This window comes from Mirounga angustirostris, unplaced genomic scaffold, assembly GCF_029215605.1.
Source record: "Mirounga angustirostris isolate CCGP_5_RB_7025 unplaced genomic scaffold, mMirAng1.0.hap1 SCAF_16, whole genome shotgun sequence".
Classification (NCBI taxonomy): domain Eukaryota; kingdom Metazoa; phylum Chordata; class Mammalia; order Carnivora; family Phocidae; genus Mirounga; species Mirounga angustirostris.
In genome coordinates this window covers 59,722,919-60,003,177 of record NW_026991724.1, presented here as the reverse complement: position 1 = coordinate 60,003,177, position 280,259 = coordinate 59,722,919, and the positions used below count along the sequence as shown (strand labels likewise).

Below are 280,259 nucleotides of genomic sequence, written 5' to 3'. Positions count from 1 at the left end.
CCGCGCTTTCGGGGGCCGGTGCGCCTGAGGTGGGGAGTCGCCTGGCTGGGCGTCCTGCGCTCGGGGCCCTGGGACCCCGGCCTGCGCCCAGGCGGCCCCGAGGCTCAACGCTGGGCTCGCAGAAGCGGAAACCGCTGACGTCCCTGGAGGCGACCCTAGCCTGGGGCTTCAAGGACAAAGCCCAGCGGGAGGGGCGGGCTCAGACGGGTGTCGCTTTGGGAGCGAGCCCGGGAGTGCCGACCCCAGCTCCACCTCTGGAGGCCTGTGCTCGGGTTTGGCCTCTTTGTGGCCTGTGAAGGGTTGACATCAGTTTTGCAGCCCCTACACCAAGAGGTGCAAGCCCCCAGCTTCAAGTTCTCTGGAGTCTGAATTGTTCTCTGAGACGTCCCTAAACCACCTGTTTTCCTTGCTAAAGCGGACCGCGCACAACGTACTTTCCCAGATTGGCTTGTCTTGGGTCGTCTAGGTGTTGCTGGCACATCACGGTATCGACTCCTTCGTCCTTTTTCCCTGGGACAACCTGAGTGTCTGTCACACATAAAAGCCAGAAGAAGGCAGTCTCAATGCACTCGGACGACCGCTGGCAGAGAATAAGAGTTTCCCTTTGTTGCTCCACGGTGACGGTTTCTGGTTTTTCAGGGCCCTTAATCTTCATACATAGGTGGTACAATAATGTTACCCAGTGCATGTTACCCACTGTTTTAAGGAAATATGGAATTAATTGTGTCAAGTTCGTTCATTCTTTCTGCCTGCCTTCCTCCCTTCCTCCCTCCTTATATATGCACCTATCTCAGCCATAACTGTCCTTAGAATGTAAATCCTCGAGATGCACGAGAGCACATCAATTTTGGAATATTCGTGTGTAAATATTGCTCACTTTGAAAGCATTTAAGAAAATCTAACATTAAACTTGTGATTTAATCAAAAGCTTAGAGACATTAATATTTCAAGCACTGAATGGAGACACTTAATTCCTTTTTTTTTTTTTTTAAGATTTTATTTATTTGACAGAGAGATAGCAAGAGCAGGAACACAAGCAGGGGGAGTGGGAGAGGGAGAAGCAGGCTTCCCGCTGAGCAGGGAGCCCAATGCGGGGCTCGATTCCAGGTGCCTGGGATCATGACCTGAGCCGAAGGCAGACACTTAATGACTGAGCCACCCAGGCACCCCGAGACACTTAATTTCTTAAAAACTTCTTATTTTAAAATTATCCCTATAATGTGTAATTAGACTAGAGGGATCTTGATTGCCTAATATTTAGAGAAATGCTAATTGTTTGATAAATTCATAATTTAATGAATTGGAAATGAAATAAAAATGGCAACTTCCTCTGTACACAAAATAGCTCCATACCGCTGGCTGTGATAGCCCCTGAACAAGATTGCACTGCGGGGTGGGGCGTCATGGGGACTTGTGTGGGGTACGTGGTTGGACCCTAACCAACCTTTTGGACCTCTGTGAACCCTGTGTCTTCATCTGTAAAACAGATAGTAGTAAACACCTGCATTGTGCTGAATTGTGCTGAGCTCCGATCCCTTCCTTGGCTGGGCTGAGCCTACTGATGAGCCCATTGAAGGCACTCTTCATTACTACTAGTGTTTTTTCTTTCTAGCCTTAATTTTTTTTTATCTTTCCTTAGATTTTCCATCTCTCTGCTTACATTATCCATCTATTTTTGCATTTTGTCTACTTCTTCCACTAGAGCCCTTAACATCTTTCTTAATCATGGTTATTTTACATCCTGTCTGATAGTTCCAATCTCTGTGTCATAAGTGATCATTGTGTCGTATGATTATCACTGTGACTGCTTTGTGTGTCCTCAGACTGTGTTTTTTCTTGCCTTTTGACATGCCTTGTCATTTGCTATTGAAAGCCAGACATATGTTTGGTAACAGGAACTAAGGTAAACAGGAGGTTTGTGGGAGGTTTATGATAATATGGATAGGAGTAGGGCTGTACTTATTGTTTGCTGTAGCTATGGATGCTAGGGGCTTCAAATTCCTCTGGTGCCCTAGTTTTTGTCTCTTTCGCTAGACTTTGTGCTCTGGTAAGTATTCTTCTTCAGAGACAGTCCGTGTCTTGCATCTCCTTTAGCTGTAACCCACTGTTGTTACACTGGAACTCCACTGATGTGGTGTAAAGGGTGAGAGGGAGAGGAGCACACTAAATCTTCCAATGAAATCTCAGTCTTTAGTGGAACTATGTCTCAGAAGCACATCTCCACTGCTGCAGTTTCCTTTATTTCCTGACCCCAACTGCCTGCCCTGGCTACAGCATTCTCAATGTATTCCCGAGAAGGCCTAGGCCCTGTTGACTATGACCTCTCTCACTTAGGTGAGAGAAGGCTAGAGGGACCTGGAATGAGAGCAATGTCCTTCACCCAGCTGGAAATGGCTCTAGCAGCTTTACTCCTACTAGTATATGTCTTTGTAGGGAAAAGGCTCTGGGTATATTTCATAATGGTAATCTTTCTGGTCATATGACACCTCTTCTTCCTCTGCTCCATGCTAACAACTGAAAAACAGAGAAATGCCAGTTAACCGAGTGCAAATTGGACACAGCCAGGATGGAGTCCATGGAGTCACTGCCAAGGGGACAGGAATTAGGTTCACTGAGTGCCTCAATAGCCTAGACTGGGGGACCCTGTGCGGTGTGAGTACAAAGTGACATGGTAGGTCTCTTGCTCACTTATCTGTTTGGGAGATTTGGTACAGCCTTAGCCTCTGGTGACAGGGGAACACCATGCTGGGTAGCAGGTCTTGGCACTGGTTATACCTGGACTGCAACCCCTTAGAAAAAACAAATGGCCGTCATCAAATAGCATGTTAACAAGACATTTCAAAGGCATGTGACCAAGTCAGGGCACATTAAGGGGAGTCTGGTATTGGAGGACCTGAGAGAAAGAGATGAGAGATGAGGGGAAAGGGCGAGAGATGAGGCCACAGAAGTTGGGCTGGGAATCAGGAGAGAAAAGGAGAATGGAAGGACATTCTGGAGTGTCCAGTGTTTAAAAAGACACAACAAACCCAAATGGAGTAATTTGCCCCATCAAGACAGCAAACCAAGACACAATTGAACCAAAGTGCCTAACTAATATAATATGTATAAGTTCCTTAATGTATATGCAAGCTCCCTGTCCCCACACCCTAATACACTGAATAAAAGTTTCGTAGGGCCTGGGTGGCTCAATCGGTTAAGCGTCTGACTCCTGATCTTGGCTCAGGTCATGATCTCAGGGTTGTGGGACTGAGTCCTGCATCAGGCTCCATGCTCAGCAGGGAGTCCACTTGTCCCTCTCTCTCTCTGCTCCTCCCCTCACTCCTGCGCTCGCTCTCTCAAATTAAAAGGAAAAAAAAGCTACGTGTACTAACCCCACTGGGAGACAGTGCTTTGAGAGCCATCTCCCTCGTTCCTTACTTGCTAGGAACAAGTAATTAAAAGTTCTTTAACACTTCCTTGGGTTGTGTTCAATTTAATGTGCCCGAAGCCATGAACCCCCTGAGTTTGGTTACACTTTGACAAGGGAGCATACTTGTGTACAATCAAACAGTGCAAGTGGGATCTTTTGCGAAATACAGGCAAGCCTCTTAGCAGGGGATACGTTTTTTTTTTTTTAAAGATTGTATTTATTTATTTATTTGAGACAGAGAGAATGAGAGAGACAGAGAGCACATGAGAGGGGGGAGGGTCAGAGGGAGAAGCAGACTCCCTGCCGAGCAGGGAGCCCGATGCGGGACTCGATCCCGGGACTCCAGGATCATGACCTGAGCCGAAGGCAGTTGCTTAGCCAACAGAGCCACCCAGGCGCCCACCAGGGGATACGTTCTTACAGGCCTCACAGTCCACAGCTAGGGAGATGGAAGAATTATTCCCTCCCAACTCTGTGAGAGAAAGGTCTACACTGTTTCAAATTGGCAGCATCAAATGAGATGTTAGTAATTCTTCTGTATCTGGTGTTTCCAAACCCACATGCTTCAAACTTGCATAAAATCTATGCACATGTCCAGCTGGATGCAGAATGCAACATGGAGGGGCACACCTGGGTGCCTCAGTCAGTTAAGTATCTGACTTCAGCTCAAGTCATGATCTTGGGGTCCTGGGATCAAATCCCATGTTGGGCTCCCTTTCCCACTCTTCCTCTCTCTCAAATAAATAAATAGAATCTTTTAAAAAAAATGCAACATGGAGGAAGAGGAGTCAGAGCTTAGGCCCAAGGTAGGTCAGGGTGACCTGAGTTTGCAGCTGGGTTCCTCTGACTAACCTGTGTGATCTTGGGCCCCGAGGTCCCCTGTCTGTGATTTTAGTTTCTTCATATCTAAAGTACTGGACTCAGAATGCACAGTGTGGGGTTTTGGGGAGTATCAACATTCAGCTCCCGGCCCAGGCTGCCTTGCATTAATGTTGGGCACCTCTGTGACTTGTGGAAAACCCCACACCTGTCTTGGGCCACACCCCTAACAGTGTTACAGCCCTCCAGACCTGGGAGTCAGAAAGTGCCTCTAGCCACCAGCATCCTCTCACACTCCATCCTAGCTCAGAGGGATCCATTCTTTTTTTTTTTTAAGATTTTATTTTTTTTTATTTATTTGAGAGAGAGAGAATGAGAGAGAGCACATGAGAGAGGGGAGGGTCAGAGGGAGAAGCAGACTCCCTGCCGAGCAGGGAGCCCGATGCGGGACTCGATCCTGGGACTCCAGGATCATGACCTGAGCTGAAGGCAGTCGCTTAACCAACTGAGCCACCCAGGCGCCCCAAAGAGGGATCCATTCTTGACTGCTGCGGGAACCAGAACCTCACTTGCTCCTGCCCTACCTTTCATCTCTCAGGGCAGCTGGTTGTGTATTTCTTGGCTTGAAATTGTTAGGCAGTATTGGAATTTTCCTTCTGGTCACCAAGGATGCTACATTTAGATTCAGAGTGAGGTATAACCCACTGGCACTGTGCTAGTTCCTGCTGAGTACACTGAGCGACCTGAACGCATTTTCCTTCTGCAGGAGGAATTTATAATCACATTACTTCATCTTAACAAAATAGAATAATGAGAAAGATTTTGCCTTGACTGAATATTGAATTTTGTAGTTCTGCATAGACTGGTGCAGCTAGCCTCTTAAGCTGTGGCATACCCTCATTGTCTTATGAGGTTCAGTGTCTGCCTATCCTACAACTCAGCAATTCTTTTAGGGATTTATCCACAGGAAATGAAAGCACGTGACCACAAAATTCTGGTACATGAGGGGCACCTGGCTGGCTCAGTCCGCAGAGCATGTGAATCTTCAACTTGAGGTCACACTGGGTATAGAGATCACTTAAAAATATTTTTTTAAATCTCTTTAAAAAATCCTGGTACATAAATGTTCATAGCATCTTTATTCATAATAGCTAAGGTTGGAAACAGCTCTGATGGGTAACAACTGGTGAGTGGAATAAACATGTATTTCCTACAATGCGGTACTACTCAGTAATAAATAATGGTATATGTTATAACATTGATGAATCTCCCAAAATTCTGGTGAGTGAAAGACCACACAAAACAGTCCATATGGTATAAATTATTCCATTTATATAATGTGCTAGAAAAGACAAAACTAACCTATGATGGCAGAAAGCAAGTCCTCAGTAGTTGTCTGACACATGGGTTGGAGGTGACTGAGTGGAAAGTAGCACAAAGTGAACTGTAGATGTGATGAGAATGTTCAATATTTTAAATGTGGCCATTTCATAGGTGGATACATTTGTAAAACTCACTTACACATTTAAAAGAGCATTTTGGGGCATTGGGCTGGCTTAGTCGGAAGAGCATCTGAATCTTGATCATGAGTTTGAGCCACATGTTGGGTGTAGAGATTACTTAAAAAAATTAGAAGCATTTGGGGCGCCTGGGTGGCTCAATCCGTTAAGCATCCAACTCTTGATTTCAGTTCAGGTCATGAACTCAAGGTTGTGAGATCCAGCCATGCATCGGGCTCTGTGCTCAGCAGGGAGTCTGCTGAAGATTCTTCCTCTCCCTCTGCCCATCTATATTGTATGGGTGGAGGTTTCTATCATTTGTCCTGCATAACCCACCACCCTGACTTGCACAAACACAGGCAGGCTAAAGAATGTTGTTTGTGAGACTTGTGCTGCATGAGTAACCTCGGGAGTCTGGGTAGTTGACATTAGCTGGCCTCCAGGTCCGAACTGGCCCTTCCGACCTGGACACTAAGAGCTATAAATTTTGCCTTGTATCTCCTCTGGCTCCGGGCTGGGCTGGCCCCCCAGAATGGAATCTGGGAAGAGAGACAAGTATATGGCCCAGGCTCCCTGAAGATGTAAAGACATGGTAACATAGAAATGCAGCCCACTTCAAACTGCACATAGGCAAACACATGTTTAACTTTAGACCCCGTCATTTGCCCTGTAAATATGGCCGATTGGGATGGTCAGTTGAAAGTCTCACCTGAGGGGAGGACGCTCCGCTTAGGCCTCTCAGTCGGAACTCCGGCATGGCTGTCTCCACGGGGCTTCCCCAGCTAATGAGGTTGGATGTTGTAAGTACCCAATTTGATGTAATTTGTCTTGTTCTACTTTACTGCTTACTATTGCCCTCATCTATGTGCAGATTTCCCTTCTTTCTGTTTCAATTAGATTTTTATAATATCAATAAAGTGCTTTCCCCCTTTGAAATTGGGAGTATGGCTGCTGTGAACCTTGTTTAGCACATCCTCCCCTCGCTCTCTCAAATAATAAATCTTTTTAAAAAAATTAAAAAATTAGAATTTTATTGTATGTAAATTAACAGTATTGACATAAATGATGCCAGCAGTTATAAAATCAGGAGATTCTACATAAAAACCCATACCTCTGTCTTTTCTTGAACATCTGAATACAGAGCGACTGTGTGTTGATCCATTTCTCTCTTTCTCTATACATTGGGAGGGCCAGACCTACCTCAGTACCAGGTAGAGCTGGAAAGCAACGGTGGCTACTAGTACTAGGTCCGTGCTCTCAGGCCAGAGTTACTGCCCTTGTGATGGCCACTGAGCAGAAGACTGAGGGAGGCAATGGGAATTTAGTTATTTCCTCTTTCCTTCTTTCCCTCCCTCCTCACTCTCCTTTTTTTCCCTTCCTTCCTACCTCCCTTTTTCTTTTTCTTTCTTCCTTTCTTTTTCTTTCTTTTCTTTTCTTTCTCTTTTTCCTCTTCTCTTTTCTTTCATAAAGTACACTCTATGTCCAACATGAGGCCTGAACTCACGATCCCAGTATCAAGAGTCACATGCTCTACTGACCAAGCCAGCCAGGTAACCCAGTTCTTTCCTCTTTATATACACAGGTCTACAGGTCCTGGAAGCTCTGCACACCCCATGCAGCATGACCATAGACAATGGAGCAGGTGAGTCCCTTTATTTTTTTTTAAAGATTTTATTGATTTATTTGAGAGAGAGAGACAGCAAGAGAGGGAACACAAGCAAGGGGAGTGGGAGAGGGAGAAGCAGGCTTCCCACCGAGAAGGGAGCCCAATGTCGGACTCGATCCCAGGACCCCGGGGTCATGACCTGAGCTGAAGGCAGACGCTTAACCGACTGAGCCACCCAGGCGCCCCAGGTGAGTCCCGTTAAACAGACTATGTCCCCTCTAGTTTTTCAGGGACCCTCATCTCTCTGTAACTTCATGGTGCCCCCCTTTTTAAAAAGATTATTTATTTCTGGGCACCTGGGTGGCTCAGTCGTTAAGCGTCTGCCTTCGGCTCAGGTCATAATCCCAGGGTCCTGGGATCGAGTCCCGCATCGGGCTCCCTGCTCGGCGGGAAGCCTGCTTCTCCCTCTCCCACTCCCCCTGCTTGTGTTCCTGCTCTCGCTATCTCTCTGTCAAATAAATAAATAAAATCTTAAAAAAAAAAAAAGATTATTTATTTCTTTATTTGAGAGAAAGAGAGAGAGAGCACAAGCTTGGGGCACAGGGAGAGGGAGAAGCATACTCCCCACTGAGCAGGGAGTCCGATGTGGGGCTTGATCCCAGGATCATGATCTGAGCTGAAGGCAGATGCTTAACTGACTGAGCCACCCAGGCGCCCCTTCATGGTGTTTCTTTATTCACATATCTCAGCACCTGGCCCATGCAGGTCTTATATTGTGATACCTGCACATAGGGGTCCAGCCTCCCAGGGTTATGGGTCCTGGTCATGTCCCAGAAGTCAGCTTCTCAACACTTCTGGGGAAATGAGAAATGCTCTAACAAGGAACCCACTTCTTTCTCATTTCTGACAATGGATCAACTACCCCCTTTCTCACAAAGAGCTCCAGGTTCCTAAGTCACTCTGACCTAAGGTCACAAGTTTTAGCTTGTAGTGCTCTTCATATAGGAGGCCTAGGGGCAGTAATACAATAATGTCACAACTGGAGAGGCATGCACTGCAATCCGCAGTTCCCCCTGAGGCAGATGTTACGGGGACCCCCAACAACACTTGCTCATTTTCATGTTGGCAGATCTCAATATCTCAGCCTCTTCCTCATGATAAATAAAGCAATAGAGATTTTATTTTTTAAGTCATCTCTATATCCAGTGTGGAGCTTGAACTCACAACTCCAAGATCAAGAGTTACATTCTCTACTAACTGAGCCAGCCAGGCACCCGAGCAATGGAGATTTAAAATGATTTTTAAAAATAAGGCATTTATGGGACGGCTGGATGGCTCAGTCCTTTAAGCGTCTGCCTTTGGCTCAGGTCATGATCCCAGGGTCCTGGGATTGAGTCCCGCAGTGTGTTCCTTCCTCAGCAGGGACCCTGCTTCGCCCTTTGCCTGCCGTTCTCCCCTGCTTGTGCTGACAAACAAATAAATATTTTAAAAAATTAAAAATAAGGCATTTATTATCAGTCAAGAGTAGTCTGAGAAAGCTGGTTTGGGGGTGCCTGGGTGGCTCAGTCGTTAAGCATCTGCCTTCGGCTCAGGTCATGATCCCAGGGTCCTGGGATCGAGCCCTGCATCAGGCTTCCTGCTCAGTGGGGAGCCTACTTCTCCCTCTCCCACTCCCCCTGCTTGTGTTCCCTCTCTCGCTGTTGTCTCTGTCAAATAAATAAATAAAATCTTAAAAAAAAAAAAAAAAAGCCTCTGACTCTTGATCTCAGTTCAGGTTTTGATCTCAGGGTCCTAAGTTCAAGCCCCACATTGGGCTCCACACTAGGCATGGAGTCTACTAGAAAGAAAAAAGAAGAGAAGAGAAAGAAAGGAAGAGGAAGGAAAAAGGAAAGTTGGTTTGAATGTTAACTCAGGGGATCATGAAATTCATCACGGTACTACACACGGAGTTGACATCTATGAAGAAAGGAAACTTTCCCCAGAATCCCTCCAGAGACTCCTCAGGTCTCCTTGTCCAGAGCTGACATGTGTCCATGCCTAACACAATCATGGATGATAGATATGAAACCCCACACCAGCTCAGGACAAGTGGGATTCCCTCCAGGGGAGCTCAGTTTCAGACTTTCCTGAGCAACACAGGCATGACTGCAGCACAGTCCAGGCGTCACAGATCCTGCTTGTCCAAATCCTGGTAGATCACAGACACAACACAACCAGACAACAGAGGCTTTCCTGCTGCATTAAAGAGTCTGACTCGAGCAGCACCAGATCCAAGATGGCGGCCAGCAGGAGGCTGATGAAGGAGCTTGAAGAAATCCGCAAATGTGGAATGAAAAACTTCCGTAACATCCAGGTTGATGAAGCTAATTTATTCACTTGGCAAGGGCTTATTGTTCCTAGAGAGACACAGCGAGAGAGGGAACACAAGCAGGGGGAGTGCGAGAGGGAGAAGCAAGCTTCCTGCTGAGCAGGGAGCCCGATGCGGGGCTCGATCCCAGGATCCTGGGATCACGACCTGAGCCGAAGGCAGATGCCCAACCAACTGAACCACCCAGGCGCCCCAGCCTTCTCGAATTTCTTACCCAATGAACATGTTCACTCTTAACCATTAGCATATTCCTCCTAGTCTTTTTACTGTAATTTTTAATGGACCATTTGATAGTTTCATAATTATTACATATTTTCATCATTTAGTCATTTGCCTTGAAACTCTTTGTGAACGTAACTTTTGATAACTGTACAATATCCCGTAATATTTGTTATCATTTATTCAATCATTCCTTAATTTTGGATTGTTTTTCCATTTTTAAGATAATTTATCCATGAACATCTGTATGTGAAAAAGTAAAAAATAAAAAAAAAATAAAGAGTCTGACTCCATTTCTGATGCTTGACTGCTGACTTCTTTCTAAACCTCATCTTCTCTTTCCCTTTTGGCTCCTTATATGGACAGGTTGACAGGCAAGTTTGCATGCTCCTTCTCCTTTGGCACCTTAAATGTCACAAATCTCCAGCCTTCCTAAGGTTAGACATGTGACCAAAGGCTTTCCCACATTTGCTACACTCAGGGCCTTCCACCAGCTTGAACTTTCTGCTGCTGATTTAGAGTATAACTTTGGCAGAAAGCTTTTCTGCACTCCATGCACTTGTAAGGCCTTTTCCCAGAGTGAATTTTGTGATGCTTTTTCAGTTTACAGGTGTGGCTGAAGGTCTTCCTACTCTCCTGACTTACACAGGATATTTCTCTAGTGTGAATTTTCTGGTGACTAACAAGCACTGATTTCTCCTTGCAGACATCTCTATTTGGTGGACATCTACATAGCCTCTCTTCTGGGTGAGTCAGGTGGCTAAGGAGGGTGGAGCTCTTCAGGAAGTCTGTCCCCCAGTTGCTGCACTTGAAGGGCTTCTCTGCAGTGTGGACTTTGGGAACTGCCCAATATTGGGGCTGGGTGGGAAGGCCTTCCTGAGCTTGGTGCTCCTTAACGGCTTCCTATTACTGCGGGTGGGTGGGTGTTAGGTCATGGCTGTCTAGGACATCCTTACATGTGCACAGCTTTTCTGTAGTATGCGCTCATCACAGGTGGGAGGTTTCTCTCCATACTGAAGTCAACTGTTTCAGTTGAAGGTTTAAGTGGAACCAGAATTCTCTCCTGCATGCCCCACACGTGTGCAGTTTCTGCCCAGGTCTATTTCCATGCTTCTCCAGGGACAAAGTCTCTGAAGACTTAACCACCTGGGTTATAGGGGTGGTGGACCTTCTGGCTAGAAGGACCAGCACTGGGAGTCCAGACCTGTGATACGATTTTTCTAGAAACATCTTATTCCAACAGTGCCTCCTTATCTTCCCTTCCACATGAATTACCTGAAAATAGGGAAATGCCCTTTCTGTAGGTCATGGTACGTGGGTGAGGATGGATCCATCATTAAGTGGGGGCCAGGATCAGGGGGGAAAAGAGCAAGTTCTGTTGGTACAGGCTCTGGCCAGACCAGTGCAAAATATCTCAACAGGGTCAAAGATTCAATGTGGCTGGCAGGATCTGCTGCTCACCCTCTGCAAACACAATGCAGCAGGGATGCTGGGACAGGCAAATGCTGCACAGAAAGAGCCCAGACACGGATGTAACATCCAGTCACTTCTTAGGATTAGGCTTCCAAGGATTATTTACCAATACATGAACATATCCTAACAGCTAAATAGAAGCTAACACTGGAGGACCCAGCATAGGGAGAGTAGTTACAAAATGAATCTTGAGGAAGGAGAGGTAGGAACTAGACATCAGGAAGAGAAGGCAAGAGGACGGAATGTTCCAAAAGGTGTAAGAAGTTGGACTGAGGTTGGGACAATGACTTTGGCAACAGGACAGTGATGTGGTACAGGACCATGGCCAGCCACAATTCAACCTAGACCAGGCCTCAGCCCATACCTGAATTTCACTCAGCAAGGCCCACCTGTTCTGGGACTCTGTTGTAATGGCTAGAATTGCATCTTCCCAGCTAGATATCCAGGACTCCATGTCATGCTCTGACAAAATGACGTTGTGGGATGGAGTGGCCACGAGTCCTGTGGAGGACAGGGCAGGTAAAGGGGCCTGCCCTGACTGTTGACCTTTCTGCGGAAGTCAAGAAGCTGGCTTCATCTTTATCATTAGTGAGGAGGAAGCAGGAAGGATGTCACAAAATGAAACTTTGAGAGGGGTTTTTCAGGAATAGCCAGGGGCTGCCCCTGGCCCTTTGTTCGATCTATCCCTTGCAAGCAATGACAACAGGACCCCCAGAGACTGGCAGTGGCAATTCTAAGGAAGTATCTGCTGGAGAAAGAAAGCAGAATCCATGGCACAGAGAGACTCTGTTATGGAGCCAAACCCAATGGCTTGTTGGAAAGATGGAGAGAACCTTGACCTTTCTTTCCAAGCCACCACAAACCTGGGGCAGCAAAGGTGCAGTGGCTCAGGGAGAGCACAAGTGAGTGCCCACAACTCTGAAAAAGAACACGTAAAGAGAGGCAGGAGATTCACTCAGTAAGGCTGTGAACATGAAGTCATCCAACATCACGTCCTGGTACAGGATCCTCTGGGCCAGTGAAGAGTCTCCACTCCTCCTGAGAGGTACATGGCCACATCCTTGGGTCACCAGGCCTTGCAGTGAGGGAGACAGCTGATCCTGCAGGGCACATGAATGGATATCTTCGAGCCCCAGGCACCTTGCTCTCTCCCCTGGCAACCCTCTCCCCTATAACACCTCTTAGACATAACCCCTAACTCCTCAGAAGGAACGCTAGTCTACCAACATCAGGGCCTTCTCCTTCTCCCAAGACCCACTGGCCACTGCATTGCAGCCGCTGCATCATAAAGTAGGAGGGGAAATGGATATCATCCAATCTGTACATGCTCTACTTCCAGATGGTTCCGTGGACATTCCCCACAGTGTGACCTATGATAAAAATAGCCCAGGTTCACAAACTTTGCCCTAGGGCCCCAGCACCAAGCCCTTGTACTCACTGTTCTGCCTGACTCATGACAGACTCACCAGTTTGTGACAGCTCCTTTCTCACACCCCTAGGTCCTCTTCTTTCTTCTATGTCCTTGCATCAGCCCTCTCAACTCTCCCCAGGCCACTCTGCACATGGCAGCTAGTGACCCTGGAAATAATAGCCAAGATCCAATTTCCAGTTGATCTTGCAACTAAACCTCCCATGGCACTCGGGGCTAGGGGCCGCCCCTGGCCCTTGTTCAAGGCCTTCCCCACCTGTCACTGTCCTCTGCTCCACCTCTCAGCTACAAACACCTGGATTCCCAAATACCCGTGGCCCTCTTACAGCTCTGCCTTTGCTTGTCTTAACCCCTTACGAGGTGTGTCCTACCTGTTCCACCACAGGATGGTCCTTCAGGCCCCACTAGCTCCACTATCACTGTGGATAACGCATCCTAACCCCTGCACTTGCAGTAGATTGAGCCATCATTCTATAGCAGCATGCCTACAAGGCCTGCAGTCCCACTGTGGAGCCTCAGGAGAGTGCAGAACCTCCCTGGACCCTTCCCTGTCACATGCTCTCACAACCTGTCCTCCCTGGGTCCACCATCTTCCAAGTCTGACCCAGAGCTACCTCCCTGGTCTAGGGCTCATTACATGCCTGGACTATTGCTGAAGCCTCCTCTCTGGCCGCCCTGCTTTCGCCCTGGCCCCTCAGTCTGTTCACACACCAGCCAAAGAAACCAGTTAACAGCAGAGTAAGAATAAAGGGCCAGTGTTTAGTCTCCTTAAAGAAAGCCTAAGCTGCAGCCTGAATTCTCCTATCAGGTTCTCTTTCCTCACAAGATGTAAGGAGGATTTGGGGTTCCCTGATGGCTCCCAGTTCAAGCTCACAAACGAGCCTCTGCAAGTCTCCGTCTCCAAGCACGAAAAGCCCTTTCAAGCCCCTCCCCCTCTCTTTGGCGGCACACTGACCCGTGATGTGGGACACAAAGGCACAGAATGAGAGTGACTCCCATCATCCCAGACAAAGAAATGGAAACGGCAGGAATCCCACGGCACACTCACTCAGTGTCACTAACGTCGGGGCTCCAGGAGCTTGGGGCCAGGGGTACCGCCCGGCTTCTGTAAGCAGGACCCTTCACTCTCCAAAGACTTCCGGTGGCGCCGCTGTTCCCATGGTAACCCGCTAGGGTCCGAGGAGAAGCGGCGGCGCGCCCGTTAGGAACGGACCGCTGCGGGCAGCCAGCCCTCCGAGCCCCGGTCTCCCGCTCAGTATGGTGGAAACACGCCCAAGGCGCCTCTCCTGGTCAGGTCACCGGGTTGGACGGGCTCTAGCGGAAGTCCCGGCGGACATCCCCGACGGCGGTCCGTTCTATTTCCGAGAAAACGAGGCTCGAGGAGTTGGGGATGGTAGCTCGTAGGCCGCGCCCGCAGGCGCAGAGGCCCAGAAAAGAGCCGTCCCCACCTTCCACACTTCGAGCACCTCGAGCCCTGGAGGCTGACGCCCTGCAGCTTCCAGAACGCGTCCCCAACCCGGGTTTCAGGGCCTTCGAACCCGCGCACAGCCAGTCAAGAGAAAAACCTCAGGGCGACGCCGGAAGTTCCGCCCTTGCCCGGCGCGGCGCGCGCGGATATGCCCCGCGCAGCGCAGCGTCTCCTGGGTAGTGTGGTTCACACCGCAAATCCTATTTCCGCGGGGACCGAGGTGCCGTGTCACCGTGACAAAGACCAAGCGGCACCGCGAGGGATGTCGGGAATTGAGGTCCGGCGGGTAGGTTGACCTAAGGCCCGTCTGAGGCTCGCCAGCGGCATTGTCAGAAAGGACCAGGCCCTAGGCCAGACTGGGCCCTAGGCCAGACTGGGCCCATTGCGCCGGGTCCCCGTCCGAGACAGCGCTGGTGGACTTGGCATGGGTAAGGGAAGGTCTCCCAAGCTCCGCCTAACGGGATTCCAAGCCCCAGTGTCCTAAAAGCGAAACTGAGGGCGTCCTGCCCGGGGTCATCTTTTCCCCTCCAGGCTGGGACAGTGGGTGTGCGCACCCCATTTTTAGCGGTCTTGGAATGAAGCATGGAAGTTGTTCCAGGCAGAGGGACCTGCATGTGCAAAGCCTTGGAGGCCATCCAGACAGGAAGGCATTAGGGAAACTTGAAGCCCATTACTTCTGGTGGGACCAGAAAGCTCCAGGGGAGGTTTCATGCTAGGCCTTTATTCTGAGGGCCCCAGAAGCTGAGAAGATCTGTGAACAGAGGAGGGACCTGATCTAATTTGAGCAGTATACCTTTAGTTTCCATGTGCAGAAGTGATGGGGGACCAGATGAAGGTGGAGGTGGGTGAGGACAGAGGAAGGAGGCACTTGCAATTATGGAGGCAAGCGATGGTGGCAGCATGGACTAGGGTGGTGGTGGCAAAAGATGTAGGAGAAGTAGTCAGATTCTGGATCTCTTCTGCAGGCAGAGCCATCTGGATTTGCTGATGGATCAAAGAGGGGTGAGAAAGAGATGAGAGGTCCAGAAGGACTCCAGGTTTTTAGCCTGAGCAGTTGAAAGAATGGAACTGCCTTCCAGAGAAATGGGAAAGGGGAAAGAGGAGCAGGTCCCAAAGGAAAAGCAGGAGTTGGGATTGTGTCTGAGTTGCCTGGAGACATCTGAGTGGAAAGGTGTTGTGGGCAAGACTCAGAGATCTGGTGTTCTTTCTTTTTTTTTAAGATTTCATTCATTTATTTGACAGAGAGAGACACAGCGAGAGCAGGAACACAAGCGGGGGAGTGGGAGAGGGAGAAGCAGGCTTCCCGTGGAGCAGGGACCTTGACGCGGGGCTCGATCCCAGGACCCTGGGATCATGACCTGAGCCAAAGGCAGACGCTTAACAACTGAGCCACCCAGGTGCCCCGGATCTGGTGTTCTTGAGAAAGGTCTGGCTGGAAGTGTCCAAGGAGTGATGGGCTGAGGGCTTGGGCCAGGGTAAGGCCTGGGGACCAGATTTAGGAAGTAGGATCTAAGGGCCTTGGTTACAGATGACCACTGGATGGAGGGAAGGGACACTGAGGTTAGGACTGGAAAGCTAAGTGAAGTTGGGCCCAGAATGGAGATTAAGGGTAATGATCACAGATGCAGTTGGAAGGAGGCTTGGCTTCACATAGATTTGCGGATACCAATTGCCTTTTGCCTACAATCCCTGTGGCTGCTATGTGCAGAGGGATCTCTAAGAAGCCTGGGGGAAAAAAAAAAACAAAACATTGGAACAGATGAGGCAGGGCCCCAGGATTTGATAGAAAGACTGTCCAAAACCTATTAGGGCCAGCATAGGAGGCCCAGCATGGGATCAAGCCCTAGTGTGTCTCAGATGTGGAGTCCTGGGGGAATTCATTGAGTGTATTGGGGAGAGATTCCAGGGGGAGTATCAGGGAGGTGGCTGTTAAGACAAGAACTAGAGGCCTGGATCACACACCCAGAACTTACACCATAGTCAACTGCCCACATGCCGTTGTTGCAGGGTTTGGTGACCTTTGATGACATTGCTGTGGCTTCTCTCAGGAGGAGTAGGGGTCCTTGAGGGGCCAGAGGGGCCTGGTCCATGATGTGACTCTAAGGACATTCTTGGGTTCCCTGTGGGGGTGTTTTTGGACTTGGGGCTGGGCACCAGGCTTCGCTTGCTGACCATAATCTTGTTGGTAAATGTCTTTCCAATTCTGTCCAGTGGGTCTGCCTCTTGAGCCCATTGGGACCAAGGCCCTTCTGCATCTGGGTTTTACTCCCCTGACTCCAGTAGGAGGTTCCAGAGAGTGTTCCTTGCCAAGCACTCCACACTTTTATGGTCATTGTTTAATGTATAATGTTATTTTTGCAAAACTTTTCTTGGATGTTTTATCTTGTGAGGTTCCATTTTATTTCCAGTCACATCTGTCGTGCTTGCCCTGTGACCTGTTGTGGAACTCCAGTAGGGGTACTGGACTCCTGTGTGGTCATCCAGCTGGAACATTGCAAGGAGCCCTAGCTGCTCACCTGGGTTGATATGACTCCACCATGGCAGGTTCCTGCAGGCATACAGAGTGTGAGCTAGGTATGGGAATGACTTCGGGGCTGGGTTAGGCTGGTGCTTGACCAGTGCCTCTAAGTCCAAAGCTGTGTCTCATTCCTACCATCTTCTAGACCCAAACTGCCTCTCATATGACTCCTGAGCATTAGCTGTCTCCCACCCTCCTCGAGCCGAGCCTCCACATCTGACCCATTCTACTTTCCCACTGTTGCTTTCAGGTCCTTCAATTCAGCTTCTCCTTCCTGGTCAGCATAATCAAGCCCTCCCCCGCCCCCTCCCGCCTTTTCAAAATGCTCACAACTGAATCCCTGAATCTGTGAGTATGTTACTTTATTTGGCAAGAGAGATGTCACACACACAAAAAAAGATGTTACAGATGTGATTAGATTAAGGATCTGAGAATGGGGATATTATTGTGGACTATTCAGGTGGGCTCTAAATGGAATCACAAGCATTCTTATAAGAGAGAAGCAAGAAGGTCAAAGGAAATCCAACACCTTTTCATGACAAAAACTCTCAGAGAACTAGCAATATAAGGAAATTTCTTCAACATGATAAAGGGCATCTGTGAAAAATCTGTAGCTAACATTATACTTAATGGTGAAAGACAGAAAGCTTACCCACTAAGATAAGGAATGAGGCAAGGATGCTCACTTTCATCACTGCTATTTGATGTTGTACTGCAAGTTCTTGCCAGAGAAATCAGGTAAGAAACAGAAATAAAAGGCATCCTGATTGGAAAGGAGGAAGTAAAACTATCTCTATACACAAATGATGTGAAAATCCCAAAGAATCCATAAGAAAGCTACTGGAGCTAATAAACAAATTTAGCAAAGTTGTAGGGTACAGGATCAACACATAAAAATCTGTGTGTTCTCCTATATACCAGCAATGTACAATCTGAAAAGGAAATTAAGAAAGCTATATTTACAATAACATCTAAAAGAATAAAATAGCTATAAGAATACACTGAAGCGGGCGCCTGGGTGGCTCAGTTGGTTAAGCGACTGCTCAGGTCATGATCCCAGAGTCCTGGGATTGAGTCCCGCATCGGGCTCCCTGCTCAGCGGGGAGTCTGCTTCTCCCTCTGCCCCTCCCCCCTCTCATGCTCCCTCTATCTCATTCTCTCTCTCAAATAAATAAATAAAATCTTTAAAAAAAAAAAAAAGAATACATTGAAGCAAAGAGATGAAATACGTGTACACTGAAAACTAGAAAACATTACTGAGAGAAATTAAAAATAAAATAAAATAAATAAATAAAATTTAAAAAAATAAATAAGTGGAAAGTCATCCCATGTTAATGGATAGGTAGACTTAATGTTGTTAAAATGTCAATGCTACCCAAAACTACAGATTCAATGCAATCCTCATGAAAATTCCAACAGCCTTCTTCTGCAGAAATGAAAAAAGCTGGTCCTCAAATTCATATGAAACTGCAAAGGGACCCAAACAGCCAAAACAAACCTGAAAAAGAACAAAGTTGGAGTGGGGCACCTGGGTGGCTCAGTCCCTGGGCGTCTGCCTTCGGCTCGGGTCATGATCCCAGGGTCCTGGGATGGAGCCCCACGTCGGGCTCCTTCTCCGCGGGAAGCCTGCTTCTCCCTCTCCCCCTGCTTGTCTTCTGTCTCTCGCTGTGTCTCTCTCTGTCAAATAAATAAAATCTTAAAAAAAAAAAAAAAAGAAAAAGTTGGAGCACTCACACTTTCTGATTTCAAAACTTACCACAAAGCTGTAGTAATCAAAACAGTGTGATAGTGGCATACAGATAGACATATACACCAATGGAATAGACTTGAAAATCCAGAAATAAACCTATACAAAACCTATACAACTATAGCTAATTGATCTTTTACAGGGGTGTCAATGCCATCCAATTAGTATTGAATCTTCAAAAGATGGTGCTGAGACAACTGGATATCCTCATGCAAAATAATGAAGTTGTACCCCTAACTCACACCATATACAAAAAATTAACTAGGGGCACCTGGGTGGCTCAGTCAGTTAAGCATCTGCCTTTGGTTCGGGTCATGATCCTGGGGTCCTGGGATTGAGCCCCGCGTTGGGCTCCCTGCTCAGCAGGGGCCTGCTTCTTCCTCTCCCCCCTGCTCATGCTCTCTCTCACACTCCCTCTCTAATAAATAAAATAATTTTAAAAAGTTTTAAAAACAAAAAATTAACTCAAAATGAATCAACAACATAAATATGAGCTAAAAGCATAAAATTCTTAGAAGAACACATAAGGATAAATCTCAGTGACCTTTGATACGACCTTGGATTTGTGACACCAAAAGGTAAGTAACAAAATTTTAAAAAATAGATACACTGGGGGCACCTGGGTGGCTTAGTTGGTTAAGTGTCTGACTCTTGATTTTGGAGTAGGTCATGATCTCAGAGTTGTGAGATCGAACCCCGTGTCAGGCTCCACACTGGGCGGAGAGACTGCTTAAGATTCTCTCTCCCTCTCCCTCTGTCCCTCCCCCTCCCTCTCTAAAATAAATTTTAAAAAAGATAAATTGGACTTCATCAAAATTTAAAATGTTTGTACATCAAAGGGTATTCATTACAAACACACTGAAAAACCAACCAATAGAATAGGAGAATATATTGGCAAATCATATATCTGATAAGTCTTACTATCCAGAATACATAAAGAACTTAATAACAAAAAGATAAACAACCCAATTAAAAAATGGACAAAGAACTTGAACAGACATTTCTCTAAACAAGATACTCATATGGCCAATAAGCACATGAAAAGATGCTCGACTCATTAGTCATAAGAGGAATGCAAATCAAAACATGAGATACCATTTCAAACCTACTAGGATTGCTATCATGAAAAAAGAAAAAGAAAAAGAATGGTTAGAATGTGGAAAAATGGGAACCTCATATGCTGCTGGATGGAATGTAAAATGGTGCAGCCATTATGGAAAATAGTTTGGCAGTTTCTCAAAAAGTTAAAGATAGAATTACCATATCACCCAGCAGCTTCACTCCTAGATACATACCCAAAGATTTGAAAACAGGGACTCAAAACAGATATTTGTATGCCAGTGTTCATTGCTCATTAATCATAATAGCTAAAAAGGTAGAAGCAACCCAAGAGTCCATGAGCAGATGAATGGACAAAATGTGTCATGTGCATACAATGGGATACTGTTCACCTATTAAAAGAATGAAATACTGATAAGTGTTACAACATGGATGAACCTTGAAAACATTATGCTAAGTGAAATAATCCAGACACAAAAGGACAAGAGTAGTTAAATCAAATCACTAGAATAGGCAAATTCATAGGGGTAGATAGTAGATTAGAAGTTACCAGGGGCCAGGGCAGGGGGGGATGGGGAGTTATTGTTTAATGGGTACAGAGTTGCTGTTTGGGTGATGGAAAACTTTTGGAAATAGGTAGTGGTGATGGTTTTAGAACATTATGAATGTAATTAACGTCATGGGATTGTACAATTAGAAATGGTTAAAATGACAAATATTGTGTTATATATATTTAACCACAATTTTAAAAAATAGTAGTAATTATAATTTGAAATTACTTCCCCCTAAAAAAAAAAAAGTTTTAGGTTCCTCTGCTATCTGAAAATTAAATGTCAGTGAAAAACCACATTTTTGTGGAACAAGAAAGTCAAAAGAGGAAGTAGGAGATGCAGCAACAGAAGCAAGAGGTTGTAGTGATTTTTTAAAAATATTTTATTTATTTATTTGACAGAGAGAGAGAGCAAGAGAGGGGACACAAGCAGGGGGAGTGGGAGAGGGAGAAGCAGGCTTCCTGCTGAGCAGGGAGCCCGATTCTGGGCTTGATCCCAGGACCCTGGGACCATGACCTGAGCCGAAGGCAGACGCTTAACGACTGAGCCACCCAGGCGCCACCCCCCCTTTTAAAAAAATATTTTATTTATTTATTAGAGAGAGCAAGAGAGGGGACACAAGGAGGGGGAGTGGGAGAGGGAGAAGAGGTTGGAGTGATTGTGAGGAAGGAAGTCAAGAGCCAAGGAATGCATTCTTCCTCAAAGAGCTGGAAAAGGTAATGAACAGATTCTCTCCTAATAGCCTCAGAAGAAAACAGTATGGTAACACCTTGATTTTAGCCTAGCTAAGTTACTTTCACACTTCTGGCCTCTAGAATTGGAAGAGTAAACTTCTGTTGTTTTAAGCCACTCGGTTGGTTTATGGTAATTTGTTATGGCAGCAATAGGAAACTAGCACATTCCCTGCGTAGATCACGTATCCTGAAATGTAGGATTTTAGAGGTGGGTGGGCATTTGTCCCCTCTGGGGATTTGGAGCCCTGGTATTACCAGCTTTCCACCCAGTTTGGCACTCCTGTCACTAGCACTGAGGCCTGAGAGAATCCCATTTGCAGACAGGCTAGTGGGAGAAGCTGCCTCTCCTTTGCATGCACCTATCCTGTGGATTTGTCCATGGGCAGGCACCCCTGTGCTGTGGCCTGGCTGGGCTCCCTTCTCACCCAAATATCAGTTTCTTTGCCCTGCCCTGGAGCCCATGGAATCATTCCTGAGTGTGCCAGACATACACTTGTGAAGAAGTACCCAACCCATGCCAAGGTCATCATGAAGCATGGAGTGGAGGAGGGGGTGCTATCTGAGCGGAGTTTATCTGTACCACTGGGGTCACAGGCTAGGACCACCAGGCAGCCCTGAAAGCTGGAAAGCCTACCTCAGTGACACGCATGCACATGTCTTCAAAGACACCTGGCTACACACCAGAGAAGCACCCTGGATGGAAGCCATGACATGGGTGACATGGGGAGAGGCTCCTAGTTCAGCTTGAGCCTCCACCAGTACTGGAAGCATCACAATGGAAAGAAATGCTGCAGAAGGGGCGTGGGTGGGCCTCTTCTGATCCCAGCTTGCAGTGCCCACTCATGGAGCTGCCCTTTCCCTGCAGAGCATGGAGGTAAGTCCTCCTGACAGATATGACCTTTCAGCAGGACCCATCCTCTGACAGGGAGAAGCCATGGGGCCCTAAGTGTATAGTGACCAGGAACTGACTTGCTCTGGCCAAGGAGACCTGCAGTGTGTCTATTGGCAGCTCAGGGAAAGCTGCCCAGCTTCATGGATGTGGTTAGGTCTGCACATGGCACCTGTAATGTTCTAAGGACCACTCCCTTTCTTACCTCAGACTGCTCTGGACTGTGTGAGAATAAAGACCAGGTTAATTATATCACCTTAAAGCTAGGGGTATGGCTGGGGAGGCAGGGAATAGAAATGAGTCACTGCTAGCATGCAGTGGTTCTCAGTGATGATAGCAACATCTGCTTCTGAGGACACAGTGGGAGGGCAGGGGGTGACACTCTGTGGCAGTGACCTTGCCTGCTGGGTTCTGGTCTCTCCATTCCCTATGATCTATACCCTGTCATTCTCACTGTAGGTCTTATGGTGGTGAGCCTGCCTACAGGGATCTGTTTTTTTCTGGACAGGCATAGAAAGATGGCTTCATCTTAATTCTCTCAATCTCTACTGCCTCCCTGTTCCACTGTTTATAAAATATTTTATTTAGTTATGAGAGAGAGCGCGCTCGTGCAAGCAGGGAGAAGGGTGGAAGGACACAGGGGGAGGGAGTGGGAAAGGGAGAGAGAATCTTGAGCAGACTCCACGCTGAGCACGGAGCTCGATGTGGGGCTCGATCGCATGACCCCAAGATCATGACCTGAGCTGAAACCAAGAGGCAGATGCTTAACTCGCTGAATCACCCAGGTGCCCCCTCCCTGTTCCACTTTTAAGGACCTTTGTTATTACACTGTCCACCCACCCGCCTCCTCAGATAATCCAGAATAATCTCCACATCTCAAGGTCAGCTGATTATCAACTTAATTCCATCTACCATTTAAGTTCCACCTTGCCATGTAATATAACTTATTTACATGTTCTGGAGATAAAGACCTGGACATCTTTAGGGTCATTATATTCTGCCTACCACAGTACAAGAATACACTTTTTAAAAAGTTTGAACATTACCTATATGGCTACTTGCTAGGTCAAGGATGAGTGCATTTTATTTTTTTTTATTTATTTATTTCTTTAAAGATTTCATTTATTTATTTGACAGAGAGAGAGATAGCGACAGCAGGAACACAAGCAGGGGGAGTGGGAGAGGGAGAAGCAGGCTTCCCGCTGAGCAGGGAGCCCGATGTGGGACTCGATCCCAGGACCCTGGAATCATGACCTGAGCCGAAGGCAGATGCTTAACGACTGAGCCACCCAGGCGCCCCAAGGGTGAGTGCATTTTATATATTGATAGATGTCAACAATGATTCTCTAGAGAGGTGTTTCCAATTTACCCTCCCCTGGCAGTGCTGTGAGAGCCTTGGGATGATGATGATGATGATGACGACAACAACAGCTCTCTTATTTATTTAGTAGTGTTAACCTTAAAAATAAAACAGTTACTTTATTTTTTTTTTAATTTTATTTATTTATTTGACAGAGAGAGAGACAGCGAGAGAGGGAACACAAGCAGGGGGAGTGGCAGAGGGAGAAGCAGGCTTCCCGCAGAGCAGAGAACCCGATGCGGGGCTCGATCCCAGGACTCTGGGATCATGACCTGAGCCGAAGGCAGACGCTCAACGACTGAGCCACCCAGGCGCCCCAAAACAGTTACTTTACCAGCAAAAATCGGTTTATTTGGGAATAGGTGAGAATTACAATTCTGGACATGCAAGCTACAGCAAAACTGTAGGCGAGTCTAACAAAGGAGATGAACGTTATTTTATGGAGAGGAAGGAGGAAGTTAGGAGGGGCTGTTCTGAAGGAAAGTCCATTGGAGAAGAGTTCAGGGTGATTAGTTTCTCATTGGCTGAGTTGCAGGGCCCATTCATTTCTTGTAGGAGATGCAATGTACATCTTTTCCTGTTGGGGCCTGTAATTGAGGATTTCTTTCCTGTTGAAGATTCTTCTGTTGGTAATTCTTGACTTCCAGTGGTACCAAATGAGAGCTCCCCCTTTCACTCCATTTTAGTGAGGTTCCCCTTTACTAAGTTTCACAGCACTGTGATCCCACTGGCCCTGTGCTAAACACTTTCCATGAGAAGAGCTGTAGTATTTATCAAATTTCATTACTGGATTTTGAGTTAGAGCTTATTCTGGGAGAGCATCAGAATCCCCAAGAGGGACAAGGCACAGAACGTTCAGGCTCATCCCAGAGTTTCCGATGGGGGAAAATGCAGACGTGAAGCTGTTCCCCAGGGGCCCCCTCAGGGCTGGTCCCTCTACTCCAGAATGCGGGTCACCCGCATCTCTGAGGGAGGAGATCTGGAGTAGCCCCGAAGAGGAAGCTAAAACACACCGCTGCCATTCTTAATCTCGGGCTCCATTTCGCAGTACCCCTTGCGGTGCCACCTGGGCGTTGCCAAGGGGAACTTGCGGGCGCCCCCGGCCCGGCCTATGCGGGGCAGAAACTACATCGACCAGAAGGCTACGGGGAGTGGCGGCGACCTATGAGCCAATCACAGCACAGAAGAGCTATTTCCTCCGGCTCCCGGGCTTCCGGCGTTTCCCTTGCGGACGTTCATTTTGCTCTTGACAGGTCGTTAAACAGCGCCCTTGGGGACCTGAGCTCTGGGTCGGGGCCGCTTTCCAGGCGCCTCCTTGGGACCCAGCCGGGGAGGACACTAAGGAGGATGAGATCAACTGCCGCGCTTCGTACCAGCCGATCTCCTGTAAGGGGGTTGTCCTCTTCCTCAGCACTCGCCCTCCGTCCCCTTTGACTGGGGCGCCGATTGCGACCGGCGGCGGGCGGGCACCTGGCCCAGTGGAGGCGTAGGGATCGGCTGAGCACTCAGGGCCTGCCCGGGTCCGATGGCGGCGGCGGCGGGGATGGTGGACCCGGCGCGGGTGAGTGGAGGGCGCCCGCCGCCCTCACTCACCGGATCCCCACGCACATGGTCCGGGGTCCACGACAGAGGGGAGTGGGGAGTCCCTGCACTCTTTTCCTCCACCTTCACTTCTCTTCCTTTGCTGCTGGGACCCTAGAATCACCCAAGCCCGAGGTCTTGAGTCCTAGCCAGAGGTTATGTGGGAAGTGTCACAATTCTGGAATCCAGTGGGACAAGACGTGGAAAGCTGTTTCAGGCATAGGGACCGGGATGTGCAAAGGCTTAGAGAGGAGGCTGAGCTGGGGGTATTCAGGGAACTACAGGTCTCCCTTATGTCTGGTGGGCAGGAATCAGGCCTGGAATGGCATCCTGGGGAGCTTGGCCTGAGGATGGTGGGAGCCATGGAAGGTTTGGAGTAGAGGAGAAAGGTGATCTGACTCAGGTGTTCACAGGCTCCCTTTGGCTGCAGAGTGGAAAAGAGAGGTAGGGTGGGGTAGGGGGTGAGGTTGAGGGGGCAGAAAGGGAGGCCGGTAAGGATGCTCTTTTACTAGATCAGGTGGGTGATGGTGTCTTGGCCTGAGTGGTGACTGGAGTTGGGAGAAGTGGTTGGATTCTGGATCTGTCTTTTAAGCCAGCCAGATTTTATGATGTGCAGAGAAGTGGAAGAGGCAGGGATATCTCCATGGATTTTGGCCTCAGTTAGTAGAAGGTGGAATTGAAGTGCATCGACTGAGATGGAGAGGTTGCTGGGTCGAACAAGTTTCAGAGAAGATCAGGAGGCTGATTTTGACCCTGTTGAGGCTGAGATGTCCTAAAGACTTAGAGCTGGAGGTACTGAATGGGCAGCTGGACATGCAGGTCTAAGTTATGCTGAGGAATTGCGCTTGGAGACATCCAGTCAGCAGTAGTCAGTGTGTGAGCTGAGGTGGAGCTCTGGCTCAGATTGGAGAGGAGACATCTTCAGCTTATGGTGAAGGATGTCCTACAGGGGCAGCTGAGGACTGGGTGGCTGGCCTGGGTATTGGGCAGGGTTGGTGGGTGTCACAAGGTCAGATGAAGGGAGGAGGAGCCGTGAGAGAAGGTGTGTGTGAGAGGAGGGTCCAGAGAGTGACCAAGATCCCTGGGACAGAGGCTGAGGCATACTGGAGATGCAAGTAGCATGACAGCGGAATTGAGGCTCCTGTTTAGTCACCTCTCTATGGGCTCACCAGCATTTCTTGGCCACCCTCTGTGGGGCCTGAGGGTTTCAGTCAGGATGGCAGATTAGCTCAGTGGCAGTCAGCTGGGAGTGTTCCAGGCCTGGGGTGGGAGGTAGTGGGGCTGGGCTTTGTGCATCAGGAGGAAAGAGGAATGCTGAGGCTGGTGAGGGGACAGCATGAATAAAGGCAGAGAGACCTGGAGGTCCCAGAAGTCTTTGTGGCCCAGCCTGGATAGCTAAGGGTTAAAGGTAGGAATAGGATCAGTTAGAGAAACTGAAGGAAGGCTGGGTGCCACCTCTGGAAGTTGGGACTTTTGGAAGTCTGGGTCAGCATGGGATCCTGGTTGACCTCACCAAGTTAGCCACATTTTGGACACCCATCTGCAGAGTGGTATGTAGGGTTGCTGGGAGGAAGAATGGGCCACGGGATGGTGGTGGGGTCTGGAGATGTGTGGTACAAAGATGGACGTGCACATGCAGAGGGAGTATGAATTGATGGACTGGAGTCCTGGTCCTGGGGGCCTATGTGAGATGAGCCCCAATTTGGTTGTTCTGGGAGGCAGGGTCTGGGAAGCCAGGGGACACAGTGATCAGTGGGACACAGTGATCAGTGGGACACAAGGAGACCATGGCACCCATGGCACTGGAGCTTAGGGAGAAGGGTGACCTAGGAGTGTGTTGGCAGGGGTGATCTGGGGGTTAGAGACTACCCACCAGAAAGGTGGCAGCATATAGGTCACAGGCCTAGGTCTGGGTTCATCTTTGTGTTTTTTTGTTAGTTTTTTTTGCTGCCCTGTGGTCTGGCTGACTTAGCTGTCCTCATCATGACAGGACTGGGGGACCTTTGAGGACGTGGCCGTATACTTCTCCCGGGAGGAGTGGGAGCTCCTTGATGAGACTCAGAGGCACCTATATCACAATGTGATGCTGGAGAACTTGGCTCTTGTGGCCTCACTGGGTAAGGCCCTCCCACCCCCCCACCCCCCCACCCCCCCACCCCCCCGCTTCCTGTTCTAGTCTCTGTCCTTCCTTTTCTCCCAGGAACAGCTCTGTCTTCCTACAGCTGAGCATGGGTGCTGCTTCCTCCTTTGGGCTATGTGCTGTGTGTGCAGAGCTGGGGCACAGGCAGAGCCTGCTCCTTTCCCTGAGGGGCCCCAATATCTGCTTCCCTTTCTGGGGAAGGGCTCAGGACTGGGGGTCTCAGTCTGGCTGCCTGAGTTTATCTAGATCAGTGGCACCTCTGTGCCCAGGTTCTTCCCCCCTTTTTTACATCAGACATTTCCAGGAGCCTGGCTATGTCATGGACTACAGACACTGACGTGGTTATTACTCGTGGCGACCACTGGGCTCTTCCTGTGAGATGCTCCTCAGAGGCTTATTTTGTAACATTGAGTTTTCTTCCCAGTTGCAAAGATGACGTGAGCTCCCTCTGGTCTGCCACAGGGTAGGCTGCCCTTGGCTGGCCCAGCCACTCACCCACCCTGTCTTTTTCCCAGGACTTAAAACTTTCAGGTCCTGTGTAGTTGCTCACCCGGAAAAGGACAAAGAAGCCTAACAGGGTGGACATAACTCCATATACTGCAGGAGAGGCTGGGAGGGCGTCTGGCTCTAATGAGTGGGAGCTGGAGCAGAGCTGACATGGGGGCTGGGTTCACACTGTCCTGGGCACCTGCCCTGTATCCACTAGTGTTTGTTGCTGGGGCCAGTAGCCGAACTTTACTCCATTTTCCTTCCTCATTCTAGACACCACATTCTTGCCATTTCTACTTTGTCCCTGGACACTGCTCTTATCTCTGCATCTTCCTCATTCCCCTTTACAGGGATGTCCCACATTAGCCCACAGTCAATGTATTATGAGATGTGCACATATCCTCATATAGGCTTTAAGCACCAGATGCCTGGTTGCAGCTGGATTTCCCTGGGCTCGTGCACACCACTCTGTCCCCTGTTCCTATCAGAGATCTGGGGTCTGCCTGTACTGGGTCCTGCTGAAAGCTGAGGAATTGCAGTTCCTGCCTCTCCTCCCAGCCGGAACCTTACACCTGTGCTCTCATGTGCTGAATCTTCACTTTTGGTGGTTTTCCTGGGCCCAGTACTGCACCACAAGCTCTACCTCACCCTGACTTGATCCTACAGACTCATTCCTAAATTTGTCAAATCCACATCTGAGAAGGGGCTGCCCACTCCCAACAAAGCCTATATACACTTCACCAGTATTTCTCTGCTTTCAGGTTGTTGGTGTGGAGTAGAGGAAGCCCCTCTTGAACAGAGTGTTTCTGTAGAAGGAGCACTCCATTTCAGGACCCCTAAAGCATGTCCTTCCACCCAGAAGGCCAACACCTGTGACATGTGTGGCCTGGTCTTGAAAGACATATTACACCTGGCTATGCATCAGGGAATATACCCTAGGCAGAAACCGTACAAGTGTGCGACATGCGGGAGAGGCTTCTGGCTCAGTACAAACTCTCACCAGTGCCAGAAGGAGCACAGTGGAGAAAAACGCTTCACAAGTAGCGAACGTGCTAAGGATGTCCTGGACAGCCATGACCTCCTGCAGCATCCAGCCACCCAGAGCACGCGGAAGCCACACAGGAGCACCACGCACAAGGAGGCCTTCCACCCCAACTCTAGCTTCCAGCAGCAGCAGAGAGTCCACGCCACGCAGAACCCCTTCAAGTGCAGCAACTGTGGGAAAGGCTTTCTAAAGGCCTTCATGCTCCTAGACCACCTGCTCACTCACTCCAAAGAGAGACCCTGCAGATGCCCAACAGGGGGAAATGCCCCTAAAGAGAACTCCACCGTTGTTCATCCCCAAAAAAATCACACTGGAGAAACATCCCATGTGTGTACGGAATGTGGGAAGGCCTTCAGCCACCTTTTTAAACTGAGTACACATCAGAAAGCTCATATTGGAAAACCGCATCACAGTTGCAGTGAATGCGGGAAAGCCTTCACCCGAAAACACTCCCTTGTTCAGCACCAGCGAGTTCACACTGGAGAACGGCCTTATGAGTGTGGCCAGTGTGGGAAGGCCTTCACTCGCAGCTTCCATGTTGTTCGGCATCAGAAAGTTCACAACACAGAAAGGCCTTATGAGTGCAGACAGTGCCGGAGAGTCTTTAGCTGTATCGCCAATTTTGTTGAGCACCAGAAAATACACACTGGGGAAAGGCCGTATGCGTGCAATGAATGTGGGAAAGCCTTCATTAACAGCTCTCATCTTGTTCGGCATCAGAAAGTTCACAACACAGAGAGGCCTTTTGAGTGCAGCGAATGTGGAAAAGCCTTCCGGCAAACCTCCAAACTTATTCTGCATCAAAGGAGTCATACGGGAGAAAGGCCTTATAAATGCAACCAGTGTGGGAAAGCCTTCAGTTGCCCCTCCAACCTTGTTCCACACCAGCGAATTCATACTGGAGAAAAGCCTTATGAGTGCTCGGAATGTGGAAAAGCCTTTAGTCAAAGCTCTGCCCTCATTCAGCACCAGAAGGTTCACACCAGAGAAAGGCCTTATGAGTGCAGTAAATGTGGAAAAGCCTTCAGCTATAGCTCGAACCTTGTTAAACACCACAAAGTTCACACTGGAGAAAGGCCTTACGGGTGCAGCCAGTGTGGGAAAGCTTTCAGTGAGAGCTCCATCCTCAGTCAGCACCAGAGAGTTCACACTGGAGAAAAGCCTTATGAGTGTAACAAGTGTGGGAAAACTTTCCGCTACAGCTCAAACCTCTCTAAGCACCAGAAAGTTCACACTGGAGAAGAGCCACCTGAGTGCAGTGGACATAGGAATGCCTTCAGCCAGAGTTCCAACCTCACTCGGCACCATGAAGGTCATACCAAAGAGAGGCCTTAGGAGTGTGGCAAATGTGGAAAACCACTAACTAACCGGGGCATTTTCTTGTTCACCTTAATAGAGTTCACGCCTGAGAAAACTTCTGTGAAAGGAACCTTTGTGAAGAAGCCATAAGCCAAAAATTGAAAAATACCCTAACACCCCTACCAGGAGATTGCCAGATACATGGGAAGCTTTCAGAAGCTACATCACACTTTCTAATCTGTCCAGGTGCTTTGCCAGATTATGTCACTGCCAGATGCCATCTCACTTCTACCAGCTGGCAGGTCCCCCCACAGCCTGTCATCTCAGCATACTCAGGGAAGGCTGATTTTGTGCTCTCTCATTCCCTGGAGGGAGACATGAGTGATGGGAGCTCTTTGGGGTGGCCTCATTTTTCATTTCTGCCCTGTCCCCAGTGGTTCAGGCATAGCCCTGACCTCTTTCTCTCCAGGGGGATCTGAATGGAGTCTGAGGACTTGCAGAAGTAGTTCCCTCTTTTGTGGGTATTGGGTTTTTTTTTTTTTTTTAAGGTTTTATTTATTTATTTGACAGAGCAAGCACAAGTAGGGGGAGCAGCAGGCTCCCCTCTAAGCGGGGAGTGCAATGCGGGGCTCGATCCCATGACCCTGGGATCATGACCTGAGCTGAAGGCAGACGTCTCCAAATCACCCAACCCTGGAACTGCCTGTCCCCAGAGTGTGTGATAAAAAAGGAAGGCCTTCCCGTTGAAGCCATCTTTAATCTCCATCGTGTGCAGGGGGAGATGGAGAACAGAATTGGGCTCTAACAGGATAAAGAGGGAGAAAGGCCTTAGTGGGAGACCTCAACTTCAACAGCAAGATGGCACACAACAGCTTGCAGTCTAGGCCCAAGGCCTTCTGGGACAGGCTGAAAGTCTCTGGGTTAAATCTTGTGTCCTGGATGCCAGAACGATCTGATAGGCCCAGAGCTTTGGACATTGGGTATTGCAATCTCTAGTCCTTCCTGGGCAGCAGGGGTTGGGTTCTTTGTTCCTGGGAATGTCCCACATTCTCCAGTAGAGTTGAAGGGCCACTGTCTCCTGGGACCTATCCATGAGTAAGGCCCCTGATGTCCAGGTTATCGCTGGATGTAAGATCTTTAGGGGCCAGGCAGAATCATAAGTGGGTACAGAAACACTGGTTTTGAAGTGAGGGAGTCAGTGAGACTGGCAAACAGAGGAGATGCTATGCTTCAGCCACATCATACCCACTCACAAGAATTGTGTTCAACTCCACATTCAGTAACAATCACATCAATGGCTTTCAATCAGCCATGGTAGAATTTATACCACAAAAAAATGAACAAACAATAGTTCTTTGAAAACAAACAAAAAACAACTGGAAAAAAAAAAACCAACCCTGATATGGAGTGTTTGCCAAGTTTGTTGATACTGACTTTGGCCATAGGAGAAACTCAGCTCTGCAGATCTTAGGAAGTCCTGCATACTCTCACTTGTCCTCTAGCACGAGTACACTGACCCTTTACGATGTGTATGCTGCTCACTGCTGGAGCAAATCACCTAACCTAATGGTGATGTGGATTCCTGTAGTCTCCCTGCGCTGGTCACTTCAAGGCCATCAATGCACAGGCAGGAACCCTGGGACTATAGTCCAGGACTTTTGTAGCTCAGCCAGTATTCTAGGTCAGTGTGGTGTCCATGGTCTTCATCATCTGTTTTTTGCTGCCACTGAGACAAGGCTGTCCCTGGGTACAGGGATCAGAGAGGATGGAATCAACATTTGATTTGCCCCCATTTTCTGGTTTTCCAAGAGTGAGAGATCCATATGCTTATGTGAAGCCTTTTGATTTTATAAATGCTGAAAACTTATATACAAAATTTATAGGTATATAAGCAACCTATATATATGGGCTACACATGTGTTCCTGGTCCAACACTTGAAACAGTCAGAAAATAAGCAAATCAGCTGTCAGGAGCCCAGGGGTCCCCAGATATGAAGGCTTTTGGCACAGTGTTTACCCCACAGCATGTGGCAGGGGAGGGGGCACTGCTGTTGCTACTCCACTCAGGACCCCCCAGTTTCCCGAGGCTGACCATGTGAGGGATGGCAGGATCCCAGGCAGGCTTGTGGTCAGCCAAGCATGTGGCAGATCTGCCTAAGTGCTCCCTGCATCCCAAGGTATCATGGCACCCCGTGGACCCTCTGGGTATAATAATTGCCTTCCATTAACATGGGGGGCTTGGAGTTAGAACCAAAGTCCATTTGAACCTTGGGGTATCAGGCTTCCAAGAAAAGGGATCATGGATCATCAAGAGCTCAACTCCTTGTACCCATGTGGCCAGCTATGGTTAGACAGACCTCAAAACACTGCTCCCAGTGCATGAATGAAGTCTTCTGTCTCCTACTCTCCTCACCAGGGATCTGCACACACCAACCAAATTATTGGAACCTCCGTATTTCCCTGGTGGTACCAGAACATAGCAAACAAGGGTCTGTTGGCTCTGAGTGTTTCATCTCTCCACAGTACCAACTTATGTGAAGCTCAAGTCCTCCCAGCTTGATGACGTATACAGGGGTCCTCGGCCTGCTCAGGCTCTCCCTCCTGAGTGTAACAACTGCCTTGCACCACCATGGAAGGGCTGCTTGGGATCAGAGTTCAAGTCCAGCTAAGCCATGTGGAGCTCAGGCCTGCAAGCAAAGTAGGGCAGACACTCATCATGAGAACTCAACCCCTTTTATCCCGAATGGTCACCTGTGTGTAGACCTTGTAAAATGAATTCTTTTGGCAGAGTCCTTGATTTGGTGAAATGGCCCTGACTTGAACCTGACTTCTGCTCTCCCCATCAGGGCTCTGTGCAAGGCAGCTGGCTTGCTGTGTGTGTGTACGTGTGTCTGTGTAGCTCAGCGTGGGCGTGGGCGTGGGCATGTGCTGGAGCATCTAAAACAGAGCACTTGTGGCTCAGCGTCTATAAACTGGGGCTACTAATGTTCATCTTGACTCTACAGGAGGACTGTCCTGTGAACAAGCCACAGAAGGAGGCAGTGTAGAGTGACGGTCAGAAGCAGCCCTTCTGGTCATTTGAGCCCTAGATCCACTTAGTCCCTGGAGCCAGATGCCAAGTGTACTTTTGGGTTCCAGGTACCAAAACAGGCCAAGGCAATTCAATAGGTTCAACCACTAGTGGATAGCCAGCCACATGTAACAAACCTCGAAGTTTCCTCAAGTCATACGCAAAAGCGAACTCGAAATTCATCACAGACAGGGGGGTGGGGGGATGGGTTGGCCTGCTGGTGGGTATTGAGGAGGGCACGTTCTGCATGGAGCACTGGGTGTTAGGCACAGACAATGAATCCTGGAACACTGCATCTAAAACTAATGATGTAACGTATGGGGCTTAACATAAGAATAAAAAAATAATAAATATAAAAAAGACATAAAACTTAATAAAACTTCCAGAAGAAAGCACAGTGGCCCTGGATTTGGTGGATTTCTTAAATATAACAAAAAGCATGACAAGAAAAAGATGAATCAACTGGATTTGATCAAAATTTTTAATTTTTGCTTTTCAATAGTCACATCAACAAAATGAAAATGCAAGCCACAGACTGGGAAAACTGTCTGCAAAAAAATTCTGACAAAGGACCTCAATCTAGAATATATGAAAAATTCATACACCTAATAAGACAACCCAATTTTTAAAAATGGGCAAAAGTGACTTGAACACTCACTTCACTAAAGAAGATACATGAATGGCAAATAAGCACATGCCTTCTATGTAAAAGGTCTTACTATTTTTTTTAAGATTTTATTTTTAAGTAATCTCCACACCCAACCTGGGGCTCGAACTTAAAACCTTGAGATCAAGAGTCACATACTCTGGGGCTCCTGGGTGGCTCAGTCATTAAGCGGCTGCCTTCGGCTCGGGTCATGATCCCGGGGTCCTGGGATCGAGCCCCGCATCGGGCTCCCTCCTTGGCGGGAGGCCTGCTTCTCCCTCTCCCTCTGCCACTCCCCCTGCTTGTGTTCCTGCTCTCACTCTCTCTCTCTCTCTGTGAAATAAATAAAATCTTTAAAAAAAAAAAGAGTCACATACTCTACAGATAGAGCCAGCCAGGTGCCCCTAAAATGTGTTCTTTTATTTAAAGTTCACAACACTCCCACAGGTGTTCTATAGATAGTGAGGTGGTTAAGAGTACAGACCGTGGAGCTACATACTGTACATTTATGTACCAGCTGATAATTAGTTGTATGCTCTTGGACAAGTTACAAAGTCTCTGTGATTCAGTTTTCCCTATATTTAATTGATAGTTTGTATGGCTGTGGCAGATATGAAGGTTTGCAGGTCCTGAGAAACTCTGTACAACATCACCCCACACGGACACGGTCATCAAAGCAGAGTCATGGCTGCCCCATAGACAAAGCACAGGCACTCTAGGTTGCCAGTCTCCAATCCCTATTTCCTCATACCCAGTGATTATCACTTAATATACCCACCTAGTTCTTATATGAACGCAGGAGGTAACCCTGCCTAACAGGGTCTGATGTCTAGAGGGCATGTCTTTTTAGCCCAGGAGAAGAGCTTCCTACCATTGTTGCAGGGGGTATGCTATGAAATATGAAACATCCTCTAGAACAAGAGATCAGCAGCTTCTTCTGCATCACTATAAGGTTTTTAGAACCACTTCTCCCTTCCCCAGGTGAGCTTTTGGTATCTGAGTTAAAAGATTTAGAGCAGAGAATCTTTCAGCCTTTCCCAGGAGGGCATAGGATAGAAATGCAAATTAGGATATACACTGGAAAGGAAGAAGTTAAAGTCTTTTTTTTTTTTTAAAGATTTTATTTATTTGTCAGAAAGAGAGATAGTGAGAGCACAAGTAGGGGGAGCGGCAGGCAGAGGGAGAAGCAGGCTCCCCACTGAGCAAGGAGCCTGATGCGGGACTCAATTCCAGAACCTTGGGATCATGACAGCCCAAGGCAGATGCTTAACCGACTGAGCCACCCAGGTGTCCCTGAAGTTAAAGTGTCTTTATTTACAGATGACATGATCTCTGTGTAGAAAATCCCAGGTCCATTAAAAGTAGTGCTTAGTTGGTTAAGTGTCTGACTCTTGATTTTGGCTCAGGTCATGATATCAGGGTCGTGGGATCAAGCCCTGCGTCCAGGCTCCACGCTCAGCGTGGAATCTGCTTGAGATTCTCTTCCTCTCCCTCTATGCCCCTGCTCCCTCTCCCCCTCTATCTCTATCTCCCTCTCTAAAAAATATATATGTATATGCAAATATATGCAATATATATATATATGCAAAAAACAAAAACAAAGCAGAGCTGCTCAGTTTCCCATACAAATCATCAAATGAAATTAATGAAGCAATTCCATTCACAGTAGCCTGAAAAAGAATGAAACAGGAATAAGTTTAACAAAAGAAGTGCAATTCTCTGAAAGTACTCTGAAAGATATAAAACGGTGCTAAGAGAAATTGGTGAGAAACATTCCACGTTAATGGATTAGCTGATTCGTTTTAAGATGACAGTGTTCTCCAAATTGATATACAGATTCCAGATAACAAGATGATCCTAAATTCACATAGATAAAGACTTACAACAGCCAAAACGATTTTGACAAGGAACAAAGTTGGATTTACCTTACCTAATTTCAAAAGTTTCTATAAAGCTATAGTAATCAAGACAATGTGGCACTGGCAAAAAGACAGACATACAGATCCGTAGAACAGACTTGAGAGTACCGAAATAACTTTACTCAACTGATTTTCAACAAAGGTACAATGTGTAAAGATGGCCTTTTCAACAAACAGCTCTTGGAAAATTAGATATCTACATGCAAAAAGATGAATTTAGACCCTTACCTAACACTATACATAAAAGTTACCATGGAATGGATCATAAATGGAAATATAAGAGCTAAAACTAAAGCTGATAGAAGAAAAATAGGAGAAAAATGTTTACTTTGGGTTAGGCAAATAATTTTTTAGATATGAAACCAGGAGGCAATATGTAAAAGGAAAAACTAATAAATTAGACTGTGGTGTCTAAATGGGGTGTCTCCCGATCAGATGGGGAACCCCAAATGTGGGGCGAAGATCAGGTGGAAATCGGTGGCACAGAAGGTGAAAGGAGTCACCTGAGGCAGAACAAAGGAGATAGAAGTTTACTGACTACACCACAAGGGAGGGTGGGCAGGTCAGCACGGACAGGGGCGGGAGCTGTTTTTAAAGGAGGAAGATAAGGACAGTGGTGACATATGGAATTCTCCTTTTTGGTAACTGTGCCTAGTTGTAAGTAGCCTACTATGGAATCTTTTTTTCAAGACTTATTTATTTAAGAGAGAGAACGCACATGTGCACACATGAGCGGCGGCGGGGTGGGGGGGGTGGCGAGGGTGAGAGAAAGGGAGAGAATCCTGAGCAGACTCCCCCTGAGTGCAGAGCCCCATCGCAGGGCTCAATTCCATGACCCTGAGATCATGACCTGAGCTGAAATCAAGAGTCTGATGCTCAACCGACTGAGCCACCCAGGCCTCCTGGGCCTATGGATATTTTGTGGTGGGCCGCCCGATCGGCCTGTCCTTATTCAGCCAGGGGGTCACTGTGGGCTCTTTCTACATTCCCTTGCTTAGGCCTGTTTGCCTAAAAGCAGCCTCTACATAGACTTCATCAAAATGTAAAATATTGCTCTTCAAAGGGCACCTGGCTGACTCAACTGGTAGAGCAAGCGACTCTTGGATCTCAGGGTTGTGAGTTCAAGCCCCAATGTTGGCCTTAAAGCTTACATTAAAGAAAAAGTAAAATATTGCTCTTCAAAAGATGTCATTAAGAAAATTAAAACAAGCCACAGACCAAGAGGAAATAAACACCTGTACATAAATATGGGGTCTTGATACAGAATATATAAAGAATTTGTACAACTCAATAAGAAGACAACCCAAGTAAAAATGAACAAAAGATTTGAAAAGACATTTTATCAAAGAAGATAAACAGTTAAAAAGCACATGAAAAGATGCCTGACATCATTATTAATTAGGGAAATATAAATTAAAAACCCCTTGAGATTATTATTTGTTGGGTGTAGAGTCTTAGTTTAGGATAATGAAAAGGCTGTAAACATGTATAGCAGTGACAGTTGTACAACTGTGTGAATTAATGTCACTGAACTGACACTTAAAAATATAAGTTTTATGTATATTTTACCACAGTTAAAAAAAATCCTTTGAGATACCATTTCACACTCACTAGGATGGCAACACCAAGTATTGGCAGGAAGGTGGAGAAAACGGAACAGTCCTACAGTACTGGTGGGAATATAAAATGGTAGAGACACTTTGGAAAACAGCTTGGCAGTAAAGAGAGAAACATGAACTTAACATATGACTCAGCAGTCCCACTCCTAGGAATTGTCAGGCAGGAAGACCTTACTCTACCCTATGCTCCTTCTAACTGGACTTAGAATCAAATCGACATGATACAGATTAACAGGAGAAAATGAAATTTAATGGGCATACATACAGGGAATCAACAGACATGAAATTCCAAAGACAGTGAGGCAACATAAAGCTTACAAGAGCTAAGGGTAGAAGTCTAAGGATAGGGGAGAAAGCCCCTTAGCAAGAAGTTGAAAGGAAAGGTTTGGAAACACAAGGTTGCTCTATTATGCAGATAAGTCCCTTAAGTAAAGGGCAATCCCTGTTAATAACTCTCTTCCTATTACAGGATCTCCTTTCCAATGTAAATTAAGCAGTTGTGAGAAAGGCAGAGAGCTTTTCCTACATCTGCTGGGGTTTTTTTGGGGTTTTTTGTTTTTGTTTTTTTTTTAAAGGGCCATGACCTGAGCCTAAGGCAGCTGTTCAACCAACTGAGGCAGCCAGGGTTTTGATTACTTTTTTTTTTTTTTAAGTAGGCTCCATACCCAGTGCAGAGCACAAATGCCTCAGGACCAGAGATCAAGACCTGAGCTGAGATCAAGAGTCGGACGCCTAACTGAGCCACCCAGGCGCCCCTTGATAACTTTTAAATCTAAAAAATCTTTATGCTAAAGTGGCCCAGCTTGGGGCAGCCTGCCCTTGCTCCTATAGAATCTACCCAAGCAAAACAAAAACATATGTCTACACAAAGATTTGGAAGCAAATGTGCCTACTACCATTATTTATATTAGCCAAGAACTGAAAACAATTCAAAATCTATCAATTAATGATGGATAAACTGTGGTATATCCATACAAGGGAATAAAATGGAATAAAATACTGATATATACAAATAACATGAATAACCTCAAGAACATTATGCTAAGTGATAGAAACAAGACACAAAGAGCTACATATTATATGATTCCATTGATACGAAATATCCAGAAGAGGCAAAAGTATAGATACATAATGTAGATTAGTGGTTGCCAGGGGCTGGGGACGGGAGTGGGTTTTGGCTGTAAAAGTGTCCAACGGAACATTCTGAGGCAATGGGAATGGGGTAAGATAATAATGGTTGTACAACTCTATAAATCTACTAAAAGTCATTAATTATGCACTTATAATGGGTATATTTTATAATATATAAATTACACTTCAATAAAGCCACTTAACAAACAGGACTATGGGCTATTCTTTCTCACAGTCCTGGAGTTCCTGACCACATGGTGATAACCAAAAGTATCCAGCCCACTAAGAGATGACAGGAATGCATAAAACACTGGTTAGGAGTACAGCTCTGGGAGATATACAGATCCTTAAGACCCTCTGCGAACCTTCATCTTGCAAGGGCCCAGACATCAAAATGGTGTGCCAGGCTCCCCCATGTCCTATTTTCCTCACACTCAGTTTTCTTTACCCATTAACAGTACTCATTTCATTCTTATACAAACACAAGTGGGTGATATATTACTAGGATCTGGCCTTCAGGGTGCTTCCTTTCAACATTGCTGAGGTGGGAAAGACACTCCCTGAAACACAGACCATCATCTTGCTTCTTCCAGACCCATCACTACCTTTTCTAGGTGAACTCCAGGTCCGAAGCTTCAGAAACACACAGGCTTCATTCTTTGCCAGGGAACACGGGGTACAAATGTAAATTGAGTCACATCTGGACAGAGATGCGCCATGCCTTGCTGCTGTGCCCTCTGTGAGGTGCTATAGGGACCCTGATGACCAATCTAAGAACACCTCTGTCATGTTCTCAACGCACTCCTGCTAAACAGGACTCTAATATCAAAGGTGAATTAACTGGTGATATATTCATTATCAAATGGTCCAGAGCAGTCTGAGGTCATGGTACCAGAGCTGGGTGATGACAGGAATGCATAAAAACTGTTAGGAGTACCTGAAGAAGCTCAATGAAGGCATCATGGATGTCAGAAGCAGATTTCACAAGGCCCATAAACAAGGGGAAACTTACCCAGAAGCCCTCCAAAAACTATTCCATCAGGCCCCTTGCTTAGAACAGGAGTCATGTCCATGTCAAACTCAGTCATGGGTGAGCACCATGATACCACTTCAACGGGTGCAGGGCCACCACCATCCCCCCAGGGGAAGGCAAGCAGGGAACAGGCACTGCTTATGCTGAGCAAGAAGAGGTGACCATCAAACACAGAAGGGCTTTTCCACAGCACCCAGCAGTGCAACAAGTGGTCACAAAGTACAATATGGCCCCTACAGGCTTCCCCACACACAGGGCAGCCATGGAGTGAGTGTCTCTCCAGGTGAGGTTCTTCTATATGAGGTCCAACTTGTGACTGAAGGCTACTCGTGTAGGGTCCTTCTCAGTTATTAATTCTTTTATATTGAATGAAGTTTTTAAAATAGGCTGATTATTTAAAATGTTAAAAAAAAGAAAAGAGCAGCTGAAGACTTTACCACATTCACTGCTCTCAAATGGATTTTTTCTAGTGAAGTTGTTGGTGTTGGCAGGGCAGGAGCTCTGGCCAACTGTTCTCCCATGCTGGCTGTACACACAGGAGCTTTCTCCAGTGTTAATATTTCTATGCAGAACATGGCAGGAGCCACAGCTTTTTGCTCTCCTACTCACTATACTCACAATGCAGTAACTTGCTGCAAAATTGGATTAAATCTGTGACAGAAGGCTTTCCAACATCAGCTGTACTCATTATGCCTTTCTCCAATGGGGATTGTGTGAAACAGGTTTAATATTTTCTTGAAAGTTACTGCATTTGTACAACTGTTCTCTGATATGAATCCTTTGGTGCTAACAAGAATGGAGCTCTGGAGCAGATGCCCACATTCTCTGCACTTGAGTCCTTTAGTGCAGGGGGAAGCAAAATTTTGCTCAAGGCTGGGCCATACTCCCTGCCTTTATAAAGCCTTTCTCAAGGAGAACATTCTGGTGCTCAAAAGGAACAGAGCTCTGGCTGGAGGCTTTCTCGTGTTACTACACTCACAATATTTGAAGATATGAATGTCCTCCTGCTTTCTCAGGATGGAGGCAAAGGTGATGACCTCCCCACCTTCCCAACGTACTTGGGATTTTTTTTCCCATTCTGAAATGTTTTTGGTGACTGAACACCTCTCCAGGTAATATGTGTTTACTGGGTGTCTCTTCAGTGTCAGTTCTCTGCAAAATGTCGAGTTGGCAGGGCCTGGTGATAGGCAAGAGCTGTGCAGTGAAGGTGGTCCAGCCAGTGACACTGTGTCCACTTTCCTTTGAGGGAACAAGCAGTCTCATGGTGGAACAAATTTTCAAGAACTACTTAAAGATATGTATCAGCTCAGGACATGTTAAGGGGAGGCTACTGGTGAGGGACCTGGCCAGAAGAGGGGAGAAGGAGAAAGGCTGTAAGGCAAAGGACACAGAGGGATCAGCCAGGGGACAAGAGTCAAGGGAAAGTAGAATGGAGTGTAAGAAAGGGGTGAGAATGATAGAAAAGAGGCATGGCTACTCACTTTGGCACCAGGGGAACGGAGGGCATAGGTCAGGCACCCCACGAGAGATCAGCCCTGCAGGCCCTCCCACACCAGTTTTGTGCTGACCAGGACTGGTCCTCCAGGGGCCTCTCTGGTCAAGATACGATACAAGCTGCCCTGTTCAGGTCTCCTTGCCAAGTTCAACTTGGGTGACCACATTTAGGGTAGTACAGACAGTCATTCTTATGGGGGATCAAGTGGTTTGTGACAGAGCAAGGTAGGTGAGGATCACCAATGCATCTGGAGAACTGAAGCTCACAAAATGAAGAACCAGGCAAGATCTCAGCAGAAAAGCTCACTGTCCCCACAATCAATGTTGGTGCTCATGTGCCATCACAGAGGCTGACAAGAAAACCTGCTGGAGGGGTTTTTTCCTGACAGAAAAGCAACAGGCCCTGATGGGGTTTCTTGGCCAGAAAATAACCTGGCTAGATGTGATCGCCTATGCGGGTTGTGATATTTTTGACCCTTGACCATGATAAAAAGGTCCCGAGGCAAAAGGAGTTGGGGTTGCTAATGCAGCAGTCTGGGAGAAGAGGTGTCAAACATGGGCCAGCACCAGGACCAGCAGCAAATCCCACGGGGAACACACTGGCCTAACCTGGTGAGGACAGGACCATGCCTGTAGCTCCACTGCGCCTTATGAAGGAGCCCCACTTTTTCTAAAAGACATATGTATCCTTCTCCTTAAAGGTCAATGGACTCTGCAATACCAGGCCAGGGAGCAGGAGGCTGTGATCTAAGCACTGGGCATGGGACCTGGGGCCCCAGTCTGTCCTGCCAGCCACCTCCCCTTATGTGTCCCAAACCCTGTCCCCTGACATGCCTGCTCACCCTCGGAGGGTGGGCCCTCCTCCTGGATGTGCACTCTCCCCAGATCCACTGGTGTTTGGACAGTGCTTCTCTTTTTCTGCACCAATCTCCTCCACCTAGCCACTGGGCCTTTGTCTGGACGCCCCACATTCACCTCAGGGCCATTCATCTGTAACCACAATTTAAGACTCTCCTTCCAAAATGCCATTCTCAGGGCCTTCCTTGGACTGCAGCCTGGACATCCGAAGCGAAACCAGAACTCCCTGTGTGTTCACAGGTCCATGCATCACCCCCACTCAGAGGTCTCCAGACAATTCGGACTCTACATCTACAAAATCTAACCGCTAATCTTCCCCAAAACATCCTCCTCCTGCCAACCTCTCATCTCAATGAGCAGTAGTACCTGATCCCTCCTAAACCCTTGGGATGATCCTTTATCCACCACTTACATTCACTCCTCACATGTAGCACAAAATCCCATCAATTCCATCTTGAAAATCTAACCGAAATCTGATCACTTCTCTCACCTCTCCTACTTGTGCTCTGGATAGGCCACCACCATAACTGTCCCAATGAATACTGCAGCAGCATCCTCATGAATCTCCCTGTTTTCAGCCTGGCCACAACCCCTCTCCCACCAGTGTGTTCACTCAGTATGTTTACTGGGTATTCACTGGGATACTTTCAAAATCCTAAATCATTTCATGGACATCCCTCTTCTATTAAAAAATTTCTATGACCCCCAGGACCCGGGAATAGAGGCAGGGCTCCTCTCATGCTCTTGGTTCCCTGCAATGGAAGACAAGGAATCTCCTGAGTGTTCTCAGGTCAGTCTCACCTCTGGGTCTTTGCACATGCAGCTCCCTCTGCCTGTACCCTCTACATCTTAACATACTGGATTCTGGAATGAAGACTCGGCACCTGCGAACGCTCCATTGTCCTGAACATCGAGGCTGGAGCTCAGTCGGGGACCTGGGACGCTGGGACTCAGAGTCCAGTCGGTGGGGCCCAGGATACGATTCTTCTGCCGTGACTAGTCGGTCCGCTCACTCATCACGCCCACAGGCCCGCGGAGCCTCCTGGACACAGTCCACGGGCTGGCAGCAAGGTCCCTCGGCCACTTCGGATAAAACGGCAAACTGCCAAAGAAATGGCCGGATACCGGAAGTGGCGACCAAAGGGCAGCGGCCGTCCCGGAAGCGCCCCTCCCTTAGCCCCTCATTGGCCAGAGTCCAGCCGGGGCGCTCGGAAACGCCCCTCTCCCGGGCGCTCACCGGGATACCCCGAGCGGACGCTCGGTGAGGGGCTTTCTGGGTAATGTAGTTTGCGTCGCGTGAGCAGCGACGCGCGGGCGCCAGTCCTGATCACCTAGGCAACGACCCCGCGGTACCGCGACTGGCTCAGGGACCTAGTGTCGTGTGGGCTGCGAGCCTCGAGCCGCCGCTGGCTCAGAGTCTGGGCGTTTCTGCGAGAGCAGCGGAGGATGGGGCGGGACTTCCGCGTCGCCAATGCACTCTTCACTTCGCGGTTGGTGGGTTGCTTGGCAGGTGGCCGCTGGGACCAGAGAGGCAGGTAGGGAAGTGCCGGGACTGTCACCGCATCACTGCACGCACTTTCCCCCCTCCGCTAATGGCTCCTTCTTCCTGAGCCTTGGTTTCTCCAGACGTAGAACGGAGGTAACGAGCCACCACACACCGCCTTCGTCCCACGGCCCCGGGATGCAGCCCCCAGGTCCTTCGGCGCATTCTATGCTGGGGAAGACTGAGGCCCGTAGTGTGACCGTCAGCCCGCGGTCACCCCGGGCAGTGGGGGTTTGAGGGTTTGGATGAGCCCTCATTGTTTGTCACTGTCGCCGCCTCGCACGGTCCCGCCCAACCCACAGACTGAACAGGCCAGCAGCGTCGCTGATGGACCCGGGGCAGGTGAGTGGAGGGTGCCCCAGCCCCTCACCCGCCGGGATCCCTGTCCTCCTGATCCTGGAGCCCCTGTACGGGACTCTTCACCTACACTTGAGTCTGGAGCCCAGAGAATCACTTTTCCTAGCGTCCGGAATCCAGGCCGGAGGTTATATGGAGGGGTTCACTGTGAGTTGGCAACCTCCTCGGGAGCTTCCCTGGTGTAATCTGACACCGACCCCGTAGGTGGAGGGCAGGGAGAAAGTGAAGAAAGAGGCAGGTCACTCCAGATTAGTAGGTGGCAGGTTTAATAAGCAAGGGCAGGTACACAGCAAGCTTGCCTTGGACAGCCACAAGAAGAGTAGACCACATCAGCCCACTGAATCTTAAGTTTATACAGAGACCTTAACTTGGTTCAGTCACGTATATCATCCAGATGGTTTCAGCACCGCATCACAATCTCAAGGCTATGTCCCTGGGGGGAATTTCTGGGAGTGGGGAAGAATACACATTCCAAGGACTGGAGGTGATGACAAGCCTCCCATTGCCCAGGTCCAGCTCATACATGGGTCAGCTGACAGTCACATCCTCTTGATAACCTCCCCCTTACATTCACATTTCCGGAATCCTATGGGATAAGGTCTGGAAGGGTGTCTCAAGCACAGGGACCAGCATGTGCAAATTTCTTGGAGGTGAGTATAAGATGAAAGTGTTCAGGGAACTGCAGGTCTGTATTTTGTCTGGTGGACGTAGAGAGCAGAGGACAGATACTGGTCTGGAATGGCAAGCTGAGGAGCTGGGTCTCTATTCTGAGTGTGATGGGAGTGTGGAAAGTTTAGAGCAGAGAAGGGAGGTGATCTGACGCAGGCCTTTTTTTTTAATTAATTAATTATTTAAAAGATTTTATTTATTTATTTGACAGAGAGAGACACAGCGGGAGAGTGACTTGGGTCTTAATAAACTCCCTCTGGATGCCGAGTGGAGAACAGATTTGGTCAGGGGGTGGTAGAGGTGAGGTTGGAGGCAGGAAGACCACTGAGTCTTTCACTGAGTGACTGGAATAGTTCAGGTGTATGTGCTTTTGGACCAAAGGTGGAAGTAGGAGAAATTGTTGGCTCTTGAACTTTTTAACTAGGGTGGACTAGATTTCCTGATGTGAAGCAGTAGGTTGGACCCAGATAGGTTTTTCAGATGTGGAAGTTAGAGTGAGTTGATATCAGGGGGAAGGCAAAGATTTGGGTTTTGGCCATATTGTATTTGATGTATCCTACAGATGGCCAAATTGAGGTACCAAGTATGCTTTATATCAGGCCCAGGCTGGAGACATCCAAGGGATGAAGACTTGTGTGTGGACATTATGTGTGGCTGTGGGTTGACCAGAATGGTGATCAAGCCTCTGACCAGAGACTAGACCTGGGATGAAAAAATGAAGCATGAAAGTAACAGAGGTAGGATGACAGTGGGGCCTGAGGTGAGACCAGTTTACCTCTCTATAGCTCACCAGGTTTTTGTGGCCATCCTCCTTGGGGACTGGGGTGGGGGAGGGAGTGGGTGTCAGGCTGGAGAATAATCAGGAGTAGAAAGGGTCAGTCTAAGCTAAGAGTCCCCAAGCCAATGGTAGGGGGGCAGTAGATCTGGGATTTGTCTAGTAGGAAGAGTGAGAACAGCTATGACTGGTGAGGGGTCGGCATGTATAAGGATAGAGGTGGAAGAGAGCAGCAGTGTTTAAGATCTACTCATGGTTCTGGAGAACTGAAGGCTGAAGCAGGGCCAGGAGGGGAGGCATTAACTAGAAGTGAAGGTTGTTTCTGGCAGTTGTGGTTTTTGGAGATGTGAGGCAAGCCAGGCTCAGTGTTGGATCCTGGTTGCCTTTGTTGGGTAGGCCATGTGCATAGTGGGATATAGACACTAATAGATGCCTGTGGTGTGGACAGGGAGGGGGTGGGGACTGGGGGGGGGGAGATATGATGATGGTATAGTCCAAAGAGTGACATGTACAAGGTAAGGGAATGTGAACCATTGTGCTCAGGCCCTGGTACTAGAGGCTTAAGGGAGAAAAGAGAGGCTGAATTTTTTTATACTTGGGAGGTGTGATCTGGAGAGACAAGAAACACAACATAAGAGAGCTTGTTTAGTGTGGGGAGGGGTTCCTGGCCAGCCCAGAGCTCAGACAGCATCTGTCTGCCCACCTGCTTTTTGTTCCTCTGGATTGTGTTGGCCTGGATACAGTGACCAGTGGGACTACAAGGAGGGAGGGACACCAGTGGTGCCAGGGCCTCTTATCTCCTCTGAGATGGGGGCCTGAGGAGGAGGAGGAGCTGCAAGTGAGTAAGGGAACGATGGACTGAGGGGGTCACAAGAAGAGGAGATGCCAGTGGTAGATGTAGCAGAACTCTGAGCCATACGTCAAGGGCCTGGATGACTCCATTTAACTGTTTTCTTTGTTTTTCAGCCCATCTGTTGGCCCCCTGGCTTAGCTGTCTCGTCATCGCAGAGCCCAGTGACCTTCGAAGATGTGGCTGTGTATTTTTCCAAGGAGGAGTGGGGGCTTCTTGATGAGACTCAGAGACGCCTGTACCACCATGTGATGCTGGAGAACTTTGAGCTCATGACCTCACTTGGTAAGGCCTTTCTGCCCCACCCCAGCATGGTGACCAGCTTCTGCCCTCTTGCCTTCTTTCCATAGAAAGTTTTCTGTTCATCCCAAAGCTGGACCCCAGGCACTGGTTCTTACCAGGTTTCCTGTTATAGGTGTTGTGGGTGCTGGGACTGAGCTGTGTGCATTCTCCATGTCTCTCAACAGCCTCATGAATAGTCCCAATAGCTGTTGCCCAGGGGCCTTGTGGGAGGAGAGGTTGGGGATCAGGCACCTATCATCTGCCTGATGGATCCCACTAAGCTTGACCAGTTCATGGCTGGGTGACCCAGTATGGGGCCATGCCTAGATTCTGTCCCTTCTCCCATGAGGCTTTTTTTAAAAAAATAATTTTATTGAGTATACCACAAAGTTCATACTTTAAAGTGTATAATTCAGTGATTTTTAGTGTATTTGCACAGTTGTATAAATACTACCATAATCTAATTTTATTATTGTTACTCTTTTTTAAAGATTTTATTTATTTATTTGACAGACAGAGACACAGCGAGAGAGGGAACACAGGTTGGGGGAGTGGGAGAGGGAGAAGCAGGCCTCTCGCAGAGCAGGGAATCCAGTGTGGGGCTCGATCCCAGGACCCTGGGATCATGACCTCAGCCGAAGGCAGATGCTTAACAACTGAGCCACCCAGACGCCCCACCATAATCTAATTTTAGAACATTTTTATCACCTAAAGAGAAACTGTACCCATTAACAGTCACTCCCCATCCTCCCTCATCCCTTCTCCTTTAGCCCTAGGCAATTGCTAATATACTTTATGACTATGTATATTTGCTTATTTAGACATTTCATATAAATGGAATCACAGTATGTTTTTCTGTGAATGGCTTTCATTTAGCATAATATATTTGAGGTTTATCCATGTTGTAGCACATATCAGGGCTTCATTCCTTTTTATGGCCAAATAATATTCTATTCTGTAGATATACCACAGTTTATTTATTCATTCATCAGTTGATTGGGCATTTGTCTTGTTTCCACTTTTTGGGTGTTATGAAAAATGTTGCTATGAATATTCAAGTACAGGTTTTTGCATAAGTATGTTTTCATTTCTTTTGGGTAGATAAATAGAAATGGAATTGCCAAACTGTTTTCCAGATTGGCAGCACCATTCTCTATTTCCACAGCAGTGTATGAGTATTCCAATTTTTCTACTTCCTTATCAACACTTATTATTGTCTGTTTTTATAGATACTCTAGTGGGTGTGAAGTGGTATCTCACTGTAGTTTTGATTTGCATTTCTTTAATGACTGATGATGTTGAGCAACTTTTTTTTTTTCTAAAGATTTTATTTATTTATTTGACAGAGAGAGACACAGCGAGAGAGGGAACACAAGCAGGGGGAGTGGGAGAGGGAGAAGCAGGCTCCCCGCCGAGCAGGGAGCCTGATGCGGGGCTTGATCCCAGGACCCTGGGATCATGACCTGAGCCGAAGGCAGACGCTTAACGACTGAGCCACCCAGGCGCCCCTTGAGCAACTTTTCATGTGCTTATTGGCACACACACACACACACACACACACACAAGTCCTTTGTCCTTCTCTTTGTCCTTGCCTCTAGTAAGGCCGCCTTTATTCTGTAGCTTGGCTAGGCCCTGTCCTGCACAGTAGGCTCTTCATTCTTATTCTGGACCCTTGGCCTGTCACCATCCCTTGGACCCAGTCCTGTATATGTCAGCCACACATTTCTAATGAAGTCATCCTTTCCACCAAGTAGAACACTCAGTTTGCCAGAAACTTCTCTGCTTTCAGGTTGTTGGCATGGAGTGGAAGATGAGGGGGCCCATTCCAAGCAGAATACTTCTGTAGAAGGGATGTCACAGGTCAGGATCCCCAGTGCAAATCCTTCCACCCAGAAGGCTGACACCTGTGATATATGTGGCCCATTCTTGAAAGACATTTTGCACCTGAATGAACATCAAAGAATATATCCTGAGGAGACCTTCTACACATGTGGAACATGTGGAAGAGAATTTTGGTTCAGTACAAACCTTCACCAGCACCAGAAGGAGCTCAGTGGAGAAAAGCCCTTTAGATGGGACAAGGACAAGGATTCATTTGTGGAAAATCTTACAGTTCACCTGTCAGAGAAGCTCTTCACTTGTGGGGAAGGTGGTAAGGATGCCTTGGACAGCGATGACCTCTTCCAGCACCCAGCCATTGACAGCAGCAGGAAGCCACAAAGGAGCACAGAGTGCAGGGAGACCTTTTCACACAGCTCTAATCTTGAGCAGCTCACAAAAGTCCATACCACACAGAAGCTATTTAAGTGCAGCAACTGTGGAAAAGCCTTTCAGAAGACCTCCATCCTCCTCAACCACCTGAGAACTCACTCTCAAGAGACAACATTTAGATGCCCAACAGTTGGAAATTCCTTAGAGGAGAAATCAACCCTTGTTAATCACCAAAAAAGTCATGATCGAGAAACATGCCATGTGTGTAAAGCATGTGGGAAGACCTTCACTCATGCTTCTAAACTGAGGAAGCACCAGAAATTTCACACTGGAGTAAAATATTATGAGTGCAGTGATTGTTGGAAAACCTTCAACCACAAACTCACACTTGTTCATCACCAGAGAATTCACACAGGAGAAAGGCCTTATAAGTGCAGTGAATGTGGGAAAGCCTTTAATAACAGGTCACATCTCACTCGGCATGAGAAAGTTCACACTGGAGAAAGGCCTTTTGAGTGCAGCAAATGTGGAAGAGCCTTCAGCCAAAGCTCCAATTTCCTTCGGCACCAGAAAGTTCACACCCAAGTGAGACCTTATGAGTGCAATCAGTGTGGTAAAGCCTTTAGCCGCAGCTCTGCCCTCATTCAGCACTGGAGAGTTCACACTGGAGAAAGGCCTTATGAGTGCAGTGAGTGTGGAAGAGCTTTTAACAATAACTCCAACCTTGCTCAGCACCAGAAAGTTCACACTGGAGAACGGCCTTTTGAGTGCAGTGAATGTGGAAGAGACTTCAGCCAAAGCTCCCACCTCCTTCGACATCAGAAAGTTCACACTGGAGAACGGCCTTTTGAGTGTACTGAATGTGGGAAAGCCTTCAGCAATAGCTCCACCCTCATTCAGCACCAGAAAGTACATACTGGGCAAAGGCCTTATGAATGCAGTGAATGTAGAAAGGCTTTCAGCCGCAGCTCCAGCCTGATTCAGCACTGGAGAATTCACACCGGGGAAAGACCTTATGAGTGCAGTGAATGTGGGAAAGCCTTTGCACACAGTTCCAGTCTCATTGAGCACTGGAGAGTTCACACAAGAGAAAGGCCTTATGAGTGCAGTGAATGTGGGAAATTCTTTAGCCAGAACTCCATTCTCATTAAACATCAGAAAGTTCACACTGGAGAAAGACCTTATGAGTGCACTGAATGTGGGAAATTCTTTAGCCGAAAGTCCAGCCTCATTTATCACTGGAGAGTTCACACTGGAGAAAGGCCTTATGAATGCAGTGAATGTGGGAGAGCCTTTAGCAATAACTCTCACCTGGTTCGTCACCAGAGAGTTCACACACAAGAAAGGCCCTATGAGTGCAGCCAATGTGGGAAAGCCTTTAGTGAAAGATCTACACTTGTTCGACACCAGATAGTTCACACCAGAGAAAGGACTTACGAGTGTGACCACTGTGGGAAAATCTTCAGCCGCCTCTGCAATCTTACTCAGCATAAAAGGATTCATACCGGGCACCTGGGTGGCTCAGTTGGTTGAGCGACTGCCTTCGGCTCAGGTCATGATCCTGGAGTCCCTGGATCGAGTCCCACATCGGGCTCCCTGCTCGGCAGGGAGTCTGCTTCTCCCTCTGACCCTCCTCCCTTTCATGCTCTCTGTCTCTCATTCTCTGTCTCAAATAAATAAATAAAATCTTTAAAAAAAAAAAAAAAGGATTCATACCTGAATGTAGCCTTACAGAGATGGTCCTTCTGAGAAGATCTTCAGTCAAGTCAAACTTCATGCAGAATACCCACAGAGAAGTTACCTGCATGTACCACTAGTGTGGAGAAGGCTTCAGAAGGTAGTCTGCCCTTTCTGAGCAGCCCAGGGCTGAGCTCTCTTCCCTCTGGAGCGTAAAGCCCTTTCCAGCCTGCCTGGGTCCAAATATTTGCAGCCATCATCTACATATGTAGGGAGAAAACAGCTCCCTGTGCCTCCCTTCCCCTTTCCTGGAGGGAAACAGGATTGTCCTGGGCCCACTAGAATGGCTTCATTCCCATTGCCTCTAAAATGGTTAGGAAGTGAACTAACCCCATGCTGGTCGAGGGGCCTTGAGGGATGTCCAGTTTGGGCTTCTCAGATACACATTCCTCATGGATGTTGTCTTGTCTGCATGTAACCCCAATTATGTATCCAATGAGCTCACACATCACCCTCCCCTGGAACCACTTATCTTGGTGTTCTCTATTCTGCATGATAATAAAGACCTTAGTAATCAAGTCTTTTTTTTTTTTTTTGAGAGGGATGGAAGGGGCAGAAGGAGAGAGAGAATCCTAAGCAGGCTCCATGCCCAGCGTGGAGCCTGACCCAGGGCTCAGAATCACCACCCTGAGATCATGACCTGAGCTGAAATCAAGAGTCGGATGCTTGACTAAGTGAGCTACCCAGGTGCCCTGATCAAGACACCTTTATTTATTTATTTTAGATTTTATTTATCTGACACAGAGAGAGAGCACAAGCTGGGGGCGTGGCAGGCAGAGGGAGAGGGAGAAGCAGGCTCTCTGCTGAACAGAGAGCCTAATGTGGGGGGCTGGATCACAGAACCCTGGGATCATGACCTGAGCTGAAGGCAGATGCTTAACCAACTGAGCCACCCAGGCATCCCTCACGTCACCTTTAATCTTGGGGGTTTTGGTGGGGGTAGGTCGAAAAAAGAAGTGGGTAGAGTGAGGGATGGCTGAGACAGGGCACCTAACAACATCTACCTCAGGGTATAGAAGGAACATAGGGTTAGGGTTTGCAGTGCATCTAAAGGACTGGGAAAAACGGAAGGGCTCATAAAGTGAACATAGTGGCCTGTATTTCAGAGTTATCTGAAGGCCCAGAGCTCACCCTGAAGGAAGAGGATGCTAGTCTGCAACATTAGAATGGTCTGTTGGATTAGGAGGCGGGTCCCTAGTTCCTAGAGAGATGTCTGGGTTTCCCCATGTGAGGAGAAGCTATCTTCTGGTTCCTAATAAGGATATATGATCCTAGGAGGCGGGGAGAGGCCCAGTGGATAGAGAAACAATGGGTGTGAGGTAAGAGGGAGTTGGGAGGAATTTACAGCACTGCCATTAGGGACAAAGGAGCACCACAGTTCTCCATTAGCTTGAGGCAGGTAAGGCACATATAACTTAATCTGAGATCTACAGGGGCCATCTGGGAGCCAGAAACACTGGGTTTGGAGCAGACTGGTAAACTAAAGGGAACTTGGCTATTCTAAAGGTACATCAAAAACTTCCAGATTGGGGTGCCTGGCTGGCTCAGTTGGTAGAGCATGCAACTCTTGTTCTTGAGGTTGTGAGATTGAGCCCCAAGGTGGATGCAGAGATTACTTAAAAATAAAATCTTTATAGGGTGCCTGGGTGGCTCAGTTGGTTAAGTGACTGCCTTCGGCTCAGGTCATGATCCTGGAGTCCCGGGATTGAGTCCCGCATCGGGCTCCCTGCTCAGCAGGGAGTCTGCTTCTCCCTCTGACCCTCCCCCCTCTCATGCTCTATCTCATTCTCTCTCTCAAATAAATAAAATCTTTAAAAAAATAAATAAATAAAATCTTTATAAAGAAAAAAAAACCTTCCAGGTGACTCTGGCCAAGTGAGATAAGAGTGAAGAACTCGGGCGCCTGGGTGGCTCAGTTGGTTAAGCGACTGCCTTCGGCTCAGGTCACGATCCTGGAGTCCCTGGATCGAGTCCCGCATCGGGCTCCCTGCTCGGCGGGGAGTCTGCTTTGCCCTCTGACCCTATCCCCTTTCATGTGTTCTCTCTCATTCTCTCTCTCTCAAAATAAATAAATAAAATTAAAAAAAAAAAAAAAAAAGAGTGAAGAACTCAAGACCTGCAGACCTGCGTATCACTCGTAATGGAAATCCAAACAAATGTTTTATGAATTCCTATATTCTCCCTGTGCTCGTTACCTCATGGCTGTCACCACACAGGAACCTCATCATCAAGAGGATAGAGCTCGGGGCACCTGGGTGGCCTCAGTCGTTAAGCATCTGCCTTTAGCTCAGGTCATGATCCCAGGGTCCTGGGACTGAGCCCCGCATCGGGCTCCCTGCTCCGCGGGAGGCCTGCTTCTCCCCCTCCCACACTCCGTGCTTGTGTTGCCTCTCTCACTGTGTCTCTCTGTCAAATAAATAAAAATCTTAAAAAAAAAAAAAAAAAAAAAAGAGGATAGAGCTCATGGTCAGGAGAATGGTTTATGTGAGTAGCCAGAGTTTTAGAGAATCACATAGCCATGGCATTCATTACTCCACTTCTGGTAGCCACCAAGGAAGTCTGTCCTTTTTAAGGGGTGGGGAGACAACATGGTGGACTTAATATGAGTTTCCCGGATCTCTTGGCTATCTGTCTCGGGAAGAGACAGATATTCAGATTTTTATGTGGCTTTTGATTTTATATTAGAAGCCGTTTCAAAAAACATTTTGTACAGTACAAAAGCAGTTTACCAAAACCTGTGGGTGAGCCATATGTGTTCCCCTGGGCCCTTCCATGAGACCTGGGGGAAGAAAGACCAAGAGCTTTCTGACATGAGAGGCTTCGGTGTGCAGTGTCCATCCATACTGCATGGTGGGTGGGAAGGCAGTGTTACTGCCACCTCTTCTCAGGGTGACTTTTCCCAAAAGCCCAGAAGAGACAAGGAATGATAGCCACATTAGAGGTGGAACCCAAGATGGGCTTGCAGTAATCAAAGATTACAGCAGGGCTGCTCAAGTACTCCCTAGCACAATGAGATGTTTGGGGGAATCCCCCACCCTGCTCAGGCCTCCCTTCCTGGATGTAATGTCTTTTACCAACATGGAGGACTCATGTGGGATCAGAGATAAAGGCCAACTGAGCCACTGAGGATCAAGCCTTCTAAGCAAATGGGGTAGGATAGACACTGGTCATCACAGCTCAATTCTTTGTACAGTGTGGGTGGCTGATTAGATTCATTAAATGGCCCCCAGCTTATGGTTGAAGAATCTTCTGTGCTTTCCTTGAATAGGCCTGGTCTTCCACTGGGGCTCAGTACACAGCAACAAGTCTGCTGGGGAAGGAAGATGTTTGCCAGCGATGCTAGAACACTCCAGGCAAAAGTCTCATGACTCTGACCTTTGAGCTGTTCTGGATACCAGCCTTTGTGGGGCTCAGTAGTTCCAACACTTTCAGCTCACTCAATCCAGCAGGCCGGTGCCTACAGGTTTTTGATGCAGTCTTTATACTGACACTGCCCATTCTGCCCTAATGATAGTTCTCTGAGCTCCATCCAACAGTAGTTCCCTGCACTTGGACCCTGGCCTGTGACCTCCCCCATGAGGGACACTCTCCACTGTCTTCTCAACCTTTCACCACTTTGCCACTCCTCCAATTCTGCTGCATTTTTCTCTCCAAGTTGGTGTCAGTTTCTCTCTTCTCTTTGATGCCTGAACCTTTGGCCTGATGCCAGGCCTCTGCTACACACACACACACACACTCACGGCCAATAAGCACATGAAAAGTTGCTCAACGTCACTAGTCATTAAAGAAATGCAAGTCAAAACTACAGTGAGATAGCACTTCACACCCACTAGGGTACCTATGGGAAAACAGACAATAATAAGTGTTGATAAGGAAGTAGAAAAATTGGAATACTCATACACTGCTGTGGAAATATAAAATGGTGCTGCCAATCTGGAAAACAGTTTGGCAATTCCATTTCTATTTATCTACCCAAAAGAAATGAAAACATACTTACGCCAAAACTTGTACTTGAATATTCATAGCAACGTTTTTCATAATACCCAAAAAGTGGAAACAAGACAAATGCCCAGGGGCGCCTGGGTGGCTCAGTCGTTAAGTGTCTGCCTTCAGCTCAGGTCATGATCCCAGGGTCCTGGGATCGAGCCCCACATCAGGCTCTCTGCTCCACAGGAAGCCTGCTTCTCCCTCTCACCCACTCCCCCTGCTTGTGTTCCCTCTCTCGCTGTGTCTCTCTCTGTCAAATAAATAAATAAAATCAAAAAAAAAAAAAGACAAATGCCTAATCAACTGATGAATGAATAAACAAACTGTGGTTTATCTACACAATAGAATATTATTTGGCCATAAAAAGGAATGGAGTCCTGATATGTGCTACAACACAGATGAACCTCAAAAATATGGTTTCTGTGAAACCCATTCACAGAAAAACATATACTGTGTGATTCCATTTATATGAAATGTCTAAATAAGCAAATATACATAGTCAGACACTTAGCTGACTGAGCCACCGAGACACACAAGTTCCCTGACTTTTTAAGCCTGCCCGGGGTTTCTACCCTGTGTAGTCATCACCTCTCCCACCATTGGGGGGGAGGGGGGGGGATCGGGGAGAAGAACCAGTTACAGAAGGCAGCAGTGGTTTCCAACCCCAACACATGGCTGAGCACTGCGGTTCAAAGCCCCTCAAGTCTAGGGTCACAGTTCTCTCTCTAAACATGCCTCCAAGTTCTCTTCTTGACAGGAAGCATAATTTTTGGACCAGGGACACATCTACAAACAACACACACGTTTTGCTGAACTGATATCTTATTGAACTTTTGGGAAATTAGTTTCCAAAATTTTTAAAATCAAAAGACCCCAAAAAACAGTGGATATGGATACATATGTTCATTCAACCACTTCTCTCCCTTGGCAGCAAAAACAATGAAGGCCACGGTGGGCACAGATGCTAGGGGCACTGGCCACATCCCAGGACTGCAGGGTCTTCATCTCAGGACCAGGGTAATGGCCATGAGAGGGACATCCTGCTATCCCCAGGAAGGCAACAAAAGTCAGGGACCCCTCCCCACAGAAGCCAGTCCCTCTCTTCAGGGCCCAGTCTTGTTCTCAATCCCTCCACACACAGTGATCAGAACCCCCAATATTAAAAGTGGCTTAAACAATAAAGCTTTTATTACCATACATTCCAGGGAAGTGTGTGACAGTCAGTTCCAGGGGTGGATAAATCCGTGACAGTGTCAACCGTGTCCATGGAAATGATTAACCTTCTCTGGAAGCCCCCATTAGACACAGCTCAGCTACTCTTGACCAGAGCCTGGTCACAGACATACCTAAACCAGTTGGAGGCGGGGAATGAGGCCCATTCTGGGTTCCACCACTCATGATTCTTTCCTATACAGCGTGGGGACTAAGGAGGTCTGCTGTTCCAGAGCACGTTGAGATGGCTGATGCACATCTTGAGCACCTGCCAGGTGGTGGAAGTGGGATGGCTTCTATCACAGAAACCAGCAGTGACTTAACACTGCCAACAATCTCAGCAGGTTGGAGTGCAACCTAGCTCCTGAAAGCTTCCTACACACCTGCCACCCCAGGGCACATGTTGGGGTATGCTAGGTTTAGCTTTCAAATGGCTACTCTCCTCAGTCTCCTTTCTGGAGTGAGGCCTTTCATGTTGAACAAGGTGCCCAGCCCTGGCTACAGGCTTTCCAACATCCTGTCTTCTTACGGCCTTTCTCCAGTGTGGACTTTCTTGTGCTGAAGGAGGGTAGAACTGTGTTTGAAGGCTTTCCCACATTCTGTACATTCATAGGATCTCTCTTCAGTATGGAACTGCTGGTGCCGATTGCGGTAGGACCTGGTGGTGAAGGTCTTCCCACACAGGCTGCACTCATAGGGCCGTTCTCCAGTGTGAACTTTCCAGTGCTGATACAGGCCAGAGCGGGTCACATAAGTTTTCCCACATTGCTTGCACTCATAAGGCCTTTCTCCAGTGTGAACTCTCTGGTGAAGAATGAAGCTATGGTTGTATTTAAAGAACTTCCCACATTCCCTGCACTCGTAGGGCCTTTCTCCAATGTGAACTTTCCGGTGCCGAATGAGAGTAGACAGAACGCTGAAGGCTTTCCCACATTCGCTGCACTCATAAGGCCTTTCTCCAGTGTGAATTCTCTGGTGCAGAACAAGTGCATCTTTACGGTTGAAGGTTTTGCCACACTCATCACACTTGAAAGGTTTTATGCCCGTGTGAACCTTCTGGTGCTTCCTCAGTTTAGATGGGTAACTGAAGACCTTTCCACACTCATTACACACATGGGATGTTTCTCCAGTGTGAATTTTTTGGTAATTAACATGGGTGAATTTCTCCTTGGGGGCATTTCCAACTTTCAGGCATCTAAAGGGTCTCTCTTTGGGGTGAGTTATCAGATGGTCGAGGAGTGCAAAAGCCTTCAGGAAGGCTTTCCCACAGTCACTGCACTTGAAGGCCTTCTGTGTGGTGTGGAGGCCCTGCTGCTGCTGGCAACTGGAGCTGGGTTGGAAGGCCTCCGCAGGCTTGGTGCTCTTGTGTAGCTTCTCCTTGCTGTGGGTGGCCTGGTGCTGGAGGAGGCCTAAGGTGGTAGGGACGTCCTTTCCAGACTCCCCACACAGAAGGGGCTTCTCTGATAGGTAGACTTTGTAGTTCTTGATCTGCTCTGGAGAGGCTTCCTCATCCTCCAGTCTACATGGACAACCTGAAACAGAGAAAAGCCAGTTACTGAGAGCTGGATTAGAGGGAGGAGACAGCTTCATCACAAACACATGTCAGACATACAAACAGGAGTCCACAGAACTGCCAGGAGGTTGCTAGGAAAAGTCTGGGTGAGAAAGGGCTGGCCCAGCAGAACAGGGCTCTGCCAGATCACAGAATAGCAAGGACCTCAGTGGGGACGAGGACACAAGATGGGAGCAATGCAGGGAGAAGAGGTGGGATCTCCAAGTCACTCCTTGCAATGGTTTCAAGCAGGGCCTCAGCTGCTGGTGACAGGGAGCACTGTGAAGAGGATGTGTTTGCTCCAATGAAAAGGCAACTGTAACAGAGTAGCTGGTGTTCAGGTATTATTTAAGGGTATGTACACATCTCAAGTCACCAGTGGACAGCTCTACACTGGCAGAGGCCAGGGACACATAGGTCCTGAGAGTCATGGCAGAGATGGCAAGATCACACAGTGTGTTCAGAAGGGAGAGGAAAGATGGGAATAGTGTGTGGTCACTGGCCTCAGCACCAAAATGCCAGTGCACACAGACACCCAGTATGCTGTGAGCTCATCACTGAAACCAAGTCATCGCCTAGCCCTACTCACCAGGACCAGGACCCTTCCTGACCTCTGCTCTGCTACCCAGTGTCCAGTCCACAATGTTGGGCACCCAGAGCTCTTCTTCACTCTCCAGTTGGGCAACCACATGGGACCTTGAAGGTGCAAATCCTAGGAGAGAGAAAGGTAATAAGAGGCCAGCCCAAGCCAAGGCTTGCCCACCTCCCCCCCACCAGGAAGCTCATGTCATCATGCCAACCATGAAGGAAACGGAGTATTAGAAAATAAACCTCCTCTGCACATTTAAAAATTTGTTAAGCAGGGAGACCCCATGTTGTGTTTTACCACAATTTATTCTGAAAGAAACTTACATGAAGGTAAACTGACATAAATGAAGTAAAAAGACAGAGAAACAATAGTGGGAGATTTCAACTTCTAACTTTCAATAATGGACAGAACCACTAGACAGAAAACAAACAAGCACACAGCACTTGACTAACACTAGAAATCAACTAGACTTAACAGACATCTATATAGCCTGCCACATAACAACAGCAGAATATGTATTCTCACGCTCTCACGTGCACATGGAACATTCCCCAGAACAGACCATTTGCTAGGACATAAAAAAGGTCTCAGTATATTTCAGAGGACTGAAATCACACAAAGTCTATTCTCTGACCACAACGGAATTAAAATAGAAATCAACAACAGAAAGAAATTTGGGAAACTCACAAATTTATGGAATTTAAATAAAACACTTCTAAATAACCACGAAGAAAACTACAAAGCACTTTGAGATGAATGAAAATGAACACAACATACCAAAAGTAATGGGACATAGCAGTTCTTGGAGGGAAAATCAGAGCTAAAAGAACTCCATGTTGTTTTACTCATAACACTTCTTTTTTTTTTTTTTAAGATTTTGTTTATTTATTTGAGAGAGAGAGCAGAAGCAGGGGGAGAGGGAGAGGGAGAAGCAGACTCCATGCTGAGCAGGGAGTCTGACGTGGAGCTCGATCCCAGGACCCTGGGATCATGACCTCAGCCAAAGGCAGACGCTTAACCGACTGAGCCATCCAGGCGCCCCTACTCATAACACCAAATGTGGGTAAGGTGTAGGGCGGATGTTCCACATCACTTCTCCAACTCTCAGACACCAACGTGCTGTCCAAGGATTCAATTAAATTCTGATACTAACTACCTGGAATCAGCATCAGATCCCACAGGTTAAGGGCTCAGTTTCACAAGACTGCCCCTACTTCAGACAACAGTTGGATGTCCCAGACTCCCATTCTTCTGACCAACTGGCTATAGATCAGGGATTCCCACAATTATTGATCCCTTCTCAAGCTCACAGAACTGAGGAAAAGAGTTTACTTAGTATTACCAGATTATTATAAAGTATACAACTCAGGAACAGCCCAATGGAAGAGATGCAAAGGGCAAAGTATACCAGGGGTGGAGATGGGAGTGGGGGGTGAGGAAGCAGAGGGTAAGACGGCATCCATGCCCTCCAGTGGCACCACTTTCTCAGCAACCTAGAAGCTCTCTGAACCCTGTTATTTAGGAGTTTCTATGGAGATTTCATTATGATGTATAATTAGTTAAATCATTGGCCACTGGTGATTGGTTCAGTCTCCAGCCCCTGTACTCTCCCCAGAGGCTGGCGAGACTGGGGGCCTGGAAGGATGGGGGTGGGGTAGCTCAAAATCCAACCTTCCTATCATGCCCTGGTGTTTTTGGTGGCCACTTCCTATCCTGAAGCTATCTAGGAGCTCCCACCCACCAGTCATTCCATTAGCACACAAAAGACACTCTTACCACTTCAGAGACTCCAAGTGTTTTAGGAGCTGTGCTAGGAATTGGGGATAAAGACAAAATATTTATTTCTTATTATGTCACAGCACCCATATTTAAAAAGATCTCAAACCAATAGCCTAACTTTAGGCCTCAAGAAATAGGAAAAAGAAAAGCGACTAAATTCAAAGCTAGCAGAATGAAGGAAATGATAACGAGCAGAGATAAATGAAATAGAGATTAGAAAAGGAGAATCAATAAAACCAAAATTAGGATCTTTGAAAAGATCAACAAAATTGAAAAACTGCTACCTAGACTGACAAGAAAAAAATAAGAAGAATCAATTTATTAAAAACAGGAATGAAAAAGGGGACATCACTAAGAGAAAGGATTGTAAGGAAATACTATGAACAACTGTACATATGCCCACAAATTAGGTAACTTAGATAAAATGGACAAATTACTGGGAACTTTCCAGAACGCTCGGTGAGACGCAGAGGAGCGGCGGCTGCCTGAGCTGCATCCAGCAACGTGCTCCTTCCCGCTTCCCCACACCGGCCTCGGCCCTCTCACCAGCTGTAGAAAATGGTGAAAGAAACCACTTACTACGATGTTTTGGGGGTCAAACCCAATGCCATCCAAGAGGAATTGAAAAAGGCCTACAGGAAACTGGCCTTGAAGTACCACCCTGATAAGAATCCAAATGAAGGAGAGAAGTTTAAGATTTCTCAAGCTTACGAAGTACTCTCTGATGCAAAGAAAAGGGAATTATATGACAAAGGAGGAGAACAGGCAATTAAAGAAGGTGGAGCTGGTGGTGGTTTTGGCTCCCCCATGGGCATCTTTGATATGTTTTTTGGAGGAGGAGGAAGGATGCAGAGATAAAGGAGAGGTAAAAATATTGTGTATCAGCTCTCAGTAACCTTAGAAGATTTATATAATGGTGCAACAAGAAAACTAGCTTTGCAAAAGAATGTGATTTGCAATAAATGTGAAGGCCGAGCTGGTAAGGAGCAGTCGAATGTTGTCCCAGTTGCCAAGGTACTGGAATGCAAATAAGAATTCATCAGATAGGACCTGGAATGGTTCAGCAAATTCAATCTGTGTGCATGGATTGCCAGGTCCATGGGGAATGGATCAGTCCCAAAGATAGATGTAAAAGCTGCAATGCAAGGAAGACAGTTCAAGAGAAGAAGATTCTAGAAGTTCATATTGACAACGGCATGAAGGATGGCCAGAAGATAACATTCCATGGAGAAGGAGACCAAGAACCAGGACTGGAACCAGGAGATATTATCATTATTTTAGATCAGAAGGACCACGCTGTTTTTACTTGACAAGGAGAAGACCTTTTCATGTGTATGGACATACAGTTGGTTGAAGCACTGTGTGGCTTTCAAAAGCCAATATCTACTCTCGGAGCGCCTGGGTGGCTCAGTTGGTTAAGCCGCTGCCTTCGGCTCAGGTCATGATCCCGGGGTCCTGGGATCGAGCCCCACATTGGGCTCCCTGCTCAGCGGGAGGCCTGCTTCTCCCTCTCCCTCTGCCTGCCTCTCTGCCTACTTGTTCTCTCTCTCTCTCTCTGTCAAATAAATGAGTAAAATCTTAAAAAAAAAAAAAAAGCCAATATCTACTCTTTTTTTTAAGATTTTATTTATTTATTTGACAGAAGGAGACCCAGCGAGAGAGGGAACACAAGCAGGGGAAGTGGGAGAGGGAGAAGCAGGCTTCCCACTGAGCAGGGAGCCCGATGTGGGGCTCGATCCCAGGACTCTGGGATCATGACATGAGCCAAAGGCAGACGCTTAACGACTGAGCCACCCAGGCACCCCGCCAATATCTACTCTTGACAACCAAACTCGTCATCACCTCTCTCCCAGGTCAAATTGTCAAGCATGGAGACATCAAGTATGTGCTAAATGAAGGCATGCCAATTTATCGTAGACCATATGAGAAAAGTCGCCTAATCATCGAATTTAAGGTAAACTTTCCTGAGATTGGCTTTCTCTCTCCTGATAAACTCTCTTTGCTGGAAAAACTCCTACCTGCGAGGAAGGAAGTAGAAGAGATTGATGAAATGGACCAGGCAGAACTGGTGGACTTCGATCCAAATCAGGAAAGACAGCACCATTACAATGGGGAAGCCTGTGAGGAGATGAACATCATCCTGGGGTGATGTTCAGTGTCAGACCTCTTAACGAGGCCAGTGAATAACACTGCTGGCAGTTATATGCAGTAGTGAATGAGTGAAGGACTATAATCATAGCTCACTACTTGCTATTGTTTTTGTTTTAATATTCAACTATAGTAGTGTTTTAAAAGTTAAATGAAGAATAAACTCAAATATAAAAGCTCAAAAAAAAAAAGGACAAATTACTAAAAAAGACACAAACTACCAAAATTGACTCTCAAGAAGAAATAGAAAGTCTAATTATACTAAAAAACAAACAAAACAAAAAAATTTTCCCCCCACAGGAGTGGGGGAAAAAAAAAAAACATTAGGCCCAGAAGGGTTTCACTGATGAATATTAACACTGAAATAAGAATTAGCACAAATACTTCACACACTCTTCCAGAAAAGAGAAGAAAAGGGAACATTTCCCAACTCATCCATTGAGGCCAAAATTACACTCATGCTCAATCCAAATAAAGACATTATGAGAAAACTATACATTGATAGCTCTTATGAATAAAGATGCAAAACTCAACAAAACACTAGTAAACCAAATCCAGAAATACATAAAAGGGTTATAAACTATGACAGAGTGGAATTTGTCTTAGTAATGCAAGGTTGAACATATGAAAAACAATTAAGGTAATATACGGTGTTAACAGAATAGAGGATAAAAATCACATGACCATTTCAATAGATACGGGAAAGCACTAGACAAAATCTAATGATCTTTCATGATTAATGTACTCAACAAACTAAGAAAAGAAGGGAACTTCCTCACCTATAAAGGGCAACTGCAAAAAACCTACAGCTAACATCATACTTACTAGTGAAAGACTAAATGCTTTTCTCGTAAGACTGGGAAGAAGACAAGGATGTCTACTCTCACCAATTCTATTCAGTAAGTACTGAAGGTTCTAACCAGGTCAGTTAAGCAAAAGAAGAGGTAAAAATATATGTATTTGCAGATGACATGATGTCATGTATATGGAAAGCTATCAAGGAGTCCACAAAAAACAAAAAAAAACTATTAGAGCTATCCATCCCAAAGCTACAGAATACACATTCTTCTCTAGTGCACATGGAACATTCTACAGAATAGATCACATCGTGGGTCACAAATCAGTTCTCAACCGGTAAAAAGATTGGGATCATTCCCTGTATATTTTCAGACCACAATGCTTTGAAACTCAAACTCAATCACAAGAGGAAACTTGGAAAGAACTCAAATACATGGAGGCTAAAGAGCATCCTACTAAAGAATGAATGAGTCAACCAGGAAATTAAAGAAGAATTTTAAAAATTCATGGAAACAAATGAAAATGAAAACACAACTGTTCAAAATCTTTGGGATGCAGCAAAGGCGGTCCTAAGAAGGACGTATATAGCAATACAAGCCTTTCTCAAGAAATAAGAAAGATCTCAAATACACAACATAACCCTACACCTAAAGGAGCTGGAGAAAGAAAAGCAGATAAAGCCTAAACCCAGCAGGAGAAGAGAAATAATAAAGATCAGAGCAGAAATCAATGAAACAGAAACCAAAAGAACAGTAGAACAGATCAACAAAACTAGGAGCTGGTTCTTTGAAAGAATTAGTAAGATTGATAAACCCCTGGCCAGACTTATCAAAAAGAAAAGAGAAAGGACCCAAATAAATAAAATCATGAATGAAAGAGGAGAGATCACAACCAACACCAAACAATTATAAGAACATATTATGAGCAACTATATGCCAACAAATAGACAATCTGGAAGAAATGGATGCATTCCTAGAGACATATAAGCTACCAAAACTGAACCAGGAAGAAACAGAAAACCTCAACAGACCCATAACCAGCAAGGAAATTGAAGCAGTCATCAAAAATCTCCCAAAAGGGGCGCCTGGGTGGCTCAGATGGTTAGGCGTCTGCCTTCAGCTCAGGTCCTGGGATAGAGCCCCACATCGGGCTCCTGACTCGGCGGGGAGCCTGCTTCTCCCTCTCCCTCTGCTTCTCCTCTTGCTCATGCTCTCTCTGTGTGTGTGTCTCTGTGTCTCAAATGAATAAATAAAATCTTAAAAAAAAAAAAAAATCTCCCAACAAACAAGAGCCCAGGGCCAGATGGCTTCCCAGGGGAATTCTACCAAACATTTAAAGAAGATTTAATATCCATTCTTCTGAAACTGTTCCAAAAAATAAAAATGGAAGGAAATCTTCCACACTCATTTTATGAGGCCAGCATTACCTTGATCCCAAAACCAGACAAAGACCCCACCAAAAGGAGAGTTACAGACCAATATCCCTGATGAACATGGATGCAAAAATTCTCACCAAAATACTAGCCAATGGGATCCAACAGTACATTAAAAGGATTATTCACCACGATCAAGTGGGATTTATTCCTGGGTGCAAAGCTGGTTCAACATTAGCAAATCAGTCAATGATATACACTACATTAATAAAAGAAAGCACAAGAACCATAGGATACTCTCAATAGATGCAGAAAAAGCATTTGACAAAATAGAGCATACTTTCTTGATTAAAACTCTTCACAGTGTAGCAATAAAGGGTACATACCTCAATATCATAAAAGCCATCTATGAAAAACCCACAGCGAAGATCATTCTCAATGGGGAAAAACTGAGAGCTTTCCCACTAAGGTCAGGAACACGGCAGGGATGTCCACTATCACCACTGCTATTCAACATAGTATTAGAAGGCCTAGCCTCAGCAATTAGACAACAAAAAGAAATAAAAGGCATCCGAATCGACAAAGAAGTCGAACTCTCATTCTTTGCAGATGATATGATACTTTATGTGGAAAACCCAAAAGACTCCACCCCAAAACTGCTAGAACTCATACAGGAATTCAATAAAGTGGCAGGATATAAAAATCAATGCACAGAAATCAGTGGTATTTCTATACACCACCACCAAGACAGAAGAAAGAAATTAAGGAGTCAATCCCATTTACCATTGCACCCAAAACCGTAAGATACCTAGGAATAAGTCTAACCACAGAGGCAAAGAATCTGTACTCAGAAAACTATGGGATACTCATGAAAGAAATTGAGGAAGACACAAAGAAATGGAAAAACATTCCATGCTCATGGATTTGAAGAATACTGTGAAAATGAAAATGTCTATGCTACCTACAGCAATCTACCATTCAATGCAATCCCTATCAAAATACCATCAACTTTTTTCAGAGAAATGAAACAAATAATCCTAAAATTTGTATGGAACCAGAAAAGACCCCAAATAGCCAGAGGAATGTTGAAAAAGAAAACCAAAGCTGGCGGCATCACAGTTCCGGACTTCCAGCTCTATTACAAAGTTGTCATCATCAAGACAGCATGGTACTGGCACAAAAACAGACACATAGATCAATGGAACAGAATAGAGAGCCCAGAAATGGACCCTCAACTCTAGGGTCAACTAATCTTTGACAAAGCAGTAAAGAATGTCCAATGGAAAAAAGACAGTCTCTTCAACAAATGGTGTTGGGAAAATTGGATAACCACATGCAGAAGAATGAAACTGGACCATTTCCTTACACCACACACAAAAAGAGTCTCAAAATGGATGAAAGACCTAAATGTGAGACAGGAATCCATCAAAATCCTTGAGGAGAACACAGGCAGCAACCTCTTCGACCTTGGCTGTGCAACATCTTCCTGGACACATCGCCAAAGGCAAGGGAAGCAAGGGCAAAAATGAACTATTGGGACTTCATCAAGATAAAAAGCTTTTGCACAGCAAAGGAAACAGTCAACAAAACCAGAAGACAACTGGCAGAACGGGAGAAGATATTTGCAAATGACCTAACAGAAAAAGGGCTAGTACCCAAAATCTATAAATAACTTACCAAACTCAACACCCAAGGAACAAATAATGCAAACAAATAATGGGCAGAAGACATGAACAGACATTTCTCCAAAGAAGACATCAAAATGGACAACAGACATATAGTGCTCAACAGCACTCAGTATCAGGGAAATACAAACCAAAACCACAATGAGATACCACCTCACACCAGTCAGAATGGCTAAAATTAGCAAGTCAGGAAACAACAGAGGTTGGCAAGGATTCGGAGAAAGGAGAACCCTCCTACACTGTTGGTGGGAATGCAAGCTGGTGCGGCCTCTCTGGGAAACAGTATCGAGGTTCCTCAAAAAGTTGAAAATAGAGCTACCCTATGACCCACCAATTGCACTACTGGGTATTTACCCCAAAAATACAAATGTAGTGATCTGAAGGGGCACCTGCACCCCAGTGTTTATAACAGCAATGTCCACAAAGCCAAACTATGGAAAGAGTCCAGATGTCCATCGACAGATGAATGGATAAAGAAGATGTGGTATATATATACAATGGAATATTATGCAGCCATCAAAAAAATGAAACCTTACCATTTGCAACGATGTGGATGGAACTAGAGGGTATTATGCTAAGCGAAATAAATTAATCAGAGAAAGACAATTATCATACAATCTCATGGATATGTGGAATTTGAGAAACAAGGCAGAGGATCATAGGGGAAGAGAGGAAAAAATGAAACAAGAAGAAACCAGAGAGGGAAACAAACCATAAGAGACTCTTAATCTCAGGCGCCTGGGTGGCTCAGTTGGTTGAGCGACTGCCTTCGGCTCAGGTCATGATCCTGGAGTCCCGGGATCGAGTCCCATGTCAGGCTCCCTGCTCAGCGGGGAGTCTGCCTCTCTCTCTGACCCTCCCCCCTCTCATGCTCTCTATCTCATTCTCTCTCTCAAATAAATAAATAAAATCTTTAAAAAAAAAAAAAAGAGACTCTTAATCTCAGCAAACAAACTGAGGGTTGCTGGAGTAGAGGGGCGTGGGAGGGATGGGGTGGCTGCGTGATGGACATTGGGGAGGGTGTGTGTTGTGGTGAGCGATGTGTATTGTGTAAGACTGATGAATCACAGACCTGTACTCCTGAAACAAATAATACATTATATGTTAATAATAATAAAAAATGAAATATGACTTTAAAAAGACTATTAGAACTAATAAATGAGTTTAGCAAGGCTATAGGACACAAAAATCAGTATACAAAAATCTCTATTTTTATATACTAGCACTGAAAAATCTAAAATGAAATTAAGACAACAATTCCACTTAAAATTGCATCAAAAGGAATAATCTACCTAGGAATAAATTTAGGCTTGTATGCTGAAAACTACAAAACATTGTTGAAAAAAGTTAAAGAAGACTAAATAAATGGAAAGATATCTCATGTTCATGAATTGAAAGATATTAAGATAACAATACTCCCCAAATTGATCTACTAATTCGAATTCATGGGTCAAGTTTGGCCCGGGGAGAGCCCTATAAAAATCTCCTTTGAAGGAAGGCAACACCCATAGCACAGAGGGGCCATGACTTCAGCAGAGTCACAGAGAGAGGGAGGGTTGAGTGGAATCTGTTGGGCAAACTGTAAATACCTGCACCCCAAGCCCTACTCTGGGAGGCTATAGGGCAACAGCTGTTGAGGCTGCTAACAAGGCTGCTAAGAAGGAGGCAGAGGAAGAACACACAGCCCAATGCCAGTACCCACAGCACCAACCACAGGGAACCTGGGAAGGAAACAGCCTCTGTGGTGGGGCTTTAGGATGCACACACCTTCCTATGGGGAAAGGCAGAGGTGGTCAGTCTGCTGGGGAAGAGTGTGAGAGACTTACCCAGCGAGCCAATAAGTGCAAAGTTCTCTAGCATCACATCCCGGTACAGGCTCCTCTGGGTCAGATTAAGGAGCCCCCACTCCTCCCGGGAGAAATACACAGCCACATCCTCAAAGGTCACCAAGCCCTGTAATGATTGATTCAACTGAGCCTTAGGGGTCAACAGTGGGCAGAAGAGCCAACCAACACATGGACAAAGGAACACATCCACGCCCTTGATCAGTGTCTCGGGGTCCTGCCACATGTCTCACTGACATCATCTTTCCCTCTGAGCCCTAAACCCCATTCCCACTCGAGGCAAACCCTCTACCTCCCTCCTCTTAAGACCCTTACCTCAGAGGATTGCCAGGGCCCAGTTCCATTGGTGCCTCTCCTCAGTTACTATCGGACTCTGCATCCTGCCCACAGCAACAACAGGCTGGTGACCAGACAGATGCCATCTGTGTTCCAGCCAGACACACAGGTCCCACCCTACCTCCTATCAGCCAATTCCCTCTATGTCTCAGATCACCTCCCAGTGGCAACCACACCTATGCTCACCCTTCTCTCTCACATCCCAGTACCTGGTCCCAGACCTTCCAGTTTGCCCTCCTGCCTGACATGCACGTAAGTCTTCGTACCACAGCATGTTACAGCTCCACACCCCCAGCCCACAGTCTCACCGGTCCACCCCATTGGCAACTCACTGGAATCCCTCACGTGCTCGTTCTGCACATGGTGTCTCCAGAGTGACACCACTGGGCGCAACCACAATCCCATCCTGCCCCAGTCGAACCCCACTCCTTCATGGTTCATTGCTAAGAGCATCCCCTCCGCTCTGAACTCAAGACCTGCCCACCCGGTCCTGTTCTAGCTTCAGCCCTCAGCTGGCCAAACCACTCACGGACCTCCGAGACCCCTGGCCCTCTCCCACCTCTGCTTCACCAGCCACAGCCTTCCCCGCTTCTCCTGGGCTCATTCAGAACCGGACCCACTGGGGCACCTTCCACTCACCGGCGCCTCCTCGGCCAAAGGAAGCTGTGGGCGGAGCATGGCCGCGGCAGGCGCCGAATTTCGGCCTCTTCAGCTCAGCTCCGTACCTACCACCCGCTTTGGGCGCAGGAGCCTCCGGCCGACCGTGGGACCTTCGAAGCTAGGACCAAAATGTGCCCAAGGCCCAGGAAGCCGCCTGTGGGAGGCCCAGACCCTCCGGCGCCCGTTCCGCAGGGGGCAACATCGAGTCTCAGGAAGAGGGGGTCCTCCGGGGAGTCCCAGCGCGTGCACAGGCGCGACGGGGGTCCCGCCCCTGTCCTCCGCGGAGCGGCCTCTAAAGGAAATGGGCCCGCCGCGCAGCTCTGGAGATACTCGTCCCGACCCACAGCGGCAGAAGGAGCACCTCGAGGGCAACGCCGGAAGTCCGGCCGCCTCAGCTACCTCCACTAACTCACGCCGCGTCACTTTAGGACCTCATTTCCCAGCTCCCCTCGCGGTGCCGCTTGCTCGTTGCCAAGGCGACGGGCGGGGGCGCGGCAGGGCGCTCGTGCCGATGGAACCAATGACGGCCCAAGACAGGAGCGCTGCGGCGAGCCGCGCCGACGGAGGAGGGACTTCCGGCGCCGGACTCCTCCCCCGGAGCCACGCCGGGGGACGGACCGCGTCGCTGCGTGGTGGTCGGAGTCTGAGAGGCTCCTGGGAGCCGAGGGAACGCGAGTAGGGGAGGTGTGAGAGTGAGCACCGCACCGTGTGCGCGCCGTGAGCGCAGCGAGTGTTCCGAGCCCTGGTGTCCCAGCCGTAGAGAGGTGACAAAGCCCGTCGTGCCCGCGACCGCCCGTGAGTCATCCCGTTTGACGCTGTGTCTGCTTCACAGAGCAGGAGACTGAGCTCGGAAAACACTCTCCAGGGGCGCCTGGGTGGCTCAGTCGGTGAAGCGTCCTCCTTCAATTCAGGTCATGATCTCAGAGTCGTGGGATCGAGACCCGCATGGGGCTCCCTGCTCCGCGGGAAGCCTGCTTCCCCCCCTCCCACTCTCCCTGCTTGTCTTCCCCCTCTCGCTGTGTCTCTCTCTGTCAAATAAATAAATAAAATCTTTAAAAAATAATAAATAAATAAAATAAAAATAAAAAGGAAAGACTCTCCAGCCTGAGTTCAGTGAGCAGCTGGGGGCGGGGGGAGGCAGGGGACCTTGTCACGAGGGGGGTTGGTGTCGGGGAAGATAAGCAGTTGGATTTTAGAAGTGTTGAGTCTTCAGTGCCTGGGCTGCTGGACTCAGGCAGGTCTCGGGTGCTGGGGATGGTTCTGGCACATGTTCAGAGGACAGTAGGCTGGTAGCCTGCCCCCTGTCAAGCCATGGTGCCAACTCAAGTAGGGGGCCTTGTGGAGGAGGGTGAGCGTGTTGTTGAGGATGTCAGGGGGAAAGGTCCTGGGCACATCCAGCTAGGAGGCTGGCAGGAGAACTCAGCCCCTGGATGTCTTGCACTGAATTCAGATGCACTCATCCTGGAGCATGTGGTACTGAGTCTCCTAGGAAGAGCAGAGCACTTAGGCGAGTCCCAGAGAAGCCTACCCCAGCGTGATGCTTGAGAACTTTGTCCTGGTGGCTTCTCTGGGTCAGGCCACTGGCTTCGCACTCCCACAACTAGAAAACTGTTTGCTCTGCTCTTGCCATGTTCCCCTTGAAAACTGCTATTGGTCCTGGAACTCAGGCCCAGGCCATGCTACCTCCTCTCCCAGGCTGCTGTGAGCAACCCCCACACATTCTACCAAGGGGCCATGAGCAGCTGAGATCAGCAATCAGAAGTCTGTAAATCTTTGCAGCAGGTTATGTCCAGCTCAGTCCCTTTGTGTAAGATCCCCAGCATTTCATGCACTGACGTGGTCATTGTTTGTGGGGCCACTGGGCTCTTTCTTGGAGACCTTCCCTGGAGGTTCAGGTTGTGAACATCAGTGTTGTTCATGTACAGATGATCCTCAGGGGCTATAGTCTCTTAAGGGGGGTTGACCTCTCCTGGGGTGGATTCTCACAAACCTCATCAGCCCCCATGGCTCTAGTGGCTTCCACATTCCCTGTGGTTACCCTACTAGAATTGGTGAGGAGACCAGCCCTGGTGACTGCCTGAGGTGGGCTATTCTCACACCTGGTGTCTGACCCATGTTGTCTCAGATCCTGGAGCCTCCCTGACCCCCTACTGTTTTTCATCCTCTTTTTTTTTTTTAAGATTTTATTTGACAGAGAGAGACACAGCGAGAGAAGGAACACAAGCTGGGGGAGTGGGAGAGGGAGAGGGAGAAGCAGGCTCCCCGCAGAGCAGGGAGCCCGATGCGGGGCTCGATCCCAAGGACCCTGGCATCATGACCTGAGCCGAAGGCATACACTTAACCAACCAGGCGCCCCTAAAATACTTTTTATTTTTAAGTAGTTTGAAAGAAGTTGCAAAAGAGTTCCCATGTGGGGCGCCTGGGTGGCTCAGTCGTTAAGCATCTGCCTTCAGCTCAGGTCATGATCTCAGGGTCCTGGGATCGAGCCCCGCATCAGGCTGCCTGTTCAGCGGGAAGCCTGCTTCTAGCTCTCCCCGTCCCTCTGCTTGTGTTCCCTCTCGTGCTGTGTCTCTCTCTGTCAAATAAATAAAATCTTAAAAAAAAAAAAAAAAAAAGAGTTCCCATGTACCCTTCATCCAGCTTCCCTCAATGATAATGTTCTACATAACCACAGTACATTGTCAAAACCAGGAAAATATACTAATACAATATTTTTAACTCAACTACAGACCTTATTCAGATTACACCAATTTTCACATATACTCTTTATGTAGTTCTGTGAAATTTTATCACATGTGTAGATTCATGTTACCACCACCACCACAGTCCGATACAGAGCTGTTCCAGTCCACAAGGGAACTTCTTTTTTTTTTTTTACATGGTACAAGTTTTTTAATATACAATTTGTACTTATACAATGGCGTACTATTATACTATGAGAATGGGATAATGCACAATCTTTTCTATTTCTCCTCAACAACCAAATTAATATAAATGTTGCACAGCTCCAAGAGCCTGCATATCAATGATCAATTTCTCTGCCATGCTGATTTTAAAATGCAATAATCCTAACACATTTACAGTGAAAACATTTATATTATACTGTGACACTCAATACATCTAGAAATATTAAATGTTTAAAAATAAATATTGCCCATTATTTACAAAGTTGTCATACTGCCATATAACAGATGAACATAGAATTTTATAATTTAGATTCTATAAAATGTTCTTTAGAAAAATGAATTTCGGGGCGCCTGGGTGGCTCAGTCGTTAAGCGCCTGCCTTCGGCTCAGGTCATGATCCCAGGGTCCTGGGATTGAGCCCCGCATCGGGCTCCCTGCTTGGCAGGAGGCCTGCTTCTCCCTCTCCCTCTGCCTTTGCTTGTGTTCACTCTCTCACTGTGTCTCTCTCTGTCAAATAAATAAATAAAATCTTAAAAAAAAAAAAGAAAAATGAATTTCATCAACATAAGTATATCTGAGAAAATAAAATATACATACATGCCCACAAGGGAACTTCTAACTAACCCTTAGGTCATACACTCTCCCAATCCTGACCACCACTGATCTGTCCTCCATCACTAGAATGTGCCACTTCACAAATGTCACATAAAGGAAATCCTATAGCATGGATGGGCTATACTGTGGGCTTTTATCACTCAGCATAATGCATTTGAGATCCATCCAAGGTGTGTGTATCAGTAGCTAGCTCCTTTGTATTGCTAAGTAGATATTCCACAGTTTGTTTATCTGTTCACCTATTGAGGGACATTTGGGCTGTCTACACTATTATTATTATTACTATTATCATCATCATTGTTAGCTATCACAAATAACACTGCCATGAACATTTGTATTCAGTTTCCTATGAACATGTTTTCACTTTTGTATGGACATGAGTTTTCATTGTTGTGTGTGTCAAGGAGGTGATAAATGCCCAAGAATGCAATTGTAGAGTTGTACGGTAAGTGTATGCTAAACTACCAAATTGTTTTCCAGAGTAGCTGCACCATCTTACATTCCCACCAGTAATAGCTATTGAACATGTTTTCATGCATATGTTTGCTATCCATATATCCGCTTTAGAGAAATATGTGCTCAAGTTTTTGCCCATTTTCCAACTGGACTTTTTTAGTCAACTTTATTAATGTATAACATATATAACAAAATGCACTCATTTCAAGTGCAAAATTAGATGAGGTTGGACAAATAAATAAACCCATGTATTGAATTTGAGATACTCTCTGTAGTCATTTCCTTAAGCCAATATAGCTATGTGCACCCACCTCCATTGTGCGGCTAATGGCAAGTATATTTCTGTTTGTTATAGGTCAAACAGTACAATTATGTATATGGTTTTATATAGTTGCTTTTATAATAAGTTTAAAAAAGAAATAGCATTTATACTTTCTTATGCATAATTACTGGTGCTTTTTGGTTTTTTGTGTGGATTCACAGCATTGTCTGGGATCACATACTTCCAGCCTTTAGTACTTCTTGGGTTGGTTGACACTGGACAAGGAAATAACTCCAAGTCCCTGCTCATCAGGAGCAGGGAAGAGAGAGTGGGAACATCCAGGTTACTGAGATGCAAGCCTCAGTTGGGACTCTGTCCATTCTTTAACAAGCACATGATGTTTTCTGCTTATCAAAGAATGTTTATTAGTATATTTGCTGATTATAAATGTAATCATTTTCAGTGCCAACATTTTTTAATGGAGATACCCTAATTATTTCCAGTAGTGCCCTATTGTTAGACACTTTGACCTCAAAACAGTGCAGCTCTTAAGTTCATTGTATGACTCTCCTTGAGCCTGCCATGTTTTAAATTTGAATAGACACTGCCTAAAACTGGCCCACTATACTCCAAGTAGCCCAGTATGAACTACACATGAAAATCACATGATTTTCCCAATGACTGTCTCTAGTCTGGCTCATTTTTTAAATTTCTGACATTTATTTATCAATATTACTCTAGTTTTTATTAATATACATTATTTTTAGAGCACTAAGTTTTAGGTTTATGGGAAATTGAGCTGATAGTACAGAGTTCCCATACTCCTGGTCTCTCCCTATAGTTTCCCCTACTGTTAACATCTTTAGTGTGGTATATTTGTTATAACTGATGAACCCATATTGATACATTATTATTAAATAAAGTCTATAGTTCACATTAGAGTTGTACCTAATATGGGTTTTGACAAATACATAATGTCACATGTGTCAGTCATTACAGTATCATACAGAATAGTTTTGCTGCATGAAAAACCCCCTGTGCTTCACCTATTCATCCCTCCCTCCCCCAAGTCCCCATCAACCACTATTTTACTGTGTCTAAGTTTTGCCTTTCCCAGAATGTCATAAAGCTGGAATTATACAGTGGGTGCCTTTTTCAGACTGACTTTTTCACTTAGCAATATACATTTAAGATTCCTCCATGCCTTTCTGTGGCTTAATAACTCAGTTCTTTTTATTGCTGAATAATATTCCATTGTATGGATGTGCCACAGTTTCTTTATCCACTTACCTATTGAAGAACATCTGAGCTGATTCCTGTTCTGAGCAATTACAAACATTTGTGTGCCTTGCTGGATGACCTGGCAGGACTATATTTAACTTTGCAAGAAACTATCAAACTCTTCCAAAGTGGCTGTACCATTTTGCATTCTCCCCAGCAGTGAATGAGATTTCTGGTTCCTCCTGTTGTATTTTGGATTTTAGCCATTCTAATACATATGTAATGATATTGTTTTAACTTGCAATTCCCTAATAGCAGACAAGCTTGAGCATATTTTCTTATGCTTATTTGCCACCTGTGTATCTTCTTTCCTGAGGTGTCCAGATTTTTTGCCCTTTTAAAGTCATGGTAGGCAGGGACACCTGAGTGGCTCAGATGGTTAAGCATCTGCCTTTAGCTTGGATCATGATCTCTGGGTGCTGGGATTGAGCTCCATGTCGGGCTCCTGGCTCAGCGGGAAGTCTGCTTCTCCCTCTGTGTCTCCCCCCTGCTCATGCTTGCTCTCTCTCCCTCCTTCTCTCTCTGTCTCTCTCTCAAATGAATAAATACAATCTTAAAAAAAAAAAAAAAAAAGGATGGTAGGCAGAATTCTAAGATGACCCCAAGATTTTTCCATCGTAGGGCAACCCTCTGGAGTCCCCACCCATCTTAAAAAAAAAAAAAAAAAAGATTTTTCCATTGTAATCCATGAGACTGGATAGATTTTTTTCCCCAGAACCTCCGGACAAGAACTCAGTCTAGCCAGCACCTTCATTCTAGTAGGAGCAGAGAACTTAGCCATGTTGTGCTAGAATTCTGACCTCAGTGCTGTGAAATAATAAATGGATGTTTTGGTAATTGTAATTTGTTACACAGAAACAGAAAACTATTACAAGGTTGGACTTTTGGCAGTGGCTCCCTCACAAAGTCTTCTCTCTGACATGAGGCTGAACAAGGTGATAGCCATGGCTAGAGGCTTTTGCACTTTATTGTACTCCTAAGGCCTTCAGTGTGAACTTTCTGGAGTGAAATAAGATTGGAGCTGCAGCTGAAGACTCTCCCACCACCTGGGTGGCTCAGTTGGTTGAGCGACTACCTTCAGCTCAGGTCATGATCCCGGAGTCCCAGGATCGAGTCCCGCATCCGGCTCCCTGCTCAACAGGGCATCTGCTTCTCCCTCTGACCCTCCCCACTCTCACACACTCTCTCTCTCTCTCTCTCAAATAAATAAATAAATAAAATCTTCAAAAAAAAAAAAAAAAAGACTTTCCCACATTAGTTGGACTAAAGAGGATATTCTGTGGTGTGGAAGCTTGCATGTAGAACAAGTTTGGTGCTTTGGGGTAAAGATTTCCCACACTGACTGCATTTAACGTGCTTTGGGGTCATGATCTTTCTGGTACTGAATGAGCTTAAGGCTGTGTCTAAAGGCTTTCCTATAATTCCTGGTGTTAAATGAGAAGCAGAGAAGGAGCAACATGTACTGCACTCATGGGCCTTTATGTGTTGAGAACTTGGAGGTACCAAACACCCGTGGCTATTTCAATGCAGACTTTCCCACACCAGCAGCCCTCGTATGGCCTTTCTCTCACGTGAACCTTCTGGTGCTGACTGAGACAACAGATTCTGCTTAGGCCTTCCCACATTCAATGCATTCATAAGGTCTTGCTCCAATGTGAGCTCTCTGGTGCCAAATGAGGTTGGAGTTTGGCTAAAGAATTCCCCACATTCAGTGCATTTATAGGGCATTTCCCCAGTGTGAACTTTCTGGTGCCGAATAAGGGTAGATGCGAGGCTAAAGTCTTTCCCACATTCACTGCACTTATAAGGCCTTTCCCCTGTATGAATTCTCTGGTGCTGAACAAGTGTGGATTTGTGGTTGAATGTTTTCCCACCTTCACTGCACTTGTAACATTTTATTTCAGTATGAACTTTATGATGTGTGCTCAATTTAGATGGGTGGCTGAGGGCCTTCCCATACTCTTTACACATATAGGACGTTCCTCCAGTGTGAATTTTAATCTGAGTAATAAGAATTGATTTCTCCTTGAAGGCATTTCCACCTGTTGAGCATCTGTAGGAACTCAGTTCAGTGTAAGTTCTTAGGTGGTTGAGGAGGGCAGAACTCTCCAGGAAAGATTTCCCACAGTTGCTGCACTTGAAGGGTTTCTGTCCAGTGTGGACTCCTGGGTGCTGCCTGAGACTGGAGCTGTGAGGGAAGGTCTCCCTGGTGCTGCTTGGTAGCTTCCCCATACCGTGAGTGGCTTGTTGCTGTCTGAGGCCAAAGCTGGCCTGGAAGTCCATGCCGCACTCCCCACACATGAAGGGGTGTTCTGAAGAGTGGGCCCTATAGCTCTTCACCTGCTCAAGAGGGTCCTCCTCATCTTCCACTTGACACAGACAACCTGAAAGCAGAGAAATGTCAGTTAACTGGATGCTAGGATTGGAGGAGGAGGCACCTTCATCACCAGTGCGTGTCAACATACTCAGGAAGGAGTCCAGGGGACTGCTGGAAGGTTCTGTGAAGCTGGGGCAGGCGGTTCTGGATGGAAGGGTTGACCCTGCAGGCTAGGATCCAGCCAGATGACAGAATGTGAAAGATCTCAACAGAGATGAGAACACAAAGAGGGAGCAGAAGAAGGAGGAGAGAGCTATGGTCTCCGTCACTTCTCTGCAAAGGGTTTCGGCAGGGCCTTGGCTACTGGTGACAGAAAGCACTGTGAAGAGGCATGTGTCCAGTCCTGTGAAAAAGTCATTGCAGCACAGTAGCTGGTTCAAGTGTGACACAGAAGGATGCCTCATGTCATGTGTAGAATAGGTCCATGTCGGACAGCTATGCGTAAGTTACTGGGCTGCTTATCACCTGACTGTCTCTCAGCTCCAAATTCACCCATTTGCCTGCTCTGTGCAAATGGATTCTTTAAATATTTTTCTTTGCAAGCCTGCATGATGTTAACCTTTTTTTTTTTTTTTAAGATTTTATTTATTTATTTGACAGAGAGAGATAGTGAGAGAGGGAACACAAGCAGGGAGCCCGATGCGGGGCTCGATCCCCGGACCCTGGGATCATGACCTGAGCCGAAGGCAGACGCCTAACCGAGTGAGCCACCCACATGCCCCGGATGTTAACCTTTGTTAGTAGAGGGCATTGGGAAGAAACTGCAGGATGAACAGGGTTTTTTTCCCACTTGCTGTGTGCTCCCTGGGTGGCCTGCTGCTGTCTGTGCAACTTTCTCACGAGTGCTCACACCTTCTCCAGTACCCAGCCCCTCTACTCATTCCAATCCCCTGGTGATGTTAATAATACTTTATTTTGAATCTTCCCTGTTCAAAGCACTGTGCGGTTTCTCTCTGCTGACTGAACCCAAATTGATACAGAACTGGTACTGGGAATGGTTCCAGGAGATAGCCTGCAAAAATGGAATTTGAAGACTGACTTAGTTGTGTTTGGGACATGAGCACAACGCAGAGCTCCCTGACAAATAGGATGACAGTAACCCAGGGCATGCAGTGGTATCAATTAAACAAGCTACTGCCTTGTGCCTTGGGAGCCCAAGTGGCTCCTGCACTTCACTTTTATGGCAGTAATGACAACTGCAAGGACTGTGGTGTGGGACCAAGGGTCCTGAGTGCCCCGGACCACTTACAGAAAGAACATAATACATTCAGTTTCTTAAACTACCAGCTCAAGCCACAGTCTGAGAAATAGATGGATTCCATGACCTCCCTCCGAGAATCTGATTTCTTACAGCTGCAGGGCTGATGATGCTAAAAACCAAACAAAACTCAATTGTGCAGGTGACTGATTTGTATCATTTGAAATCACAATCTTGCCACGTTTCTCATGTGAAAATTAGGGCACTGACTGGTAATGAATGGGACAATAAAACATTTGTTTTTTGTGTATTTGTGCTGCATTAAACTGCTAAATTTGTAGTAACTTGTTATAGCAGCGATAAAAATTACAACACCATCTCCAACTATGTTCCACGAAAAGACACAGAAGACATTCCCTTCACTAAAATAATTGAGAAATATATTAGTGAGAGGATTGAAAATCTCTGTGGTTGCTCTCTTTTATAAGCCAGTTATGACTGTAGGAGATGCTGCCATTGAGATGGGCTCCTCTGTTTTCTCGGGGATGATCCCAGGGGTAGCAGAAGCCAAGTGGCCGCACTTAGTTACCAAATACAAGGTGGGCACATCCACCGTAGCAGGCAACAGGGATGTCCAGGCAACCAGAATGCCTTGGCCTAAAGAGGTCTTGGGCAGTGAGTAATTGAGTACAGCGTTGCCCAGAAAGAAATACTTGGGGGTACAGGTCATTATGCTAAGGAGGGCTAAATGCAAGCCCCTGAAGCTTTCACTCCCTGCCAGGGTAGAAAACCAAAAGCAATACTGCATCCCTGGAGGAGCTACAGAGACTAATGCCACCACCAGCGATATGAAAGAAGCAGAGGTGGTGGTACCCATCACATGCCATTTAACTCACTAGTTTGGCCTGAGCAGAAGTCAGATGGATCTTGGAGAACGACTGTGGACCATCCATCCTAAATTTAATGTGGTGCCTCTGACTGTAGCTGCTCTTCCAGAGGAAGAACCCAGGCACTTGGCTTGCATCCAAGGAACCGACTGGTGCCTTCTCTTCCATACAATTTACAAGCGACACCGGAAACCATTTGCATTTATCTGCTCAAACCAAACCACAGTGTATGTTCACATTGTTGCCTCAGGATGACATCAGTTCTGCTGTCTTGATATTGCATAAACATCACATTGGTCCACTTCATTATGACATGCTGTGTGGATCTGATGAGCAAGAAGTAGCAACTACTTTAGATACCTTGGTAAGAAATATGCAAACAGGGTGCCTGGGTGGCTCAGTTGGTTGAGCGACTGCCTTCAGCTCAGGTCATGATCCCACGGTCCTGGGATCGAGTCCCGCATTGGGCTCCCTGCTCTGTGGGGAGCCTGCTTCTCCCTCTCCCACTCCCCCTGCTTGTGTTCCCTCTCTCGCTGTGTCTCTCTCTGTCAAATAAATAAATAAAATCTTTAAAAAAAGAAAGAAAGAAAGAAAGAAATATGCAAACAAAAGGGTGGGATACAAAACCTACAAAAATTCAGGGGCCTGCCACCTCAGTGAAGCTCTCAGGAGTTCAACTGCCTGAGTGGGTTGAGATATCCATTTAATTGTTGCACCTCGCACCATCAACCACCAAAAAGCATTTGGTAGGACTTTTTGGATTTTGGAGGTAACCTATACAACATCTAAATCTACTGCTTTGGACCATCTACCAAGTCAGCCATCAGGCTTCCTGTTTTAAGCGGAACCAGAAAGAGAGACGGCTCTGAAGCAGGTTCAGGCTGCTCAAGCACCCAGGCCTTATGATACAGCAGACTCAGTGATACTGGAAGTGTCTGTGGCAGATCAGGACACTGTGTAGAGCCTGGCAAGCAGCTGTAGGAGAATCACAGCACAGACCTCTAGGATTCTGAAGCCAGTCTACAGCTTATGCAGATAACTACTCTACTTTAGAGAAACAGTTTCTAGTTTGCTAATGGGCCTTCGGCAAAGACTGAATGCTTAACCAGGGGATGCCAGGTCACATGTGACCTGAGCTTCCCATCATGAACTGGTATTGTCTGACCCACATAGCCAGAAATCTAACATTAAATGGAAATAGTATATAAGATCAAGCTTGGCCCAAGACTTGGGCGGTCCTGCACAAAGACTTGCAGAGGAAGAGGGCACATGTGTAGCAAAAAGGGGCCATGACTCCAGCGGGGTCACCAAGCTGGAGACAGGCTGAGATTGGTGGGATCAGTTAGATACCTGTGAAAGACCTGGACCCCAAACTCCACCCTATGAAGTCTTGAGGTAATACCTACTGGGGGCTACTCACAGGGCTGCTTGAAGAGCAGAGGGAGAGTACGCCCACCCCAGTCACAGCATCTACAGCACCCACCATAGGGAACCTGGGAAGCAAGCAGCCCCCGGTCCAGCTTTGGGATAGACAGAACTTCCCATGGGAAAAGGCAGAGGGTAGTCAGTACACTGTGGGAGGGTGTAGGGACTTACCCAGAGAGCCGATGAGCTCAAAGTTCTCCTATATCACATCATGGTATAGATGCCTCTGCGTTACGTTAAGGAGCCTCCGCTCCTCCTTGGAGAAATACACGGCCACATCCTCAAATGTCACCTGATCCTGCAGTGATGGGTTCAGCTGATCCTAGGGGTTGATGATTGGGCAGAAAAACCAACCAAAGGGACACATCCAAGCCTTTGACACGGAAGGGTACTATCCTCTCTCTCACTGACAGGCTCAACACCCCACCACCACCACCACCACCACATCCTGATGCTTCCTTTTCCCTCCAGAACTCTACCTCAGAGAGAATACCAAGGTCACAATGCCATTGATGCCTTTCTCATCATGTTACTATTAGATTCTGTATCCATCCCACAGCAACAACAGGATGGATGCCATCTATGTTCTGGTCCAGGCACACAGGCCTCACCCTTTCTCCTCCCAGCCCATTCTCTCTGTGTCCCTCACATCACACCTCTCAGATGCAACTAAACCCTCACTCACCATTCTTCCTTAGGGCCAGATGCCTGTTCCCAAGGCCCTTCAGTTGGCCCTCCCACCTATCAGGCACATAACATACTCAGCATCCTCATACTTCTGCACCCACACCATTCCAGCACAACCTCACCAGTTCACTCCATTCACAACTCCCTGGCTTCCCCACATGCCACTCTCCATGTGGTGTCCTGAGAGTGCATGGCACAGCAACCGCAATCCTATCCTGCTCCAGCCTGCCTGCACTTCAATGGCCCACTGCCATTGCACCTCACACGATCAACCACCAAAAAACATTTGGTAGGACTTTTTGGATTTTGGAGGTAACCTGGCCCTGTTCTAGCTTCAATATTCAGCCACTCAGAACTACAATTGGATCTCTGAGATGCTGGACTTCCTTCACATCTGCCTTTGCACAGGCTGTGCTCTCACTTGCCGTGATCCTCCTCTCCCATTCTGAGGCATACTCAGAGTCCAGCCCACTGGGCCTGGGACACTGCCCGTTGCCCAGGTGACCTCCATCTACCACTGAATGCCTCTGCAACCCTGAATGAAAACCCTCAGTCCCCAGAGAGGGCAGATATAAAAGCCTGGTCAGCCTGCAAACAGGTGAATCAGCCCAACCCCAAGCCCATTTACCCCCTACATCCATCACTGCCATGCCACAGGCTGCACCCCAGGTCCACCTGCCGATCAGGAGCCTTGGCTCCCTGACACTGCCCCTCTTCATTCCCCGCTAACATAGGCCCAGACGTCACAGTGCCTTCGTGACACCTGCCACCACCTTCCAACTGCACAGTCCGAGCACCTGGTCCTCCTTGGCCCCCAGCCTCCCTTCCCACAACTTGTCTGGGCATTCATCACCGTCCTTCATCCCACATTGTTCCTAGGCCCACTCTCTAGCCCCACCCTTTGGATCTTTCCAGCCCTGACCCTGCAGAATTCCAGAGCTGCACATTCAGGTGCCTACAAGGTGCCTCCATTCCTGGATATATCCCACTTAAAATCTCCAAAACCACACTCCAGATCTTGTCCCTGGAACCTGCTCTAGCCACCAACCTCCACAACTGTTGGTAGATCCTCCATCCATCAAACCACTGAGTCCAAACACCTAGGCTACTCCTTGATAGGTCAGTGTCTCTCACTGCCTCACATCCAGCAATTGGGCTGGTCCTACTGAAATAACAGATGCAGAGTCCCAGCACCTCTGCCATCTCCATTGCCATCACCCTGGTGCAGCCACCCATCACCAGTAGCCTCTCATGTGCCTTCTTCCGCCACAGTCCGTAGCCAGAGGGAGTCTCCCAACACGAGTCAGATCACCTCCCTCCCCTGCCCTAAATCTCCAGTGCTCCCAGCACCCTCCGAACAGAAGTCTAGATCCATCCCAGGCCTGACTCCTGCCCCTGCTCTCTCTTCTCAAAAGACCTAGGTGGGATCTGGGGTTCCCTGAACACTGCCAGCGCAGCCTCACTACCAAGCACTTGCTGGCTTCTGTGTCTTTAACACTTTCCATATCACATCCCGTTGACTGACAGAAACGGGAAGCCTTCCGCGTAAGCGCTGGATTAGGGGCCAGATGCGACTCCCAAAGCCCAAGTGGTAAGGGCAGGGAGCTGAAGGCGGCGGGGAGGAGTAAAAGCCCCACGACACCAACATCCCCGATACGGGGGTCTGAGTGAGTGCGGTCGAGGGCGCACCCTCGACTCACCGGCGCCGGGTCGCTCATCACCGCCGCCGCCCGCCGACCCGGGGCCGGAGCTGCGCACTGCAAGGCGCACACCCGGCCTGGGTCCCACAGGTCAGCCGGCCCGACCCCAGCCCCGCCCATGGAGGGATGACCTCGGGCTGACCGTCGCAGTCTGGGCCTCAGTCCCCACCCACTCCCGCGTACAATGCCTACGGGGCCAGGGTGCCACTTGCCGGGGCGGCGGGGGCCGAGGACCGGTGAGGAGGCTCGGGAGAGCGCGCGGCCCGGGCGGATACCTCCGTGAGAGGCAGCCGGTGCCACAGTCGGGACGAGTCTCAGAGAGTCTCAGTACTGGGAGCTCACGGCTCGGAGAAGATACGACCACGGACCCTGCCCTCCTGTAGCTTGTGTGGTAGCACCCGGAGGACTCAGCCCTGCCAGCGCGCGGGGCCTCGCGGCGGGAACTACACTACCCAGAAGACACTGCGACGACGTCTCGGGGCTGACCAGTGAGGGCCCAGGGCAGCGCGTTTCCGGGAGGGCTGCTGGGGCGGGACTTCCGCCGTCCGCCTCTGAAGGTTGTCTAGCTCCAGTTCTGACAGCCCTTCGCTGCGTCCGTTGGGCTCCCCGAGGCGGCGGAAGCGGGAGCGGGGACGGCACGAGAGTCGAGGAGGGGGGAGGGTCCGGCCACGCCATGTATGCGCTTTTACCGCGGAGGGTGTCCCTCCTCGTGGACTCCCGGCGTCCCCAACCGTAGTGGGACGGCCCCGGGGTGTGCAGCCGAATCGCGCGGGGGTGTCCTCCGTGGCCTCCGCCGAAGCCGGCTCGTGCCCGGGGCCGCCCGCGAGTCGTCCCGGACTAACGGCCTTGAGACCTCGGCCGGAGGAAAAGGAGGTGTGGGGAGGAAAACCGGCAGTTGGATGTGGGCAGAGGTGTGGGTGGGCCCGGGCCCTTCCCACTGCCGGGTGTGTGCCTGTCTCTGGCCGCTGAGACCTGGACAGTCCCTTTTGCAGAACATCCTGAGAGTGGACGCCAAAGACCCTCTAGATCCGTCCATGTTGTTGCAAATGGCAAGACCCCATTCTTTTTTATGGCTGAGGAACACTCCAGCATATATACACCACATCTTTTTTATCCATGAATCTATTGATGGACACTTGGGTTGCTTCCATATCTTGGCTATTGGAAATAATGCTGCAGTAAACATAAGGGTGCATATATATTTTCAGATTGTTTTCATTTTCCTCAGTAAACTACTGGACTGTGTGGTATTTCTATTTTTAAGTTTTTGAGGAACCTCCATACTGTTTCCCACAGCAGTTGCACCAGTTTACATTCCTACCAACAGTGCACAAGTGTTCCTTTTTCTCCACATCCTTGCCAATACTAGCTGTTTCTTGTAATTAGATACTAGCCACTACACTGACAGAGTTGAATAGTGACTAGAAACTGCACAGCCCACAAAGGTGAAAATATTTATGGTCTGACCCTTTACACAAAACGTTTTCTGGCTCCTGATTAAGAAGTTACAGAGGTGGGGTGCCTGGCTGGCTCAGTCAGTAGAGCTCACGACTGTTCAACTGGGGGTCATCAGTTTGAGCCCCACATTGGGCACAGAGATTACTTAAAACTTAAAACTTTTTTTTTTTTTTAAGTTACAGAGCTGAAGAATTTAACCAGAGCTTGGCAAAAGCTGTATGTAAAACAAAAGTGGATGGAAGGAATTTGCTAGAGAGGGAAATGGTAGAGGTGGCCATACATAACAGCTGCGGTGTGACCGGCCCAGCACTGCCTGCGAGTGAAGATTGCCGGGGTGCCCTTCCAGTCACAGGTCAGCAGCTGGTAGGAGGCGGCCATGCCAAGCCCTGCAGGATAGCCAGGGGTTGCCTCAGAGCCTTCCATTTTGAAGATTGACTAGGAGGATTCACAGACTCAGAAAACCTGTTATATTCTTAGTTGCAGTTTATTTTTTTTTTAAGATTTTATTTGAGAGAGAGTGCGTGCGCGTGAGCACGCATGAGTGGGGCGGGGGGGCAAAGGGAGAAGCAGACACCCTGCTGAGCAGGAGAGCAGGAGCCTGGCTCAGGACTCGATCCTAGGACCCCAGGATCATGACGTGAGCTGAAGGCAGCCACTTAACCGCTGAGCCACCCAGGCGCCCCTTATTTACAGTTTATTGCAGTGAAAAGATATCATTTAAAATCCGGCAAAGGAAAGAGGCATATAGAACAGGGACTACTAGGATAGATCAGGCACAAGCTTTCGGATGTCCTCTCCCAGTGGAGTCACACGCAGCACTCGCTTCTCCCAGAAACAATATATATGACAACACGTATGGAATGTTGCCACTGGTGCACTCACCTAAGTCTTGGTGCCCAGGGTTTTCACTGGGAAATAGTAACGAAGTCGTGCAGCACCCATGTAACTGACCTTATTACTCAGTCTCTGGCTCCCCCAGAGACCAAACTGGTGCAGCACGGCCTAAAGCCCCCACCATAAATCACGCTGTTGGCATAGATGACTTGGTGTGGATCGAGGCTCCAGGTGCACAAAGACACTCTTATTTGGTGGTACAGTGGGCAGGGCTGACTGCAGTGGCTCACCGAGGCTGTAGGACAGGGTAGATCCTGGGATGAGTCATGCTTCCGCTGCGAAACAATTAAGCTGCCTTGGCGCCTCACTAGGCCCCTGAATCCGTGCCAGCTGGTTCCGGACAGCATGGAGTGAGGGCAGCACATCCAGCTTCCTGCACAGATCTCTGATCTCAGACACATTCCTCAACAGGCCAGCTGGTCCCTAGCACCCTTGCCACCTGCTGCCCCCCTGCGTCCCCTCCCCCAGCAGTGATGTGCAAACACTACAGACGGCAGCAGGAAGGTGCTTAGTCCAGGTCTGAACCACTGCAATGCTTCAGTCCCACTCCTCCAACATCGGAGGGCAAGGGGCCTGGAAGAGTCAGCTGTTCTAATGCCACCACCCTCGACCCCCCCACCGCACCCCGCCAACACCCACAGTTCCATGTTTCCTCCCTCCCTTAAGATTTGGGAGCCTGGAGACAGGTAAGAACGAAGCCAGACACTCTTCCCTTTCTCTCCTTGGTTCTGCCACACTCCCTACTTGGTGCTACTGTCTGGCACTGGCTTCTCCCTTCCCTCACCAACACTCACAGAAAGGGTGACAGGGTCATCACCGTGAGGATTCAACCAAACACCTGGGACTCTCTCACCAGAGAGCAGGTCCAAGGGAGTGGCACGGGCCTGCTTGGCTAAAGAAGACAGAGGACTGTGCTGGTGACTCCACTTTAGGTAGAGGGCTGGCCTCCAAAGTGACCACCATGAGTCTCATTGTCTTGTATTCGCATGCTCACTTAGTTCCCTTCCATAGTGAATAGGGTACCCAATAGCATATGGGGGAGATGACAGAATGTGACTTCTGAGGCTAGGTCATAAAAGGCACTGTGGCTTCTTGGCTTTGTTCTCTCTTGGCTCACTTGCTCTGAGGGAAGCCAATCGCCATGTTGTGAGGACACTCAAGTAGCCCCCAGCCAGGATTGCTAGAAGTTCCCTCAAGCCCCCCTGGTTTGTGTGCAGGTGTTACTGAGGAGGGAAGCCTCCAAGTATGGAGAGAGAACTTTGATTGCAGGATGGGGGGAAAGCGGGGGGAAAGACCAAGGCTACCCTACCAGGGTGTGCAATTGAGGGGAGAAGGTGTTTTGCAGAAAGTTCTCTGGTCCCAGTCTGAATCCACACCCTGCCCAGCCTGACAGCCCCAGTTTCCCCATATGTCAGTCTGGATACTGCCCTTCTTAGTCCAGTGGGGGCCCTCCGTGGCCCTTGTTCTCTTGGCCTCAAGAAGATGACCTGAGGGGCGCCTGGGTGGCTCAGTCGTTAAGCGTCTGCCTTCGGCTCAGGTCATGATCCCAGGGTCCTGGGATCGAGCCCCGCATCGGGCTCCCTGCTCGGCAGGAAGCCTGCTTCTCCCTCTCCCACTCCCCCTGCTTGTGTTCCCTCTCTCGCTGTGTCTCTCTGTCAAATAAATAAAATCTTAAAAAAAAAAAAAAAAAAGATGACCCGATGGCTGGTGACGGGTGAGGTGTGGGCAGGGGCCTCTTTGACTCTCATGAGGAGAGACTGGCCAGATCCCTGTAGAATGGAGCACTTGGCGTCCCTCCGGGGGCAAAGGGAGCAGAGCTGGAGGAGAACCTGGGAAAGGTTTGGGGAACTGGGGACTCCACGAGCTTGACAGGGAAGGCAGTGTGGCCAAGTTGATGGCTCCTCTGCTCAGCTTTCTGGATGTCATGTGCCATGTGAGGGCCCTCCTTTTTCCTGAGGTGTCCCCAGTGCACCCTTGGTATATAGCAGGGGCTCAATAAATACTTGTAGATTAACTAATTTTCCCTGCAAGTAAGGTGTTTATTGTCACCCATTTTACAGAAGAGAGAACCAAGGTCTGGCATCTCTGGCACCATGCCAGGCACTGAGATTGACTCCCCCTCTCTGGGTATTCACAGGCACCAGGACCTAGGAGGAGGAGCAAGCCCACGGCAGGTGGTTATGCAGCAGGGCTGAAGTAGGCAGAGGGAGGGCAGGGAGGGTGGCCCCAGAGGCTGGTAGGCAAGGATGGGGAGGAGGCCCCCATCACACTGGCCCCAGGGTGGTTTTCGGCAACCCCTTTGTTCGTGGGCAGTAGGTGGGCAGGCATCTAGGTAGTAATTAGCAGACAGGAATGTTCAGGACCCCTGGGATCTATCATCAGCCTCATTTTAAGGGAGGAGAGACTGGGGCCTCAGTCTCCCAGTTGGGAAAATGGAGAAGCCATACTTTCCCTAGCCCCTAGGAGGAAGCTAGTTAGGACGAGGGGAGGGGTCAGCCCTGCCCACTGCCCTCAGCCACCCCCTTACTGCCCCAGGTCCCTCTCCTTGATGCCAGCTCTTTCGAAGGTACAGGTCTCCTTTCAGGAAGCCTTTCTTGAACACCCTCAGGCAGGGAGCATTTTCTTTCCCCCCTTCTGTGCACCACCAGCTAAGGGCCCCTTTCTGACTCCCCTGGCTGGGCCCAACTTCTGCCCCTCCCCACTCTCCCAGCCTGGGGTGGAGGAAGGAAGGGGTGAGAAGAGGAATATCTGAGACTCCATGGTAAGCTGAATAATGGCCCCCAAAGATCGCCAGATCCTAATCCCCAGAATCTGTGAATCTGCTACCTAAAATGGCAGAATGGACTCTGCAGATGTGATTAAATTAAGCTGTCGATCTGGGGAAATTATCCTGGATTATCGGGGCAGGCTCAATGTTGTCACAGTATCCTTATAAGTGAAAGAGGGAGGCAGGACAGTCAGAGCTTTGAAGATGCGATGCTGCTGCCTTTGAAGATAGAGGAAGACAGGGTGCCTGGTCAGCTCAATCAGTAGAGCATGGGACTCCTGATCTTGGGATTGTGAATTTGAGCCCCATATGGGGCGTAGAGATTACTTTAAAAAATAAAACAAAATATGAAGGAAGAGGAAGAAGCCAAGGAATGTAGCTCTAAAAGATGAAAAGCTAAGGAAATTCTCTCCTGGACTCTCCAGAGGAGTTAGCCCTGAGGACACTTCACTTTAGAGGTAAAAATGATTTCAAGACTCCTGGCCTGCAGAACTATAAGATAATTAATGTGTGTTGTTCTAAGGAACTCAGTTATTTGTTGCAGCAGTCAGCGAAAACTAATCTAGACCACCAACCCTGCTCCAGCCTGACCAAGTCGTCCCCCCTTTGATGTCCTGATGGTCCCCCTCTGGCTTCCCAACCGGAAGCAGCGCCTCCCATCAAAAGGAGCTCCACTGACATGCCTAGATCAGGGTGGCTATGAGCTAGTTGAGCCTGGAGGGCCCACAGGCATCCCCAGGCTGCCTCTTGGTCACCTGCAAGGCTATCACTCCCCAGAAAACTATCTGGCACCTCCTGTATGCCAAGCACTGAGGACACACATATAAACAAATCAAACAAGAGCCTCCAGCCCCACAGAAGTCACATTTCTCTCTGGAAAATGCCCCATTCCCACCCATAAAACACAGAACCCTGGCTCTGGGTGAAGTGAGACAGGATGTGGGCTCCAGAGCCTGGGGGGATACAGAAGGCCTGTGTTCAGTTTGTGTAGAGGGTGGCAGCCATCTGCCTGTGATGACTAACCCAGGAAGGCTTCTGAGAGGAGGAGGACAGGAACCCAAGAGCCGCCCTCCCTGTAGGCTGCTGTCAGGGCTGAGGCTTCACCTAGGGGAATAACAGCGATGCCAAAAAAGGTTGATGGAGCTCTGGAGGAGGAGGTGTCATAACTGGCCCCGAGAAATTGATGAGTAGAGAAGGGGGTGATGGGGGTTCTAGCACCTAGGGAGAGGCCAGGATGTCTCCTAGCAGGCCAGAGAGACCCAGGAGCAGCCACCCCCAAAATCATGTGGCGCTGACCCAGAGGGCAACCTTGTCTTTGAGCCTTGGTGACCACAGCTGCCCCACAGCGTGTCAGCAGGATCCCAGAAGCCACGACCCACAGCAGTAGTTGAGGCTTCCATTTGCAGATTGGTGCTCAGGACTAAGTGGGAGCTAATCTTAGAGGCTCAGGCCCTATGTGTCCCTCCTCAGCCCTGGCCAGGCCACCCCTGCCCCTTCAAGCCCAAGCCCCAGCCATGTGTGCAGAGAGACAACCCAAGACCAGCATGGAAACAGCTGGATCCCACCCAGACCCAACCTGCATGCAGCAGAGGGAAAATAAGCTCCACAGCCTCGGTGGGGGTGGGGAGGGCTGCAATGGGCCAGGCAGGGGGGTATGACCAGAGACCAACAGCAGTAGCAGCTTTGCCACCAAACATAGGGGCCTCCAGCCCTGCAGTGCGCCCACAGGGTGAGTAAATCAGAGCCTTCAGCCCTAGCTGCTAGCTGAGGATGCTCCCCCAGGGGTCTGATGATGACTGCGGGGGCACTCAGCAGGACCCTCCGTAGGGGCTGATGGTGCCCCTAGCAGGGTACTTGCACGATGTTGGTCAGAGGCGCTCCCTAGCCGGACTCCCACGGAGACGAGGTTTAGGAGTGCCTCCCAGAAGGACCTTTTCAAAGATGGGGGTCAGGGCAGCCTCAGCTGGATGCCCCAGTGACTGGGATCACGGGTGCTCCCAGAGGGCCCCTGTGGGAATGAAGGCAGGGGTTGCTCCTTGAGAGGGTCCCTGCTCCGTGGTGATGATGCCTGGAATGATCCCACTAGGCCTCCCCTCAGAGAAATGGGTAATTTCCATGCACCTTGCTAAGGCCTCCCCTAGGATCAAGGAGCTAGTTGAGCCTGGAGCGCCCACAGGCATCCCCAGGCTGCCTCTTGGTCAGGGCCCCACCAGGACACGAGGTCCCCAGGCCTGGAGAGAGGACTGCAGCACAGATGCATTTACCGTGGCCCCCACACGGTCCTCCCACCCCGTCCCCGCGGAGCTCAGCCCGGGCCGGCCTCTGCCCCCCACGTGCGCTCCGGGGGCCTGTCCAGCATCCCCTCAGCCTCCGCTGTGTCCTCGGAGCCCTCCTCGGGCTCCAGCACGTCGTCCGCAGCCCCTGGCAGGGCGCGGTCCTGGTCAGGGCCCATGGGGCGCGGCGTCCAGGGCGTCCCCGGTGCGGGCCGAGGCGGGAACCAGGAGAACCCGGGCGCCGGGGCGAGCGCCACGAGCTGGGGCCGCACGGGGTCGGAGGAGGCGGCGTGGGGGATGAGGAAGAAGATGTAGACGCCCGAGACGACGAGGCCCGCGGCCACCAGCACCGCCAGCGCCACTGCCGCGTTGAAGGCCCAGGCCGGGCTGGAAAAGGAAAGGCGGCGGGACAGCGGGCGGCCGAGGCGCAGCGGCGGCGGGGGCGGCGGCGGGCGCGCGGCGCGGCACTTGCGCGCTCCGGCCGGGGGCGGCGGCGGCCGCAGGTAGAGCAGGCCGCGGCGGCGGTCGAAGCGCACCGAGCCCTGGCGCCGCAGCGGCGCGCGCGCGTCGCGGGGCAGCAGGCCGGGCTGCGTGGGCAGCGCGGGCAGCCCTCGGCGCGGGGCCAGGCGCGTGGGCGCGCGGCACACGGGGCAGGCCACCGCGTCGCCGCCACCCGCCGTGGCCAGGGACAGGCGAGCCAGGCACTCGAGGCAGAAGACGTGGCCGCAGTCCAGGCGCTTGGGCAGCTTGAAGACGCCGTCGAAGGGTGACACACAAATGAGACACTCCCCGGGGGACGCGGGGGTCAGGATGGGGCCGGAGCCCGGGCTGCCGTCCCCTTCCTCCTCCTCCCCTTCCCTGCCGGGGGAGCGGAACGCAGAGAGTGAGCTCGGGGAGCTGGGACCCGAGCCCCGAGGGGCCCGAGGACGGCGGAGCCAGGGAGGCCGAGGGCACGGCATCCGGACCGGACCTGAGGGGAGAGGCGGGCCGTCAGCCAGGGAAGCAGGCGGTGGAAGAATGGAGGAGGGTCTGTGGAGGGTCAGGGACTGGACTCTGGAGGGGATGGCCAACACAGAGCAGGGGCATCCAAAGAAGGCGGTGTAGAGCCAAGGAACAGAGAGAATAGGAACAGTAAGCGACTCGCTCGCGGGGTAGAAGCAGAGAGAAAGGGTGTCCAGGTAGAAAGTCGAGGAAGCTTCAGGACTTGAGGGGGCGGGGAATAGATGGGAGGGCAGAGGATTGGGGACAGGGACAGACCCAGGGGGCACAATAGGTCCTAAGCTAGACAGGCAGGGAAGGGGCAGAGAGGAAAGCTGAGGACCCATCACCAGGAAGGACCCCAGACAAGCAATGGGGAGGATCCAACATGGAGAGGAGCAGAAGATAGGGACCTCTAAGAGAACTAGTTCGACCCTAAGGGGTCCATTCAAGACTCCAGGAGGGGCAGATGAGGAAAAGAGGACACCCAAGCCTCAGGATTGGAGCCCAGCAGCACAGAGCAATGATGGAAGCCCAGAACAAGTGCCAGAGGTTCCCCACATGACAGACACCAGGTGGCCTTTGGGCTCTTCCTACCTGTTGGTGCCTCCTCCCGCTGGCTGGCACGTCCCTGCCAGTTCTGACCCCAGTCCTCTGCCTACCCCCAGCTGCATTCTAGGTGCTCCTCCCTGCAGGAGGGTGCTGTCTTGGTACCACTCCCTCCAGATCCCAGGTTCCCAGGGTACCTGTCAGACTTGTCTGACTGCCTGGCCCGCCCCCAAGACAGGTCCCTCCAGGATGCACACCAAGCCTGACCTTGGCCGGATGTGGGGGCGGCAGGAAGGTAATGGATGGCACAGGCAGACAGGCCATTGACAGTCTGGCCCAGTGGATGGGCAATAACCCCCCACCCAAGTCTTCCATCACCTCATGAACCCACTTTCAAGAACCTGGTGTGGCAGTGGCCCTGTGGGCACCCAGGGTTAGGCTGCAGTCATGACTACACAAAATGTGGAGGCAGGGGTGCCTGGGCAGCTCAGTCGTTGAGCATCTGCCTTTGCTCAGGTTGCGATCCCAGGGTCCTGGAATGGAGCCCTCCATTGGGCTCCCTGCTCACAGGGAAGCCTGCTTCTCCCTCTCCCACTCCCCCCGATTGTGCTCCCTCTCTTGCTGTCAAATAAATAAAAAATCTTAAAAAAAACATGCAGAGGCAGCCTGGAGCCCCTGGGGGAACCTGGCCAGAACAAAGAGGAACCTCTGGAGTCCTGGAGTGGAAGGTGGGCAGACCCCACAGTGCGCTGGACAGGGCTGGCCCCTGCCAAACCAGCAGACAGGGGGCTGGAAATGGTGGCCCAGACCACTAGCCTTGGAGACCTCTTCCTGGGGCTGCTTGCAGGCAACATGCCTCCCAGATCTCATGGATCAACACCAAGCCCTTCCCCAGACCAGAGTGACATCTATGCCAGGACAACCCCACCCCGCTCATTTCCAGCACTCCAGGTGGCCAGGCCTGCACCCCGGGGTGCCATGGTTCTGAGTCAGTGGTGCTTCCTGAGCAGAGTTACTCCCCTGGTGAGCCCGGGTCCCCAGGCACCAAGAGACAGGTCAGAAACGTGGGCAGCTCCTCAGGACACTGGGGCCATCCCCACTCCAGAGCCCCCCCAGGACAGACACTGGCACAGGTGGGTGAGGCTGCCCCAAGGCAGACGGGTTTATTGAAGCCACAGCCAGGTGGTCAACGGTTGGACTTGGCCACACGTTCCAGCTCGTCCTTCTTCTTGATAGCATAGGAATTGGAGGAGCCCTGCAAGGAGACAGAGGGTTGGTTCTGAATACTGGAGCAGCTTCCCCGTGAACTGGCCGCCTCCCCGTGTCCTCACTCACCTTGGCTGCATTGATGAGCTCATCTGCTAGGCACTCGGCAATAGTTTTGATGTTCCGGAAGGCGGCCTCGCGGGCACCTGTGCACAGCAGCCAGATGGCCTAGGGAGCACAGGGGTCAGCTAAGCCGGGGGGCAGGGGGTGCCCCCCACCAGAGAGGCCAGCGTCCTCCAGGACCCTAGGCCCGCCAACACATGCCGGCTACCATACTGCCATGCATTGGCCCAGTGAGCCTGAGACAAGACACAGGAGGAGCCCACGGGCAGCACCAGGCGAAATGCAACGCAGCGTGTGCTGCTGAGCGGGACGCTTGAGTGAAAACGGCCAGCTGCAGTGACGGAACCTGGAACAGTTCTCTCTCTGTTAAATTCCTGGAGTGATGGGGGGGACAGAGTATCCTGACCGGGACCCTTGAGTGAAAACGGCCAGCTGCAGTGACGGAACCTGGAACAGTTCTCTCTCTGTTAAATTCCTGGAGTGATGGGGGGGACAGAGTATCCTGACCGGGACCCTTGAGTGAAAACGGACAGCTGCAGTGACGGAACCTGAACAGTTCTCTCTGTTAAATTCCTGGAGTGATGGGGGGGACAGAGTATCCTGACCGGGACCCTTGAGTGAAAACGGCCAGCTGCAGTGACGGAACCTGGAACAGTTCTCTCTCTGTTAAATTCCTGGAGTGTTGGGGGGGACAGAGTATCCTGACCGGGACCCTTGAGTGAAAACGGCCAGCTGCAGTGACGGAACCTGGAACAGTTCTCTCTCTGTTAAATTCCTGGAGTGATGGGGGGGACAGAGTATCCTGACCGGGACCCTTGAGTGAAAACGGACAGCTGCAGTGACGGAACCTGGAACAGTTCTATCTCTGTTAAATTCCTGGAGTGATGGCGGGGACAGAGTATCCTGACCGGGACCCTTGAGTGAAAATGGCCAGCTGCAGTGACGGAACCTGGAACAGTTCTATCTCTGTTAAATTCCTGGAGTGATGGGGGGGACAGAGTATCCTTGTTCTTAGGAGACACCCACTAAAATGTTAAGGGGGAAATGGTTAGAAAGCCCGCAACTTATTCTCAAATGGTCTGTGGAAAAAAAAAACACACACACACATCCACACACAGTATGTAAAAATATACTCAAATGAAACTGTGCCTCAGGCAAATGTTGCTCAAGAGCGGGGCCAGAACTAGTATCTGCCCTGAATGTGATGGAAATGCAGGAAGGCTTCCTGGAGGAAAGGACACTCCAGGTAAAACACACAGACAGGACAAACCTTCCCACCTGCCAATTTCTGCCCCAAGCCCACCTGATTCACACGGCGCAGGGGGGACACGTCGACAGCCTGACGCCTCACTGTTCCGGCTCGCCCAATGCGGGTTGAGTCCTCCCGGGGACCGCTGTTAATAATTGCATTCACCAGGACCTGCAGGGGGTTCTAGGAGAAGGCAGCCATGAACCTGACATCCAGTCCACATCCCTCCCCTATCTCCTCACCCCTAAAACCTGGTGGACCCTGGCATGCACGCCATGGGGCAGCTATTGGCTTTAGGGTGTACTAAGGGCGTTCAGCCTCATCAGGTCTCACAGTCCTACCTCACCAGTGAGCAGATGGATGATCTCGAAGGCATGCTTGACAATGCGCACGGTCATGAGCTTCTTGCCATTGTTACGGCCATGCATCATCATTGAGTTGGTGAGACGCTCGACAATGGGGCACTGTGCCTTACGGAAGCGCTTGGCCGCATATCGCCCTGCACTGTGGGGCAGGTACTTGGCATACTTCTCCTTCACTGCAATGTAATCCTGGGGCAGCAGGGAGAGGGGATGGAAGGACCATGGTCAGGAGTAGGATGGTCAGGAACCAGAGGGACTGAGCATCCACTCGGGGTAGCCCTCACCCACCTGTGGTGGCTTGACTGTGAGGGCCCTGCCTGCCACAAAAAAAGTAAAACCCTAACAAGTGACTATCAAGTCACTAAAAAAAGCACTTCCTTGGGGCACCTGGGTGGCTCAGTCAGTTCAGCGTCTGCCTTCGGCTCAGGTCACGATCTCAGAGTCCTGGGATGGAGCCCTACATTGGGCTCCCTGGCCAGTGGGAGTCTGCTTCTCCCTCTGCCTGTGCTCTCTCTCTCATATAACTAAATAAAATCTTAAAAAAAAAGAACACTTCCATTATAATGGGAGGAAGGGAGATGGAGAACCAAGATCACAACTTACCATCTCAGTTGTTTTTTTTTTTTTTTAAGATTTTATTTATTTGAGAGAGCATGAACAGGGGAGAGGGAGCAGACTCCCCGCTGCAGAGCAGGGGTCCTGACATGGGACTCCATCCCAGGACCCTGGAATCATGGCCTGAGCTGAAGGCAGACACTTAACCTACTAAGCCACCCAGGTGCCCCACGATCTCATTTTTAAGTGTTCCTCAAACTCTACACTATGAATATTTTATTTATTTATTTGACAGAGAGAGACACAGCGAGAGAGGGAACACAAGCAGGGGGAGTGGGAGAGGGGAAGCAGGCCTCCTGCGGAGCAGGGAGCCCGATGCGGGGCTCGATCCCAGGACCCTGGGATCATGACCTGAGCCGAAGGCAGACGCGTGACAACTGAGCCACCCAGGCGCCCTGGGCACTATGGATGTTTTAAATCAATTAGCTCTCGTTGTGGGCGCTGTCCTGTGCACCACAGAATATTTAGCAGCATCCAGTATGCTGGCAGCACCCCTCTCAACCTTAGCAACTAAAAATGTATCCAGACATTGCCAAGTGTCACCTAAAAGGGGTGGGGGAAAAATCACTCCAGAGAACCACTGTTTTAGTAGAATTATCCAACAATCCTTCCTATATACGCATACGTCATTTCCCAAGAAAATGTCTAGAAAATACCAAAATGTTAGAGGGCGTTCAAATCAGAGGAACTACACCTATGTGAAGAGAACTACTGTCAACTGTTCCACTGCAAAATACACCCAAACGTCATTCTATCACTTAACACATGAGAGGCCCCACACACATCATATTTCTGTAGACACAAGGCGTAACAGAAAAAGAACACGGAATTCAGACACTAGAATGACAGTCTGGTGTCTACCTGGAGAGAAGCACCTGCACAAATAGGCAAGTAGACAGGTCTCCATGCAGGGCTTTACACTGGGCAAAAAAACCCACAAATACCAAATGTCTTGGCAGGGTTTGGTTAAAATGTCCAGCTCTATGGTAAAGCCTTGCACATCTTTCAAGACAAGAGCATTCAGGGGCGCCTGGGTGGCTCAGTTGGTTAAGCGACTGCCTTCGGCTCAGGTCATGATCCTGGAGTCCCGGTATCGAGTCCCACATCGGGCTCCCTGCTCAGCAGGGGGTCTGCTTCTCCCTCTGCCCTCTTCCCTCTCGTGCTCTGTCTCTCATTCTCTCTCTCTCAAATAAATAAATAAAATCTTAAAAAAAAAAAAAAAAAAAAAAAGACAAGAGCATTCTGGCATGACATTGACTTCTGCTTCCCCAGCCCCTAAGAGAGCACTAGGGAAAAGTGAGAAATTGTTTTTACATTTTAAAAAATATTTTATTTATTATATTTAAAAGATCTTATTTACTTGTCAGAGAGAGCAAGCACTAGCAGGGAGAACAGCAGGCAGAGGGAGAAGCAGGCTTCCTGCTGAGCAAGGAGCCTGATGGGGGACTCTGGGATCATGACCTGAGCTGAAGGCAGACCCTTAACCGAGTGAGCTACCCAGGCGTCCCTATTTTCACATTTTTAAAAGGATGCACAAAAAAAAAGCAAGGATGCAAACACATGTGACAGAAACCACATGTGACCTACAAAGACTAAAATACTCACTATCTGGCCCTTTAAGTTTGTGGACCTCAGGGTGCCTGGGTGGCTCAGTTGGTTAAGTGACTGCCTTCGGCTCAGGTCATGATCCTGGAGTCCCTGGATCGAGTCCCACATCGGGCTCCCTGCTCGGCAGGGAGTCTGCTTTGCCCTCTGACCCTATCCCCTCTCATGTGTTCTTTCTCTCTCATTCTCTCTCTCTCAAATAAATAAATAAAATCTTAAAAAAAAAAAAAAAAAGTTTGTGGACCTCGCTGAACAAAGCCATGAAGGGAAACAGTTCTACAAAACATCCAGGGTGAAAAACAGGACTGAATCCTCCATTAGGCATAGTGCCTAGATCCCATGATATGTTCTTTTTTAAAGGTTTTATTTATTTTTTGACAGAGAGACACAGCGAGAGAGGGAACACAAGCGGGGGGGTGGGAGAGGGAGAAGCAGGCTTCCCGCAGAGCAGGGAGCCCGAGGCAGGGCTCGATCCCAGGACCCTGGGATTGTGACCTGAGCCGAAGGTGGACGCTCAACGACTGAGCCACCCAGGCGCCCCCCGTGATATGTTCTGACACAACAAAAGGTGTTTTAATTTCTTTTAAAATGAAAAAAGAAATCAAATCCGAACTTTGTCTTTATACCAATGCAGTCACAAAATATAGTTTCTTTTTAATGAAGGGCCCACAAAAGTCCTGGTGAGGCCCAGTGTAAAACAGTATGAGGGTTAAGATAAACTGGGAGGACTCCCAATGATTTCCTGATTTCAAAACCTATTAAAAAGCTACAGTAAATCAAGACAGTGTGGTACTGACTTACGGATAGATTTACAGACCAATGGAAAAGAATTCAGAGTCCAGAAATAAACCCATATATCTGTGCTCAACTTCTTTTTTGAAAGATTTTATTTATTCATTTGAGACACAGAGAGAGAGCATGAGCAGGGGGAGAGGCATAGGGAGAGGGAGAAGCAGGCTCCCCACTGAGCCAGGAGCCCGATGTAGGGCTCGATCCCAGGACCCTGTGATCATGACCTGAGCCGAAGGCAGACGCTTAACCATCTGAGCCACCCAGGCGCCCCATGTTCGCTCAACTTATTTTCAACAAGGATGCCAAGACCATTCAATAGGGGAAATAATCTTTTCAACAAATGGTGGTGCTGACATACATTTATACGATGTACAAAAGAGATTTAAGTTAAGACAGCATATAGCCTAAATTTGCTAAATAAAACACACAAAACTCCAAGAACAAAAATCAAATAGGGCCGGGATAACTGGATTTCCACATGCAAAAGAATGATCTGAGGCAAAACAACCCCAAACTAGGGTGCGTGGGTGGCTCAGCCGGTTAAGCCTCTTGCTCTTGGGTTCGGCTCAGGTCAAGATCTCATGGGTTGTGGGATCAGGCTCCTCTCCCATCGGGAAAGCCTGTTTGAAGACTCCCTCTGCCCCTGCACGCACTCCTTCTCTCACGTAAATAAAGAAATCTTAACAAAAACAAACAATAAAAACACAAAGAAAAAGAGAACCAAAACATGCACACAAAAACCCTGTGGGATGTGATGCTATCCCTGAGAAAGGAACCATCTCGTGTAGCAACCGATTAACAAAACACAAGGGAAAAACAGACATGGTGGGTGTGGTGGTCCAGGGACCCCTCCTTTACCTGTCATGTCTTCAATTCTACAGCAACAAGTTTCAAGTCACCCCTCCTGAAAGATTCCCTGTGTGCCCCTAAACCCCTAACTGGGGAGAGCACAACCACCATACCCCCCTCACCTGCAAGGAAATGTCATTGATCTGAACATCATCGGTGCTCCATTTCCCAAACAGCTTGATGTCAGGGGTCTCCGCCACTGCAGGTGCAGCTGTCTCCCACTCGGTCATCCTAGGAACACAAACTGTCAGAGCCCAGACACACCCACCACTGTGAGGCTGGCCCGCACGCTGTAAATCGGGAAGCTATGTGGAACCAAGAAAGGCTGTAAACATCGGGTCCATCTTTCTGAGTCCTAGAAAAACCACTTAGCTGTCATGTAAGCAAGAAGCATCTCTCTCACCAAGGACCCCGGGAACCAAGAGCTGGCAGGCCCGGGTCAACAGCTGCTGCACGGACCATTATCTGGAACGGAAATGCCAAATACCCTGACACTGCATCCGCTCGAGTTCAAACCCCAGCCACATCATTAACGAGCTCTGCCACGCTGGGAGAGTCAAACTGCTTTAGACTCTGCTTCCTCTTGAATTAAATGGAAACGTTAATCTGCCATCAAGGATCACTACACGAGGGGCACCTGGGTGGCTCAGTCGGTTGAGCAACTGCCTTCGGCTCAGGTCATGATCCCAGGGACCTGGGATCGAGCCCCGCATCAGGCTCCCTGCTCGGCGGGAAGCCTGCTTCTCCCTCCCCCACCCCCCCTGCTTGTGTTCCTGCTCTCACTATCTCTCTCTCTGTCAAATCAATAAACTAAAAAAAAAAAGATCACTACACGAATTCTGCACATTATCAAGGCAAAGGCTCAAGAACGTACTAGGACCTGCTACTAAAGAGAAAACCGTGTACATGCCGGAGAGTGCATCACGTATCTAAGAATAACGGAAACCTCCCATCTCAACTCACCACTGCAGGGGCCAAACCAATATTCCCGAGCCCCGCCGCGGGGCAAAGGTACGGAGGCGGCGGGACACCAAGGAAAGCGTAACTTTCCTGCGCCTCCGCGTTCCTCAGCACGTTTTCCGGAGAAAGAGAGGAAACCCCCCACCCAAGGAAAGCCCCAAGCCTCGGGGGTCGCTCATGGCTCCTCGGAAAATCCTGAATCATTCCTCGGACCCCCGGACCCGGCGACGGCCTCACCTGAGGGCGCAGCCGGGACGTCACAATCGATTAGCGTGCACCACGCGCCGCCCTGGCACAGACAGGAAGAGAGCGCGAACCGCGGACCGAAGCTTTTAAAGGGGGTGAAAACTTCCGGGTCAGCGGGGACGACGCGTGTGCAAAAAAGACACCGTATACTCAAAGACCAATCCGGAACAAGAATGTAAAGGCGCCCTCTGGACCAAACGGAATACGTAAATCCCCTGCGCAAGCGCACTTGAGAAGTGGCCCCACAAGTGTGCCTGGCGGATGTTCTAACGTCCAGTACTTGCCCGTTCTTGGGGGCCCTTGCACAAGCGCAGAGATCTCCCTGAGGCCAAGGCCGCCATGTCTAATGAGGGCAAAAGTCAGGCTCGGGCTCTTCGCCCTCCTGGGCCGCTGACTTCACGCTCCACCTGACGCCGGTTTCGAGTGCGGTAGCCTTTTCGGCACCTCTCATTCTTCGTCCAGGTCACGGCCGCTTCACAGACAAGCGCAGCTGCAGGCTCGGGGAGGAGGAGTGGGCCTGGTGGTCACGACTGCCCTCCGCTGGTCCTGGCTTCCACGTGCATGCCCGAGTTCCTCTAGTGGGTCGGCCTCCCCCCCACGCCCCACGCACGCTCGGGTTGCTGCGGGCCTGAGCCTCGTAGAGGGGACCCTTTCCGGCTTGACCTCTCTTCATCCCATGCCAGGGTACCCCCATCATCTCTCTACGCCCCCTGCAATTCCTGCCGCCTTTCATCGCGTGCGGGCGGAGGTTGGGGAGGAGCCCTGGACCTGGGGCCAGGGGCTGTGCCCAGCAGGTGAACTGGGGGGACAGCCTCCACTCTGTTTGATGCATCTGGGTCCTGTGTTGATTCCGAGGTCACTGGAGGGGTGCAGGGGGTCGGCTCTGGTGGCGGCTGTAGCCCCACCCATTGACCAGGTGGCTAGCCTGAAGAGTTTGTGCCTGCAGGGGCGCCTGGGTGGCTCAGTCGTTAAGCGTCTGCCTTCGGCTCGGGTCATGATCCCAGGGTCCTGGGATCGAGCCCCGCATCAGGCTCCTTGCTCGGCGGGAAGCCTGCTTCTCCCTCTCTCACTCCCCCTGCTTGTGTTTCCTCTCTTGCTGCGTCTCTCTGTCAAATAAATAAAATCTGTAAAAGAAAAAACTTTGTGCCTGCAACTTCACACACCCCGCCTGTTTGACGACTCCTCCACCTACTCCCTGGAGTGGAGCTGGGACCTGGACTAAGTCCAGGTGGGCTCCCCAGAGGCAGCGACCGCTGTGGTTGCTCACCCATGCTGGCTGGCAGGAGGACAATGCGGCGGCATCTGGTGGAGTTTTTCTCCAGGGCTGCATGGGGCTCCTCACCTCCTGGTGCCTACCTCTGCCTCCAAGGGGATGCTCCCCCTAGCCAGACCCCAAGGAGTGCAGCCACTTGACTTAATAGGTCGTCTGTATATCCCCAGTGACCCCATTTGCTCACTCTCTGAGCATGCCCATAGCAGCTGCTCAGTATCTGCCTTGTTTACTGATTGATTTTAAGGGCTAGCCCCTGCCCCTACCCCAATTTCAGGAGGGTTTCAGACCAGAGACTGGGCCCCACTGGACTGGTTTTTTTTGTTTGGGTTTTGGTTTTGTTTTGTTTTGGTGCAAAATGGTGGTTTTATTAAAGCCCGGGGACAGGACCCGTGGGCAGAAGGAGCTGCTGCCCCCCAACCTGTCCCACTCCTCCCCCCACCCCGGCCCTGGACTTAGAAGGACACACCCTGAAGTGGGCTTGAGCATGGAATTAGATCCTGGGCTGCCCTGGGGGCACAGGAACTGCATCTGGACACCAAGACCCCCAGCCCCTGCAACCTGTGGCCTTTATCCCTGCACTCTGCCCTGTTATGTGCAAAGAGCAGCCTTGGGCCTACCACTGGGGTCTGTGGGGGATGGCGAAGGGGTAAGTGGGCTCTTCCCTGGTCCTGGCAGGACCCTCTCTGATCCTTGGGGGCCCTCGCTGGTCCTGGGGGAGGTCCCTGGGAAGGTGCTAACTGGGGGAAAGCAGGGAAGCTGAGAGAGGCAGAGGCACCAGTTACCCTCACACTCAGCAGGATCCAAAGGGAGGCTCCCAACCCTGCTTCTCTCTCCTGAAAAGCTGAGAGGGCCTCACCCCCCTAAACCTCAGTTTCCCCCTTCAGTATAGAAATGAGAACAGAATCAGGGGCACCTGGTTGGCTCAGTTGGTAGAGCATTCGACTCTAGATCTTAGGGTCATGAGTTTGAGCCCCTTGTTGGGCATGGAGCCTACTAAAAAAACAACAAAACAAAAACAGGAAAAAAAAAGAATGAGACAAGGCCAGTTTGGATCCTACGCCCTGGGCTACTGTCACTTGATAATAGACATCTTTTTTTTTTTCTTAAGATTTATTAATTTATTTTAGAGAGCGTGACTGAGTGGGGGGAGGGGCAGAGGGAGAGAGAGACTCCACAAGGAGACTCCCCACTGAGCGGGGAGCCTGTTGTAGGACTTGATCCCGGGACCCTGAGATTATGACCTGAGCCAAAATCAAGAGTCGCCCACTTAACTGACTGAGCCACCCAGGCGTCCCAGATAATCACCTTTATAGACCTGCTGTGCACTGGAGAGCAGGAGAGAGTTCCTGCAGTAAAACCCCATAGTGTGAGAAGGGGCGGGTATAACCTTGCAAACCTAAGATTCACATACCTCTTGACAGGCGTGGGGTGGTCCAGCCTCCCCATCTCCAGGACACAGTGGAAAAGATCGGAAGCCTGACCCATCCATAGGTCTATGGATGTTGGCGCTGTGTTCTTCAGCCTGAAGGGTGGAAAGTCTCTGCAGAGGCCACCTTCACTTCCTGGTGTATCATTTCCACTCTGGGCCCACCAGCCCTGACCATCTCTTCCGCCCTGTTTGTCTAACTGCTCTATGAAGGTAGACTGGCTTATTCCCTGCTGTATCCCCAGCTGCAAGCACTAAGCCTGGCACACAGTATCTGCCCATAAGTAACTTGAATAAATGATGGATGGGGGCGCCTGGGTGGCTCATTCGTTAAGCATCTGCCTTCAGCTCAGGTCATGATTCTGGGGTCCTGGGATCGAGCCCCGCGTTGGGCTCCCTGCTCAGCGGGAAGCCTGCTTCTCCCTCTCCCACTCCCCCTGCTTGTGTTCCCTCTCTCGCTGTGTCTCTCTCTGTCAAATAAATAAATAAAATCTTAAAAAAAAAATAAATGATGGATGGATAGGCCAGTCTTCCCTAGTCCCTCATACACTCAGTGCTCCCACTCTGGGCTTCAGGCAGACATGGAGTGGCTGGTCCACCCTCCACCAGACACCAATTCCAGACCCAGGACTTTTAGTCATATTCAGAAGACCTGTTCAGAAGATCTCCTTACCTTGGTCTGCCCCTCTTCCTGGCCACCTCACAGTTGAGGTCAGTCCAGGGAAGCCGCTCCCTGACCCCAGGCTCCCAGGTGGGCATTAGGAGTCTAGGAATCCGATCTTACTCTTCAGAGCAACTGTATTAGGTGGGTTCCCCCATTTTATACATAGTCATGGAGGCCCAGAGAGGTACAACAAGCATATTTATTGCTTCTCCAACTCCTGCAGTGCTGTTTCCTTCTCCCACGGCTCCTTGGCACGCAAGAAGTTGATCTTTCCCACTGTCCTGGCCACCGACCAGCATGTGTAAAGCTGCGCTTACAAGGGTAGGTGGCTTGGCTGGGGTGCTGGTTACGAGAGTGAGAATTCTTAGGGCGCCTGGGTGGCTCAGTCATTAAGCGTCTGCCTTTGGTTCAGGTCATGGTCCCTGGGTCCTGGGATCGAGCCCCACATCGGGCTCCTTGCTCCGCGGGAAGCCTGCTTCTCCCTCTCCCACTAGCCCTGCGTGTGTTCCCTCTCTTGCTATCTCGCTGTCAAATAAATAAAATCTTAAAAAAAAAAAAAAAAGAGTGGGAATTCTAGACTTTAAGGCAGGGGCAGGTGCTTGGGCCAGTCCACTTGGCCAGGTGCTGGGTGGGCTAGCCTAAGCCCCTTCCCTAGTTTCAGTTTGCTCAGCTGCAAATTAGAACCACATATTCAGGGTGGCTCTGTGGAATTGTAGGTGGGGATGGGGCAACAGGGCGGAACAGGGCTGGGATGGCAGTACTGGATCAGATCCAGACCTGTCCCCTCACCTGGGGCACTTGGGTGTAAAGAATAGAGGAGATGAGGTTTACCGGGAAACAAGTCTTCACCTCGCCCTCAAGTAAAGGCTGGGTAGGCAAGTAGGTTTGGCGCTCGCCATGGAAACCATGATGCTCAGTCCTAACCTTCAGAGCCCGCTTATTCCTCCCCGGCCCCATTCTCCACCCAAGAAGGACCCGACTCAGAGTCCGGCTCTGAACGCGGGCGGAACTACATTTCCCTCAAGACTCCACGTTGGCTCCTACAGGCCTTTCCGACCGGTTCTTTCAAGCCCAAAAGGGCGGGAAGAAGGCGCTGTGCCCCGGCCTCCTCTGGAGGTCGCTTCTTAGAGGGGAAAGGGATGCCGACCGCCGCGCCAGCTTGGAGAACCACCGAGATGGTCGTCCTCCAGCGCCCACAGTTGCCCACTCAGCGCCCCCGGGGGATGAGCGGCTGGACTCCGTGCACTTAAGGTCCGGGTGGGGCAGCGGAGGGGTCGGTTTGTTGGCTCCGCAGCGGAGGGGTGAGAGCTCTGATCCTGGCGGTTGCCGGAGTGGGCGCTGGCCTAGGGAGGACGAGCGGCTTGGGCAACTTACTGTGTCGGAGCCTCGGGTGCGCTCGGAGGGCCGGCGAGGGCTCCCGAGGAGCCGCTTAATTCCCCGGGGCCGCCCAGCGCCTGGGCACTTGGCAGAAGGCCCCCCCTTCAGCCCATCTGTGATGGGGGCGGGGGCGGAGGGGTGTCGCGTTGCCTCTGCGACAGGCAGGGCAGGTGAGGGGTTAGGACGAAGTCGAGCACTTGACTGAGACTGAGACCGGCTGCACTGGTTCAGCCCGGGATGCGTGGCTTTATTCCCTGGGCCTCAGTTTCCACACCTGGAAAGTTGTGAATAACACGAGCAACCACCTCACGGGGAGTTTGTGAGGTCCAGTCTCTTTCCCGGTGACTCCGGATCTGGATTTAAAGCCCTGCAGTGATTCTGAGCTCTCAAATTTGCAGATTCCTGAAGATCTGAAGGCTAAGAATTTGGTCCATACCTGGCTTCTTCTTTCTGAGCCCTCATTTCTCCATCTGTAAAATGGACGGGATATCGCCGCCTTTTAGACGTGGAGTGACGACTGAATGAGCCAATCCGTGTAACATTTTTTTTTTTTTTAAGATTTTATTTATTTGACAGAGAGAGATACAACGAGAGGAGGAACACAAGCAGGGGGAGAGGGAGAGGGAGAAGCAGGCCTCCCGCCGAGCAGGGAGCCCGATGCGGGGCTGGATCCCAGGACCCTGGAACCATGACCTGAGCCGAAGGCAGACGCTTAACGACTGAGCCACCCAGGGCCCTCCGTGTAACATTCCTAACACAGGGCTAGATGGTGCCTAACAGGCACTCTGAAAATTGTGGCTGCTTTTAACTAATTTATAAAATGGGTTGTCCATTTAGCGGACATCTACAGAACTCTGTTGTGTGTCGGGCTCCAGATGCTGCCCCAGCCACCTCCAGCTTTGGAGCTACCCCCCTTGAGGCCCTAGTTCCTGTAAAGCACTGCCCCAATCCTGGTCTCCACATACAGCATAATAAAATGCTTTCGGGGTGTTCTGTTACTCAGCAATAGATAACTCAGCCCAGGTGTCAGAGCAAGGGGATCGCTGATAGGTTGTACCGGCAAAAATGCGATGATGCACAGTATACTGTGAAGTCTGCTTTCTGTTCGGGTCTGGTCATTTTATAGAAATGAATACTAGAGGGGCGCCTGGGTGGCTCAGTTGGTTGAGCGACTGCCTTCGGCCCAGGTCATGATCCTGGAGTCCCGGGATCGAGTCCCGCATTGGGCTCCCTGCTCTCTGTCTCATTCTCTCTCAGATAAATAAACAAAATCTTAAAAAAAAAAAAAAAAAAAAAAAAAAAAGAAATGGAATACTAGAATATGTGGCCTTTTATGTCTAGCTTTTTTCACTTGGCTCCCCATGCCTAGTCCCACTTTCCCCAAACGACCTTGCCTCTTGTATGTGCCATCTGTACCTCACGGTTTTCTTTACACTAGGGTTTCTTCACTTCAGCACTAGTGACATTTTTGTCAAGGGGTGGGCGGTGGGGCTGTCCTGTGCATTTTACCACATGTTTAGCAGCATCCCTGGCTTCCAACCACTACATGCTAGTAGCTCCCCAACCCCAGTTATGAAAACTAAAAATGTCTCCAGACATTGCCAAGTATTCCCCCAGGGGCAAAACTCTCAGTTTGAGAACACTGATTTATATCAACTCACTTGTTTTTGCTTAGATCCACTTATTGATAGGGAAACTTGACAACATCGACCAAAAATGTAAAACCAGCCAGAAGAAGAAGGGAACTCCATGTGTAAATACCTGAACAGACTACTGTGGTTAAGTTGTGCTTGATGATGTTGAAGACAGAGGCTCTGGGCTTGCCCTCACTCTGACAAAAGAGATGGCTTAGAAAAATGTCAAAGATCTCCCAGGCCTTATGGAGACTGGTCCTTTCCTGCTTGCTGCCATAACAAATTACCACTAACTTAGTGGTTTAAAACAATACATACTTATTATCTTACAGCTCTGGAGATCAGAACTCCACAGTGAGACTTAGGAGCTAAAATCAAGGTGTAGGCAGGGCTGCGTTCCTTCTAGAGACTCCAGGGGAGAATCTAGGTTCTCTGTTTTCCAGGTTCTAAAGGCTGCTCACATTCCCTGTCTTGTGACCACACTACTCTGACCTCTGCTTCTATCATCACATCTCCTTCTCTGACTCTGAGCATCCCTCTTATAAGGACTACTGTGATTATATTGGACCCACCTGAATAATCTAGGATAATCTCCCTATCTCGTGATTTTTTTTTAAAGATTTTTATTTATTTGACAGAGAGAGAGATTGCAAGAGCAGAAACACAAGCAGGGGGAGTGGGAGAGGGAGAAGCAGGCTTCCCGCGGAGCAGGGAGCCCAATGGAGGGCTCCATCCCAGGACCCTGGGATCGCGACCTGAGCGGAAGGCAGACGCTTAACGACTGAGCCACCCAGGCGCCCCTCTCATGATTTTTAATCACATCTGCAAAGTCCCTTTTGCCATATGAGGTAACATATTCACAGGTAGTGGGGATTAGAATGTGGACATCTTTGGGGGTCCATTATTCTGTCTACCACACACATACATTGGACTCTAAACCCAGGTCAGCAACAGTTCCCATCATGAGGCTGGCGCAGCCACCAAACGGCTAGCGTTGGGTGTGGCTTGTCAGATGGACAGTCCGGAAGTACGTACAGGGCAGCTGGTAATGAGGATAGGTCAGAGAGAGGCAAAAATCCGTAGGGGGCCAGTGGTCAGACAGGTGAGAGAGACAGAGGGGAGAGGAGGAACCAAGCCTAGAGAGACAAAGAGGTGACCCACCCCTGATCACCTCACCCACTGAGCCGGCTGCCTTCAGTTCCTGCTGAAATTCCTTTATGTCTCTCACCTTTTAACAGCTTTCAAGACTCTAGGAAATCTGCCCAAGCCAGCCAGGGTTCCTCGGCTGCTGGGGTTTTCTTTCATGACTTCTGGCACCCTTTCCCCTCCTGGGAACTGCCCGTCTCTGCATTTCTCTTTGGCGCTTCCAGATCTTGCTGTTAGGATTCTGAATTGAAGGCCAGACCCAGGATGGAGGCTCCAGCCCAGGGTGCTGAGCAGGGAACAGTCCCTGGGGCTGATTCCCAATGAACTGCCTTGGGACTTCAGGAGAAACCTGACGTGAAGCCAAGGTCCCCGGTGGAGGACAGTGCTGGGATATTCACCTCTCAGCCTCTCGAGAGGGACTTGTGTGAAGCGGTGGCAGGTGGCCGGACAATTTTCCGGGGCGCAGGCTCCCAGGGCTGTGGCTTTGGCATGAGCCCCAGTCCAGCGACCTGACAATTCGAGGGAGCTGGATTCCTCGTGCGAGAGTCCCGCTTCCTGTCCAGTGCCCTGCATGACGCGGGTCTCACTCCTGAAGCCCCCGGTATCTGACCCATGAGTGTAGGGAGGTGCTTTCCTAGTGCTGCTCCCGGCATTAGACCCCCTCTTCCTCTCTAGAGAGATGGGAACGGCAGTTCATCTCCGGGTCGGACACGCGGCACTGCCCCAGTCAGTCCCGCACGCCGTCTCCTTGGCGACAACGCAAAGTCATACCGCGCCTCCTGCGTGGAGCGGGCCGCGGTTGCCATGACAACCGGTGTCCTGGGCTTGGCCTACTGGGCGCGGCGGGACTACGTTTCCCAGCAGGCCTCGCGAGGGCGAGGGCTCTCTCCTGCGGGCCACTAAGCCCTCAGTGCCGCGGTGGCCCGAAGGAGGAGGGTGGAAGGCTCCGCGCTGCGTGCGGGGCGGGGACCAGTAAGTGGCATCCGGCGCGTACCCGCGACTCCAGCCTGCGAGGCGGGAGCCTCCGGGCGCTGAGCGCGCCTTCCCCGCTGTCCTCCTGCCCGCCCCCTACCTTCAGCGCGCGGGCTCGGGGCGGAGGCCTCCCTCGCGCGTTTCCGGTCCTCGTGCCCAGGGTCCGGCTGGCCACGGCGGGTCGGGCCTTCAGTTCCGGGCGGGCCCGTCGGCTCTACTTCCGGCTGCCGCGAACGCCATCTTGAGCGCGGAGACTGAGCCCCACGTGGGGAGGCTCCAGGCCCGGGACCCACCGTCGCGGCTGTCAGCGCCAAGCTCATATCCTCCCGTTGGCCGACACTGGCCTCCCTGCTGTCGCCTCTGGTCCCGCCTCGCGGCCTTTACTTGGGTTCAGACACCGGCTCCTCTTCAGTCCCAGTCCCACTGTCCCTTTCGCGAAGAGGCCTGAGAAGCCGCTCTTTCCCACGCTCTCACGCTGCCCCGCGTCTGTTCTGCACCGCACTAACTTTAAGTTTCTCCTTGTTCATTGCTTCTTGCCTGCGCTCCTCTCATTCACTGCCTGTAAGAGTCCCCTGTTCGGCTCCGCCGCGCCCCCCCGACCCTGACACCGATGGCGGCGGCGGCTTCATGGGGAGGACGGGCGCAGAGCGGAGTTGCGCCCGCACGCGGGGTGCTCCTGCCCTACCGGGCTGTGCCCTGCCCGTCCAGCTGTACAGTGTAGACAGTACAGATGGTTATCAGCCTCAGTGGGGTGTGTCCAAGCCCTGAGGACGGTCAGCCTCACTAACCTTTTCCCCATGTGCTGTTGTCACGTAGTTCTGCAGGGCTCAGCTTGGGACACGTTCACCTCTCAGCCCCTGCTTGCCCGAAGGTGGCTGCTTCGTGTCCTGCTCCCGTCCACCAGCAGCCCCGGAGGCGTTAGAAAGGCTGGGAGAACGCTCAGGGTGCAGGGCGTGCTCACCCAGGGAAGATGGGAGGTCGCTGTGAGAACACCTGGGACAGCTGCAGTGCAGGGTTGGAGACAGGCTCCCAGGAGCCCTTGCCGAGCTCAGCCTCAGATCCCAGGTCGATGACTGGAAGGTCATCCAGGTACAGACAGGTAGGGTAGTTTGAAGGTGCAGGCTGGGAGCAGGGCAAGAGAGGCAGGGAGACTCAGCCATGGTTTGCAGCTTCCACTTGCTGTGTCTGATGCTGGGAGGCAGGTTTCTGTCACGGTAGATGGGCAGAGGAAGCCACCTATGGGAGCATGGTGTCTGGGGACAGTCTGGAGATGCCCTGTGCACATGGCCAATGGGTGACCCTTGGTCCCCACATTCTGGGAGTTCAGGGTTTCTTCCTGCTAGGTGGGAGCTGCTGCTCTTTCCTGGCACCACCCAGTCTTTTTTTTTTTTTTTTAAGATTTTATTTATTTATTTGAGACAGAGAGAATGAGAAAGAGAGAGCACATGAGAGGGGGGAGGGTCAGAGGCAGAAGCAGGCTCCCTGCCGAGCAGGGAGCCCGATGCGGGACTCGATCCAGGGACTCCAGGATCATGACCTGAGCCGAAGGCAGTCGCTTAACCAACTGAGCCACCCAGGCGCCCAGGGACCACCCAGTCTTACCTGACCCTTTGCACGGAGCAGTGACCTGACTCCACATCACCAGGGATCAGGACAGCCCCCACACATAAACCCACTCATCCTATGAAGGGTGCTGGACCAGTCTCTGTATTAAATTTTCTGTGGCTGTTATAACAAATTACTACCAACCAGGTGGCTTAAAACAGCAGAAATTTATTCTCAGTTCTGGAGGCCATAAGTCTGAAATAAGACATCATCAGGGCTCCAGTCTCTGAAAGCTCTGAGGCAGAAACCATCCCATGCAACTGTCCTAGCTTCTGGTGGTTTCAGATGTAACTTGGGTTGTGGCTTCATCACTCCAATATTGGCCTCCACCTCTTCTCTCCCGCTCTGTCTTTCTCTTATAAGGATTCTTGTTATTGCATTTAGGGCCTACCCAGGGAATTCAGGATGATCTCATTTCAAGATCCTTAACTACATCTGCAAATATCCTTTCCCAACTAAGGTCACCTCCACAGGTTCTGGGGGTTAGGGTGTATATGTATCTTTGGGGGGGGGGGCACCATTCAGTCCACTACAACTTCCTTCAGTAGAACCTGCCCAGTCCTGGGTGACATCACACTCTAGGCCACCCATCCTCTGGCCTGTCCACTGATTCCATGGTGATTGGCTGTCCCGGGTTGGCCAGGCTGCCCCAGATGTGTTCTCCCACCCTGGTGGGTCCTTGACCTCTGGATCCCTGAGGTTCCAGGAGGTCATGCTGGATGCTGGCCTGGAGCCCTGCTCTGGCCACCAGCTGTTGTGCAAACCAGGATATGAGGCCAGCAACCATGACCCTGCAGGCACAACATTTACTGGAAGCCCTGGGGCAGAAGCATGGCAGGCACGTAGGTCCTGTTTTCCCTCACACCTGGGGCATAGCAACCTGGTATCATGCCAGAGGGACTTGGATCCTGGCTATGGGGCTTCCAAAAAGTACAGTTGTAGAAGTTCTGGTTCCTCCCCAGGATTGATGCACAGAAATATGGGTGCCTGCCTTCCTGCTGCTCAATAGTCACTGGGGGCCCCCTCCTCTCTGTGAGCGGCCAGAGTTCACCCTGGAGTTACAATTGTATGAGGAGGAAAGGAATGATGTCCCCATATCAGTGCTTATGGCTTCCCCAACAGCTCTGTACCTGGCCCCCTGCAAGGGGTCACCCTGGCTTTTGGGAGGCAGACAAGGAACCCTGCAGAACCTGCATGCCTAGAGGCAGAGGCTGGGGGTGGGGGGGTGGTGAGGGGGAGGCTTGGGAGGTGGATGGGATGGGCTTCCCTTGCACAGCTCTCTGTGACTGGCAGTCACCCACTAGAGGGCGAAGCCCACAAAGAGAGGCAAAAGGTGAATGCTGTGGATGGTGGTGGAGACCCAGGGGCTAGCCTGGGTGTGGAGGACAGGGCTCCGTGGTCAGACAGAATGGGGTGTGAGCTCCCTTTCCAAGTCACAGCTCTTGCCTTTGCCAAGTCACAGCTTCCCACCTGTAAATCAGTGATGCCAGCCCCAGGGCTTGAGACACCACAAAGCATCTCCCTATGCCCCAGCTTGTTGCCCATTAGGTACAGCAGGTGTGTCTAGCTTCCTACCAAGAGTTTTCTTCTTGAGATGAGTGGATTAAGGGGCACTTGGTTGAAGAGAAGTCTGGGACCTGGGGAGAATGCTGTTAACATAGAGGTTAACAGAATTCTTTTTTTTTTTTTTTTTTTAAGATTTTATTTATTTATTCACGAGAGACAGAGAGAGAGAGAGGGGTAGAGGGAGAAGCAGGCTTCCTGCAGAGCAGGGAGCCCGATGCAGGGCCCGATCCCAGGACCCCGGGATCATGACCTGAGCCGAAGGCAGACGCTTAACCATCTGAGCCACCCAGGCGCCCGGTTAACAGAATTCTGATGTGAAAACTCTGCTTGGTGTACAGTCAGCTTGGGCATGTGGGATAAGTTAATATTGGGATGCCTGGGTGGCTCAGTCGGTTAAGTGTCTGCCTTCAGCTCAGGTCATGATCCTGGGGTCCTGGGATCGAGTCCCGCATTGGGCTCCCTGCTCTGTGGGGAGCCTGCTTCTCCCTCTGCCTCTCTGTCTCTCATGAATAAATAAAATCTTTAAAAAAAAAAGAAGTTAATATTTTATTTTTACCTAGCAATTTTGAAGACCTTGTTTTTCTCGTTACGAAAGCGTTGTTAAACACACACACACACCCCTCCGTCCCATGCATTACTATCCCTATGGCTGGGGCTCAGATGACATCCCGGATGTTGCAGGGTGGACTCACCTCGGCTACTCTACAGCAGACAGCTGGGCACGCTGAAGGCAGGAACACTTTGTGCCATGGGTGCATTCCTTTGTTGTTTTTTGAGATACAGTTCATATAATGTAAATGAACCATTTCAAAATGTACAATTCAGGTTGGTTATTAGTGCAATTTTTAGTTTTTAATATATTTAGTATGTTGTGCAACCACTAATTCCAAAACATTTCCAGCACCCCAAAATGAAATTGCATACTCATTAAACAATTAGTCCCCATTCTTCCTTCCCTCAGCCCCTGGCAGTCACCAATCACCCTTTGTCTCTATGGATTTGCCTATTCTGGATTTTTCACATAAATGGAATTATACAATGTGGTCTTTCTGTGTCTGGCTTCTTTAACTGAGCATAATGTTTTCTGAGGTCCATCCATGTATTACTATTTCATTCTGTTTTATTGCTGAGTAATATTCACTTGTTTGGATAAATCACATTTTGTGTATCCATTCCTCCGTTGATGGACATTTGAGTTATTTCTACCTTTTGGCTGTTATGAATAATGCTATAATGAACATCTGTATGCAAGTTTTTGCTTGACTGCCTGTTTTCATTTCTCTTGGATAGATACCTAGGAGTGGAACTGCTGTGTCATGTGGTAACACCATGTTTAACCTTTTGGGGAACTGCTAGGCTGTTTTCCCCTGTAGCTGGTTGCATCATTTTCCATTCCCACCAGCTGTGTGAGAGTGCATTGTGCAATTGCTTTTTTTCTGCCAGATCTTCCTGCCCATCTGTCCTCATTCAGACAAAGTCTGAGTGTGGAGAGTTCGCTGGAAGAGGCTAATCAGTCCACCTGCAGTGGGTCCATGCAGTACAACAGCTTTGCCAGTCCCAATGTACAAGTGACACTTTTTGAAACTTGGACCCCCAGCTTGTCTATTTTATTTGCACAGCAAGCTCCACATTCCAGAGAAGCCAGGTCCCTTGGCCTTCCCTAGGTGGGGCCTATGAGGACTCTGCAGGAGTTATGGCCACTGAGCCTGGGTCCATCAACCCTGGGCATGGTGTCCATTGCAGTTAGATTCCTATCCATCTACTGTTAGGGTAGTCAGCACTGGTGGGCAGGTGGTGCCCACAGTTGCTTGCTCCCCAGTTAGCCCATGTCAGTCCCCACACCTGCTTTTGGAGAGCTGCATAGTCAGTATCTCAAGGCAGACAGGCACAAACACAATAACAGGGTAGGATAGTAGCCTTTTCTCACCTAGAAAGAATATCCTTGGACTCAAATCCACAAGTGTTTGGGAAAGAGATGTGTCCCTCACATCCTCCTGCTGCCTCACTCTGTAAGGGCCCCACGGACAGTCTGGCACTGGGGTACAATATGCCATTGTTCAGTGTCACCCAGATGTCCTCCTGCCTTCTTGAAGTCTGCTCTAGGGGCTCCGAGCACCTCTGCTTGGGTCTCAAGCTCTAGGTGGCTAAATTGTCAGGTGGAGAAACAAAGACACAAAGTGGTAGTTGCCACAATGGGGAAGGTGTGGGAGTTCCAAGGTATTAGCCCCCATCAGTGCCACCCATGGGAGAGAGAGCCAGCAGGGATCAGTATCCTTATGGGCCTGAGTGTAGCCTCATGAAATCTTAGTCAACCCAGACACTAAGTGGCTTTGAGGTACAGATGGAGAAAGGTGGCCTCATCTGTCGGGTTGAAGGCCGGACTCACACAGGCCTGGAAGTTACAGGAGGGTTGGTAGTTATCACGTGACTGGAGTGAGGCCTGTTTGAGAAACCTCAGGTCACGGTGTGGTCCTGTCCTTATTGCCACCTTTATTTCTTTAGAAGATGCCCCAGACTGTTTACTTGCTGAACACGTGACCAGACAAACCACCCTTAATGTGGGCCCTTCAGCTTCCCACGCTCCAGCAAGCAGCCTCCTGAAGAGCGGAGCACTGATGGCAGAGCAGCTTCTCTGACCCCTCGTGATCTGGGGAACGTGTCCAACTCTGCAATTTTCACTTTTAACCAATTCAGTATGTCTAATTTTCACTCCCAAAACATTTTCCTCCAGAGCACTAACCATCAACCTATTTCTGCCATTGTGGTTGTGATGTCCAAGGGCAAAATAATCCACCAGAGATGGTTGGCAGCAGTGTCCTGAAAAGAATCACATCCAGTTGCTCTGAAGTTTCGTTGGCTGAAAACGTGTAGAGAGACTTGGTTAAATGCTTCCTGATTCTTTTTAGCTCCAAGTCATGTTATTTCAAGCCACTGCTGCCCCCAGGCACGTGCTTGTTAGAAATCTGCAAAAATGACAGAAAAGCAACAGCTGGTCAAGGGAGAGTTGGTGAAAACCATTTCACAAAATAGACTGAAATTTCTAGAACTTTTTTTTTTTTTTTTTAAGAGGGAGAGAGGTGAGGAGGGCCAGAGGGGGAGAGAGAGTCTTAAATAGGCTCCACGCCCAGCACAGAGCCCCATGCAGGGCTCAGTCTCACAAGCCTGAGATCATGACCTGAGTCAAAATCAAGAGTCAGATGCTTAACCAACTGAGCCACCCAGGTGCCCAAAATTTCTGGAACGTTTGATAAAGGGATATCTGCCTTGCACAGAAAAGGGAACAGAGTAAAAAGACAAGAACCTGGGGCGCCTGGGTGGCTCAGTTCATTAAGCGACTGCCTTCGGCTCAGGTCATGATCCTGGAGTCCCGGGATCGAGTCCCACATCAGGCTCCCTGCTCGGCAGGGAGTCTGCTTCTCCCTCTGACCCTAACCCCTCTCATGTGCTCTCTCTCATTCTCTCTCAAATAAATAAATAAAATCTTTAAAAAATAAAATAAAATAAAAAAGACAAGAACCTGAGCCCTCATGCTCAGTGAGGTGTTGATTTACTGTGGTCACATATTCATACCCCAAAGGCTGTGCTGGGCAGGTCCGTATTTGTTCTGGAAGTAACAAGAACATAGGAAGAATTCTCATTCTTACTATGGCCTCTTTAACAGGTCAGTCCTCTGTTAGTGACTGTCATTGATCAGTAACCTAATCGACATGCAAGTCTTCCTTTCTTTTTTTTCTTTAAGATTTTATTTATTTATTTGACAGAGACAGCGAGAGAAGGAACACAAGCAGGGGGAGTGGGAGTGGGAGAGGGAGAAGCAGGCTCCCCACTGAGCAGGGAGCCGATGCGGGAGTCGATCCCAGGACCCTGGGATCATGACCTGAGCCAAAGGCAGACGCTTAACTGACTGAGCCACTCAGGTGCCCCTTGTGCTTTTCCCTTCTATATTCCTACCCACCAGGTGGGCCTTCTCTCCCTGATGCCTCCATATATGTTTGCTGCACATCAGAGTCACCCTGACTGATGGCAGGTGAATAGGGTTGGGTCAGGTCAAGGTAGGGAGTCAGAAGGGCATGCTGCCAGGAAGCTGGTGGTTCCTGGAGTGGAGATGTGATTCTGGGGAGTGGGCAGTTGAGCAATTGGGGTATGTCTTGCTAAAGGGAGGGGCTGCTGAGGTCCCAAGCCAAGGATGATGGTGCTCCAGCAACTGGTAAAGAGGAAGGATGATGCTCTCTGGGGCCTCAGTGACATTCTAGAGCTTGGCAGGTGTCAGGAGTCAGGGCAGGGGGCTCCAGGGTTCTCACTGCCTGATGTCATTCCTTCTCTTCTTGCCCTGGGCTATGGAAAGCTGAGGGCAACCCCATTAGTCCTGGCATCATCATTCTTTGGCAGTTCTCCCCTCTCCCCTCCTGGGAACTGCCAACCTCCATTTCTCCTCTGCTCTTCCAGATCCTACAGCCAGGACACTGTGTTGGGGGCTGGCCCCAGGTTGGAGGCTCGGGCCCAGAACTCCAGGCAGGGAGGCATCCCCAAGGCAGATCTCCAGGGAGCCGACAGGGACCAGGAGGAGAGGCCCAAGATGGAGCTAAGAGGACCCAGCTAAGAGACACCCCTCTCAGGAGGGAGACCTACATGGAGGGACAGCAGGCGGCAAGATGGCTCCCCAAGGCAGGGGCTCCTGGAGCTGGGGCCTCGGTGTGAGCCCCAGTCCAGGGACCCACCAGAGTGCAGGAGCAGGACCCCTGGTACAAGAGCCATGTGGCCCCACCTCCTCTCAGGACCCTGACCCAGTCACTCCCCAGGGGCCACATGCTGGGGAGGGCCCCTATTGGTGCCCGGTCGGTACCAGGGCCTCCAGCCATAACTGCTGCCTGATGCAGCGTCTCAGAACACCCCCTGAGGAAAAGTCCCTGGTGTGTGATCACTGTGGAGGCCAGGTGTTGGGCTGGTGCTGCCCCAGGACCCAGCGGTCCGAGATCCACACAGAGGATGGGTCACATGACCAGCGCACAGGCACCCAGACCTTCGCAAAGACCCTGCAAGTGACCCTCCTCCAGCAGAACCCCTTGGAGGACTGCAGCTGCAGCCAGGACTTTACCCCGAGGGCCCGGCTGGCCCCGCAGGAAACGAGGCGGATGGCAAAGGAGCCCCTCCTGTGTGCGCGGTGCGGAAAGCGCTTTGGCTCCAACAAGCAGCAGCAGATGGCCGAGGGCCCCTTAACGTGTCCTGGCTGCAGTGCCCCTGGCCCCCCGGCCCAGCGGCTCTACGTCTGTGACCAGTGCGGCAAGGCCTTCACGCGCACCTCGAGCCTGCTGCAGCACGAGCGCATCCACACCGGTGAGCGGCCCTGTGAGTGCGCTGAGTGTGGCAAGGCCTTTGTGCGCTGCTCCGGCCTCTACCGCCACCAGAAGACGCACTCGGCCGAGCGCCACCGCCGCAGCCTGGCCCTGGCCCGGCGGTCCTTCCTCTCGGGGTGCCCGCCCTGTGGGGACTGTGGCGAGGGGACCCAGGGGCCTCCCCGGGTGCCCGTTGCCGGGGAGAAGCCACACGAGTGCGCCGAGTGCACCAAGGCCTTTGCCCTGTTCTCGCACCTCGCGGAGCACGGGCGCGTGCACACAGGTGAGAAGCCCTACGCGTGCCCGGAGTGTGGCAAGGCCTTCCACCAGCGCACGCACAGCAGCGCCAAGCCTACGCCTGCCCGCTGTGCGAGAAGGCCTGCAGGGGCCGCTCGGGCCTGGTGCAGCACCGGCGCGCGCACACCGGCGAACGGCCCTACGGCTGCCCCGAGTGCGGCAAGGCCTTTCGGGGCTGCTCCGAGCTGCGCCAGCACGAGCGCCCGCACTCGGGCGAGAAGCCCTACATCTGCCGAGACTGCGGCACGGCCTTCGTGCGCAACCGCAGTCTGGTCCGCCACCGGCGCACGCACACGGGCGAGCGGCCCTACGCATGCGCGAGTGCGGCCGCGCCTTCAGCCAGCGCTCCAACCTCGACGAGCACCGGAAGCGGCACGCGGGCCGCGCGGCCTCGTGAGCGCGCGCGCCTCTGGAAGCCCGAAGAAACGGTTCTCGTCTTTCTTAAACCTCACTGGGTACTCACGGCGTCCGCAGGCTTCCCCGACTCAAGTTTTACTCGACCCTTTCAAGTGGGCGCATAGTAATGCGTTCTGGCGACGTGCTAATAAACCCAGGAATGAAGCGCTCATGTGACCCAGCTGCTTCGTGGGCTACCGGAAGTCTTGCTCCGCCTCCCTCGGTGGGCTGGGAACTGGGGAAGCGGGGGTGGGGGGAGTGGCTCCCCGGGGGCACAGGCAGAAAATGGTGGAAATAACATTTGAACCCAGGACCTCTCATTGCACCTTCCCAGGGGGCTTCATCAGCCCTTGGTACCCTCTGGGTGTTTGCACACCCATTAGCGGAGCTAGACCCCGCCTCCTCCCTTCGGTCTTCGAGATACCTCCTCTGGCCTCCCTGGGCCTCGGGAGGGGGACTCGGCGTACCTTGTGACCCTCGCGGGGCCGAAGGCCACGGGCTTCACGGGCAGGGCCTCTGCCTGCCCTGCCCCCGGGTGGCTCCTAGTCGCTATGCAGAGGGCTCCCCTTGGAAGGAAGAGGGATTCCCTGGCAGCCTTGGTCTGGTTTGTGGTTGGCAGATGGGGACCTCATCATGTTATGTCAAAGCAAGGTGGTCCAGCCAGAGCTCCTCTTCTGTCAGAGGACTCCAGGCTGGATGCCATCTCCTGCTGCATGGGAGGAATCAAGGAGTGAGACCCAAATGTGCGGCCATATTCCCTGGGGCCACCACATAGGTGGGAGTCCACCAGAGGCCTGGAGCAAGTAGCATGATTCTTTCATAGCAGTATGTATAGTTATGTATGTATATGATTCCAATTTCCTCCCCACTCCATCCTCCACACTAGTTCCAAAGTGACACGTGGCTCTGCACGTTGGGTGTGCTTACTACATGCCAGGCATTGTGCTGGGCACTCTACCGTTAATCACCCCATTTGATCCTTGCCCTAACTGGGAGAGGAGGGGTAACTCTGGCCCCATATCAAAGAGCCCCACAGAGGCCATGTGGCCCAGCCAGAGCCACCTGGAGGGAGGGCAGAGCTGGGCTCATCACTGAGTCCAGGGATGGGCCTCATATACTTCCACAGGGTTCCCAGGTAAGGCTTTTTGATCCGGCAGCAAATTCCCTGCAAATCACCCTTCACTTTGTGTCTCCCATTCGGGAGCTCCTGTCCACCTTGGGAAGGGCAAGATGCACAGGCCCTGTGGGGTAAGGAAGCTTTTGGCTCTCCATTCCCAGGCACAGCTTGCAGGGCACTATTACAGCTAGGGCTGGGCACTTTACATCTGCTGCACTCTGCAGTGCTAGAGATACTGTGGAGATGGGTGCCATCCCACATCCCAGATGTAGGAGGGATGGGCACTGCATCTGCTTCATCTGCCCTTGCCTTCCTGGGCAAGGAGTTGAGTGGCTACTGGTAAGGTTAGGAGTATAGGAGCCTCTGAGCCCAGTCAAAACCAGGGACTTCATGCTGGGGAGAACTCTTGAGTGTGTAAGGGGTATGAGGAGGCCCTTGGGAGAGTTCAATCCAAATATGATGGACTATACTGGACACTGAGTGCTGCCAAGATGAACCTCAATATATAGGGCATACTGTGGGTCCTATGGTACAGATGGACTAAAATGCCCCATAATCCCCTTTTCTCTTCCTGCAACCACAAACACATTTCTCAGGCTTCCTGCAGTTACACGGAGCCATGCAATTGAGTTCTGGCTAATGGAATATGGACAGAAGTGATGGATAACATAAAATGGCCTACATCATCTTTTTTGCTTGTTTCATCAGCCAGCTGGACAGAGGAGATTCAGCAGAAAATTCTGAGAAGGACATAAAGTAAGGAATAGCAAAGACCCAAGATAGAAGGAGCCTGGGTCCCTGAATCAAGGACAGCCTTCTGGGAGGGTCACTTGACCACTTCACACTGACATGAGCAAAAAAGACATTTTTTGTGTTGATCCATTGAGATCCTGGGATTGTTTGTTTCTGCAGTTATAGTTACCTGCTGTTAAAGGATACTTTTTTTTTTTTTTTAAGATTGATTTGAGAGAGAGCAAGTGTGGGGGGGGGGAGCAGAAGGAGCGGGGGGAAGAAACTCAAACAGATCCATGCTGAGCAAAGAGCCCGATGCGGGGCTTGATCCCAGAACCCTGCTGAAACCAAGAGTCAGACACTTAACTGTCTGAGCCACCCAGGTGCCCCAGGATAAATCTTTTTTAAAAACTGAAATCGTGACTCCGTGCAAATATAAAATGAACTTGTGTCAAAGATTTTGCTTATTAGTGAGATGTTACAACCAGTTTTTGGAAGATGGAAAAGGGACCATAAGCAAGGAATACAAAGAATGCAGTTATAGATGCTGAAAAAGGCAAAGATACGGATTCCCCCCTAGGACCTCCAGAAGGACATCAGCCCTGCTGACACTTTGATTTCAGCTCAGTGATACTGATTTCAGACTTCTGGCACCCAGAACTGTGGAAGAAGACATTTCTGTTGTTTTAAGCCATAAGTTTGTGGTAATTTGTTACAGGAGCTATAGGGAACTAATACGCTGTCCTTCATTCTGCTTCTCATATGGGCTCCATTGTCGGCAAGTTCTCCCTTCATGGGGACAGAAAGGCTGCAACTGTACTAGCCGATAGCTGTTCACGGTTTAAAGTTCCACAGAAAATAGAAGCCCTAACAGTTCAGAAAAAACTTCCTGCCCCGTGAAACCCATAGGTCGAAGTTCCTCATATATCGATCCTGAATCAATCAAGAGGGCCAAGGGGAATGGACTGTGGTATGCCCGAGTCCCGCATCCACACTTGTCCAAACCCCCTGGATTGAGAGTGGGGGCAACTGAGAAACTTTTATACAGCAAATAGCGATTCCAGCTTGGACGCGTTGTCCCCAAGGAAGTTGCAGCTGGACCAGCGCGTAGGTATGTGAGATGCGCACCCCTCCCTGCCAGGCCCCTACTGGACAAGGTCCATGGGGTTGTAAAGAGGACTTGGTGGCCAGAGAATGGACAGGGGTGAGGAGTGTGCATCCTTCTGGCTGCAGAACAGTTCTTTCTCCAGATCTGCTTCCTGTGTCCGAGATCCTGCCGACCTTGAGCGTCGGGGGGTGTGTGTGTGTGTCCCCGTCCCTCTGGGTGTGTAAATGAGGAAGGGAGGGGCCAAGGAAAAGGGCGTATCCATGGCAACGGAGGACGCCACAGCGTTCCAGGGGCCCCTGGACCATCCCTACAGGAACCGAAGGACGCGGGCCTGCGACTGGGGACGAACTACGCAGCTGCGCAGACGCAGTGGGGAGTCCCGCGAGGCGCAAGGTCGCGCCAGGGGACGCGACAGCACCTCCGTGGACACCCTGCGCTCACCCCCACCCCCACCCAGTTCCCCGCGGCCTGAGCCCGGATGCTGACCCGGGCGCTGTCCTAGCCCGGCCGCGCCAGGAGGACGCCGGGGCGGGTCGAGGGCGGTGCGTGAGGCGAGCGGCAGCCGTCCGGCCGGGTTCTAACGCGTGCCCGCGGCTCCCACCGCTGGCCGCGCAGGCGGGGCGCGGGCGGGGCCGGGCGCGCTGCGGGACCACCGAGGGCGAGGCCTTCGCGCCGCCCCGAGGGCCCCGGAAGTGGCTCTGCCGGCTAGGGTCGGGGCGGAAGCGCGCCGCCACCCGGAGTCGCCTGGGGCTCGCTCGTCCGCACCCTGGGCTTCACGGCTCGCTCTTCCGTTCCGTGAGCCTCCTCGGTCATTTACTTCCGTAGCACCCCACCTCCTGCTCGCTCATTCATTCTCGCGTTTATTCACCCCCCTGCTTTCTGATTCCGCCCTTGGTACCCTGAGCTGCGCGATCACCCGTCCCCGATTTGTTGTCCATCCATTTACGCATGCATTCGTTCATCGCTCCTGCTCTCCAGTCCCGCCCTCCGTTCCCTAGGCCGCGCCATCATTCCTTCCTCCATTCGTTCTTCGTTCGCTCGGACCTCCTCCCGGCGCTGCTTCAGGGCACGCCGGGCTCGTCCCGCTTCCGAGCCTTGCACGTGCCTTCTCCGCGCGAGCATCCAGCCTCCGCTCTCACTTGCCCCTTGTGCTCCAAGCCCGGCGCTTCCTGAGGCCAGAACCCCCGTTGGGCATCTCCCGCGCAGCGTCCCTCCCCTTCTTCCACTCAAGTATTTTTTCATCCAGCCCCAAGAGGTGAGAGCCCAGGCCCTGGGGGCTGGGGAGAGACACAAATAGTCACTTGTGACCCGTTGGGTATGAGAGCCAATTGTTGGCGTGGGAGGTGGGGCCTGACTGGGGAGGTGGCCACAAACCTTGGTGAGTAGGCATTCTGAGGGAAAAAGTGGAGGACAAGGCTTTCAGGCAGAAAAAGGGGGCACACGGTCTGTGTGAGGACGGTGGGGAGGCTGGAGCAGTGAAGGCAACCGGGAACGACCTTCGGGGATTTGGATACTACCCCAAGATGGGCAGACTCCCAAGCAGGGAGGCCCAGTTAGAGGGGACAGAGGACTGGGCAGCTCCGAAGCATAGGTCTTGGCTGGAGGGATATCCCTGCCAGGCTCCATCCTTAGAGACATGGGGCTCCTGAAGGCAGGTCTTCTGATCTTTCAAGAAACAAGTAAGGGGGCACCTGGATGGCTCAGTCCTTAAGCATCTGCCTTCGGCTCAGGTCATGATCCTGGGGTCCTGGGATGGAGTCCCGCATTGGGCTCCCTGCTCGGCAGGGAGTCTGCTTCTCCCTCTGACCCTCCCCCCTCTCATGCTCTCTCTCTCTTAAATAAATAAAATCATGGGGCGCCTGGGTGGCTCAGTCGGTTAAGCGACTGCCTTCGGCTCAGGTCATGGTCCCGGGGTCCTGCAATCGAGCCCCGCATCGGGCTCCCTGCTGGGCGGGAGGCCTGCTTCTCCCTCTCCCACTCCCCCTGCTTGTGTTCCCTCTCTCGCTGTGTCTCTCTCTGTCAAATAAATAAATAAAATCTTAAAAAAAATAAATAAATAAGGATTTTTATTGAATTCTGATGACTTGTAAAAAAACCTTTTTTTGAGATAATTAGAAACACATCTGTAAGAAATAATACAAATAGATCCCATGTACCCTTTACCCAGTTTTGTCCAGTGGTAGCATTTTGCAAAACTACAGCATGATAACCAAGACACTCAAATGGGAGTCAGGATACTGAGTATCTCCACCACCTGCGATTCCTCCTGTTGCCATTTTAGCCACACCTACTTCCCTCCCGCCTCCACCCCCTCCTTAACCCTTGGTTTTCTGTTTTCTATTTCTACAATTTTGTCATTTCAAGAATGTTATATACATGTAATCATATAATAAGTAATCTTTTGAAATTGGCTGATGACTTTTTTAAAATTAACCCTTTTAATGTGTACAGTCACTTTTTTTAGTAAATTCACATTTTGTGCAACCATCACCACAGTCTAATTCCAGGACATTTTCATCACCCTAAAAGAAACTCCATACCCATTAATCAAACTCCCCATTCCTTCTTCCCCAGCTCCTGGCAGCCACTAATCTACTTCCTGTTTCTTACAGATTTGCCTATCCTGGACATTTCAGATAAACAGAATCATACAATGTGAAGTCTTTTGTGTCTTGATTCTTTCATTTAGCATAGTGCTTTTTTTTTTTTTTTAAGATTTTATTTATTTCCTTGACAGAGAGAGACACAGCGAGAGAGGGAACACAAGCAGGGGGAATGGGAGAGGGAGAAGCAGGCTTCCCGCTGAGCAGGGAGCCCGATGTGGGGCCCGATCCCAGGACCCTGGGATCATGACCTGAGCCGAAGGCAGACGCTTAACAACTGAGCCACCCAGGCGCCCCTCATTTAAATTTTTAAAAAAGCGTGTTGGAAGGGGGCAGTCAGGTAAAATCTGTCTGTTAGCCAAATCTGGCTGTCCAGTTTGCAGACTTTAGTGTTCTGTGTGGGGGATGAATGGAGCCAAGTAGTTGAAGAAGCCAGGGCAGAGGCCCCTGAGAAAAGCAGGGAGGGAGGAGGGACGAGGGACCACAGACTGGGCACCTCCGTATATCTCTCCAACAGATGGACACACAGGTGGGGACACTTCTGGACTCGCTGATAGACACAATCACCCCAACCCGCAGACCCCACTTATTCTCAGAGGGTCCTCTGGAGGGGCCTTCATGGCCTGGCTGTGCTCACAGGCTCCCCTTTGTGTCTCCAGGTCCAGAGGAAGTGCCCAGGGACATGTGGCTGCCCTGCCTGGGAAGGGGCATGATGGCTGCCCAGATGAGCAAGGCATCAGCTCTGGCTCCTGGGGTCCTTCAGAGCACACCAGCCCCAGTGGTGGGTGAGCCCAGCTCTGAGACCCCTGGCCAGTGCTTCTGGGGGTTCCACTATGAGGAGGAAGAGGGTCCCCGTGAGGCCCTGGCCCGGCTCTGGGAGCGCACTCCAAGGAGCAGATGCTGGAGCTCCTGGTGCTGGAGCAGTTCCTGTGCGCACTGCCCCCTGAGATCCAGGCCCGTGTGGAGGGACAGCGGCCAGGCAGCCCTGAGGAGGCCGCTGCCCTGGTCCAGGGGCTGCGCCAGGAGCTGGCCGGGCCAGAACTCCAGGTGAGGGCCAGCTGGGTCGGGGCTGGGTCTGCTTCCTCCTGAGCCTGGCTTACAGTCCCTAGCTAGTGCTGGTGGAGTGGGGGTGCTGTGGGAGAAGGATGGTGGGAGCTTGGTGGTCTTGGCTCAGACTCCAGAGTTAGACTGATGCCCTCAAGTTCACACCTGCCCAGTCAGGTGCAGGGATGTGTGGGAAGTGACCATAGAGGCAGGCACAGTGGTCTCCTAGCACGCCCCCATCATAGGCTGGGTTGTCAAAGCTCAACAAGGCCACGGTTTGACTCAGAGTTGGCCTGGGATGCTGCCTCTATGGGGAAAGTTGGAGCATCTCTAGGCCCACCTGCCCTGTTTCCCTGTTCCAGGCTGAAGAGGGGCCAGGGGCACCAGCTCAGGAAAGGTGGGGGTGATGGCCATGCCCCAATACAGCCAGCCCCAAGCTTTGCCCCTGCTCTAGATCTGTCAAAATCACATCATTCCTGAGACCCACTCGTCCCCTCCACCCCATTTGAGCTCTCAGGCATTTGCTTTCTCTCTCTCCCCATTTCAGAGGACAGAAGCAAGGTCGAGTCCCTAGGACAGAGGGCCCAGCAGGTGGCTCTAGGGAAAGGCGACACTCCCTGGATTGTGCTGAAGACTGACACAACAGACCCTTCTGAGGGGGCTGCATCTGGAGGCCTGGGGGCCTGGGAAGACCCCACAGAGGCAGAGGACCAGGGGGCCTCCAGAGGGGAGCTGGAGCCCGCAGACCGTGGGAGAGACTGGGTCGGGCCCAGAAGCATCCGAGAAAACCTGGTGCCAAGCCCCTGGCCTCTCCCCAGGGAGCCGGCCTGCCGGTGCAGTGAGTGTGGCAAGGTGTTCAGCCGGAGTTCCTACCCGGTGCAGCACAGGCGAGTGCACACGGGCGAGAAGCCATACATGTGCACGGAGTGTGGCAAGGCCTTCGCCTGGAGCTCCAACCTCAGCCAGCAGCAGCGCATCCACACGGGCGAGAGGCCCTACGCGTGCCGGAGTGTGGCAAGGCTTTCCGCGCGCACTCGCAGCTCATCCACCGCCAGAAGACGCACAGCGGCGTGAAGCCCTTCCGCTGCCCAGACTGTGGCACGGCCTTCGGCCGCAGCACTCCACCGGTGCAGCATCGGCGCCCGCACATGGTGAGAAGCGCTTTGAATGCCCCGAATGCGGCAACGCCTTCGGCTGGAACTCCAACTTCCTGGAGCACCGGCGTGTGCACATGGGTGCACGGCCCCACACCTGCCCTGCCTGCGGCAAGGCCTTCAGCCAGAGCTCCAATCTGGCGGAGCACCTGAAGATCCACGCGGGCACAAGGCCGCACACGCGCCCCGATTGCGGCAAGGCCTTCCTGCGCCGGCGGGCCTGCGGTAGCACCCGCGCACACACAGCGGCGAGAGGCCCTTCGCCTGCGCGGAGTGTGGCAAGAGCTTCCGCGAGAGCTCGCAGCGCCTGCAGCACCAGCGCGCGCACGGGCGAGCGGCCCTTCGAGTGTGCTGAGTGCGGCCAGGCCTTCATCATGGGCTCCAATCTGGCCGAACACCAGCGCGTACACACCGGCGAGAAGCCCCGCGTGTGCGCCCAGTGTGGCAAGGCCTTCAGCCAGCGCTCCAACCTGCTCAGCCACCAGCGCATCCACTCTGCTGCCAAGCCCTATGCCCGTGCCGACTGCGGCAAAGCCTTCAAGGGCAGCTCGGGCCTGGCACACCACCGGCGCACGCACACCGGGGAGAAGCCGTTCGTCTGCGCCGATTGCCGCAAGGCTTTTGTGCGCAACTCCGAGCTCGTGAGCCACCGGCGCACGCAACGGGCGAGCGGCCCTACGTGCGTAGTGTGTGCAGCAAGCCCTTCAGTCACCGCTCCAACCTCAACGAACACCAGAAGCGACACGCGGGCGGTGCCGCGCCCTGACTCTGGGATGCCCCTGGGAGATGGTGAGGCTGGGCCAGCTCGGTGGCGCGCGAGGCACAGGACGTGGCCATCGTGGATCAGGATGAGCAGCGTCGTGTAAAATCGCCACCACCCCCCCCCCGTGTGGGCTGCGTGCTGGAGCGCAGGGGCAGCGACAATTGGGACAGAGGATTAAGCCGTTATAACAGCCCCTGGGACGATGGGAGTCTCACCTGGTGGCCCCCTGGGGCCTGGCTGCGGATGCGTGGCGGGGAGGTGATTCACAGGGTAAAGGCAGTGAATTTCGGTGCTGGGAGGGGTGCATCCGTGCAGAGACTGGAGGCTGCCACAGGCGTGGTGGATCCCCAGGACGAGGGCTAGGTGAGTCCCCTCCCCTGCTTCCCCTCCACCTCAGCTGGATCTGAGGTTGCACAGGATTTTTTGTTTTAGGCCAAGGGCCAGAAGGTCAGAGGCCTTGCTCTGGGACCCTGGTGAGCAGCAGGAGGCCTAGGGCAAAGGGGAAGAGTGGGGGTGGTTCTGCCATCCTCCCCTCCCAGGTGCTTCCCCCCACGTGCCCCTCCCTCCTGTTCTCTCCACAGTTGTGGCGTCCACTGCACTATCCTCCCTGGGGGCTGAGCACCAGCTCCATCTAGCACCCTCACTAGAGCCTCTCTGGAAGGTGGTGTGTCTGTGTCTCCTCTCTGGAATGCGGTGGGGGACATGCTCAGTCTGCACAGGACCGCTTCTCTGGCCTGGCCACCACCACCCTTCTCGCTTCCCATGTCGGGATTGTCCTGGCCTGCCCCACTGTGTGCTCTGGGGTCTCCCCTGGCGTCTGCGGGTTTGACGGTCTTCCCGCCTCCACCACCATTTTAGGGAGCCTCTTTCTGCCCTCGGCTGCCACTGGATGTGCTGTGCTTCCTTCTGCTCCTGGGTCTGGGATTGGCAGCCTCCAGCATTAAGCTTGTGAGAGAAGCAGGGAGAGGGAATGCGTGGAGCTACAACCCTGATTAGTGAAACCTTTGTAGCTTGGAAAGTTCCTTCTCACCTTGTCTCCAGAGCGGAGCCCCAGAGGGGACCAGATAGGCCTGAGGACTCGCAGCTGATGAGGACCCTATTTGGCTGTCTGCTGGGGTAGCAATTTCTGTCACAAAGGTCACTGAGCATCCGTATCCAGTGCTTTGCAGGGACTTCTCCACCTGCACCCTGAGTGCTGAGTTGGGAGGCTTAAGCTGGCCCTCGGCGAGGGGAGAAGAGGCTGGTACAGACAGCCCAAACCTGACCACTAGTATCTCCCTGCAACAGGGCGGGAGGAGCATCTGGCCCACTTGATGGGTGGGAGGTGGGCCAGAAGGGGGCTGTCTCAGGTGGGAGGCAGGCCGCTAAATCACCCTCCCTCGGGATTTTGAGGGAATTGGTTAGTTAGCTTTGTAAGGCTGAAGGAACACAAGTGAATACTGAAAACCCAGAGATGGATAACCATAGAGCACTTACTACCTCTAGGACTGGGGTGCAAAAGAGAAGGGGTGGATTTACAAGGGCCTAGGGGCTGGGGGAGGGGCTTGGGCTTTTGCTGGAACTTTGAGGGTGCGCAGAGAGACTGCTTCGAAACTAGCATTATATTCTGTTCTATCCAGTGGCATCATTGGATCTTCTGGGTAATAGGGCCCAAGGCCCAGAGCAGCCTGCTTTGTACCCAGGACCTGCTGCGTGGGCCCCACACAAAACTGCAGTTGAAAACAGACTGGAGCAGCAAACTGAGATATATATGTTGTGTCCAGGGTTCAGAGGCCTCCTGTATTGTATTTTTATTTTTTTAAGATTCTATTTATTTATCTGAGAGAGAACACACAAGCAGGGAGAGCAGGAGAGGGAGAAACAGACTCGCCGCTGAGCAGGGAGCCCGATGTGGGGCTCGATCCCACGACACCAGGATTAAGACCTGGGCCAAAGGCAGCTGCTTAACCCACTGAGCCACCCAGGCATCCCATGCAACTCTTGATGTTAGGGTTGTGAGTTCAAGCCTCACGTTGGGTATACAGATTACTTAAAAGTAAAAATAAAAATCTTTTTAAAAAATTCTCTATTTCCCGTCTTTTCCTCTGGGTGCTTTGTAGCCCTCTGGAAGAAGAGCAGGCAGTGGGTTGGGCATTGGTTCTGGTGCTTGTGCTTGGAGGAGGGGGTGTGGATTTAGGATTTCTAGAGTCTGCCTATTTCCTCCTGCTTTTCCTCATTATTCTGACCATTGGGAAGGGGGTCAGGTGTCTTAAATTTTTGTTCATCTGTACCTCTTTGGACCATCAATCTGGTTCCTTCCTACGATGCATCTTTATTATGGAGTAACATAAAAGTCTGAATGTAGGAAATTTTACCCCAGATCATATGAACTTGAAAAGCATCTGGGTTACTTTTTATCCTTTTGAGTTTTAAAATGGGCAATTTTCACAAGCACTTGCCTTTAAACCAATTAAATAGAGCTCCTCTACAAGTTAGTTTTAGCAATACCATCCAGAGATAGAGAAAATACCTCACATTTATAACACACATAGATACATGTACACAAACAAGATGCAAACAAAATTTAGCCTTTGTTTCACTATTATTTGTGCAGAGGACATTAAAGACCCAATTTCCAAATATCCCCTTTTTATTAAATCTACTTGTAAGATAGCATTATAATTTATGGATCCATTTATTAGTTATTTTCCATTTCCAGTTAGAACATGGCCAGTTGTATGCAAAGATACCAAAAGCTGTAGCAACAAACAAACCAAATAAAGCTCAGAGTACCTCTGGGATTGCTGGTTCTTCCCCAAAAGTTGGGGACTTCACTGACTCAACCAAATGGCTTCCGAGTTTCTGGTTACTTAGTCTTATAGTTGGCTTTCTTCAATTGTGCACACAAAAAATCTAATTCAGACATGTCAAAAGAACCCCACTGCGGCCGTCCGAGATTCCGGTTATCCATTTTTTTTTAAAGATTTTATTTATTTATTTGAGAGAGAAAGAGAGAGCACATGAGAGGAAGGAGGGTCAGAGGGACCAGCAGACTGCCCGCTGAGCGGGGAGCCCGATGCGGGGCTCGATCCCGGGACTCCAGGATCATGACCTGAGCCGAAGGCAGTCGCTCAACCGACTGAGCCACCCAGGCGCCCCTATTGACTATATTTCTTATGTTATACTTTCCACCCCTGTGACTTACTTATTTTATAACTGGAAGAATTTTTTTTTTAAGATTTATTTATTTATTTGAGAGAGCGAGAATGAGAGAGAGTACATGAGAGGGGGGGAGGGTCAGAGGGAGAAGCAGACCCCCCGCCGAGCGGGGAGCCCGATGCAGGACTCGATCCCGGGACTCCAGGATCACGACCTGAGCCGAAGGCAGTCGCCCAACCGACTGAGCCACCCAGGCGCCCGATTCCTCTTATCCTTACCTTTTCCCACTGAAGCTAGCCTTGCAAGTATAGGCTCTGTATGTGTGTACGGATAGCCTGCCTGAATTTTCCATGGGGGTTATTGGTTTTCTGGGTGTTGTTCTGGCTTTTGAAGCCCAGTTGCCCATTCCTTTTAGTTTTGGTTTTATTTTTAGAATAAGGCTTGAATAAGATCTAAGGACATTAAGTGGTGGATCAAGAGGGTGCTGCTTGTGAGCGTTACTTCTGAATGGCCGTAATACACTCTGTGTCTCGGTTTCTCCTTGTAAGGTCTAGGACCATTGAGGGGCTTGGAACACTGCATGATCAATCCTTGTGTGTGCATCCCTGGATGAGCCAATCATTAATCACTTTATGAGATGGGAAATTCCTATGGGACTGCTGCATGTCTGAGGAATATCTTCAGACACTTCTGCTAGGCTTTCATTCACCTGAAAGCACCATTCAACTCGAAGGAGCAAGCGTCCCTTCTCTTTGGAGCTGAGTTATTCACTCTCTCATATTTCTATGGAGAAAATTTACTCAAGCCTTATATATTAATAACATCCATTAGTATAATGCCAAATTAAAACAACCAACCCATCAACTTCCCCCCGTCCCAGGTTGTTCCCACCTAAAGAACATTACCGGTAACCTTTAACAGTTCAAATAAAAATCAGGACTATTCACTCAAATTGAAGAGGTCCAGGTATCAGGACCTCACCAGATACACCTGTGAGGTGCTGAGGAGCTGGAGGGGCACAGAGGGTCCGTGCTCGTACCAAGCACTGAGTTCTAGATGATCCCCAGGTGTTCTCAGGCAAGTTGCTCTGATATCCTGTTGACTACGCCAAGAAATGATGCAAAACGAACAAACCCTTTAACATTTTTTAAAGAGAAAGGAAAAGAGTTTTATTCGAGCCCAAGTTAGGGCAGGTGCCCAGGACACAGTCTGCACAAAGAAGAGAGTGCTCTGGGGAAGGAACATTTAGCTCAGGGATATATATGTTTTTTACAAAAAGACTTATGGGGCACCTGGGTGGCTCAGTCAGTTAAGTGTCTGCCTTCGGCTCAGGCCTGATCCCAGGGTCCTTGGATAAGCCCAGAGTGCCCTCAGCGGGGAGGCTGCTTCTCCCTCTGCCTCTCCCTGCACTGGTGTGTGCTCTTTCTCTCTCTCAATTTCTCGCTCTCTTTTTTTTAAAAAAGATTTTATTTATTTGAGAGAGAGAGAATGAGATAGAGAGAGAGCATGAGAGGGGGAGGGTTAGAGGGAGAAGCAGACTCCCTGCTGAGCAGGGAGCCCGATGCGGGACTTGATCCAGGGACTCCAGGATCATGACCTGAGCCGAAGGCAGACGCCTAACCGACTGAGCCACCCAGGCACCCTCAATCTCTCTTAAATAAGTAAATAAAATCTTTAAAAAAAAATGAGTTACAAATCATCATGATGAAGGACATTCCAGAAAGTTTCAGACTTTATCTTATGTTTTTAGTATGTGCAAGTCTGTATGACTTTAATCTCATGGGACCCAGGGAGGTTTTGTTTGTTTGTTTGTTTTTCTTATCTTTATGTTTGGAATGCTCCTTTTGTTGTTGTTGTTGTTTTAATGAAGCAGACATACAGTGTGTGCTCAGGGCAGAAGTAGAGCCCATGCTTTGAGGTTTTGTGTGGTCATTTTGATCTTAGTAAATGTTAAAGTATAGCTTCCCTGGGAGCCCTGGAGCAGGGCCGACAAACATTAAAAATTGAAAATTTCCTTGATCAGTTAGTATTTATTACATTATTTTAATTTTTATTTTAAAATTGTATTTCTCATATTTTAAGTCATTTCACTTGCTAAGGTTATTGTTTGCTATTATTTTTAAAATTATCATTTTTATTATTTATTGCTTAGTTTATTAATTACACAGAATCATTGATTATGGTTATTGATGAGGCTCCCAAAGGCCTTGGAGTTTTGCCCTTTGTCCCTACCCCTGCAGGTGCCCCCCCCGGGAAGGACAAATAATAGGGAAGAGGTCATTGCCCCTTGCTGCCCCTTTGCCGCCCTCACCCTCGCTTGGGCTTTATCACCCCAGACACTCACCGACTAGAGCAAGGCTGGCCATCATGTCTATACTTGGGGCCTTCCTGATGCTCTGGGGTGAGGTTGCTGGGGCCGGGCTCCCTTGGGGCAGGAGGGAGGAGGACAGATAGGAATGGGGGCCTCACAGCTGCCATCTCTACAGGTCTCTCACTGGGCCCAGCAACCGAGGGAGCCATAGGTGAGTCCGGGTTGGGTCTTGGGGAAGGTGGGCACCTGCAGAGGTGAGCCCCTGTCCTAGGGCCCAGCATTGACCTCCACCTGCCACGCAGTATTCGAGACCCGGCCGAACCTGTGGGCAGAGGCTGAATCGCTGCTGGAGCCCTGGGCCAACTTGACACTGACATGCCAGGCCCGCCTGATGACCCCAGATTTTGAGCTGTTTAAGGACGGGGTAACCCAGGAACTTGTGCACCTTGATTTACCTGCCATGGAGCACCAGTTCCCGCTAGGAGCAGTGACAAGTGACACCCGGGGCCTCTACCGCTGCCGCTCTGGCTTGAACAGCAGATGGACCCAGTTGAGCAACCTCCTGGAGGTGACTGGAGCAGGTGAGCAGGGGCTTTAACGGAGCCACAGGACAGGGAGGAGAGGGCTGCTGGAGAGGCCTGACTTCCTCCCTTCCTCCTCCTCACTCTCCTGGTCCAACTTTTCTGACATGGGGTGTGGGTGGCTGGGGTGGGGGGGTCCCTGAGCAGCTAGGTGGCCTTTGGCAAGTCATCTGACATCTCTGATCCTGTTTCCTTATCTGTAAAATGAGGATGATGTTTGCACTGATCCCAGAAGGTTGTGAGGAATAAATGACTGAATCCCCAGAAAGCCTAGCACATTTCCCTTAACATATCCTCTTCTTGTTTAATGCCCCCGTCTCCTCCTGTCCCTGCCTCCCTTTCCTTTATCAATGTCTTCCATTTCCCTGGCTCCCTCATATTTCCTTCCTTCCTTCCTTCTTTCTTTCTTTGTTTCTTTCAGATTTATTTATTTTAGAGAGAGAGAGAGCACTGTGTGTGGTGGGGGAGGAACAGAGGGAGAGGGAGAGAGAGAATCCTTAAGCAGACTCCCCACTGAGCACAGGAACCCCCCCCCCCCCCCCCCCGCCTCATGACCTGAGCCAAATCAGGAGTCCGAAGCTCAACTGACTGAGCCGCCCAGGCGCCCCTCCCTCCCATTTTCATGAGTGTGGAGATCCTAGTCTGGCTGGGTCTTGCATGTCTCCCAAGTCATTCAGAACGACCCATCAAACCTGCTCCACCCACAGAGTCCCTACCCCCACCTTTGCTCTCAACTGAGCCCGTGTCCTGGATCACACCGGGTCTGAAGATGAAACTGCTGTGCCATGGGGGATTTCGTGGTGTGACCTTCCTGCTGAGGCGCGAAGGCGATGATCAGTTTTTAGGCGTGGCTGAGGCCCCTAAAGATGCAGAGGCTACCTTCTCAGTCCATCAGCCTGGCAATTACAGCTGCAGCTACAGGACCCACAAAGCAGGTGCACCCTCTGAGCCCAGTGCTACTGTGACAGTCGAGGAGCTGGGTGAGTGTGTTGACCATCCCAGAGGGCTTTCTGGGGTAGGAGGTTCCTGGAGGACAGAGCTGCATTTACCTTGATCCCCAACCCTGAATACCCTTGCCCAGGATTAGGTCTGGGAAACAGTGGTCACACAGTTGGGTGGATCGCACCTGACCTGAACACTGACACTGCGGCAGCTCGGGGTGGGGGTCGGGGGCCTGGCTGACCGTAGCTTTCTCGGGAACAGTCCCACAGCGGGGGTATCCGGGACTCTAGCCCCAGCGACCCTCCCTGCCTTGCAGAAGCACCGTTGCCACCCACGCTGAGTTTCCAGGGAGAGTCTGCAGGTGTCCTGCCCCGGGGGGCCAGCGCGACCCTCCTTTGCGTGGCGCCCCTGAGCGGCGTGGAATTCCAGCTGCGGCGGGGCGAGGAGGAGCTGCGGGGACCCCGGAGCTCCACCAGCCCAGACCGCATCTTCTTTCACCTGAGCGCGGCGGCTCTAGGGAACGGCGGTCTCTACACCTGCCGCTATCGGCTGCGTGGTGAGCAAACCTGGTCCTCTGACAGCGCGCCTGCCGAGCTGCTGCTGAGCGACGGTAAGCCTGGCAGCCACAGGCTGGGAGGGCGACAGCGCTCTGCTCCCCGGGCGGGGAGCGGGAGGAGGGGCCCAGGGAAGGGTTCCCCGGAATTGCAGGGCTCTGGTTGGGGCCCAATCCCAACTCATCCGCCCGGCCTCAGTTTCCCCAGCTGAGAATGGGACAATGAGCTCAGCATCCCCAAGGCTTCAATAAGAATAACTGGGTCAACACGCAAGTCTGGCGCAGGCCATGCAGGCGCCCGCCCCCTGCCGGGCGTCCCCTCCTGTCTCCCGGGTCTGGGTGGGCGCCCGAGGCCTGTTTGTTGGAGGGAACCAGGCTGGGGCTGTGGAAGGGAGCCAGGCCTGTTGCAGGGCCTGCCAAGGACCGGGAGCGACCACCCCAAGAGAGGATCCCAGCCATCTGCAACCGCATGTCCTGGGCTTGGTGACAAAACTCGACGCCTTCCCCACGTCTGTTTTTATGGACAAACTAATAAGGAATAGTTTTGGACTGTGTGTGAGGGATCCGGTGAGGTCTGGAGGGTGCTACAGTTTGAAGCGGAGGGGGGCCGGCGGACTCTTTCAGGCAGAAGGCGCGAGGCTGGATCGCACGTGAGGCCCAAGCCTTCCCCTCCGCGCCCGGGTCAGCCAGTGTTCTCCCCATAGAGACGCTCCCCGCGCCGGAGCTCTCGGCCCACCCCGCGACTCCGCACCCCGCGCCAGGCACGCTGGTGCAGCTGCGGTGCCGGGCTCCCCGGGCCGGCCTGCGCTTCGCCCTGGTGCGCGAGGGCGCCGAGCGCCGAGTGCACCGTGTCCTGAGCCCCGCGGGGACAGAGGCCACCTTCGAGCTGCGGGACGTGTCGATGGTGGACTCCGCCAACTACAGCTGCGTCTATGTGGACACGGCGCCACCCTTCGAGGGCTCGGCGCCCAGCGCGCCCCTGGAGCTGCGCGTAGACGGTGAGCGGGCGAGGGCTCCCAGCCGTGAGCAAATGAGCGCGCCGAAGGGAAGTGCACCGGGCCTTGGTCCTGTCCGCACAGCAAACCCTTCGGGCCAATGGAATTTCGGCTGCCGATGGTCTGCGGGACACCTCGCATTTGGCTCATTTCCTGCGCTCTCTGCCGGGAACACCGTTTCCCTTGGCCATTTCCTCCTTTCCCACACCTGTCCTGAGGTCCTGACTGCCAAATGCTGGGTACTCCAGGAAGTCTCAGAGCAGGCCCGGGTCTAGGGAACTTGCAAGATCTTGGGGAAGAGGGTGATCCGTAAGATAAGAGGAGGAACCGTGTCTGTTCAGGACCAGGAAAAGGCGGAAAGTTGTGTGAGGACAAAGGGTAGCATCCTGGAGGGATGGAGCAGCCAGCAGGCCTGGGTTTAGTGGGAGGCAGGAAGGCGGAGGGGGGCTGGGGCAGCTACTACCTGAGTGGAGGACCTCACTTGACTGACCTGGCTGCTCCGCCCAGGACCCCCCCCCAGGCCACGGCTCCGGCCCCTGTCGCGTGGGGCGGTTGTTCCTGGCCATGATGCGGTCTTGCGCTGCGAGAGCCAGGTGCCCAGCGTCGTGCCCACGGTCATCTTCGAGCTGCTGCGAGCAGACGAAGAGGAGCCTTCAACCAAACTCTGGACCAGCCACCCCTCAGCAGACCTTGTACTGACCTATGTGGGGCCCCAGCACGCAGGCAACTACAGCTGCCGATACCGCTCATGGTCGCCCAAACCCTTCGTGTCTGAGCTCAGCGACCCGGTGGAGCTCCAGGTGGCAGGTGAGCCTTTCCTCTGGTTCTGTGAGCGGGGTTCCTCTTTCTGGCCTTTGCCCAGATTGTGCCCTCTACCAGGAGGGCCCCTTCCCTGCACCTCCTCCCAGCACATTGGTTAGTGTGCCTAGTCTGCTGGGGATATGATGGAAATTACAGGCAGGGAAAGGACACATGAAGAGGCCCTGGAGCAGACTGTGGTTTGGTCAGGTAGACACCTGGACGGAGGCCTAGGTGTGTGCGGGGGGGAGGGGGGGTTGGCTGGCAGCTGACCAAGCTACTTCCTTCCTGAGGGGCCTCAGTGAGGTCTGCCCTGATTTCACCAGGGAGGAGAACACATGATGCCTCCCTCCCCTAACATTTCTCTTTTGTCAAATTTGTCTAGGAAGTTGATCCAGCTGCAGACTCAGGCCACTAATGGTACCTTTGGCAAATAGTTTCTCCAGTCTGGCTCTGATCCCTCAAACTGCAGCTAGAGGCTGGACTCCCCCTGAAGGTGCTGGACTGTCCCTCATTCCTCCTGGAAATTAATAAAAATGTGAAGAGACTTTAAAAGGTGTCCTTGACTAATGGCAGCCCTGGTGCAGGGGGCTGTACTTCCAGGGTTGAGGGAAGTGGGCTGGGATCTTGTGTCCTAAAGGTGGACGGGCTCTGGGTTGGAACCTGAGGATATAGGGGCCAAGGATTGGCTACTTGGGACCACATTTTTCAAGATTGCCTTTTGGTTTCTTCAAGCCGCCTCCTACTCCCCAGGCACCTCTGCCTGATCCCCAGCAGGTCTGGGTAGGTAGCTCTCCAGACATACCCAACCCCACCTTGACCAAATTGGTCCCCACACTGGGAGGCACTTCAGAGAGGCTGCATTTTGTAGTTTTGTTTTCTGGACTGAGTGGCCACCAGCTGGTGGTGCTGAGTCTGTCCCCAAAGGCTAGGTCTCTCACACTGGAGATTGAAACTGTTGTAGGGTTGAGACTCCTCTTTATTCTTTCCCACTTTCCCACAGATCTAAGGCCCTTTGCCCCACCCAATATCCCACTGGACATTTCATTGCCCAGTCCACTTAAGAGCTTGGTTCTCAAGGTACAGGCATACCAGTAGGTGTGTACCAGCATTATCAACTAATACTTGATAAATTTTGTTTAAGGAATTTGCCTATTTCATCTGATTGGTCTGATTTACTGGTATAGAGTTGCTTACAACATTCCTTTATTCATTTAATGCCTACAGGGTCTGTAGTGATGTCATCTCTTTCATGCTTGACATTGTGTCCCTTCTACCTCCCTCCCCACCCATTTCTTCCCCTCTGTCAGTCTAGCTAGGGGTTTATCAGTAAAGAATTAACTTTTGGATTTGGTCATTTTTTTCTATGGTCTCTTTTCTACTTTGTGGATCTCTATTTGTATCATTATTATTCTCTTCCTTCTACTTCTGAATTAATTTGTTCTTCTTCGCTTTCTTCAGGAAACACAGATCATTGATTTCTTGGGGGTAAACATCAGTAACAGCTCATTATTAGGCTTAAAAACAAGTTTGTATTAGTTTAAATAACAGGAAATTACTTCTTTGTGGATAAAAAATAATTGGCAATATTTAAATACTGGCAACTTCATCAATTATATCCAGTTGGTAGGTGGTGTTTAGTTCTTCTGTATCCTGATTTCCTATCTACTTGTTTTGTTGATTTTAGAAAGAGGAGTGTAGAAGTCTCCAATTATAATTATGAATTTATTATTTTCTTCCAGTTCTGTTAGTTTTTGCTTCCTGTATTTCAGGGCTTTGTTGGTAGATGCATACATATTTAGAATTGTTATTTCTTGGTGGATTGACCTTTATCATTATGTAATGTCCCTCTTTATCCCTGGTAATTTTCCTTGTTCTGAAGTCTACTTGGTATGATATTAAAATAGTCACTCTAGCATTCTTTGGTTAATTTTTGTATTATATATCTTTCTCCACCCTTTTATTTTTTCAATTTTTTGGTGTATAGTTGACATACATTACATTAGTTTCAGGTGTACAACAATGATTTGACAAGTTTATACATTATGCTCTGCTCACAAGTATAGCTACCATCTGTCACCACACAACACTATTACAATGTCATTGACTATATTCCTTATGCTGTGCCTTTTATTCCTGTGACTTATTCATTCCATAACTGGAAGACTGCATCTCCCATTCTCCTTTAAAACTTACCTATATCATTATACTTAAAGTGGGTTTATTTTTTAAGAAAATTCATTCTGCAAAACTCTTTTAATTGGTGTGTTTAGATCATTTACATGTAATATAATTACTGATATATTTGGATTTGGGTCCACCTTTTGCTTTTATTTTCTTTGTTCCTTCTGTTATCCCTCTGTTTCCCTTTACCTGCCTTCTTTTGGGTTAAATATTTTCTAGAGCTCTGTTTTATTTTATTTAAAAAAGATTTTATTTGAGAGAGAGAGAGATCAAGAGCATCAGTGGGGAGGGGGGGATGTTGCAGAGGGAGAGGGAGAAGGCTCCCAGCTGAGCAGGGAGACAAACATGGGGCTGGATTCCAGGACCCTGGGATCATGACCTGAGCCAAAGCAGATGCTCAACCGACTGAGCCACCAGGTGCCCCTTATTTTATTTTTTAAAATATTTTATTTATTTATTTGAGAGAGAGAGTGAGAGAACACAAGCAGGGGGAGCAGCAGAGGTAGAGGGAGAAGCAGGCTCCCCACTGAGCAGAGAGCCCAATGTGGGGCTCAATCCCAGTACCCTGGGATCATGACTTGAGCTGAAGGCAGACGCTTAACCAACTAAGCCACTCAGGCGCCCCTAGAGCTCCATTTTAATTCATGTATTGGGTTTATCTGTTTGTGTAGTGTGTGTGTGTGTGACATTTCTCTAAGGATTAAGATATGCATACCTCACTCTTCATAGTCTACATAGAATTAATATTATACCACTTAAAGTGAAATGTAGAAACCTTATCACTGATAGGTCTCTTTACTCTCCTCCTCTAATTTCTTTTTTAAATTTTGTACACTAATGGTTCTTCTTTGAGATATAATGTATATGCATTAAAATATACAAATCTCAAATATATTACTGAATGAATTTTGATACTCTCTCCTCTTTATGTTTTAGTCATATATACATCAACATACATTGAAAACTCTACAAATATTATAAATCTTGTTTTCAAGTCATGTATACCTTTTTTTTTTTTAACACTCATGTATATCTTAAAGATCAAATATTTGCAATGTGTTACTCTTTCTTCATTACCAAAGTTCCAATTTTCCTTCTGCTATAACTTCCCTTCTATCAAAACAACACTTTTAGCCTGCTGGCAAGATTGTTAGTTTTGCATCATTTGAAAATGTTTTTATTTTGCTCCCCTTCTTGATGTGTATTTTCATTGGATATAGAATTTTGGATTGACAGGGTTTTTTTCCAGCACTTTAAATATGTTGTTTCTCTGCCTTCTAGGTTTCACTATTTCTGACAAGAAACCCATAATCTTTTGCATTGATCTTTATAGGATGCATAGTTTTTCACAGACTGTTTTCAAAATTTTAAAATTTGTTTTGTTTTCAGCAGTTCAATTATGATGTGTCTAGGCATGAATTTGAGATTATGCTGTTTTGGGTTCACTGAGCTTTCTGAACCTGTAAATTGAGACCTTTTGCCAAATTTGGTAAGTTTCCAGTAATTATTTCTTCAAATATTCTCTCTGCTATTATTATAAAGAATGTGGTAGCATTTCCAACTACATGTAAGGTCTTATCAGTTTCTGTGATTCTGTTCCCTAATAAGGATGTCATGAGTTGTCTGGTTCCAAACTATCACATCTTCCTAGTGCATTGTTCCTTTTTATTTTTTTTAGATTTTATTTATTTATTTGACAGAGACACAGTGAGAGAGGGAACACAAGCAGGGGGAGCGGGAGAGGGAGAAGCAGGCTTCCAGCTGATTAGGGAGCCCAATGCGGGGCTCGATCCCAGGACCCTGGGATCATGACCTGAGCCGAAGGCAGACGCTTAACGACTGAGCCACCCAGGCACCCCTCATTGTTCCTTTTTACAAAAAACAAAACAAAACATAGTGATCCTATGACCCTAATAATGCTTTTCCGTGTCAACATCTATTTTGTTGAAATAATATAGCTCTGTTGTCTTTCTTCAGATTCATGTTGTCTTATATATCCTTTGTTATTCCTTTACCCTCAACTTTCCCATTTTAGATGTGTTTCTTCTAAGGAACATATGTCTGGATTTGAAAGAAATCCAATGTTAGTATTTGTCTTACTTAGTTTGTTGAATATAGTTGTGCTTATTGAAATTGCTGACATATTTGGATAGGCTTTCAAATCTCAGTGCTTCCAGTATAAACTTGGCCACGTCCCTTCCTCTATAAAATGGGGATGGTCACTCTGCCCTCAGAGTGTTGTGAGATGATGTACATAAATTATCTGGCAGACTGAACAACACATGTAGATCCTTTTTTTTTTTTTTTTTACACATGTAGATCCTTAATATAGATTCCTTTCCCCCCTAACTTCCTCTCCCTTTAGACAAACATGGGAAAACACATATCTCATGACAAAATGGGTGCTGGAGATGCTCAGAGCACCAGGGGGTGGAGATTCAGCTCTTCAGTGCCAAAGACCAGGAAAGTGGGGGCAGAAAGAGGTGGAGATGGATACTACAAGCCTGTGGCCAGGCCCTGGGTTGGATGTTACACAAGGCAGGTCATCTAATCCCTGCTTTACAGATGAGGTCACTGAGGTTCAGGTAAGTCACTTATCCGAGGTCCCAAAAGCAGCCTGGGGAGGAGTGGGGCTCTGCAGACTGACTTTAGGCCTACATCTTTTCCCCTGCCTGCAGGCTTGTTGGAGGCCTGCGTGATCATTTCACTAGGAATGTGTATCTCTCATCTCTGAGCTTTTCCCTATGTCTGTCAACTTTCTCTGAGTCTCTCAGCCCTGGTCTCACTATGAGTGGCTGTCTGCCTGTGTGTCTATGTATCTGGGACTTTGTCAGAGATATTGACACAAGATCTCTGTTTCCCTGGGTCTCAACCTTCCTCTTCTGAACCTCACTCCTTGGTCTGTGTGACTCTGTTTACTTGTGACACAGAGGGAATGAGTTCAAGACACAGGGAGAAACACAGAGATGGTGATAATGAACAGTACAAAACAGTATGGTAGGTCAGATGGTTAACATGTGATGGGATCATCAGAGAAAGAGAGGAAGACTGACACCCTGATAGTTAAAAACAGAGGCTGTGACATCCAGTTACAGACATGGACCCTGAAAGAGGGCCAGGGATACAGAACTGTGAGAGAAGGTCAGAGACAGCACTGACAGCATGCTGGCAACCACTGAAACCAGGGGGATTCTGGGGTGATAGAAAGGGCAGACTCAATATGGTAACATTTTATTGAGGCCACTGTATGCCAGGCTTGTCTGAGTGCTGGGGCTCTGGGAAAATCAGATTGTTCTTGCCCTGCTGGGTGTTGGGGAGACAGCAATATAGACCTATATCAGGTTGCAGGGTGGAGCATGGTGACTACCTCCAGGAAGGCACCAGTCACAGTATATTCATTCAACAGACACTGGTCAGAGCCTATTGCATCCTGTGCTATGGATATTTAGAATAAAACACGGCCCCTGCTCTTGGAAGCTCACAGTGTCTTTGGGAAACAGACTGCAAGGTCTGCAAGGAGTAAATACAACATGGTAGGAAGTTAAAGAGAAGTTAAGGAGGTGCTCTGGAAGCAGAGAAGGCAAGCTGAAGTCTGTTCAAGGAAGTAGGGGAGGCGGGCACCTGGGTGGCTCAGATGGTTAAGCGTCTGCCTTCGGCTCAGGTCATGATCCCAGAGTCCTGGGATCAAGCCCCACATCAGGCTCCTGGCTCAACGGGGAGCCTGCTTCTCCCTCTCCCTCTGCCTTTCTCCCTGCTCATGCTCTCTCTCTCCCTCTCTGTATCTCTGTGTCTCAAGTGAATAAATAAAATCTTAAAAAAAAAAAAAAAAAGGAAGTAGGGGAGGCTTTGTTAGGGAGGGATATGTGAAACATGTGGGAGGAAAGAGGAGAGGAGGTTTCCAGGCACAGGTACAGAGGCACATAGGTGGGAAAAATATGGCTTCTTCAGGAACCACAAGTAGTTCCACATGGCTGGTGTGTGGAAGGTGGGGCTACTACAGTAGGAGATGAGGCTGGGGCCAGGTCACAAATGATCCTGAATGGCAGGTGAAGGAGTTTGACATATATCCCACAGGGCAGTACTTTGAAACCATTTTTCACATCACTGCACCCACAGAAAAAATGACAATATTCACACGCACATACAAGGGTACCTGGAGAGGTTATTTGGGGCCAAGACTTATGTCTTGGCATAGTTGTAACCCATTCAGGAAGCTTTGCCGCAGAAGGTGATGCACTGGAGAGCTTTCCACTATGGGGTGGCACAATCAGGTTTGAATTGCAGGAGAGCCCTCTGGAGGCTGGTGTGGAGAATGAAACAGTGGGGGAGGTCAGGGAGAGAATGGAGGCAGGCGACCCCAGCTAGAATCCAGATGAGAGGTGATGAGGGCTCAAAGAAGGTGAGAATGGTAAAGACAGATTAGAGGTGAGTTTTTGATAAAACCAACAGGGCTGATGGCTGGTGCGATGTAGGAGAAGGCAAGGAGAAACAGATGATGCGCAAGCATCATGCCACACCCTTGATTAGGGAGAATGTGAGAGAGACTGAGGGCCTGGAGAAGGCCTCATAGAAGAGGCAGCCTCACAGGTTGGCCTTGGAGTTAGACAAGAATAGATGGAGCGAAAGAGTAGGTGTGAAGGCACAGAGGAGGGCATGGGCTGGCATCCCTCCTGGGCTACGCGGGAGAGGAAAAGGCAAGGAGAGCAGCTACAGGGGAACATGAAGCTGAAGCCTTTCTGTCCAGAGCATCTTGGGACCATTGAGTCCCAACAGAAACTTCACCCCAATTGACCTGACTCTGAAGACCAATCCAAGTCCTCAGCTCAGCTGTCCTTTCTCTGAGATGGGCCTGAGTGGGGTATGGAGAGAAGCAGGATTCTTCTGGAAGCTTCTCCAGCTAGCCTGAATAGCTTTGGGTTCATCAGGCGCCTCCATCTGGGTCTCTAAATGCAGAATTGTTCCCAGACAGCCCCAGAGTCTGCCCTGAAGCACCTTATCACTTTAGGGTACTATCAATCACCTACCCTGATCTTTGTTCTTTTGGAACTTAGAGTTTCTCTTAGATGTTGAGCCTCTGAGTGGAAGTTGTTCTGTGTCCCAAGGGCTTTCTTTGGTTACTGCAGTACTGTAATGTGGATCCTCAGGTGAACCATGAGGGCTGAGCTGCGGCTAAAGGCCTTCCCACAGTCACTGCACTTGTATGGCTTCTCTCCTGTGTGGATCCTCTGGTGCTCAATGAGGGAGGAGCTCTGTGCAAAGGCCTTCAGACAAATCTTACATTGATATGGCTTCTCTCCGGAGTGGATTCTCAGGTGGCGGATTAGAGCTGAGCAGTCACTGAAGGCTCTCCCACAAGCATCACACTTGTAGGGCTTCTCCCCAGTGTGGATGCGCTGGTGCTGAGTCAGGTGGGTGCTCTGGCTGAAGGCCTTCCCACACTCATCACACTCATAGGGCCTCTCCCCTGTGTGCACCCGCTGGTGTTGAGTGAGATGGGTACTGCGGCTGAATGTTTTGCCACATTCCCCGCACTTGTAGGGTTTTTCTCCAGTGTGGATCCTCTGGTGCTGAGTTAGGTGGGTGACCCGGCTGAAGGCCTTCCCACACTCTTTACACTCATGGGGCTTTGCCCCCGTATGGATGACTTGATGCTGGGCCAAGTGAGTGCTCCGGCTGAAGGCTTTCCCACACTCACTACAGGTGTAGGGTGTCTTCCGAGAATGGCTCTTCTGGTGTGTCTCGAGGGCTGAGGGGCTCTGGAATGTTTTCCCACATTCACTACACTTGGAAGACTTCCTCCCTGAGTAAATGCATGGAGGCTCTGTCCTATCACCATCCACTGGATCAAATTTCTCTTCTGGTGTCTTCTCTTGTGAGGTGACATTTGGCCACACGTTGGGACTATTCCCCAAGACACCAAATTCACAGCTGGGCTGGTCGGTGGGAACATCCTTGTGAGGCTCTGAAGTTTTCCTGAAATCCATCTCTTGGGGGACAGACTTTGTCCAGGCTTCCTCCGAGAGTCCTGCCTGCCTCTCTGAGCTGCCCTCAGGTTCACAAGCACCACCAAAAGTGGGTCCCTGGGAAATACCTCTCATGAGGGTTTCAGTAGCCCTGTCTAATGGCTCTGACTCTTTCAAATCACTCTGCTTGCAGCTTGCCTCTGACAGCTTGGCTCCCGGGTCCCATCCTGAAATAATCCAAACCACAGCATCACCACTCTTTCCACACAGGGCTCCCCCCACTTGGCCTGGGTCCTGGTCTCATTCTGTAAGGGGAGACATAGCCACTCCTGACATTTGGCCCCATTTCCAAAGGAAAGTTTCTCATTTGGTGTCCTGGATGACAAAAGGGCATAGGGCTGTCCTCCCATACCATTGAAAACTGGATCACAGGTTTCAATCCTCCCCCTCCCCAAACTCTCCATTCTTCAAGGCTGCTGATTTTGGCCCAAGTGTCAGAAGGAAGACCCCGAGGTTGAACTGAACTGAAACACTGAGAGTGAGAGCAAGTAAGCACGCACAGGGGTTTGTCCTTGCCAAGTGCCTGCGTACTCACTCCCCCTGGGCAGGCTCCAGCTCTCGGTGCCTTCCCCCTGGACCTAGACAGCCTACTGAGCATTTTCTGCAGGTGCTCAGTAAATACTGGCTGAATGAGGGAATCAATTCTAGATGCTGACAACTGTGCAATTTTCTACAGTAGACTCTACCTTGAGCCCTAAGTTGACAACTGCTGCTGAGGGTGAGTGGGTGACACGCCTACCTGGCCTCCCTAAGACCCCGGGAGGCCTGAGGCCCACTCTTTCTAAATGGCTGTGAAGGCAGAGTGTGGTTAAAAGGTAGCTAGAGACTGGGTTGTGTCTGAGGTGGCAGTGTGCCTGAACTGACCTTTGAACTGAACTGACCCTTGATGGGTGCACAGGGCACCTGGGGACACTTAAGAGCATCCTGTACTGGACAGATTCCAGGAAGAGACGGGGACAGGCAAACAGCTGCTGCTTGAGTGGCTCTGCCACTAGCCAGCTCCAGGGCCTTGGGCAATCTAGCCTTTGTCTGCACCTGCTTCCCCACCTGTACGAGAGGGACACTATACTGCTCGTCTTCTAGGGCTGCTGGTCATTCTTAGGCTCTTGTTACGTGCTAGTCTCCAAGTACAGTTGGTCATTTCCATGTCTCATTTCAGCTTCAATCCGCTCTCACAAGGACATACTGCAACTACTGCACCTCACACAAGGAAACTGAGGCCCAGCTGAAGGAAGGTCTTGAGTAACTAACTGGTACAAGATCACACAGTTGGTTAGTGGCCAAGTTGAGATTTCAGCTGTAGATTTCAGCTTTCCTCCTCTAAGCCCACAGATGTCCTCCTAACTCCCCAGCTTCTCCAGCCACATGCTTGGTCCCACATCCCCCTTTCTTCCTCTATTCTAGAAACATCGCACAACCTGCTCTTCCCAGAATGCAATGGTCCATATCATACCACTGGGCCTTCTCCCCCACCACTCCCTCTGCCTGGACTGCTAGCTCCTTCTCCTTGTCTCAGTGCCATATTGTCTTTTCTCTGAAAACCTCGACCTTGCAGGAGGATGGGGGCACTGCCCCCTCTCCCTGTCCCTGTGACCTCTGCCTGGGCATAGCTGATGAGGCCAAGGGAAGGCACATGACCAACCTTTCCAGAAAGGTCTGTTTCTCAAGGAGCTAAAAAATCATCCTAACAGCCACAGTTTCCACTGTGTTTAATCCGTGCCAGGCACTGACATTGAGGAAGGCATATGACTGCAATTCCTATTTTATTGACAGGGAAAGAGAGGCACAAGAAAGTCACAGGAAGAAGAGGAGCAGTGGTTGGATCTACCAAGCCTTAATCGTATTTCTGTTCCACCTACCCACAGCACGTCTCCTCCCTGGTCCTGGCATACACACACTATCTGCCACTATCAAGCCAGGCCGGGCCAGGCCGCGCCCTTCCGGGAGGAGCCTTCACTCTCTGCTCTCGACTGTCCTAGGGCTGCATCCTCCCTGCATCCTATAGGACCTCCCTGGACTGGGACATTTGTGTGGGTCCCCCAGAGCCACAGTGCTGACTCTGGCTAAGGGCAGGTCTGACTCACCCAGATCCTATAGGGCCAGCAGATGGAGGATTCAGAGGGGACACATGGAGACACCTGGCATTTCTGTCACCCCCACCCCCACAGGCTTCCAGCCCACAGCAGCCTGGTTTTCCTTGCTCATGTTAGTCCCTGGGATCTGGTCAACCATAAGACAAGCACAAGACCCCAACCAGTTCAGTGGGCCTCAGCCCAGGAACCTTTTACTGTTCTCCCCTGGGGTTTCTACACTGATAAGACATAAGCCTGGGTTGCTGAGCCAATTTTGTCTCTAATGAGGATAGAAGCTCCTTAAGAGTAAAGCTAGGTGCGCCTGGGTGGCTCAGTTAGTTAAGTGTCTGCCTTCGGCTTGGGTCATGATCTCAGGGCCCTAGGACTGAGTCCCCCAACAGGCTACCTGCTCAGTGGTGAATCTTCCCCTCCCCCTCCCCCCCATACCCGCTTCTGTGCACTCTCTCTCAAAAAAAAAAAAAAAGAGCAAAGCTAATGGAGGAAAACCCAACTGAGAACTGAGAAACAGAATGAGAAAAAAAGAGTCCTGATACGATCAACTAAGCTCCTGATATAGCCACAAAGTCTCCCTACTTTGCTTCAGTCAGTTTGACCTGGGTTTTTGGTCATTAGCAATCAAAACATAACTGCTTTGTACATTCTGTGAAAGTTTGGGTACAAAGGTGACAAGTACATGTGTGAGCAACCCCAAGCCCAAACCCTGCACTCCCACATTCCAGTCCAGGCTCTGCCCACAGTGTGCTGTGAACAGTTACCAGTTGCTCCCCCTCACCTCTCTGGTCGAGTGCCCGAGTCAGACCTTCCACCAGCATGGCAGCCTCCTCACCACTCTTGGGGAACTGGGCACCCACCCAAGACTGGATCTTGGGGGGCAGTGCACCCAGGAACTGCTCCAGCACCAGCAGCTCCAGCATCTGCTCCTTGGAGTGCGCCTCGGGCCGCAGCCACTGGCGGCACAGCTCCCGGAGCCGGGCCAGGGCCTCATGTGGGTTGGAAGCCTCCTGGTAGCAGAAGCGCCGGAAACGAAGACGTGCAGCCTCAGGGTGGGCAGTGTGGCCAGAGCTAGATTCCTGGATCTCAGAGAGGCTGGCCTCCTCATCCTCCACCTTCACGCGTAGAAAGCCATCCCGTTCCCAGGGCACTGGGCTCAGAGGGCTCTTGGGGATGGCCATCAAGGAGCAGTACAAAAGTGAGGCACAGGATGGCTGGAGTGTTGGAACTGGGTCTGCAGGAATGCCAGAACTTTGTCATCATGTGGAGCTTGGGACTCTGCTCATACCTGTAGAGCAGGGCAGATGCAGACTTGGGGCCTGTGAGATGTAACTCATTCTCACAGGACACAGATGCTCAAAATAATCAGGTGCTAAGCACCATTATAAACGTTTGCATACAGTAACTCATTTAAAACTCACAAAAACTCAGGAGGTAGGAACTTCCTTTCCATTTTACAGATATGAAAACAGATACAGAGGAGGAGAAGATTTGCCCAAAGTTTCCCAGATACTGAAGGGATGGGGAGTTGCTGAGCTACAAAACCAAGGCAGCCTCAGCCCATGGCCAGTCTGCTTACAGTGTTCCCCCCCCACAGAACCAGGTCTCCCTCCTATCTCACACACACTCCCCAGGTAGCTACATGGTCATTCCATCACTTTATTTGCTAATTATTTTGTAGCTTCTGAGATGGATACTTATATAGTTGACGTTCAGCCTTTCTTTCTTTCATCTTTTCTAATACATGTACTTAAGGCTATAAATTTCCTTCTAAACACAGCTTTAGCTGCACACCCACAAGTTTGATGCTGCATCTTCATTATCATTTAATGAGTTCAAAATATTTTCTAAATTCTGTTGTGATTTATTCCTGATCCATGGGTTTTTTAGAAATCTGCTCTTTCATTTCCAAATAACTGGGGTTTTCTAGTTGTCTTTTTATTGTTGATTTCCAGATTAAGACTGTTATGCTCAGAAAATGTGCTTTAGTCCATTTTAATCCTTTCAAATTTGCTGAGACTTGGTTTGTGACCCAGGGTACAGTTAATTTTGGTCAGTATTCTGCATAAACTTAAAAATAATGCAAAAAAATTAAAAACAGAAGTACCATATAATCCAGCAATTCCATTTCTGGGCATTTATTTGAAGAAAATAAAAACACTAACACTAGGGGCGCCTGGGTGGCTCAGTCATTAAGCATCTGCCTTCGGCTCAGGTCATGATCCCAGGGTCCTGGGATCAAGCCCCGCATCGGGCTCCCTGCTCAGCGGGAAGCCTGCTTCTCCCTCTCCCACTCCCCCGGCTTGTGTTCCCTCTCTCACTGTGTCTCTCTCTGTCTAATAAATAAATAAATCTTTAAAAACAACAACAACAACAAAAATAGTAATACTAAAGTGAAAAGATATATTCATCCCTATATTCATTGTAGCATTATTTATAATAGCCAAGATATGGAAGCAACCTAACTGTCCGTCAATAGATGAATGGATAAAGAAAATGCGGAATATTACTCAGCCATAAAAAAGAATAAAATCTTGGGGCGCCTGGGTGGCTCAGTCGTTAAGCGTCTGCCTTCGGCTCAGGTCATGATCCCAGGACCCTGGGATCGAGCCCCACATTGGGCTCTCTGCTCGTCGGGAAGCCTGCTTCTCCCTCTCCCACTCCCCCTGCTTGTGTTCCCTCTCTCGCTGTGTCCCTCTCTGTCAAATAAATAAAATCTTTTGAATAAATAAATAAATAAATAAAAAGAAGCTACACTTGATTAAAAAAAAAAAGAATAAAATCTTGCCATTTATGACACATGGATGGACCCTGAGGGTATTATGCTAAGTGAAATAAGTAAGACAGAGAAAGACAGATACCATTTCATTTCACTTAAATGTGGAATCTAAAAAACAAATGGACATACAAAACAAAACTAGATTCATAGATACAGAGAACAGACTGACGGCTGCCAGAGGAGAAGGGGGTTTGGGACTGGGTGAAAGGGATTAAGAGGTACAAACTTCCAGTCATAAAATAAATAGGTTATGGGGATGTAATGTATAACACACAGAATATAGATAAAGATATTGTATTAACTTTGTATGGTAAGAAATGGTAACTAGACTTATTGTGATCATTTTGTACTGTATATAACTGTTGAATCACTATGTTGTACAGCTGAAACCAATATAATATTGTATGTTAACTATACTTCAGGGGCGCCTGGGTGGCTCAGCTGGTTAAGCGACTGCCTTCGGCTCAGGTCATGATCCTGGAGTCCCGGGATTGAGTCCCTCATCGGGCTCCCTGCCTGCTTCTCCCTCTGACCCTCCTTCCTCTCATGCTCTAGGTCTCTCATTCTCTCTCTCTCAGATAAATAAATAAAATCTTTAAAAAAAAAACACCAAAAAACTATACTTTAGTTAAAAAAAATGCAAAGCCTTCCTGGATAAATGATGAAAGATAAAGTAGATAAACAACTTCATCAAAATTAAAAACTTTCATGATTTGAAGGATACCATCAAGAAAGCAAAAAGGCAACCCATAACATGGCAGGAAATATTTGCAAATTATGTATCTGATAAGGAACCCGTATCTAAAGAACTCCATAATAAAAAGACAAATAATCCAGTTAAAGAATGGGCAAAGGTTTTGACTAAACATTTCTTCAAAGAAGATATACAAATAGCCAATAGGCGACATGAAAAGATGCTCAACATCATGGTTACCAGAGAAATGCAAATCAAACCCCCAATGATATACCACTTTACACCTGCTAAGAAGGTTAAAATAAAAAAGAGATAACAAATGTTGGTTGGCACTTGAGCCATGGCCCTGGGCACAGGGAGAAGGAAACATTAGTAAAATAAGACCCCAATCCTGAAACCTTTCAGTGGCAGCTGGCAACTTCTGGCAAAACTGTGTTCTAGCCCCTAACTCCACCATGAAGCTCACTTGGACCTCTTGTCACCTTGTCCTTGCCATTATCCCCAACCCCCATCTTTTCAGCCTTTGTCCCTGTTATTCTCGTGTTCTAAAATCTCTCTCTGCGGGCGCCTGGGTGGCTCAGATGGTTAAGCCTCTGCCTTCGGCTCGGGTCATGATCCCAGGGTCCTGGGATCGAGTCCCGCATCGGGCTCCTTGTTCCGCGGGGAGCCTGCTTCTCCCTCTGCCTCTCTCTGTCTCTCATGAATAAATAAATAAAATCTTAAAAAATAAAAAATAAATAAATAAATAAAATCTGTCTCTGCACCTAATTTCTCCTAGTCCTCCAAACTGCACGTTACCTGCCATTTTCTCCAAGAGCTGTCCAAGCACTTGGGAGCAAGCTAAGTATCCTTCTGAGTGCCCTGCGTCTCTCTTTTCCCAGCTCTGGCTATAACCACACGTTGCCTCAGAGAGATTGGGCATGCTGGAGTGACAGTGCCCAGGGCACGGCCTATGTCAAGTGCACAGTAACAGGTGCTGAGCAAATGGAGGGACCAGGAAAGGCTGAGCATGGTCATCCACAGATGTGGGGAATCACTGCACAGGGAAGGGGAAGCAGGAATGGCAGGGATGAGGCAGCAAGAGGGGCGCCTGGGTGGCTCAGTTGGTTAAGCGACTGCCTTCGGCTCAGGTCATGATCCTGGAGTCCCGGGATCGAGTCCCGCATCGGGCTCCCTGCTCGGCGGGGAGTCTGCTTCTCCCTCTGACCCTCCCCCCTCTCATGTGCTCTCTCTCATTCTCTCTCTCTCAAATAAATAAATAAAATCTTTATAAAAATAAATAAATAAATACACGCAGCAAGATTCCAAGCTCTCTTTTGTACCCCTGGAGCTCCTGTTCTGGAAAATCCCTGATGACAGTCTCTGAGACACACGTGCACGGACCTGCCTTAGCCCACCCCCGCTATGGGCTGACCTCACATCAGGCCAAGGCCCCCAGCCCACGGGTGTTTAACCAACCGAAGAGAGTGGTCCTTACGTGCAGCCGTCCGAATAACTGGCACCTACCTCAGAGGGTTGCTGTGGGGTTACCCAAGGCGACCCATGACAAACGTCCAGTACGGGCCCGGCACACCGCAAACACGTGGTGAACAACCAGTCTGTCGACTCCACAGCCTCCCGCCGGACTTCAGCACGCAGAAGGTGCCGGGGGACATAGCCACAAACCCAGACGGGTGGCCGCTGTCAAACAACGCCAGCTGCGGACGTGGCAAAGCACAAAGTCTCTATCACATACTTGGTAAACTCTGCCAATCACCCAAATGTCAGGGCCTGACAAAATCTTGGTCACGTAGTCAAACGCACACACCCTATCTCAGGCACAGTGTCAGCCATACCCCAAAACACACCCAGGCACACAACATTTCTCAGCGTCGCTCACAGCAAGGCCATCACGCGGCGAATTCCGACAGTCATTCGTCATCTCCGAGCCGCCGTCTCAGCCAGTCAGTCAGAGGCAGGGGCTCGCGGTCACACCTCCAGTCACACGACGGCCACACCCCATCTCATTCATACCGTCACACAACAGCCCTCGGAAGCTCAAGCCACCGTCTTCGTCAGCCACACAGCACAACGGGCTGTCAGCGAGAAACGCACACCCGCGAGGCGGCCGCCGCTGACGCACACCCGTCAGGCTGCATCCCAGTCAGCCGGTCCCACACTCGATCAGGCAGTTCTACACCCGGCTTGGGCGTCCGTCAGTCGGCCCTCCAGTCGCGCCGCTCGCGGTCGGCCCCGCACGCGTTGCCCAGGCCGCCGCAGGCGCCGGCGGCTTCGGGGCCCGGAGCGTTCCTCGCCGGCCGCGAGCCCAGCGGACCGCGCCCCGACCCACCTGACCCGCGCGGCGCCGGCCACTTCCGGGAGCTCACTCGGCGGCGCCCGCCCGCCGGGACCACGACTCCCAGAATGCGCCACGCGGTCCGGCAGGCGCGCCCGCTCGCCGGGACCACAATTCCCAGGATGCGCCTTGCTGTCCAACGGGCGCGCGCGCTCGCCCGCACCGCAGCGCTCGGGAGGTCTCGCGTCCCAAGCTCCGCGGCCCGCACGCGGCCCTCCCGGCCTCCTGGGTTATAATCCGCCGAAGGCCCGGGGCCCCTCCTGCGCGCCGTGCGGGCACGCCGGGAGTTGTAGTCTGGGCGGGCAGGGGGCAGAAGGCTGGCCCGTTGTGGGGTTGCGGTGGCGGTGAGCGGAGAAGTGGGCCGGGGGCTGTGCGGGAGGCGGAGCCGTGCGTGGGGGCGTGCACCGTGTGTAGTGCGTGTTGCTTTTGAGACTCCACCTGTTTGTCCTGTATGGCTGTAGGTGCCCCGGAGGCTAGGCCGAGTGTTCATTCTCTGCGACCACGTGTGTGCGTGGTTTGTGTGCGTAACTGTGTGTGTGTGTGACCTCTGTTGGTCGCCATATGTGATAATCCTGCAGCACTGCGTGGCTGTCACATTGTGTGATGGTGTCTGGTGGTGCTGCCCAGGAAGGCCCGGTACAGCAGGAAGGCCCCAGGCTGGCTATGATTACCGTATGTTGCTGCAGTGCCCGTGACTGTGATCTTGGATGTGATTGTGTGGAGGTGTGGATGCCTGGAGGTGTGACTGTACGTGAGAATATGTCCTCCGTGTGTGCATGTGGGTGTGTGAGAGTTTGAGCAGAAGACTCCAGCTGGGGGCCCAGGACAGAGAGGGTGGTGGCCCAGCCTGCGTGCGGGTGAGGCTTTGAGGTTGGCCTCGCCCATCGTATTGACCGCAGCCCGTGATCATGTCTCCTTCAGCTCATCAGACCTTTTCCTGCAGCCAGCCTTCCACAGATACATCCTGAGCAGTAAGGGCCAGATGGGACACTGCAGTGAAGACGACAGGCGGCGCCTGCCTCTGTGGAGCTGGTGTTATTGTTGGGAAGGCAGACAGTAATCAAAGAAACAAAAACTTTTCTTTTTTTTTTTTTTTAAAGATTTTATTTATTTATTTGACAGAGACAGAGACAGTGAGAGCAGGAACACAAGCAGGGGGAGTGGGAGAGGGAGAAGCAGGCTTCCTGCTGAGCCGGGAGCCCGATGCGGGACTCGATCCCAGGACCCTGAGATCATGACCTGAGCCGAAGGCAGTCGCTTAACCAACTGAGCCATCCAGGCGCCCTTTCTTTTTTTTTTAAAAAAAGATTTTATTTAACAGAGAGAGACAGCGAGAGAGGGAACAAAAGCAGGGGGAGTGGGAGAGGGAGAAGCAGGTCTTCCGCGGAGCAGGGAGCCCGATGCGGGGCTCGATCCCAGGACCCTGGGATCACGACCCAAGCCGAAGGCAGACGCTTAACGACTGAGCCACCCAGGCGCCCCAAAAACTTGTTTCTGAGGAGTTGGCTTCTCAACTGATCCTGAATAGAGAGAAGGGACAGAGAGAATGTTTCAGTAGATGGAATGCAAATCCCAAGACCCCGAGGTGGGTACAGGCAAGGAGGCCTAGCTGGAGTGGATCGAGGGAAGGAGACAGCAAAGGATAGGGACAGAATGAGGAGGCCCATGGGGGCAGATGGTGCAGGGCTTATGGGCCATGTGTGGACTTTGATGTCTACCCTGAGAGAGGTGGGCACCATGGGAAGCCTTTGGGCAGAGGACTGTGCTGTGACTTAGCTCTTTGTAGGATTCCTGTGGCTGTTACAGGGGAAGACTGTTGGGGTGAGGGTAGAGGCAGGGAGATGTAGGAGGTGAATGCTGCTGGAATCCCGGGGAGCAGGGTAGGTCAGATCAGGATGGTGGAGGTAGAGGTGTTGATAGGTGGTCAGATATAGGTCTGTTTTGAAGATGGAGCAGACAGGGTTGATGGGTTGAAGTGCAGCATCCAAGGGGAGAGCAAGGCTGGCTCAGGAGCCTGAGAGTGTATTAGTTTGCTACAGCTGCCATAACTAAATACAACAGACCGAGGGGCTTAAACAGTAGACGTTTATTTTCTCACAGTTCTGGAAGCTGGAAGTTCAGGATCAAAGTGTTGGCAGGGTTGGTTTCTCCTGAAGCTTCTCTCCTTGGTTTGTAGATGGCCACGTTCTTGCTCTGTCCTCTCATGGCCTTTCCTTATTAGCATACCCCTGGTATCTCTCCCTCCCAGTCACTGGATTAGGGCCCCATATGACTTCATTTAATATTAGTTATCTCTTTAAAGGTCCTGTCTCCAAATACAGTCACATTCTGGGACATACTGGGGGTTAGATTAGGATGTTAACATGTGAATTTGGGTGGGACACAGTTCAGCCCATAATGGGATGAAGGCATTGTTATGAGTGTGGGGATATTTTCTGGGAGGCTTCTGAGGAGAGGGGAGAGAGGGCAACAGCCAGAGGAGACCCAGGTGCCAGGGAGTAACGATCCTGGATTGACAGTAGGTGTGAGGTGACCTGGAAAGTCGATGGAAGCTTTCCTCAGGGCCTTCCTCTCTGTCCAGATTGGGAGTCTGTGCTGTTAGAGCTGAGAGGAGTCCTGCCCTTTCTATGACCTGAGGCCAGGGCATCCTTGGTGCTTAGCACAGGTCAGAGTCCCAAGAAGAGTTGAATGAATGAATGAATGAATGAATGGCAGACTGACAATGTTCCCTTGCTTGAAGCTGCTTAACTGGATTCCCACTTACTTTCCATACCCACCATGGCCCTTCCACTCCATACCCCAGACTTTCAGACACCTTTTATGCTTATTCTCTGATTATTGGACCAGTGCTCTAGGCCTCTGGGTTTTCCTGAATAGACTCTCCTCTCTTCCTCTCTGCCTCTGTCTCTTTCTCATCCTCTCCCCAGAATTCAAACCCCATCTTTTTCAGAGAGTATTCATTTTTTTTTTAAAGATTTTATTTATTTATTTGACAGAGAGACAGCGAGAGAGGGAACACAAGCATGGGGAGTGGGAGTGGGAGAGGGAGAAGCAGGCTTCCTGCGGAGCAGGAAGCCCGATGCGGGGCTCAATCCCAGGACCCTGGGATCATGACCTGAGCCAAAGGCAGACGCTTAACCAACTGAGCCACCCAGGTGCCCCCAGAGAGTATTCATTTTAATTTGGCAGTTATATCAGTCAGTTATTGCTCTGTAATGGTTAGTTACAACAGTTCAGTGACTGACAGCAGTAAGCACTTAATTCTCTCCTGAGTCTAAGAATTGGCTAATCTGGTCTGGGCTTGGCTCCAGGCTGTAGGTTAGGTCCATTTCTGCTGCACTTGTCTTGTAGGGCTCATAGGGCAAATTTGCCTCATGGTGATGGCAGAGATGCCTGCAGGCTTGAGGCCTAGGCTCAGAACTAACATACTAGCAGTTCCACTCAGATTCTATTGACCAAGGCAAGTCACATGGCCACACCCAAAGTCAAGGAAGAGGTATCCATGCTGCCTTTCGTGGAAGGAACGACATATATGACCAAGGGTATGTACACAAGGAGGAGTGAAAAATTGCTCTAGGAATTCCATCCACTTCATCAATCCTTTTGATTTTTTTTCTGTTTAGAAAGTCAACAAAGCTGGGCGCCTGGGTGGCTCAGTTGGTTAAGCGACTGCCTTCGGCTCAGGTCATGATCCTGGAGTCCCGGGATCGAGTCCCGCATCGGGCTCCCTGCTCGGTGGGAAGCCTGCTTCTCCCTCTCCCATTCCCCTGCTTGTCCCCTCTCTCTGTCAAATAAATAAATAAAATCTTTAAAAAAAAAAAAGAAAGAAAGTCAACAAAGCTAACATTTATAATCTTGGTTTCTTTCAGATCAAGGAAGGTGACCACAGAGCATATTCAAAGACCTGCTGCAGTTCCTCATGGGGGTAATAATGGAGGTCATCAGAAAAGAGATTTCATGGGGTTCTGCCTTCAAAGACATTGACACTCCTGAGGCCTACTCAGGGAACCAGAACAGAGATCCTACTGAGGATCCTTTTTCAGGCAAGAAGATTTTAAGCAAACGTCATTCCCCAACATGGAAACTCCTAGTGTGGGGGGAGGTTATAGGCAGTAAAGTTGTGAGGAGTGTCAGGATACCTTCCAGCCCTATAAAACAAGAGAGTATTGCTGTGGAAAGGAAACCACACATGTTGGTTGCACATGGAGGAAGCTTTGAGCAGGTTCCAGAGCCAGCTGTGTTGTAGGCAGCCTGTGTGGACAGGAAACCCTGCAGGTGCGCCTTGTGTGGTAAGAGTTTCAAGCAGCACTTGGCCCTCTCGGTGCATGAGAGGACTCACGCTGGGGAAAAGCCCTATCCATGTAGCACCTGTGGGAAAGTCTTTCAGTGCCAGTCTAACCTCATTGATCACCAGAGGATCCATACTGAAGCCAAACCCCATGAATGCCGTGAGTGTAGAGAGGTCTTCCTTTTCTGGTATAGTATACTAAAAAGTACACCAGAGGCCCCACACCGGGGGGAAGTGGTACAAAGGCAGGTAGTGTGGCAAAGCCTTCCCAGGGAGCTCAGACCTGCAGAAGCACAACATTCACACAGGGGAGAGGCCCTACCAGTGTGGGGATCCCAGGAAAGCCTGCAGCTGGAGCTCACCCTGATCCACCATCAGAGGACACACAGCGGCGAGAAGCCATATGAGCGCACTAAGTGTGGCAAGGCCTTTGGGCAGAGTTCCACGCTCACTGAGCATCACAAAATCCACACAGATGAGAAGTCCTGAGAGTACCTGGACTGCAGCAAAGCCTTCAAGGGCACTGCAGACTTCAGCCAGCACCAGTGGATCCACACGGGGGGAGGCCCTACACGTGCAGTGAGTGTGACAAGGCCTTCTGCTACAGTTCATACCTACTCCCGCACCGGAAGCTCCACACCGGGGAACAGCCCTCGTGGCCACGCTCTCTCCACGTCCCATGTTACCTCCCGTCGTCCTGAAGGCCTGATGCATCTCATCTCCCTCATCTCGCACCTCATAGACTCCCATTGCTTTCCTCCCTGTTGCCAGAGTTTGCCCCTTTACCTGGTCATCTTTCCATACTCCTTCCCCTTTAAAAATTAACTCTTCTCTTTTTATTTACTTATTTATTTATTTTTAAGATTTTATTTATTTATTTGACAGAGAGAGACACAGCGAGAGAGGGAACACAAGCAGGGGGAGTGGGAGAGGGAGAAGCAGGCTCCCCGCCGAGCAGGGAGCCCGATGCGGGGCTTGATCCCAGGACTCTGGGATCATGACATGAGCCGAAGGCAGATGCTTAACGGCTGAGCCACCCAGGGGCCCCAACTCTTTTCTTTTTAAGCTATAGTTCACATACCTTAAGTTCACCCTTCTAAAGTGTACAGTTCACTTTTTATTATATTCACAAGGTTATGCAAAGATCACCACCGTCTAATTCCAGAAGGTTTTCATCACTCCAAAAACAAACCCCATAACCATGAGCAGCCACTCCCTACTCCCCTTGCCCCCAGCCTCTGACAACCATTAATCTGCCTTCTGCCCCCATGGATTTGCCTGCTCTTATATTTTGTGTAAATGGCCCCTTTGCGTTTTCTGACCACTGGTAGACACACCACAGGGGTCCTAATCCAAGGACTCCTTTGCTTTTCCCCCTCCAGACCCATCTTACCTGTCAAGCACTGAACTGGGCTTTGGCCTGTGGGTGGCACTGGTTGCCCTCATCTCCTTGGGTCTTCTTGGCCTCTCCTTGTGGTTTTCTGCCTTTTGTTGTCAAAGGAACGACCCCAAGATGCTCACCCCCAGTAATCCTAACAGACCACATCTTTATTGGGCCCCTTTTGTGCACCAGGCACTCTGGGCAGTGTCAGTTAGTCCCGTGTCCCAACTCTGCTGTGACCATCTCTTCTGCACCACCGAAGGCTTTATCTCTGGTGGCTCCTGTTTTCCAGCTCCCAGCCCTGCCTTCTCTGTCCAGCCAGCTTCACATCACTGCCTCCCTGCCTCCAAGCAGAACTTGCCTTTCTATCCACCCACCAGTGAAGGGAGCCCCACATTTTTCCTGGTTTCTATCACTTCTATGAACCATCATCCCTGTTTTTTCCCCCACCCAGGTACAATTGGCTCTGCTCCACTGGTCTGGTTTGTGTCTAGAGAGGCTGTATTGGTTTCCTGTTGTTGCTCTAACAAATTACCACAAACATAGTGGCTTATAACAACAAAAATCTATTGGGCGCCTGGGTGGCTCAGTTGGTTAAGTGACTGCCTTCGGCTCAGGTCATGATCCTGGAGTCCCGGGATCGAGTCCCGCATCGGGCTCCCTGCTCAGCAGGGAGTCTGCTTCTCCCTCTGACCCTCCCCCCTCTCATGTGCTCTCTGTCTCTCTCATTCTCTCTGTCTCAGATAAATAAATAAAATCTTAAAAAAAAAAAAAATCTATTACCTTACATTTCTGGAGGTCAGAAGTCCAAAATGGGTCTCATGGGCTAAAATTGCCCTGGTGGCAGGGCCAGTTCCTTCTAGAGGCTCCAGGTGAAAACCTATTTCCTTGCCTCTTCCACTTTCTTGTTTCATGTCTGCTTCACTGTCGTCTTATTTCCTTCTCTGACTCTGACCCTCTTTGCCTCTCTCTTTCACTTATAAGGATCTTGTGATGACATCGGATCCACCTGGTGACCCAGGATACTCTTCCCCATCTGCAAATTCTCTTCTGTCATGTATCATATTCACAGGTTCTGGGGATTAGGGTGTGGGAAGCTTTAAGTGGGGCGAGGAGGCATTACTCTGTCTACCACAGATCCAAATTTCACTGGTTTGGGGTTTGGCTTGGGCATCCAGATTTTTATCCAGGCAATTCTCATGTGTAGGCAAGGCTGAGAACCACTGGCTAAGGAGCAGGGTGATACAATAGGAGTACAGCCTACAGAGAGGGACCTAGCTGATCTCAGTTCCCAGTTGTGCTTCTTACTCTCTCCTGCTCAGCCAGATGATTTTACATCTCTGGGTCTCTACTTTCTCCATAGCATGGAGATAATAAACCTGACTTTGTAACATGGAGAAGTGGAGATAAGAAACTCTCACCTCGGGGCACCTGGGTGGCTCAGTCGTTAAGCGTCTGCCTTCGGCTCAGGTCATCATCCCAGGGTCCTGGGATCCGGCCCCGCGTCAGGCTCCCTACTCGGCGGGGAGCCTGCTTCTCCCTCTCCCTCTGCTGCTCCCCTCAGGGGTAAGCGGTATCTAACAGGGTTCTCGCTGAAGGCAGGCCAGGATGGTCAGACATCACCGGGAGGAGGGGGAGGATGAGGAACCCAAGTAGACACATTTGGAGGGTGGGAGATTCTTACTAAACTGACCTGGCTAGACTCTATAATGAAGGCCACAGGAGCTTGAAGTTTGAGGCCTCATCAAAAACTGCTCAGAAGAGCCTGACTCAAGTTTGGTCACAGAGAGAGTGTTTTGTCAGTGTGCGAGCATGCGATGTTTTGTGAGGGTGTGTTCAAGGGCAGATGCACACCACCCAAGGGGTGAAGTGAGAGCCTTGAGGCCCCATGGACTCCCCCTGCCTCCTGCCCCAGGACAGTCTGGCTGGGCCTGGATGCCCAGCCTCTGCCTCCTGCAGCTGGTGCCCACAGCTCCCCTGCCCTCTGCACAGTGTCTGGACAGCTCTTTGCAGACAGACATTTGGTAGGAGACACACGCATTTGAGCCATCAATAGGAACGGGCAAAGAACCTGGAGACTGGCCTTATGAGAAGAATGAATCGCCTCAGGGCCTTCTGTGGATATGACCCTACTCCTGTGTGGTCCTGTGCCAGCCTCTGCCCTGACCATCAGAAGCCAGAAAAGCTCGGGGGGTTCCCATCTGCAAGCCCATGCCCCTACAAGTGCCGCCCCTCCCCCCGGCCAGCCAGGCTCCTGCAGGGCCATTCATGCCAGCTGTTGGCTGCACTTCCTTCTCATCGCCCAACCGCAGCCAGTCGATGACCATCACTGACCTGCCTCTGGCGGAAACTGCTTCCTGGCGGAACAACACTCACACTGGACATACTCCTCTTCAAGTTAACATGTGAAGTCCTTGCAGGGAGGGGGTCACCATCCCCAGTTTACAGCCAAGGAACATGAGGCAGAGAGTAAAGACCCAGAGCGCATTTGGGTAGCGCTGGACTTCAAACCCATGAGCTGGATTTAGCTGGTTCTTGGACCCGACCACCCTGCAGGAAGGAAGCAGACTATGTTGAGGGCTGGCACTGTCTCATCCCTCCCTCCTCATCTCTCCACCTTGCTGCCAAGACACGGTCCCTGGTTTTGGGGTTTTTTTTTAAAGACTTTATTTATTTATTTGACAGAGAGAGAGGTAGCAAGAGCAGGAACACAAGCAGGGGGAGCGGGAGAGGGAGAAGCAGGCTCCCGCTGAGCAGGGAGCCCGATACAGGACTCGATCCTGGGACTCCAGGATCATGACCTGAGCCGAAGGCAGACGCTTAACGACTGAGCCACCCAGGCGCCCAACACGGTCCCGGTTTTTACAGAGGCTGAGTGGGTGACCCATGGCAAGCCTGCCCCGTCTGTGCCGTGTGGTGCCTCAGAGACTCACCAGCTGCCCCGTTCTTCCTGCCTCGCAGCCTGGTCCCTGCGGCTCACGTGGGATGCTCTCCTGAAGGTGCAGCCCCTGAGGCAATCTTGTCCCTACAAACCCAAGCTGTCTCTTCCTCTGGGAGAATCCTGATCATCCCAACCCATACTGCGTCCGGTTGGCTGATGCCTCTTCTCTCTTTGGGGCTGCTCGTAGCGGTGGCACTTGGCTGGGTGAGGGGGCATCACTGGTCACCAGCTGTGCTGGGTCATTGTGCAGCAAAGAGGAGAACTCAGTAGACCTGGGGTGTCCGAACTGCACACTATAAAGAATGGATTGGCCCTTGGGATCGGCTCCTGACAGAACCTCTAAGCCCTTGGAATAGCGTGCCTGGTGAGAGGGTCTTTCCTTACTGGGGGTCTTAGGCCACGCCAGACAGTCTGCATGATTTACGATGGGGACCTTGAGTCACACTCTATCAGCTTATCTGAGACAGCTGGAGGCTCAGGAACTAAGGTCAGTCATGCAGGCACTCCACATCTATGGGGCCACCCCCCCGTAAATGCCACCAGGCTTGGGTCACCTTCCCTGGCTGCCAATACTCCATGTGTACTGTCACTCCTAGTGGGGAGTACTAAGGAGCCTGTGTGACTACACTGAGGACAAGTGGAAGCTTGGACCTGGATTCCAGTTTATCCACCTTCTACTTTTGTGGTTAGAATTTGTATCCTTTTCACTGTAATAAACCCTCAGCCTGTTCTGAGTTCTAGGAGTCCTAATGAGTCACTGAGCCTGAAGGTGGTCTCGGGGACTCCCTTGCAGTCCTTTTGTATTCAGTATCTCACTGGTTCACGCACTCATTCCCTCTCAATTTTGGCCCTGCCATGTGCCAGGGGATGGGTCTAGAGAGGCACAAGAGACAGGTGTATGCTAAGGGGCTCTGGGTCCAGGGTGGGCTCTGAACGAGGACGTGGACAATGACAGCACAATGTTCATACTGCCATGGGGGACAAGAGGGGAAGACAGGCTGCTTCTGATTCAGCCAGTGAGGAGGTGCCCTGGAGCTGATGCTGAGGACAGGAGACCAACACAGGGATGACTGGAAATGAACCTGGAAGGATGGGCTATGCTGGGTGAGTGCAGGGGCTACAAGGCCAGACCACATCCTGATGGCCACAGAGAACCCCTGAGTGAAGCTGTGCGGGAAAGTGAAAGGCTCACACCTGTGGCGGAACAAAGGCGTGGCTCCACTAGGCACATAACCAACATCTAGACTGAGCAATGGCTTCCCAGCTCCTACTTTTTGCCTTTGCCTAGGTCAGCCAGATGGCTCAATCCGCTTCTTCAGGCATGACCCAATCATCCCACCCTCTCCCAGTCTCAAGAGAACATTAAACTCTAGAGCTGCCTCCTTACAGTGAATACCCCTTGCACATGCTGAAAGGGATGGAGGGACTGTTGCAACCCTGTCTCCATCTGCTAACTCTAGTATTTTTATCTTGAAAAGTGAGTGGCTTCTAGCTGGGGGCCTCAGGCAAGTGGTTTAACCTCTCAAAATCTCAGCTCCTTGGGACACCTGGGTGGCTCAGTCGGTTAAGCGTCTGACTCTTGGTTTCAGCTCAGGTCATGGTCTCAGGGTTGTAAGATCGGGCCCTGCGTCAGGCTCCATGCTCAGCGCAGAGTCTGCTTGGATTCTCTCTCTTCTACCCCTTCCCCCCTCAAATAAGTAGGCCTTAAAAAAAAAAGTCAGCTCCTTGTCTATGAAGTGGGGATAAAAATATCTGCATCCCAGGGGTGCTGAGAGGATGAAACAGAACAATGTGTAGAAGTGCTTACAAAGTGCTAAGGTCTTACATGAATGTCACTGGCTGAACTGATTTTAATGAATCCTCATGCTGAGGTTGATGAATGACACATAAAGTCTTTTTAAAGACTGGGACTGGGGCGCCTGGGTGGCTCAAATGGTTAAGCGTCTGCCTTCGGCTCAGGTCATGATCCTGGGGTCCTGGGATTGAGCCCCGCATCGGGCTCCCTGCTCGGCGGGGAGCCTGCTTCGCCCTCTCCCACTCCCCCTGCTTGTGCTCTCTCTCGCAAATAAATAAAATAAAATAAAAGACAGTGGCTTTGTGACACACCACAGTTCAGCATTATTAACCTTACTTTCTGGCAGAGGAACAAAACAAAACCATAAGGCTTGAGTTAATACAAGGCACAAACAACTGAGAAGACATCTTTTTTTATTTTTTAAAGATTTATTTACCCATTTTAGGGCGCCTGGGTGGCTCAGTTGGTTAAGCAACTGCCTTCGGCTCAGGTCATGATCCCGGAGTCCTGGGATCAAGTCCCACATCGGGCTCCCGGCTCAGCAGGGAGCCTGCTTCTCCCTCTGACCCTATCCCCTCTCATGCTGTTTCTCTCTCTCTCTCAAATAAATAAATAAAATCTTTAAAAAAAAAAGATTTATTTACCCATTTTAGAGAGAGTGCACGAGCAGGGGGTGGGGGCAGAGGGAGAGAGAGAGAGGGAAGCAGACTCCCTGCTTCAGGGCTCATTCGCAGAACCCTGAGATCACGACCTGCGCCAAAACAAAGAACTGGACACTCAACAGACTGAGCTACCCAGGTGCCCCAAAAAAGCATCTTTTCACGTTTTTGGTTTTTTTTAAATTTCATTTTTGCCTCGGCAAAAACTGAAATGAGCTCTGTTCAGGCCTGCCGAGAAGACCGTCCACCTGTGGATCTCTCCTACCACCTGGTGGATGTCTGCGGGAACCTGCATGATGGAAAATGGGAGGGGCTGTTGCTCCCCTTGAAGGCTCACTCTGGCTTTCTCACCCAACCGGGTGACCCTGCAGAGAGAAGCGTATGATGGGTAAGGGGGCTGCTCTGCACTGGCCCCGAGTTCCTGACACTCACAGGCCCTCCGCCGGATGAAGAACACCACGCCAAGGACAGGCAGGCGTCTGCCATGCTTGGCACACCCCCAGTTCACTGACGGATGAGAACCAAACAGCCGCCGAGGGTTTTCTGCTACTCACTGCACTCACGGTGTCCCCTGGGAATGAATTTTCCGGTGCTGGACCAGAGATCTGCTCTGGCTGAAGTTCTTCTCACACGTGTGACACTCAGAGGGCTTCCGTGCAGCGTGAACCCTCTGATGCAGAATGAGGGCCGCAGCCTCGCGGAAGGTCTTCCGGCACAGGCTGCAAATGAAGGGCCTGGCGCCCGCATGGACACGCTGGTGCTGCACGAGGTGTGTGCCACGGCTGAAGGCTTTGCTGCACACGTTGCACACGTAGGGCCGCTCCCCCGTGTGCACCCGGTAATGCTCAGTGAGGTGCGACACCTGGGTGTAAGCCTTGCCGCACTCGTTGCACTGGTAAGGCTTCTCCCCAGTGTGTGTCCTGCGGTGGAGGGTGAGGGAGGAGCTCTGCACGAAGGCCCTTCCACAGTCGCCACACACAAAGGGCTTCTCCCCCGCGTGGATCCTCTCGTGCTGGGTGAGGAACTTGCTCTGGCTGAAGGTCTTCCCGCATTCTCCACACGCGTAGGGCCGCTCGCCCGTGTGCACCCGCTGGTGCAGGACGAGGGCTGAGGAATCGCCAAAGGGTTTCCTGCACTCACCGCACATGAATGGCTTCTCGCCGCTGTGGATCTTGAGGTGCTGGCTCAGGTAGGAGCCCTGGCTGAAGGTCTTCCCGCATTCCCCACACGCGTAGGGCCGCTCGCCCGTGTGCACCCGCTGGTGCTTGGCCAGGGAGGAGCTCTGGCTGAAGGCACGGCCACAGTGCCCGCACGCGTACGGCTTCTCACCCGTGTGTGTCCTCAGGTGCTTGCTGAGGGAGGAGCTCTGGCTGAAGGCCTTCCCACATTGCCGGCACGCGTACGGCTTCTCTCCTGTGTGGCAGCGTTCATGCTCGGTCAGCGATGAGCTGAGGCTGAACGCCTTGCAGCACGTGCGGCACTCAAACGGCCTCTCCCCCGTGTGGCTTCTGTGGTGGACCAGGAGGGCTGAGGAGTCGGCAAAGGCTCTGCCACACTCACCACAGGCGAACGGCTTCTCCCCAGTGTGGACCCGCTGGTGCTGCACGAGGTGCGTGCTCTGGCTGAAGGTCTTCCCGCAGTCTCCGCACGCATAGGGCCGCTCGCCCGTGTGCACCCGCTGGTGTCTGGCCAGGGAGGAGCGCTCTCGGAAGTGCTTGCTGCAGTGGCTGCACTCATAGGGCCTCTCGCCTGTGTGGATGCGCTGGTGCTTAACCAGGGACGAGTTCTTGCTGAAGGCCCGTCCACACTCCTGGCACGTGTGCGGCTTCCCACCCGTGTGGGCTCTCTGGTGTTGGACGAGATGTGTGCTCTGTCCAGAGGCCTTCCCACACTCCTCGCATGGGTAGGGCTTCCGTTTATCAGGAATCTGTTGACAGCCCACAAGGCATGTGTTCTTGCCAAAGGCATCTCCCCACCCACCACACACCAATGTGTCCCCCGCAATGGGAGCTCCTTGAGGGTGACTAAGGTCTGGAAGAGAGCTGAGGGCTTCCATACACAGTCTCTCTTCTTGGCAGGGGTGCCCCTGATCTAGGACTGAAATGCAGGTGAGGCCCTTTTTGCCAACGTGGCTTGTGGGAGCTTGAGCCCTTGGAGGATTGCACTGATGCTCAGTGAAGAATGGGTGCCAGGAGAAAGTTCCTGCAAAGCTCCACTCTGGGCTCTTCTTCCCCTGGCTGAGTGTCACTGCTTGGCATTGTCTCTCTGCCACCTGGCCTTCATGTTCTGTGACTTCTTTCTGGATGGTGTGCCAGAAATCCTGCCCTGAGAGTCCCACTGTCATCTGCCCCTGAGACAGAGCACCCTTCTCTAGAGGCAGCCATGCAGCTCGGGGCTCAGGCTCTGAGACTGAAAAATAAGCAAAGAAACATGCTAAAGCCCTAACCTGAATGTGCACTGCCAATCTGAGGGGGATGGACAGAACCTCAGCAGTCAGACTGGACAACACAGACCTGCGGCTTTCAGTGGGAGTCCTGCAGCTGAGGACAGAAGAGTGAATGGACCAGGGTCCAGAAGACCACTGCAGGCTTGGTGATTCCCTACGACTTATGGGACTCGAGGGGTGCCTGGGTGGCTCAGTGGTTAAGCGTCTGCCTTCGGCTCAGGTCATGATCCCAGGGTCCTGGGATCGAGCCCCACATTGGGCTCCCTGCTCGGCGGGAAACCTGCTTCTCCCTCTCCCACTCCCCCTGCTTGTGTTCCCTCTCTTGCTGTGTCTCTCTGTCAAATAAGTAAAATCTTAAAAAAAAAAAAAGGACTCAACAAAGAGTCATACTCATGGCTATGACTGATTAGAGCAAAAGGACACCAGGCAAAATCAGCAAAGGGAAAAGGCGCAGGGGGCAGAGTCCTCTCCCAGTGGAGCCACACAGCATGCACCAAACCCCTCCAGAGCTGGATTCTGACACATGAAGTGCAGTCTACAGTTTGTTAGAGACTCAGTGACCAGGGTTTTACTGGGGGCTGGCCACGTATGCACCCACTGTGTAGCATGTACCAAAATTCCAGACTCCCAGAAGAAAAGTAGGCATTCAGTATAATCCACATTGTTTGTACAAATGGTTTAGGTGCAGTGAGCCGGTCTTAATCATTTAAGGAATGGTGGGAATCCTCCCACATTGGCTAAAGGCCAACCCTGCACCAGGCTTTCCAAGAATGGCGGCCACACGCCTGCTGTCAAGCCTCTTCTGCACAGTGGGGAAGGAAAGTGGTAGAATGGAACACAGAAAGGCATGGGCCAAGGCCACTGAGAGCCACCCCACCTGTCAGCTGCCACTAGGGTTGTTTTACAACCACGCCCTTACCGCGACAGGGCCTGGTCAACAGAATGGAAAACAGATACTCACACAAAAACCTGCTCATGAGTGTTCATAGAGCACTATTCCCAGAGGGTAGAAGCCAGACACAAAAAGACCACAGACAGTATGCCTGTATCCATATGAAAAATAAATGAATACATTTATATAAACTACATTTACATGAAAGGTCAGAACAGGCAAATCATAGAGACAGAAGGCAGACTGGTGGCTGTCGGGTCTAGGGAAGTGACCACTGGAGGACTGTTGGGTTTGTTTTCAGGCTCCTGTACCTACCAGCTCTTTTCTGTTGGATGTATATTGCACCGCCTTGCCCCAGGAGGAGAAATAAGCTGATCTGAAGCATGGTGACTATAATTACAATACTGTATTGCACACCTCAAATTTCCTACAGGAGTTGATTGTAAGCATTCTCACCACAGAAAAAATATTGCAACTACGTGAGCTGATGGATAGATAAATTAGCTTGATAGTGGTGATCATTTCATAATGTATATGTGTATCAAAACACCATGTTGTACACTTTAAATACATACAATTTTTATCTGTCAATTATACCTCAAGAAAAGCTGGGGGGAGGACGATTAATTTTATAAAACACCTGATCCGACAGACCCTTACTTCACTCACCTGGACCTCTTGGGACATCTCTCTTCACAGTCCAGGGGTCTTCCCACTGCTCCAGCTTGGAGATCACATCTGGTTTGCAATCGGGAAGTCCTGCCCATAGTTAGAAAGGAGGAGGAAAATGCTGACACTGTGGCCACAGGCAGCCACGCTCCAACAGGCCCAACAGTGCAGTATGTGTGCCCCAGGCACGGGAGAGGTCTCTCTCTGGTGACGTGGGGTGGGGTGTCCACTCTGCACAGAGGGGACCCAACTGGGGGACACAGGTCAGAGCAAGGACATACCTGGGTGTGGGTTACTGGTGACAAGGCAGGGGATAAATATGCACATGTATGTGTGAGCACACATGGAAACACACACACACGGGACATGGATGAAGAGGTGACAGGAAGGTCTCACCCAGGGACACCAAGTTGCTGTAGTTCCTCAGCATCACGTCACGGTAGAGGATCCTCTGTGTGGGGCCCAGCAGCCCCCATTCCTCCTGTGTGAAGTCTACAGCCACGTCCTGAAATGTCCCAGGCTTCTGAAACATCCCACATGCGCTGGCTCAGCCATGGGCCCTCTCTGAGCAGGGCCAGCCCCATGGGGAACAGCAGGATGTGAATGTTCTGGGAAACACCCTATTGTCATGGGGGGAAGGGTGTGGCTCACACTGTGAGTGGCATTATCATCACCTTGACACTGGGTACTGCAGTCCCACCTGAATAATTGTGTCTTCTCCAAATTCCTGTTAAAGCTTTACCCCTCAGTGTGAAGGTATTTAGAAGTGGGGCCTTTGGGGGGATTAGGTTTAGATGAGGTCATGAGGATGGGGCCCCAGATGGGACTAGTACCCTCATAAGAAGGAGAGACCAGGGGCGCCTGGGTGGCTCAGTTGGTTAAGCGACTGCCTTCAGCTCAGGTCATGATCCTGGAGTCCCGGGATCGAGTCCCGCATTGGGCTCCCTGCTCGGCGGGGAGCCTGCTTCTCCCTCTGACCCTCCCCCCTCTCATGTGCTCTCTCATTCTCTCTCTCTCAAATAAATAAATAAAATCTTTAAAAAAAAAAAAAAGAAAAGAAAAAAAAGAAGGAGAGACCAGGGGACACCCAGGTGGCTCATTGGTTAGGCCTCTGCCTTCGGCTCAGGTCGTGATCCCAGGATCCTGGGATTGAGTCCCGCATCGGGCTCCTTGCTCAGTCGGGAGCCTGCTTCTCCCTCTGTCTGCTGCTTCCCCTGCTTATGTGTTCTCGCTCTCTCTGACAAATAAAAATAAATAAAATCTTAAAAAAAAAAAGAAGAGGGAGAAACCAAAGCACGTGTGCTCTCGTCTCCTTGCCCAGTGTGTGAGGACACAGAGAGAAGGCAGTTTGTCGGCAAGCCAGGAAGAGGGCTCTCACCAGAACCCAGCCCTGCTGGCACCCTTGTCTTGGGACTTCCAGTCTCCAAAACTGTGAGGAATAAATTTGTTGATTAAGCCACAGTTCATGTATTTTGCTACAGGAGCCTGAGCAGATTAAGACACAATGATTCCTCATCACTTCCCAAAGCACTCAGCTTTATGGCCCCCAGAGACAGCCGGATGGCCCGTCAGCCCCCCACAAAGCCATCTGTCACACCTGCGTGGTCCGCCTCCCCTTTAGGGCTGGGCAGGGGAGGCTTGGAGGATGTGATGGCATGCAAAACCAGCCACATGTGCTCTGGGACCAGTAAGTGTCCCCAACATGGAGTTTTTGCCCCACAGCAGCACCCCAAGGCTGTGGCAACAATCCCTCTGCCTGTGTGTGGCTGTCTCCTTGGGGACCCCATGAAGAAAGGGCCTGTCAGCAGGCACCAACAATTTCAGAGTAACTACTTACCATTAACACCCAAAGCCCCCAACCACCTTTCTAAATGCTGCTCAGTACCACCATTCACTCATATGCTCTGCTCTGTCCTTTTCCTGGATATTGGCTGATAAACAGGGTGACCATAAAGAGCCTGTGTCCCAGATCGGTCAGGCATGGGATCTCCTCCAAGGTGCCCTAGACCGACAGGGTCACTAAGCCCCACCCTTGAGTGAAGAGAGAAGGAAGAAGAGGAAGAGGAAGAAGAGTGGCCAGGGCAGAGGAAGGGGCCCTGCCCCAGGACTCACGCTCCTTAGGGGCTGTGGCTCCATTCCAGTGGCGAGGGGTAGAAGCATCACAGAAGCAAGAACAGAAAGGAGTATGCCTGCTGAGACTGCTGGCATTTTTGGAAACTCACGTGGAAGGCATCTGCTGGGAATGCAGTATCTTGGGCCTTGGGCTTGTCTTCCTTGATGCTCCCCTGAGAAGGAAGAGCTGGGGGAGGGGAGGGGATGTGAGGGAGGCCAGATCTGCCCTCAGGCCCCAGAGACCCAAGCCCCAAAGTCCCCTCACCTCACATCCCTCCCCTTGCCAGCCACTAGACTCTTTCCCAGGGGCCCTGACCCTCCCAGTCCAAACCCTCCCAGAGGTGTTTCCTCCTGCACTGCTCACCCTGGGTCTGCTCTCTCCTGCTTATCCTCCAGGGCTTGGCAGAACCACAGCCCTCAACATTTACTATGTGCCAGTCATGATGCTTGATCTCATTCTGTCCCTATGAGGGATAGTTAGGACCAACACTACCGGACCCATTTTACAGGAAGGAAACTGAGGCATCAAGGGGTAAGATGCTTGCCTGAGTTGAGCTTTTGCATGGAAGCACTCCCACTCTTGTCCCCACCCCTGACCAGCCAAGATAGTGAGTCCTGTGGAGAAGGCTGTGTCCACATAGACAGATGGGGTGACCCACACCCTCCAGAATTAGTCTGGGGATGTGACAGCCCACCTGGACTCTCGTAAAGGGGTCTACACAGCCACCATGGATCCAGGGTGACCCAGAGGATGACAAATACTTGGAGTAGGAAATCCTGGACCCACAGGTCCACTGTGTGCCACTAACTGGCCATATCATTGCTCTAGGCCTATTTCTTCCTGGGTACAGAAAGGACAGGCTCCTGGGAGAACAGATGGCATTATGTCTTAGAAAGTCTTTGTAAAATGAAACCTAACACAGGAACACCTCATGGTGTCCTTGCTGCCAGAAGCCACACCACCTTTACATCCTCCATCCCGTCCTGGCTCCCACGCTGGGCAGGGGGTCACTGAGCCCAGGGATCCACGAAAAGCAGCCCTATAATTTGATACTTGGAGGCTGGGCCTCAGACCCCTGCCTCTAAAACAGGGAACTATCCATGAGCCGAGGCCGAGTCCCCGAGGGCAGCTGCAGCTGCCTGTGTTGCAACTCAGTGCCAACCCCAGGGCACAAACTTCTCAAGGACTTGCTGTGCAATTCTGGCCAAGTTCCCTAACACAAGGAAAAAGAGGTACTATCATCACTCTGTTATACAGGTAGGGAGAGGGGGCCAGAGAGAGGTTAAATCAAAGATAGGAAGCATGTGATGGGTTGGGATCTGAACCCACACAGTCAGACTTGAGTCTGTGCTTTCAAAAATATGTATTTTTAATAGAGGTATGAGTGCTCAGTTCAATGAGCTTTGACCAATGCACACACCTACATAGCCACTGTCCAGATCAAGCTCTAGAACTTTCTGTGAGGATGGAAATGTTCTGGAGCTGTGCTGTCCAATTCATCAGCCATCAGCTCCATGTGGCTCCCGAACAGTAGAAACACAGTGGTGTGACTGAGAAACCGGATGTGTAATTTGAAGTTTAACTGATTCACATTCTAATACCTCCACGTGGCTCTTAGCTACCTTTCGGACACCTCAGCACTAGGACTTTCAGCACCACGGACAGCTCCCGACAGGCACCCCTTCCAGGCAAGGCTCTCCCTGGCCCCGGTGTGACTGCTGCTGAGATTCTGAAAGCACACAAGTTGTGCCTATTCTTGAACTTCATACAAAGTAAATTATATGCTGTGTAACAGTCTCTGCCCCATGCTATCAGGTTTACGGACATCACTGGCAGCAGGACGGTTTGGGGACAAAGTGAGATACCAGGTAGGCAAGTGCTCTGAGGGAAAAGCAATAGTCTCAGCTGTCCTGAATTCAGATCCTAGGATACTCCCAGGAGTGAAGGGCTGATGTGGGGCTTTTTGCCCCTCCCCACAGGGGCAAGAGGGGCAAGAGTGGCAAGCTGATCCCTGGGGCCCTGATGTACCAAGTGCCCATACCTTCTTCCCAGTGTCATTCCTAGGGTCAAACAGTGAACGTGAGGGAGTCTGTCAGACCTAGGATCAAATCCACCTTACCACTCTGCTGAGTGACCTTGGGTTGCTCAATTCACCTAAGGCCTGGGTTTTCTATCTGTAAAACTGGGTAACAGTACCTTTTGCAGAAGGGTGTCTGTTCACTCATTCATTTAACAGATACTCCATGGACTGTGCACCACATCATGAAACTCATAGTCTATGATAAATGGGAACAAGTATACAGTCTTCGAATGTGGTTAAGTGCTAAAAAACATAATGTAGATGTGTGTGGCACCTGTTTTGAATAAGGTGGCCAGGGAGGGCCTCTGAGGTAATATCTAAGCTTAAATGCTATTCAGTGGCCAGCGGGGCTGGGCAAAGGGAGAGCTGTAGGGTGAGGCCTGAAAACAGGCAGAAATCAGGTCATGCTGGGCCCAGAAGGCATGGGAAGAAGTGTGGATTTGGTCACATCAGGGGTCAGCAAACTCAGCCCCACTGCCTATTTCTGTACAGACTGAGCTAAGAAGAGTTTCTCCATTTTTAAGTGGTTGGGAGGGAAAAATCATCAGGAGATTAATGTTACATGAAATTCAGATTTCAGCGTTGGATAAAGTTCTGGATTTCATTGGGGAAAAAAACATGTGGGTATGTGTTCTCTCTCTTGTTAGGTAAGCACCTACCTGACATCTTTGGTTTTGCCTCTTGGCCTACAAAGCTGAAAACATTTGCTACCTGGTGCTTTACAGGGAGAGTCTGCCAACCCCGCTGTGACAACCAGGGCAGGGATGGAAGGTTTCAGGGAGAGGTAGCCTCACCATTCAGGGTTTAAAGACCCCTCCAGTGCAGTGTGGATAGCAACGGTGGGAGGACGGGGAAGCAGGAGACCTGTGAGGAGGCGGTAGTCTGGACTAGGCTGAGGATGGCAGGGCACCAGAGCGACGGCAGCAGGAGCAGGGCCTGTTCTGAGGAAAATGTGGTTTCTGAAAATGTCCAGCCCTGTGACCACCACCCTGACATGTGCCTCACCTGGCTCCTCAGGCTCCATTGCCTGCCACTCTGCTCTGTCTTTGGGCTGTTTGACCTCAGCAGCTACAGGATAGGGGGCATGTGGTCTCAGTCCCAGACAGAGATCCCGGGTTGTGGGTGAGTCTTGCAGGGAAGGATTCCAGTTCCCAGAGCCACTGCCTCCTCCCATCTACTCCCATACAGCGGTCAGGCTCCTGGCTTTCACTTCGGGGCTCAGGGCTGGGATTCTGGAAAATGAAATACTGCTGGATGAGCAAAGGCAACAGGGAGCAGGTGTGGTCATACACATGAGCTTCCCTGGGACAGACCCAACTACCTCCTTCCTCCAAACTGAAAACACATGTCCACCCAAAAACCTGTACATGAGTGTTCACAGTAGCACTATCTGGGTAAACACACCGTGGTATATCCACACGATGGCTTACTATTCAGCTATAAAAATGAGTGAAGTACTGATACATGGCACACATGGGCTTTCAAAACATTATGCTCAGTGAAAGAAGCCAGACACAAAAAAGCCACCTATTGTATGATCCCACCTATATCGCACGTCCAGAACAGAGACAGATTGATCAACGGAAAGTAGATTAATGGTTGCCAGGGGCTGGAGAAAAGGGGAATGGGAGTGATGGATGGCTAAAGGGTAGAGGCCCTAGGTACACACCTGCGGTCACACCTACAGACACAAAGGGGGTGTCACACACACAAAACATCCCTTCCCCACAAACATGCATGGTGACACACCTGACCGCTCGCACGCACCCGAGGTCTCATCTGCACACGCAAATGGTGTCAAAATGCAATACCCTCCTTCCTTTGGACACGCACCGTGGGAACACATCCAGCCAAATGCACATACCGAGGTCACACCTGCACACAGAGGCCCTGCCACACACACCTGCTGTCTCATCTGCACACACAAGTGGTGTCTCGCCAGCAAGACACCCTCTCCCTCCGAAACGCACACGTGGTGACACACTCAGCCACACGCACACGCCTGAGGTTACCCCCGCACACCCAAACGCTGACGCACCGGGTCCCCACGCACACGCAGGTGGTAGCTCACCTGCAAAACACCCCTCCTCTCTGACACGCACACGCGCAGTGTCACATTCTGCCACACTCAGCGTCTCCTTCACGTCCTCCGGCACGCGCAAGCGCCCACGGTCCCTCCTTTCTCCCCGCCCCCCACCCCCGGGTCCGCGCTGCCCTCCGGGCCCCACCCGGCCACTCGGTCACTACCACCGCACGCACACACGGGCCTCGTCGTCCCTCACACTCACATAAGCCCTCAGGCCGGAACGGCGGACTCACCACCACGCCGACCACCCACAGGGCCGGGCGGCGGAGCTGCCAGCCGCCGAAGTGCGCACACTCGCCACAGGCACTTCCGGTCCGCGTTTCCGCCGCTGGCCCGAACGCGGAGTTCGGGACTCTATCTCCCAGAGGGCCCTGCCCGCGGCGTGCCCGGAACCGGCCGGGCGCAGGACGCATGGTCTTCTGGGAAATGAAGTCCACAGGGCGACGGCGCGGGAAGGCGTCGTGGGAACTTGGTTGCTCTGCGCCGCTGGCGTGCGGGACCAGACGGAGGTCGACTCGCGTAGGCTACGTGAACATACGGCGTACTTTTTTCTTTGCGCACACACGTACGTCCATACGTGTCTCTATAGTCTGGGGACTTTTCTCCCCTGAGCCCCGTTTTCCCGTAACGTTTCAGCAGATGTCCTCTAAGAACCAGTACCTTCTCCCGCCTACCCAAGAAACGACGTTGAAACCCACGATTACCTACTCCGTAGTCTATATGCTAATTTCTCCCACTGACGTCGGACGTACCTTGTTTTCATCTTTTACTCAAGCCCAGATAAAAAAACCACGCACCGCACTCTGCTGACTCCTGACGTGCAGGCTGGCCTCTGCTCTTTAGTCAGTTGATCACAAGGGAATTTTTTTTTTTTTTAAGATTTTATTTATTTATTTGAGACAGAGAGAATGAGAGGGAGGAGGGCCAGAGGGAGAAGCAGACTCCCCGCCGAGCAGGGAGCCCGATGCGGGACTCGATCCCGGGACCCCAGGATCACGACCTGAGCCGAAGGCAGTCGCTTAACCGACTGAGCCACCCAGGCGCCCAATCACAAGGGAAATTTTAAAAAAATCCTCTCAACCACTTACCTTCGACCAGCATTGTGCAAAGCAACTTTCTAGAGATGAGGGGGATGTTCTATTTGTAACTAGTGAGCAGTTGAAATGTGGTTGATGTGACTGAGGAACTCAATTTTTATTTTAATTTTGGGTGAATTTAAAATTACATTTAAATAGCTACATGTGGTTAGTGACTACCAACGTTGGACAACTTAGAACATCTGGAAGATGTTCACCTTGGATCTCCTTACAAGAGACCTATAGGAGACTTCCTCAGACTGGATGGAGATTTCTTCCCAGTTACCTTTTGCACAAACGACTTGAGTATCTCTGAAGATGTACAAGGAGATACTGAAAATGGGCAACTTGGCTCATTCATGTATGGGCTCTCATAATTTGGGCTGGATACAGGGAATTTAATAAAATAACTTGAAAATTTATGTGCTACTAAAATGTATGTGCTAGTTTATAGCTTGCGGGAAAATTCATGGAGTCAAAGCTATTTTACACTTAACTGGTTCCATTAACTCAATGCTCAGATATGTGTGCACTGAGTTGGTTTGTAGCTTAGTGTGCCTAAGAATTTAGTGTGTGTGTAGGTGCAACAGAAAATGAAGCCAATGATCAAACTTACTTTAATTTGCAACAGTTGAGATTTTTAATTTATTTTATGAACTGGTAATACTTTTACATGTTTCAAAATTCTAAAAATATCAAAAGATATAGAGTGAAAATTATTCCTCATTCCTCTCCCCCCAGTTCTCCTCCCCAATAGCACCTAGTATGCCTGGTTACTTTGTACCCTTAGGAGTGTGTGTGTGTATAAGCCAATGTTTTTTTACACAAATAGAAACATACTTTACACACTGTTTTATACCTCTTCATTTAACAATGTATCTTGGAGCTCTTTCCCATATTATTACATAAAGACAGTCCCCATTTTTAAAGCTGTGTAGTTCTCCATTCCAGTGTAAATCTCTAGCCGAGTTCCCCATGGTGGACACTGAGGTTGTTTACAAATTTTTACTTCTGAAAGCAATACCATAGTGAGACCATGTACAAACAGTCTACAACATACAAATAAATCTGCTGGATTCACTCCCAGCAACACGTTTACTGAGACAAAGAGTTGTGTGTTTCTAATCTTAGATAGCAACTAATAAATCGTCCTTCACAGAGGCCGTATCAATTTATACTCCCCTTGAAAATGTGTAGAAAACTTTCCCCCCTACCACCACCCTTTTGGATAAAAGTCAAGGCTGATAAAATGCTAGGTGGTCACACTGGTACAATCCTCCTGAAAGGTAATTTAAAAAGCTACATGAAATGGTCAGAGGAAGATGCTCAAAGTATAGTAAGAAGCATGTGTTACAAGAGAACTAGAAAGAATTCCAATTTTCTAAACACAATACTATATATTTGTGTGTGTGTGTATAAGATCTAGTGTACACTATATGTATACATATATATTTTTAAGAAAAAATTACAGGAAAATTAACAAAATCTTAATGGTAGTGACCATCTCTGAATAGATGTATGAGGAATTAAATTTTACTTTTGTGCATTTTCCACATTTGCAGTAAAGAATTTACATTACTTTTATAAACCGATAAAACCATGTATTCTGTGGTTAATAGTAACCTCTCCTGAGGAATTTATCTGACTGTTTCAGAATATCTATAAGGAAATGAGTAGGAATATTATGCCTACAAAACATGACATGAAATGAGAAATAGAAAATTTGTAAAGATCTCTGTTGTCCAGAGAGGAAGGCAAGTGACGAGCTTGTTCCCAGCTTACCCACTGAGGCCACTGTAACCTCAGCCCACCCAGCAAATACTGAGACTGTGGAAACAAAACCCTTCAGAAGCTGCCATTTTGGGGGCTGAGGAGGAGGGAAAGGGGCACTGTAAGCCTGGCTTCTAGAGCTGTCTAGAACCATGAAGTTACTGGGTGTCCCCTCCCCAGAGGGCACTGATAGGTGGAACACTCCCAAATCTGCACCCCACAGAGCAGGCAGGAGGAATGGTCGAAAGTGGGGCTTATCCATGTTTTACAATGTCCATGATAAAATGCTAAAATTTAGATTACTCAGAAAAATAAGTAGATTCTCTTCCTTTTCTCACACCAATTAGGAATGCTGCAAAATGGTCAAAAAAATTACTAGGAAACATTTGTGTATAAAACAGTTAATGATATCATTTGTTACAATCAAAGCTACAGGATTGTTAGTATAGCCCTCATCAATTTAGAATCTTTCTGGAAAAAATTGGTTGTAGTGCTGGGTATGGTTTCTCTACCCTGGCATATTTGTGGCTAGATAATTCTTTGTTGAGGGGGCTGTCTTGGGCATTACAGGATGCTTAGCAGCATCCTCTACCCATTAGCTGCCAAGTGGCACCCCTCTGTTCTGCCCGTTATGACAACCAAAAATGTCTCTAAACATCACAAATGTCTCCTGGAGGACAAATCTACCCCAACTGAGAACCTCTGGCTTAAGCAACACTAACCACTTCAAGGCAATGGCTTTCAGTAGAAGCTGTGACACTCCCAGGGAATGTAGTAGAATTTCATGGGGGCTTTCTTGTCATTTGATCTGGACATGAATGTGGCTGACATGTGGGTGGGGGCCAAGCGTGGTCTAATGACTGTGAAGTGCAGAACAGGCCCCTGTGGACCATGTATGTGTGTATGTGTGAAACAACCAGTTTGTAATGTAAGAACTGAGAGCCTAAGTCAACTTCACATATAAACACAAATTAACTCCTGCATGCTTAGAATTTTATACAGAATTTTCCAGAAGTGCAGCGGTCTTCTGTTTTGTTCAAAACTTTTGCAAGAGTTAGTCACCACTTGAGAAAATCACATCTCATACAGGAACGCCCCTCACAATATTTCCATGGCCAACACTATTTCCCATATACCAGATGAGAACAGCCAATGCCCCAGGTGTCCAGGCATACTGGCTCACACAGTCACATGGAGAGATACCACACCCACTTAGTATACACATTACTTTACCATAAATTACTTTTGTTTTAATTATGCTTTACAAAAAGGGGCCATATGTTGATTTTTTTACAGTACACATGTGTGTAGGTTACATTACCTGTAAATTCATTTTGGAGTAACAGAAGGAATAGCACAAAACACCTGTGGTTAAAGGGGGGCACTGAGCTTGACAGATTTGAGAACCATCAATCTCAGGTATTTGGAAAGCACCGTTTCCTTACGAAATCAGAGGTCACCTTAGGCATTTCTACCCCCAGCCCCCCTTTCCATGAATGCACTATGTGGACTTACCACATTTTTGTACCTGTGGTTCAAAAGTCATCTGTAGTTTCTCTCCTATGAGGATTCTCTTATGTCGAATAACACGGAAGCACCCATGGAAGACTCTTCAACCCCAATAACGTGAACTGGGTTTTTCTCCTGCATGATTTCATGGATGTCAAACAGGGCAAGCGCCCGGCTCGCAGGCTGTCCTGCCTTTGTCCCGCCCCCAGGGTTCTCACTTGAGTGTGGGTGCTGACGGCGGCCAAGGTGTGAGCTCCGGCCAAAGGACTGCTCAAGCCGTCGCCGGTTCCGTCCCTGGGGCTCCTCTCTGGTGTGAGTTACCTGGTGTCGGATGAGGTGTGAGCTCTGAATAAAACATTTCCCACAATGATTACACTTAAAAGGCCTGTCGCTCCGGTGAGCTCTCTCCTCCGGATTCAAAGGTGGGTCACGGCCGAGGGCTTCTGTCCATTCATGCTTTGTTAGAGCTGGTGTCTGCTCAAAGATTAGCCTCTGGCGGCACTCGTAGGGCTTCTCCCCAGCATGCTTTCGCTGATGCTGGGCCAGAGAGGAGCTGTGCCTGAAGCCCTTCCCACAGTGGTTGCACTCATAGGGCCTCTCCTCTGTGTGCGTCCTCAGGTGCAGGAACAGGCAAGTGGTCCGTGAGAACGATTTCCCACACACGCTACACGTGTACGGCTTCTCTCCAGTGTGTGTCCGCTTGTGCCGACCCAGGGATGAATTCTGGTTGAAGGCCCGCCCACAGTCCTGACATTCATAGGGTTTCTCTCCGGTGTGAATTCTCCGATGGACTGTAAGGTGTGTGCTATGGCAGAAAGACTTCCCACACTCGGCACATTTATAGGGCTTGTCTCCTGTGTGGATTCGCTCATGCTGAACCAGGGAGGAGTTCTGGCTGAAGGCTTTCCCACATTCTTTGCACATATAAGGTCTTTCTCCCGTGTGAATCCTCTTATGCACTGTGAGATGCGCGTTGTGGTTAAACGACTTCCCACAGTCTGTACATTTGTAGGGCTTATCCTGTACCTGGCTTCGTGTGAGTTCCATAATTGGAATGGCCTGACTAGAAGTTGTGCTACAGTCACTGCTGTCACATGGCTCCTTTCCTGAGGAGCCTGTCCGCTGACTGACTAAGCTTGAGTTACATTCTGAGTTTATAACCTGTGAGTCGTAACCACAGAGATAGTCTCTCTTAGAAATCTCTGGGAATGGATTTAGGTTTGAGCTCAGGACACCATTTTCCCCAAGTCTGAGACTTTCATAGCTTTTATCTTGAATTGGTGCTTCCTCGAGGCTAAATTCCAATTGCCTCAAATTATTCTGTTCCTTCTCAGGCAACTTCACCTGGCCCTCACATTCCCAGTCTTCCCCTAGTATGGTGGGACAGGGAGCATTCCTCAGGAAGCCTTCCCTTTCAGTGACACGGGATGTCTCCACCTCAGGAAGGCCATGCTCCTTGGGTGGCGCTTGGGTTTCAGGTCCAGGCTCCCGGCCTAAAAGAATACCAAAGAGCTCTGAGGGAGTTGGTGGAAAAAACACAGAGAGGGTGACAGGCCCTCCCTTCCAGCCTCCCTAGTGGCTGGGGAAGGTAGGTGGATGTGACCCAGTCCCGACCAAGGAGACCTCAATGGATGAAATCTGGAGTTCTGATAAAAGGGGACAATGTGGGCGCCTGGGTGGCTCAGTTGGTTGGGCGACTGCCTTCGGCTCAGGTCATGATCCTGGAGTCCCAGGATCAAGTCCCACATCGGGCTCCCTGCTCAGCAGGGAGTCTGCTTCTCCCTCTGACTCTCCCCGCTCTCATGTGCTCTCTCTCGCTCATTCTCTTTCTCAAATAAATAAATAAAATCTTAAAAAAAAAAAAAAAAGGGGGTCAATGTGACTGGCACTATTCTTCCTACTTCCCTCTCCCTCTGCCTGAAGCACTAATGTGATGGCCAGAGCTGCTGCATCCATGCCGTAACCCAAGGAAAAGCCAGAAGAATCAGAACCATCAGCCCTGGCATCACTGGAATGCTGAACCAGAGGCAGCAGTGGCTGCTTTGTGGGGAAAAAAAAAGCTTCTTTTTTTGAGCTGCTCTAGCCCAGTTTTCAGATATTTACAGAGGAACACAATCCTTTTTGCTAAGAGAAGAGATGGATGTGGAGAACAGGTTTACAGAATCTGGACATGAAAGAATAAAATGGAGAAGATGGAGGGCAAGTTCACACATTAGAAATGATCCTGTGGAGGGGCACCTGCCTGGCTCAGTCTGTAGAGCATGCAACTCTTGATCTCAAGGTTGTGAGTTCAAGCCCTACGTTGGGGTTAGAGATTACTTAAAAATAACATCTTAGGGGTGCCTGGGTGGCTCAGTTGGTTAAGCAGCTGCCTTTGGCTCAGGTCATGATCCCAGGGTCCTGGGATCGAGCCCCGCATCGGGCTCCCTGCTCAGTGGGGAGCCTGCTTCTCCCTCTCCCACTCCCTCTGCCTGCCGCTCCCCCTGCTTGTGTTCCCTCTCTCTCTCTCTGTCAAATAAATAAATAAAATCTTAAAAAAAAAAAAATAACATCTTAAAGAAAAATAAAGAAAAAGAAATGATTCTGTGGAAAGGGCATGCTCAGACGGTTGTTGAGAGAGAATGTGAGAGGGAGGAAGGGGTGGGATTCTGACCACTGGAGAAGAGGCAGATGGGGAGCATGGATGAGGAAAACAGGGAGTACAGGAGCAGTGTGCAGACGTTCTGTGCAGAAAAGAGCTAACAGGGCAGGCCTGAGGCTGCCATCCTTAGAAAGGGCAGCTTTTGAGGTTGGCCCTGGGAATCTGGATTTCAGGAGAGTTCCCACCACCCTAACTGATAAGAGTAGTTCACTGTGCCCAAACTGTGCCAACAATATGGTTTATGGTGAACACCTGCTTTCTCCTGGGAGTCTAGAATCTTGGTCCATGTCAGGCACAGGGTGCCTATGGCCAGCCACCAATGAAACCCCCTGGCATTGAGCCTCTAACAAGCTTCCCTGGTAGCTAAGATTTCTCACGTGTTGTCACAACTCATGGCTGGGGAAACTAAGCATGTCCCATGTACTCTGCTGGGAGAGACCTCTGGAGTCTTGACTGGCTTCTGGACTTCACCCCGTCAGCATTTTCTTCTTGCTGACTCTCCTCTATATTCTTTCACTGGATCTCTGGGTGGTCTTGGGGACCCTGACACACCACTCTTTACAAGCAGCACATCTGCAGTCACCTGTTGGGCTGCTCCCATTAGGCAGCATCTCACCTGGACAGTAGCCCTGGCCAATTCCTCTCTCTGCTGCCCATAGCTCAGCCCCTTGCTCCAGCTGGGAGATGACTTCAGGTTTTGGAAGCTCAGGCCCTGGAAAAAGGGAAAGACACAGGATGTGTCGATCTGCTACAGAGAGAAAGAACCAGCTCAGGATCCAGCCCTAGACTCCTGATAGGGCACGAGGATATCTCACAATAAGGTGAAAACTTTGCATTGGGACAGAAAAGGGCAGAAACCCCCCCCTGCCCATTTGTTCCACAGGGAATGAGAATGCAAGATCTCTAATCCCCAGCCTAAGGTCAAGTCCTCATACCAAAGGCCCTATGACCTATAACCCATGAAGAGTAAGTCACGGCAGGAATCTGATCATCAGCTGGGGAAGCAGGCCTTACCCACAGAGAGCAGATGCCCAAAGGTCTCCAACATCACGTCACGATACAGGGTTCTCTGGGCAGGGCCCAGCTGCCCCCACTCTTCCTGGGTGAAGTCCACCGCCACATCCCGGAAGGTCACCGGCTCCTGAAACATCACACACACTCTTGAACAGCTCAACTGTCTCCACCAGTGCTGCCAGGAAGAGGAGGAGGAATGGGGATGCAGAGGACAGGCAGGCCAGTGTCCTGAGAGAGTGCATGTTCTGAGTAATGCGAGTCAGGTCTCACTGGGGGCATGTGAAAGTATCCAAGCAAGATCAAAGCTAACCACAGCTGATCTACAATTGATCTCAGACAGGTGCAGAGACTGCTGACTTGCAGATGGGTGGAATAAAGAAATGGCTACTGGTTTAAGCCACTAAGTTTTGGGATAGTTTGTTACCCAGTAACATCTAACTGACACGCTAAATAATCCTGATTCATTCAAACCAAGGCTCATTATCCTCCCTGAAAAGAGTCAGAAACTCACCTACCTTTAGAGACCAGGCAGGCTCATCAGTGACTGAAATGGGCTACTGTAAGAGCCTACAAGGGTACGTAATCTGTGAGAGGTGACACTGAAGGTGATGGGTAACATGTGCCCTGTTTGAAGGGGCAGCTGGGACTCAGAACCAATTGATCATGGGGAAATGCAGAGCTCATATGGTCAGAATTGCCAATCTGTAGTGAGTAGCTGGAAATTTGGTCAAATTTTTAAATGAACACTTTAAATTTTTGTAAGTTGATGCAATGTATTTAAAACATATCTCACAAATCAAACCCTTCTGTGGGCTGGGTGTGGCCGCAGTCAAAAGCTAGATATTTCTGGATCCGAGTTTTGACTCTGCCACTTCCTCCTCAAGACGTATACGCAGGTACCCACTTCTACTTCCTTGTTTCCACGTCTACAAAGAATCACTCCTTGGGGGCTGTGATGGGGAATAAGCAGCTGTAAAACACTTTCTACAGGACAACATGCAAAAGAATAAAGTTGGTCCCCTACCTCACAGCATATAAAAAGTTAATTCAAAATGGATAAAAGACAAAATATAAGAGCTAGGACTATTAAACTCTTAGAAGAAAACACAGTGATAAATCTTCACAATCTTGGTTGGCAAAGGATTTTTAGATATGACAGCAAAAGCACAAGCAATGAAATAAAAAATAAGTAAGTTGGACTTCATCAAAATTAAAAACTTTTGTGTTCCAAAGGACACTATCAAGAAAATGAAAAAGGGGCGCCTGGGTGGCTCAGATGGTTGGGCGTCTGCCTTCGGCTCAGGTCATGATCCCAGGGTCCTGGGATCGAGTCCCGCATCGGGCTCCCTGCTAGGCAGGGAGCCTGCTTCTCTCCCTCTGCCTCTGCCTCTCTCTCTCTCTCTGACTTTCATGAATAAATAAAAAAAATTAAAAAAAAAAAGTGAAAAGACATCCACATACTGGGAGATAACAATAGCAAATCACACATCTGGTAAATGACTTGTATCCAGATAAGACACCTCCTACAACTCAATAATAGCAACAACCCAATTAAAATGGGCAAAGGATCTAAATAGGTATTTCTTCAAAGAAAATATAAAATATACAAATACTGAATAAACACATGAAGAGATGCTCAGCATCATTAGCCACCAGGGAAATGCAAATCAAAATCACTTACTGAATACCTCAATTATAAAAGGGTATTTTCCTTTAAGAAAAACAAAAGTATATTTTAAAATATTAAAGAAATTATAGTATAGGTAGCATATGGCTGACAAAAATTGTGCAGGGCGCATGAAGAACCCTTTGGTTAGGAACAGAGGTCTCTGTTCCTGTCCCCATGTCATCACCTCCCAGTCAGAAGGTCCTCAAACCCTGATACATGCTCCCTGTGCCTCCTGCCTCCCCCACTCTGCCCCCTCAACCATCACCCACTCTGCATGGGTTGTCAGTGACAGCCCAGGCACCAGGTCCACTGAGTACTGATCTGTCCAGGCCGTAAGACCTCTCAGTAGCAGCACATGAATCCTTCATGTCTCGTCCTGAAATTCTAGCAGGAGCCCATTCCTTGTCCTTCTAAGGGGAGAGTGGAGGGAGACTTAACTATCGAAGACAAAAGGCAATGTGACCACTAAAGCAAGATGCCATGCTGCCGGCCTTGACAAAGGGCCATTGCCATTAGCCAAGGAACACCAGATCTACAGCTGTAATAGTTAGAAAAGACAAGAAAACCGATTCTCCCCTAGATCCTCCACAGGAAGGGTGGCTCTGCCCACATCTTGATTTCAGCCCAGTGAAAATGACTTCAGACTTCTTACCCCCAGAACTTTAAGAATAAATGTGCATTGCTTTAAGCCACCGAATCTGTGGTGCTCTGTTCTAGCAGCCACAGGAAGCTTACACTGGACCTCAAAACCCTCTACTTCCTTGCCTTGTGTGGTGGCCAGCCTCCAAGACACCTCCCAATGATCCCCAGCCCTTGTGTAGTCGTATAGTCCCCTCCTATTCGGTGCATGTTTGACCGGTGTAACCAACAGGATATTGTGCAAATGACAGTGTGTAAATTCTGATCCCAGAGCACAAAAGGCATTGGGGCTTCTACCTTGCCCTCTCCTGGATCACTCACTCTTTGGGAAGCCAGATGCCAAGTTGTGAGGACAGCCAAGCAGCTCCACAGAGAGGCCCACATGGGAAGAACTATTAAGTGCCATGTGAGAGAGCCATCTTGGAGATGGATCCTCTAGCCCCAGTCAAGTCCCAGATGACAACAGTCCAGACTGACATCTTAATCATAACCTCATGTGCCCAGGCCAGAACCACCAGCTAAATCATTTGAGGACTTCTATCATCAAAAACTGAAGTAATATTTATTGTTGTTTTGGAACACTAAGTTTTGGGTTATTTGTTACACAACAACAGATAACTAATACACTTTCTCTTACTGCTAACAAAGACTCTCTCCTCTGAACCTTCTTCTCAACTAGGTCTTGCCCTCTGGACTTCTGTGTCCATTTTGCATCACCCAGACTCATAAAGAGTTGGTTTAGCCAGAATCCCCACCCACCATATCTGATCACTCTCCATATCTTTTCAAAGTCCTCATCCCCCACGATCCTCCAAATAATATCTGATCACTTGGCCTGCTTCGACAAGAATCCTGTTAGAGTGGTGCCTGGGTGGCTCAGTCGTTAAGCATCTGCCTTCAGCTCGGGTCATGATCCCGGTCTCCTTGCTCTGTGGGAGGCCTGCTTCTTCCTCTCCCACTCCCCCTGCTTGTGTTCCCTCTCTCACTGTGTCTCTCTCTGTCAAATAAATAAAATCTTAAAAAAAAAAAAAAAAAAGAATCCTGTTAGGTCATGGGGGGCATGGGGGGCTCAGTCAGTTAAGCATCTTACTCTTGGTTTCAGCTCAGGTCATGATCTCAGGGTCATGAGATCAAGCCCTACATGGGGCTCCGTGCTCAGCGTGGAGTCTGCTGGAGATTCTCTCCCCAACCCCTGCCCCGCTCATGTGCTTCTAAATTAAGTAAAATCTTAAAAATAATAGTAACAGTAACAATAATAATAATAATAAAGGATCCTGTTAGGTCAGTTTAGCAAGAATTACACCCACCCCCGACCCCAGGTATAAATTCCCACCTTTACGTGTTGCATTTGGAATCGAGTCCAGTTCCATACTGAAGTCTCTTTCCCCCACTCCAAAAGTTTCTGAATAAAATCTCTTCTGACTGCTTTAATTACTATCCAGCTGTTTTACTTTGACAATGCTCATTCCCGGCCACACCCCGACCACAGCCAAAGCAAAATAAGGGGTGGTTGCACCATTAATGCGCATCTGAAAACATGCAGGTCTAGGGTTACCAATAGTCTCATTTGGCATGCTAAATATGAAATAACGCAAATCCTTGTAAACAACAGCAGAAGACAGTAAGTGCTGAATTTCAACGATGTGGCGCTTCAGGAATTACGAAGTATTTTTGGTTTCTGCCACGTGGAGACAGCACTTTATGGAGAACACAGGCGGCGGCCCCTTTGCCTAGAAATGCTGGAGCTTTCAATCAGGCACCCTCCCGATGACCCGCAAGCACGGACCGCCCAGTGCTGCGGTGCCCCCACGGCCCCCGCGGGGAATGCGGGCGGGGGGCCCGGCAGTCGCTCCCGCCCCACTAATGCGGTGCGCGGTGACCTGTCCTTACCCCCAGAGGCTGGGCCCGGGGCCTCGCGGAGCAGGGCTCTCGGTGGGTGTTCCATGAATTAGATCATCTCTACTCGGTTAGCACGGGCCATCTCGGCGCGCCACTGACCCCGTCACACAGCTGCTGGCCTCCGGGGCGCGGGAAGGCCCTCCGCCGACCGCGCCAGCCCCGTCCTAGGGCACGCGCCGAAGCCCAGTCCCAGAACGGGAGGAGGAGTACCCGCGCACACGCGCACTCGGGGCCAGACGGCCGGGTCCGAGCCCCAGCTCCGCCCTTACCGGTCGGGCCAGTGAGCGCCCCCGACCTGCGCCTCAGTGGCCTCCTGCGTCAAGAGCGATAAGGCCCGGGCCCCGCTCACCGTGCGCTGCGGGAGACGCTCGGCCCGCTGCCGTCGTTGTTATTATTACTATTACTGTTACCTGAAGCCACTCCGCTGGCAGCCCCGTGGTCATCGCCAGCGCCGTCGCTTCCTCTTCGGGGTTCATCCAGGACCGACAGGTCGAGGAGAGGAGCCCGAAGCGGCCGTAAAGCCGAGAGCAGCCCCGGCCTCAGGGACCGCTCCACTCGCCGCCCGCCGGACAATGGCGGCCGCACTGCGGACGCTGCGACTACAACTCCCAGAAGACAGTGCGGCGCGCCGCAGCGCCCGGCCAATGGAAACCTTTGTTCGTCGAGCCTCCCGCCAATGAGAGCCTTTTGGCTTCAGGTCAACGGGACCGTCCGGCCGTTGGGCCTCCGGGCACTGGGGGCGCTCCTGCCACACACCCGGCGAGGAGGTGCTGGGCGGGTGGCGGCGGGAGGCTGCGGGTGCCGACTCTGGGCAACCGGGCGTCTCCGTGCCCGGTGCGCGGGGGGCGGGGGGCGCACGGGCTGCGAAGGAACCCGGGTCATGGGGGATCGCCCTCCCAGCCTAGCCGTTGGGGTTCGCGTCTGCGCGGGGCCGCGGCCCCACGTGAAGCTGCCCCTCTGCCCACGCTGGAATGGGGAGCCCTGCTTCGAAACCCGGGCCGGGCGTCCTAGCTGGCATGCTTCACTCCTTGGAGTATATACTGCCATGGTACTTAGAACCTATTTCTTTCTTCCTTTCTTTTTTAAGGTTTTATTTGGTTTTTGACAGAGAGACGGCGAGAAAGGGAACACAAGCAGGGGGAGTGGGAGAGGGAGAAGCAGGCTTCCCCTGAGCAGGGAGCCCGACGCGGGGCTCGATCCCGGGACTCCAGGATCATGACCTGAGCCGAGGGCAGTCGCTCAACCGACTGAGCCACCCAGGTGCCCCATGATTTTATTTATTTAAGAGAGAGAGAGCATGAAAAGGGGGAGGGTCAGAGGGAGAAGCAGACTCCCTGCCGAGCAGGGGGCCCGATGCGGGACTCGATCCCGGGACTCCAGGATCATGACCTGAGCCGAGGGCAGTCGCCCAACCAACTGAGCCACCCAGGCGCCCCTACCTGTTGTTTTGATTTTGAATTTTCTACTTCTCGTAGTTTTGTTTTCTCCTTGATTATATTATACAGGGTTTGTCTATTGCAGTAGTTCTCAGTGTGGGCGAGGAACACCTGGAGTTTCCTGAGCCCCTTCCTCTGAGTTGGTGAGTTCAAAACTAAGTGCATAATAGTAGCTTCCCCCCCCCCTTCCATTCTCTCACAAATGTACATTAGAGTTTTCTGGAGGCTTCTGGATGAGTAATATTGCAACAGATTGAAAGTGTTAAAGATAAAACGGTTAAAAACATTTTATTCAGTAACTGCTGACAATAGGGGAAGGCACTGAGCTCCATTTGCATTTGTGCAGAGGTGATTGGACCTTTTAAAGATAATGAGAGAATTAGAAGGGGTAGAGAGCAGGGCTCATGTGGAAAATTATAAAGTGTTGGTCAGTGTAAATATGTTGAAGTCAGCCATGCCGTGGCACCAGCTGGTAATTATCAAAGTTAGGATACTATCTTCCTACAGAGATTGGAGACAGCAGCCCTCTCCTTCCTGATGATACTATTTCAGAGGAATGGCTTTCAGGTCCTTGAGAAAGATCCTTCTGAGTTGTAGGATATACACAGACATCTCAAAGAGATGTCTAAGCTCTTTTTAGTAAATGCAGTAAGAAAGGGAGGTCAGGAGCCTATCCTTGGGTGTTGGCTAGAACAAACAGCAGTTTCTCCTGGCGGCATTTCTCAGGGAGGCATTAGGCAGGCATTTTATGGGGAGGCTGTGGACACAGCATTATGCTGCTAGAAGCCTTGTTAGAGTTTGGTTGTCTCTTAATGTAGAGGTTTGGACTGAGTTCTCCAGTGCTGAGTTCTGCAGTTGTGAAGGGCACAAGCAGCTTTGGAAACCAGCTGCTTTCCATCAAGCCGGACATGAAAGAGATTTGCAAAAATATAATGCAGTGCTACTCTTTTCACTAATACTTGTTTTGGAAAATGTAGTTATTTTCCATAAAGTAGGGTTTTTTTTTTCTTAAAGATTTTTTTTATTTATTTGAGAGAGAGAATGAGAGACAGAGAGCACGAGAGGGAAGAGGGCAGAGGGAGAAGCAGACCCCCTGCTGAGCAGGGAGCCCGATGCGGGACTCAATCCCGGGACTCCAGGATCATGACCTGAGCCGAAGGCAGTCGCTTAACCAACTGAGCCACCCAGGCGCCCTGTTTTTTTTTTTTAAACAAAACAAAATATTGTATTCATTTGTTAGGGCTGCCATAACAAAGTACCACAAACTGGGCGACTTAAAGAACAGAAATTTATTGTCTCAATTATGGAGATTAGAAGTCCGAGATCAAGGTTTTTATATGGTTTGCTTGTTCAGAGGCCTGAGAGACTGCTCTATTCCTCTTTTCTCAGCTTCTGGTGGTTTCCTGGCACTCTTTGGCATCCCTTGGCCTGTAGATCTCAGCCTTCATCTTCACGTGACTTCTCCCTGTGTGCATGTCTATTTCCAATTTTCCTTCCCCTGCTTGTGCTCTCTTTCTGTCAAATAAATAAAATCTTAAAAGAAAAAAAAAAAGAATCCCAGCTGAGCTCACAGTTGGCAGCCAGCATCAACTGCCAGTTTGTCAGTGCATCATCTTGTTCTGAGCCTTCAAATGAATCCAGCTCCCGTTGTATCTACCTGAAACTGCACTAGAGACCGTGAGTGAAACCACCCAGTTGATTCCAACCAACTTATGGAATGGTAAGAAATTAAAGAAAGCATTGTTTTAAACCACTGTTTGGGATGCTATGTAGTATTAGAAAAGTGAATCTGTGGCTTGTGGATTTTTCTCTCCTAAAAATCTCTCCTGCTCCTTCCTTCCTATTTCCACCCCAAGGACATTAGTTCAGGCTCTCATCATTGTTTTTAAAAATGTAAAAAATCTTTTTTTTTTTAACAAGTAATACATTCTCATGGCTTGAAATTCGGAAGGTACAATTGGGTATCTGGTGAGATCCTCCTCTGTCCTTGACTCCTACCACCAACTTCCCTCCTCATTAGCAACTACTATTTTTAGTTTCTTGGAGGTCTTTCTGTAGATATATTATGCATTCACAAGTAAATATGTATAAATATTTTTTCACTCTTTTACACACGTGGTGGGCTACCACATATTGAATTTTTCCTTGCTTTTATTCATTTAACAATATTCTGGAAATCTTTCTATACAAGCATGTAAGGCCCTTCCTTATTATTTTTAACAACTTTATTGAGATATTAGTCTCATTTCATCCATTTAAAGTGGGGTCCAATTGGAGCATAGGGAATTTCTGGGGCTGAAAAAATGACTTTCAAGTTAAGAACCTTTGTGGAATGGAGGAGGGTGTCTGTAGAGAACCACAGAAGAAATAGCTCATGACAGGGGCGCCTGGGTGGCTCAGTCGTTAAGCGTCTGCCTTTGGCCCAGGTCATGGTCCCAGGGTCCTGGGATCGAGCCCCGCATCGGGCTCCCTGCTCCGCGGGAAGCCTGCTTCTCCCTCTCCCACTCCCCCTGTTTGTGTTCCCTCTCTCGCTGTGTCTCTCTCTGTCAAATAAATAAAATCTTAAAAAAAGAGAAAAAAAAAGAAATAGCTCATGACAGGACAAAAATATAAAGAAATGAGAATCTTGATGGAAAAGATAATAGCCCAGGGGCACCTGGGTGGCTCAGTCGGTTAAGGGTCTGCCTTTGGCTCAGGTCATGATCTCAGGGTCCTGGGATCGTGAGCCCTGTGTTGGGCTCCCTGCACTGTGGGGAGTCTGCTTCTCCCTCTGCCCCTCCCCTTCCCACTTGTGCTCTCTCTCATATAAATAAAATCTCTAAAAAAAAAGATAATAGCCCTGGTAGACAGATCCAGAAGACCTCATGGATGAATAATGGGGACTCCGGATGGAGAAAGAGGGACAGAGAGAGAAGCTAATGATCAAGACACCCACTGAGGAAAGTTTTCTGATGTGAAAAACTTGTCAGGACACAGAAAGCTCACCAAGCTCTTGACAGGAATACTGTATTGAACTGTTTGAAAACCTAGTTAGTCACAAATGTGTGTGTGTGTGCGTTTTATTAGTGTGTGAATATAACTATTGTGACCGTTATGTCAAGCTTGTTAATCATCATTTCACAGCAAATCACTTATCTACTTAAACAGCCATTTTTTTAGGAGAGAATATATTAAGGTTTCCCAAATGACTAGATTTATCCATTTTCCTGGTTTCTACCATTTTTTTTCAGTTGGACTATTTCTAAAGGTTCATGGTCATTTATTTATTTATTTTTTAAGATTTTATTTATTCATTTGACAGAGATACAGCGAGAGAGGGAACACAAGCAGGGGGAGTGGGAGAGGGAGAAGCAGGCTTCCTGCGGAGCTGGGAGCCCGATGCGGGGCTTGATCCCCAGACCCTGGGATCATGACCTGAGCCGAAGGCAGACGCCTAACGTCTGAGCCACCCAGGCGCCCTGGTTCATGATCATTTAAAATCTTTGTATATTTTAACTTTACTAACATAAATTAACTCCCTGCAGAACAGGTTATTGAATCAAGTGGTCTGAAACCCTGTAATGCTCTTCATATCCCAGTGTCTTTCCAGAAACTATACCCCTCGACACTTCTCCATCAGTGCATCTTCCTCACCAACCCCTGATATATGGGCTTTACAATTTTAAAAGAATCCTTGCAAAGCCAGTGGGCATGGAACAGTGACTAGTCTTTTAAATTTGCATTTCCCTAGGTTAGATCTCTGTATCTACTGCTAGGCTATGTTTGAATCATTTCTTCTAAGCACTTTGGATTGTCTGAGCTTTATTTTTACCAGCTAATTTCAGACCATTTGCTTACCTTACCATGTGGTCATTATGTGTTAGTTCATCCAGTGTTTATTGGGTGCCCTCTCTGCTCTGGACTCTCTGGAGCCCTCTGGGCCCTCTGCCTGGCAGCTAGGAACAGCTCCCTTGTCCTCACATTTCAGGGGAGAAAGATGCTGGGTTTCTATGAGCATCTTCCTGGGATGCTTAGCACAGCTGTGGCCAAACACCGGGAAGACTGCTGGAGAAGGCAACCCCATTGGAGCAGAGCATTTCCAAGGTCAGGATACAGGGTGACTGGAATCCCCAGACCTACGAGGGAAAGGTCCTGTTGTGAAGCAGCCAGATGTAGAATCCTCAGATTTGCACTGATGCACAAGCTGTGTTCTACCTAGATGTGTGGCCTCAATGTGCAGTAGGCAAAGGGTGATCCACTGCCACTCTCTCTGAGGGCAGCAATGTGGGAACGGTTTCTACGTGTGCAGGAGACACAGAAGCCACCATCAAGCTATTACATCTTCTCCAACTGGAAGGCTTCTTTCCACATGTTCCGTGCCCCATCCCGTGTCTGAGAACACAGTTGGGCGTGGCTCTTTGTTTTGAAGTGATGCTTCATTTTCCCCTCCAGAGATCCTAGTTCCAGCCTAGACTTGACCACCAACTCAGTCTGTGTCCCTGAATCCCCTCACAGGATGACTGCTTGATTCCCATCCTCTGAGAGAGTAAGATTAACACCTCCTGTGTCAACCTCTTCTCTGGTAGTCACAGATTGGTCCCAGCCTGCACAGTAGGCAATAGGACCTGGAGAACATCCATCATCTAAGGGGAGGGGACTGAGGAATGGAGAGGTGAGCATAAGTGATCCCCAGGTCACACAGCACATTCCTTAAGGAAAACTCACTGAATGTGACTAATGAGTCTTTAATCTTGTCCAATTCCTCCCCAAATCTGCCCCTCTCTCTTGCCTCCATCATCCGTCCAGTGCTCATGTAAAAATAATATAAAATAAACTATTCTGCAACATTTCTTCAACAAAGAATGGTAATTATATAGCAGGAACTGTTTGGCAGTGAAGAAAACAAAAGCCCTACCCTCATGAGCTCACATTTTTGTGTGTGTGAGAGGTGGGGTGAGTGGGTTAGAATTATTTTTTTAAACTACCTTTTTTTTAATGTCAGATGGCATCAGTCAGGATGGACAAGGTTCTGTTGATGTAACAGACAGACCCTGATTTTCAGTGACCCAAGTCTGTTTACAGTTGACTTAATATTTACAGTCTCTGTCCACTGAGGTTGGCAGTTGGGTGGGTGGGGAAGGGGGTGTTGTCCAGCTAATCATAACCATAATGGATGTTGCTGATTACCCAAGCCTCCTGTCTTGACTCCCTCTCCACCCCCTGCGGCAACAATCACTTGTACAGCGTGCGTGAGTTGCTCTCTGTGAGATCTGCAACCACCCACCTCAGTTGTGTGGGGGAGCAGGTGACAGATGCAAGTGCTGAGATGATGATGATAAGTTCCCTGTGATTTCCACATTGAGAACCTGAAGAAGACCAAAAAGGAGCACAGTGAGCTGGGCCAATGAGGAAGACAACTCTGATACTTACGTGGAGGGCAAGCAGGTTCATAATCTGTCCTCTTGGCCCAGTTTCATAATCTGTAAGATTATTGGGCCAAGAGGACAGATTATGAAAATAGAATATACAATCTGAAAGCGGAACAAGGGGATGCCTGGGTGGCTCAGTCAGTTAAGCAGCTTTGGCTCAGGTCATGATCCTAGGGTCCTGGGATTGAGTTCCGCATCGGGCTCCTTGCCCAGTGGGGAGCCTGCTTCTCCTTCTGCCTGCAGCTCCCCCTGCTTGTGCTCTCTCTCTGACAAATAAATATTTTTTTAGAAGTGGAACAAGGACCTAAATATCCAGAAACTCCTCCATCACATTTCTTACTTGAATGAATATGAATAGTATAAATAATTCTTGGGTAATATTATATACACAGAGCACATTGTTTGATAGCCTATTGGCAAAATTCATATAGCCTTAGTATTATATCCTCAAGAGCTAAGATGCTAACAGCTGATGATGTTGAAAGAAAACCAGAAGCTTCCACAGCCCCCAGAAAGACAAAAGTACAATTAGTTAGTGGATCTCAGAGTCATCTTAGGTCAATACCATTCTGCTCATGCTGTCTTTATTAACTACCATGATGTGACATGCCTGCCTAGTAAATAAAAGTTCCAGCTAGTAAACTCGACCTGAACATTACTACGAATGTTTAACACACCGGGGCACCTAGTTGGCTCAGTTGGTAGAGCATTTGACTCTTGAACTCAAGTCATGAATTCAAACCCCACATTTTTAATGTAAGCATAGAGCTCACATTAAAAAAAAAATGTTGGGGCGCCTGGGTGGCTCAGTCATTAAGCGGCTGCCTTCGGCTCAGGTCATGATCCCAGAGTCCTGGGATCGAGCCCCACATTGGGCTCCGTGCTCAGCGGGAAGCCTGCTTCTCCCTCTCCCACTCCCCCTGCTTGTGTTCCCACTCTCACTCTCGCTGTCTCTGTCTCTGTCAAATAAATAAATAAAATCTTAAAAAAAAAAAAATGTTAGGGGCGCCTGGGTGGCTCAGTCGTTAAGTGTCTGCCTTCGGCTCAGGTCATGATCCCAGGGTCCTGGGATCGAGCCCCATATCGAGCTCTCTGCTCGGCCGGGAGCCTGCTTCTCCCTCTCCCTCTCCCACTCCCCTTGCTTGTGTTCCCTCTCTCGCTGTGTCTCTCTCTGTCAAATAAATAAAATCTTTAAGTAAATAAATAATAAAATAATTTTAAAAATGTTTAACACACAAATGCACATTTTATGTTTAGGGTATTTATAAGAGAAAAAAAACCAGCATCATTTTTTGTTCTCTTCTCAGGGTACTCTGGCTTTTAAGCTAAGCCTGGAGCAGTACAAATGGGATTCACGTCTACAAAAGGGAATCATGGCAAGGAACCTCAGGTCTGAGGTGCAGAGGTGTGATTCTGAAAACCAGTCTCAAGTAGGAATTATATGAACCATGTGCTTTACCCACTTGAGCAGCTAGAGGTGCAGTCTAAACAGTTTAATGGAACAGGTATTGTGAATACTGCTAAATATATTCATGTTTGAAGAGGTATGAAAGCTTGCACAAAAAGGATTAACACAGCAGGCCCAAGGCTTCAACTGTTACAAGGTCCTGTTTGCAAGGTTGGCCCTTGGCTGGCACCTGGCAACCTGGCTTTTATTTATTTTTTTAAAGATTTTATTTATTTATTTGACAGAGAGAGACACAGCGAGAGAGGGAACACAAGCAGGGGGAGTTGGAGAGGGAGAAGCACGGGGAAGCCCGATGCATGGCTCGATCCCAGGACCCTGGGATCATGACCTGAGCCGAAGGCAGATGCTTAATGACTGAGCCACCCAGGCACCCCTGGCAACTTGGCATTTAGAGTGTTGTCTGTACCCCAACTGAATAAAGATGTCTCCCTGTACCTAGACTATGCGAACAATGTGATTTGCACTGAGCACCTGCTTTTCTCCAGGAGTCTGGAATTTGCTACATGCTAGACAGAAGTGCCTACTTGCCTGATCCTCAGTGGGCTTTGTATGACCCTCTCAGGGGAGGGACAGCATTGGAAACCTGCACATAGATTCCCCCACCCTTCACCTGTCTTTCCCCTTACGGTCCAACTGTGTATCCTTGCTGCATCACTCTAATAAATCTTAGCTGTGAGTACAATGATATGCTGAGTCCTATGAATTCGTCTAGAAATCTCTGGATGTGGGGGTGGCCTTGTGGGCCCCCAACAATTCCACTGCTTGTTCAAAATTATGCATAGGATTATTTTGATACCTGTATTCTGAAAAGGGGGAGGAGGATAGATTTCTGTTTCTTCTTAAAAGGAGCCTCTGGGTCACATGTAATAGATGTGGTATCACTTAGAGTTTTTTTAAGAAAAAAAAAGCCACAAATTTAAATGAAACCAACAAAGATAAAACAGATACATGGATATACAATTTTGAGATTACTCTTTACAAAATGTTAAGAAAAAAATAGGGGTGCCTCTGTGGCTCAGTTGGTGGAGCATGCGACTCTTGATCTCGGGGTTGTGAGTTTGAGCCCATTGGGTATAGAGATTACTTTAAAATCTTTTTTTTTTTTTTAAGATTTTATTTATTTATTTGAGACAGAATGAGAGAGAGAGAGAGCACATGAGAGGGGGGAGGGTCAGAGGGAGAAGCAGGCTCCCCGCCGAGCAGGGAGCCCGATGCGGGACTCGATCCCGGGACTCCAGGATCATGACCCGAGCCGAAGGCAGTCGCTCAACCAACTGAGCCACCCAGGCGCCCCTACTTTAAAATCTTTAAAAGACAAAACAAAACACACACACACACACACACAAAAACCCCCAAAATGTTAAGAAAAAAATAGAAAGTGTATTTGAACTATGCAAATATCTAGAAACCACCTGAGCCTGACCAAGTGGACTCTCTGAAGATGCGCCCAGGAACGTGCAATTCTAATTGCTTCTCTCAGGTGGGTCTTACGCATGTTTCAGTCAGAAACCACTGGCCTCTGGGTATGGGAATCATTCGGGTGGAAAGGTCTCAGGTTCTTCTTTCTTTCTTTTTTTGAGATTTTATTTATTTACTTGACAGAACGAGACACAGAGAGACAGTGAACACAAGCAGGGGGAGCGGGAGAGGGAGAAGCAGGCTTCCCGCGGACCAGGGAGCCCGATGCGGGGCTCGATCCCAGGACCCTGGGATCCTGACCTGAGCCGAAGGCAGATGCTTAACGACTGAGCCATCCAGGTGCCCCTTAACACACCATTTGTTTTAACAGAGGGAATTTTTTTATTTTTTTATTTTTTAAAGATTTTATTTATTTATTTATTTGACAGAGAGAGAGAGAGAGCAGGAACACAAGCAGGGGGAGTAGGAGAGGGAGAAGCAGGCCTCCCGTGGAGCAGGGAGCCCAATGCGGGGCTCGATCCCAGGACCCTGGGATCCTGACCTGAGCCGAAGGCAGACGCTTCCCGACTGAGCCACCCAGGCACCCCTCAGGTTCCTATTTCAAATGAGCCCACTTCTTGGGTCTCCGATGAGCCTCAGGTTTCTCACTTAGGAGGAGGTAGAACACCTATCAGAGCAGGGCCTAGGCACTGGTTGCATACACAGCAGCAGCTGCATCCTTCCTTTCCCTATCCCTTCATCTCCATCTCCTTCCAATTCCCACTGGGCGTAGTCTCTAGGCGCACATAGCCACTAAGCCTGTGCGTGGAGTCTCCACTATGGAAAGAGGGACCTGAGGACACTGTGGCATCACACACATCCGTGCCTGAGTCTCTAGCAGTGCCTTCGTTGAATGGAGGCTACATTCATGACTTGCTGAATGCAGACACCTCTCAGATGTCTGGTCAACAAGAACTGTCAATCAACGTGCACTTTGCTGATCTGTTGGGCAGGTTCTTCCTCCCACGCTCTGGCATCTCTTGAGAGTTATGTAGTAACATTGGTGTAGGCAGCAAGCAGGACCCACTAGCCAGTCAGGAAGTAAGTCCCCACCTGTTCTGTGCGGGATGCCCTAGCCAAGGTATTTTCCATCTCAACCTCAGGTCTCATATGAATCACAAGAGCTATATTACTTAAAGGGCTTTATGACAGATTCCAGGTAACTGCCAGAGTGACCTTGGGGGAAGTACGGTCAGTACTTGGTTATGCAAACTCCCACAACTGTCTTGCTCCATCTTGTCTCAGGATACCCGCACCTCTCCAGGTCCCCACTCTTGGGGGCCTTCTGACTGGTATTAAGGCTTCTGGAAAATCAAGTCTTAAAAGACTAAGCCACCCCCCTTTGATACCAGGGACTTCTAAGAAATCAAGGAGCCTTCCTGCCCTTCTGGATGAAGTCTAATTGGCCAGATAGAAAAGTCTGACATCGTTTTTTTGTGCTCTTGTTTTTTAAATTGTCAATCTATTATTGCAACACCGAATCAAAAGAAAGAAAACTGTATGTAATCCCACAAATCAATTGCAGATGTCCTCATGTACTGTTGTTTTGCTCACCTATAGGTACATATTGGAAATAATTTGTTACCCAAATAAGTAGTGTACCACCAGGGAATGAGTTACTACGGAAGGTATAAAAAGAAAACCAGTGATCTCCTGCCCCACCCTACCCAACAGTCACACATCCCATCAAGAACTTTTAACTGTTTCTATTCCAGTTCTTCCTGAGGCCATCTCTGTCATTCTGATCTTTTTTTTTTTTTTTTTTAAGATTTTCTTTCTTTATTTGACAGAGAGAGAGAGAGACAGCGAGAGAGGGAACACAAGCAGGGGGAGTGGGAGTGGGAGAGGGAGAAGCAGGCTTCCCGCCGAGCAGGGAGCCTGACGCGGGGCTCGATCCCAGAACCCTGGGATCATGACCTGAGCCGAAGGCAGACGCTTAACGACTGACACCCAGGCGCCCCTGTAATTCTGATCTTTTATGGCCTGTAGACTTTACTGACTTCCTGCTCTGATAAGGAATGTAGATTTGGCTCACACTGTTGCTCCTCTATTTGCTTCCAATTTCTGGAATTATTACCGTTTTATGCTCTAATTTTGGTCTCCTAAATAACCTATGTATCATATTATAGTCAAGAGGCTGCTTCCTAAGATGAGGATACAGGGATACTCCTCTCCCCACTGTCTCTTTCCCCTTCTACTTTACAACAGCCAGAGACCATACCATTACTGTTAGTCACAGTGCTGGGAACATCATACTCTTGCCATTATGAAATCCTCCTGTCGCAGCCTGGCTTTCTTCCTTAAAAAAAGCAAAAAGCAAAAACAAAAACTCAGTACCTACTGTTTATATCATATCTATGCAAATACTGTTCAGTGAAGGGCCAATCAGAACAATCTGATTATATATCCCCCCCTTTTATTCCAATTTCATGAGTCCTCTGCCTCTTTTTTTTTTTTTTTAAGATTTTATTTATTTGAGAGAGAGAGAATGAGAGAGAGAGACCATGAGGCGGGGAGGGTCAGAGGGAGAAGCAGACTCCTCACTGAGCAAGGAGCCCGATGCGGGACTCGATCCTGGGACTCCAGGATCATGACCTGAGCCGAAGGCAGTCGCTTAACCAACTGAGCTACCCAGACGCTCCTCCTCTGCCTCTTCTAAGAAGTATTAGCATCAGGGTCAAATACATAGATCTTGGGGTACCTGGGTGGCTCAATCGGTTAAGCATCTGACTCTTGGTTTCAGCTCAAGTCGTTATCTCAGGGTCGTGAGATCAAGCCCAGCACTGGGCTCTGCACTCAGCACGGGGTCTGCTTGAGATCGTCTCTCCCTCTCCCTCTGCCCCTCCCCCCCTGCTCTCTCGCTAAAAAAATCCATCTTAAAAAGAGCATCTTTATTTTTCACTTGCAATTATTTTTTGACTCACTCTTAGAATAAAACTTTTACATATTTGGTTCCCCAAATATCTGTTCTCTTTGGGCCTGGCTTCTGTTTTATCTTACTTTTTTTTTTCTTTCATGTTGAAGGCTTTCTTCATCTTTCACACCTTGGCTCCCATCCATATTGAAGAGGCTATCAAAGAAGATAGTGGTGGGTGAGACCAGTTTAATGGCATGCTTTTCTAGAGGGTGAGAAGTACAAGAACTAGCTGTTAGGGTGAAGGTCCTCAGGATGCTCAAATAAGGCAGTCCTTGTTCTGGAACATAATCCACCAAATTCCCTAGTCCCCCAGACTATTTTTAGTACATAACTTCCTTCCTACTTTATTTTCTCCTTACCAACAGCCAGATACTCACTGTAAGACAAGAAAAATAGGGGAGAAGGAAGAGAAAATTTGTTGGAGTTTCATAGACAGATCTTCAATTAACCCCATTTTTCTCCCCCACCTCTTGGTGTACAGCTCTGCTAGGGAGCTGTGGCCTCAACTGCTGCAGCCCTCTCTTCACATGATCCTAGCTTCAGCCTTTCCACTCTGCATCTCCAGGTGATGCTCTCATACCTTCTTTCACCTTGCTCAAATTTGCAGGTAAGGCCTCTCCCACTTTCTTCACCACTGTTGATTTACACTTCAGCCTTTGTTTCGAACATGCTGCTGAGCTTTTTTTTAAAAGATTTTATTTATTTGAAAGAGAGAGACACAGTGAGAGAGGAACACAAGCAGGGGGAGTGGGAGAGGGAGAAGCAGGCTTCCTGCCGAGCAGGGAGCCCCACACGGGGCTGGATCCCAGGACCCTGGGATCATGGCCTGAGCCGAAGGCAGACGCTTAACGACTGAGCCACCCAGGCGGCCCTGAGCTGACTTTCTTAACCAACCATCTGTGTACATGTTTTTTATGTGGTTATGACATTTTGTGTATATACTACATTGGGTTCTGTTTTCACTTCACTTGATATTTTCCATACTGCTATATCCCCAGCTCTGATTATAGTCAACCTAACTGAGCAACAAAGTTAAATTAGAGCACAATGGAGTCCTTGATACATTCAGAGTCTACTTTTAATTCCAATTAGAACCATTTCAGAAGACTTTCCATCCTCAGTCCTCCTCCAATTTGTTAACTGTTTTACATTGGCTGGCTTCATATTTCATCACTCAACACCAACTTTGTCATGCAAAGATTTCTTCTTAGATTGAGTGTTCGCGGCTTTGCATCAAGAATATCTTCCAGTCCAAAAAAATAAAATAAAAAAAGAGAATATCTTCCAGTCCACTATTTCTAGGAATGTGTTACAGGAACAATGTCTGATTAAAGTTCGGGTAGTTGTTTCCGCTAAAAAAAAATTATTTGGTGAGTATAGCTACATACTGAATTTCCTAACTCCTGCTGAGACCTTGATAAAGTTTTAAATCAGTGGTATGTTCATAGCTTCTCATCTAAATGCAGACATAAACACATTTTAATGTACATACAAATTACTTATGCACCTTTTGGGAACTGCAGGCCTGGGTTTTACTGCCAGAGAATCTGATTTAGTAGATCAAGGTAAGCTTGGTAATGTGCAGTTTCAAGAACACTGAGCAAATCTGATGCACGTGATCATTAGACCACACAGAGTCATACCTTTGTCAGCTGATGTCTAATGAAGGTTTGGCAGTGAGCTTCTCCATCTTTAGTATTCAACTTTCTCCCATGAGTGTTTTAATTTTTTATTGTTATGTTAATCACCATACATTACATCATTAGTTTTAGATGAAGTGTTCCATGACTCATTGTTTGTGCATAACACCCAGTGCTCCATGCAGAGCGTGCCCTCTTTAATAGCCATCACCAGGCTGACCCATCCTCCCACCCGCCCTCCCCTCTAGAACCCTCAGTTTGTTTTTCAGAGTCCATCATCTCTCATGGTTTGTCTCCCCCTCTGATTTCCCCCCTTCATTCTTTCCCTCCTGCTATCTTCTTTTTCTTTTTTTTTAAAGATTTTATTTATTTATTTCACAGAGAGATAGGGACAGCAGGAACACAAGAAGGGGGAGTGGGAGAGGGAGAAGCAGGCTTCCCACCGAGCAGGGAGCCCGATCCCAGGCTCGATCCCAGGACCCTGGGATCATGACCTGAGCCGAAGGCAGACGCTTAACAACTGAGCCACCCAGGCGCCCCTTCTTCTTTATTTTCTTAACATATATTGCATTATTTGTTTCAGAGGTATCTCCCATGAGTTTTTTCATGTTGAATAAGGGATGTATTATAACTGAAAACCTTCCCACATTCATTACATTCATAGGGTTTTTCTCCAGTATGAATTCTCCGATGCCTAGTAAGCTGAGATCGCTGACTAAAGGCCTTTTCACAATGATTACATTCATAAGGTTTCTCGCCAGTGTGTGTTCTCTCATGTTTTGTAAGTGTTGACCGATCATTAAAGGCTTTTCCACAGTCAATGCATTCATAGGGCTTTTCTCCAGTATGTGTTCTCTGATGTTCAATAAGGCGTGACCTCTGACTGAAGGCTTTAACACACATGTTACACTGATAGGGCTTGTCTCCAATGTGTGTTCTTTGATGCACAACGAGGGGAGACCTCTGGCTGAAAGCTTTTCCACAATGACTGCACTCATAAGGCTTCTCTCCAGTGTGGGTTCGCTGATGCACAACAAGCTGTGATCGCTGCCGAAAAGATTTCCCGCAGTTGTTACATTCATATGGTTTCTCTCCAGAATGAATTCTCTGATGTGAAAGAAGGTGAGAGCTCCCAGTAAAGGTTTTCCCACACTGATTACATTCAAAAGGTTTCTCTCCAGTATGAGTTCTCTGATGCTCAATAAGGTGAGAGCTACCAGCGAAAGCTTTATCACACTGATTGCATTTATACGGCTTCTCTCCAGTGTGAATTCGCAGATGCCTAATAAGTTGAGTGCTTCGAATGAAGGACTTTCCACACTGGTTACATTTATAGGGTTTCTCTCCAGTGTGAGTCCTTTTATGTGAAACAAAGTCAGAGCTCTGGCTGAAGGACTTTCCACAATGAGTACACTCATAGGGTTTCTCTCCAGTATGAATTCTTTGATGTACAATAAGGTTAGAGTTCCATCCGAAAGATTTTCCACATTCATGACACTTATATGGTTTTTCTCCAGTGTGAGTTCGCTGATGCCTCGTAAGTTTGGAACTCTGGGTGAAGCATTTCCCACACTGGTTACATTCATAGGGCTTTTCTCCAGTGTGGGTTCTCTGATGTACAACAAGGTCATAACTCTGGCTGAAAGACTTCCCACACTGAGTACATTCATAGGGCTTTTCTCCAGTGTGTGTTCTCTGGTGTACAACAAGCTTAGAGGCACAGCTGAAAGATTTTCCACACTGACGGCATGCATGTGGCTTCTTTCCTGTCTGAACGATGTCACAGTCAGTAAAAGATGAGGCTGTGTGGAAGGCATTACGTTCCTCCTCACATCTAAATGGTGCTTCTCTAGGATCACTTATTTCGGTTTGTACAAGGCATTCATCACGCTCATCCTGACATTCTCTAAAATGCATCGGCTTATGTTCATTTGGAGACATGCTATGATTAACAATGTTTCCATAGTCTGTGCAGTTACTGTTGTTCTCTGCTGAAAAAAGTCTATTATGAAATCGAAGGGAGGTACCACAGCTGAAAGAGTCACTACTGACAGTATATTCGTAAGGCTTTTTATTTCTCATTTCAACGTTTCCAAGTTTTTTCAAATAAATGCTCTGACAGAAGGCTCTAGCACTTTGGTGATTTTCATAGGGCTTCCGATCAGTCCAGCCTTTCTCATGATTAATGAAACCTGAATTCTGTTCCAACTTTTTAACATGTGAGTCAAGAGTATGGACATGTGCTCTTGTGGGTAATACTGGAGGTAAAAGGCTTATACTCAAGTAACTTCCCCCAAGGTCATGCTCACAATGTTCCCCTTGAGCAAACAGTGTCTCTGAGGTAAGTACCATTTGACTCAAAGAGTCCTCCTGGTGCTCCCTTAGCTGGTTCCTCCAATCCTGCCTTTCTCCTAATGACACCAACCAGGGGCCTTCCTCCCGTATGCAGTGTTTCATTGCTATGTGATGGAATGGTTCTTCCACAGCAAAATCCTCTTTGGAAGCTGACTCTTTCTTTTCAAATGTATTCTTCCAGTCTGAAAGAAATCCAATATACCTGAATTACTGGAGATGCATTAGAGGGGGAGGATGGGATGAAGGAGACCACCAAGTATGAGAGGTATCTCTGGGTTTGTTTCTAATCCATGGATTATAATTTCATGCAGGATATAAAAAAAAAGGAGATGGATCAGTAAACAGGGTATCAGTGATAAAGTATAAAAAAAAGGAAAGATAATGAAGAGGTGACCCAGGAGGACTGGTCCCCAAAGAGGGAGGAGTAAGAATAAGCAGGTAGAGATTAAAGGAGGGATCCACAAAAGAATTGGACCTAAAGGTATACAGCCTTCGATAATCACAAAGATATCTACATTCTAATTGCTGGTACCTGTGAATACGGTACCTGATTTGGAAAAAGGGTCTTCGCAGGTCCAAAAATTAAGGAAATTGAGATAGGGAGAGTATCTGTGTGGGCCCTAAATGTCACCAGAAGTGTCCTTACAAGTGGGAGGTAGAGATTTGATACAGAGGTGATATGAACATGGAACAAAGAGATTTGAAGATGCTGGCCTTAAAGACTGAAGTGATGTGGGCACAAGCCAAGGAATGCCGCAGCTACCAGAAGGTGGAAGAGGCAAGGAACAGATTTCCTCCTGGACCCCTCCAAGGGAGCCTGACTCTATACCTTGATTTCAGCCCAATGGTATTGATTTCAGGTTTCTGGCCTCCAGAACTGTGGGAGAATCAGTTCATGTTGTTTTACGCCACCCAACTGGAAATCTGTTACAGCAGCCACAGGAAATTAATACAGGAGCTTAACTGGTACCTCAACCTAGACTACTGACCCCAATTCTTAGTCTATCTATTTTCTGATTCTGGATCTTGAAACAGGATCCCAAACACCAACACTGACTTAATATTCTTAACACACCATTTCTACTATTTCTTCAGGCTACCCACAGAAGAGAAGCTCTTTAACCACTCTGTAACCAATGCCACAGACTTCCCAGAAAGGACTGTAGTACTTGAAGCAATAGTTGGCCAGGCTGGGCTGCAACTGGGCTTCACTAACTAGCAACTTCCCAGCTCAGGACCTTGCCTGGGTCCTCCAAGATTCCCCCTTTACTTGTCACTCTTCCCATTTCAGTCACATAGCCACCCACGTCTAGTACTATCGAGGCCTCTGATCAAGTCCCCATGCTTCACTCTCCAAGTCTGCTAAGGAGACAAGGATCCTCCATTTGGTAAAATATTAACTACACTCTGTGGCCCTCCTTTGACTTCCAGGGGGACACTTCCCTTTCCCAAAGTCCTTATCTGAGCCCAATACCCTCCACAACCAACACTGTTCTCCTTCCCAAGACTCTGCTGTGTTCCTTTTTGGTGTTGCCTTGGAATCCCTGATGATGAGAACTTTTTCGAATGAAACAATGGCCCAATGACAGGGAGTGAAAGGGTATTTGGAGACAGGAAGAAGGAAAGAAGTCTTTGGGTGGCTAAGATGTGTCCAAGATGTGCCTGGTCATTGGAAACTGGGCAAAGGAGGTCAGACATTTTATACAGTGTCTCCGTCAAAATTGCAAAATGAGGAAAACAGACTGTATGAGTCAGTTAGAAAGTAATATCTAGGATAGATGAGAAGAAAGACACTGCCCATAAACTGAATCAGAATGGCATCATTTGAAGGACCAAGGACAAGTAAAATTAGGTGACACTTCAGAGGGAAAAAATAACAGAGACTGTGGGTGAGAGTTACGGGGTAAGAAAGAGCAGGAACACACAAGATAAACCGAACACCTCTGGCTAGGGGAATGTCAGAAGGTGGTGTGAAGGACACACATGATGTTTACCGCTCACTGAAAGCCAGTTAAGAAAGGCCACATACTGCATGATTCCAACTACAGGACATTCTGGAAAAGGTATAACTAGAAAGAGTAAAATAACCAGTGGTTTCCAGGAGTTAGGGTGGAAGGAGGGGAAAAACAGGTGGAACACAAAGGATATTTAGTGCAATGGAACTACCTTGCATGATACTATCATGATGGAAATATGGCATTATACATTTACCCAAACCTGCAGAATGCACAACACCAAGAGTGAACCTAACATAAACTATCGATCTCTATTGGTAATGTGTGGATACAGCTTCACCCATTGTAACAAATATACCACAGAATACAAGATATTAATAACAGAGGAAACTGTGTGTGTATGGTGGGGAAGGGTGATTATAGGAACTCTGTACTTTCTGTTCAACTTTCAGTAAACATAAAACTGCTCTAATAAATAAAATTTATTAATTAAAACAAAACAACAACAACAAAATCAGAAGCAGCCCAATTAGTTGGGGTGAGGAACATGTTCTAAAATTGATTAATTGATAGATGCACATGCTGTGAATATACTAAAATCCTTTGCATACTTTAAATGAGTGAATCGTATGGCATGTGAATTGTATCTCGATACAGCTATTAAAGAAAAAAAAAAAGAGTTCCAATCAGGCTGAGGACATATAAGGAGGTGGACCTATGGGATGGGAAGAGGTGGGAAAACAAGTCTAAGAATTGATTTAGTAGGAATCCTTTTGGAAGGAATAGGTCCTTGCCATTTCCTAGGATGCACAAGTTCTCACCACACCTCTGGATCATCTAGAAGTTGTAGGAATGTCCAACACAGACGAGGGATGGACACCCAAGTACAGGGGAAAGACCAGGTGTGACGGAGAAATCTGAGGAGCTGCTGCCCTGGGTGGAAGTCAGGGTGAGGGACCAAAGAAAAGAGAGGGGCACAAGGACGTGGGAATAGATGGAGAAGCTGAGGGGTGAAGATCAAAGGGAAGATGGGAACAGAAATGAACCCACACATGAGAAATGTTGGGACAACAGTGACATGTGTTTTTCATCGATTGGGGGCAGAGGGACAGGCCTATGTGGATGAGAATGTGGTTGCCTTGGATGCAGGGAAGCTCCGTGCTCCTCCTCCCCTCCTCAGACCCAGGGTCCTGCAGGAAACAATCTCACCATGTTAACTCACCAGGTCTCTGGCCTGCACTCACCTCGGGGAGGTCCCTGTCCTGCCCTCCATGGGTCTTGTCCTTGCTCCAGCCAGCTGATCACATCCGGTTTGGAAAGCAGAAGCCCTGGTCAATGGGGGAAAAACACAGGACTTTGTGCTCTGCCTAGCGGAGGAGAACTGTGTCCTCTGGCCCAGCCCTCGGTCCCTGGGGTCAGATGTGGATGAATTAGGAGGGCCCTCCACATCCCAAGGAAACTCCCAGCAAAACGCTTGGCTCCTTTCAGACGGAACGAGTGGCAATATTCAGGATCTGTATCTCAAAGGAATCCATTTCTGGAATGCTCTGGTGCAGCCCAGGCATACCCTTAAGAAGAGCCAGAGCTTTGAGTCCCTGAAGCAGAAAACTGCTGTGATGGGCAGAGTTTGTCTTACCCAGAGAGACCAGGTGGCTGCAGGTCTCCAGAGTCACGTTGCGGTACAGTCTCCTCTGGGCCAGATCCAGCTGTCCCCACTCCTCCTGCGTGAAGGTCACAGCCACGTCCTTGAAGCTCACAGGTGGCTGAAACATCACCCGTGTTACCATGGGCCTCCGCCTCCCCAGTGTGGAGGTCAGGTCAGGGGGATAGGGAAGCACTGGGAGGGAGCGGACGTGGGCTCAAGATGACATCTTGAGCACTCATGGGGTTCCCACCTTTGGGATCAGACACAGACCCAGGCCCATGGTGTTTTCACTTCTCTCTGATGTCTCATCTATCACTGGTCACACTAGTGCTTCTGATTTTTTGTAGTAGGAAACAATAGGAACCCCACTCAGAGATCCCCACCCGTAGCTTCTCTACAAAAATCACAGACTTGAAGTCAAGGAGCTTGTTCTAAATCAGGGATCAGGGATCAGGGATCAGCAACCTTTGGCCCACAGGACAAATCAGGGCTGTGTGTGTGTGTGTGTGTGTGTGTAATTTATTTATTTATTTGACAGAGGGAGAGAGAGACAGCAAGAGAGGGAACACAAGCAGGGGGAGTGGGAGAGGGAGAAGCAGGCTTCCCTCCAAGCAGGGAGCCCGACGTGGGGCTCGATCCCAGGACCCTGGGATCATGACCTGAGCCGAAGGCAGACGTTTAACGACTGAGCCACCCAGGCACCCCAAGGGCTATGGTATGTTTTTAGAAGGCTAATGCCATAAGCTGAATTGTTTCCCCTCAACCTCACATGTTGAGGGCCTACCCCGCAAAGTGACTGTATTTGGAGACGGGGAATTTATAGAATTAAGGCTAATGGAGGTCATAAGGGCAGGGCTCTCATGCGATGAAATTGGTATCCTTATAAGCAGAAAGGTGACACCAGGGGCCTCGCTCCCTGTCGTGTGAGGATCCAGAGAAGGTGCCATCCGCAGGTCAGGAAGAAAGTCCCCACTAGAAAGCAACACTGCTGGCACCTTGATCTTGGATTTCCAGTTGCCAGAATTTTGAGAAGATAAATGTCTTTGCTTAATACCACCCAGTGGTATTTTGTTATGGCAGCATGAATGGACTAACACAGGTAAGAACTGAATTGTACATTTTTAAACGACTGTGTGAATAAAGAATGAGACAAAGACTGTGTGTGGCCCACAGAGCCTAAAACAGTTCCTACCTGGCCCTTTACAGAAAGCGCTGGGTCAAGCCTGCTCTCAAAGAAGGCTGAGAGGCAAACAGCCATGTGTCCTGGCCTTGGGGGGCCAGGCCTGAGTTGGCATCTCAGCTTCACAAGTTACTTGATGGACACATGGACACATCGCTGAACTCCTCTGGCATGAGCTGCCCTCCCTCATGGAGGCAGCCCCCTGCACCGGGGAGTCTCACAGGACATGAGGGGAAGTAACCCCCTGGCACCCAGGAAGCACAAAGACAATGTGTGTGGTGACGCTACATGAGGTCAGGGAGCCGCCCCCTACCCCACTATGTGCTGCACTGTGAGCCCTCGAAGGGCAACTGTGGCACTTGAAGGGGACACTCTGGGCTGCCCTCGTGAGTAGTCTTAGTGAGGGTCAAGGGCCAGGGTGGCTGAGTGGGGTATGGAGGCTTAGTTCTGCCCATCCTCAAGAGCCTGCTGTGCAGCCATCACAAACAAAGTCTGGGCCAGAGACCTGTCCCAGGGAACCAGGTGTGGAAGACGCATGTTCAGTCTGGTCCTAGGAGCTCCTGGTTCATCCATACAGGGAGGTGCTTATCTACAGGGAGCCTTTGGCTTTCACGTGAAGGCACAGGGCAGCATTACAGTGCTCTCATGTGCTGGCCTGAGGAGGTGGGTGCTATTCCTGGGCCCTTTTTTTTTTTTTTTTTTAAGATTTTATTTATTTATTTGAGACAGAGAGCATGAGAGGGAGGAGGGTCAGAGGGAGAAGCAGACTCCCTGCCGAGCAGGGAGCCTGATGCGGAACTCGATCCCGGGACTCCAGGATCATGACCTGAGCCAAAGGCAGTCGCTTAACCAACTGAGCCACCCAGGCGCCCCCTGGACCCATTTTTATAGCTAAGGAGACTGAGGCAAAGAGAGAAAAGGTCTCTAACTCACCTGCGATGGGACCACGTTGAGAATGTGCTTCCATTTCCTCCTCATACCTGAAGAAGCTGTCGTGAGCAGGGCAGAGGTCCTCAGGAGGCAGGGCTGGTGAAGCAGGGAACAATTAGGAATTCACCCCACCTCAGTAAGCCCACATGACTGAGCCCACTCTCAACCCCTGACAAAGGAGAGCGCTGCCAGTGCCCTCTGAGGAACATTCCCTTAGAGTATGAGGAGTTGGGAGACAGGGCTCTGACCAAGTGCCTTAAAAAGTCCCAGGCTCTGAGGTCGGCTGTGGCAGCCAAGCCAGTTTTCCAGATGTGGAATGGGCCAGCCTGCCCAGATCTGAGCCTAGGGATGGACCTGGGCTATCCCAGGCTCAAGGAAAATGCCCAGGCACATGTGCGTATATCTGAACTGTGAGCCCACGGATACACAGCCATCCCTCAACACCCAAATAATGGACTGGCCAGTTTTTCCTGTCATTTCAAGAGACTAAATCGGGGGAGGTAGAAGCAGAGTTAAGACAACAGTACAATTTTAAAATATCCCAATGAAACATCAGCCGATGTCTCAAGAAAACTGTACAATTTCTGAATACCAGTGAAACATGAGCTGGCTTCCCAAAAAAAAAAAAAAAAAAAAAGATGCACAATTTTTTAAGTATCACAGTAAAACATCAGCTGGTTTCCAAAAATGGGGTTGGAGGGGATGGGGACAAGGAGGATGAAAATCCCCAAGAGGACAGCTAAGAGCACTCTGTTGGGGGGTGCTGTCCCAGGTGCGCACTCCCCAAAGCCACTCTGAAGGTGCAGGATGCTGCCCCATTGTGTGTGGGGGGCACACCTATCATCCGATACTTTACTGGACTTTGTCATTGCTTCCCACACTCTACTTATCTAATAGCTTGGCTGCAGTCCTGTCACTGTCCCACTGAGACAGCCAGGCAAAAATCCTGCTACATCCTGCCTTAAACCCTTCCCCATATTTACCTCCTGCTCACCCACTTGTATCAAAAGCACATCTACACCTGTGTGCACACACACCATCTATCTAGTCACTGGTCATTCCAGATGACCCAACATTCCAGAAATGTATGCTGCGTTTGTGCATTTGTTCACACGGAGCTACTGCTCATTCTGCCAGATAGCATCTTGCATCTGTATGGTGCCATCCAGGTCAGAGAACCTTGGACCCTCACCCCTCTGAAACAGAACAGGTATCATCTGGGCTGGAAGCCCAGGGAAATCCAGGCCTCTCATTCATTGCTTCCAGGAGGCAGACACTTGCTATTCTCCCAGGACTGAATGCTGGCATTTTTCTTATTCTACTTTCTCTGTAAAACTCATTTCCCTGGAGAATCAAGAATCAAGTCACATATCAGGGCAAGTGTGCTCTCTCTCCATGCCTCACGTTTTTGGCAGTTCTCACCTTCGCCTTCAAGTGTTTGGGTCAGTTCCTCAACCAGTGTCATCTCTCTGAGCTTGTCCAGGTGCTGGGGTTTCTCTTAGGTCCTGAGCTCCCTGGAGAGCGTGTTGGGGGCCACTCCTGGCCAGAGCCAGCAGGCGCACAGTGCCTACAGATGGGCCGGGACCTCAACACTTGCAGCTGCTAAAACCACAAAAGCCCCAGAGGCAGCTTCCCACTGTGCTCTCTCGTTTCCAAGACAATCTGTTTTGAGAACTCTACTGCTTCCAACACAGCTGGGGTCTGAGAACTCCTTTCCCAAACTTAATTCTGCAGACACTCTTTTCTGGCCATCACCTTCATGGTGGGTCCCAACCTCTCTTTGTCACACAAACCTAATATCCTTCAGGCAAAACGAGCACTCAAGTCCTCTGAGAATCACCATAGAAAGGAGAGTGCTGGGCTACCTGAGTGGCTCAGTCAGTTAAGCGTCCTACTCTTGATTTCAGTTCAGGTCATGATCTCGGGGTCATGAGACTGAGCACCGCGTCAAGCCTATGTGTTGGGCTCTGCACTGGGTGTGGATCCTGCTTAAGATTCTTTCTCTCGGGGCGCCTGGGTGGCTCAGTTGGTTAAGCGACTGCCTTCGGCTCAGGTCATGATCCTGGAGTCCCTGGATCGAGCCCCGCATCGGGCTCCCTGCTCCGCGGGAGGCCTGCTTCTCCCTCTCCCACTCCCCCTGCTTGTGTTCCCTCTCTCACTGTGTCTCTCTGTCAAATAAATAAATAAAATCTTGGGGCACCTGGGTGGCTCAGTTGGTTAAGCGACTGCCTTCGGCTCAGGTCATGATCCTGGAGTCCCTGGATCGAGTCCCGCATCGGGCTCCCTGCTCGGCAGGGAGCCTGCTTCTCCCTCTGGCCCTCCCCCCTCTCATGTGCTCTTTCAAATAAATAAATAAAATCTTAAAAAAAAAAAAAAGATTCTTTCTCTCCCTCACCCTCTGTTCCCTCCCCTCCCTCCCCATGCATGCACTCTCTAAAAATAAATAAATAAATAAACTTTTAAGCAAGCAAGCAAATGAATAAACAGAGGAGAGTCCGGAGTAGCCAGTTCACTACTGAAGCGGAAGACAATGGCTTCCAAATTCAGGGTTGTCTCTTAGCTTGGCACTCAGGCCAGTCCAGACAAGGCAGCAATACCCATGCAAGAAATGGAATGCCCAAATGATTCCAACAGCTGTCAAATAAGAAATTTGGGGGGGGGGGGGGGACATTTGTATCCCACTAAAAAACGTTTAAGACAGAACATAAGTCTGTGACAAAATGTTCAACTTCCAACTCTTAGAGCTGGTGTACACATTTACCTGACTCCCAGCATTAACTTAAAAGAACAGAACCACCCCCATACCAAAAAAGGTACAAGTTCCATCCATCCACAATGACGCCGGAACGTCCACACTGTCCACAGCACACATCTAACATATGAGCGTGCATAACACGTCGACTCAGCAGGCCTGGGTGGTCCATGCCCCACACATTCCAAAGGAAGGCCTGTTCCCGGACCAGCTGCTGGGAGGTAACCTCTGAGCCCCTGGGGAGATCCTACCTGATAAAATGTCTGTTTGCTTGGGGAAACCCCTACAAAGTGAGTCTCAGGCTCAACTAAAGGACCCACAAAGAGAAACCTCTCCAGGAAGTGTGAGAAAGTTGGCCCTTTCTGTACAGCAGTGGTTCTCAACTGGGGGCAGATCTGCCCTCAAGGACATCTGGCAACGTCTGAAGACATGTGGTTGGGGCGCCTGGGTGGCTCAGTTGGTTAAGCGACTGCCTTCGGCTCAGGTCATGATCCTGGAGTCCCGGGATCGAGCCCCGCATCGGGCTCCCTGCTCAGCAGGGGGTCTGCTTCTCCCTCTGACCCTCTTCCCTCTTGTGCTGTCTCTCACTCTCTCTCTCAAATAAATAAAATCTTTAAAAAAAAAAAAAATGAAGACATGTGGTTGTCACAACTTGCAGAGGCCTGAGTAGAAGTACGAGGCAGTACTCAACATTTCCCCTACCAGAGGATGACTCTGCTTCCAACATCAACACTGCCAAGGCTGAGAAGCCGCTCTACAAGGGCAAGGCCGTGTCCCGGGAGCACGAGGACTCCAGCTCTGGGCCAATCTCACAGATTAGCAGAGCTGCAGAAAATCTGGCTCACTCAGCCCTTCTTCTTTTCTTTTTTTTAAAGATTTTATTTATTTATTTATTAGAGAGCGAGCGAGAGAGAAACAGCATGAGAGAGGAGAGGGTCAGAGGGAGAAGCAGGCTCCCCGCTGAGCCGGGAGCCCGATGTGGGACTCGATCCCAGGATCCTGGGATCATGACCTGAGCCGAAGGCAGTCGCTTAACCAACTGAGCCACCCAGGCGCCCCAGCCCTCCTTATTTTCATCATCTTCTCTTCCTGAGTAAGATGGAAAACTCAGAAGCTACTCAGGACAGAAATGACAGCAAACTTTGAGGACACTCACCTCTCACTCACCGCAAGGAGAACCCACACAAAAGGCTGTCGCGCACCAGAATGCCACTAAACCTGTGTCCACGCCATCCTTTCCTCGTCTGCCCGTGGCACAGGGCACCTGTCTCACCTGATCCCCCTCTGCACACTGATTAGGGTTTTGCAGAATTTTTGACCATGTCTGTGGTTGGCTGGCTAATGGCCCCCAAAAGATTTCCATGTGCTAGTCCCCAGGACTTGTGAGTATGTTACCATGCAGGCAAAAGTGACTCCAGAGACGTGATTTAGCTCAGAATCTTGAGATGGGAAGATTCTCCGGATTTTCTGGTGGGCCTGATGTCAACACAATGATCCTGATAAAGAGGGAGGCAGGAGGGTCAGGGACGGAGGAGAGGTGATGGCGAAAGTAGAGGCTCCGGGGCCACAAACCTACACGTGGTCTCTACCTGATGCACTGCAGACCGACCACTCACGTGTGTACTTCCTAACCTGGAAATGTTTGACTCTCTGATCTTCACACGTGTACTGAAAATACAGGAGGTTGAGCTGGGACACCTGAAGTCCTTCTCGACCCCTCCTTCACTCTCACTTGTCACGTTCAGTTAGCTGCAAAGACCCAGGGTCCCCACGTTTCAAATATCATGTGCCTCTCCACACCCTTGGTCTCTGACGTCTGGCCTAGCCATTGCTTTTTGCTCGGCCTGCTGGAGAAGATCCGACTGGGTCCCGTGGCCTGTCTTTCCCCCTTCTCCCAGCAAGCCATAGGGACCACGGTAGATTGCAGCTTCTGTCACTGTGTGGCAGGTTCCCACTATCCTCAGGTTAAAGTTCAAATTCCTCCACAAGCTCTGGAAGTTACTTTCTGGATTAAAAGTACACACATGGAGCGCTGGTTCAGACAATGAGTTGGGAAAAACCCAGTCTTTTCTCCTGAATTTCTCCTTTACTCCAGTATTCCTAACACTTCTGACCCTTCTGCTCACCAAATGTGTGGGTTTTTTCCCCATACCAAACACTTCTCTGTGACACCAGCAGATCGTATCTCACTGGTTAAGGGCTCACTTCCACAAGACTGCCCACCCACTTCAGATGCCAATCACAAGGAGCAGGTCCCCAGGTTACCCACAACTTCTGACTTAGCTACAAAGTGAAGATTCCCATGACCTCCTCCTCCTTGGATCCAATTATTTGCTGGAGTGGCTCACAGAACTCAAGGGAACATATACATCTGCCAGTTTATTAAAGTATACGATAAAGGATACAGACGAACAACTAGATAAAGAGATACATGGGGTGAGGTCCGGGAGTTTCCCGAGTGTAGAAGTTGGGGTGTCACCTTCCAGGAATGTGGACGTCCCTCTGCCCCTCCCTCAACTCATGCTTGTTCTCTCCCTCTCTCACTCATATAAATAAATAAAATCTTTTTTTTTTTTTAAGATTTATTTATTTATTTGACAGAGACACAGCGGGAGAAGGAACACAGCAGGGGGAGTGGGAGAGGGAGAAGCAGGCTCCCCGCTGAGCCGGGAGCCTGATGGAGGGCTCAATCCCAGGACCCTGGGATCATGACCTGAGCCGAAGGCAGACGCTTAACAACTGAGCCACCCAGGCGCCCCCCCCCCCCCTTTTTAAAGATTTTATTTATTTACTTGACAGAGAGAGACACAGCGAGAAAAGGAGCACAAGCAGGGGGAGTGGGAGAGGGAGAAGCAGGGGGAGTGGGAGAGGGAAAAGCAGGCTCCCCACTGAGCAGGGAGCCCGACGTAGGGCTCGGTCCCAGGACCCTGGGATCATGACCTGAGCCAAGGGCAGACGCTTAACGACTGAGCCACCCAGGCGCCCCTAAATAAATAAAATCTTAAAACAAAACAAAACAAAACATGTAAGAGACACAGCAGGCACAAAAAGCAGCACTGACATCTCTATGGATGAGCAGAAAGTAAAGCAAAGTGTTGGTGGATGTGGGGTCTGGTTTCTGCAGCATCGGAGGATGAGCCACGCTCTAGGCTGGGCTTTGCCGGAGCAATGGCCTTAATCGTAAACCAGAGCCACAGTCCCCTTACCTTACTTGCTGACAAATCGGCTGACAAACCCTTCCACGGATGAGCAAGCTGTGTGCCTGGTGTATTAGTTTCCTGTGGCTGCGGTAACAACTTGCCACAAGCACAGTACCTTAAAACAACAGAAATTTACTCTCTTACAGTTCCGGAGGCCACAAGCTTTTCTGCTGCCGCTTTTCTTATTTATTGCTTTTTATCTCTGTGGTTTGTTCTGAGAAGTGGGTAAGCTGAGACTTTAAAACCTCTAGGAGGGCCTTCTTAAGTCATCATTTTCTTTTAAAAAGTCACCAATAGATAAATGCAAAGGGTCTGAATAGCTAAGGCACAAACAAGGGAACAAACATTCAGGAAGCTGTCCAGCCTCACCAGAAAGGAAGACTGAAGTGTGGTGACAAGAGCTATTGTGAAGAGAATTCGTTACAAATGCAAAGCAATACATAACAACAGTCTGAATTATCAAGAGCCTGACTGCAGGAATCCCACCATCAAAAAGACAGAACAGGGGCGCCTGGGTGGCTCAGATGGTTAAGCATCTGCCTTTGCCTCAGGTCCTGATCCCAGACCCTGCTCAGCGGGAAGCCTGCTTCTCCCTCTCCCACTCCCCCTGCTTGTGTTCCCTCTCTCGCTGTCTCTCTGTGTCAAATAAATAAATAAAAATATTAAAAAAAAAAAAAGACAGAACAAGTTTTAAGTATAAAGATATTGATAAAATGAGGGGCGCCTGGGTGGCTCAGTCGGTTAAGCGACTGCCTTCGGCTCAGGTCATGATCCCAGGGTCCTCGGATCGAGCCCTGCATCGGGCTCCCTGCTCCATGGAAGCCTGCTTCTCCCTCTCCCACTCCCCCTGCTTCTGTTCCCTCTCTCGCTGTCTCTCTGTGTCAAATAAATAAATAAAAATATTAAAAAAAAAAAGACAGAACAAGTTTTAAGTATAAAGATATTGATAAAATGAGGGGCGCCTGGGTGGCTCAGTCGGTTAAGCGACTGCCTTCGGCTCAGGTCATGATCTCAGGGTCCTGGGATCAAGCCCCGCATCGGGCTCCCTGCTCGACGGGAAGCCTGCTTCTCCCTCTCCCACTCCCCCTGCTTGTGTTCCCTCTTTCGCTGTGTCTCTGTGTCACATAAATAAATAAAATCTTTAAAAAAAAAAAAGATTGATAAAATGATAGTAAAAAAAAAAAAAAAAGGATGTGGCCTAAACTTTAGTGCAATATCACTAAGATAAAGACATTTTTTAGGGATAAAAGTTGGGCTGTAGGAAGATATAATAATCTTGACTATTCATTTGCCCAACAGATACTATAGCAAAAATATAAAGCAAAAACTTGGTAACATAAAGATGAGAAAAACCACATGGGAAACGTCAACCTACATTTTATTTTTTATTTTTTTAAATTTATTTATTTGTCAGAGAGAGAGAGAGAAAGCATAGCAGGGGAAGCAGCAGGCAGAGGGAGAAGCAGGCTCCCTGCCGAGCAAGGAGCCCGATGTGGGACTGGAGCCCGATGTGGGACTCGATCCCAGGACACTGGGATCATGACCTGAGCTGAAGGCAGACGCTTAACCGACTGAGGCACCCAGGTGTCCTACGTCAACCTATATTTTAGAATTTGACTGATTAAGAAGACAAAGTAGAATATAAAATAAAATTTATATAAATTTAAATTATTTAAAATATAATGTCAAGCTGAATTGTATATACAGTTTTTTATTTACACACTTGTGTGCTAGATAGAACTGTTTGGTTTGCCCAGGGAAAATAAACCGTATTGTCCCCATTTTGTGGATGAGGCAACTGAGGCAGAAAGAGCTTGAATAAAACTTAGTCAAGGCCTCATGGCTGAGGACGAGGAAGCCAGGAGCTCTACAGCCCACTGCCTTGAGCACACTGCCATCCTGGTTCTCTGCCTCTCCCTCTGGTACACCCTTGCCCAGCCCACTGCCCTTGCCCTCTTTCTTGAATCCTCCATCAAGGACCCACCTCTCAGCCTCTCTCACTCAGGAGCTCTGCACAATCTGCCTCAGGCTACTGGCCACCCTCTCTGCCTGACCCTGATGGTTTCTGAGTCCTAGGTGGTATGAGACTGTCTCTATTGCACCCACAGCAACCAATCCATGTTTGCACTCACCCTTCCCGCCCCCTCACTATTATCTGATCTGTGCAGATAAAACTGCGTCTTAATTCACTCCAATCAATGGCCGTAGACTTCACCCCCTTCCTGGCACACAGACTCCTCTAAGCCCACACCGTCCCAAATGGCTCCCTTCAATTTCTCAGGGGAGACTTTCCTTCTGATCAAGTAAACTCCTGCATCCCAGTGCCCCCCCCCCCCCACCGCCCAGCTACTTCCATGCTCCTGCTCCTCACAGCTAGGCCCTCAGAGCAGCCAACACTCCAGTCCCCCCGTCTTCACCCTGTCCATCCTCTCTCTGCCCTCTCACTCCTAAACACACACACTACAAATGTACACCACACGCAAGAAAGCTGACCAAGATTCTGTATCTATCCGTCTTGTTCTGACACTCCTGCCCATCCCTGGGCAGTCTCCTACTGCCTGTGACCATTTCCACCCTCCCAGCCTCTCCTTCCTTGTCTGGAGGAATCTGAGGGCAAGGGCTGGGAAAGCTACCCTGCTTTCAAAGCCCCAGCTCCACCACTTGCCTCTGTAATTCCTAGTTCTTCAACAGACCTCCTTAACCTCCCTAGGCCTCAGTTTCTTCTTCTGTAGACATCTGGGAGAATAGCCGGTCTTGTGTCATGGCGCTGCTGTGATTGACTGAGTTGCATTTATAGAGCTTACTGTCATACCGACACGCAGGACACAGGAGACTTAGTCACATCGATTATACTTGAACATAAAAGCCCCCTTCTATTCCTCACGCTGGACCTGAGACGGGGCTGGTGTGGCAGGGTCCCTCGGTCTGCAGGGCTGGGGCGGAGGCTGCTTTCTCCTTCCTTTTCCAGTTCGCTCTTTCCCTGCCTGTGGGGTGGGGTCTCAAGTGCTGCCCCAGGCTTCATGTTCAGCCCAGACCTCCCTGCCACTGCCACTTCCTCCTCTACTTCCACCCCACATCCCGGAGACTCTCAACTCAACACATCTGGGTGACCAGGAATTCTCTCTGTGACCTCCATCCTAGTTCCTCACTAGAAATGGAAACTCAGAGTCCTCCTCAGCTACCCCCACTCCCTTTGCATTCTCTCTTGCACCGAGTTATTTCTACAGCCAGATGCTTCTACTCGGAGGCTCTTTGAAATCCAACGCTAAGCCCCTACGCACAGGACAGCTTCACGTCCCGGCTCTTTACGCCTCCAGCCCCTCTGTCACCCAGCCCCTAACATGGGGTATCAACAAACAACCAGTACTGGCACCTCAACACCGTGGACGCAGTTTGCTGGTGCTCTACCTGCGCTGCCTCTAATTCTCTGTTCACTTGGAAAACACGCGCTTTGTCTTCAAACTGAGTTCAAGATCACGTACCAGTGGAAGAAAACGTGTCCAAGTTCTGAGGCGGGGCTGGACGCTGGGGAAAAGAAAGCCTCACTCGCCGGGGCCGCTGCCAGCAGGCTCTGGGCCACCACCTCGCGCACGGAGCGCCTCCGGGGTAGGCGGCGTTAACGAGCCGAGGGAGGGAAAAAGACGCGTCTGGGTGGGCAGGCCCCGGAGTCCCATATGCCGGCCTGAAGCCTCGACAGCTGGCCTCCTTCGCAGCAGGAGGGCTTCTGTCCCGGAGTAGGAGACCCTCAGACGAGATCCCATCCAGCCGCGCTCAGCGGCACACGCTCCCCCCGGTCTCTGCAGCCGGAGGGACTCGCATCTGACACGCCCAAGCGCAGCCGGGCGGGAGAAGGGACCTCCTCCGGCGCGGCGCAGGTCACCGCGGCCCGCCCCGGCCCCGCCCAGCCCGCCGCGGAGCCTCCACGCCGGTCGCGGGTTTCAGGCTCACCGGAGCGCGCGGGGCAATGGCGGTGCTTCCGGTGGGCGGCGGAAGTGCGCGCGCTCGGCGCAACCAACTGCAAGTCCCAGGAGGCAGCGCGGCGGCGGCGGCGGCCGTTTCTCCCAGACTGCGTCGGGGGCGGCGGCCGTTTCTCCCAGACTGCGTCGGGGGCGGCGGCCGTTTCTCCCAGACTGCGTCGGGGGCGGCGGCCGTTTCTCCCAGACTGCGTCGGGGGCGGCGGCCGTTTCTCCCAGACTGCGTCGGGGGCGGCGGCCGTTTCTCCCAGACTGCGTCGGGGGCGGCGGCCGTTTCTCCCAGACTGCGTCGGGGGCGGCGGCCGTTTCTCCCAGACTGCGTCGGGGGCGGCGGCCGTTTCTCCCAGACTGCGTCGGGGGCGGCGGCCGTCTCGTCCCCGGCGGCGGCCTGAGACTCGTTAGAGCGGCTCGTGTTATGGTACAGACAGTCGTTCTTCTTAGGCTGTGCTCCGTGGAGCGCCCCTCCCCGCAGCCCTGGTTCACGGACGCGACTCACTCTCCGAGGCCGCGACGCCAGAATGGCCGGCGTCTGCGACCAGCGTCAAGGCCTGCGTTCGTGTCGGAACTGCGCTCGGCCGCACCCTTTCCTGGTCGGCCTTTCAGTCACCTCGACCCGCTGTGGAAGTGAACGAAGACGCCTTGAAGGGGGCTAGGAACGCCTGTCGGCCCAGAACCCGCTACAGCGAGGCAGTCCGCAGCCATCCCGTGCGTTCCGCGGAGGCCAGAGGCGGGCAGGGGAGCGGCCGGTGTCGAGTGTGGAAGCTGAGACCGGCTAGCTCTAAGCGGGCCCCGTAGGTTTAGGACTGCTTAGGGGAGAATTATTTTGCTTTCTCCGGTTGGCCCTAAGTGGGACGGGCAACAAATAAAAAATAGGGAAGCTGGCAGTTAGTGACCAAGTCCTGACTGTTTGGCCCTATTGCTGCAGAGGTTATGGGTCCGTTCTGTTACATATGGTCTGTTGTTGAGTGTGCTGTCTCGCTGCGTTGTGGGGTCAGAGGCTGAGACCCGCCAGCAGCTGACCCGCCCCGGCTCTCAGAAGGGAGACCACAGGAACCTTCCCAGGCCGGCGGAAGCCACTCTGGATCTGCTCAAACCTCGTAAGCTCCTGAATTGTTGTTCCCTCGTGTCTGGGGTGCTCCTGTGACCAGCCCTCCTTGCTTGGACTCTTCCTGGGGCTGACCCAACAGCCATCATCTTCTTAAGTACTTCATGCTTGTTAACAGGACCCTGCAATTTGTAGATTCCTCCGGGAAGTCTGGAATATAGCTCCCAAAGGGAGAATCTTGATGAGTGGGCTCGTGCCTCTTGCCGTGTTACTGAATTAGGCAAGGGCGTTCTGGCCAAGGAGAAATGACACATCTGCTGGGGGCTCCAGGGGAAGTTCCCTTCAGTTCCCTTCAAAAATGGCCATAAGACACTAGTATGTCCTCTTTCATCGTCTCTGGACGGTGTTGTCTGCGTATAATGTGTAGAACAGTACTGCCATGTCAGCACCTTGAGGAAGCCCAAGAGGCAAAGTCGACATGCTGAGAATGACAGAGCAGAAAGATGGAAAGAACCGGAGTTGGTAATGGGATCCTCTTTGAGTCACTGAGTCAGTTAATATTGCCTATGTCCACCTTGGGACTTTTCCTTATGACATCATAAATGACCTTGGTTTTATTATGGGAAAAAAAATATATATTTTTTTAAGATTTTATTTATTCTTGAGAGACAGAGAGAGAGAGAAGCAGAGGGAGAAGCAGGCTCCCAAGGAGCAGGGAGCCCGATGCGGCACTCGATCCCAGAACCCTGGGATCATGACCTGAGCCGAAGGCAGACGCTTAACCATCTGAGCCACCCAGGCACCCCCCCAAAAAAATTTTTTTTAACAAAAAAATTGTTAAATTTTTTTAACAATTGTTAAATTGACAGCACCAGCAGGGGGCGCCACAGGCAGAGGGAGAGGGAGAAGCAGGCATCCTGCTGAGCAGAGAGCCCGATGCGGGGCTCGATCCCAGGACCCTGGGATCATGACCTGAGCCAAAGGCAGACGCGTAACCAACTAAGCCACCCAGGAATCCCAATTATGGAAAATTTCAAACATACAAGAGTAAGGCAAATAGTGTGATTAAAACCCATGCTTCCCTCCATGCATTTATCCAACTTCATTTACTGTCATCATTCGGCTTTTTAAATTTAATCTTATCTCCACTTGCTCCCAGCCACCACTGGGTTATTTTTTATTTTTTATTTTTTTAAGATTTTATTTATTTATTTGACAGAGAGATAGCGAGAGCAGGAACACAAGCAGGGGGAGTGGGAGAGGGAGAAGCAGGCTTCCCGCAGAGCAGGGAGCCCGATGCAGGGCTCGATCCCAGGACCCTGGGATCCTGACCTGAGCCGAAGGCAGACGCTTAACGACTGAGCCACCCAGGCGCCCCTGTCATTTTGTTTATTTAAATTAGGATCTGAACAAGGTTCACACTTTGCGTTTGGTTAATGTGTGCTTAAGTCTTGTAATTTATGGATTTCCCCCACACGTGCTTTTTCCTTTTGTTTCTGTTTGTTGAAAGCAGGTAAATTTTTCCCATAGGATTTACTACATTCTGGATTTTGGTGATGGTATCCTTATGATGTCATTTCTTGTTGCCTTGTTTTTCCTGTAAACTGGTAGTTGGATGTAGAGGCTTAATCGGATTCAAGTTTGTATATTTGACAATCCAAAGTGTTGCATGTGTGTTCTTTTGTATCATATCAGAAAGCGCATAGAGGCACCTGGGTGGCTCAGTTGGTTAAGCGTCTGCCTTCCAGCTCAGGTCATGATCCCAGGGTCCTGGGATCGACCCCGAGTCAGGGAGCCCACTTCTCCCTCTCTTCCCTGCTCGTGCTCTCTCTCTCAAATGAATAAATAAAATCTTTAAAAAAGAAAGAAAGAAGAAAGGAAGGAAGAAAGCGAAAGCACAATGTCTGGTGCACTTCTGTGATGTTTATTTTGATGAAGTGTTGACAGCCTGATTCATCTATCATAGAATTGTCTAGCATTTTTTGCAGAATGGTTTTAGCAGTCATTGCTTATACCCGCTATTTCATTAGGAGTTATAAAATGGTAGTTTTCTAATTATATCACTTCTTTCGCATCTTTTTGCTGGAATTCTTCCATAAGAAAAGCTTTCCCTTAACTAATTTTTTGGTTACCCTGAGGAGGTAGAGTTTGTTTAGGAAAAACAGGATAAATGCTTCATTCTTTGCCTTTGCTTTGAGAAAACAGATGTGCTAGCAATCTCCAAAGATAGCCAGTGAGTATGTTTTATATACATAGATTTTTAACGTATTCTGTGTGTTTTAATCTGTTGCAGTGAATAATTTGATGCTTCAGTTGTCCAAATGGTGGCCACGAGCAGCTCCCTCAAGCTGGCTTCTGTGTTCTTTTGACATGATCTGAGTAGGTTTTGATAACTTTGCTTTCTAGTCAGAGAATATGTGGCAAGGCTCATTCTGTAAATTTCCTGCCCCTGCCCTGGAATTAGCTACTTCTCCGAGGAACCCTGGTTCTTTGTAGCGGGAAATGTGTTTTAGAGATCTGGGCACTAGGAGTATCATTACCACTAGGGTAGTTATTGTTATAAACCTCTTCAGTGGACAAAGTTGGGATATATATTTTCAAGAGAAAACACATTTTGGATTTATCTTGATAATTCTAATTCAAATTTAGGAATTACTGGGCTTTAATTTTTTATTATTGCTGAAATCTTGGTTCCTAATTACATCAGGAGAATTACTTGGTTTATGTTTCAAATTATCTTCAATATTATTAGGGAGAATTCAAGATTTCTCTGCAATTCTTTTTGTCCTTAGACTATATCTCCACAGTGAGATTACTGTGCTCTAAAGTTACTGGAAATAATTATTATCAATGCGGTAATGTTTTCACTGAATACTTTCTTTTTAGCGATCACTTTGTTATTATTTTTTAAGATTTTATTTGGGGCACCTGGGTGGCTTAGTCAGTTAAGCATCTGCCTTTGACTCAGGTCGTGATCCCGGGGTCCTGGTATCGAGCCCCACGTTGGGCTCCTTACTCAGCGGGGAGCCTGCTTCTCCTTCTGCCTGCCGCTCCCCCTGCTTGTGCTCACTCTCTCTGTCAAATAAATAGTCTTTTTTTTTTAAGATTTTATTTATTTGACAGATAGAGAGCACAAGTAGGCAGAGTGGGAGGCAGAGGGAGAGGGAGAAGCAGGCTCTCCGCTGAGCAGGGAGCTGGACGTGGGGCTCGATCCCAGGACCCCAGGATCATGACCTGAGCCGAAGGCAGCCACTTAACCGACTGAGCCACCCAGGCACTCCAATAAATAAAATCTTAAAAAAAAGAAAGACTACCTCTAATTATTAAAAAAATATATATTTTGTTTATTTGAGACAGCACAAGGAAGAGGGCAGAGGGAGAAGCAGACTGAGCCCGATTCGAGGCTTGATCCCAGGACCCCGAGCTGAAGGCAGATGCTTAACTGACTAAGCCACCCAGGCACCCCTAGAGATCGCGGTAAAGAAACCTAATTTGGGGCACCTGGGTGACCCAGTTATGTGTCTGCCTTCGGCTCAGATCATGATCCCGGGGTCCTGGATCAAGACCGGCATCTCGATCCCTCTCCCCTCCCCCGACTTGGGTGCTCTCTCTCTTAAATAAATAAAATCTTAAAAAAATTTTTTAAAAAAACCTAATTTATATTAATACAAAACACTTTTATGGCTCCAAAGTGAAAACTACAAAAACAGCATATACTCAGAGAAGCCTAGCCTCTATGCCTGCTCTTCCCTCTATTCCTGCTCTCCTCCACTGGTAACCATTTATGTAAGTTTTGGATTATCCTTCCATTTTATTTTTTTCCCCTTCCCTGCCCCCCACTTCTTCCATTAAAAATAAAATACATGTATATGCAAATAACATTTTTTTTTTTTTTAAGATTTTATTTATTTGAGACAGAGCGAATGAGAGACAAAGAGCATGAGAGGGAGGAGGGTCAGAGGGAGAAGCAGACTCCCTGCCGAGCAGGGAGCCCGATGCGGGACTCGATCTAGGGACTCCAGGATCATGACCTGAGCCGAAGGCAGTCGCCCAACCAATTGAGCCACCCAGGCGCCCTGCAAATAACATTCTGCTTGTGTATTCTACCCCCTTCCTTAGGTAAAGGTCCTATACCACACATAGTCCTATAATGTACTTTGTTGTTCCCACCTAACCATTTGGCTGGGGAGACCACTGTCTGACAGTTGTCCTGGGCACTACTGAGTGGCAGGATGGCAGTTCCTTCCATTAGCCCTCTATTGATGACATAGAAGCCGTGTCCAGCTTTTCGCTATTAAAAATAGTGCTGCGGGCGCCTGGGTGGCTCAGTTGGTTAAGCGACTGCCTTCGGCTCAGGTCATGATCCTGGAGTCCCTGGATCGAGTCCCGCGTCAGGCTCCCTGCTCGGCTGGGAGCCTGCTTCTGCCTCTGACCCTCCCCCCTCTCATGTGCTCTCTCTCTCTCATTCTCTCTGTCTCAAATAAATAAATAAAATATTTAAAAAAAAAATAGTGCTGCATGGGGTGACTACTTGGCTCAGTCGGTTAAGCCAAACTCTTAGTTTTGGCTCAGGTCATGATCTGAGGGTCATGCGATCGAGCCCTACATTGGGCTCCATGCTCAGCAAGGAGTTTGCTTGAGATTCTCTCTGTCTTGCCCCCAACTCTTTCTCTCTGTGCTTGGGTCATTTTGTCTTTCTGCCAGCGTATATTTGGAATAGAATAGAAGTGGGATTGGCTGGTCAAAGGTAAATGTATATGTACTTTTGCCCAATTCCTCTCCTTTGGTGTTGTGCCTTTTTGCATCCCACGAACAATGTAGGAGGGGCAGACAGTCTCATAAGCTGGCTGTGGCATCAAACTTTTAACTCTCTGCAAATCTGATAGGTAAGAAATAGTATTTCAGTGTAGTTCTAGTTGGCATATCTTTATGAGTAAGAATTTCTCTAATTATGAGCATCTTTTAATATGTTTAAGAGCCATTTTATTTCTTGTTCTTGAATTGTTTATATTTTGCCCATTTTTCTGTAGGGTTGTTAGTCTTTTACTCTAGTTTTACAAGTTCTTTATTGGCAATATTTTAAATAGTTTAAATTACAAACTGCAGTTTTTCAGTTTATAATTTTTTTTATGTTGCTAATAGTGTTGTGGGGGTTTTTTTATCCATGTTAAAGTTTATCAAATTTATAATTGTTTTCCTTTATTGCTTCTGGATTTTGATTCATGGATAGGAAATATTCTCAAGTTATGGGGGAATTCACCTATGTATCTTCTAGTACTTATGTAGTATTAGATGAATAGTACAGTACTTCATCCTAGTGTATGGTGTGAGAAATGACTTCCATTTTATCTTTTGCCATATGGCTCTATAGTTATACTAGCTAGTTTACATTTTCCTCACTGTTTTGAGGTGCCCCTTTTATCATACACTAAATTTCCACATGCATTTGAGTACTTCTGGATTTTCTTTTTTTTTTTTTTTTAAGATTTTATTTATTTGACAGAGAGAGAGAGATTGCGAGAGCAGGAACACAAGCAGGGGGAGTGGGAGAGGGAGAAGCAGGCCTCCCGCCGAGCAGGGAGCCTGATGTGGGACTCGATCCCAAGACCCTGGGATCATGGCCTGAGCCGAAGGCAGACGCTTAATGACTGAGCCACCCAGGCGCCCCAGTACTTCTGGATTTTCTATTGAGTTGACCTGTCTATTCATGTGCCAATATTACAATTTTAAAATTATAGAAGCTTTATGTTTTACTATTTAGTAGAGCTCGCCCTCTCTCATTGTCCTCCTCTTTCAGGGTGATTCTGGTTCTTCTCACTTTTTTATTATTTAGCTCTTATAAATTGGTGGAGGGTTGAAAGAGGAGCTAATAATAATAGTAATGACAATAGCAATAGATTAAGGATCTACTGTCAGCCCTGTAAAGCACATGTATTAACTCAGTACTTTTCTCAGCAATCCTGTTAAGATAGACACTATCTTTTTTTTTTTAAGATTATTTATTTATTTATTTGACAGAGCGAGAGTAGGGGGAGCAGCAGAGGGAAAGGGAGAAGCAGGCTCTCCGCCGAGCAGGGAACCTGATGAGGGACTCGATCCCAGGGGGATCCCAGGACCCTGGGATCCCAGGACTCTGGGATCATGACCTGAGCCAAAGGAAGACACTTAACCGACTGAGCCACCCAGGTGCCCCAAGATAGACACTATCTTAACTTCCCTGTGAAACAGCTAATCAGCAGCATTGAAAACTGAGGCATAGGAAAGGTTAAGTAACTAGCTCAACAGCTGGTAAGTGGAAAAGCTGAGATTTGAACCAAGACCATCTCACTCCAGAGCTTGGGTTTTCCCCACTACCTGTCAGTTTTAGACCAGACTGACTCGGAAATCCTGGAATCCTTCAACTCCTGGTTTGGAGTTGTCTCCTTTTCTCCTGAAGCCTCAATTTCCTCATTGCTGCCAGGAGGGACCCTTAATTGGAGCCCTCAAAGTCAGGGTGTTCAGGCTGAGTGTTGGTGCCTCTGTCAGGAACCACTCCACCTCACACACACGAGGGAAGGTTGTAGGCAGAAGCAGCCCAGAGCATCCCACCCTGGGACTGGATGGAATGCTGCTGATTAGCTCTCCTTTGACCCAGCTGGGCCTCCTAGGTTTGGCTGTGTTTCCAGCTCCAAGAACAAAAGATCATTCTGCCTGACATTAATTATCCAATTGGACAGCCCCTCACACAATTCCAGAGGGCACCACTCCCTTATGAGCATTGCTCACTCATCCTTTTTCTTCCCATTTTGTGAGTTTTTAGCTTCTTAAACCTGCTTTTCTTTCTCTTGGTGTTGTGAATGGAATTTTTGCCATTGGCTCTTCTCAATGCAGGTAGAAAAATCCCAGTGAGATGAGAGCAGGGATATCCCCTTTGCCAGTAAAGCTGCAGAAGGCTACTCTGTAGAGTAAGAAGACTTGTCAGACAGCTGGACTTCAGATGTTGTTACACCCTCTTTGAGAAAATGTTAATCTCCAAGTATAGCTTCCCATTCTGATGATCTCATCCCCATTATGCCCCTGATGATACATTTCTGTTAACATCTTTGTTTCCTGGGGTGCCTGGGTGGCTCAGTCGATAAGCATCTGCCTTTGGCTCAGGTCATGATCCCAGGGTCCTGGGATCGAGCCCCGCATCGGGCTCCTGCTTGGCGGGAGGCCTGCTTCTCCCTCTCCCACTCCCCCTGCTGTATTCCCTCTCTCGCTGGGTCTCTCTCTGTCCAAAAAAAACCCCAAAAAACAAAACTTTGTTTCCTGTGAGAATGTTGAACTCTACCCCACCCTGTATTCCTGGAAAACAGCAGCAGTGGACGAAATCTCCCCAGCCTTATGTTCCTGGAAAAGTATTACTGCAAAAAACCACCATTCCCCATTTGAATTAGATAAGACCCCAGATAACACCCTTGTTTATCTAGGATAGGGCCAGACACTTTCCCATCCTTTGTCTCATACAAGATTAGCTGAACTATTTGTCCCTTTTGATCAGTTGGAACAAAATATTTGTGACCTTGGGGTGCCTATCTGGATCAATCCATAGAGCGTGCAACTCTTGATCTTGGGATTGTGAGTTCAAGACCCATGTTGGATATAGAGCTTATTTTAAAAAAGGTAAAAAGTAGGTATTTGTGACCTTGATATGACCAAACTTTAGTTAATCTCTCCTCCCCACAGGACCCTAAACTCTGAGGTACCATCAGCTTGGGCAGCATGAGAATGCAGAATAGCCCCTCAACATCCCTCAGGAAAATCAGGTGACAAAAGAGAAGGAGGAGGAGAGGGAGGAGAGGGAGAAGAGAAGACGTTCCTTGATCAACTGTCCAATGCCTGTTCTTTTTTTCTAGCAACTCCATAAAAGCAAAACCTTTTTCTGCCTGACCTTTGAAAGGCAGATCTTGTGGTCAGAGCTTCCTATCACTGTAGTTTTTCCCAATAAAGTCTCTCTTTTAAGCCCAGATTTTTTTCACTTGACACCTGCAAGGTTTTGGGAGAGTTTTCACTGTTAAGCCCCAAAAGACAGTTATTGCCATGTCTTCTTCCCCAGCTCTCCCAACCCCCTCAAGCACCGTGCCTGGGATGGGATTAAAGGCTTCTGCTAGCTTTCATATTTAAACAGAGTTTGAGAGTCTGTGTCTCATTTAAGTTAATACCTAAGATGTGCCTGAGAGTGCAGGCGCAGAATGAATCTGGCAGAGGGCTTCTTGTTGCTGAGAATTTGATTTCAGCTAGTAACAGGATCCTATTGGCTTAGCTAGGGGAGAATCCTCTGGTGCTTTCTGGACCTACTAACTAATGCCACATGGGACAATAAATGCCTTCTCCCCTCTTCCAATTTAATCAGTTTGGTTGTCCTTGTTAGCAACGACATAAACTGCTGGTGGCTGTTTTGAGGCAGAAAAGGGCCCTATTGGAAAGATTTTAGGCAGGAAAGCTGGAGAGGTAGGCATGGAAAGGGGCTGGAATCAAGGGAAGTGGCAGCAGAGACCTTCTAGCCAGGATGCTTTCCTTGGCCCTGGTGCCCCAGACATGCCTCCGAATGGAATATGGTATCTCTGGAACTTCCTGTGGTTGTTAGAGTGATGTCCTCCCCTCCCCTCCCCACTAAGATATACATATCATAACCCCAGGAATTTGTAAATATGTTCCCTTATATGGATGGCAAAAGGACTTGGCGCAGATATGATCAAGCTAAGGATCTTGAGATGGAGAGATTGTCTTGGATTATTCTGGTGGGCTCAATGCAGTCATGGGGTCCTTATAAGTGAAAGGAGGAGGCAGGAGAATGAGAGTCAGAGAAACAGGTGTGACAAAGGAAGCTGAGATTGGACTGATAAAATTACTGATGGGGGCCACAAGTCAGGGGATGCAGACAGGCTCTAGAAGCTGGAAAGGCAAAAAACCATTCTCTCCTAGAGCCTCCAGAAGGAATGCAATCCTGCTGACTGCTTCATCTTAGCACAGTGAAACCCATTTTAGACTTCTGACCTCCAGAACTGTATGATGACAAATTTGTATTGTTTTAACCCACAAAAGTTTGTGGTAAACTTGTAAATATAATTTACAAATAATTTTTTAAATATGCAACATTTGTAAACAATATGGGATTCCTGGGCATGGGTCCCAGCACGTATTTTTCAAGGACTCCCAAGTGATTTCCAATGTGCAATCAGGGTTGAGCACCTCTGCAGACATCTAAGAGAGCTGGTAAATTAATGCTGGCAGAATTCTGCATTCTTTTAAATACTAAATGCATACACTAAATATTTTGATACTCACAATACTTTGTGAGCTACGTTTTATTTTCTTCAGTCTAAATGCAGAGATTGAATCCAGAGAGAGCGAGTTCAAAATCAACCAATTAGGAAGTGTTGCTGACAGGATTTGAACTCAAGCCTTTTTGCCTTGCCACACTGAGTCTTAACTCCATCATACTGCTGATGCTGCTACTACTCCTGTCAAATTGAGAGACTTTATTTTTTAGAGCAGTTTGTTACTGCTTGAGGAATGCTTTTGGTTTCCATCATGGGATGCTATGCCCCTTGGGTCTTTTTTTTTTTTAAGATCTTATTTATTTATTTGACAGAGAGAGACACAGCGAGAGAGGGAACACAAGCAGAGGGAGTGGGAGAAGGAGAAACAGGCTTCCCACAGAGCAGGGAGCCTGATGTGGGGCTCGATCCCAGGACCCTGGGATCATGACCTGAGCCAAAGGCAGACGCTTAACGACTGAACCACCCAGGCACCCGCCCCTTAGGTCTTTTGCCTAAGAGATGAGCTGGAAAGACGAGCTAAAGGAAAAATGTGGAATAAAGGTCGGTGCATACAAGCAGATGAGCAGTAAAGGTCAGATCTTGGGGTCTAGCTGGTGACAGTTTCACAGCCTTCTTTGAATCCTTGCTGGCATCTAAATGTTTACAGATATCAAGTCACCTCTTGACTCCAACTCCTCTTCCTAACATAAAAATGAAAGAGGACCTCAGCTCCCTCCATTTTGACCTCAAACTTTCTAGTTGGGTTCTTCTTTCCACTTGTCTCTTGGCTCAAGTGGAAGAACCTGAGGGCAAAGCATCCCCTGAAGGGAACCAAAGCTACCCCCTCAAATAATAAGGACTGCCCTGAGCCAGCAAGGCCCCGTGATTGACTCCAAGACAGTGATTGATTTGACCCTCAGTACCTACCTTCACATACCCACCCACCTTTGCCCCACCTTTTCCTTTTATAAATATGGAACTATTTTCAGCACTTAGGAAATAGTCTTTGAGACATTAGTCCACTGTCTTCCTGGGGTTGGCCTCACTGAAATAAATTTCTTTCTTGTTTCACCACCACCTGTCTCTCTGCCTTTGGATTTTGTCGGCATTGAGTGGGCGAACCTGGTCTGTTAGGACCACCCAGGAGCTTGGGCTACAAAAGAAGTTCAAATTTCATGCTAAGTTAAGATTGTTCATTAGGACATAGTCCATCACCTTCTCAGTCTGCTGGATTCCTGAATAAAGTCACTTTCCTTACCCCAGCATCTTGCCTCTCCACTTATTGACCTGTTCCACTATGAGTGGAACAAGCTTGGACTTGGTTACATCACCACTTTCCCTCCAGAGCTGGATGTGTTCTCTGAGGGCCTGACCCCTTCTTCCCCGAGAACAACTTATTTTAACTTGGGCTTTCTTCCCCAATCTTTCTACTCAGAAAGATTTGAGATGGAAGGACGATGGAACCTTAGTCTTGGGCCATGGCCCTGTTTCAGGTGGATAAAGTAATGAAGATAATGGCAATCATATTCAACTAAAAAAAAAAAAAAATCCTGTGGGGCACCTGGGTGGCTCAGTCGGTTAAGCGGCTGCCTTTGGCTCAGGTCATGATCCCAGTGTCCTGGGATCAAGTCCCACTTTGGGCTCCCAGCTCAGCAGGGAGTCTGCTTCTCCTTCCCCCTGCTCTTGTGCTTTTGCTTGTTCTCTCTCCCTCTCAAATAAATAAAATCTTTTTTAAAAATCCTGTATAGGGGCGCCTGGGTGGCTCAGTCGTTGAGCGTCTGCCTTCGGCTCAGGTCATGATCCCAGAGTCCTGGGATCAAGCTCTGCATCGGGCTCCCTGCTTAGCAGGAAGCCTGCTTCTCCCTCTCCAACTCAATCTCTCGCTGTGTCTCTGTCAAAAAAATAAATAAAATCTTAAAAAAAAAAATCCTGTATAACATCAAATTGCTACTTTTTAATTTTGCTCCAGTATTAACAACACTGGATTTATCCCACTCTGTCCACCCACTCCCTGGCCCTTTAAGGTAGGGTAAAGCTAGCTGGCATACATGGACTACATTTATAGGGATTCTGTCCAATATGAGTTCTTTGATATTCAATAAAGTGAGAATTCTAGTTGAAAGATTTTGCACAGTTGTGACACTCATGAGATTGCTCTCCAGTATGAGTTCTCTATGCCTAATAAGTAAAGAACTCCAGCTGAAAGATTTTCCACACTGAGGATACTCATGCAGTTTCTCTTCAGTATGAATTCTCTGATGAGTAACAAAGTGAGAACTCCGACTGAAGTATTTCCCACACTGAATATATCCATAAGGCTTCTCTTCAATGTGAGTTCTCTGCTGTGAAATAAAGCCAGAGCTCTGAAAGAAAGATCTCCTATATTGACTATACTCATAAGGCTTCCCTCTATTATGCTTTCTTTGATAAATATTAAAATCAAAGATGTGACTGAAAGATTTCCCAAACGAATTACAACAGAATAGTTTCTCTTCAGTGTTAGTTTTTGATGCCTAATTAGTTGAGATGTCCTACCAAAAGCTCTACCACATTCATGACATTCATGGGGTCCCTCTCCAATATGAATTATATAATATCTAACAGGGAAGTCCAGCGGAAAGGCATCCCATGTTGATTATTCATAGTTTTTCTTGGGGATGAGTTCTTTAGACTGTTGAATAAACTTTATTGACAAATTTTCTGAAATTGAAGCATTCTTGTATTCCTGAAATAAACTGGTCATAGTGTTTTGCTTTAGATACACTGCTGGTTTGATTAAATACTTTCTTTTCTCTCTTTTTAAAATATTTTTAACATATATTTATATTCGTAGATGAGTCTGGATGATAAATTTCTTTTTTATACCATCTATCAGATGTGGGTATTATGTTATCTTCATTTAATATTGTGTGAAGCTGTCCATTTTGTTTTGATGTGGAATTATTTAACAATTTGGAATAGTTAATGTTAGATTTAAAGTCAGCTATAAAGTCTCCTGGGCTTTGTGTCCATGTCACTTCCATGATAATTATTCTATTTGAGTTTTCTGCTGCTTCTTGGGTCACTTTTGTTTATTTATATTAGGAAAGTGTCCATATAGTTCTGTGTAAGGTCTTATAATTCATCTTTTCTGTACCTGAGGTTATCTTTTTTCTCATTTATAATATTTTTGTTTTCTGAATCAGGCTTGGGAGGGGTTTATCTATTATCTTAACCTTTCCTTTCTCTTCATTCTCCATTTCATTAACTTTGGCTTTAATCTCAATTAACTTGATAAATGTTTCATTTTTGGTTTTTTATTACTGTTTTTCCAATTCCTTAAAGTAAAATATTCTTTTTGATAATTCTACTTTAATAATACAGCCAAGGCCATAATTTTTCCTGTTATACAGCTTAGCTGTGCACCATTTATTTTGTTGTGTTCTCATTTTTATTATTTAAAAAAAAAGATTATTTATTTGAGAGAGAGAGAGAACGCACATGCATGCATGAGTGCCAGGGGAGGAGCAGAGAGGAAGAGAGAAATCTCAAGCATACCCTCTACTGATCGCAGAGCCTGATGCAGGGCTTGATCCCACAACCCTGAGATCATGACCTGAGCTGAAATCAAGAGTCAGATGCCCAATGAACTAAGCCACCCAGGAACTCCATGTTCTCTCTTTTAAGGTAGTTTATAATCTGATTTTATTTTCTCTTTGGTTCAAGGATTAGTTTGGAAGTTATTTCTTAATGCTCAGGAAATTAAGATAATTTTATAATCTTTTTATTATTTACCTATACTTTATTATTTACTCATACTTCTGTTAATTTATGATCAGATAATGTCACCTATAAAAATTTATACTTTAATATTAAAGTTTTTTGTGATTAAGCACACATATATTCTTGAAAGCATAGGGTACAAAAATCCTATATACACCTATTAAATTGAACTTATTAATTTTTATTCAATTTTTCATTGTTTATTTCATATACTAGATATGTCTGATTCCAAAGGCAACATATTAAATTCCTTCTCCACAATTGCTTTTTCTTTTCTTTGCTCTAATCAAGTTCTCCTTGTATCTCAAATTGATTTTTGTTTTAAGTGCCATTTTTTAGTTGCATATAGGTTTTAAATTATAATTTCTTCTTTTACAGTACCTTGCTCACACCGAAATGTCTTTGCTCTCTTCAAACCTCTTTTTTTTTTTTTAATTTTATTTATTTGAGAGAGGGAGCGAGAGAGAGAGCACAAGCGGGGGTGAGGGGGAGGCAGAGGGAAAAGCAGACTCCCCACTGAGCAGGGACCCTGACACAGGGCATGATCCCATGACCTGAGCCGAAGGCAGATGCTTAACCAACTGGGCTACCCAGGTGCCCTTCTTTTATGATCTTCCATTGGCCATATTTTTCTAAGTATAATTGAAGCCCCTATGAGCGGGTGGATGATTCTCATGTGGCCTTTGAATTGTTTTCTCCAGGCATTCAAGGACTGCTTGTTGAGCAAGTGACCCAAAGCATGTACATCTCCCAGCTCTGCCACTTCTACTTCTGTCCCTTTGCACAACTTGCTGAGTTTCCTTCTGTTCACCCACAAATCAGGAAGAATACTGCCGGCCTGGGAAGGTTATTGTGCGCACTGAGATACTGAAATGAAGCCAGGGCTCTGATGGTTGTCCAGATTGTTGGCTGTCATTAAATGCCAGCTTTGAAGAGTAATAAGGGGGGTTGTTTCTGTGTTCTGTGATCCGAGGCTCTGAGGAAAGCCAGGTCTCAGCTTGTGAACTAGGCCATTTTCTCCAGCCTTCAGATGACTCATAATTCTACCTCATCCATTTCTACAAGTGCAGCTGCCTCTCCCCCAGATGTTACATTTGCATCCTTTTCTAGCAGACAACAGTCCTTGTCTCAAGCTCACAAAAAAAGTCTGAGCATCCTCCTCATCCAGACTGTTAGACTTTTCCTCCCTAACCAATCTCCACATTTCTGTGAGAACTGAGATTCATTCCACTAGAATCAAACCACTAGTTCCCTTTAGGTTGCCAACCCCAGGCACAGTGTCTGCCCCCATACCCTCCAACAGATCCAGTGCTTCCCATTGAGATACACCATCCCTTATGGCACAGATCAGCACCCACCGATAGAAACTTGCAAATCATGTATAACCCATGCTTTAGTTTGCTATCAATGCAGAAACAAATTACCACAAAGTTAGTGGCTTGAACAATACAGATTTGTTATTTTACCATCCTGGAGGTTAGAAGTCTATCACTGGGCTGAAATCAAGGTGTCTCCAGGACTGTGTTCATTCTGAAGGCTCTAGAAAATGAGTCCATTTCCTTGCCTTTACCAGCCTTTAGAAGCCACTCACATTCCTTGGCTTATGGCCCTGCATCACTCCAATCCCTGCTTTTGTCATCATCTCTTCCTCTCTTACTCATACCCTTCTGTCTCCCTCTTATAATGACCTTTGTGATGACACTGGGCCCATGGGGATAATCCAGGATGATCTCCCTGTTTCAAAATCCTAACATAATTGATCACAACTGCAAAGTCACTCTGGCCATCTGAAGCACCATTTTCACAGGTTCTGGGGACCAGCAGTGGACATCTGTGGGGCCGTCACTGTGCCTCCCATGATCCCCCAGATTCAAAGACACTGAGCCCTGATGGCAAACTCGTGAATGTAATGGTGAGTGCTGCTGATATGAATTATGTGTGGGCGGGAAAAGATGGGAAACCACCAGCTTCATATATTCAAATCCTGCATCATCTCAACCTACTTTAAGGGAAGTGGGAACTCTTCACTTCAGAGATGAATTTCTCTGGCCTTCTAAAGCAGTCAACTGGATTTCAAATTTGGTCACTTTCAGTAAATGACCCCAAACCTCAGGGGCCCTGGATGAGCTGCTAGGCAAGCTCACCCTCATCTGTTCACCCCCTTAGGGGATGATTTCTCCTCTCCTCATTCACCACCCAACATCATGTAGCCTTGTCACAGTTTCAGCTGATAACACCACTTCCATTTCCCTGAGGAAACAGAAAACCCCAGCATCCTTAATGACCTCATCTCATGGAAGTTACACAGCTTGACTTCTGCCAACCCTGTGGATGGAAGCAGTCACAAGCCCAGCCAGATTCTAGGAATGGAGCAAAGGCAACGCATTTGTGGCCATATCTGAAACCACCACAGATGTGAACGCAGTCAGCTCACCTCCTTCAGTGACCATCTTCTGGCAACACATCAGTGTGTGACGTTTCAGGATGAATTGACCTCGTTTCAGGACATGGCTGCGGCCTTCACTAGTGGGCACTGGGCATCATTGTGAGGTCACTCCCAAGGTGAATAGACATCCCTACATCATCAGGACTTGGAAAAGGAACTGCTGATGTTCTCCATTCAAAACTGCTCTGTCTCCCCTGGAAAGATCTCCCAACTGTGTAGTGGGAGGGCAGCACTGGTAAGTTCTTCAGCCCCTATATGTTTAATCTCTCAGAGAAGTTAGCACGTGGGGGCGCCTGGGTGGCTCAGATGGTTAAGCATCTGCCTTCGGCTCGGGTCATGATCCCGGGGTCCCGGGATTGAGCCCCACGTCTGGCTCCTGATTCGGCGGGGAGCCTGCTTCTCCCTTGCCCTCTGTCTCTCCCCGCTCATGCTCTCGCTCTCTCTCTGTATCTCTCTGTTTCAAATGAATAAATAAAATCTTTAAAAAAAAAATTTTAAAAAAGAAGTTAGCACGTGAAGATGTTTAAATGTGATATAGCAGCCCTGCGCCCTATGCCTGATGCATGATTCAGGCAATAGGACAGCTGGTGTGCCATCAACATTCTCCAGGCACCTGGCCTCCTGGCTCCTCTAGCCTGTCTCCAGGGGCTCTTCATTTCTGTAGAGAAAGGAGTGAGACTCTCTCACTCCAGAAGGCATGACTGTGCCTCACCCTTGTCAGCATGAGCCCAAGGGCTCTTAAGAGGTGTGCTCAGCAGCATTCACCCAATATCTGATGAGTATAAGTTCAATTAGAACACGTTTTGAAATATTATGCACAACTCAAAGAGAGCAGAGGTGAAGTTGTGGAGCAAGGGGTGGGATGGCTGCAGGTTACAGGCTGTGTGATGGGAGAAATGATTTTAATCTGTCCTTTCACGTAAAAAAAATGAAATGCGGGCATCAAACACATGCCCTAACGCTGCCAGTTTCCTGCTGCTTAACTTGGTGATGAGCATCCAGCCAGGGTAGTTCCTTCCCTTGAAGGAGTCCTGTAGGAAAAGTGGAAATGTGAATCGAATGAACATTCCCGGGAATTGCTCACGCTGGCCTGGGGTTTCCTTCCCTCTAGGTCTCCAATGGTTGTTCAAGATTCCCATTCCCTGAACCTAACATTCCCTGCATGTTGATGATGTTCTAAGGATCAGAAAGAGCCACTCATCCTAAACTCATTTGGAATCTTGGGCCGGAGGGTCTGCAGCCTTGCATGGAGTCTTCTAGAACTGGTCCGACAATGTGTTTTGTTTTAATGCTGCTTAAATATCAAATTATTAATGAAAAGATATTTAACAGGTGGTAAAAACACAGATTCTATCACAGAAATAGTTTATTTATCCTTGTTCTCTTTTAGTCCTTGTCCATATGCATAAATACTTTACCACAAATATAGTATCAGTGCACAGAATTTTTGGTACCTGGCTTTTCAAACTTACATTATAAGCATTTTCAGGTTTCACTAGTATCATTTTTAATGACCAAATGAGCAAATTGTAATAGCAAATCAAGTGAGTGAAAAATTAAATGTTTTTCCAACCTATATTCATTAGCAACGACTCCCCACCAATTTGCTTATTTACTCATGGGCAGGGTGGTCTCCCTGGTTGTCCTTTGGTCTTGAGAACTTCATCACTCAATGCTGCTTTTCACATTCAGTTCTGAATGCCAACCAGATCTGTTCGTGTTACGTTGCAGGATCAGGCTGAAAAGGCATTGTCTCTTCAACTGGCTCAGCCGGAGGGCTATGAGGTAGGCTGTTTCTTCTTGCATTTCACCCCACTGTGTGTCTTCTGATGCCCAATGAGGTGTGAGCTCTGGGTGAAGGCCTTTCCGCATTTGTTGCACGTGTAGGGGCGCTCCCCGGTGTGCGTTCTCTGGTGCCTGATGAGATGGGAGCTCTGGCGGAAGGCTTTCCCGCAGTCCTGGCACTGGTAGGGCTTGGCTCCGGTGTGAGTCCGCAGGTGCTGGGAGATGGCCGAGCGGTCATTGAAGGTCCGGCCACACTCATGACATTCAAATGGCCTCTCTCCTGTGTGGACTCTCTGATGCTGTGTGAGGGAGGAGCTCTGAACGAATGCCTTCCCACAGTCCTGACACACATACGGCTTCTCTCCTGTGTGGATTTTTTTATGTACAGAGAAGTATCTTGGGTTTCGGAAAGTTTTGCCACATTCGCTGCATCTGCAAACTTGGCTCCCTTTGTGGATTCTTGTGAATGTGATCTGCTGAGCGCTCCGGTTGAAGGCTCTCCCACAACCACTATTTTCTCTGGCTTTTTCCCCTTTGTGGCCCTTCTGATGAACTTTTACACATGGACCGCGCGTCACCTTCTTAACCTGCGAGCCACGCTTGCGCAAGCGTTTTCTAGGGAGAGTTTTCTGGAGTGAGATATGGCTTTTGACAAGGCTAGTGTTTCCCCGGGATGGGGAGCTTTTCTGAGGGAGGGTTTCTTCCTGAGTTGGCCCCACCTGCTTCAGTACTGTGTCCAAGACTTCCTGGGCCTCACCCTGTGAGACGTCTCTTGACGTAGAGGACCAGGTGTCATCCCTTGAGAATTCTTCCATTTTCAGGTCGTGGGCTGGTTCTTTCTCAGGAATGTCAGACTTTGGAGTTAACTCTTTACTTTCCAGTGTAGACTCCCACCCTGAAAGTACCCAAAAGGTGTGGATATAGTAGAGAGAAACTGCTAAATGGGCTGACAGTATGACATAACCAAGTATTCAAAAGTTGTTGGTTTTTTTTTCCAAGTACAGTCATACAACCTGGGGGAAGTATGAAAAGCAGTGAAGCAACAGAGAGGAACATGAGCTTGGCAATCGGGGATGGGGCTAGAACTGGGAGCACTCTCCTGGCTCTCCGACTCCTCTTATGCCTTCAAGGTGGGCAGCAAGTCAGTCCTTCACTGGACCTGAGGCTGCTGCCGTCCACACAATGCCCACCCCTCTAGGTCCACAGGGCCGGCTGAAGGCATGGACTGTGCATGGAACATTCGAGGGCATGCCCAGTTCTCACACTAGGCCCAGAGAAGACAAGAGCCCCAACTCAGGGCCTCTGGTGCTCCCAAAACCACAAGAATGGAATGGCCAGCATGGGCACAGCCTTACCCACAGAGACCAGGTGTCCAAAGGTTTCCAACATCACATCGTGGTACTCGGTCCTCTGCGTCGGGTCCAGCAGCCCCCACTCTTCCTTGCTGAAGTCCACGGCCACATCCAGGAAGGTCACTGGTTCCTGTAATGCCACAATCTGTGCCTGCTCAGCAGGAGGGTCATTGACAGGGACAGAAGGAAGGACGACTGGGGCCTCCCAACAGAGTCCGCTGTGCTGAGGACGCTCCTGCTCTGGGGTTTGTTTAGAAACACTGACTTGGGCCGTAAGAGGCCCAGAGAGTCCATTCTCACAAAATCAGAGGCCGGGGCCCAGGCTGGAGGCAGGTCCTTGCTTCACTAGGAGCTACAAGTGCCGTAAGCAGACTGCCTCCACTCTACCCAACCCTGTATGCAGCTCACCCTTTCCCTGCAACTTCCCACAGAAGACTGCCCCCAAGACAAGCCCCCTCCTAGGCACACCCCGTTCTCCTGGGAATAGTCCCTCCACATGTGGGAGAACCAGCCCCTGCCTTTGTGGACTGGGGCTGCTTCGGGGTGGGGTGGCCGGAGGCTGCGCTGAGATCAGTCCTTTCTGGGCAGCTGGCCAGAACTCTGGCATGAAGAGGGCTTCCAATGGTACTCTACCTGGATCTGGGAGGCCTTTTGCCCATGAGGGGCAGAGCCTGCTTCAGAAAGAAGGAGAGAAAGCAGAACCATTAGACCAGGACTAGACAGGTGTTCCTCTCTCTCATCACCTGGAAGCCCCTGAAAACAGCCTTGCCTAAAGCCTACTTCAGACCACTGATTATGTGAGAGCCAATAAATTCACCTTATGCTTGAGCCAGTTGCGAGCCACTTGCAGCAGAATCTTGAGAATGCCACGCACGGCATCATTCGGTCGTACTCTCTGACCTCCATAGTTAGCAAGACAGGGGTACTGCTGTTTCATTTGTGCCCTGGCTCTGGGCTATTTCTGAAGCAAATCCCAGACATTTTTTCTATCATAAACACCTAAATATGCATTTCTGAAGGACAAGGGCTCTCTTGTTCTCACCCAGATCCAGACATGGTCTGCATGCCCCTGCCTGGGGCTCCCAAGTGTCTATAAACACTTGGCCCCTTCCTTTTGCTTCCAAATTTCTTGACTTCCAGTCACTGTGCCCTTTCTTGGTCTCCGTGGTGGCAGCAAGGCAGTCCAGCCCTTCACGCTCAGAAACTCTGAAAGGCCTGGCTGGTGGAAGATGGGGTATGGGGGAGGTCACCTCACAGGGGATGCTGTGACCAGAGAAGGAAGGGGTGGCACTCCCCACTCACCTCAGGTGGTGCCTTCGCTGGCCAGGTAGTCATGTGCTCCTCCTCCTCTTCCTGAGGAGCTGTGGTCTGGAGAGAGCAGGTGGGGTCCTGGGCAGGTAATGCTGGGAGACATGAGCACAGAGTCAGCCAGGTGTAGTGCTACATCCAGGACAGGGCAATGACAGCCATGTTTCTCTCTGGGACCCATGGGGCCAGCACACACATCGTATCCTGCTGTTGCTGCTGTGAGGGCTTCTGTGCCCACCCTTTTCCTCACCAGCTCAGGTCCCCACTCTGGCTCCTCTTCACAGCCCATGGCCCAAATCCCCACACCTGGATAGCTCAGGGTGCATCACCCCATGTGACTATAGGGCACTGGTGTCCCCACTGCTGAGACCCCGATCTCACTCCCTCCCTCTCCAAGAACTGTTCTGGACCCAGTCCCTCTTCCGAGGCAGCTGCCTCATCTCCCCATTCGCCTCAGCAGCTGGCCTCACACCTGTCCTCAGAAGCAAAGACCCCATTTCTGGCCTCCAAGTATTCCACACTCTTCCTCTTTCCCCTTTCCATGGAGATTGGGACTTCCTCTGATTCCCAGGACTGGACCTATTCTTGTAACACACGCCCATCTTGATGAGAATTTTATCAAGTTTCCTCCACCTCAGAAAACAGTTCTACCTGGCTTTACGGCCCCCTTTCAATCACAGCTGCTTCATGCCTGACTCTTCATCTGTCCCCAACTGGTCCATGGGCTTCTATAATGATGACTCCACACCCACTATCAAGGGGAACACATGACGTGACCCAGGCTGGCCCACCAGGCTGCTGCTTTCTTCTGGCCACAATGATTAGATCATGCATGAATACAGGGCCCACAGCTAGACAATCAGAGCCAAAGAGGCTTTTGTTGGAACACTTAGGAAAGAGCACTCTGTGCAGGGAGCCCCCACATGGAGACAGCTTGCCTGTGAGTGAAGCTGACAGACGCCAGCAGAACTATGATAGAGGAGAGAAGATGAATCCTGAGAACACTACAGGAGCTCCTGGGTCCAGCCATGCCTAAAGCTTGTAGATCGCCCTGGGACTTTTTGAGTAGATTCTCCTCCCTGGGCAATCACAACCAAGAGTCCCAACTAACTTGCTGATCACAAATGCAGGATTCTCAGAGTTCTCTGGAAAGCCTCTTCCCACCGTCCTCTGTGATATTAACTGATTTCCCATCCACCCCCAAGATGTAAAATGTAAGACCGACTGGCTTTCATCTCATGAGCTCTACAACTGTCTCCTTGGCATCTCTATCAGTTTCCTATTGCTGTAACAACTTGCCACAATAGTGGCTAAAAACAATGCAAATTTGATTTCTTATGATTACAGAGATTAGAAATCTGACACCAGCCTCACTGGGCTAAAATCAAGGTGTTGGCAGGGCTACCTCCCTTTTGGAGGCTCTGGGGGAAAATATATTCCTCACCTTTTCCAGTATCTGGAGGACACCTAAAATACTTGGCTCCTGGCCCTTCCTTGTGACACCCTGCTTCGGGGTCACGTGTCTTCTCCACCTCTAATGTTCATGACTGCCTCTTTGTAGGTACCCTTGTGATTACATTTGGGCCCACCCAAATAATCCAGGATAATCTTCCCATCTCGAGATCCTCAATTTAATCAATGGCATCTGAAAAGTCACTTTCACTGTGTGAGGTTACATATTCGGGTAAGCAAGGAAGCAGTGTCCGTGTTCCATGGAACTCAGCCTGACAGAAATCAAGTTTCATGCAATCTCACCCCCAAATGCACCCTACACATACACTCCCATCTCAGCTCCCCACCACTGTCACTCCTGCCCTAGCCACACCTCGAGGAGGGCATGGTGACAACTCTGGGTGGCCAATCTGCTTCTCATTTTGACCCTGTTCTCCATCCACCATCCAGAGCAAGCTGCACCCTGGTAAATCTTTAAAGCTCAATCAGAGTATGTCACATACCTCTAGGGAGGGCTCATGGATCGGTTCCCACTGCTTTAGAATAACACTTCTCATTGCTTTAGAACAACATGAAAATCTCTTCAAGGGCCCTGCCAGCCCTGCCCTGCTCCCTTCTACTAGAGACCTACCCAATTTCTGATTTTGGAGTATACTGTTATTGCTCCCATTTTGGGCCTTCACAGGTGATGCTCCCCTGCTTGGCACATCCTTCCTGCCCACTTCTTCTTCTTTTTTTTAAGATTTATGTATTTGCAAGAGAGAGAACATGCATGTGCATAATTGGGGAAGGGGGAGAGGGGAGCTGGAGAGGGAGAGAAGCAGACTCTCGGCTGAGCATGGAGCCTGCCCTGGGGCTTAATCTCATGATCTGAGCCGAAATCAAGAGTCAGCCACTTAACTGACTGAGCCACCCAGGCGCCCCCTTCCTGCCCACTACTGAGTTCCACTCCACACCAAGTGTTGGCTATAGCAACTTGCCTCCAGGAGCCCCGCCAGCACCCTTGAGTTCTTCTCAACCCCACCATTGTCACATGCATATTTGTTTGTCAAATTCCCATCGTTCCTGCTGGACCTAAGGTTTGTTGAGCTCATGAGTCTAAGTCTTGACTGTTTTGGTCACCACTTTACCCACATCCCCCACCAAGTGCAAGACATCAGAAGGCACTCTGGGAGGGGCGCCTGGCTGGCTCAATTGGTAGAGCATGTGACTCTTGATCTTGGGATTGTAAGTTTGAACCCCACGTTGGGTGTAGAAATTACCTGAAAAAATAAAATCTTAAAAAAAAAAAAAAGAATGCATTCTGGGAATATGCCTAAGTGACTAAAATCATGTTTTCTATTAGTTGTAGTGCAGCAGGGATCCCAAAAGGGTAAAAATGAAGGATTTAAATGTAAGCTTCTCTCAGAAGCCTGGGGAGGGCTGGTTAAAGTGTAGTCCCAGACCCTACCCAAAGGTTTCAGTAGCTGTGAGGTGTGGCCTGAAACTTTCCATTTCCAGAGATAGGTCCAGGGATAAGACCATTCTCAGATCCCTTGACCTAGAGACAATGGTAGGTACTTCAGCAAGGAAGTATCTAAAGTTCTGACTCAGGAACATGTTCAGGAGGCAGACGCCCTTGGCCTAAATGGAGAGAGCATGACCCTTCCCCGACCTCTCCCAGGAAGCCTTAATTCTTCCTTCCGCCATCCTCCAAGATGCCCCCAACAGGAGTGTCTCTCACCACCCGTCCATTGCACTTACTTTCCTCCTCAGATATCCAGGTTACATCCTCCACCAGGGACACTGCCTCCTGACAGTCCTCTGGGTGCTGCGACTCCACCCACATCCGGAGCTTCCTGGGCAGTGCACCCAGGAACTGCTCCAGCACCAGCAGCTCCAGCATCTGCTCCTTGGAGTGCGCCTCGGGCCGCAGCCACTGGCGGCACAGCTCCCGGAGCCGGGCCAGGGCCTCTCGGGGACCCGCCACTTCCTCAAAGCAAAAGCCCCGGAACCTCTGGTGCGCGGCTTCAGGGTCAGCCGGATGCTTGCCTAGCTGTTGAGTGGGCTCCCTGAGCACATCTGGGCTCAGGCCCTCATCTTCAGCATAGAGGGCCCGGATCTGGGCGTTTCGGGGACGAGCTATCTCTTGGTTCAGTGTGAGGACTTCAACAACTTTGATCTTCATCAGGGGATTCCCAGCAGGAAGAGGATCCAATTGAGGGTCCAGCTGAGCTGCAGGATACTCTGTCAGTCAAAAGCACAGCCAGACAGATGGCCAACAAGCACATGAAGACGGTCAACATTATTTGCCACCAGAGAAATGTAAATCAAAATCACTGTGAGATACTACCTCATACTCACTAGGATGACTATTACCAAAGACAGACGGTAACAACTATTGGTGATGATGTGGAGAAACTGCTGTTGGTGGGAATACAGAATGCTGCACCATTTTGCAAAACAGTCTGACAGCTCCTCAAAAACTTAAACATAGACTTATATTATGACCCAGGAATTCTCCTAGGTATGCATCCCAGATAAACGAAAACAGATGTCAACACCAACACTTGTACGGGAATGTTCATAGCAGCATTATGCATAAGAGCCAAAAAGAGAAACAACTCAAAATGTCCATCAAATGAAGGGTGGATAAATTAAATGTGGTCGGGGCGCCTGGGTGGCTCAGTCGGTTAAGTGACTGCCTTCGGCTCAGGTCATGATCCTGGAGTCCCAGGATCGAGTCCTGCATCGGGCTCCCTGCTTGGCAGGGAGTCTGTTTCTCCCTCTGACCCTCCTCCCTCTCATGCTCTCTGTCTCTCATTCTCTCTCTCTCAAATAAATAAAATATTAAAAAAAAATTAAATGTGGTCTACCCACACAATGGAATATTATTTGGCAGTAAAAAGGAATGAAGTACTGACCCATGCTACAGTACGACTAAACCCTGACAATACTATGCTGAGTGCAAGAAGTCAAACACCAAAGGTTATTTATGGTACGATTCCATTTACATGAAATGTCCAAAAGAGACCAATATAGACACAAAGTAGATCAGTGGTTCCCGGAGATAGAGCATTGAGGCATTTGGGGGGTGCTGGCTAATGAAGTTTTTTTGGAGGGTGATGAAAATGTTCTGAAATTAGATTGCAGTGATGGCTACACAACCTTGTAAATATAATAAAAACCACTGAACTGTACACTCTCAACAGGTGAACTTTATAAATTATATTTCAAAACAGAGGGGAAGAAAAGAAGAGGCAAGGAGGATCAAGAAGAGACCTATGATGCTGTATAGGTCTGCAGCCACACACAGGAAATAGAACCTGATCCTGCCTCCATGGGGGCCAAGAAGATGACTGCGAAAGTCAGGGGCTCTATGTCAGAAGAGCATCTGCTGAACACAACCCTAGAATGGCCCCAAAATGCTAAGGAGGACACACACACCAACAGGACGTGAGAAAGCTCTTTACAACTCCAAGAAGAAGTGCTAATTGACTAAATGACTTAAAAGCTTGAAAAACAGTAAACAGAAAAAAATGTAACCACGGATTATAGTTTACTTCCAATTAGATGTTGATTTATAAACACAGAAATGTCAGGGCTGATGTCTGTCAAGAACAAATGGACCCTCTCAACCTTGCTGTTTTGAATATACATGATTAGCACAATTCTACCTGGAAGGGAATTTACAGCATGAACTCAAAGCCTGAGCAACGAATGCCCAGGGAAATACCGGGGGACTTTCACCAGATTAATCTACTCGTGGTCAGGGAGCTCTCCAAAGAGGACACAGATGTAAACACACCAAGGGAATGAGTATTCGGAGACAAAGGCCAGACCACATATGACGGTAGAACTCTGACACTGAAACCTGTGGCAACAAGCCCAGACCGTCAGGACTTGTTTAACGACTGCCAGTTTCTCTTTTCCACCCCGCAAGTCAGTAACCCCCAGTGAGAACGTTCCTTTTTTTCGCTGTAACTCTCCCCAGTCCCCGCCTCCCTTGCTGCAGTGGGCTCCCAGGAGATAGCCTCTGCCTATCCTCATTTGGGTGGTCTTTTTCCCACGACACTTTGCTGAGCAATGAATGGCATATGATGGCGCAAAACTGGAAAACAGGCAGTGTTAAAACACGGCTCAAGAAAATTGCGAAGGATTCATATGTAAGCATTAAAAATAACATTGTTTTTAGTGTGATGATTACAACGCAAGAAAGCTCCTGCCACGTGAAGCAAAAAAGCGGAGCAGGAAATTACTGGTGTGGAGTCACTGCAGCTGTGTTATTCAAAACAAAACAAAACACAAAAACAACCCAAGTCGTAAAGACACGAAGAACAGCCGCTGCCCGCCTAAGTCGCGCCAGGTTTTTTCTCCTCCGTGCCCATCATCCGAGCACCTGCAGATTAAATCGGCCGCCACGCATTTTTCTAAGCGGTGCTCGGCGGCTGGGCTTCCAGAAGCGCGGCGTTGCCGGGGAAGCGTCTCGGGCGGAGGCCGCAGCCACAAGCACACTTTTCCGCTCGCGTTCGGGAAACTGAAGCAAGCCTCCGTCCCCCTTCCCCCGGGGAAATGGGGCGACACCGCCGAGGTCCCCACAGCCAAGCCCGGATCCCCCCGTCCCGAAGAGCTCAGGCCGCCACTTCCGGCCGGGCCAAGAAGTGCGTCACGCGCCCGACACAGACGCACTACAACTCCCAGGAACCTCCGCGGCGCACGCTTCCGGTGCCGCCATGTTGAGGCTCTGGGTCCGGCCCAGGCCCTGACCAGACGGCGGCCCCTTGGCTAGTTGCTGGGCCCTGAGCTGCGGCCTCTTCCGCTCTCGTTCCCTCCCCCGACCCCCCGCGACGGCGGACGCGCCCTGGGACGGCGCGGGCGCAGCCGGAACTTCCACACCCACCTTGCTGATCTGCAAGTTTTCTTTGGGCAAGTGCGGGGCGGGGGAGAGCGCGGTCGCTTCCCCGAGGCAGCGATTCTCCCGTATTCCTAATCCATCTTCGTGCCCCCGATTCGAAATCCTGCCCCCGTTCCCGTAGGGTTTTCTTTTTTCTTCCCGCTCTCCAAATTTCCGGATTACAGACCTTGGCTCGTATGTCGTTTCCTCGGGTTACCGGTTTCATAAACCTAACTAGTGCTGGAAACTGCTGGCGCGCCACCCGAGAAGTGAGTCAGCTCGGGGTCAGGAGTCGCCCGCGATGGGTGGGGCCGCGCCCGCCGCCCCGGACGGGCCTTGGGCGCTTGGGGTTGCAAAACGCGTCCTGGGCCGCGCTTTTTAATCTTGGCCACAGCCACACTCCTTTCCTAGGTTTAAAGCGACTGTGTTCCTTGATAAAAGTAACTACAGCGTTGATCTCCATTTCCGACCTCTTCCCCTAAACTTCTGTACTAATTTCATTTGAGGGCTTCCCTTCCCAACTCGTTTATATCTGCCGTTGTATTTAGCATTTAATTCCCGTCCTGTTCCTTAGGACTTCTGGGGGTTCATCCCCCCCATTCTTGATTTGAAAGCAAAGTTCATGTATTCCCTTTCAGTTAGAGCTCTTAGAGCTTGAAATTTCCCCGAGTAACTCAGGAAGCCAGGGATGGCAATTTCCTCAATTCCCAAGCGGAATTCCGGGGGGAGGTAGCGCTCCCTAGTGGCTCCTTGCTGGGCCACGGGTACCATGTTGAGCAATAATCCTGCATGACACTTAAATTTTTTTTTTTATTCTCCACAATGCTTCCCAGCTTTCTAATTTCCAAAACTTGTTTTTTATTCCTTGGTTAATCACAGAGATTATTTAGTACTTTATCTCTTAAGAAATTAACTGTAGGTTCATTTTATTCCACTCCATCCCCCTTATTTCTCCTTTAATCCTGATCATGTATTTTGTTCCTCCTCTTATCCTTGGGGGCACCAGGGCAATTTCTCAAAATCTTGAACTGAATGCTCATTCAAAAATATTAACTCTTACCGTTTTAAGTTTTAGAGCCTCGGTAGGTTTGGTTGTTGGGAACTCTGATCATTGTGATGCTGAGAGGCTCAGTGGATCTGCAGTCTGGCTCTCCCTGCTGTTAGCAGCCCTTCAGGACAACACACATTCTGCAGGGTAATCGTAAAGCATCTACTGGGTGCTATGCAACGAGATGGGTCACAAGCCTGGAAGCCACTGGTAAGTGTCATTCTAGGCACTGCAGTTCTCTAAATCTCTTATTCTTTGGACCATCCCCTAACCACTGTCTGTGCCAGCAAGTATTCACCCCACTTCACAAAGAAGGTGAAACCTCTTAAGTTTACCAGCTGGCAGAGTTGGAAATGGATCCTCAACTCATGGGGCAAAGCTGGGACTGACTGACCCACTCATCTGCATGGAGCTACACAAAATAATCTCTATCAACTGCAGCTCCAAGTCCTGGTTTTCAATCCACCAACTGAATGATCTGGGGTAGGAAAAGCTGATAGGAGTTGCTGTCTTCTTCCTCCTCTTAGTTTTCTTCTTTCATGTTGTCTCTGCTGCTTCCCTTCCAGGGTAAACCATCTCTCCCTCAGTGCTCAATAGTTCATGACTTACCAGGTATACTAAGGCTACCAGTCCACAAATATAACAGTAACTAATAATAGTGACTTTTCACGATCTTGTTGTGGGCCAGGGTCAGGAAGAGTGCTTATCTCAGCTCCCCCCATCCCTGTGTACACTCCCTTGGTCCTTTTTTCTCCTTGTCCTGAATGCCCCCAGCTCTTCACCCTTTCTCCTCCTCTCCCCACACGCACTCTTCAGCTCTGCAGGCACCCCTTGGCATCACCTTCTAAGTTTTTTTACTCCACTGGACTGCTGAGGATGTCAACTGGGTCTTGTACATTCGAAACCCTAAAGCCAGGCCCAGAGGAGGATCTGTCAAAGGTGTTGATGATCATCTTTACATCAAAGTCTTTGAATAATAGTAGTTACTGTTACATGAAGGCCCCCCAAGACCTGGGCTTTACACACCACAGTCCCACTAAGCAATAGCATCCATCCTTCACACAAAGGAAATCCATGCTGGGAGAGCCTAGGAGCCCTGCGCAGGCCACAATGGGGAACACAGCAGCTGGGATCCAAACCCTGTTCTTTTATCTTAATTTTCCTCAAACGTGCCAAAGTGTGCCTTGTCTATAGGTATTTGTACTCCCCTCACTCCTGCCTCGTAGTATTTACCCTAACATCTTCACCTGGTATCCCCTTCCAGCTCTAAACTCAAGTATCAGCTCCTCAGAACTGTCTTCCTGCCCAGTTCTAAACTAGTATTGCCCACCCATGTCACTCCCCTCTAGCATATTCCATTGTTTCATTTTTCTTCAGGGCACTGACTGCCATTTCAAAGTATCTGCTTCATTATCACTCTCTACCTTCTCTACAGCACTGCCCAATGGAGCTCTCTTCGTTTAAAGAAATGTTCCAGATACACTGTCCAACATAGTAGTCTTTAGCTGCAGGTGACCAGTGACCATCTGAAAGATGGCCAATGTGACTAAGGAACTGAACTGTTTTAAGCTCATTTTAGTCTGTTTAAATGTAATCAGCCACATGCTAGTGGCTGCTCCAGAATAAATACAGGCCCAGTGAGACAAACAGGGGGCCTTACTACCCTGCTCAACACTGTGACCCACCCCTGTAACAGTATGTGGCATTTTGGCAGGTGCTCAAGCAGTATTTATTGACTCAACACAGCTTCAAAGAGTGACTTGAGTGTTTTAACTGTCTGGATTTTCCCATATTTCTGTCATATTACAAGGAATCTCACTAGCATTTTAGTTGTGTCCCACCTGTAAATTATAATGGGAGGACTGCTGTTGCTACAAAGTTCCCTTCTACTTGAGAGCCAGAGCAGGATGGGAGTGTAGGCCACCAAGTAAGAAGACACCTGGTCTATACTCCCCCTGCTTCTTCCCAGACCAGCCAGGTCAGAGACTTGCATTTCTGCTTCTGCTGGTAGAATGGCTACATCAACACTTCTCTAGAGGCTGCTGGCTGGAATGATGGTAGGACTTAAGAATGGGACTTCGTGGGCACCTGGGTGGCTCAGATGGTTAAGCGTCTGCCTTCGGCTCAGGTCATGATCCCAGGGTCCTGGGATCGAGTCCTGCATTGGGCTCTCTGCTCCTTGGGAGCCTGCTTCTCCCTCTGCCTCTCTCTCTCATGAATAAATAAATAAAATCTTTTAAAAAAAAAGAATGGGACTTCGTAACACTTCTAGCCTTTGTAAGTCCTCAAAAAGAAGTCACTGCACTCTACCTCTGAAACTAATGATTAAAAAAAAAAAAAGTCACTGCTTCTACTTATTCTATATCCAACTTAATTTTTTCAAATAGAAATTCCTTAATACTTTATTCCTTAAAAATTCCTAATCATTTCTTAAATAATTTATTCTTAGGGCACCTGGGTGGCTCAGATTGTTAAGCGTCTGCCTTAGGCTCAGGTCATGATCCCAGGGTCCTGGGATCGAGCCCCGCGTCGGGCTCCCTGCTCCTTGGGAGCCTGCTTCTCCCTCTGCCTCTCTGTCTCTCATGAATAAATAAATCTTAAAAAAATAATACTAATAATTTATTCTTAGATCCCATTTTAAACACCTACTAACAAAATCTTTCCTTTTAAATTGGCTACTCCTGGTATAAGCCAAAGCTATTAGTCTCTGTATTATTTTGTAATTTGTCACACTGATGAACAAACTGTTTCAGAGGATTAGTTTTTTTAAAGTGGTTAACTGTTAAGTTACAAATATTTCCTTTTTAATATTTTTCTTATTTTGTGCTTGAGTGAGAACAATGCTATGTATACTTTGCAAAGTCTGTCAACATTCCAGCCTGTTCTGTCATTGAACTGCTCATGTTCCATGGAAATTGTCTTTTAACAAGAAGTTGGAAAATATTCACTGTCCAGGTCAATAACAGGCAGATAGCCACTTTGTTCTAGAAAAGTTAACTTTAGTATTTTTCTGTGACCCACTTTGGACAACCTTACACTTTTCCAGAAATCTTTCCATTTTATTGTTTGCTCATTCTCACACTCAAGAAGTAATTCCTGGGCACTTATGTGTCAGGGACTTGTAACACAGCAGGAAAAAGATAGCAGTTTCCAATTTATCGGCATGGTTATGGGCAACACTTCTTAAAATGCAAAGTTACCCTCCCACCCAGTTTCCTTCTCAGGAAGTCCTCACAGCCTATCAGCTTCTATATTCAGTGATAACCAATGTGTATTTTTTTTTAAAGACACTGATATTACGTGCATCTATGTATCTTTATACATCTTAAACAATATATTTTTAAGAAATACATGTATCTTGGAAACTTTCATATCAGTACATAGACCTGGCTCATTCTTTGTTACAGCTGTACAAAGTATTATAAACTACACGTGTTGCTGAATGTGTGTGTACTGCTGTTTCCCCGTGTAGGTTTTTAATTTGCCTTTTGTCCTTTCAGAAAATTAGCTCTTGGGTTCTTTTTCTTCTTCTCCATTTTTGATTTATTTGAACTGTATTTATCTTTCCTCTTTCCTTAGGACTTTTGGAGTCAAATGCTTCTTAGTTCATTTGTTTTCCTTTTTTTTTTAAGCAATTTCTTCACCCAACATGGAGCTTGAACTCAAGACCCCAAGGTCAAGAGTCACATGCTCGTCCTACCGAGCCAGCCTTGTGCCCCTATTTTCCTTCTTATTCAATTAAAAGGCATTTTCAGGCCTTGAAATTACCCCAGGGATTACATCTGGACACCAGGCAGAGCAGCTTCCAGATAAAAGGATCAAGATTACATGGGTCCAGGGTGCCTGGGTGGCTCAGCCGGTTAAGCCTCTGCCTTCGGCTCAGGTCATGATCCCAGGGTCCTGGGATCGAGTCCCGCATCGGGCTCCCTGCTCTGTGGGGAGCCTGCTTCTCCCTCACCTCCCCACTTGTGCTCTCTCACTATCTCTGTCTCTCTCAAATAAATAAAATCTAAAAAAAAAAAAAAAGGATTACATGGGTCCAAAAGAGCAAATATATGGAAGGTGACAGAGAATGTATTCTTGAATAAAGGTTGCACAGTATGTGACCACACTCCACTAGGCTGGATTCTTGCCAAACATGTTTTGATAGTCACTCGAGAGTGTAACTCTTGGCCCACTCTCCAGGATGTGAGCCTTTCAGAGTTCTTAATAGCACTATGTATCTCAAGATTTCCCCTTATCATCCCTTACCCACCCTCTAGTCTGAGAGCCTGGCATTGTCTTCAAAATCTTTGAAGACATCCTCTTGTTTTTTAGTTTCTTCAACCATTCATTCACCCAACAGTTTCCTGGGCTAGAGATTGAGTCATTGTCTTAGCAACTGGGAACATACACGGGAAACTGAAATACAGACTGCTCTCATGTTGTTTAATATTTGTTCTAGGGTGCCTGGGTGGCTCAGTCGTTGAGCGTCTGCCTTCGGCTCAGGTCATGATCCCAGGGTCCTGGGATCGAGCCCCGCATCGGGCTCCCTGCTCTGCAGGAAGCCTGCTTCTCCCTCTCCCACTCCCCCTGCTTGTGTTCCCTCTCTCGCTGTGTCTGTCAAAGAAATAAAAAATCTTAAAAAAAAAAAAAAATTTGTTCTAGGTGTTCAGGTCAGGTAACAGAATAAGTTGGAAAAATACATGATCTGTTTTCCTGTATTTGTATATATTTATAATGATCAAAGTTTTATTTAAAGTTTTCCTTCTGTATGATTATCTCATATAAAATAGGATGAGACACTTCATTTTTATTCTTCTTCAGTATAAGTTTTTTGTTTTGTTGCTGTTCTGTCAAATAAGGTGGGAACTAAGGCTGATGATTACAGATTACATTGAGGGTCTGCTCTCATATGAGTCCTCTGATGTTGAATACAATGAGGACTCCTACTGAAGGACTTCTTGCCAGTGGGTTCTGTGCCTCCTGAAGCCTTCCTAACACTGATTCCATTCTCAGGTGTTTCCCAGTATGATTGCTGTGATGCTGAGTAAGAGAGCTATGCATGAAATCCTATCCACAGCAGTCACATTCCCTTGGCTTTGGAGTTCTCAGAGGTAATTATTTGGTGTGAGAACTTTTCCACATTTAATACAATTGGGTTTTTTTGTGTTTTTATTTTTTCCAGTATGAGCTCTCTCAAGTCATACCAGAGTGAATCAGGCCAGAAGCCTTTCCAGCTATGATCATATTCCTGGGCTTTCTTCCCTGTTTGAGTTCTCATGTCAAAAAAACTCATGAAAAGAACTTCCTCCATTCAGGGTCTTAGCATGTTAGTCTCCCATGTGAGCCTTTCCTTAAAGCCTGAGTTTAAAATAGGCTTTCTCACACTAAACACATTTATTCAGTCTTGTTCTTAAATAAATTACCCTTTGTATAAAACAACTGATTTCCTACATCCACTACACATTTGCTTTATAGCCCGTGTGAATCCTCTCAGGCTACACAAAGGGTGAAATCTAGAAAAGGATTCCTTCTCTTCCTCCCAAAAAATAATCTCCTTGTAGAAGTTATTTTTTTCTGCTAAAGCTTGCACTAATTTGTGTTGCTACATTCATATTTGTAGGGCTCATCTCTCCTGCTTCATTCCTTGACAGGTGAAGAATTAAATGTCCTGCAGGCTTTCCTATAATCATGACCTTCAAAATAGTGTCTTTACTCCATTGCTTTCCTATGGATTAAATCTAGATTGTATCAAGTTTTCCACCCAAACCACCCATGTGGCAATACTTTCTTGAAAGGACAGAGTGATGGCTAAAGATCTGAGTGCCATCAAATAGCTGTCCACATTCCTTATCTTCACAGTATCTTCCCAAATCAGTGCCTTCTTAAAGATGAATGCTGTGTCTTAAGTGCTTATTACTCAGTGTCCCTTCTACTTCAGCCAATGACCGTGCTGCCATTTTTGCTGTCAGGGAGAGCTGGAGAACCACACAAAATGTGTTGCCTCAGAAAGGCTGAGCTTTCCACTTAAACCCAGTCCCCTGCATTGGGAAGAGTCACCACTACACCAGTGATGGCAGAGAACACTTGGAGATGATGGTCTCATCTTACAGTAAATAAAGCATGCCATTCCAAACACTAATGATTCCCAAGTTTTTATGCCCCACCAGGACTCCTGAAGTCCAGAGAGGTGCATTCCACTGGCTTCACAAACCCCTACCTGGATGTCTCTAAGTCCCTTCTCATTCACACTGCATTAACAGAACCAGTCAAGATCTGGGACAGTTCCACAAACATGAATCTAGGTGAAAGCTGTAAGGGAGTTCTTTTTACTATTCATGTAACTCTCTTTAAAATTACTTCAACTAGGTAAAACAAAACCAAACCTCTATTTCTACCCTTCAAAAGTTTATGCCTTTACCAGATTTCCTCATGTCACTGACTAAAACCAAAAATTCAGGAGTAGTGATTTTTCTCCTTTATTATGCTCCTTTCAAAGTTAGATGCTGGGGTGCCTGGGTGGCCCAGTCGGTTAGGTGTCTGCCTTCAGCTCAGGTCATGATCCCAGGATCCTGGGATCGAGCCCCACATCAGGCTTCCTGCTCAGCAGAGAACCTGTTTCTCCCTCTCCCTCTGCTGCTCCCCCTGCTTGTGCATTCTCTCTCTCTAATAAATAAAATCTTTTAAAGTTAAATGTTGATACATACAAAAAGAATGTATGTGGTAAACACATATGTTACAAATAGTCACAGGAAATCCCTGAAGCCTTTGCCTCTGAGGGATTCTTGGCAGCTTCCTTTCCTTTGGTCATTACTCACCTGACCCCAGTGAATCCACTTATGAACTGGGAGGCGGCCATGCTGGCTTCTCCCCAACCCCCCTGCTACTCTCAGGCCAGGTAGTATCACCTCTTCCCTAGATGCTACCTACCACAGCTCCCTGGCCTGCTTCCACCTGGGCCCTACTATAGTTCTTTCTTCTTAAGCACCTAAAGTGTGCTTGAAAAGCCGTATCACACACCTGCCTGATAACAATCAAAACTCTCCTCAGAGTGAAGGCCCTGTGTGCACTGCCAAACCTAGCTTGCATGTCAGTATACCTCAGTTACCTCCTCCCAGCCCATTCAGTGGCTGTTTTCTGAATGTGCCAAGGTTGTTCCATTCTCATGGTCACCCCAAATGCTGTCTCCACGCCTGGAAGCTCTCTTTACCACCACTCATATGTCTGTAGAATTTTCTTTGGCAATTGGCTTAAAATGTCACTCCTGCAGTGCCCCCCCACCAACCACCTCCTCTGGAGTAGTAATTTCCCATTATCCCCCACATTACATCACATTCTTTTTCGTCTCAGTACTTACCACTACTTATCTGTTCACAGAGTTATATCTGGGGAACTTGTTTGTAAAAGCCATAATCTTTTAGACTACAAAGTCCACAGTGCCAAGGATTATGTTAGGTCTTTGGTTCACTACCGAAGTGTTTAGTATACTACATGGGACCCAAGAGGACTTCCGCAAGTTATTTGTGAGGTGTAACAAGGGGAGGCAGTGGAGGGAAAACAACACGTAAAGGACTCTTTATGACAGAGCAGAGATGAGTCCGGCAACTATTACCTCAGGCACACTCTGTAATAAAGTGTCCCGATAAGCCTCCCTGCGCATGGTCTCTTGCTCTGGGACATCACCTCAGAATCTCCTGTCACCTGTTAAGCCAGTTCTCCCAAGATGTGCAGAACCACAGGTGCCCAAAATCCCTCATGGCAGCTAAGTTCAGGGAACTACTAGATCATACAGAAGTGCAAGGCTGGAAGGTTTGCCAACACAGGACGTGAGCCCAGGAAGGATGAGACACAGACCTGCCAGAACCAGAGCCGCCACACAGGAAGGGACTTTGGAAGGCTGGATCAAGGGGAACACGCAGGAAAGATACCACGGTGGGTGGACACGAAGCGCTTGTGTTGCTGGGGACCTTTCAAGTGAGGTATAGTTTAGTGACCTGTGCTAGTGGTTGGAAGGGAGGTTTTCAAGGTAGGGAATGAAAGGAATGACTCTGAATATGGAATAGAAAAAAACATTAATGCTGAGCCATCAAACTGAATCCAGAAAAGGGGGCAGAGAGTCACAGAGATGCCAGTCTATGCTGTGGCAAACAGAAAAGCATCACGAAAGACGGGTACCAAGTGCAGATTTCATAGCTGAATACTGTTACAAGCAGTAGTTCCAATGTCACTTGCATTAGAACACAGAGAACAAAGGGAAGGAAGAGCATCCAAAGTTTTCTTCACAAAGTCAGCACACTCTGATATAAAAGCTGATTAAGATAAAAAACACAAAAAAGAAATCCACCCACCTCCCCAACCTAATTTATGAATACTGATGTGTGAGTGGATGCCAGCAGCAAGTTACAACAAAGGCACTTCTACGTTTATTAGGTCACTGTGTTAACTGTTCAAAGGAGAAAATCACTATGATCACCTGGGAAGGCTGTGAGAGAATACCGGGGCTATTACTGATTATCATTTATTAGAAAGGGCTAGATGACAATTTCTTTATCCAGATAAAACTGATTTGAATCAAAGCAGAATCCAGCACCATGCTCATCAAAGCTGTTTAGGTCAGACATTCACTTTTCACTCTCTCAGCTTCAGTGTTTTGCAAGTACCAGCTGCGATGAATGTCATTATGGAATTGGGCAAAAGAAATAAAAAAAATACTAATACAGTTGGCTTCTTTATACTTGCTGGTAAAATGACTGTACTGAGAAAATGAGAACCTAATAAGATCACTAATAAGAGAATTTAGCAGCATACCAGGCTCATCTGGATCAACTCTATGAGACTGCAAAGGAAGACTAACATGAGCAGATGAACAGCAACCACAGTGAAAGCCCAACAGCACTCAGAAGGCCTGACATAGCACAATGAGGAGAGCAGATCTCTTTGTATACTTGTGTCAAAACTTGACTAGACAGACCAATTCTGCATCAAGGAATTCTAAATCCAATCATTCTAACAGGATTTTCTCAATGAATCCCAGACAAGCTGATGCTAAGTGTTCATCCGGCAAACCACGTGGCTGAGAACAGCTAAGAATTTTTAAAAAAATGAGAGGAACTCCCATTTATCCAAGTTTGTTATAAAACTACCATACAGCAATATGGTGTTTACTCAGACTGAGATCAAGGAAGCAGAAGGGACCAAGACAGAGGCCTGCACCTGATGAGGACTATGGGAATTTAGTCTATGATAAAGATGGTGTTTCTGATAAGTGGGAAGAATCTAGTCAGAAAATATGTTGAAAGAATTCATGCTCCATGCCACATACATAAATTCCATAGAAGTGCAGCAATTAAACAACAACAAAAAAATACTGAAACACAAGTATTTATAAAATCTTCCTATCTATGATACGAATAGGAATAAAAACAGATTTGAAAGGAAAAATACCTGAATCATAAAGCTTAATGGAGACTAAATTTAAAGGTAGATGATAAATGTTGGTCTGGGATATTTGTATTACTAATACCCATAATTAATATAGAGTTGCCAGCAAAATACCCCACCCAAAAATAAAAACCAACAGAAAAAAACAATGGGGGGGGGTGCCTGGGTGGCTCAGTTGTTAAGTGTCTGCCTTCGGCTCAGGTCAGGATCCTAGGGTCCTGGGATCCAGTCCCACATCGGGCTCCCTGCTAGGCGGGGAGCCTGCTTCTCCCTCTGCCTCTCTCTCTCTGACTCTCATGAATAAATAAATAAAACATTAAAAAAAAAAAAAAAAAAGGGGGCGCCTGGGTGGCTCAGATGGTTAAGCGTCTGCCTTCGGCTCGGGTCATGGTCCCAGCGTCCTGGGATCGAGTCCCGCATCGGGCTCCCTGCTCCTTGGGAGCCTGCTTCTCCCTCTGCCTCTCTCTCTCTCTGTCTCTCATGAATAAATAAATAAAATCTTTAAAAAAAAAAAAAAAAAAGGATCCCAGGGTCCTGGGATCGAGCCCCACGACAGGCTCCCTGCTCAGCAGGAATCTTGTTTCTCCCTCCCACACTCCCCCTGCTTATGTTCCCTCTCTCACTGTGTCTCTGTCAAATAAATAAAATCTTAAAAAAAAAAAAAAAGAAAGTATATGAACTCACAAAAGAAAAAATATAAATGGTCTGTAAATTTATAAAAATATGTGTAACTTCATGAGGGAAATGTGAACTACACTCAACATACTATCAGATCTGCAAACCTTAAAAAGATCATTATAAATCTCTGGTAAGGGGAAAAGCTCTCATGTAATTGAGCAGCTACACGGATTTTAAAGGACTTTAGAGAGCAGTCTGTTGCTACCAGATTATCAGCTTCTATCTCGGTTGATTCTGAAGTTCTATCTCAACAAATCCTACCTACAAAACAAAAAAAAACAAAAAAAAAACTTGAAAGTGCAAAAAAATGTATGCAACAACCTCAAAGACTATCAAGAGGAAAAATCAAATGTGGACTACAAAGTATGTTAAAATGAATGAAACATGCCTGCTTGTATCCAGTAGAACACCCCTCAGTCATAAACATATTTATATACATATGTGCAAACATCTATAAAGTCTGGACAGACACACCAATTACTGGTGATTACATGAAAGAAGAACAGTAGAACAGATGAGCCCCTACGGCCAACCTGCCACTGGCAATAAGTTCCCGTTCAACCAGGCGGTACACCCCTGACTCTGAGACCAGAGGAAAACAGTTTGATTCAGCATATCTGCAGCTACTCATCATACCACCCCATCTGGGGTTTTCCCCTGTCCGTCTTCTTTTCTAAGACACCAGTCCCTGACTAACCAGTCAGCCCATGCCCTGCCAGGACTCCCGTGAGCCTGGTTCTCACCTGAAAAGGTGTCTTGAGGAATTCCTCTCTCCACCGACCAGAGCGCTTCCTCCTCCTCTAACTGAGATACCACATCTGGCTTGGAAAGCTGATGTTCTGCCCAAGGGAAAAGAGACAGGGCTTGGGGGTCTGTGTTCGGGAGAAAATGCATTTCTGCTGTGGCACATGCTGTCCCTGAATTCCTCCCTGCAGGGGCATGACTTCTGGTTTACTGCGGTGATGATAACCCAATCCATTCCCTTTGTCAGCTACTTGCCTTCCTAGACTCCCTTGCCAGTAAAAGTAGCAGTGGGACCCAGTTCTCGCTGGCAAGATACAAAGAAAAATATGTCAGCTGGGGACCTTAGGGCTTTTTTTTTCTTGCTAAATATGGGAGGTGCGAAAAGAGAACTAGCCAGGGCTGCCCCCCCCCTTCTTTCTGTCTTGAATATGAACATGATGCTGGGTGCCACAGCCATGCAGCCACTAACCTAAGAGTGGAAAAGTTCACAATAACCACAAAGAAATGGAAAGGATCAGTCTTCAGTGATACTCCTGAACTGCTGGAACACTGACCCCACATCCTATGAAATTCTTGTTACATAAATGAGCATCCAGTGCTGTCAGCTACATCCCTGACAGACCTACCTCCCTAGCATTCAAGGCCTCTAAGGATGGACTGTAGGTGGCTTCAGAAGTCATATGTGAAGTTGCCCTTCCCCTACAGGTACAAATTAAAGCCTTCTCCCTCAGGCTCCAGGGCCTTGACAATTGCATTCTCATCCCTGCAACCTGAGCCCAAGCAGACACACACTTCAGAGGCACCACATTCGTGCTGCAAAGCGCAGATCTTTATTGACATGGAGACCATCCTTACCCACTGAGACCAGGTTCCTGTAGTTCTCCAGCATCACCTCCCTGTACAGGGACTTCTGTTCGAGGTCCAGCAGTCCCCATTCCTCTGAAGTAAAACCCAGGGTCACATCTTCAAAGGTCACTGGTTCCTAAAACCCACAGGTTTCTGTTCAGCCACGGTCTGTCGTCACCCACACTGACAGGAGGGGGAAGGCTGACCCAGCACATGAGGGTACAGTCTACAAGATGACCCAGAGCATTCCAGGTGGCTCATGTGTTCCTGAAATTGTCTGAAACTGAGCAAACCCAAGCTTGATCCTATTCAGGTCACAGCAAGGAGGACTACATGTGAGGCCAGAGATGGCTCTTCTTCCTCTGGACCTCTCCATTTTATTAACTTGGGGACTCCAATACTGCCTCCATACATAGGAAATTCTGTGAGCTGAATCATCACACCCAAGCCTTCAGCCCCCACCCACTGCCTGCGCTGCCTCTGCTCCCTTCACTTGTCAAGGATCCACCCTCCTGTTTTCTCTTAATGACTGAGCTCATGTCCCCTTCTAGCTTTGATGCCAAAGTAGTTGTGAAATACAAATGTGAGTCTAACCCCTGTTTAAACCTATCAATGTCCGTCTCCAATATAAAGGATAAATCGGAACCCCGCAGAGCCCGACCTGTGCTCTATCCATCCCCTTGGAAAGCTAAGCAACCTGCGGTTCATCTGTTCTGCTGCGTCTCTCAATCCTCCCCAGGATGCTCTGGGGCCCGAAGTCATCTCAAGGGAAGGTGGCGTCCCACTCTCATCCGGCTACCCCCACACCCAGATCCAGGGGTAGGCTCAGAAACTCAAAGAAGCCTCTACTCACACGGAACCAGGCCGTCGGAAGCCCGGAGGTCATACCTTCCTTCTCGACGTTATCTCGTGGGAGTGGGCAGTCCTGAGAAGGTCGAATTTGGGAGGTAGAAGGGGTGTGAGGGCTACGCAGAAAGGGGGGCTCCTTTGCCCAGTAGCGGCCCTATCAACGTGGAAGGGTAAGTCCACCCCCAACCTAGGAAAACGCACTTATAGGGTCGTCTCCACCTACTCCCCGATACCTAGAGGGCCGGTTTCCACTAGTCAAGAGGAGACCCTCCTCATACCTTTCCACCCAGAGGGCGTTACTCCCCTCTCCAGTCCGCACACGCCCCGAGCGGGTCGGCCCGCCTTAAGCCCCACGCCCGGAGGGAGTTGTCTTTCCTCTGGGCCCCGAGTCCCCTACCACACCGCCCCTTCCGGCCCCGCGGCGGGAAGACGCCAGGCCAGGCCGGCCTCCGGCTGCTGAGCTTGGCGGGGAAGGCCCTGAGGCTGCACACCCCGAAGAGCGGCTGTGGGACGACTCCACACAGCCCCGACGGGAGCAGATTTCGCGCCACACTCACCCAGCGCGCGGCGCACAATGGCGACCGTCAGCCCGCGGCGAGATGCGTCAGCGCGTCGGCCTGGACTACAACTCCCAGCCGCCCCTGCGGCGTGCCCGCCTGACCTCGCCCAGGCGGCGGCCATCTTGGCTGGCCATCTCGGATGGCCGGCGAAGCCCGGGCCGCCCGGAAGAGGTCCCTCGCCGGCGACCCTCGGTGGTCCAGCTGGATTGGGGGAGGGCTCAAGGCGGGTACGCCCGGCCACGGGGCCTCCACACTTTTCCAAGTAGCCACCAAAGGCCAGGACATTGTCGTGCTCCGCCACGAGGGCGACCACTCGTGGGACGAGCCGGAAGTTAGGGAGGGAAGGAGCGCAGAAGGGGTGGGCCGGAAGTTGGTTAAAGTTGGGTCGGGGGTTTGGCGGGAAGGATTACTACGTCCCTGCGCGGAGGAGGAAGAGCGGGTCGGGACGGAAGCGTAGAGGGCTGGGGCTAACTGCTACTCCTACCCGACGCGGAGGAGGGAGGGGTGGGAACCGGGCGGGCGGGAAGCGCGTAGGGGGCGGAGCTGACGTCCGGCCAAGCTCGAGGGAGGAGGAGGGGCGGGCGAGTAATGGGGGGCGGAGCTAGAGTCCACCCAAGTTCCGGGAAGAGGCCGTGAGAGGATGGACGGAAGTGAGTGGGGGCGGTGCTGGGTGTGGATCCTTGCCCAAGGGGAGGAAGAGGGGCGGAAGGGGGAGGGCAGGAAGTGTGCCGGCGGCGGGGCTAAGATCACCTCTGATTTCTGAGAGGAAAGGCGGGTAGGGCCTGCCCAGAACGCGCAAATGGCGGGGCTCTGCGCCCTCCGTGGGGAGGCGGAGAGGGTGGGAGGAGGGCCAGGCATGAACGTCCCCTCAAGTTGTGGGGAGAAGGGCAGGGTTAAATGTGCGCTGAGCACGGGTGTGGGGGGTGCGTTGTCAAAGCCGGAACTAGACAAGTTAAAACTGTGGAAACAGATTTTGTTCACAAAAATGTCAGGGCAAGAGACACTGCAGTATAGAGCTGGGCTCGGTTCTGAATACAACTAGTTGGAGTGCGTGTCGGGGCGGTGGGGGTTGTTGGTTGATAGAAAATTACACTGGGGGCTTCTGGCTGAGCCAACCTAGTAAGACCCTTGCTGAAGGCAGGCCGGGGTGATCAGATACCACCTGGGGGCGGCAGCGGGGATGAGAAGTTCGATCAGATTGAAGGTAGAGAAGTCTTGTTAAACTGACTTACTAGGATTCTTGCTAAAACTAGATTCTAGGAGGAAGTACCTGCATGGGCCTTGTTAGGGAGGGGTTCAGGGGAGCCTGACTAAAGTTTGGGTAAGCAAAGAATCTTTCTCAGGGAGGAGTGAGATGGGTCGGATCCTCTGCCCAGCGTCCTCTTCTCGAGCCGAGGTGCCCGTGTCTAGGAAATGAAAAGTCTGTGGCTGCCCAGGATCTGGTGTGTGCTCATCTCCCTTGGGAGCCAAGTTCTAAATAATCTCTTACCTTCCTCGGAGTCCAGTATCCGGTATTCTCATTCTCTCATCTTCCTTAGGTCCCAGGGCCTCCTGTGGTCTTGTCTTCCTCAGGGCCCAGGCTCTGATGATGTTCTTGGGGCTCTCCTAACATTCTTGGGCCCAGGACCTGGTGTACTCTCCTCTTGGAGTTTCCTAGCAGGTTTTGGCAGCCCTGTGCATCCCTTTGGGTCATCCTGCCCACTGCCTGCCAGACTTGTTCCAGGAGTTGTTAATTTTTGTGGTCACTGTGGAGAGCATCCACCTGCAGGCTGTGCATTGTTCATCTTATTTGTTGCAATTAGACAGTCTTGATTTTGATTAGTATTTACTCAGAGACCATACAGATGTCTTTCATTTGAATAGTATTTCCTTGGATTTTTTGTGGCCACTGTAGATAAAACACTGTCCCCATTCCATAAGTAATTTGGCTTCTTCCTTTTCCATGTTTTGACTTTAAAAAATCGATGTTACATAGCCCTAGGTAGTACAGCAGAGTCACATTAATTAGTCATGTTGTTATTGCTTCATTTTGGATGTGACTGGGGATGCTTGTAGTGGTTTGCCATCAAATTTGAAGGAGAACTTTTTTTTTTTAAGATTTTATTTATTTATTCATGAGAGACAGAGAGAGAGACAGAGGCAGAGGGAGAAGCAGGCTCCCCGCGGAGCAGGGAGCCCGATGCGGGACTCGATCCCAGGACCCTGGGATCATGACCCGAGCCGAAGGCAGACGCTTAACCGACTGAGCCACCCAGGTGTCCCTTGAAGGAGAACTTTAACAACTTTAGGAAACAAGCCGCCTTGAAAGTTCTTTCAGTTATTTATTTCTGTTTATATGGTTTGGGATAAAAACATGATTTTTAGTTAAAAGGTAATTTTCAATAAGTATATTATTGAAGATTGATTCATGAAATCCACTTTAATACAACTTTTAACAGTATCATGTCCTTTTCCTCATTTAGCAAATTAAGCATGCTACTTAATTTACTGTAATTTGATTAGGTTAAAACATTTTTGAACAAATGTTAACCATTATGCATGTAAAATATCAAAAATGTTAGGCCTCCTGTTTGCACACAGGGCCCCAATCCCTCATTAAAGCCCTCAGGGCCAGAACTACTTTAGAATCCACAGGTGTTTGGATTTTAGCAGGATAGTGAGGTGCATATACTACACAGTAGGTAACGTCCTGAGCGGGTCTGAGGCAACATCTGGCCAGATATACATATATCTGTAGCAAAATACATGAAGAGTCACACTAGGTTGGAGAAGGACAATATGTAAATAGCGTGGTTATTTCTGGTAAATTTGGCAGATACAAAATAGGGGAGGAAACTTGATTAGAAAAGGTTTGGGAATTTAGAACTGCAGAAAAGGCGTTGTGGATCATGTAAAAATGGCTAGATTAGCAGTACTACTTGTTTCATTCCTCTGCAAATTTTAATTTGTACTTTTCCTCTCTTCATATACTTCATATAGTCAAAGACATGTTTATGGAGGTACTGAATTGTTGAAATATATTAACATTATTCCATATGCTTCCTTTAATATTCCACTGATTTAATTTAAACAACATATGACTAAGAATAAGAGATATAAAACTGTATATTGGCCAAATCACTATGGCAGCTGGTGGCATTCAGTTGAGTCCTAAACCTGCCGTGAGACTCAATCATGGACCTGATTTGATTTCCACTCACCATTCTCTATTCGTATTTCATCACACAGCAGCTCAGATTGTTTCATGTGAAGGGGAACACATGTTTAAAAGTCACTTAAAAAAAGAAGAAAGGCGTATCTTTTTGTCTTTAAAACACAGGCCTGGGCGCCTGGGTGGCTCAGTCATTAAGCGTCTGCCTTCGGCTCAGATCATGATTCCCGGGTCCTGGTATGGAGCCCCGCATCGGGCTCCACATCGGGCTCCACATCGGGCTCCCTGCTCGGTGGGAGGCCTGCTTCTCCCTCTCCCACTCCTCCTGCTTGTGTTCCCTCTCTCGCTGTGTCTCTCTCTGTCAAATAAATAAATAAAATCTTAAAAAAAAAAAAAGATAAGTTTAAAAAAACAAAAACAACAACAAAAAACACAGGCCTCTAGGACACTTCTCAGAACTCCTTAGACCTTTAGAAATTCAAGTTGGAGAAGCAGGAATAAATCAGCATTTTACCTATAAATTATTGCTATATAAATAGTAATACTATGTAAATAAATATACATAAAATATCTGGGATTAATTTGTTGGGAAATTCAGGGGACCTACATGAAAAGTTTCTGGAAAGAGTTACAAGTAAACTTGCATAAATAAAAATGCTTATCATGTTCTAGGATGGGAAGTCCAACTGTAAATCCCAAATGATCACTAGGTTCAATTCAAGAGGAAGCAGGATTATAGCAGGGTCCTTTGGGATTCTGGACCTTGGACTTTGTATTTCCTTCTTCCTCAAAATGTGAGGAAAGGAAATGACTAGTTTTTCACAAGAACAATCAAGACTGGTGCACATGGGTGGTACAGTCAGTTAAGCATCCGACTCTTGGTTTCTGCTCAGGTCGTGATCTCAGGGTGGTGGGATCAAGCCCTGCGTCGAGTCCCAAGTTGGGCTCTAAGCTCAGAGTGGAGTCTGCTTAAGACTCTCTCTCCCTTTCCCTCTGCCCCTCCCCACCCACTCTCTCAAATAAATAAGTAAATCTTAAAAAAAAAAAAATAGAACAATCAAGATGGATTCAAACTCATCTTAAGAAGAAATGGTCCCAGAAACTACTACAAAAATGTCCCTTGTTTTTTTGCCAGTAAGTTTAGACTTCATCCATAGCATACAGTTATAATCAGAACATTTTTTTATGGTGGTGGTGGGAGACTCATTTTGTGGTTCAGCAAATTGGCACATTTTTTAGATAGAGGTGTGTGGTTTGTTGCAAGCACTCTTATGTCACCTACTATGAAGAGGGACTTGAGGGAGAGACTGTACCCATGTCTGCATGTGTAATTTGATGAAGGCACCATCTTGCCTTGGTCCCACTCTGTGTTTTCACATCATGCCCTTGGGCTCTGAAATGTCTCTCTGCCTTCTCTGCAGCCCCTTGACTTTGCAGCTGAGATGACTTGGCTCTTCCTGCTGATTGCAGTGGATCTGTGCTCTTTGTGGGGTGTCCACCTCCCAAGGATTAGCTCTAAATCAAGTGAGCAAAGGTCAGCCTGAGCCTGCAGAACTTGGTTACCTGTGATGGCTACTTCCCTCCCTAAATCGTGGTTCACCATGACTAAGGAAGAGACTTGAAAGTAGAAGCTGGTTGGGAGCAAGAAAGGGTTATAAATTCAAGAAATTTGTGGTTCCCCCCCTCCCACCAAGTAACAAAATATGCCACCATTCATTATCTGACACTGCATAAAATCCAGAGGCAAAGGGCTTCCAGGGATAGTTCCTGGGCTCTTCTATCACCTTTAGCCAGGTACTGTCCATCTTTTGGTTCAACCCTCCTTAGTGTATTGTCTTGGGTTATTCCTAAGGCTTGTGTCCCCATGGTCTCAAAGTGGTTATCACAGTTTCAAACATTTGGCAACATTTGGCTGAAGATACTGGCATCAGGGAGTATATTTGTTTCCTGTGCTACTTTAACAAATTACCACAAGTTTTGTGGCTTTAAAACAACACAAATTTATCATCTCACAGCTTTGGAGTTCAGAAGTCCAAAATAGGGGCACCTGGGTGGCTCAGTTGGTTAAGCGTCTGCCTTTGGCTCAGGTCATGATCTGCGGGGTCCTGGAATCGAACCCCGCATCTGGCTCCCTGCTCAGTGGGGAGTCTGCTTCTCCCTCTCTCTCTGCCCCTCCCCCCCACTTGTGTTCTCTCTCACTCTGCTCTCTCTCTCAAATTAAAGAAAATGTCCAAAATGGGTCTTAATGGGCTAAAATCAAGATGTTGGAAGAGCTGCATTCCTTTCAGAGGCTCTAAGGGAGAATCCGTTTCCTCCCCCTTTCTACTTTTAGAGACTTCCTGCATTCGTTGGCCCATGGTCTCTTCCTCTATCACCAAAGCCAGCAGTGTGCCATGTTCAAGTCTCCCTCTGACTCTGACCTCTGCTTCAATCATCACATTGCTTTCTCGGATTCTGCTTCTCCTGCCTCTCTTAAACAAGGACAACTGTGTTGACCTTGGGCCCAGCAGATGTAATCAAGGATGATCTCCCCATCTTAAGACCTTTAACTTAATTACATTTGTGAAGTACCTTTTGCCCTGTAAAATAGCACATTCACAGGTTCCGGGCATCAGAATATGGGCATCTTTGGGAGCATTACTCAGCACAGACAAGGGATAAAATCTTTCCAGCAGCCCTTCTTGTAGACTTCCTCAGGCCCCACTAGTCAGGATTGATACTCGTGTCTGTGTCCTGTTTGTAAGAAAAGCTGGTAAAGGAGTGGCTGACATTTTGGCATCTGTAGAGGGAGATGGACTCTCCACAATGAGGAGGGTGACTCAGCCACAGGCACAAAAGAAGTCTTCTTAGGTGAAGCTCATCTGCCCCAGAGGCCTCTCGTCAAGTTGAGTTATAAGGCCACATGCTACATTTGAGAGCAGGTGATGTTGGAAGTTTCTGGGCTTGCTACCAGCAGAGGTCTGGAACTGAATGAAGTCTCAATGTCCAGGGGACAGCAAGGAGATTGCTGGGAAAGGATCTGATGGTTGTCCTGGAAAGGAAAGGTGGTATTCCATGGAGTATGAGAGGAGCAGGAGCTCTCCCTTGGGTCTCGGAGGAAAGTCAGAATTTCAAAGGAGTCTCAAAGGGGGAGGGAGAGGGATGTCTTCAGCATTCATGTGTAGGACATTCTCCCTCACATTTTCCCCAGAACACACCAGATAGCCTTTTGGGCAGCTATGGTCAGGCTGCCTCCTGATCCCATCTTTTTAAGAGATTTTAGTTGAAGTTTATGAGGTTTGCATTATCCTTGGAGTATGGACATTTCACCAGGCTGTGGTAAGTCTTTTTATTCCTACCTGGATCCTGGCTAAGCACCTAGAAGTGTGAAGATGCACAGAACTCTTTATGGTACCTTTCTTAAAGTTAATAGTAGAATGCCATAGGTGAAATATTGGTGAGTTAGTATAAAGCTCCCTGGTTTGTTTGAAGTGATGACATTTGGGTTATGCAGGGAAAAACGGATGGCATATTCTTTTTTTAAAAGATTTTATTTATTTATTTGACAGAGATAGCAAAAGCAGGAACACAAGCAGGGGGAGTGGGAGAGGGAGAAGCAGGCTTCCCGCTGAGCAGGGAGCCCGATGTGGGGCTGATCATGACCTGAGCCGAAGGCAGACGCTCAACGACTGAGCCACCCAGGTGCTCCGGATGGCATATTCTTTAGTTCTCTCCTATGAATACTATAAAATTATGTATATATTGATCCCCAGGATACTAAAAGATGAATGATCTCTATATGACACTTAAAATTTGGTGGTTCTCTAATTCATATACATTGTAGAAAGATAAGGTATCGTTATAACATTTACATTTTATTATCTATGGCAGTCATTTCTATGATACATTGTCCATCATGCCTAGACCCTGAGTCCCATTAAATGGTGTTTCTATGGCAAATCAAGGGCATATGTAGAACATAATTGCTTATCCATGACTGCAGGGAACCACAAGTGCAGTCTTGTCACAGGCAGATACCTGTTTATGGATCAAAAACACTTTGTGGGCGCCTGGGTGGCTCAGTTGGTTGAGCAACTGCCTTCGGCTCAGGTCATGATCCTGGAGTCCCTGGATCGAGTCCCGCATCGGGCTCCCTGTTTAGCAGGGAGTCTGCATCTCCCTCTGACCCTCCCCACTCTCATGTGCTCTCTCTCTCTCTCTCTCTCATTCTCTCTCTCTCAAATAAATAAATAAAATCTTTAAAAAAAACACTTTGTGGGGCGCCTGGGTGGCTCAGTTGGTTAAGCGACTGCCTTCGGCTCAGGTCATGATCCTGGAGTCCCGGGATCGAGTCCCGCATCGGGCTCCCTGCTCGGCAGGGAGTCTGCTTCTCCCTCTGACCCTCCTCCCTCTCATGCTCTCTCTATCTCATTCTCTCTTTCAAATAAATAAATAAAATCTTTAAAAAAAAAAAAACAAAAAAACACTTTGTGGATTCTGCCTCCTTTGTGGTTTATTTCTGATGTCAAATAAAATGGAACTCCAACTAACAGCTTTTCCATATTGATTACAATCAATGAGTTTCTCAAATCTATATGGATTTCCCAGGGTCAAATAAGGTGATAGCCATAGTTGAAAGCCTGCCAACATTGACTCTATTCATAGTGTTCTCTAGTATGAGTCCTCTTGTGTTGAAAGAAGTGAGAACACCTCCTGAAGGCTCTTCCACATTGATTACATATTTAGGGTTTTCCCAGTATGAGTTCTCTGACGTAGCAACATAAGTGCTATGTTTAATGCCTTTCCCACAATGAGTATATCCATAGGTTTCTCTCCAGTGTGCATTCTGTGGTGTTGAGAAAGGAAGGAGAAAAGCACAACACTTTTCCTGAATGATTGCATTGTAGTGTTTCCCTTCTTTATAAATTCTTAGATGTAGAGTAAAGCAGCCCGTCCTTGAAAATTATTTCCTGAATTCACTGCAAACATAAAGTTTCTCTTTTTTTAAAAGGTTTTATTTTTTTAAAGATTTTATTTATTGGGACACCTGGGTGGCTCAGCCGGTTAAGCATCTGCCTATGGCTCAGGTCACGATCCCGGTGTCCTGGGATCGAGTCCCACATCTGGCCCCCTGCTTAGCGGGGAGCCTGCTTCTCCCTCTGCCCGCCACTCCCCCTGCTTCTGTTCTCTCTGTCAAATAAATAAAAAAAATATTTATTTATTTGTCAGAGAGAGACACCGCGAGAAAGGGAACACAAGCAGGGGAAGTGGGAGAGGGAGAAGCAGGCTTCCCGCTGAGCAGGGAGCCCGACATGGGGCTCGATCCCAGGACCCTGGGATCATGACCTGAGCTGAAGGCAGATGCTTAACCACTGAGCCACCCAGGCACCCCTAAAGTTTCTCTTTAGGTGTAAATTCTTTCATACCGAGTAAGGGATAATTTGTGTTTATACATTTATATGGTTTTTATCCTGTATGAGTTCTGAAACCTATGAAAGGCAATATTTCTCAGTGAAAACTCTACCACACTCAACACATTTCTGAAATTTGTCTCCTGAGTGAATTTGCTGTCAGTTAAAAGGGTTGAGCTCTGAACTTTTCTATATTCATTACATTTATATGATCTCTCTAGAGTATGACTTCTCTAATGTCATTGCAGTGGAAGAAGGATCAAGTTCTAATCAACTTTCCCCCCAAATTCATTATTATTGCAGCCTCTGTCCTGAATCAGTGTTTCCTGATATGTTCCCCCTATCTTTCATGGTCCTCCTGCCCCTTCTTAAAGTGGGCTTCACATTTCTGGTCTCTGACAAAGATGGGGAGATATAGTTCATCCTTTGTGAATCTATTTCAAGACAGCCTATGCTTCTAAGAGAAATGTCCTGCTTTCTGGTTAACTCTTTACTTTTGAGTCTAGTTTCCCAATCTGGAAAAAAAAGTAATTTTAAGTGCTCCTGGAGAGAAAAACTCCTGGAGAGAAAATAGTGATATTAAGTGAAGAAGCACATTGGAAGCATGTGGATTTGTTTTCAAATCTGCCTTGCAAGGAGTGATTGAGCTGTGAGCAGAGAGAGTGAGCCCAGCCCCTTGAGGTGGCTGATTGGAAGATAGATGAGTCTAAGCTATTGCTCACTCCTCCCTCTCCTTTTCTAGATGCTCTTTTGGACCCCAGTTCTTTGAGGACTAGTCCCAAGCCCTTTTTTTCTCTCCTTCTTGTGTAATCTCTTTCATTCTGGATTCAAACACCATTTTTAAAGTTGATAGATCATACTTGCATAGCTTCATCCCAGATTCTTTTCTGAGCATTGGACACATTCAACTGTCTGCTGAGCATCTCTGTTTATCCTACAACCACAGCCTGTCAAAATTGAATACTAATCCCACATCCCTACCTGCTCTTATCCTGGCCTTACTCTACCAGTGGATAGTATCACCATTAACCCAGTTGCTCTTGCCAGCAGCCATGGACCCTCCACCTCTGTTTTGACTCAGTCACCAAATTTTGAGTCCACCTTAAGTATACATTAAGTTGGTCTCCTTTGCATTTCCATTGCCCTGTCCTACGCCGAGTCAGTGCACTTGTCAGAGGAACTGCCACAGTAGCGCTTTCACTGTCATTCCTTCTTCTGTTCTTACCTCTGTCCCGACAGGGTATCCAGCACAGTCTTTCAAAAATGTAAGCCAGATTGTGTCATTTTCCTACTTAAACTTAACCAATCCTTGCTCTTAAATATTTATATTTTTTTTCTAGAATATCTACCTCTGCTATGATGATAGATACATACAGGCAAATACCACATCTATTGGTTTATCCTTTTAGTCCCAGCATCTGGCATGAGAGAGCCAACATTATTTGTTGACCAGCTGTCTGAGGTAATTCATACCCCTCACCACTTCACTTTTGACTGGTATGTGAATGATTTACAAGTTGAGATCATTAGCCTCCGACTTCTAAATTTCCAAAGTTTGTGACCATATGTCTGCTGAAGATCTTTCCTACACAATATGCCATGAATTTCTAACGATGTAAATCAGATCATGTCACTCTCCAGGGTGACCCCACCCCAGGTGGCTTCCTATTGCATTCAGAAGCTCAAACTCCTAATTAGTGTTCATAAGGCCTGGCACATCTAAGCCTCATTGCATCTGAGCCTCGTCCTTCTGTTCTTTCCCCTTACGCATCCATTCTGTCCTCACTGCCTGACATCTGATTGCACCAAATTCTTCTCACCTCAGAGCCTTTGCTAGCACTTCTCTTTCTGCCAAAATGCTCTTCCCCAGCTCATTATGTACTGGCTCCTTCTCATGCCTGAGAGGTTAGATTAAAGCTGACCTCCTCAGAGAGGCCTTCTTGAGCTGTATAGTGAGCTCAGTAATAGTCCCCCAAAGATGTTATGTACTAATCCCCAGAACCTGAGAACATGCTACCTCACATGGCCTAAGGGACTTTGCAGATGCGATTAAGTTAACGATCTTGAGATGGTGAGTTTATCTTGGATCATGTGGGTGGGCCCAGTGTAATCACAAGGGTCCTCAAAAGTGTAAGAGGCATGCAGGAGAGTCAGAATCAGAGGAGTTTTGGTGATAGAATCAGAAGTTGGAGTGATTTAGGGTCATGGAGTACACAGTGTGAGTGGTTTCTAGAAGCTGGACAAGGCAAGGAGATGGATTCTCCCTCAGAGTCTCCAGGAGGAATACTAACCCATTTTAGACTTCTGACCTCCAGAACTATAAGATAATAAATTTGTGTTATTTTAAACCACTAGGTTTGTGGTAATGTTATAGCAGCAATAGGAAACTAATATAGTCCCTATGACCTTGGGTCCTTTCTTCTTTGTTCCCTCATATTTTCTTGTTCTTTTCACTTGCCGTGCTTATCTTGATGTGTGATGATGACTTGTATACATCAAGATTTTCCAGAGAATATGCAGCCCTGTAGCACAACAGCTGCCTGGCACTGAGTAGGAACTGAATAGTGTTGGTAAACGAACAGAGGCGATGGAGTTAAAAGGAACTATGAGGGAAGAGTCTGGACCCTCGTACCTCACACTTGGATTACTGAAGCAGTCTTACTCTTTTCTCTTTAATCTTTGCTCTGTGACTCACCTTGATGCCAGAGTAATCCTCCTATGCCCCAGTAATATCATGTTCAGGACACTCTGTAGTCCCAGTGGTCTTGAACTCTGATCCTCCCAGCATTGTGACCTGAGCTCATTGGCAGTCATGGGGCTTCCACTTTTCTCCTTACTGAATTACTTGGCTGTTCAACTGAGAGACATAAGAGATGTATGTAGCCTATAGTCCTTAAGGAAGAATCATCCAAGGGACACTTGCAGCCTGCAGCCTCAAGGAATCTTGTGTGGAGGAGGTGTAGAATGGAGATGTCAGGTCATGAGTACAGTGTAACCCCAAATACCAAGGCAGGAATGACTCTAGGCAAGAAAGAAGCCTGTCCTGCAAACTTCAGGGAACACAGATGACAGAAAAACATCCTAAATTGTACCATGAGGGTGTGATCAGGAAAATTCAGACCATGGAAAACTTCACAGGCTGACAGACCATGTTTCACAAGAGATCAAGTAGAAAGAAAATAAATAGGTGCTGTGTTATAGGCAGCTTCCAAGATGGCCTCTAGTGATTCCCCACTCCTGGAATTCACGCTGTTCTGTGGTTCCCTCCTCCCACACTGTGCCAGGATTGGTCTGTGTGACTCATAGAATGTGGCAGAAATGATGGTACATCCCTTCTAAGAGTAGATTATAAAAGACACTGTGACTTTAGTCTTGATTGTTTCTCTTCTCATTCTGGAGGAAGCCAGATGCCATGTTATGAGGACACAAGTAGCCTTGTACAGAGGCTCAAGGAATGAGAATCTGAGGCCTCTTGCCAACAACTACATAAATAAACTTGTAAAACGTACCCTCTATTACAGCTAAGCCTCATATGACCACAGCCCCAGACAATATCTTGATTACAGCCTCATGAGAAACCCTAAGGAAGAACCATCCAGTTAAGCTGCTCCTAAATTCTTGACCTACAGAAACTGTGAGGATAACAAATGTTTGTTGTTTTAAGCTAGGAGTCAACAAACTACAGCCTCCAGGCCTAATCTAGTTGGCGATCTTTTTTTTTTTGGTTTCGTTTTTTTTTTGGTTTCGTTTGGTTTTGGATGGCTCACAAACAGAATAGTTTTTACACCTTTAAATAGCTAAAAAAAAAAATCAAAAGAAGAATTGTATGACATGTGAAAATTGTATGAAATTCAAATTTTTCACTGTCCACAGAGTTTATGGGAACACAGTCATGTCCGTTCATTACTTATTGTCTATAACAAAAGCAGCATTGAGTAGTTACAACAGAGACCAAATCTAAAATACTATCTGGCTTTATAGAAAAAGCTTACTACTCTTGTTTTAAGCCACTATATTTTGGGGTAATTTTTGCATGGCAGTGGATAACTAATACACACTATGTTTCCTTGCCCCTGACTTTGGACTAAGGCATGAGACTTGCTTTGGCAAAAAGGGGGTTAGCAGCTGTAATGTGAGTAGAGGTGTGGAATGTGCTATTGTGTTGGACTTACCCTTTCGTGTTTCTGCCGTTACCACGACAAGAACAAGATGGCTAACACGCTGGTCTAAGGAGGATGGGAGACAAAGGGAGCAGACCTGCTCTTCATGAAGCCTGAAGGCCAGCTCAGTTAAACCCAGCTTAGATCAGCAAACCCCAAGTTGACCCGGGGGTTTATGTGCCAGATGAAATGACTATTGTTTTAAGCCACCGAGTTTTTTTTTAAGATTTTATTTATTTGAGATAGAGAGCAAGAACAGGGGGAAGAGGGAGAAGCAGTCTCCCCGCTGAGCAGGGAGCCCAAAGCGGGGTTTCTATCCCAGGTCCCTGGAATCATGACCTGAGCCGAAGGCAGATGCTTAACCAACTGAGCCACCCAGGTGCCCCTAAGCCACTGAATTTTTTTTTAATCATTTCTTAAGCTGTGTTCTTTTTTTTTTTTCTTTCTCTCTTTCTTTCTTTCTTTCTTTCTTTCTTTCTTTCTTTCTTTCTTTCTTTCTTCTTTCTTTCTTTCTTTCTTTCTTTCTTTCTTTCTTTCTTTCTTTCTTTCTTTCTTTCTTTCTTTTTATGTTAATCCCCATACATTACATCATTAGTTTTAGATGAAGTGTTCCATGATTCATTGTTTGTGCATAACACCCAGTGCTCCATGCAGAATGTGCCCTCCTCAATACCCACCACCAGGCTAACCCATCCTCCCACCCCCCTCCCCTCTAGAACTCTCAGTTTGTTTTTCAGAGTCCATCATCTCTCATGGTTCGTCTACCCCTCCGATTTCCCCCCCTTCATTCTTCCCCTCCCACTACCTTCTTCTTCTTTTTTTTTTTCTTAACATATATTGCATTATTTGTTTCAGAGGTACAGATCTGAGATTCAACAGTCTTGCACAATTCACAGCGCTTACCAGAGCCCATACCCTCCCCAGTGTCTATCACCCAGTCATCCCATCCCTCCCACCCCACCCCCCACTCCAGCAACCCTCAGTTTGTTTCCTGCAGTTAAGAATTCCTCATATCAGTGAGATCATATGATACATGTCTTTCTCTGTTTGACTTATTTCACTCAACATAAGCCACTGAATTTTAAGGGCAGTTTGTTGCACCATTTTCTTATGGTAATAACTGATACATATTCCCAGTTACCAATGGCTTTTGGTCAAAACAGAAATAGTCATTGTTTTTAATCTTGATATAATATTATAAGAAAAATTCTATATGGTATGATCTTAAATAGGGCAAAAAAAAAAAGCACAAAGGGAAGAAAACAACTAATGAAAGTAAATATGCTAAAATGTTCAGAGAGATCACATTTCAGATAAGACTTGTTCAGTTGTCACTAGTTGTCACAATTCAGTTAACTGTTTTTCAATCAATGAAAAGCATCTAGTATGTGCCAGGTATGGGTAAAGACCTAAAGAGGTGAAGGAATGAGCTGGGTAGATATCTGGTGGAAAGGTGTTCCAGGCAAGGGGTACAGCATGTGCAAAGGCCCTGAGGTGGGAGCATATTGCGCATGTGAGAGCACCAGGGAGAGAACCCGTGTGGCTGGAACTGAGTGAGTCAGAGGGAAAGGAGTGGACAATCAACTCAGAAAGACAACAGCAGCTGACCCGGTCAGGCCTTTCAGGCTGTGGTATGGACTTTTACCCTGAAGGAGTTGGAAACTCGTGAAATTTTTTTTTAAGATTTTATTTATTTATTTGAGAGAGAGAATGAGATAGAGAGAACATGAGAGGGGGGAGGCTCAGAGGGAGAAGCAGGCTCCCTGCTCAGCAGGGAGCCCGATGCGGGACTCGATCTCGAGACTCCAGGATCATGACCTGAGCCGAAGGCAGTTGCTTAACCAACTGAGCCACCCACGCGCCCCGGAAACTCGTGAAATTTTTAAGCAAAGGAGGGTGGTGCTATAGGACCTCTCTGGCTGCTGTGGGGAAATGGACTTGGGGATAAGGATAGACGCAGGGAGGCTGGTGACATGATCACTGTGAGAGATGCTGGCAGCTAGGAAGGAAGTTAAAGCAGGCTGCATTCTTGGTAGTTTTGAGCATGAGGCTGTCAGGACCTGCTGCCCAATCACATGCAGGATATGAATTAGGAGAGTGTGGATACCAATGAGGTTTCAGCCTGCACCAGGGAAAGAACAAAAATGCTAGTGACCAACACAGGCAAAGCTGTGAAAGGGGCTGGGGATGGGGGAAGCACCAGTGTTTGGTTTGGAGCCTGTAAGATGTTCATTAGACATTAGAGTGTCAAGGAGGTAGGCAGCTATTTGAGTCAGGAGTTCAGGGAAGAGTCTGGGCTGACATTATACACTTAGGGGTCACAGAAAGCAATAGAAAATCTGAAGAAATGAGGTGCTAACTAGAAGAAGGGGTAGAGACAAGAGTGCTATACGCAGAGGAGTCTGATCATGGCAGAGAACCTAGTGTGAGGATCAACACAGTAGGTGCAGATTGTGACTTTCTTTCCCAAGCTTGAGGCACTTTGACTTTCATGGGCTTCTTCTTTCATCAAAAAAGATAGAAAGTTATATTTTATGACTGTATTGGTATAAAGATTAATATAATCCAGATGGGATTATATTCATTTTTTACTTCTAATTTTAAAAGAAATACCATTTTTGTGGACCCTTAAAAGTATCTTTGGCCCTGGGTACTGTGCTTTCTGTGCCTGATGGAAATCTAGGAAGTCTAGGAACTGAAAGATCAGAGGCCACACACACCAAAGGGCTAGAACTGATGAGGCTGAGGGACAGGGCTCAGATCAGCCATCATGGCCTTGTAAACTGAGTGAAGGATCTTAGTCTTTTTTTTTTAAGATTTTATTTATTTATTTGACAGAGACACAGCGAGAGAGGGAACACAAGCAGGGGGAGTGGGAGAGGGAGAAGCTGGCTTCCCGCCGAGCAGGGATCCCGATGCGGGGCTCGATCCCAGGACCCTGGGACCATGACCTGAGCCGAAGGCGGACGCTCAACGACTGAGCCACCCAGGCGCCCCAGGATCTTATTCTTTAAAAGGAATATGTATATCAACGGAGGAGAAAGTGCCATGGATAGAGATTTTGTTTGGCTGCTGCCCAAATTCCCCTTCAAGGAGGGGCCTGCTGTTAGCTGTGAGCTCCTTTAGGAGCCAAGGTCACGCTCCTTTCCTAGCAGCGCTGGCCATTAAGCAAGTAAGGATATAGTCCGAAGCCTGAATGTTTGCACTTAACATGACGCTCCTTTAACCGGCAGTCTCTGCTCTGGAGCTTATTGCTGGGCAGCACTGTGGTCGGACCATGCTTCCTCCCCTTTTATTCTTTTTCTCTCTTTTACCAGTATTATTCCCCAATAAACCATTTGAGGCAGGTAGAATAGGGAAGTGCTGGGAAATTGCAGGAGGAACAAAACACGGAGAAACTAAGGATATTACATCATGATTAGTTTAGCTTGTATGGCAAAGACGACAAGATTTTGAAGATGTAATTAAGGTTACAAATTAGTTGATTTAAGCTAATCAAAAGGGGAATTATTCTGGGTCGGCCTGACTTGGTCAGTCTGAAGTCTTGAAAAGAGTGTTTAGAGACTCTCTTCTGCTGGCTTGGAAGAGGCAAGCTGCCGTGAGCTCCACAGCTGCAAGGAAATGTATTCAGTCCGAATCTGAATGAGCTTGGAAGCACATTCTTAACCCAGCTAGGTTTATTGATGAGAACATAGCCCACTGAAACCTTGATTGCAGCCTTTGGAGACTTGAAGACAGCAGATCCAGCTAAGCCAAACTTCGGACCCACAGGAACAATGAGATAATAAATGCATGTTGTTTTAAGCTGTTAAACAGCAAGAGAAACAATAGAGACATGAAAGGGACTACCAGAAGAAGTCCCAGGTGAAAAACATTGTGTACCTAGGGCGCTTTGTTACTGTTACAGGGCTTCTACCAAAGACCAGAACCAGGATGCAGCCAGGATGCGGCCAATCCCATATATAAGCCAGACTTAAAACAGAGGACCCTGGGGCGCCTGGGTGGCTCAGTCATTAAGCGTCTGCCTTCGGCTCAGGTCATGATCCCAGGGTCCTGGGATTGAGCCCCGCATCGGGCTCCCTGCTCGGCGGGGAGCCTGCTTCTCCCTCTCCCACTCCCCCTGCTTGTGTTCCCTCTCTCGCTGTGTCTGTCAAATAAATAAATAAATAAAATCTTTAAAAAAAAAAGAAAAAAAGGCCTTAGTAGTTAAACAGTAGTGAATTTGCATCGAGGGTTTAGCGTGTGTGTAGAACCCACAGGTACTAGCAATGTAGTCCTCCCACAGCTCTCTAATTACTCCGATCTTCAGCTGATGGTGAGTTTGAGCGAGTTGAGGTCTTTTTACTTCAGTTACAGAGCTAGAAAGCATCTGTGCTAATCTGAGGCACAGGCTGTGTCTGTTTAAATCCAGTCACTCTTACTCCCATTTGATTTTTATCAAAATAAGCCCAATGATGTATAGTGATAAGACACATATTGTCAAATGTTTATTGTCTAATTTAGGGTCAGGGTACGTGGGTGCTTACACAATCTTGTTAAGTTTTCTGAATATCTGAAAATGTTGTAGACAGAATGTTGAGGAAAAGTAAATCCAATAAATGCAGTATTTTCTAAGGTTCACATATCTTGGGCTGAGGGGTTACCCCTCATTCGTTTCTAGACAAATTGTCTCTAGGCTACTGACTTTTCCTTGTATTAAAAAAAATACTCTAGTAAGACACCTAGGTCGGCCAAAAGGAAATCTGTGCCCAGATAAAGGTCTCTACCGCCCCTGCAGGCCGGCTGGGTGCTCTGCGTGTAGCTGGCAAGGGTGAACCCAGTGAGGACTGCGGTGGATTTCAGGCTCTTGTTGGCCTGTGCTGGAGGCCGAACTCCGCTGATGATTTTTCCTTTCACCTGTGGGCTCACCTAAGCGCCCTGCGATCGGGATCCTCCCTGAACGCCTCGAGGACCTTGACGTCCAGGATCCGCTGTCGTCTCCCCTTGTCGCCGGTAGAGGGCGACGCCGCCGCAGCTAACGCGACCTTGCGGGAGGAGGCGTTGCGCCGCGTCCCGCGGCCTTCTGGGAGATGTAGGCGGTGGGGCAGCACGCATGCGTAGTGCGGAACCGGAAGTGGGTGCGCTTACGCCGGGAGGGGTGGGCGACGGCCTTGCGAGAGGGAGGTGATGAGAACCTGGCATCTACCTTGCCGCTGGTGCTTAGCCGCGCGATTAGCGCTCGGGCTGGGGGGCGGGGCTGCCGGGAGGACCCCGGACCGCGCTGTAGGCGCCTCCAGTGGGGGCGGGTGCCCGCTGCTGGCCGTCACTGGGGTGTCGCCTCTCAGATGCCCCGTCCGGGCAGGGGCCTTTCCCCGGATCCAACCCCGCTTCCCAGCGAGACCTCCATCTTCTGGAGGAGAAGCAGCACTGGTGGCAGACACCCTCTGGCCCCTGGATATCTGTACCGTTTCCTTCCCACGCGTGCTGCACGCCCCTCCCAGAGGCGTAGCTCAGTTCCTGTCCAGTCACAGGAGGAAACTTGGGATCCACTGACCTTGAAGCTAAAGGGCAACTTCTGAGCCGCACCCCCGCTCCCAATGTGCAGTGGTGAGCGGAGACTAGATTCTCAAAGGAAAAGGCAGATTCCAGCACAGCCCTTACGAAGTTCTGTCCTGACCACAGAGGAGGCTTCTGTATTTTCTTTTTTTTAACTTAAAATCAATTAATTAACATATAGCGTATTATTAGTTTCAGAGGTAGAGGTTAGTGATCAGGAGACTTTTTTTTTTTTTAAAGACCCTGATTCTTCCCTCTGGAAGAAAACCCCCTATTCTGTGTCCTCTGGGGTCCCTGGCCTGGCCTCCGGGAGGCCTTTTCTCCATTCTGGAAGGGGGCATCACAAATATACAAATCAAAAAACAAAATATTAACAGCACTCCCAAGATGCTCCCTTTCTGTTTCCTTCCAGTCAATATCATCTCCCCTCCAAAGGTTTACAAACACTGTCCTGATTTCTATTGCCATGGATTCCTTTTGCCAGTTTTTGAACTTTGCATAAATGGAGTTCTTAAGTGTGTATTCTTCTTGCCTTCTTTTGCTAAACACTGTGTTTTTAAGATTTATCCTTTTTTTGTGTAAGTAGTGGTTTGTTCGGCCTGGAATCACATTGTATGAAAATGCCAAATTCAGTTCATTCTACTATTGGTAGGTATTTGGGTTGATTATGCTTTGGGACCTTTATGACTACTACTGTTATGGACATTCTTGCATATAGCTTTGGTTGCATCTTGGTATGCATTTCTGGTTGGGAATATGCCTCGGAGTGGAATTGCTGGGTAATAGGTTGTCCTATTGTTTCACTTTAGTAGATGCTGCCAGTTTTCCAAAGTAGTTATACTAATTTATACTCCTACAAGTAGTATGTGAAAGTTCCAATTCCTCTACATTCTTGCCAATGCAAAGATATTATGAATCCTTTTTAATTTTAGCCATTCTGGTAGGTGTGACTTGGTATGTCCTGTTTTCTTCTTTTTATTACCATCATTGAGATTTAATTTATGAACAATAAAATACACCCATTATACGTTCAATGAGTTCTGACAAATGTATGCAATTCTATAACCATCAACACAAGCAATATAGTGAACATTTCCATTACTTCAAAAGTCCCTGTGCCCCTTTTGGTTGATTCCCTCTCTTCACCCAAGACTCTTAGAATCCTGACCTGCTTTCTGTTTCTACAGTTTTGTCTTTCCTAAAATTTCATATAGTTTCTGGTGCTGGTCAAGCCGGTGTAAGCCAATTACAGCCTATCTCTCCAATTGACTACAAATGAAATCTCTGAATAGAGTTCAAAAACAACTACCTAAGAACTCTGAAAAGTAAACAATAGCAGGCAGATTGAGCACTGAAATAAAAACTCGAATGATGGTATCTATGTAATAAAGGTGTGGTTTGTGTTTTCTCCCCCTAGTTTGGACAGAAGAGCAGGCCAAATCCTGGAACTATACCACAGGCACAAACAGCAAAACTCCAGGACCCTCCCCCCGCCCCCCTATTTCTAGCCAGAGGACCAGTAAGAGAAACCTTACCTGACCAAAGAGTTTCAGGGGATTTCTACTAATCTTTTCCCCGCTACTTTGCCTGGAAAGCATCCCCCATTGCATGGAACTGCACAATAGCACAAACTTAGAAAAAAATGTCTCCCTGGCCGAGAAATCAGAAAGAGGCCCCTTCTGTCTGAAGACTGTGTGTGTGGGGGGGGAATCTCAATTACTTTTTCTGTTGTTTTCCTCTCACTACTACACCCTAAAGGTGGCCCCAGTGGGACAGAACTGGACTCTGAAAGAATCCCAAATTTCTGGCCAGAGAAACTAGGAAAAAGAGCTGCTGGGTGCCCAAGAGTGTGGGGGGAAATCCTGGTGAGGAGAGAACTGAAGAAGAGGATCCTGAATTCCATTTATGAACTGACATAAGTCTTGGGCTCGCCCTCATGAGCAAATATGAAACAGTCAAAGAAGCATAGGAAAGGGTTTGGAAACTAAAATAAATATAAACCACCACCCAAATTCTAGAATAACTCTGAGTGATGCATGTGTCAGGTAGACCCAAACACCATAGCAGACTTTAAAACTGAGCTGACATTGAGGGGCGACTGGGTGGCTCAGTTGGTTAAGCCTCCAGCTTCTATTCAGGTCACGATCTCAGGGTCCTGGGATAGAGCCCCATGGTAGCCTCACTGCTCAGCGGAGAGTCTGTTGTCCCTCTCTCTCTATCCCCCACCCCCAGCTCCTGCTCTGCCTGTCTCTCTCTCTCTCTCAAATAATAAAATAAAATAAAATAAAATAAAATAAAATAAAATAAAATAAAACCGAACTGACATTGGAATCATCATCCACAGAAAATGAGGCAGAACTTAACAGCCTAAACCTAGCTGGTTTGATTGCTGATAAAGCAAAAATTCAACATTTTCCATCTGATTTTATTTTTTTTATTTATTTTTTTAAAAGATTTTATTTTTTTTTATTTATTCATGAGAGACAGAGAGACAGAGGCAGAGGGAGAAGCAGGCTCCCTGCAGAGCAGTGAGCCCAATGTGGGACTTGATCCCAGGACCCTGGGATCATGACCTGAGCCAAAGGCAGACGCTTAACCGACTGAGCCACCCAGGCGTCCCTCCATCTGATTTTAATAAATCCCAGAGTCTTATAAGATTCAAAATATCCAGGGCACAATCCAAATTATTTGACATAAAGAGAATCAGGCAAATGTGAACGATGACCAACATTTAAAGGAAAAGACCCAGATGCTAATCCTGAGATGAACCAGATGTTACAATTAACAAAGACTTTAAAGCAGCTATTATAACTATGCTCCATGAGGTAAAGGTAAACACAAATGAAATGCAAAGATAGAATTCTCAGTAGGGGATTAAAACTGGAAGTTGAAATTAGACCATATGCAAGTTTTGGAATTGAAAAATACCTGAAATAAAGAGTTCACCAAATGGATGTGCTCAGGAGCAGTATAAAATAAGAGGAAAGAATCAGTAAAGCTGAATGAAGATCAAGCTGAAGAATAAGCAGAATAAAAAGATCAAAATTAAAGAGCCCAGGGGCCTATGGGACAATATCAAAATGTCTAAAATTGTGTCATTAAAGCATTGGGAAAGGAGAAAGATTGGTAAAGAAAAAAAATACTTGAAGAAATAATGGCCACAAACTCCCCAAATTTGGTAAAAGGCGCAAATTTACAAAATCAGGAAAGTCATTCATCCCCAACAGAAAACTATGCCCAGATATATCCTAAACAAACTGCAGAAAACTGCCCCCTGCCAAAAAAAAAAAAAGAGAATATTGAAAGCAACAAGAAAAAATAATTAAATTTTTTTTTTAATTTTTTAATTTTTTTAAGGTTTTTTTAAAAAATTTATTTATTTGACAGAGAGAGACACAGCGAGAGAGGGAACACAAGCAGGGGGAGTGGGAGAGGGACAAGCAGGCCTCCCACTGAGCAGGGAGCCCGATGTGGGGCTTGATCCCAGGACCCTGGGACCATGACCTGAGCTGAAGGCAGATGCTTAACGACTGAGCCACCCAGGCGCCCTTAAAAAAAATAATTTAAAAAGGGAAATATTTCATTTAAGAGAACAATGATTCCTGTGATTGTGGATTTCACATTAGAAATCATAGAAGCTGGGGCGCCTGGGTGGCTCAGTCTTTAGGCATCTGCCTTTGGCTCAGGTCATGATCCCAGGGTCCTGGGATCAAGCCCCGCATCGGACTTCCTGCTCATTGGGAAGCCTGCTTCTCCCTCTCCCACTCCCCCTGCTTGTGTTCCCTCTCTCACTGTGTCTCTGTCAATTAAATAAATAAAATCTTTTTTAAAAATAAAAATAATAATAAAAAAAGAAATCATAGAAGCTACAAGAGAGTAGGAAAACATCCTTAAAGTGCTGAAAGATTAAAAAAAACCCGCTAAATGAAAGCTCTCTATATAGCAAAAGTATCCTTCAGAAATGAAGCAAAGGAAAGGCATTCTTTGATGAAGAAAAAGAGACTTCATCACCAGCGTACCCACTCTATTAAAATGCTAAAGGAAGTTCTGCAGGCTGAAAGGAAATGATACCAGAAGGGTAACTGGTATCCTAACATTTCCTCTTAAATCCAATAAAATATGCATTGTTGACTTTAAAATTAAAAGTTATTTTACCAGCAAAAGTAGGTTTATCCGGGAGTAGCAGAGGGTTGCAATTTGGGGTAAACAAGCTACAGCAAAACCATTAGCTAGCCAAAAAACAGAGGAGAGGAGAGGGATGTTATTTTATGGGGAAGAAAGAGGAAGTTGGGAAGGAGTGTTTTGAACAAAATTCCACCAGAGTAAAGTAAGAGTTTGGGATGATGACAGTTTCTCATGGACTGAGTTGTAGGGACAGTTGATTTCTTGTGGGAGATGCAATTTTCCATCTTTTCCTGTTGGGGCCTGTAATTGATGATTCTTTCCTATTTGGATTCTTCTGTTAGAGTCTGTTATCG

At 48.7% G+C, this 280,259-nt stretch overlaps 13 protein-coding genes, 4 long non-coding RNA genes and 1 pseudogene across 60 annotated transcripts; 8 read left to right on the top strand and 10 right to left on the bottom strand.

Moving 5' to 3' along the window:
• Positions 1-5,086: 5,086 nt before the first annotated feature.
• On the bottom strand, positions 5,087-42,827 carry LOC135362775 (uncharacterized). Its single transcript, XR_010407971.1, has 3 exons — positions 42,274-42,827; positions 13,871-18,503; positions 5,087-12,493 (listed from the first exon to the last, which is right to left on the bottom strand). It is a non-coding gene; the product is annotated as an uncharacterized LOC135362775 (long non-coding RNA).
• Positions 23,340-34,798, top strand: LOC123856183 (zinc finger protein 883-like). Its single transcript, XM_045892393.3, has 3 exons — positions 23,340-24,534; positions 26,720-26,846; positions 28,120-34,798. Exons 1-3 carry the CDS (start codon positions 24,313-24,315, stop codon positions 29,736-29,738), a joined length of 1,968 nt encoding a protein of 655 aa, XP_045748349.1. The 5' UTR covers positions 23,340-24,312; the 3' UTR covers positions 29,739-34,798.
• ZNF132 (zinc finger protein 132) lies at positions 42,786-52,425 on the top strand. Of its 2 annotated transcripts, none has more exons than XM_045892378.3 (3): positions 42,786-43,357; positions 45,783-45,951; positions 47,738-52,425. In XM_045892378.3, exons 1-3 carry the CDS (start codon positions 43,343-43,345, stop codon positions 49,690-49,692), a joined length of 2,139 nt encoding a protein of 712 aa, XP_045748334.1. In that variant the 5' UTR covers positions 42,786-43,342; the 3' UTR covers positions 49,693-52,425. The 2 variants fall into 2 exon arrangements, with proteins under 2 accessions (XP_045748334.1, XP_064436310.1); XM_064580240.1 differs by lacking the exon at positions 42,786-43,357 and adding an exon at positions 44,307-44,778.
• A 150-nt stretch (positions 52,426-52,575) lies between these two features.
• Positions 52,576-68,309, bottom strand: ZNF584 (zinc finger protein 584). 2 transcript variants are annotated; one of them, XM_064580284.1, is made up of 5 exons: positions 67,838-68,309; positions 67,178-67,262; positions 66,845-66,971; positions 57,237-57,359; positions 52,576-56,627 (listed from the first exon to the last, which is right to left on the bottom strand). In XM_064580284.1, exons 3-5 carry the CDS (start codon positions 66,876-66,878, stop codon positions 55,621-55,623), a joined length of 1,164 nt encoding a protein of 387 aa, XP_064436354.1. In that variant the 5' UTR covers positions 66,879-66,971; positions 67,178-67,262; positions 67,838-68,309; the 3' UTR covers positions 52,576-55,620. The 2 variants fall into 2 exon arrangements, with proteins under 2 accessions (XP_064436354.1, XP_045748441.1); XM_045892485.3 differs by lacking the exon at positions 67,178-67,262 and having other exon boundaries at positions 67,838-68,308.
• Positions 57,359-62,409, top strand: LOC123856229 (dnaJ homolog subfamily A member 1-like; annotated as a pseudogene).
• Positions 68,310-70,689: 2,380 nt separating the features above from the next.
• LOC123856230 (uncharacterized) lies at positions 70,690-82,485 on the bottom strand. The gene is made up of 2 exons (XR_010407970.1): positions 79,437-82,485; positions 70,690-75,762 (listed from the first exon to the last, which is right to left on the bottom strand). It is a non-coding gene; the product is annotated as an uncharacterized LOC123856230 (long non-coding RNA).
• A 633-nt stretch (positions 82,486-83,118) lies between these two features.
• RNF225 (ring finger protein 225) lies at positions 83,119-91,566 on the bottom strand. The gene has a single exon (XM_064580285.1). The coding sequence runs from the start codon at positions 90,367-90,369 to the stop codon at positions 89,077-89,079; it is 1,293 nt and encodes a 430-aa protein (XP_064436355.1). The 5' UTR covers positions 90,370-91,566; the 3' UTR covers positions 83,119-89,076.
• A 141-nt stretch (positions 91,567-91,707) lies between these two features.
• On the bottom strand, positions 91,708-98,725 carry RPS5 (ribosomal protein S5). The gene is made up of 6 exons (XM_045892506.3): positions 98,570-98,725; positions 97,495-97,603; positions 93,491-93,700; positions 93,204-93,332; positions 91,907-92,005; positions 91,708-91,826 (listed from the first exon to the last, which is right to left on the bottom strand). Exons 2-6 carry the CDS (start codon positions 97,600-97,602, stop codon positions 91,758-91,760), a joined length of 615 nt encoding a protein of 204 aa, XP_045748462.1. The 5' UTR covers position 97,603; positions 98,570-98,725; the 3' UTR covers positions 91,708-91,757.
• A 12,012-nt stretch (positions 98,726-110,737) lies between these two features.
• Positions 110,738-150,340, bottom strand: ZSCAN22 (zinc finger and SCAN domain containing 22). Of its 7 annotated transcripts, none has more exons than XM_045892471.3 (4): positions 150,200-150,340; positions 149,377-149,567; positions 145,179-145,685; positions 134,664-142,480 (listed from the first exon to the last, which is right to left on the bottom strand). In XM_045892471.3, the coding sequence occupies exons 3-4, from the start codon at positions 145,576-145,578 to the stop codon at positions 141,405-141,407; spliced, it is 1,476 nt and encodes a 491-aa protein (XP_045748427.2). In that variant the 5' UTR covers positions 145,579-145,685; positions 149,377-149,567; positions 150,200-150,340; the 3' UTR covers positions 134,664-141,404. The 7 variants fall into 7 exon arrangements, 6 of the variants coding, with proteins under 6 accessions (XP_045748427.2, XP_064436351.1, XP_045748424.2 ...); XM_064580281.1 differs by lacking the exon at positions 150,200-150,340 and adding an exon at positions 149,884-150,193 and having other exon boundaries at positions 145,179-145,708; XM_045892468.3 differs by lacking the exon at positions 150,200-150,340 and adding an exon at positions 149,884-150,193.
• ZNF837 (zinc finger protein 837) lies at positions 115,113-116,347 on the top strand. The gene is given in 3 exon segments (XM_045890499.2): positions 115,113-115,923; positions 115,926-116,186; positions 116,189-116,347. Coding segments are annotated over 3 exon segments (1,152 nt in total). The 3' UTR covers positions 116,269-116,347.
• LOC135362774 (zinc finger protein 497-like) lies at positions 119,506-126,304 on the top strand. 2 transcript variants are annotated; one of them, XM_064580290.1, is made up of 3 exons: positions 119,506-120,479; positions 122,487-122,874; positions 123,419-126,304. In XM_064580290.1, the coding sequence occupies exon 3, from the start codon at positions 124,103-124,105 to the stop codon at positions 124,889-124,891; it is 789 nt and encodes a 262-aa protein (XP_064436360.1). In that variant the 5' UTR covers positions 119,506-120,479; positions 122,487-122,874; positions 123,419-124,102; the 3' UTR covers positions 124,892-126,304. The 2 variants fall into 2 exon arrangements, with proteins under 2 accessions (XP_064436360.1, XP_064436359.1); XM_064580289.1 differs by lacking the exon at positions 122,487-122,874.
• A1BG (alpha-1-B glycoprotein) lies at positions 124,977-134,654 on the top strand (the record flags this gene model as incomplete). The annotated part of the gene is made up of 8 exons (XM_064580625.1): positions 124,977-125,151; positions 130,413-130,448; positions 130,540-130,818; positions 131,526-131,798; positions 132,077-132,370; positions 133,018-133,311; positions 133,816-134,115; positions 134,492-134,654. Coding segments are annotated over 8 exons (1,659 nt in total), but the record flags the coding sequence as incomplete, so codon positions are not given.
• An 880-nt stretch (positions 150,341-151,220) lies between the features above and the next one.
• LOC123856171 (zinc finger protein ZFP2-like) lies at positions 151,221-172,311 on the bottom strand. 11 transcript variants are annotated; one of them, XR_008507389.2, is made up of 7 exons: positions 170,264-170,643; positions 167,389-167,575; positions 165,673-165,799; positions 165,277-165,366; positions 161,824-163,678; positions 158,209-158,424; positions 151,221-151,725 (listed from the first exon to the last, which is right to left on the bottom strand). XR_008507389.2 is itself a non-coding variant. In XM_054511658.2 (6 exons), the coding sequence occupies exons 1-5, from the start codon at positions 170,641-170,643 to the stop codon at positions 161,829-161,831; spliced, it is 2,634 nt and encodes an 877-aa protein (XP_054367633.1). In that variant the 3' UTR covers positions 156,609-158,424; positions 161,824-161,828. The 11 variants fall into 11 exon arrangements, 10 of the variants coding, with proteins under 10 accessions (XP_054367633.1, XP_054367641.2, XP_054367634.1 ...); XM_054511658.2 differs by lacking the exon at positions 151,221-151,725 and having other exon boundaries at positions 156,609-158,424; XM_054511666.2 differs by lacking the exons at positions 151,221-151,725; positions 158,209-158,424 and adding an exon at positions 171,758-172,311 and having other exon boundaries at positions 160,505-163,678; positions 170,264-170,405.
• On the bottom strand, positions 170,570-184,560 carry ZNF8 (zinc finger protein 8). Of its 2 annotated transcripts, XM_045892412.3 has the most exons (5): positions 184,183-184,558; positions 179,566-179,692; positions 179,168-179,263; positions 175,917-177,403; positions 170,570-170,701 (listed from the first exon to the last, which is right to left on the bottom strand). In XM_045892412.3, the coding sequence occupies exons 1-4, from the start codon at positions 184,246-184,248 to the stop codon at positions 175,962-175,964; spliced, it is 1,731 nt and encodes a 576-aa protein (XP_045748368.1). In that variant the 5' UTR covers positions 184,249-184,558; the 3' UTR covers positions 170,570-170,701; positions 175,917-175,961. The 2 variants fall into 2 exon arrangements, with proteins under 2 accessions (XP_045748368.1, XP_064436342.1); XM_064580272.1 differs by lacking the exon at positions 170,570-170,701 and having other exon boundaries at positions 173,248-177,403; positions 179,566-179,740; positions 184,183-184,560.
• Positions 184,561-184,958: 398 nt separating this feature from the next.
• LOC123856239 (uncharacterized) lies at positions 184,959-192,990 on the top strand. The gene is made up of 4 exons (XR_006793657.3): positions 184,959-185,032; positions 185,294-185,351; positions 186,598-186,928; positions 191,924-192,990. It is a non-coding gene; the product is annotated as an uncharacterized LOC123856239 (long non-coding RNA).
• Positions 188,812-233,560, bottom strand: ZNF544 (zinc finger protein 544). 12 transcript variants are annotated; one of them, XR_010407960.1, is made up of 10 exons: positions 215,599-216,108; positions 210,312-210,412; positions 206,168-206,260; positions 204,046-204,172; positions 203,654-203,737; positions 200,449-200,636; positions 196,543-196,612; positions 195,764-195,841; positions 190,472-190,553; positions 188,812-189,323 (listed from the first exon to the last, which is right to left on the bottom strand). XR_010407960.1 is itself a non-coding variant. In XM_064580238.1 (8 exons), the coding sequence occupies exons 2-7, from the start codon at positions 210,312-210,314 to the stop codon at positions 195,776-195,778; spliced, it is 561 nt and encodes a 186-aa protein (XP_064436308.1). In that variant the 5' UTR covers positions 210,315-210,412; positions 215,599-216,241; the 3' UTR covers positions 190,448-190,553; positions 195,764-195,775. The 12 variants fall into 12 exon arrangements, 10 of the variants coding, with proteins under 10 accessions (XP_064436308.1, XP_064436309.1, XP_064436301.1 ...); XR_010407959.1 differs by lacking the exon at positions 196,543-196,612 and having other exon boundaries at positions 215,599-216,241; XM_064580238.1 differs by lacking the exons at positions 188,812-189,323; positions 196,543-196,612 and having other exon boundaries at positions 190,448-190,553; positions 215,599-216,241.
• A 415-nt stretch (positions 233,561-233,975) lies between these two features.
• On the bottom strand, positions 233,976-257,996 carry ZNF274 (zinc finger protein 274). 13 transcript variants are annotated; one of them, XM_045892403.3, is made up of 8 exons: positions 257,543-257,995; positions 256,990-257,061; positions 256,146-256,229; positions 255,290-255,385; positions 240,268-240,750; positions 237,067-237,167; positions 235,768-235,915; positions 233,976-235,307 (listed from the first exon to the last, which is right to left on the bottom strand). In XM_045892403.3, exons 3-8 carry the CDS (start codon positions 256,177-256,179, stop codon positions 234,406-234,408), a joined length of 1,764 nt encoding a protein of 587 aa, XP_045748359.1. In that variant the 5' UTR covers positions 256,180-256,229; positions 256,990-257,061; positions 257,543-257,995; the 3' UTR covers positions 233,976-234,405. The 13 variants fall into 13 exon arrangements, with proteins under 13 accessions (XP_045748359.1, XP_064436333.1, XP_064436331.1 ...); XM_064580263.1 differs by having other exon boundaries at positions 256,146-256,272; positions 257,025-257,061; XM_064580261.1 differs by having other exon boundaries at positions 256,146-256,272; positions 256,990-257,172; positions 257,543-257,994.
• Positions 243,527-250,116, top strand: LOC123856234 (uncharacterized). Its single transcript, XR_010407972.1, has 2 exons — positions 243,527-243,666; positions 244,467-250,116. It is a non-coding gene; the product is annotated as an uncharacterized LOC123856234 (long non-coding RNA).
• Positions 257,997-280,259: the final 22,263 nt, after the last annotated feature.

Coding starts and splice junctions, on each gene's coding strand:
- ZNF274 (XM_064580261.1), bottom strand. CDS start 257,022: ATGACCTCCGGGCTTCCGACGGCCTGGTTCCGT. Junction 255,386..256,145: donor CAGGAACCTGGTCTCAGTGG/GTAAGGATGGTC, acceptor TCCCTTGGGCAG/AACATCAGCTTTCCAAGCCA. Junction 240,751..255,289: donor TCCTCAAGACACCTTTTCAG/GTGAGAACCAGG, acceptor TTTGACTGACAG/AGTATCCTGCAGCTCAGCTG.
- RNF225 (XM_064580285.1), bottom strand. CDS start 90,369: ATGGGTCCTCAGCTTTCCTCTCTGCCCCTTCCCTGCCTGTCTAGCTTA.
- ZSCAN22 (XM_045892471.3), bottom strand. CDS start 145,578: ATGGCCATCCCCAAGAGCCCTCTGAGCCCAGTGCCCTGGGAACGGGAT. Junction 142,481..145,178: donor TCGGGCACTCGACCAGAGAG/GTGAGGGGGAGC, acceptor GGATTATTTCAG/GATGGGACCCGGGAGCCAAG.
- ZNF132 (XM_045892378.3), top strand. Junction 45,952..47,737: donor TGAGCTCATGACCTCACTTG/GTAAGGCCTTTC, acceptor CTCTGCTTTCAG/GTTGTTGGCATGGAGTGGAA.
- ZNF584 (XM_045892485.3), bottom strand. CDS start 67,876: ATGCTCCGCCCACAGCTTCCTTTGGCCGAGGAGGCGCCG. Junction 66,972..67,837: donor CTTTGGCCGAGGAGGCGCCG/GTGAGTGGAAGG, acceptor CAATCATTACAG/GGCTTGGTGACCTTTGAGGA. Junction 56,628..57,236: donor CAGGAAGGGTCCTGGTCCTG/GTGAGTAGGGCT, acceptor TCTCTGTTTCAG/GTTGTCCATGTAGACTGGAG.
- LOC123856183 (XM_045892393.3), top strand. CDS start 24,313: ATGAGCCAATCACAGCACAGAAGAGCTATTTCCTCCGGCTCCCGGGCT. Junction 24,535..26,719: donor TTCGTACCAGCCGATCTCCT/GTAAGGGGGTTG, acceptor TCATCATGACAG/GACTGGGGGACCTTTGAGGA. Junction 26,847..28,119: donor GGCTCTTGTGGCCTCACTGG/GTAAGGCCCTCC, acceptor CTCTGCTTTCAG/GTTGTTGGTGTGGAGTAGAG.
- RPS5 (XM_045892506.3), bottom strand. CDS start 97,602: ATGACCGAGTGGGAGACAGCTGCACCTGCAGTGGCGGAGACCCCTGAC. Junction 92,006..93,203: donor CCCTGCGCCGTGTGAATCAG/GTGGGCTTGGGG, acceptor TGTGCTCCCTAG/GCCATCTGGCTGCTGTGCAC. Junction 91,827..91,906: donor AGCTCATCAATGCAGCCAAG/GTGAGTGAGGAC, acceptor GTCTCCTTGCAG/GGCTCCTCCAATTCCTATGC.
- LOC123856171 (XM_054511658.2), bottom strand. CDS start 170,643: ATGGGAGGAGGCAGTGGCTCTGGGAACTGGAATCCTTCCCTGCAAGAC. Junction 167,576..170,263: donor GGGTCTTTAAACCCTGAATG/GTGAGGCTACCT, acceptor CCCCTCCCCCAG/CTCTTCCTTCTCAGGGGAGC. Junction 163,679..165,276: donor AGATGTCCCAAGAGGTCCAG/GTGAGTGAAGTA, acceptor CTTATTTTTCAG/TCTCAGAGCCTGAGCCCCGA.
- LOC135362774 (XM_064580289.1), top strand. CDS start 124,103: ATGGGTGCACGGCCCCACACCTGCCCTGCCTGCGGCAAGGCCTTCAGC.
- ZNF8 (XM_064580272.1), bottom strand. CDS start 184,248: ATGAACCCCGAAGAGGAAGCGACGGCGCTGGCGATGACCACGGGGCTG. Junction 179,264..179,565: donor TGGGCATCTGCTCTCTGTGG/GTAAGGCCTGCT, acceptor CCCTTTTTCCAG/GGCCTGAGCTTCCAAAACCT. Junction 177,404..179,167: donor TGGCCAGGGCTACTGTCCAG/GTGAGATGCTGC, acceptor GTATTCTTTTAG/GCCGGGAGCCTGGACCTGAA.
- ZNF544 (XM_064580231.1), bottom strand. Junction 204,173..206,167: donor TCAACGTGGTCCCATCGCAG/GTGAGTTAGAGA, acceptor GTGATGTTTCAG/CCACCTGTGAGCTTCAAGGA. Junction 203,738..204,045: donor CAGCCACCTGGTCTCTCTGG/GTAAGACAAACT, acceptor CCCATTGACCAG/GGCTTCTGCTTTCCAAACCG.